At 39.9% G+C, this 288358-nt stretch overlaps 7 protein-coding genes and 1 non-coding gene across 15 annotated transcripts; 4 read left to right on the forward strand and 4 right to left on the reverse strand.

The window, feature by feature from the left end:
* The first annotated feature begins 53160 nt into the window (after positions 1–53160).
* On the forward strand, positions 53161–60517 carry NRSN1 (neurensin 1). 2 transcript variants are annotated; one of them, XM_034062991.1, is made up of 3 exons: positions 53161–53353; positions 57726–57923; positions 58953–60517. In XM_034062991.1, the coding sequence occupies exons 2-3, from the start codon at positions 57735–57737 to the stop codon at positions 59349–59351; spliced, it is 588 nt and encodes a 195-aa protein (XP_033918882.1). In that variant the 5' UTR covers positions 53161–53353; positions 57726–57734; the 3' UTR covers positions 59352–60517. The 2 variants fall into 2 exon arrangements, with proteins under 2 accessions (XP_033918882.1, XP_005149925.1); XM_005149868.4 differs by lacking the exon at positions 53161–53353 and adding an exon at positions 54899–54939.
* Positions 60518–73010: 12493 nt separating this feature from the next.
* Positions 73011–126577, reverse strand: DCDC2 (doublecortin domain containing 2). The gene is made up of 12 exons (XM_031049718.1): positions 126285–126577; positions 121200–121251; positions 118945–118947; positions 111974–111988; positions 107442–107518; positions 107202–107333; positions 102507–102653; positions 101747–101801; positions 99184–99379; positions 85076–85176; positions 74387–74605; positions 73011–73132 (listed from the first exon to the last, which is right to left on the reverse strand). Exons 1-12 carry the CDS (start codon positions 126575–126577, stop codon positions 73043–73045), a joined length of 1380 nt encoding a protein of 459 aa, XP_030905578.1. The 3' UTR covers positions 73011–73042.
* Positions 92041–92112, forward strand: TRNAH-GUG (transfer RNA histidin (anticodon GUG)). The gene has a single exon. It is a non-coding gene; the product is annotated as a tRNA-His (tRNA).
* A 7197-nt stretch (positions 126578–133774) lies between the features above and the next one.
* On the forward strand, positions 133775–145516 carry MRS2 (magnesium transporter MRS2). Of its 2 annotated transcripts, none has more exons than XR_004549688.1 (11): positions 133775–133997; positions 134354–134427; positions 136225–136261; positions 136835–136947; positions 137384–137545; positions 138214–138344; positions 139030–139146; positions 141778–141930; positions 142732–142772; positions 143538–143651; positions 144738–144759. XR_004549688.1 is itself a non-coding variant. In XM_031049746.2 (11 exons), the coding sequence occupies exons 1-11, from the start codon at positions 133790–133792 to the stop codon at positions 144846–144848; spliced, it is 1338 nt and encodes a 445-aa protein (XP_030905606.2). In that variant the 5' UTR covers positions 133775–133789; the 3' UTR covers positions 144849–145516. The 2 variants fall into 2 exon arrangements, 1 of the variants encoding a protein (XP_030905606.2); XM_031049746.2 differs by having other exon boundaries at positions 142655–142772; positions 144738–145516.
* A 2438-nt stretch (positions 145517–147954) lies between these two features.
* On the reverse strand, positions 147955–170750 carry GPLD1 (glycosylphosphatidylinositol specific phospholipase D1). The gene is made up of 25 exons (XM_005149867.2): positions 170654–170750; positions 167577–167632; positions 166570–166648; positions 163669–163766; positions 162693–162803; positions 162370–162418; positions 161821–161875; positions 160782–160889; positions 160032–160059; positions 159805–159944; positions 158821–158886; positions 158141–158264; positions 157482–157612; positions 156186–156372; positions 155107–155217; positions 154030–154104; positions 153521–153677; positions 152346–152487; positions 151762–151861; positions 151575–151668; positions 150130–150306; positions 149660–149820; positions 149378–149404; positions 149225–149275; positions 147955–148032 (listed from the first exon to the last, which is right to left on the reverse strand). Exons 1-25 carry the CDS (start codon positions 170748–170750, stop codon positions 147955–147957), a joined length of 2502 nt encoding a protein of 833 aa, XP_005149924.2.
* Positions 170751–171806: 1056 nt separating this feature from the next.
* ALDH5A1 (aldehyde dehydrogenase 5 family member A1) lies at positions 171807–180904 on the forward strand. Of its 2 annotated transcripts, none has more exons than XM_034067187.1 (10): positions 171807–172127; positions 172363–172446; positions 173516–173686; positions 173964–174080; positions 174496–174639; positions 175527–175670; positions 176504–176662; positions 177224–177393; positions 178138–178196; positions 178349–180904. In XM_034067187.1, exons 1-10 carry the CDS (start codon positions 171825–171827, stop codon positions 178552–178554), a joined length of 1557 nt encoding a protein of 518 aa, XP_033923078.1. In that variant the 5' UTR covers positions 171807–171824; the 3' UTR covers positions 178555–180904. The 2 variants fall into 2 exon arrangements, with proteins under 2 accessions (XP_033923078.1, XP_033923085.1); XM_034067194.1 differs by having other exon boundaries at positions 171898–172023.
* A 6991-nt stretch (positions 180905–187895) lies between these two features.
* On the reverse strand, positions 187896–217789 carry KIAA0319 (KIAA0319 ortholog). 2 transcript variants are annotated; one of them, XM_031049688.2, is made up of 19 exons: positions 217082–217789; positions 213315–213498; positions 210129–210227; positions 209391–209488; positions 208914–209001; positions 208253–208345; positions 207517–207649; positions 205503–205731; positions 203591–203714; positions 202048–202180; positions 201031–201179; positions 198467–198618; positions 197120–197258; positions 195855–196014; positions 194913–195055; positions 192901–193023; positions 191399–191489; positions 189077–189168; positions 187896–188236 (listed from the first exon to the last, which is right to left on the reverse strand). In XM_031049688.2, the coding sequence occupies exons 1-19, from the start codon at positions 217772–217774 to the stop codon at positions 188058–188060; spliced, it is 3102 nt and encodes a 1033-aa protein (XP_030905548.2). In that variant the 5' UTR covers positions 217775–217789; the 3' UTR covers positions 187896–188057. The 2 variants fall into 2 exon arrangements, with proteins under 2 accessions (XP_030905548.2, XP_030905547.2); XM_031049687.2 differs by having other exon boundaries at positions 210129–210233.
* Positions 217790–253926: 36137 nt separating this feature from the next.
* On the reverse strand, positions 253927–259178 carry LOC101876003 (U6 snRNA-associated Sm-like protein LSm5). 4 transcript variants are annotated; one of them, XM_034069686.1, is made up of 6 exons: positions 259123–259178; positions 258096–258191; positions 257837–257864; positions 257117–257189; positions 255313–255356; positions 253933–254181 (listed from the first exon to the last, which is right to left on the reverse strand). In XM_034069686.1, the coding sequence occupies exons 1-5, from the start codon at positions 259166–259168 to the stop codon at positions 255324–255326; spliced, it is 276 nt and encodes a 91-aa protein (XP_033925577.1). In that variant the 5' UTR covers positions 259169–259178; the 3' UTR covers positions 253933–254181; positions 255313–255323. The 4 variants fall into 4 exon arrangements, with proteins under 4 accessions (XP_033925581.1, XP_033925577.1, XP_033925569.1 ...); XM_034069690.1 differs by lacking the exon at positions 255313–255356 and having other exon boundaries at positions 253927–254181; XM_034069678.1 differs by lacking the exon at positions 253933–254181 and having other exon boundaries at positions 255069–255356.
* Positions 259179–288358: the final 29180 nt, after the last annotated feature.

Genomic DNA, 288358 nt, shown 5'->3' on the forward strand with positions numbered 1-288358 from the left:
AGGGGAAAATCATGGCACTCCAGCCAACAGAAAGGACTTGCCTGTCCATAGCACGGGTGGGTTCACAGTCTTTGTGGCTCAAATAGATACAAGTGAAAGCTGAAAGGCAGGGAAAATGAATGGAGACAAAGCAATAATGTAACCCTAAGTGTTTGCTAAAACTACAGGGAAGAAGGAAGACACAAACAGTTTCAAATTTGCACCATATGCAGTGAGTTGAGATGGAGTTGAAGAATATCAATATGCAAAGAGTTTTCTTGTTTTTCAGGAACACCTGCTTCTGTACCAGACTCCTCATCACTGTTCAAGATTTGAAACTTGCCAGTTGTAAGGAGGAGCTCATCACCTGTTTCCTCAGGCAGAAAAGAAGAGGTTTCCCTAATCAGCCCCATCACTAAGCATCTCTATCGCTTCTGCAGGTGTGGAAAGCATGTACTCTAACACACCTAGGAACATTTTCTATACATTCAGTTTTCTGGCCCATAAATCATTTCTTGAAAATGCTCCCCCTTCTCCTCTCCAGAAAATAAATCCTACTTGTTTCAACCATTTCTACACAGCAATAATATTATGATGTCTCTGTAATTGTAATAATACAAGTTCACATATCACCCACCAATTCTCTTTCCTTTGGCTTCAGTTCAAGCTTTCCTCATCTTTCCCTGAATAGGGAAAGGTACACGCAAACCAGATAGCCACCTGGCAGATGTGCTTGGTAGATGTTGACTGGTAACATCTGTATGTTTGCATCGCTTCCTTTGAAGCCAGGGGACCTGCTATCCTTCTGCCTTGATTGTCACATCCAGAATTCTACTTTCTTGAGCAAGCAAGTGAGTACCTGACTACTCTCATCAGTAACTAACTACCAAGGGGACAACTGGAAACCATCAACTAGTTATACTAAGAGAAGAGATTAGAAAAGTGTCTTCATGTGACCATCTCAATTACTCAACAATGAGAGTTTTGCCCATGCCAGGTTTCACTCCTTTCACGTAACTTTCGTGCTGCAGCAGACAGCAGAAGCATTCAATGATAAATTAGAACTGACCATTACTTCCTCCTCAACATCTCTGGCTGCAGCTCCCTTACTGTCTTCTTACACTGCTATTTTCCCTCCCTACCTTGCTTTTCTCATCTCTCATTAGCTGTAAAATACTGATTTACTTCTCTTCCCGGAAGAGATAGATAAGTTTGTATATAAATATCAAAGCTATGTAGACGACAATTTTAACTTTTTCATCTATTTTTTTTTCTTTTTTTGGATAAAGGAGCTGGGGCGTGAAACACTGATTCGGGCCACAAGGATGATCAGGGGACTGGAGCACCTCCTATATGAAGACAGGCTGAGAAAGCTGGGGCTGTTCAGCCTGGAAAAGAGAAGGCTGCGTGGAGACCTCATAGCAGCCTTCCAGTATCTGAAGGTGGTCTACAGGGATGCCGGGGAGGGACTATTCATTAGGGACTGTAGTGACAGGACAAGGGGTAACGGGTTGAAACTTAAACAGCAGAGGTTTAGATTGGATATAAGGAAGAAATTCTTTACTGTAAGGATGATGAGGCACTGGAATGGGCTGCCCAGGGAATTTGTGAATGCTCCATCCCTGGCAGTGTTTAAGGCCAGGTTGGACAGAGCCTTGGGTGATATGGTTTAGTGTGAGGTGTCCCTGCCCATGACAGGGGGGTTGGAACTTGATGATCTTAAGGTCCTTTCCAACCCTAACTGTTCTATGATTCTATGACTCAAAAAACTACACTTCTATTCCCTGTCCTGGTTGGGGCTAGATCTCAAATCCAATTTGTGTCTGTTTTCCTAGCCTGTAAAATAAAACTCACAATACCCATCTATTACAATGTACATCGACATTTACTACTGAAATTGGTACAAATTAGGGAATTAATGCAACCTAGATTTATAGTGATGTTTTGATTTTCAGTACATAAACCTTAATACAAGTATTTATGTTCATTCTTTTGAAAAAAAAAAGTGTGCAATGTCTATGCACACACTGACATTATTTCCCCTATACCACCCTACTATTTGCCTTACAAAAGAAGTTCCTCAGCAGTCACAAAAGCTACAGTTGCTATAGTTTTCCACCTTCAATGCCTTTGTTTAAGCTACATTCAAAGCCTCAGACAGACAGAAAGGCTTTCAGCAACAGGAATAAAAGTAAATCCATCTTCTTCTCTAATTTGTGCTCTAAATTATTTCCTTAAATTAATCATGCCTTGTTTTCAGTACTTATCTCATTTCATACCTCTGAAACAGCAGTAGTCAGCACTCTTGCAAGTGTTTGGGAACATTTGTAGCCATCAGATTGAAGGCAGTACAGAACAGCAGAAGTGAAAGTGGTGCAACACTTGATCATTTAAAACCTGACAGATTGAGGGGGGTAGCTGAGGTCATAGCAGGAAATAAATGATTTTTCAAGATGTTGGGAGGAGGCTGCTGATCCACTTCCAATAACAGCTTTGCTGTAATATAACACAGAAAAGGAATGATGATTTATACATCGAGCCCTTGGAAAAAGTGTGCCTTTTACCCTGCTTGACAATTAATCAAATACTAAAAAGCACCTAGACAGAGCTGCCTGATCTCACAGCAGAAACTTCATTAATATAAGAGGCATTAACACTTGTGCAACAGCATTCAAAACCATGTGCAATAAGTAACCCAAGGGGAGAGATGGTTATTCTGCTACCAGGCCAAATGGAAGGCTCTTTAATGAATATAAAGTTACGAAATAAACTGAGAAAACCCAAAATTCTCCTCATTACATGAAACAACACCCTCATGAAACAACACCAGCTGGAAGGCCAGCTGGAATAAAGGTTTTCAAGCAGCCTCTCCATCAGGAGATGCTACTTGCAGTTCTTTAATTATTTCTCATGACAAATCATTTGCATCCTGCAGAATATTAACAATGCAGTATCAAATATAACAATTAAGATTGTTATAACCCTCACAGAGACTGAGGATTTTTGTTCGCAATATGCATTTCCCAAAAGGAAACATTTCACTTCCTTTATTGGATGGTTTTCAACTATCCTTTTCTCTTCCTACCTCCAAAATCCTGCAGTGTCCAAGTCTTTTCCCTGTACCTTCATAATTCACCTTTCTGCTCCTACCTCAGTGTTTCTCCCCCTTTCCAATAAATTATGCACCCTCCATAACTTTCTGCACATCAGCACAAGACATACAGTTGAAAGTTCACAGTATGTCAATGATGGGTCCCTGGGGTGGGGGGAAGCTCATCATGGTCACAGAAAATGAGTTGTGGGAAAATTAAGATCAGAAGAGACATCAGTAGGTCTCCAGTCAATTTATATTTGCTGTATCGTCCTTCTATGACTCACTACAGAAAAGCCTGACTCCATCCTTTTGATGAGCTCCCCAGATGTATTGACAGGTCCTCATGAAGTTCCCTCTTTTCTAGACTGCACAGAGCCCAGTCCTTCAGCTTCTTGTCACAGGGCAGGTGCTCCAGCCCCTGACCATCTTAAGGGCCCTCTACTAAACTTGCTCCAGTTCATCAACATCTGTCTTGTATTTGAGGTGGAGTAGGAAAATGGGACTCTAGATTTGGTTTAATAAATGCTGAGCAGAGAGAGATAATCACTTCCCTCAGTCTACTGGCTATGCTTCCTGCTGGTGCCACCGCCTGGCTCAGACTCAGGCAACTCCAATGTTTCCTCAGATGTGGTTTTCTGCCCTTCATCATCTACGAGGGCAGTGGAGCTATCTACCCTGCAGTTACAGATCTGCAGATGGAGAAGCTACCACTCTCCTTATCTGTAGTGGGAGTCTATTTATCCCAAACACAAACAATTTCTAGCTGCCTCTCCTTGTGAACTTGGGAGTTCAGGGTCTCATCTTTGCAGGGTCTCTGAAGATCTCTGCTGCGCTTTCATCTTTCCTAATGGTGCACTTCAGCTGACTTCCTCCAGACTGACCTCAGCGTGGTGACACACCTCAATCAGTACCCACCTCCTGCAGGCAAGGGTCTCACCATCTTCTGCCCTGGCCTCAGCAAGAGGTCCTGGGCATCTCTGCATCCCCACACCTGTAAGTCTGTGTCATTGCTTGGGAGCTCCCTCAGGGTTCATGTCTCCTTCTGAGGTATAGTGCTCCATCAAATGCTCTGTGACACCCCACCTCTATACGTTCTGAGTCCCATGCTTTCAAATGGAGCCAAACACCCAGGTTTGGTCAAGCAGGTACAAACCAGCACCAGCATCAAACAACAGGCACAGCGGCATCCAGGACACCCTCCATACAACCTACCCAAAGCTCTGCTTGAAGTGTGTGCATAGGTCTGTTCCTTCCACCCTTAATAGCAACTGCTCTAGAGAAAGAAGAGATGAATACTAGAAAGAGGAGATCATAACTCAAGATACATCAAGAAATATAAACTTGGGTTTATATTAAGATAACCCTTACAAGTGCAGGCTTTCTATATATGCTATTCCATGTTATTGGTGAAGACATTAAAAAGGTGCAAATACAGGAAGCAAGATCAGAAAACTATCAAGCAGCCACAAAATTATTTCAAAAGTATTTTTTCAAAATACATTTTCTGCTACTCAAGAACAACTGAATACAATTCTTGGGATAATCTTCATTAAATAAATATTTAAGAGGAAAATATACACTTGCTTTTCAAGTAGGAGATGCACTGAAATGTCTCTGAAAATAGCTTAGCTTGTTTCCCGCTATTGTTACTGGACTTCAAATGTATCTGCTCTCCTATAATTAATGACTCTATTGACATCACATTTAATTGGTATTCTTATTTTGCCAATGGCCTACTAAAGACTTACCATATTAATTAGTAGTAATGAGACAGATTTAACCACCCACTGTCATTAATTTCTTAAATATGTACAATAAGATGCACATTAATTGTGACAGATAATTGGTACCTGCCCACATTCTGCTTCTTTTACAATTGCTCTGAAGTAGATCTAAGAGTTAATCATAAAACTGTACTTTTAAACTGATGAGGTACAGCCTTTTCAAGCAACACATTTCCAAATTTAAGCTAATTTTTTTTCTTTTATAAGAATGCAGAATTTGCCTATAGACTTCTTAACTTACAGACCTCGTGTTTAAATGAGTTTTGGGTCAAATATCCTAACAGTTATGAGAGGCAAATCATGTCTAATAAGCCAGAGAAGAAACACCTATAGATTTGGTGATAAAAGCATTTACCAAAGAAAGGAGTTCAAACCCCTTGTCCTGAAAGATAAAGAAAATGGGATTGAACCTGAACATTCTCACCTTAGAAAACTATTCCCCATATCTGCTCAGAGCCAGGCAGAAAGTCTCTTCCTTGTTTTCATCTGCTGGAGCTCCTCCCCTTGTTATTATTTATATATACATTTATGCATAGATAAAAGGAAGAAAAAACCCAGAATGAAACATAGCTTCAAAACCAGGGTTAAAACTCTTGCTCTCATTCTTTCTTTGTATAAATATGGATTTATTCATACATGCAACTTATACTGTAAATATCTTAAAAATAGCAACAGCTCCTCATTCCCCCCATCATTGAAGTTCTCCATTGATAACCAGCAGGACTGAGTCAGCTCAGCAGGGACAGAAGTCTGTTACACATGTTCACTGTGACCTGATGATTCCTCAGGGAATCATGAGGAAAATTCATCTGACAGGCGTAGGCTCTATCCCACATTGTCAACACAGCCTAATAAAAGCAGGCAGCTGAATGTAGTAAATGAGAGGCACACAAGGAAATGGGCATCCTCCACATTCATCCATGGTCAGTCAGAAGACATATAATATTTGAAGAACGGTAAGCTCTGCAGTGGGAAGATATTAGAAGGGGAGGAGGGAGAAAAGAAAGGAAGGGACCTTATGTGTAATTAGCCTCTGCCAGTCATCAGATACAGTTTTCCATATACCTTCATTCCATTTCCTTTCACAAGCAACTCATTTTTAATGTAAACAGTTCTGTGCTCCATTTTTAGATAGTGGGAGATGGGAGCAAGGTGATGCACAACAAGAAGAAATCCAATGCAAAAGCCACATTCTCAAATCTGCACAAGAGGAAAGTTATTTCCGAGGTGTAAGATGACTGTCAGGATGGTGGTAGTCCCAACATGCAACATCCTATACACATGTGATTTGAAATTACATCCTACCTCCTAGCTTGCTGTGGCACAGGATTAAAATACATGATTCTGTAAATGTATTGTCTCTCGAAGCACCTTCCTCTCCTTCCAAAGAATCTTTGCAAGTGGAAGGGATACGGCTTATTCAAGAGAAATACCCACAAAATGCTTTCTACAATACAAGTCCCTACATCATGTACAACAAATTCAAAATTCCACAGCTGCACACAGACAGTGAACATCAAGCCAGTATATTTTAATTAAATGGATGGCTATTCAGGACTCTTCTGTGTGCTTATTCACACCACCTTATCTGAAGCAAAGTATTCTAGTATTCAGTGTATGTCAGAAGTAACTAAATATCACTGCATTATCATTCACAAAGTCCTCTGAATAAGTATAAAAAAGACACCAATATCCGTTTTGAAGTGTGCTGGCTTGGAGCTTTTTCCCCAGCTATTACTTATAATGAACAATAAATGAAAAACAAACCTCATGTATAGCTATAACACAATGCTTAAAAAAAAAACCAACCCAAAACTCAGTCCCTGAAGACTCACTATATCCCCACAATCCACATAAGCCAGAAGGAGAAAGAAATGAAGATCAGACTAAGCTGAGGTACAGAGCATGCAATAAAAACTCTCACTGTAATGCCTTCAGCAGCACACTTGAATACATTTTAAAAATAATTCCTTTTTATTTAAACCCAGTAAGCACTGTTTATGTTTTAAGGTATATGATAAATTTCTGAAAAGAACCCCTGTAATTAAGAAACACAGTACATTCCTCTTGGGTAAGTGGTATTCTCACTGATTTGCAGAGACTTCTTAGAAACACTGTACAAAACCAATAGAAAGCTCCCTTGAATTTTAGCAGCAATATAAAACACAGAAACTGTGTGATCATACCTATTGCATTATTCTGGCCTACAGTCAAACAAGATTTGTAAGCTGACATTTCAAATTTTGAACTCGGCACACAGCTTTGGCCTATAGAATATCTTCACTAGTTGATGCCTTTTCCAGGCTTCAGTTGGTCTCTATTTTGGTTCCACACCACTGTAACAACACATACCTACTAACACTACTACTAAGGGCTTAGAGGGTTATCTCCTGTAGCAAAAACATACTACAAATATGTAGCAAGGGGTCCATCCTTCAAACCTGCTGCCTGACAGCAGCAAACTGAAATTCAAGGTGATCACTGATTCCAAAACCATATTGGTGCCTCAGCCCAAATCATCTTGAAGGCGGCTGGTCCAGCTCTGGCAAATTATGAACTGCAGTAGCTCAGCTAATTATTCAAGCATTAAAATTAATTCATTGTCGGTGACTATCCTCTCTAAAGCATCAGTCTTGGGACTGCTTTTACCAGAAATAGATGATTAGTCACATGCCTCATCCTTCTGCAAAGATCCAAGCTGCCTTCCTTCTTAAGGGGTTTCTCCTGAGCCCCGAATTCAGTCATTAGCCAAACCCATCCCGCTGAAAGGACTCCATAACAACATTTAGTCACCAGAGGGCACTAGTACAGAAACCAAAAGGCATGAACAGCATTAGGCCCAACGGCATAAGATAAAACCATCAGACAGTTGATCTGTAAACATTGTAAATATTGAAAACTATAACTTCAAGGTAATTAATGTTCTAAATCCTTTGCAGAGGAAGTTGGAATGGTTTATGATCTCTAAATAAACATAGATAACAAACCTGACAGATACCCACAGCTGTTTTCTTTTAACCATAAAAAAGAGAGAACACAGAGTTTCTTGCAGTACCTACAAGTACTCCAACTGAAGACGATGGCTGCGAACTATTATGGTCAATAAGGAAACATTACATTTAGTTCTGGCATACCACTTTATTATGAAACAAAGGACATCCCCATAGTAGAGGTAAGTGTAAATTTGAGGAGACACTAGAACCCTGCAGTGCATTCTCTCTCCTCAGCTTCCATTTTTTTAGCTGCATGTTAATATATTCTCTGTAATGGGTACTCTGTTCAAGGATTTTCCCCTCGAAAATATTATCAGCTCTGAAAAGACTCCATGTAGCTCAGTTAAACTTTACATAGTATCTTCATCCCCTTGTTCTCACAGCAGATTGAAGGTGGGCTTACATTTCCATAAAGGACTGCCAGCAGCTAGAGAATAGACTGCCTGAGTAAGACTGCAACGTCATATACATTCATTCAGCACTGTTTGTTCTGATTCAACCCTATAGATGTCAATTTGGGATCCACCTATTCTTGTGTATAATTTTTTTGGGTTTGAGAATCAAATCACCCACATAACACATACACTTCTTAGTTAACCAAGGTACCAGCTTTAAGGATCTCTTCCCAAAGGACTGAAATATAAACATGCATTAAAAATGCTTACATTATTTGGACATAGACAGATTGAGACATTGCCAGGACACAAATTAAGATACTGACTAGAAGCAAGTGCAACATCTTTCGCCTAGCCTGACAGTCAGCCAGAAAAACATTGTTTAGCCCTTGCAATCCAAGTTGTTTCTATACAGTTTCTCTTCAGAATACAGAGTTCAACACTTGAAAATCACATGCTTCACAAACAAATAAAGGAGAAAAATTAATCTGGCTTACTAAATATTGAGAGAAAACAAACAAACCACACAAGAAAGCTGATGCTATGGGACTCAAGCAAGCATCAAGCATAGCCTGCCAAAATATAGCAGTTGTTATTATAACAATTATACAATTATATATACAATTATAACAATTGTTATATTTCGGCAAGCTATGCTTGATGCTTGCTTGAGTCCCATAAGGGACTCAATATGGAAAGGTGGAAAGTTATGGAATTTGTCTATGAAAACTGGTAATAAAACATATCATTGAGGTCAAGAATTAGATTTCAGAGAAGTTATATAACCACCTAATCCCAATAAGTATACATGAAACTACATTCAATAGGAAAAAATGATGGCAAACCCCACATTCACTAAACAAAAAAATAAAAAAACCCAACAATGGAAATGTTCACATTATTCAGGGCAAAAATCAACTTCTGAAAAAAAAAATCAGAAAAAAAAATCAGATCACACTGTTATCTCATAATTGGCTGCATTTGATTCAACTAAAGCATCAGCCATTATCAGAAATAACATAATCTGAACCTTGAACACAATTTTTGTATTTGCACATCCCGGTTTCTCTGGCAGAGCTCACAAAGCAAAAGTAGAATAATACATAGTCATACAGAATGAGAGCACCGAATGTCAGCATTTACATTAGTAATAATCCTTTAGAAAGCAACAATTGCTTAAAGACAAAAAACAGTGTCTTGCCAATTGGACAGCATGCACAAACTGACTCCAATACATTACATGGCTCCATACTCTAGGTCCTTCATTTTTTAGGTTTTTAAATAGTTTGCACTAATCCTGAAGTTTATAACTATATTAGATAGAAACTTGAATCTATTTAATACACAGAAAGTTAAATATATAAAAAAGCAAAAATGAAGGCTTACTCAGATTATCAAAAGTTGTTGATTGAAGCAGCAGAAAAAAGGCCAGTAGGTTAAAGAAACAAAGAAAAATGCAAACAGAAAAAACTCACACATGAAGAAAAACCTAAGCAAGGAGAAAACAAATGAAGGTCACTATGGTGACATTCAGATTGCAAGGAAACATCTTTTAATTTGTCTGTTACTACTAGGAACAAATGTGTACTAGCTACCATACAGGCAGGGGGGAAGGGGAAGAACCAAACACCCACCCCCTAACAAAAATTCACCATAGAAACTTAAAAACAAGAGAATTTGAATGAACAGACCCAGAAACAACTGGGTCCATTCACACAGTACAAGAGGAGTAAAAGCACTTTTGGGTCTGACCAGGTTTGAAGAGCAGACAGCCCAGGAAGGAAAAGAAATTAACGCACTTTTGAACAGTGCATGGGAAAAATACTTGGTGTAATTGAATTCACATTGAGCTTGTAAGCCTCAGGAAAGTACCTAATTCTCAAATTGATTTTAATGGGAAATTGACTGGTTTGTGCCTGGGTTTTTGCTTGTTTTTATATCCACTCCAAGGGAAGGAAAACCTGATTTTACTTTAAAGGCTAATACTCATTTCAAGTCAGTGGAAAGATGTACTCCTTGCTAACCATTTTCATTTGTGAACTACTGAAAGGCATTTACATACAATGTGATGTTAAAGGTAATATAAGGCAATAAAGTAATACCTTGGACTTCAGGAAAGAAATTAAAAAAGATAAACCAAACCAAAAATAACACTTTTTTTTAGCTACCTTCAGCTCTTGAGTGAATTACAACATATTCTCTGCATTTGTCTTAATATTGCCCCCCTTACAGCTCATTAAGCTTGTCCTTTTGAAATGCTGCAGCAGCTGAAACAAGAGGCAACGCAGAGAAGATAAAATGCAACTGCTCACCACCAGGCTCCAGGCTGGCCAGCCAGCTCCTCTGACAGCCTCTGCTGCCATACACTCTCAGACAGGAATTGGCAGGCATGCTAATGGTTGGAGAGGGCACAGACACAGTGATATTTGGACACTGGAGGCAAAACCATTTTACCCAGGCATTTATGCAAATGACTCAGATTTCAGGCAGACTGGTGGGTTGTTTGAACTTTGAACACATAGGTATTGCTTTACATTGGTAAGGGTGTCAGATTTAGAAAGTACAAATTACTTTCATCCTCCTTGTAAATGGAGTATCACTTGTTTACTTATCCTCTGAAACAGAAAAACTTGGAGAAAAACAACTGTAAAGCAGAATTGCTCCTGAAACAGTTGCTACATTTGGACTCAGCTAGAAATACCCTCATTAGTACTCTTATTTGCTCTCAGTTTGAAGCAGCTGTCAAAAATGATGAAAATGAAAAATGCCATGCTGCTGCTTTCCACTCTCCCTTCACAGCCCTGTTTTGGTGCCACTACAGCACTGATAAGAAACTACATCCAATAAACACATAGTGCTGCAAAAAGCTTGACAACTTTGAAGATCACTGCAAACGCGCTGCTGCACAAGTACCCAGGTCTCCAAAGACATGTGCAAGCACAAAAGACCAAAGAAAACAAGATGAGGAGCAAAGCCATGTGAAATGTCATTTCTGTACACGCTAGACGAACAGGTCATTACCATAGGCTGTCCCTTCCGGATTCTTCCTCTGTGCTCCTGATCCCTGACCTTCTGGCTTGGTTACATTTACACTCCCCAAAACCAGTAGCACAAAAGACTTCCAAGCCCTGCAAGAGTCAGCTTTCAAAGACACCATTCTTTTCACTAGGTCTACCAATATACTTATGGAGACCTGCTTGGCCCACACACCCTGAGGGCTTCAAGGAGACCCTATAACCTCTGCCAGTCTTCTTGCTTTCGAAGAGACAGCCTCTCTGATCTTCTCTCCAGCTAGGACATGAGTCCTGGGCCTCAGTAGCAAACAGAGGTAATTAAAGGAGCAAGTTGCCCTCCAGCAGTCCTGCAACACAGTGAGCAAATGAACCTAAAACAAGTGAAAGAGCATGTGTATACACATGTACAGAGCAGCTGCCTCAATAATGGTGCTCCATAGCAGCAGACTGGAAAGCCTCTGGAGTGGGAGCAATTAACAACATTAGAGTAAATTGCCTGCAGAGAAAGAGAAAGAGCTGAGGGCTTGTGCTTCTTATAAAACAAAAATAAGTCATCAATAGTGCAATAAGGTAAGTCTGAGTTATAATCAAGCAAATGTGACTCAAATGGAGAGTCCTTGAAATCACACACATGGTAAATTTTGCAGAAAGAACACTGCCTGGTTTTTAATATGATATTTCCTCATCATGGCAAGCAAAGACAGGTAGCTCTTCGTAAGCAAATGCAGTAATGTTTCAATATACTCTTTGCTAATAAGTGATCCTTGTCTAGCTTCTCAGTCACAACTTATTCATCTGTATCATGGGCATGAAACATCAGGCTTACATTGGTGCAAAAGCATTAATGGCCACCTTCTCCCTGCAAAGAAATCAGTCCAAGTGGACCTGTTCTGGGATCTTTCTCCACCTTCCTGGATGGTCAGTGATGCAGAGTGAAAGAACCAGCCCCTCTGACAGCTTGACCTTTTATATGGCAGACAGCAATACTTTGGGAGATTTGAAGAGAGAGAAAGCAAATGTCCCACAAAGTGGGGAGTCCATTTTCCTTCATGTTTCTATCTTGAGACATGCCTAGCAGTGGAAATCAGGCGGCAAAATGTTTTTAGCAAGTGTCACACGAACATTTTTTTTTGCTATGACATTTCATGGCATTTGGTGATTCATTGGAAGCACTTGATTATGCACATTTTGATGAGCTTTTGTCTTTGCGCAGGCTTCAGGGGGGAAAAGCACACACATAGAAAGTAAATAGCTCCTCTTGCTCTCTGATAATATTTGTTCTAACTTTCCTAAGTCACTCCATTAATTTTTGAAACATCAGGTTTGATTACTGTTTTCCAGCTTCTCCTAAATATGAATTGCTTTTAGATTCACCAGTATAAGTCAAGGTGGGGTGGGAACAGTGAGTTTATTTTATGTGAAAAAGCTTCCCAGCACAAACCCAACATGAAATCTGGAAAGTCAAGATCCTAGTGTCAAAACTCAGAGGTAAGGTTGAAATCTTCTACAGCATTCACTAACCTAGTACAATACCAAGGACCATCTTGGCAATGCCTGACTGAAGTTGCGGGAGAGCATGGAGCCTTCTACTGTCAGGAGCAGACTGTGGAGTACGTGAAATTGCTTAAAGTCAATAACTTAATCAGTTATCTTAGTATTTCAAATCTACCATTCATGCACCACTATTTAGATATCTCCAAGTCTCAGGGTACTATAAAATCCTCTAGACAGTTCCTTTTCTACAAACACCCACAGGCAGCATATGCAAATTATCGTTTTAATGCTACATAATCGGAACTGACTTTGGTCTTAAACACAGTGTCAAAACTAAGAAAATATTGCCTGATTGCTGAGTTACCTACCAGTCATCTTGGATACAGTAGAAAATAAGCCAAATCCCCAGTTTAGGGGGTTTTATTGTTGTTATTATTTATTTATCTTTTGTTCCCCAGGATAATACTATTGAAGCTTAGCCTTAGACTTTGTGCCATCCTGAAACCTAGAGAATAATTTTCAGGTACTATTGTATCTTTGCATGCTATGGTATAAGTCTTATTGACAGATGACAGACTAAAATATTTGACAGAGATACAAGATGTTTCTGAAGACCTCGTTGTAACACTAATATCTGACACAGAGTGGGCATTGTTGTTTGAGCAGAATGTTCCCCATTTTGTCATAGATGGATTAAAATTCCACTTATTTTACACAAGAGATGTTCTGTTAAAAGTGAAAGTATATACAAAAAGAGCTGCAGGTAAAGAACACAGAGAAGGATATTACACACATTTCTTGCATATGTGAATCCTACATGCAAGGGGAGCTAGCCTTGCATGGATTTTCTTGGCAGCTACTAATACTAGTTTCTTGGCTTGCACGTAGACTCATTGCACTCAGAAAACAGAGTACTGTTTTTAATACCTGCATCACTTTGATAAATAAAAGGGTAGCACTTTGACAAACCTCTCCTGAAACACATCTCTGCTATATCTGCAAATCATTACCAAAATAGAAAAAAAATAAAAATCTCACATCACACCTTAAAACCTGCAAATCATAATAGCACCTAGACCAGAGGATGGAAGAAAGAATGCACTCTTTGATCTGATTTCATTTCTAATTGCAAAATGACACGTGAACAGGCATCCAGTGAGTCATAGCTGAGTAACATGATTTTGTGCAACGCAAAGCAGGGAAGAATTATTAAGGAAACCAAGCCACCATAATATGCAAAGTAAATGTGGATGAATTTAGGTCTTGTCAACTGTGACAGCAAGCATTGCTGTTTGGCTAGGTAAATGTTAGAGAGGAAGAGTGAGCACAGAATACTGAATAAGGAATAGTACCTTAAGTGCTCAGTCTGCAATTGCTCTAGAGGAAACATCCTTGTTTACAACCTTTACTTGAATATTTTTAATGATGTTGAGAGAGAGGCAAAGCACGACCTTTCCACAGTAATTTTTCATCCAGGCTTAATGATCTCCACAGACCAGCAATGCACAAAACTTAGAAATAAATAATTGATGATTTTACACAGTCTGAGCTGGCTGAGTCATCTCCAATAGACTATTAAAACATCATCATGATCTCAGCTGGTATAAAATGCCTAGAAATCCCCAGTTCTTCCTGCAACTGGAGCCTTTATTCAATCCAGGCTGAGACACTGAGAAAACAAACAATTTAAGGAAAACCTGAGGGTTAGAGGTTTTTTGCTGTTTTTGGGTTGTTTTGTGCCTTACCCCTGCAGCTACAGTTACAGATCATGACATTGTAGCTAACAGTTTCCTTCTCTGTGAGAACTACAGAGCAGAACTCTGCAGTTCTGCTGCTTGCGTCCAAGGGGGGAGGGCTCAACTCCCCATACTGTAAATAACCTTTAGAACTAGCAAATCTCACTTGCGTCTTTGCGAGAGGGGAAGAAGAACTGGCAGAACCCCTGACACAGAACTTCAAGGATACACCACAACAGTTATTAGAAGCAAAGTGAGCTACCTGGCTTTTCAGACCGTGTCTAAGTACAAAGGGTTTATGGTAATAAGTACACAGACTAGAAAGAATTACCAACAAAGTCTGCCAAACGGCCCAAATAGATGCTTTTGTTTGCATAACAATAGGAGTTTTACATACAGAAAGGTTTTTACAGTTGAACCCTGGAAGAAGCTCAGAACAGAAGTCTACCAGAAAACCATTTCTAGTGTAGGGGGTCTTAAATGACACTAGATCTGACAATTTCAAACAATCTACTAGAGCAGTCAAGGCTATGGGCCTGGTAATATGCAGAAAAACATTCTCCACATGTGTATTACAGCTTGCACTGGCCAAGGTTGCAGTTATCTAGGTGTCCCATAGCCTGCAATTTATCATATCATAGCCAAGGCCAGTTCAGTTTGTGATGTTCTTGGAACACGATGTATAGGAGCTACTAAGAGATAGAGGATGGAAGAAACACTAAGTTAAGAATAAAAAGTCAAGCTGTTAAATGCAACTTTCTCATCTTGCTGAAGCAATCTGAGCCAAGCCTTTCAAAAGCAGTTTTTCTTCTAAGCCATCTAGTATTCAAGATGCCACCAAAACCAGACCCTGCTTTCCCATCCTTCATCACTGGCCATGGGTTCTCACAATCTCCTTTCTAGAGGTTGAAAGCTAAATGGCAAATACTTCTTACACATACAAACCTAAATTTTCACTGGTTTAATAGACTTACTGCAGCCAATAACCAAATCAGAGAAACCACCATTTTTCATTACAGTTAGATGCTGGACTGGCTTTGCTACACCACAAAACCCCATCTGCAGGGGTACCCTGAGAGTAAGTTCTATGACACAGCACAGCAAGGAGCAGAATTTCTAGCTCAGGTTGCAAAAGCAGACCATTAGCTGCTTAGCACCCAGTTGTGCTACCCACTACTCCAAAGCACAGAGGTGCCCTAACATCAGTACTGATTCTACTTTCATGACTGCCTACAGACAGTCTGATGCTGACAAATCAATGGATTATTCCCAACAGAATAAAAAATAAAGCACTAAAGATGATCTTGCACTTTCATGGTTGGGTCTTAAATTCTGTTTTCCTATTTTCTCCATTTCCTACTTCAACATCTAAAATTAGAGCTACACAAATTAAGTTCAGGAAATAAAATACTGCATTTGAATTTCTTCAGGGAAATTTCGTGTTTGAAGCATTAACAGTTTCCATGACAGAAACTTAAAAATAATTATAAAAAGAATAGCACCCCATACCACGAGGTTTTCAGCCTCTTGTCTTCATGCTTGCATTTACAGAATGAGCATGGAAACATCAGTTATGCTATAGAGCTAGTGATCAAAACTGATTATGCTTTCCTCAATGTAATGGTGCTTGTAGATTAGGGTGGGACCAAACCATTGGATGCGTCTAACAGAAGTCAGTGCTGGCTAATATGCTCAAAGAGATAACACCCAAAAGTATAAAGAAAATCCTGAAGTTTGTTTATGGCAACTAGTCCTCATCAAATTACTGCTAATTAATGTCTCAAAATGAGGTAGAACATCCAGATCCCATTTTATTGAACAGCATTGTAAGATTCGCTCTTTCCCTGACTCATCTGAACAGAGTGCTTAATGAAATTCCTTCACTCCCCACCCCCTAAAGAAAGGAAGGAGCTGGGGCCTTGACAAAAAATTAATCACTTTTGGAAACCTGAATAGTAAAAATACTTCTAAAATAATCACTTGCTTATGATTGAGAACTGTCTAAAGCAGCAGACTCAGAAACACCAAAGTAGAGAAGGGAAAGGGGAACTGAAATGGTTCAGAAAAAAAATATGAATCATGAAGATACCAGTGCCTTAGAGAAAAAAATATTACATTTTTAAAATTAGGTACCATCTTCCAAACAATCTTTTCCTATATCCTGACAGTTTCTCAGTGCAAAATGCACACTGCCAGAACCCTCCTGTTTTCCAGTGTTTCTGATGGGAACAGATATTATGCTAGAATGAATCTAAAAATCTTATATCTTCTATTTATAATGGGCCCAGAATGCTCCCAAAAATAATTGAATTCATTTCTTAGCTTAAAATCTTGTACTATTACCAGTGCTTAGGAGCAAAGAGAATTAAACACTTCACAGGCTAAGTAATAACATGAAAACTCAAAGAAATACTTTCCAATATACTGTGAAGTTTTACTAGGCATTGAGTAATTAAAGTTCCGGTCAGAATGTGGTCAGATGAGGCAATATTCTGGATCTAATTTGTCAGAGGTAAGGGGTTGTAACCACTATATATTTAAAATATTGTATTGAAATAGAGCCCAATGGCACACAGTAAGACTGAGCTAACCTAAACAAATCTCATTAAGGTGATCAGAATTCCAAATATAGCTTGTATATCAAATCTTTCCTAGCAAGTAGATTAAGACTTATTTTTAACATAATTGCTACCTAGACAAAGAAAAATGGATCAGCAACACTACCCAAAAACCAAAGGTTGCAATAAAATTAAAGTCAACATTTGTGCAGCTTTAATATGAAAGTAAACCAAACCATCCATCTACCTTAACATGAATTATCCTTTAATTAGCCCTCAAATATATATCCACAGTATATTTCCATTTTGCTGACTTTCCCACAGGCAGTGTCACTCCCCCCACATTCTAGTCTTCCTCTGAATAACTGAATGCTTCATACTGTACATCCTATATGAGCAACTAGAAAATCTACTTGTATATCTTCATTTGCAACACAATTCATTTAAGTCTAATGTGCTTCAATGTTTCATAGAAGCAGCACTTTCAGGTGGATTTGTTAACTTTTTAAGCATTTAAAGGCTTTTCAGGTTTGCATTTGCTCGGAGCTCCTACACAAGCAATCTGAACTGGTTGTGATTTTGTGTCACACGTAGCTTGTTTGCTATGACTTTATAAAAACACTGATGAAAGATGTCTTATAAAAATGTTCCACTGAGGTTTTCTTCCCATCCTAATAGCTCTGTTAGAAAGATTCTTTACTCCCAACTACCTTCCTTTGCAGCTATACTTAACAAAACACTATTCAACTGCACATGATACAGATAAAAGTCACACAGTTAAGCTAAGAGCAGGCTTCATTTCTACTACCTCTAAGTACATGCTTAGGTCAACCAAGACTTCTCATGAAAACAGGATGACTCCCCTTTACAAATCACTCATTTGTGACTACATAGTACTTGAAGTTCCAACTTCTGTGTATTGGGATATAGTTATTCTAGTTCAATCCTCCTATGCTTTAAAAAAAAAAAATAAAGAAACAAAAAAAAATCACCCAAACAAACAAAAAATCCCCCCCACCAAAAAAAAAAAACCCACAAAAATCCCCCTAAAAAAGTAACATCAAGATTCTTTTTCTTCTGAAACAGAGTAAAAATGTTCATTGAGAAGATTTAAGGACATTTTTTACATCTTTAAAAAAGCAGCTGAAGGTTCTTTCCTCTTTTTAGCCTGGGAAGATGAAATTTGCTGTTCCTTTCTGAAATAAAGTACAAGTCCCTTGATGAAACATGAAAATTTCCAAGGACTCATTTGTTTAAGAATACATTTTGTGTGTTTACCAGGTGCTTCAGCTAATGAAAAAAAAAAAGTTTGGAACAGTGAAACTTAATGTGTTAATTAATGAGCTATTACATCTACTCCTTTAAATATACATCTGCCTCAGCAGAACTTACGTCCTCAGAAAAGTAAGGCATATGAAACATTTTGAGGCATAATTCCATTCCAAAATTTTACAGCAGTTTATGCATTAACCTATTTCTTTCATCAATAGATACTGAAGTACGTCATAAAAAGTATCTGTGCTAATAACCTCAGCTTCCACCTGGAGAGAGAGATTCTCATCGAAATACATCATTTTGTCCAACATGATATGGTTTGGCCCTTCCCTGCACCAAGGGACTGCTAGTCCCTGTACCATCTTTGACATCATACTTTTTCTTGTTTTGTTTTCCTGCCATAAGCTTGTTATAAAGAGCATGAACTACATACAGGAACTATGTGGAAGTCAACTGGAAGTCAAACTTGTGGCACACTGGAATCTAACCTTTTTGGACCAAGTTTACTAGGTTTCACAGAAATGGCATATACTTAGCTATCATCAATACCAGAAGCTAACAGAAGAGCTTGTCTTCCACATCTGTTGCAAAAAAAAAAAAATATAAAATCTGATTTTGTCCTGTCAGAAGTGTCTTCATTCTTCATACCCTGACCTTAGGTCTAATGTCAAGAGGAATTGTACTGCCAGTGCATCACATTTGTACATGCCTGCGATAGTGCATTGTCAGGTAGCCCTCAGGAGACACATTTGCCTCTCAGTTGCTACAGATGTACAGGCATGTATAACCAAATGGCAACAGGTGTCACTATTGAAAGGGTACATTTATGCAATTGCTTCCAACATTACAAAGTTCAATGCCCTTGAGAAATGTTTTTGTATTGACTTGAGATTAGATAATAAATTAAACTCCATAAAAGGCAATTTCTGAGGAATACCTGACAATTCTTGCTTGCATAAATGTGTGCTACCCTCACTAAATGTTTCCAAATAGACTTATCCTGGCTTCTGTGGAGAAAAAGCTACTGAATAATGGTCAATAAGGAAGTTTCTCCTGTTAACCAAATACATGTTTATATGTGTTAGCCATTGCCAGTCTTTACAGACAACAAATGCAAGCTTCTTTGGGAGGGCAGGGAGATTAAATAGTGTTTGTGATACTTGTAACGTATTTCTTGACTAAATACTTCAACACTGACAATATGTTGTAATAGAAAACAAAGCTAAACCCCACCATTACTTTATCTAAAATAAACTGTCTTACCAATTGCAGCTCTGAGAGACATCAGACATTCCATTTATTTCAGAAAGGACTGTTAGAAACCTCTGCTGGAAAATGACTCATTTCATTCAAGTTGTTCTGCAAACCATGTCCTTGATGTTCACAAACACGACTGAGTCTTGACACAGTCTGAGGAAGAGCACTGTATTCTCAGGCTGGCCATAAGGTACCAACAACAGACTTGAAGCTCTCCTTGGTCTAGAGCCCAGACTGAGGCAGCCTCCCTTGCCCACCCTCCCCAGCAGGAGATGTCCCTTTAATCATTTCCAAGCTTGTTTTTAAATGTAAGTACTAATGTTCTCTGAGATCCTATTCTAAAAAGGGAGCAGGAAATTCCTGTGGCAGTTACAGGCTAGCACTCTGGTAAACTCTTAAAACACTGATGGTTTCTGTGGCTTGCCAAGACTACAGGCACTTTCACATCACTGTGTCATGAATGCACTGCAGTTATTAGCAATCCAAAATTAAAATACTTTGAAAATGTATCATTCTGCTGTTTCATGCTGTCAAATGAACCTGTAGGAGAGCAATGATATTTCACTGGGGGCTGAAGATGAATGAAAAAGGATTTAAGCTGAATGCTAAATTTAGCAGTATCCATAGGAAAAGAGGGTCTCAGAAACCAAAAGTGATGAATCTTATAATGACTAAGTATTGGATTACCAGCCTGAATGTTCCATCAATTTCATCTTTTTTATGAACATTACATAAGGAAAAATCTCCTTGCTCAGTTCCTGCCTGTCAAATAGGTGCTGAATAATCAACTCTGTACCAAGCAGGTTGTGAACGGATAGTGATGAAATCATCTTATGGATATGACACACAGATTTAAAGGTCAAAATATTAATTTCAAATAGCATGCTTTTTCTTTAGCAAAAGACTACCTAGGTTGAATTTTACCCTTTCTGTTGCAGTGATGGGAAGGAATTTGCCACTGCCACTTCTATTAACCTACCTCCAAATCAGAAATGAATTAACTAGCAGAGGTCTGAGGACACGGTTGAACCTTCACCAGTAGTTTCAATGAGATTAATTGACAGGGTATGTTGAAACGGCCTTTGACAGCCTGACAGCAATACAATTGAAACAAGGGACTGTCCTTGTTCTGTTTTCTGTTTGTGAAAATGCCAGATACTGTACTGCAGGGAGGAGGGAGGCAGCAGAGCCAGCAAGATGCTGTTTCCCCAAGCACCTCAGGGTGGCATATGGCAGTCTTCACTCAGGAACAGGATGAACAGAAAGGAAGCCATGAAAGATACTGCAGAAACACACCAACAAATGAGTATCAGACTGGAAGACAGCCACTGCCAGAGAGCACAGGAGTAGCAAGATGTGTCTGCTGGTTCCTGGGCACAGCTTGTTCACCCAGCAGCAGAACATCCAGCAGGCTCTTAACAGCAGGAATTCAGTAATTCACATTTTTTGTTGTATACTGACTTCCTATAAGGAAAAAATTTATTTTTCTTACTATTTTTACATCCACTGCATTTTTTTTAATAAACATGTTTTAGAGAACAACATGGGAGATGGCTTGCAAGAGAGCTATTTGCAGGATCATTGCTCTGTTAATCTCATCTCTTTCCCAGCAGAGCTCTCTGCTAAAAACAGAGGCTATGAACAGTTTTAGACAAGGAAGCTGTATATTTCTGCCACACTTTGCCAGACTAGAATTCAATCCAACTATGCTGTCAAAGGAGGGCTGATGGCAGGCACCTAACTTATTCCCTATTCCAGGCTGTTTACTTCCACAATCTCATTTCACAGTACAGGTAGCAGAGCCTATCATGGTAAGTATGACTGCACAAAGCACTTAGGGTGACCAAATCTATACTGAGGTGGTTGACACAAGTAGTGCTGTACAGTGCCTGATATATAACACAGTTCTCAAGAAAAAAAAAATTTGCTTACAAAGTTTAATGGAGTGGAACAAGACATAAAACCTTGTATCAACATTCCCCTGTTTCTGAAAGCCCAATTGCATCTCTTGACACTGTAGCTATTTCTCAAACACAACCATTTCACAATGCATTTCATTTACAGCAAATATAACTATACTTGAAGATCAATTTGCTGGGCAAAGATTTCACATGTGATATTAGTTAACGTTCTTACAATTCTTCTGGTCCTTACACTCCTAACATATTCCCACTGATATTTATGTGGTATAAGATTATTCCACTTTATTTCCTCACAGGGAAACCACCTGAAAAGGGGAAAAAAAATCACTTTATGACATCAGTTCAATGCATATGTCCTGACTTTACGTGGTATATAATTGTTTATATAATGTTTATTATGTAAGGAAATTAAAGATTATACAAAGCTACTAGAGTGAAGATATTTTTTAAGCATTGGTGAAAATGGAAGAGAGTTTGAGCAATTCTCACAGAACTTCTCTCCTCCTGTTTTCCAAGTGTTTTTGACTTGGGACCATCACGTTTGAACTCATCCCAGCTGTTTCTACGGCCATGTCTGAAAAACATCTGTTTCTCATGCCATAAAAGTCCTTTAAAACTTCATTATTGCTTGTATCCTTTGAATTCTTTTCCAAATCACTAGGTATCTAAACCTACCAGAACAGTGTGTGGCTTGTCCTAATTATAAGAAATAATGAGTATTGTGATGGTTGATTCATGAGCCACATCTTTAACAGCATGAAAAATATTAGCTCAATTAATTTGGTTCGAAGTTCTTTCTGCAGCCTTTATTTTAACATAGATACACACACAATTCTATGTCACTTGGTCAACAGAAAATGAGTTACTTGCTGTTATGCTGCTCAGACTTTCACCCTCTACTTCTACAGCAATTAAAAAGTGTTAATTAAGCATATGGATCACACTGAAGGTCAAGACCCATTTTAACTCATATGTAACTATTTCTTAGGAGCAACCACTGAATTGTACCCTCACTATGGTATCTGTGTCAAGTGAAAATGTATGTTAAGATTGCTTTTGTCAATATCACCTTGTTGGATCAACTGCCTATAAACTGCACTTCCCTGTCAAAAGAGGCAGTGCAGAAACCTGAAGTGTCAGTGGTGTTCATTCTAAGCACACCTCATCTCAAAATAATCATTAGGTTTTGCCAGTTGCTTTGAATTTTGGGAGAACTTTCACAAATTCACAAATTTTGGCACCTTCAAGTATATGGAAATTTGTCTGTGAATAAATTCCCAAATGTTCCCAAATACCTAAAATCACTCTGTTCATAGCCCAATTAACTTGGTGTCAGAATTGCACTTTCTCCCACAACACCCTTGTGAACAGTACAGATGTTGAGAACGTTTAAGTATCATATGTGCAAATGCCTCCTAAGATTCTGCACATGCAAAAACCTAATTCTGGGCACCACAATTACAAGAGGGACACCCGTATTTATCAGCCAAGCATTCATGCTCTCTATAGTCTGTTTGCAATTGCATTTAGCTGTATATTCATTGAGCATACACACATTGAATCCATTATATGCAATTCCCTGTAACTGCTGTTTGTCTTGGTGATGGTCAGTAGACAGGAATGATAAAACCAAAGAGGCTGCACTCAGATCTGTTGTGCTGAGTTCTGCTAAGAAAAAACATTAAGGTGGGGAATAAAAGTGAAAGAGGAGGGGAAAAAATGCTTTCACAGTCATAAGGGAAGACTTGATCATGACAGGTGATCTAGATGAAAGTTAGTTATCTATTACACTCAGGGAAGGAGAAGAAAAACCTGCACACACACTGAATACTTCTACCTTTCTTTTTTTTCTTGTGCTTACACAAATCCTGACAGGCAAGTGTCATATTGGAGTCCCGTTACAACTAAGGTGATGGCGCTGAAAGACTGTTGAACATCTTCCAACACTTAGATTAGCAAAACTATGAACACTCTTACATTTTAGAAGTTCATGGACTCTGTTAGTTTGGAGTATTAAAGTTTTCCCTGGCCATCAGTCTGAGTTTCTGTCACATCTTCATGGCAATTGTAGGAACTGAATCATGAAGTGTCTGGGGGAAAGCAGAGTCCAAAAAAAACCCAGTGATTCATTCTACAGCATCCTGTTACTTCAGGGGGTGAGTACTATTACCAGCACTCATGACCATGAGCAAGCCTGACTCGTCAACCTTATTTTTCTAAACTCTGAACTCAGAAACCTGCGAGAAACTTTGCTCATGCTTGCAATGCTCATGGGCTTAGAGACTGGTAGAACTAAGAGAGAAACTTGGAATTTAACAGCAGTGGTCATCAGAGCTAAGTGAAGCATGCAATACATGTCTTGTTTAATGACTTTTCACGTTCTCCAGTTAGCTTGGGTCAGGTCCCACATGACCTTCTGCACCCATTTCAAGAGGCCTGATATAAGCCACTCCTTCACTTTTTTAAAGGATCTAAATGAACACAAACATCAAAGCAACAGTTCTGTCTGTGCTTAATGAGTATGACACAGTCATGTTTTCACCATATATGCTGTATTTCTTCAGAGTACATTGAGCTATCAGACTTTGAAGAAACAGAGAAAAACTATATGAAGAAAAATAGGCTTTTCCTGAAAAGAGTATAGAGCCTTTCCAGTAACTCCTCACCATATCATCATTGCCCTCTTCACTGTTACTTTGGTACTGACAATGCAGTGCAAATTAAGTAAGCATTTCTACAGACAGAAGCATATTTACAAAGTTGGACTGAAGTTTCAGCAGGACTCTAAAGAAGCCCCTCTAGAAAGTTAAGAAAAATAAATAGATCAAATAGGAGTATATGTATTATAGACATTTGAAAGGAATACATCTACCTTCCAGAGCATCTTCCTCACAAGTGGAGACTGTAGGACAACTTATGGACATTAGCCATTGGCCACTGCTATTGGCTTTCTGAATTTCTTTTTCAGGCAAGCTGCAAGTGACAGAAAACCCAAACTGCACATTGTCCCTTTAGATTGGAAAGGGGTAGAGGAAGCAGGAGCAACCAGGCCCCTTTCCTCTGCCCACTGGAACAAGTGATGGCATGACCTTGATGTTGCATGTTTCAGATCAATTCTCCAACAAATACACACCCAATCCAAAATATGAAGATAAAGAAGGTTTTCAGGCTGTAAAGTTCAAATACCAATTTCCTCACAGCTGGGCTGCATGGATCTGAGGATACTTTAGAGTCAGCATCGAGCACCACTGATGCACAAGTACAGCACAGTTTGAAGAAATTTGTCCTTACTCACACACCTTGGAACTCACGAAATAAAAAGGATCAGAGAAAAATGCAGCTGGTCTGCAGACAATAGACACCAGCCTACCTGCTTTATGTACTTCTGTCCATAACTCTGGAAGCTGGTGCTTTTCCATGCTATTGAAACTGTTATTGAATTGATAGGCTTCGTTGCCAAGGAAACTAAAGAGATAATGCTAATTGATACTATTTACAACACTGAAAAGCTTAGAAAATAATATTGTTTGACACGAAAAGCTACCTGAGTCCTAGCACTGAAAAGAGAACTAGATAGGATTCTTTTCTCCTGCTTCCCTCTATTTTTTGTCAGATACTTTAGACTTTATGCACTCCAATAGGTTTGACTGTTAGCATCACTTTATAATCATTTTTCCAGTTTTATTTCCAAATTCAGAAATTAGCTTAGTTAGCAGTGGAGTCTAAGATTTTTTAAAAACACCACATATGATGCAAAATAGGATTTGACATTGGTAATGTTCTCCAGAAGTTAGAATTTTTAATTCACAGACATTTGATTTAAGATGCTTCTGCCCTTGCTCTCATGAACTGTAAGTTATGGAAGATTTTCATGACAGATGTGGCAGACCTCATAAACCAAACATACATGTTATAAATTATTACATTTTCAGGAACATATGTTTGTATTTAAAAAAAACTAAAAAATCTCATTTAATAGAGACAGATTTCCCCAAAACATAAGAAAGTAATAGGGAACTGTAAATTATTTTTTCTTTTTCCACAGGCTATATGTTCACAGCATGAGTCATATATTAAAAGCAACCACACAAGTCTGAACTTGTACTAGTGAAGGATCAAGCTCCAGGCACATATTTATTTACAGAAGGCTTGAGGAGTTATTTCTGCACTGGAGCCACAGATGACCTATAGTCAGACACCTTGTTGCCATGGAAATCTCACACCACCACCCCCTGCTTTGCTCCCATCCAAAATCCTCCCTTGCATCCCTTGTGATCCTTGCCTGCCACAGCTCTCATGGGCCCCTCATCTTATGCAGGCAGCAACTGCTGACAGGACTGGAGCACATTTAACTCTGCCTGGCACTTCCAGTTACAAGAAGATCCAGAAAGTGAATCTTTAGGCTTAGGATATTTGACAACTCACATTCTCATGCACACAGAGGTCTCTGAAGTTGTGCCTTCTTGATTAATCAGAGTGTTGCAGAGAAGTAATTGCAGGAAGTAGTGTTCTCCTGTGCCAGATATGGGGGCTGGCAAGACAGTAGGAGATCCCAGCCAATTATCAAGAATTTGTTCCCAGGAGAAGGAAAAAGAAACAACACCCTGTGGCTGCTCATTGTTACGGAAGATCCAATCATAGAGGCAATTGAGAACAGAGCTCATAAGGTGCATCCAAACCAAAAGAACCACCAAATAAACAAACAAAAAAGGCAAAACAAAGCACAACTCAAAAAAACAAAATAATTAAATTTCCAGTTTGTGTTGAAAGCAGCCTTTAAAGGCCACCTAGTCCAACCCCCCCTGTAACAAGCAGGAGCATTTTCTATTAGATCAGGTTGCTCTAAGCCCTGTGCAACCTGACCAAGAATGTTCCCAGGGATGGGGCATCTACAACACTCTGAGCAACCTGTTCCAATGTTTCACCGCCCTGCTTCCTTGTGTCTAATCTGAATCTACCCTCTTTTAGTATAAAACTATTGCCCTATGAGACCTGTTAAAAAGTCTGTCCTCATCTTTCTCATAAACCCCCTTTAATTCTTGAAAAGCCACAATAAGGTTGCCCTGAAGCCTTCCCTTCTTTAGGCTGAATAACCCCAATTCAGGAGAGGGATTCCATCCTTCTGATCATCTTCATGTCCCTCCTCAGGACGTGCTCAAACAGGTCCATGTCTTTCCTGTGCTGAGGAGTCCAGGCGGGTTCTCACCAGAATAGAGGGACAGAATCACCTCTCTTGACCTGCTGGTCACACTCCTTTCATGTGGCCTGACACAGTTGGCTTTCTGGTTGGGCTGCAAGCACGCATTGTCAACATACATTCAACTTTCATTTATGAGTATCCCCTTCTCAGCGGTATGCTCAATTTAATCATTCCCAGGCTGTAGTAATACCAGGGAGTGCCTCAAACCAGGGGCAGGACCCAGCACTTGGCTTTGTTGAAGCTCATAAGGTTTGCAAAGGCCTCCAATAGGAGGGACAGTCTGCTATATTCCCATTTTCCTCATACTGGGAACCATAAGGAGCTTTTTCCAGTGGTGACCACAGCTTACAGAGCTTGAAAATGCTCACCAGGAAGCTCTGCACCACCAACAGTCAAGTACTCAAGTAGCACAGAGCAGCTTAATACTGCTTTCTGTCAGGAAGGCTATTCCACCATTACTAATGGCCAGTTAAGTACTTCCTAAATATTATCTCAGTCTAAAGCATCAGAAGGACTTTAGATGACTCTCTACTCCAGAATCATGTGTCTGTCCATGCATGAAGAATGTTGCTCTTCCCTAATATGTGAAGTTTAACCATGACAAGTGCAAGGTCTTACATCTGGGTCAGAGCAATCCCAGGCACAACTACAGGTTGGGCAGAGAAGAGATTCAGAGCAGCCCTGAGGAGAAAGACTTGGGGGTGCTGGTCAATGAGAAAATGAACATGAGCCAGCTTCAGTGTGTGCTCACAGCCCAGAAAGCCAACTGTATTCTGGGCTGCATCAAAAGAAGCGTGACCAACAGGTCAAAGGAGGTGATCCTGCCCCTCTACTCTGCTCTTGTGAGACCTCACTTGGAGTATTGTGTGCAGTTCTGGTGTCCTCAACATTAAAAGAGCATGGAACTGTTAGAACAAGTCCAGAGGAGGCCATGAGGATGATCAGGGACTGGAGCACCTCCCATATGAAGACAGGCTGAGAAAGTTGGGGCTGTTCAGCCTGGAGAAGAGAAGGCTGCGTGGAGACTTCATAGCAGCCTTCCAGGATCTGAAGGGGGTCCTATAAGGATTCTGGGGAGGGACTCTTCATTAGGGACTGTAGTGATAGTACAAGATGTAATGGGTTCAAACTTAAACAGGGGAAGTTTAGATTGGATATAAGGAAGAAGTTCTTTACTGTAAGGATGATGAGGCACTGGAATGGGCTGCCCAGGGAATTTGTGAATGCTCCATCCCTGGCAGTGTTCAAGGCCAGGCTGGACAGAGTTTAGTGTGAGGTGTCCCTGTCCATGGCAGGGGGGTTGGAACTAGATGATCTTAAAGTCCTTTCCAACCCTGACTATTCTATGATTCTAATATAGCAGATAGGAACAAAGGCCTACGGTAACAGTTAGAAAACTAAGGAGTCAGCAAATTTATTAGAAGAAATATGGGACGACAGTCCATTATGCCATTCAAACAGATAAAGGACACTAAAATCACATATAGAATACTTCCATTGACATGACCTGATTGCAGAAATTGATCCTTGGTGATATTTCAAAGCATTAAAAAATAACTGAATAATCTTATTGCTTTCCATGCAAACACATAATTCCATTTCAAGAAAGATATCTAAATTTTACCCAGCTTATGAGTACTAGAACTGCAACCTATCAAAGTATACATGTTTGAAGCTATTTCAGTATGAGACCATTTCACAGTTTAAATGAAGGGGTGGGAGGGGGGAGGGGCAGTAAAAGTTATGAGATTTCTATATCAGCTATAGGCAAAAGATTTGAAGAAAACACCTTCCCACTATTGCCCAGTGCTGCTGTTTACCTTTTAGTCTCCTCTGTGGCCTCAGGAAAGAAAGCTAAAAACAGTGTTCCTGACACTTTTACAGCTGGTGAAATTCAAACAGCTCTCTTCCCAGTTGAGGCTGAAGGATTTTTTATTAGTATTATTACTATTACTTCCAACACTGAAAATTAGCCCACTCCAATTAAGAAGCTTCAACAAGAAGTGATGTCTCCCTTCGGGGAATACATTGACATTTTAAATTAAGAAACATTCCTGCTAACAAGCTTATAAATCTTCCCAATTAACTGTACTCTCCACTAGTTTATAAGTCTTCTGTTCAATTTGACAATCCTAATCTCCCAAGGGGTGCCAGGAAGGATGAGACCTCTGTGGAAGCTGCTTTCCATTTCTTCCAGCAGAAGTGGATACAGACACCCTCACTGGGCATATTTTTATCTGACACATCTGAGCCAAACAACACCACGAAGCCCAGGCATTTTCACTGCTGTCAGGTGAAGAGGTGTTTAGCCAGCCAATAGCCCCCCTGACATATTTTTCACTCTCTATAAAGAAGCTCTGTCAACACCTCTAGAAACACAGCCCCAGGTGACTATCCCACAGGAGCATTTTGCACACTTCTGCTCCATGGTTTTTTCCTTTCTAATCAGAGCTTTCAGGGAACACAGGTAGGGGCTGTCCTAAGAAGCAGTATCATACAACAGAGTTTGGTGGTGACAGGTGAGATGGACCAGATGATAAAGCTTGTATAAGCAGATCTGCCTGCATTATTAAATTTAACTTTTCTTTCTGTAACATAGATGGGTTTACTCCTTTTTAACATGTCAAGAGGGTAGCCGAAAAGAACAGCTAAGTAGAAGCTGGAAAGGAGACAACTGAAATAGTGATAAACAGTGAAGAACACAAGCCAAGAGGAGGCGGAAAATAATAACAGACTCTACGAAGAGAGCTCAGCCTTTTTTGAAAGACGGATGCCAAAAGCTATCATCCCAAATTGGATGAGGCAAGCAGGGGTACTGCCTGACACTCTGTAAAAACACAGTCAGCTGAAACACTGCTTTGGCTAAGGGAGTGTCATAAGGCAAAGAAGTGTTAAGATGTTGTTATTACTCTAGGGCACAACAATGTGTCCTGAAATTTGTCAGGTATAAAATGAGAAGTGTCACACAGCTTCCTGGTAACTGTGTAGCCTGTTAGCACAGAAATGGCAGAATGTTCCTCTACCACAGCATGGCTTGTTATGCTCTTCCTTTGGAAGGAATCAGCAATAATGTTCCCCACCAGCACCACTTCTTTGTTGGTTTGTTTTGGGCTTTTTATTTGTTTGCTTCCTCTATATTTTTGAGGTGGGGTTTTGGTTTTGGAGGGAGAGGGATTCTGAAATAAAAAAATTCATCCAATAAACTACTGTTAGGAAAGATCAGTACGAGGTTCAAATCTTTACCTCCAATAGCACTGAAGAAAAAGTTGTGCTGACAACCATTGTCTTATACCCAGGAATGCTTTGAGTACTTTCCTGTATATTCATACATTCTGCTGCAAGTTACAGCATCTCCTGGCAAGCCATGAGCCTCATACCCTGTTATTTTGTCTGACTCTGTGAGCTTCACTTTCTGTTTTGTGTTTGGATTTCTTTTACCATACAGAGGCAAAGAGCTAACATTCTTCCACTACCAAAGCTTAAGCAACTGACTAACATTTAGACAACTTGCACATGAGTCTCACCCCTCAAGTATAAGACAACCTTAGAGAGGCTCCTCATCACATACAAACACATGTATCTGTAAAGTCCTGCTGTTTATGGCTGTAATGCACTTTGTCACCTATTTAATCTGATCTTTGCACTGAGGCAGACAACTGCTCCCTGCCACCCACCCACCCACACACTAGCAACAGTCGTCCAGGGTGAGGGATTAACCACCGAGGCAGAAAAAACAGAACAGGACAGAAATATCATGTATTTAGAGCAACAACACACAAGCATGAAGCAAGAGAGGCACAGAAGGTAATGCTATCATTATGAAATCAAGATGACAGCATGTATATACACACACACTGTATATTCCAACATAGTATAGACATCCACTTCCCAACACCAATACCCAGTGTCACTCACACAAATTCCCTAGGGTCAGCGCAGTACAACCACAACAGCACATCAAGCACAACAGTGTCACAACAGCACACATCTTGCAGAAGTGACAGTATCTTGCAATACTGTGCACACTCAGCCCCAGAGACCCCATGGTCACCATACCTGTTCACTGAGTGATTTGCCTTCACTGTGGTCATTTTAAGTCCAGGGCCATGGTACTACAAACTGGGCTCACAGGCAAAGTGCCCTGTGTTGCAAATGTTTGTTAGCTCTGCAGTCACTTTTACATTCCTCTTTTCCACCTCTCTCTGGCCCTTCTCTGAGCACTTCAAACATTTTTCTACAAGAATTAAACTGCTAAGCTTTCCAATTGTACAAACTCTGCCAGGAACAGGACAAATACATGCAACCAAGAATAGATTATGATGTAAATTAACTAGAATAATGATATCTTGAAAACCTGTTCCAGAAAATAAATCCTTTAGTATACACATTTTGTTCTTCAAGTTGTCTGTCTTCACAGCTCTAGTTGCACTGTAAGCAAGAAAAGGACAGGAAGTTGACATAACACATTTCTTAACATGGATACAGACTGATGGTCATGCAACAGTGTGCTTTGGGACTGAAACTTAGCACCTCTCTTGGCCCACAAACCAGAAAGCACGAATGCGTTGCCTCCCACAATTTAAAATTGTATTATAAATAAATTTGAAAGACACAAAAAATTAATAAGCATAACATGAAGCAGTTTCTGCAGTGTGGCCTTGGCAAACCAAATAGCATCAGTCTATCACAACTGAGAACAGCCCCGTGCTGCCAGCTCTAGTACTGCTGCACCTGACCTCAGACTATGACATGAGAAGAACACATCCCCCCTTCCCAACAAGCTCAAGATGGCTGTTGAAGAGGAAGGTAGCAAAGGAAGTAATTCTGCAAGCCCTTTAATCCATATTCTGAATCCAATAGGTTTTAAGTATGTCTATACATCAGGATTACTCTGAGGAGCATCTTTATTTAGAAGATCCTGGACATGAAGTAGTAGAGACACACACATTAAGACCTCTCATTAAAATAATCATTAAAAAAATATTCTAGTAACAGAAATGCACCACCAGCATTTATGACCATTTGTGGGTCTGTGTTTATAAAACCTCTAAAGTTCAATTAGTTCTGTTTATCACCCTGCATAACTGCTGATCTTAATGCAAGTTTCTTCTATTGATCACACTGCAGCAACTGCTATTGCTGCTGTGTAAAAATCCGTACATTGATAGAAACCTTTCCACATGTGAACCTAAATGTGTCTGCCTCATTAGTCAGGAAGCACTGTCATGCTCTAATTAATTCCAAAGAGGTAGAAAATGGATAACATATGGCTCTACTATTACATAATCAGTTAAGACAAAACGAAAAAAGAGAACCTATTTGCTTGTATTTCCACTACCAAGAGAACCCCTCCACACAATTTCTAAGCATTTACCATCTCTCCTAGAGGCACAGACATCATATTTTACAAGCACAGTTCAATCTGACGTTGAAAGAGTTGACATCTCAGACCCAGAGGGAGACCACATGTGTGATTTATTGCTAGTTACAACTGTGGTCATTATAAATCCAAAGAGAAAGAAAAATAAATAATAATTCAGAATATAGGTTTCTAGTTAAGCACTACAGTGATTACAATACCAAGAGTCATTTTATTAACCAAATACAATGCAAAGATCCAGTAACATTCCAGCACATTTGTCCTTCATAACCACAAACCAAGGAAAAAAACCCAAACAAACCCAAACCAGAAGATACTTACTGTCTCTAGCAACACAAGTCTGGAAACTACTTTTTGGATCAAGGAGTCCTATCTCACATTAGATCTTAAGCCTCATTTAAATACATAAATAAACAAAGACCTAAAAGCACTTTTGAAGAAGCTGTGCTCTGGATTAAGTTTTGGAAGTGGAGTTTTTAAACCTCTATAGTTTTGCCTGGATGGGGAAACCAGGAATCAGAAAGTTTGTACAGGCTCTGGATAACTGCTCTGTGGGACATTCACCATGGCCCCTGGATGCTGAGCAAACACAGGTTCCCACTACTCTGACATGTGACAAGAAAGGAGACAATGTATATTGTAGAACTGCTTTGCACCTACACAACAGGAGAGAGACACTAGGGGCATGGCACAACTCGATGGTCAAACCAAGTGATACATTAGCTCAGAACCATACCATTTAAGAAGGTTCTTTAATTTCCTTGTTGTCAGAGTCCCTTACTATTAAAAGTGTTTCTGAAAGATGCATAAGAAAAAATATGCTTATACAATAAAACTTTTCCTACCCCAAAATCATCCTAGGAAGTCCTTCCATTATGCAAGAGGCAGAGCCTCACCCCACAGGGAGAAAAGTGTCTTTGTGGGAGCTGGCAGGATTGAAAAGGCCTTTGCCAGGCAACCTACTTCTTTTGAAACTATATAAAGTGTATTATAGGTTTACTGATATTTCTCCCTATGATAATTTGCAAAACACCAGGACTAATCTCCCTTTGCTATGGTCAGAAGTAACCTGCCCAATGCAAACTCCAGTTCTTTCCATTCCACAGTGTTTTGTTTCCCTTCAGTTTCTCTTTTACTTTCTTGACTCATTACACGCCCCTTCCATAGCATTACTTCTACTGTGGCAAAGGCTAATTGAGCAAGTGTCACAGAGAATGAGGAGTCATGAACTCCCAGTGCACATGGAGCACTGGGCCTCCATCCTCCATCTGCTGGTTTCCCAGTGTGAAGAAAAAGATTTAGTGTCCCAGCCCTTACTGACTGATATGAAAGTGTTTTGGTCTGAAAAGGAATCATAAAAAAAGTCACTTTCTCACTCCTCACTTGTGCACTCAGACATGCCTGGGTTCTTTTCTCTTTCCACACATTTTTATGACCATTGAGGACTGGGACTTGATCTCAAGAGTCATTTTTTATACACTGGATGATGAGCAAATATAATAGGAAAAACAAGTAGCAATAAAGCAAGTAAATGTGAAGTAAAAGCAGGAAACCAATAAGAAACATTTCACATGAGAAGTCTACAGCACTCCTAAAAATAATCTTGAGAGCACCTACCCCATCTTACACCAGCAAGTATGAAGATTGCTACAGTGTTACTTGATACCTCTCAAGGCAAAATTCCCCCTATTGCCCTTAGACTGAAACATGGCAAAAATGCCTTATTTTCCCTCAGTGTACACACAGAACTATGCTTACATGTTTAACAGAAAGAAGCACCAAATCTTATTTCTCACAAAAACTCAGACTTGAAAAGTAAACATAAATATTTTTATCTCCTTTGGCCTATTAAGATGCCACCATAGTTTCCAACTAGAAAAGCAATCTTCTCTCCTCCATTTCCTAAAACTAAATTAGAGAAAAAGCCATCAAAGTAAGTACTGGCTTGATTTCACTGATCCATACTGACTAGTTCCTGTTATGGGAAGTTTTAATAAGAAGGGCAGTATGTCAAAAACACTTCTTCAGAGAAAAAAAACAAAACCAAACAAAACAAAAAAAAGATGCTATACTGAAGAGTGCAAATGTTGTTCCAAGATTCCACATTAAAAACTCGAATTTCCAGTACTTCTCCTTCCCTAAAAAGGGAAGCACAGAAACATGAAAGTAATAAACCAAATTGTATATATCCGCTGGATAGTTCATATTCTTCACAACAGCTCATATGAGAAGTGTTCAGAAGGACATGCTCTCATTCCTGGCACATCACAAAAGGGTGGTCTGCTTTTGAGTCAGGAAACAAAGATGACACCAGTGGAAAAGCAGAAGGCAGAAGAGATGCTGGCTATGAAAGACAGGGGCAGTTTGGAACTGAAACTTAGTAACATGAACTTCTACCCTTGAAAATGAGCTCACCAGAAATCCTAGACTGTGACCTTGATACTTTCAATACACCAAATCACACGAGAATCGCTTGTGCCTATGGGAATTGCCAAGGTCCATGGCCATAAGGTTTCTGCATCCTATATCTCAGATACAAGCAGAACTATGTAGAATGGGAAATCAACACTGCACAGCAGCACCAGGATCAAAAGAGTGCACAAGAAGCTTGATAGTTTCCATGGATTACTTTTTTTTCCTGGGGGGAGGGAAGGGAGAATGGGAACATTTGAGGGTTTTTTTAGTCTTCCTCAAATGTGCTAGCAGAGATGAGGACAAAACAGCTGCCCACATCAGTGAAGCTGTCTGGGTGCTGTAGTACTTGCCAGATAACATGCTCCATGCAGCACACAAATGTAATTTATTACTTATATTTAATTATTAAATATTTTATATTTATTTGTATTTTCATATAGACATCCTGCTCCTAAAGGAGTGAATTATGGACACACACTCACGCTGTATTGTTTATGGAATTCTGTTTTTTTAATTATAGCCCTGTGAGCTTAAGAGTCAGAGCTCCCAGATGATTAGGATGACAGACAGATTTGCTCTTGGGCTGGGACAATTATTTCCCTCTACCCTTCATAATTGCAGCATATATATATTGAATATTTCTGCACCATGCAACACCATTACAGCTTCACAGCTCTTCCGCAGTTATAAGACTGTCCTGACGCCTCACACAATTATCACTGTCCCTCACTTTCTGCCTCCTGCCTTTTCTCCATGATTGTTTTCCATTCAATATGAATTTCCTTCCATCAGTGCCCATGGTAACATCCATAGAAATAGCAGCAGGCTAGACAGTGGTCATGAACAGCTCCCTAACCATGGAAACCTGCCAACATTTATCACAAATATAATAAGATGTGCCACAGAAGCAAAAAGCATAACTGCATTTCTCATGCTCTCTTGCACATTCTTGACACACTGTGGTAGCCAGAGCAATTTGTGAACATGATGAAAAGCCTGTCTGGCCTTTTTACACTTGTAAGCATATGGATGCACCTTAATGGCATGTTCAAGGACTCTAGGACTACAAACTCAACTAAATAGATACCTTCACATTAGCCATCAAATAATACCTGAGTCAACATGCTGTCAAAGATGCTATTGTGATAAAGATGTGTAATACACGGTCTTCCTCATGCTGAAAGAAACACTGAAATTTTTACGTTGGAAAATTTTAAAGACACCAAATATTCAAAATTCTCAGCAATTGAGGATATGACTTTTGGGTATGGGGTGTTGGTTGATTTTGAATAATGTTTGTTATGAGATTGTGCTGGGGGGTTGGGGAAGGGAGACTGGCACAATCATATCCCAAAGAATCAATGATGATAGCCTGGAATCCTTCAGTGACTTCCTTTAAAATATTCACCAATTGCCTCCTACAGTGTCTGTTTAGTAAGAGCATCAAACGATTAGGTTTATAATGGTGAATCAGAATGAGCAGCAAGCCCAGGCTTATTTGGAAAACAATCAAACTATATGTAGACTAGAAGATGCTGAATGCAGTAAAATACAGGTATGCATGCTGTTAGAAGTTCCATACAGGAACAGTGAAATGTCCAGCATACAGCAGAGAAGCAGTTCATCTAGACCTGCATGGGAAGCAAGTCCCAGTCTATAAGCACTTCAGAGAAAGGTTCAATAAAGTCCATACTTGACTGCTACATGATGCTCAGCTACTGAGGTTTTTTCTCTCCTTCAATCAGTTTGAAATAGCTTTTGCCCCAGAGCACAGAGATTCACATACCTTGTTTAACAATCAAGTTCAGATCCTCAGCAGTTGTTTAACAGCTCTTGTCTTTAGGTTACATATTTTCATCTGAATGTTTTTCACTATTACTTGAAATGCTTGGTCACCTGTAAACATGCTTCTCCTTTCAAAATCCTCCTCAATTTACAGGGTATAAGCCTGTGGATGCGCCAACCCTTGCACAAAAGTTTCTAACATGGAAGCTTGCTGATAGCTGTATTTTAGCATTTCTGTATACACTACTGCTTACCAGGACGATTACCATAACTGATACTGATGACTACCATTAACAATTATGAGGCTTCATTATAAGCTCACCAAAATGTGCAAGACCTAATGTGTTCTATTTAATCCAAGGTATGAATTTAAACTGATATAACAGTTTAACAGCTGCACATGTGAATACACACCTAACCCAACACTTTTCCATCAGAGCATCCTCACATAGGCTTGTATGGATCTACCTACATCTACATAATTATATGTCAAACAGCAGTACTTCTTTTGGAGAGGGATTCAGTCTTTCACCTCCAAAATCCCAAATTAAGATTATCTTCTTTTTAAATCCACTCTAAACTCCCAAAACTGCTCATTCCTTTCCTCACATATCCAGCCAAGAGGCTTATAGCCTTAGCTTTTCTAAGCCAGGGTAGCGGGTAGCGCTGCAAGCTTCCAGACTGCTGTCACATCAGCCTCATGACCTCTCCTTCAGGTTCAAGGGGCCAAGAAAAAGGTCCATAGGCAGAACTGAATGAACACAGAAAGGTGGGGATCGTAGTATCTAAAAAAAATGTGAGAAGCAACAATTCCCCACTCTGGCTGCAGCAGCAATCAGATGACTTTTCATCACAAAAGTGAAGTGCCACCATTTAGCCAATCCACTTGTTTCACTTCAAAAGAGAAACTTGCTCTCCCACTGTGTTTTTTGCAGCACATGTAACTTCTAATTTGTGCATTAAAAGTTCTAACACATGACCTCAGAAAGGTGGTCTGCTCCTTTCCAGACGAATGTACAAGCAAAGTTTATCATGAAAGTGAACTGACGGACGGGACTGCAATAGCAGAGTAGTAGCTTCATTTGTAGTATTAACCCTGTGACAGACAGTCAGCCTTTATACTTACAGGACTTTTGAGCTTGGTCAGTAATCCAGTTATTTCTGGTTGGTTATTTTTCTTCCAAGTCACTGCTAACAGCCTGTGATTCACTCAGGAGGACTAAACACAACATCTACTTCATTCATCACTGCTTCAATTGTGGGAGGAAAGCAAGCAGAGCCTGAGCACAGGGGTCCTAACCATACCACCCTACTCAACTCATAATCTTAAACCACATTGGTTTCTCCTAAATTCCCATTAGTTTGGCACCACCATCCTAGACATAGTTGTAGAATTAGCGATATCAAGCGGACTGCAAAAAGTGGTATGTCTGTAGTTTCTAGCACTTCATTAATTATTGTCTAGGTAATAGAGCTGAACCTTTCAAACAGCTTGATGTTACTGCAGCAATTTGCCTGATGTAGTCTAAAGACTCCAAGAACATGATATTTCTTTAGGAGTTTAAAGGGCATTAATAGCCAGGTACAATTTAAAGGATATAATTAAAATCTCACTTTCATGTTTCCTAAGAAACTGGTCTCTTAGGATCTTCAAGAACAAAAACTAGCCGGGCAGATGAGAGAGATTTTCACTAAGTAACAAAGCCAGAACATCAAGACAGATATTAATTCTGTATGCTACCATCCCCAAGAACAGAAAGTAGCAATAAAGGGAAACCGATAATATCATTGTAGGGCTTGAGAGAGAAGGCCTTATGATTATATTTTTCAAAACTTGCAGTGGAATTGAAAAGCATCCCAAGATTTAAATATCTCAAAATGATACATGTAAGCAGGACTCGGTTTCTGTAAAAATAGCATCATTGGAATGAAATTCCACGGTTTATGGAGATTCTTTCTTTATATTCCTTAGGTTAAATAAACCAAATAAATTACATGTCCTTGATATATGTGTGTAGCCTGCAACCTGTCCTTTCATCAGATTTAGGCTGCATGCATTTAATTTGTTTTAATTTTAGAAAGTTGTCGACTTACCCTTGAATCCAAGGAGCAGCTATCACATGGGTAATTGATTTTGCTTGCTTGCTTAATTTTCTTGCCAGCAAATATCGCAGAAGCGTGTGCCCTTTTGACTTTCTGAATACAGAATTCCCAGTTTACACCTTTCATGTTTCTTCCCTTTTCCCTTAAAACAATCAGGAGTTGAGGCTGACCCAGGTACACATAGGACTGATTAATCACCAAGAACACAGAGGCTACCAGCACAAATTATTCCAATGGAGGGTGTGCACACTTCTAAACAGTGCAGGTGAGCCATGCTGCAAACTGCCAGGGATGAAGACAGCATAGTTTATGCTGCAGAAGTGCTTTAGGAGGCAGAGGTGAACCTAAAGGGGCTGGAGCAGCTCACTGAGATATTCAGCATTCTATGAGCTCTATTTTCACAAAACATAGAAACAATTTATGCTCTAATCCAGGGCTATTCAATTGTTTTAAAATCTTGGAAGGCCTCATACCCATACTTCTCAAGGGTATTTTAGTTATTTAAATCCCATTATCCTGTATGGGGCTTTCACAGATCAGCACCTCAGCATGTAATTTCGGGGATTTTGAAGCATGTCTTTCTCCCATTGGCTCTTGGGGAGTTAGCCAAGGGAAAAAAAAAAACCACACATAAGACTATGTATAGAACACAACCTGACAGATGTGATCTACCTTAAAGATTTTATTTTTTTAATAGCAATTTTAAGAACATTATGTTTAGTGGTATAGCTAAATTCACAGTTGAAATAAATAGTCCCTATTGTTCAAGACAAACTCTTGCTGTTCAGTATGTCTTGTTCTCTGCAATGTTAATGGATTATCACCATTTTTGTAAAAGTCTTGAAATACTATGCTCCAATTCAGTTACTTTTTTAAACACAGAAAAATTTCTGCATACTTCCTTTGAAGGACTGTCCTGGTTTCAGCTCAGAGAGAGTTATTTTTCTTCCTAGTAGCTGGTGCAGTGCTGTGCTTTGGCTTTAGTCTGAGAACAATGCTGATAACACACTGATGTTTTGGTTGTTGCTCAGTAGCACTTACCCCCAACAAGGACTTTTCAGTCTCTCACGCTCTGCCAGTGAGGAGAGGCATAAGAAGCCGGGAGGAAGCAGAGACAGACACCTGACTCAAACTAGCCAAAGAGGTATTTCATACCACAGCACGACATGCCCAGGATATAAACTGGGGCGTCACCCAGAAGGTCCAGATTGCTGCTCAGATCGGGCTGGGTATCGGTCAGCATGTTGTGAGAAATAGTATTGTGCATCATTGCTGTGTATTGTTTTTTTGTCTTTCCCCTGTTTTATATTCCCTCCCCTTGTTATTTTCTTTATCATTAGCACTAGTAGTAGTATACTGTACTTTAGTTTTTAACTGTTCTTACCTCAGTCTGGGGTTTACATTCTTTTGATACTCCTCCCCATCCCATCCAGAGGGAAAAGGAAGAGGGAAGTGAGTGAACAGCTATGTGATGCTGAGTTATTGGCTGTGTTTAGATCACAAGAAGAACATATTTCTGAAAGCTTTAGTTTTACTACCTCTGTATCTCCAACACACTCTTCCTGGACATTTCAAGGGTAAACAAGAGCTCAGCAATGCCTCAACATCGCCTAGAGGAACATTACCTTGTACACAACTGTCCTGTTTAGAATGGTATCTCTCCCAAGCAAGAGCATGATATTGACAATTAGTTATGTTTCTAGTGTCTGTTGGCTCTTTTCCAGATCTTCTACTTCTACTTCCCTTTCAGTTTTCTTCAACCATTTTAAAAATTAGGCATCACGCTTATCCTTTTTCCCTCTTCTCCAAGATGACGCCTATCCTCTAATAGCCCTTATGAGGTAGCTGCTAATGGTACCAGACTTGCTAGCTTTTTTACCACCCCAAAATCAACATGGGCCAGTTTGAAGGAATTTGATTTAGCCTTTTAAAAAACATCGTTACAATAAACACTGTTTAGGACAGTTATTCAATGGTAGATGCCCATTGCAATCTCAAGATGTGACTGCAAGTTATAGATGTGCTCAAGACAGACTTAACTCTGGTTATCTGGCTCAGTTTCCATGGTCCTAAGAAGTCACCATGTTCTTAACAAGGCACCTGCTTCACAGCTTTGAAACTAGGTCCTAGGTTACCATGGCTACATATTCCTCCTGATGTACAAACACTATAATACTTATCCCCAGATTCTCTAGCATTTATCTCCTGAGCCACTGGAAATGGGGTCTACCATGCAAGATCCGTAGTGATGTCTGAACACCACAAAATATGAAGGGGCACTAATCCACAGTATTTATATATACTTCCTTCATGTGTCTAGAGAAGAAAAAATTAACACAAATCAGTGTATATGTTTTCAAAAGAATCCCACATGTATTGCATGTCATTACAAGATTTAAAAATGGATACGCCTGTAAATATATTTGCCCTCATCACTGAAAATTCAAACACACAGGATCTAAGAACAGAGACAATGACAGAGAAAAGCAGTAAGAAATGCTGCATTGTGACCTTTCCACCTGAGGAAGGTGTTAATGCTTAACGGAAGACATCTCTGTGGTAATCCAGTCAGCTCTTAAAATGCAATTATAACTTCACAGCAGCCTGGACCAGATAATTTACAACTTCAATACTTCCAGGATTCAGGGAGAGTCTTGGTGCAACTGAGCAATTTCTTTCTCAATCAGCAATGAATTAAACAAGCACAGGTGACACAGAAGAAAATATGAAAGTGCAGGCTTCTGAAAAGTGTGTCAATTAAGGAGTTAATTATTTTATTCATTTAATAATAAGTCAGGCCAGGAAACCTTTGTAAGTCCTTGGCAAGTATCTTAAGGAGGGAAAGGTGACCCCCTCTGTACAACTGGTAAAGTCAAACAGGCAAAGACCTCATCCTCTGGCTACATATAGCCAAAAATGGGGTTGGAGTCCACGGCTTCTTCCAATACACCCTGACCATAAGGGCTATTTTCTCCAGCCACAGCTGCCTGAAAAACTCTTCCAGACACACAGCTGAAAGTCAAGTTTGTTGAGATCTGGACAGAAGATCTGGGTGTGAACACAGGAGTAGCAGAAGGTGGGTGTCACTGAATAAATTACTCTGGAGCATGAGATATGTCTATACTAGAGAATCAGCCAGGGTACAGGTATGAGCATTGTCTCATGATACTTCTTGTTACCATGCTGCCTAACCCAATTATAGCTCATGTCACCCTGACAACACAAGGACATCACAGAGCATGCTTCTCATATGCAGTATGGATGAAGACGGAAAGAAGGGACAGACATGTATATAGCCCCACAGACAGAACCCATATCAGGCCAACTTGCCCTCAAGACCACAATAAAGGTCTGCTTTATTTACTGATAAACATGTACTTCATAGAGGTACTGGGTATTGGAACCAGCAATGTTTAACACCTTTGTTGGTGACATGGACAGTGGGATTGAATGCACCCCTCAGCAAGTTTGCCAATGACATTCAGTTGAGTGGGGCAGTCAACACACTGGAGGGAAGGGATGCCACCCAGAGGGACCTGAACAAGCTGGAGAGGTGAACCAAGGTGAACCTTATGAAGTTTAACAAGGCCAAGTGCAAGGTCCTGCATATGGGTCAGCAAAATCCCAAGCACAAGTACAGGCTGGTGAGACTGGATCAAGAGCAGCCCTGAGGAGAAGGATTTGGGGGTGTTAGTTCATGAAAAGCTCAACACGAGCTAGCAGTGTACCCCTGCAGCCCAGAAAACCAACTGTATGAAGGACTGCATCAAGAGAAATGTGGCCAGCAGGTTAAGAGGGAGGATTCTGCCCCTGTGTTCTGCTCTTGTGAGACTCCACCTGGAGTACTGCATCCAGCTCTGTGGACACCAGTATAAGAAGGATGTGGACCTCTGGCATGAGTCCAGAGGACAGTCACGAGGATGATCAAAGGGCTGGAGCACCTCTTCTATAGAGACAGGCTGAGAGAGCTGGGCTTGTTCAATCTGCAAGGGGCAGACAAGAAAGCTGGAAGGGGACTTTTTAAAGGACATGTAGTGGTAGGACAAAGGGGAATTGATTTAATCTGAAAGAGGGTAGATTTACACTAGATATTAGGAAGAGACTCTTGTGAAGGTGGTAAGACACTGGCACAGGTTCCATAGAGAAGCTGTGACTGCCACTTCCTGGAAGTGTTCAAGGCCAGGCTGGTCGGGGCTTTGAGCAACCTTGTCTAGTTGTTGCCCATGGCAAGGGGGTTGGAACTAGATGATCTTCAAGGTCCCTTCCAAGCCAAACCATTCTGTGATACTATGAATTGCTTCTGTTTCTAAGAGATGCCAAGTACTATAAAAATTACAAGTTTCCTTGATCTAAAAAAAGCCTAACATTCTTTTATTTTAAGACACAGATGAGTCAGCAGATAGGAAAGGCAGTTCCCAAATATAGCACCTTACGCCAGAGAACACAGCAAGAAGAAAATTTGATCAGGCCTCCTCCTTCCACGTAGATCACATCAATACATAGCTTGTGATGAGCCACATCAGCCAAACAGAATTGCCCATTGCCAGCCCTTCCATAAAACATTCCTGAAGAATTCAGACAGTGAGCAAAAGAAAACAGTATTTCATTTGGTATGAGATCAGGATGTGGTACTATATGATTATGAGATGATATGAGATGATCTCCAAACAGGTAGCTGGGAGACTTTCTGATCAAGGCTAAGATGCCTTGGGGTACCCAGTTGAAACAAGAACAATCTGTATTGCCACACTCTGATTTTAAGTAGATCTCTTCCTAAAAGCATCTTCCCTGGATCATTTTGATATTTCCCTGGCAAAGGCTTCTTGGAAAGACACTCCAGAGAAGATACTTTATATACACTGCTCAGCATCAGCACCATGTATTGAAAATGGTTAAACTACAGGTCTGTTCTAACTGTTGGCTGTATTTCTGTGCTGTGAGACATAACAATCCCATAGCAGTCCAATAGCCAGCCCCTGGACTGCCACCTTTTTCTGAAGCAGTACTCAGACAATCCACTCACCATGAAATATGAGCCTCTCTGCAAGATAAAGAGTAAATTTGCAATACAATTCAAATTTCTGAGAATTTCTGGCTTTGTGGCCACAGGTCCCAGAAAACAAAATTCATCACAGGTCTATCAACTTCAAGCAGAGCTGTATAAATTCACTCCACAGAGGGATATGGTGCAAATTAGTACTTCTGAAGTCCTCTCTCGTGAAATGTCCATGAAAAAAAAAAAAATTATTCCTAAAATCATGTATTGTAGAACTGCTTTTGAACATAAATATCAGATAAATTGTGTAGAGTCATAATGTAAAGTGAACCTCATTTCTATGTACACCCTAAATACTTTATAAGCTGCTGTGTTTCACACTGGAATACAGCAGCAAATTTGGATAGAAGGATGGCTTAACAGAGTTTCCTGTAACATTAAGTATTATGCAGAAAAGAACTAGATTTTAGTAACAAAATTTAATAAGCTTACATAATGCTGAACATAAATTACGCCATCTACAATAACTACCACCTCATATAACCCCGAGGAAGCTTTCAGGCATATTCTACTCCCTCACTTCTTGCCTGGTACAACATAAAAACCTGAGATATTTCCATGAATTTTCAACAGAATTTGAGACTTCAGTTTTGGCCATTATTTTTCCTAAAGCTATACAGTTCCTAATATATAATGACAAATCACTATAGCAAACAAAGGCAAACAACCACATAATTTAGGAAATTATAGGTTGATTCAGGCCTCCAAATCCATGGGTATCAAACCACTTAGCCCTATTTCTATTACTGCTTCTCTTTTCATTTCTAGTCTTATCTCATTCAAAAGATACCAGACAGAGTGTACTTAATACCAAAAAATTGTGCTGCAAAAGTATGGAATTGATTTTTGAAGGATGTGTGCTAAAATACCCAAAAGACCTCATAGCTGTATCTTTTTCCACTTTGCATTCTTGAGTCACTGAGTACATTGGTTGCACCTATTTGTTGAGCTAATTGTCTACTGTGAAGTATGACTGCATTGTTGGCAAGATGTCTTCCTTCCTGGGAAGTACATTAATTACCTCAGTGTCACCTAGGTTTCGGGATGTTCTCACACTAAAGACCATTGGGTATGAGAACCTACTACCTCAAGAAAGTTTCTTAAATAAATGAAGCCATCAAAACAGTCATCGGACCAAAAGCCAAGAACAATAGACTGTTTCCCCACACACAGTTACAGAGCCCAGCACCCAGTAACTCTCACAAAATTCATTTAAGGCTTGTTGAGTAAAAGATACAAATCAACAGACAACATGTTCTAGAGACAGAAGTCTATAAAATATCTGGTTAAATTAACCAGTAACTGTTAACAAAATCCAGTTTCTCTTGGCATTAATGGATTTCAGTACAGGTTTGTGGTTTTTCTCCTAATTTACCTCACAATTTCCAAGATCAAGATCAGAGAAACACACAAAAAGTACAATAGAATGCACACACATTTCTAAAGCAAACAGACATACATAAAAAGCAAGTTCCTTGCTGGCTTATATCAACTTTTTCCTCATCAATAAGAGCAGAGCATAAATACAATTAGCATAAAAGGGGAATAAGAATCAAAACAAACTGGATCGCAAGAGCGAAAAACAGCAGCAGATGGAGGCAGCAGTAAACATTAAAGATGCTGGCAAGACCCAGTTCTCTCCTCTGGTATTTCTGAAGAAATATTTATCCAGTTTAGCATATGTACATAATGGTCAATTTACAATGCAAACATTATCTCTTGAGGAGTACCATTGTCAAGTGCACAAATTCAGTGTAGAAGTACATGAAAACATAGCCAACTCACACAACTAGTCGACCAGCTTCTTTCCATCTAGCACTCTCAAGGGCAAAGCTTGTTCTTGAAAGTAACTTCACTTTTATTTTGCAACATCCAGTTTAAGGCAAAGCTTGAAAAATTAATTGGGAGCCATTACGCACACCAAAGAACAGAAAAAACTGGTACCAGCTGTCTCACCACCTTGCAGGTCTACAGCCCTTCATCTTGACTTTACCAGAAAAGCAGCTGAGTTTCTCTTCCCCTTATAGCCCAGGCAACACCTGTGAATGAGCCTCATTATAATGCACTCCTGAAGCTGGGTGTAAATGGGGTAATATATTAAATACCTACTAACTGGAAGTCAAAGGGCACAAGAGTGTTAATCAAGCATTGAGGAAACCCTTGAGCCATCATGGCAGCAGGTTTTAATTGGGTTTTCTGTTGAGGCAATTCCTCCTTTGTGATTTATCATGAAGAAACAAAACAGTCTTATTTGAAATGCTAATTCATTATCTAGTATTAGCTTAATTTAACAAAAAAATAAACAAAAAAAACCCCCACAACACAAAAACCCTACTCTGGATAACAGAAGAAGTCTGAAGAAACTACCTAACCTCTGTGCCCAAGAAAGTCTGGAAGACCTCATCACACCACTTTATCTCTGTGTAGTAATTCTAAATGCTTTATGGTAAGCTGCCTCATTACAGTAGGGACTAGAGGCATTTGAAAATGTCCTTGGCCTAAGGCCTGAAGGAATGTCAGACTGAGGAGTGCTACAAAGCTATTCTTTCACATAACTTCATTGAAATTGCATTTGGATGCCATTGCTAAAACAGGCAGTCAGGAAGTCAGACATCTTGGCAAAACACTTTTATCACCCCACCCATACAATTAAGGTCCAGACAAAGAAAGCCTCAAGTCTTATTCCACACAGCCACCTAAACAGGGGAAGCACTTACTGCTGAGTGAGTGGTAACACATGATCTTTATTGACATTATGGGGAATTTTGCTGTTGGCTTCAATGGAGCTACACTGTTGCCCAGTAGGCAATAGAAGCTTTTATTCTCTTTTAAGATAATACTGAAAAGCACAAAGGTATCTTCTCATCTTCATAATTCAGGCTATAAGATTTCAGACAACTTCTGAATGAAGCCTGCTATTTCTTGTGAACAGGTGCATCTTCCAAAAAGATTCCCAATCTTGATTAATAAATAGAACAGAGAAGAATCTAGCAAACTCCTAGTCAAACTATTAAAAAAAATTAGTTAGCCTCACACTTAGAATAATGTTCCTCATTTCTAGCCTGCATTAGCACTGCATTAGTTTTGAATCCCTTTATCACAATACCTTATTTTCTCTTAGATTACACTCATTAACTACCAGAAATTGCCTCCACTACAACAGCCACAGTGTTGTTTACAGCAACGAAAATGCCATAAATCAACTACAAAACCTCCCCTATAAAAGCCATAGTCTATTCACGTCATTAAACAGATTATGACCAAGAGGCACCTTTGCAACAGCAAGACCATTTAGCAACTGGAATAAGTAACCAAGAAAGTCATTACACCCACTGTAGCTGGAGAAACAAAGGGCTGGTTGTTTTGGTTGCAAACCACAAATATTTATTTTGGACTGATATAAAATGAGAGGCTTTGTTTCATTTTGGGACTATTTCATTTTTTTGTCTCATCTTTTCTCTCTCCATCTTGATCCATTTATTTAACAAACCAAACCACTATTTTAAAGGGAAGATTCAAAGGAGTAAGTTTCAAAATAGAAATATTATGACATTTCAAATGTCACTTGAAATATTTCATTCTGAATAGCACTTTATCAAAATATGTTTTAAAAATCTTTCCTTTTTCTTCCCATTTTCTTTATCCACTGAACCAACCAAAACCAAATTTCCTTTTCCTAACTCTCCAGAAACCTCTCCTTTTTTTTCAGTGAATTTACAATCTGTCAAAATATCCATTCATTTATGTAATAAGTAAACATAATTTAAAAAATTGGAGAACAGAATTATTGCTCGTGGTTATGAAAGGTGCTAAATAGAAAAGTATAATCTTATTTTCAGCCTGGAAATTGGTAAAATAACCAAAGAGAACTGAAAAATTTCCTCTGAGCACCAGGTATATCAGTCATGAATAAAAGATGCTATTTTTTCCAATTCTAGCTGTAGAGCATTCAGATTGCATTCAAAACCCCTAAAACTAGCTAACTAAAGAGGCATAGCTGGTGACCCAGTGAAAGTTTCAAGCTGTATCAGTACCCACCAAACCATGGCAGTAACATTATGATCACATTATTACCAAGCAAAAAAATTATCAGGATGTTAATGCACTGTAGAGAGTAAAGTGGTAAAAAAAAATACACATTTTAATTTCCTCACTTTTTTTTTTTTAAAAAAGGGCACTCAAATGCATTATTCAGACAACTGCATCTCATTGGTTTCAAAGGGCTTAGCTCTCTTCAGTGAGATACCACTACCTGAATAAGTAGATCCCAGAGCAGATTTGAAGACTTGGGCCTTAGTCTTCAATCTTTTATGTACAAAACATATGGAACAAGCAGCTGTCTACAGCATGCTATTAAGAGCATAGAATAAAAAAGTTACCTACTTCTCAGTGAAAAATTCATTCTGCAGAGATACCTGGAATAAAATTTGTTTTCACAGTAAATTGAGACCTCAACACATTGCAGCAGCTGCCAAAAACAAGTGGATTCAAAAAGCAGTGGGACTTTTAAATTCATAGGGGAAAGTTTATTAATGGTTATCAAACATAAAGAGTTCCTCTAGTCCATATGCATGCATCCCTAGGCTGCATGCTGTCAGAAGCTAAGAGCTTTGAGAAACTGATGTGATTTCCCTGTTTTTACAATCTTTCCATGTGCACCTGCAAATGACCACACAACTGTCTAGAGGGACACAGGACTGCTCAGTACTCTTAACTGATCCTTGAACTTAAAAGGAATTATTCCTCTTTCAACCCTTACACAGCCAGCATATAATAGCATATAACATGAAACAAGCAAGCAAGCATCAGGAAGGAGACAGTGAAACATATTTTGTAAGGGAACATGTGTGCTGTTTCCTCATGTAGTCTGCACACAATTGTCATTCTACCCTGTTCAAATTACTGAGTGATTATCATGCTCTCTTTGTAAGCAAAACAATATTAATCAAGATAAGTGCAGGTAATTCATCCTTAGGGAGCAACAAAAACCAATGACATTTTTTTGGTGGCAATGCAAAAAACAGCTTCAAGTAGATCCTCTGCTGAATTAGCTCTATCACATGCAGAGATCAACACCCCCACTGAAAGATGGTTATAGAAATTAAAAGGGGTTTAAAGGGTTTTAAATCCTTATAGGCACAAGCAGATTTATATCAACCAATTTGCCCTTGTGACCTCTTCACAAAGGCAGCAATGCTTTAAATGTCCCACAAGGAAGTCCAAGGATAATGTCAAAAGGATGATAGTTGCACTGGAACCTTACATCAAGAAGTATGTTTACTCTTCTCACTCTTAGGTGTCCAAAAGAGTGGAACTGTGATTGTTGCCTATTTACTTTTGAACACCATCAATTAATTAAAGTGGACAATGTCATCACAGAATGTCAATTATTTTTTAATTCAGAGATAATAGATTGTGTTCTGCTCTCTTGAGGGTACCTGCGTGTTATGTCACACTTCCCATGCCTTCTGAAAGCACATCACAGTCAATGGCAGAACCGAATTTTTACTGGTCTGGCTAAAAAGAAGATAATGTATCTTTGGTATCTCTATTCAAACACCTATGACACATTTATCTTGTCATAACATCTATAAACCATGTGAACAATCAGTGTGTGCTCTCCTCAGTATGGGGGGTTTCCATCTAAATAGAGGTTAAAAGTTCTGGAGATGCTGGTAGCAACACAGGCACTGTCTTTGGACTGGAATTGAATGTGGGTTCTCTTAAAAGTCAATGTATAGCTGGTTGCAGAAGCTGAGACAGCATTCATATAATCCGTCTCACTGCTCCCAGGGAAGCAATTTTTTGGAAAGAGACTTTCATTGCTAAAATCTAGCAGTGTTTTCTGAACAAGCAATATAGATTAAGAGACAAACTATGACAGTCTGGGAATTGGCACTTAATATTTTGGATAGTTACATTACAAATACATTACAAATATAGTGTGATTACACTGTTTTAGACAACAAAAACAAATAACTCCTTGAACCAGAAGATGCCTTTGCATGGAGGTTTGTACAGCAACCGCCAGACAATGCAGCTGCTGCCTGACTGCAGCCACTCACAGACACTTCCAGCGTACATGTGCAGTAACATCACGGTGTTGTCCTTCCCATCTCTGGCCTTATAATCCAAATGTGCCTTTTAAAACTCCATTAACATTGATTACACTGTATTTGTGTACTACCTTCACTCTGTCTTGTGGTTAACATTCGGATTATACATAAAGGTATATGAGACCAGTCACAGAGTAATTGCATTATAAGCTTAAAATGGGTGTTTTATAGAATCCTTCCAGTTTATCAGAAGCTGATAGGAAGCAGTATAATGACTTCTGGGCTATTTATCTGGCCAGATAAAACCTGAAGACTCAAGGGCATTTTGAGAGCAGTTCTTAATGTCATCCTCATGATCCTCAGCATTCACAGTAGGGGTCAAGTTTTCACATACTCCCATTTCCATGTGGGCAACAAAAGGCAGAAAAATTTCATATATGGCATGTGGAGCATACTAGTAACCTCACCTATGGAACGGTAAGTACAGACATGCAAGGGTTACCAAAAGATGCTGTGCTCCACACATTTTCCTCACAGGCACAGGAGACAGGAATAGAGAAAAAAGAGAAACTCATCTGAGGTGGCCTAACCCACCCAAACACAGTAACTCACACACATGGCAAGCACAGCTCAGCATGCCCAGAAACTGCCTGTCCCACTGGGAGCGAGCACTCTTCAAAGGCTGCTCTTGACCAGGGTGCTCAGCACTTGAACATACCTTATACTACATCTCCTCTAAAGAAAACTGAACTTCCTGGGCTGATTCACCCCCACCTGCCCTTGACTTTGAATTTCACTTCCCCTGAGAAACCAAATTTCATAAATTAACCCAAGCTCCTAGGCACTGATCTTCATAGGCAGTGTATTCTAAAACAACACAGCCGTCTAGCGGTAGTAGTAGCTGCTGCAAATACTCACTACTGCACACATTTGCTGTCCAATGCCTGGCACTGCTAGAAAATGGTGTTTTTGACATGTTGCCATTTCATTCAGATTTAAATTAAGGATTTTTGCCTCTGAACCCTGCACACACACTGCATCTGCAAAGCTTATTTGGAAACAACCTGGCCTAAGTCTCATAGTGAGCTCTGGAAACACAAACATGATGAATGGAGGCAGTCTCTAAGTGAAGATGGGTCCCTGGAATGCTTCTAATTCCTCCTGCTTATCCCTCTGCCCAGCAGCAACAAGAATGAAAAAGAGAACTAACAATTCCTAGGAGACTCGAAGCCACAGGCAGTGCAGAAAACAACAACCAGCTCCTGCTCTGCAGTGGAAGGAGCTTTCACATCTCTCTTCTGCTACCCTCAAGTGTGGAATATGGGTGGAATCACCTCTATCTGCCCTAGCTGCTCCTTGAGTTTCTGTGTCAACTGAAGGTTTCCTGGGAAGTGGATATGTTATGAGCCTTGTTCGCTAAGTAAAGGTGAGCAGGGCACCAGGAAGGGAAGGACAGGCAATACATCAACGTCACTACAGCAGAAGTATTGAGCCATGGCTTTCTGCAACACATGAAACAGAAGCAGAGCCTCTGGAAGCTTGCCATCACCATTAAGTAAATAGGGACAGACATCTGCAACTCAGTGAACATGAGTCTCATACCAATTGCTGCATTTTGTTACAAGAGAAGCATGTTTTCCAGAAGTGGTAATTTCTCCTATGCAGGAGAGGCTCCCAGAAGCTAACTAAGCTGTGGTCACCAAACTGGCTCATCACCTCTCAGTAAGAGAGAAGCTTGTAAACTTTATGGCAACCAACACCACTGCCTACAAAGGATCTCAATAATAGAGGATTTTTTTCCTCAGTATGCTCACTACTATCCACTATGGACCTCTAGCACAGCAGGTGGAAAATAAGGAAAGCACTAGGCTTGGGTTTCCTTTCCACAAGGTAAAAAGAGACCCCAACAAGTTAACAGCTTCCTTGAGGTAGAATACTGCACTTGCTCTGCCATGCCACTCCCAGCTGAAGCTTTCAGGATAAACAGTCTAAATGATCTTTGCACTGATGTTACCCATTTCAAGGCTATAAAGGACATTTACATTCTTCTGTTCAAGACCTCAGCTATACTTCAAGAACAGCCCTCACCTCAGACTGAGTTTACAGTTTTCCTAATGCCCCAAAGGTGCACTAAAAGCAGCTTCTGAGATTATCAGTGGTTATCCTTCAGGGTTGTTAATTTGGAGTTCACAGATAATGTTTAGTGTTCGTGCAAATGTTCCCATTGCTACAGTACTAATTTGGCTAGGTTCACACAGCATATCACTTCTCTATCAGGAAACAAGGCACTGGGCCATCTCAGGTATTTTGTGTCCCTTCTGCTTATTCCCTTTGTCAGTAAATAAGGAATCAAAAAGAAACTAGTTTTATGAATAGAGTGAGGACAGCTCGGGTAAATTAATTGCTTTTTCTATAGAAGACATCTTCCTCATATGGGATAAAGCAGCATTTGGTCCAAGCTGTGAAACAACATGTAAATCTGGTGCTAGTCTTACAAGGCAATAAATAGGAAATCTCTTTTTAAGACCAATACTCCATCCTGCTTTCCAATCATTTATCACTTCGCTGTATTTTCTTGGCTGTTCACAAATAATTGTCAGTTAATTAACTTGTTAGTCACCTTGGGCTGAGGTACTGAACAAATACTGCTGTGGAAGTACCTCTGCCCAGGTCAGGCCAACCACTGTTGGCATTACTCATTACTTGAAACAAGCATAACAGCTTTGGAAGGACAGGATGAAATCCACTGAAAGCAGCATTTGTTCCTCTAAATGTAATCCCTTATTTGCTCTTTTTAATAACTGTTTTTATGATTCCTAGCTTGCAACTGCCCAAAATCACTGTTGATACCAATTACAGGTTGGTTTTTTTTTCAAAGGAGCTTGGGCATTATTATTAATGAAACCACCATTAATCTCATCTTCTTCATGTGCTGTAATGATTTAAGCACTTTAGAAAGACCTTGTTTTTCCTTTGGCTAATACCACCCCATTTTGCTTTAATGCACTTTCATTCTTCTGCATGCAACAACATTTTTGTGTGTACTTCAGTACAGAGCCTTGAAATGACTATCATTCTTGCCCTTTACATTCTCATTCTTTTTTTCAGAGGAATTACATATTGCCTCTTTGTGGAATATGTTTTAGCATCTCCAGCTCTCACTGCCTTGTCATGCTTTCTAACTCTTCCCTCACCAGCTTCCTTAACTCCTAACTTGCATACTTAAAATCTTTCCCCACTGAACAGCCAACCTATTGTTATCAGGACAGATCCGACACACTAACACTTGGCCCTGCCAACTGATTTATTTCTCCAACCTTTATTCTGCGCAGCTCGTGTTTTTGCAATGTTTATCGGCTCCAATGGACAAGACACTGAGTCTGCATTTTTCAGTGCTGATTAACAGGGGATGGGAGATGAGGGTGGCGATTAGAGACCTGCCCCAAGGTCCCTCCAGCTCCCGCCACCTCGGCAGGACGCCCCGCCGACCTTGGTAGGCACCTGGGGCAGCCACGCAGTGCGCCCGCCCGGCTCGGGGAACGGCCCCACCGGCGCCGCGGCCGGGGGGACCCTCCTCAGCGCAGACCCTCCCAGGCCCGACGTCCCCTCTCTGTCCCCGCCACTAAGCCGCCCTAGGCGGGGGCGACGGCCCGCGCTCTCCCCTCGCCCCTCCGCTCCCGGTGGCGTCGGCTCAGTGCGCAGGCACGGAGCGGGAGCGAGCGGCGCTCCGGGCCGTACATAATACGTGGTGTCTGGGGCCGGCGCGGCGCAGAACGGAGATGGGACCGGCGCGGGAGAGCCGCAGCTAGCGCCGCTGCGGTTGCTCAGCCGGCTGAGGGGAGCGGCGGGAGGGACAGGTAACCTCGGGCCGCGGCACCGGGCCTCTCCGCAAACTTCGGCTGCGGGAAGGGGGGCTCCGCACGGGAGGCACACGGCACCGGGCTTCCCGAGGGGAAAGTGGCCGTGGGGGATCGGCCGCCCGGCGGAAGGGATGGGGAGTTGTGTGCACGGCGGGACCTGAGGGTTTCGTCCCCCAGCCCGGGTGAGGGGGCATCCTGAGGGGAGGCTGCTGCCGCCCGGGGGGCATGCGCGCCGCGCTGCGCTAGGGGGCGCCGCGGCCGGGCCGGCCTCTCTGCCCTCGGGGGCCCGGTAGCGGCGGCGGGCTGGAGGGTGAAGGCTGGCGGTGGGTAGCGGGGACCGGGATACCCGCCGAAGTGCGGGCGCTGCGAGGTTCTTCCGCCTCGCCCGGGAAACGGTTGATGGAGAGCGTGTCCCGCCCGGCCGGCGCAGCGTCCTGCGCTCCGGTCTGCGCGGCCGCTGCCCCCTGCGCCCCCCTTTGGGCTTTGTCCCCGCACAGGGGAGGCCCCGCTGGCTCCCCCGTGAACGGCAGCGGCGCAGGAGTCGCCCCGGAAGGCAGCCGGGCACCCCAGGCGCCCTCGGGGAGCAGCGGCAGCAGCTCGTCCCTCTCCCCCAGCCCCGGCGAGGCCGGAGCCGCGGCCGCAGGAAGGCTCGCTTCGGCCGTGATGGACAGGATGAGGCTGAGCACGACCTGGGCCAGCGTCTGACCTGGGGAGGTGCTGGAGGCTGGTGTGACAGGGGTCTGAGGTATCAAAACGGCCATCTCGGAGGCTGCGGCCAAAGGGAGGTTATTTATTCCAGTGTTCACTCTTCCAGGGAACTTGCTTTCGGTAGGAAATACGGCCCTCTGAACAGAAGGGTCCAAGTGTGTAAATCTGGAGAGGGAGACTTCACCTATGCAAACCCATCAGCGTCTGAGGCTTCCATCTAGGGCTATGTGTCGCAGGGCAATAGCACATCCTCATTTGCTTCGTCCTGCCTTTCAGATGTCAATTTCTTATGTATGTTTTAGGGTTTTTTAAAAAATGTGTACAACCCTGCAATAAGAAAGCAAAGTAGTTGGGAAATGTATTGAGTGATTTTTCTTAGAGCTTGCTCATCTTTTAATCTGCCTGCTCACAAACCCAGTCACATCTCCCCAGATCAGTGGAGAATAGTAAAGCTCAAAGTAAACAGGACAAGCTTTTGCCATGGAAACAAAAGTTGCTAGGGGATGGATTGCTACTATGCAGTGGTGTGCTTTGAAGCTGTGATCATACATCCCACGTGTTCCTAGGCACCTCGGGTTTAGGCAAGGAAGAACTTCTAATGATTAAACCACTGGATGCATGTTCTGATCTTGTGTGTTACATGGATGGGGTAACCGTGACTCTCTGTTTAGCAAGTTGTCCAACATTTCAGCATTTAATTTCGCAGCCATAAAGGTGAGACATGCAAATATACATCAACACTTAGGAGATCGTAGCTACTGCAGTATTTATTCATCTGATGTAAGTTGATGGCTGTGACACATGTTTCCCTCTTATTTATGGAGAACTGTTTACTCCCACCATAGTGTGACTGTGTCAGTTCCTCTGCCCCATCTGTAAGTAGCAAGAACACCAACATTATGTTTGCATTGAAGCTGAGAAGAGAGACCATCTTAGGCCAAATTACCAGGCTGCTTCTATGAGTCATATAGGGCTGGGAAGCTTTCTTCCCTTCTCTCTAGTAGACAAGATATTTTCCAAGAGATGGGAGATCACTTGTAAGTGGAAGAGTCTGAGCATAAAGAAAATGTTCAGTAGGACTAATATACAATGCTTGAGAAGAATTAGTGATGTTGGCAGTCCTCTTTTTCTCTTTTCCTTCCATTTTAGAAGGTCATACTATGTGATGCTATCAAAAAATCTTACAAGCAAAAGATCATTATTTTGGGTTTTATTCCATCTCTCAGCTCTTACCATTTTTCTCATATGCCTGGCCAAAACCATGTATTAGCACTTCAGATTGCTAAAGAATCTAGCTGTAATATAAGTGATCTCAGGCTTTGTGGTTCCTACAGACAATTCTTCGTCAAACTGTTAGTAACAAAACACCCTCCTTTCTCTTGACTAAACCTACAGACAGTGCAGTGAATGCAAGATCATATTTATACAGTTTTCTGTCACATAACATCGAGGGTTTTTTAAACTCATTGCAATAACTACAGTTGCAATGTGCCTTACCTGATTTCTGGAGTAACTAGAGAAGCCCTAAAATTATCTTCTGGTGGCAGCTGGAGTAATGCAAGTGAGCTTCGAAAGGCCACACTCTCTGGTCATGTTATGTCTGGTCCTCCCCTTTGTTGACCTTAGGGGGAAAAAAACTTCCTTTCTGCTCAAACAGGCTCCAAAAGTAGAATTATTTTAAGTATTTCCACACAAGACTTTAGATTTCATACTTATATCCATACCACTTCTTTTTTTAGTTTTGTACCTCAAAACATACCCATCAAGAACACTCATTCCTGAAGGGCAAAGGCCCACAGGGCTGTGAAATTCGGAGGCCCTAGCTGCTGTGAGCACGTCAGACCTTCCTTCCTTCCCTTTGAGTAAAATTGCTGTGGCAATCAGATGAACTGCTTAAAGCTGATATAATTTGAGCTGTGACATTCAGTTGCAACTACTGATTAACAGTTCCCTTTGGACTAAGACTTTCTGAACTTCTTTAAAGGCAAATCAGTCAATTTAAATAACATGGACCTGTTGCTCAAGTTTTTAGGGGCTAGAATTACTTTAATGAATTCTGTAGCATCACACCTGTGAAGCAAGTTCACACCTGGGGCCTGCATAGTTAAATATAAATTTTGTGTGTTATGAGAGCTTCCATGAAGTGGAAAGAGCAGGGAACATTGTTGGCAGTTTTCATAGCAGACAAAATCGTGATTTTGTTAAAGTCAGCAGGAGTTGGGCATTGACTTATCTAAGGAAGCAGCAGTTTGCCACAGGTTTAGTATTTTAATTTCACTCCCTTTAGTGAGCAGATTGGTGCTGTTATGGCATTCCATCTTTTTTGGTTTTAATTATCCATATTTAAGTGCAAGATACATACAGTTTCAGTCTGTCTGGGACTTCTTTTTCCTCTGTTTCTCATGGCTATGAAAGTTCTATCAGCGTTTAAGCTCTGCATTCCAAAATCTTGGTAAAAAAAATATTAAAAAACCTTACCCAGTTCCTGGTTCTTAAGGTTGCAAACCCTAGTGAACTCATAGAAGCAGTCTGCATGAGAAGCAATGTGAGCGCTTTGGGGATGCTGGATTTTATTAGAATCATAGAATAGTCACGGTTGGAAAGGACCTTAAGATCATCAAGTTCCAACCCCCCTGCCATGGGCAGGGAAACCTCCCATTAAACCATGTCACCCAAGGCTCTGTCCAACCTGGCCTTGAACACCGCCAGGGATGGAGCGTTCACAACTTCCTTGGGCAACCCATTCCAGTGCCTCACCACCCTCACAGTAAAGAACTTCCTCCTTATATCTAACCAAAACTTCACCTGTTTAAGTTTTAACCTGTTACCCTTGTCCTGTCACTACAGTGCCTAATGAAGAGTCCCTCCCCAGCATCCTTATAGTCCATTCAGATACTGGAAGGCTGCTGTGAGGTCTCAAAGCATCATCTCTACTCCAGCCTGAACAGCCCCAACTTTCTCAGCCTGTCCTCATACAGGAGGTGCTCCAGTCCCCTGATCATCCTCGTGGCCCTCCTCTGGACTTGTTCCAGCAGTTCCATGTCGTTTCTATGTTAAGGACACCAGAACTGAACACAGTACTCCAAGAGAGGTCTCACGAGAGCAGAGTAAAGGAGCAGGATCACCTCCTTTGACCTGCTGGTCACGCTCCTTTTGATGCAGCCCAGAATATGGTTGACTTTCTGGGCTGCAAGTGCACACTGAAGCTGGCTCATGCTAAGTTTCTCATCAACCAACACAACACCCCCAAGTCCTTCTCTGCAGGGCTGCTCTGAAACTCTTCTCCACTCAACCTGTAGCTGTGCCTGTGATTGCTCAGACCCAGGTGTAGGACCTTACCTGATATATTCTGCTTTTCTCTGTCTGCACAGAAATGTAGTGGCATGCTGGTACAAAAGATGGAGAGTGGGCACCCTGCATATGGGAGGGAATGTTCCCTTCAGCACTTTTAAGCTGTGCTGTGCCAAGACACTGAGTGCCTTGGGTTCTCTTGAGCTGAATCACTGCATGCAACTTTACCAGGCTCTTTTTTTTGTTTGGAAAAAACATAAAGGAAATGTCTCTCCTGGGATGCTTTTCTTCATGTCAGCTGGAGAGTTTCTAGTTTTCCTCTCCTTCTACATCACTAATAAACTGTTCTGCATGAAACTTCTCATTGCAGGTAGGAAGGATGAGCTCCTATGCTGACATCTGTGGGTCCAAGCATGCGCAGGGCGGAACTGAGGCAGGGTACCAACGCTATGGAGTTCGGTCCTACCTGCATCAGTTCTATGAGGACTGCACAGCTTCGATTTGGGAGTATGAGGATGATTTTCAGATCCAGAGATCGCCTAGCAGGTGGAGCTCTACATTCTGGAAGGTACTGCATGTTGCTGTTTGTTGGCATTAGAAACTCACATTGCAGTACTTTCTCATGTAACTTGTGAGTTAAGTTACATGGGAAAGTAACTAAGGCTTTCTGTCACTCAGTTTTCCCTGAGATGATTGAGTTACAACCTGTCTAAAAGCAGGGAGTTCTTACCAAGATTAATCAATTTCCGAGGGAGTTCTAGGGTCTTCAGATCCTCTAATTTCTGTGTCACAAGGAGCCATATCACTGAAACATCACAGCATTGCCAGGGAAACTCTACACCTAGCTTGAAAGTGTAGTTTACCTTTGCTCTGCATCCACAGTAGTGCTGCCAAACTTGGGAGTAGGACTGGTAAGTTAACAGCAGTAACTCTAGGACTGCGTGACTTAGGGATCAAGAAAACTGCAAGATCTCTGTTAAGGTCAGGGAACTTGCCAGAACTGGAGAACATCAGAGGCTGGAAGGGGCCCATGAGACCATCTAATTTAACCCCTCTGCTCTGATGGTAGGGGCATTCTGTGCAAACCAGATTTTGCACTTACACTTGAAATGTGCTAGAAATACTCTCTGATCTGTTCATAGCAATAGCAACTTTCTTCTAATCCCTGTGAAGGAATTTCATGGTGTAAAAACAAGTGGTGGATATGACACTATGATTATATGACTATCAGCAGGGATTGAAATGTTGGTGCTAACCGCCACCTAAAGCTAAAAATATCTGTCACACAGCACTGGGCTTAAACTATGATCCTCTCTGTGACAGGGTCTATGGACATGAAGTGCTCTTTGGATGTATAAATGCATGTTCCATTGTTTCCAAAAATGTAAATGCTGAATTAAAGTTGTAAAAAGACAGTTTCTCCATATATTCTAGTTCTGGTAGTGTCACGTAATGACCTGAAAGAAAAATATCATCCTTCTCCTGGAAGAGAAAACTGTACCTGTAAGACATTGTAAAAGCTAGATGCCTTCTAGGACCACTTACCAACAAAAAAATGGAAACGCATATTAATTTGTTTTGTTTCTTTGTTTTCCAGGTCGGACTCATCTCTGGGACCGCTTTTATGCTCATAGGTTTAACGGTTCTTGTAGTGGGTTTTCTTGTGCCACCGAAAATCGAAGCTCTTGGGAAAGATGATTTTGTTGTGGTAGATACCCGTGCCATTCAGTTTAATGGGTCCCTTGATATATGCAAGCTGGCAGGAGCAATCCTGTTTTGCGTTGGAGGGTCCAGCGTGGCAGTGTGTCTGCTGATGTCTGCTTTTGCTAAAAGTTACTCCAAAGAAGAAAAGTACCTCCAGCAGAGATTCAAAGAGAGAATAGCTGATGTAAAAGCCCATGCAAACCCTGTCACAAAAGCTCCAGCACCGGGAGAGTCAAAGATACCTGTCACGTTGTCCAAAGTTCAAAATGTCCAACCTCTATCTGAAACCTGACCCTTCCCTTAGGTTTTGTTTCTCACCTGTAGATCACTTTAACTGGAAAATATCAGCCGTTGTTGGCATACGTGCTAGTCAATTACAACATCCAGTGCTCTGCTATACAAACACACAGCTGAGAGGGAAGCTGCTCCAATACAAATTTAGGATTGAGAAAAGGGAAATGATGTGATTAGATCTGTGACCAGTATATTCAGTGTTTTCAAACATTTTAATCTGTGTTGAACCAGTAAGTCCTTGCAACAACGATTCCGTGTTTAGCTTATCAGATTGCATCCCTGGAAAATATAGGGTGCATTTATGACAGCTGTACCAAGAGCACCCCACATCCCACTATTTCAAGTTTAGATGAGCTGGCTTTTTGTTTAATTTTCTTCTTGCCAGTAAGATACTGTTTAGTCTTACCTTTAACTCCTGGTTCTGCTGTTTGGGAAGCAAAGATTCTGCCCTTGTAATTTGCACTTGTCCTCCTGTCACATTCTACAGCCTGCATCAAAGTAATACTGCACAGGTAAAACATACATGGCAGTGAGTGCCCTTAATTTGATCCAGGTTCATCTCACTTCCCAGTGATGTTACTTTCTGGGAAGGGCAAGTTATACTTGATCCTAGTTACAATTAACCTGTGCGTAACTGCCACTTCTGTCTTGTTTATTGCCATGTTAACAAAAATAAATGGAAGGAATCCATATGGGAGGAGGAATATGTACTTGTGTATCTTTGGTTTGATATTGTTTCATTATGTTGTGTTATGTTTGAAGCTCATACGATACGTTTTCTTTTCAGATGGGTATGGATTACTAAACATGGTTTGACATGCCCAGGCCTCATATTCTGCCAGTACATTGATGCCATGTTAGATGACCTTAACATACTTATCTAAAGACATTTTGAAATGCTGTTTATATTTTTATAGAGGATAGAAAAAGTTATGCTTAACCAGATACATTTGTGTAAATGCTAACTTGAAGACTTGTCCTTTCATGGAAGACCCTCAATTATTTTCCCACCCAGGGCAATTATTTCACTGTCTTAATCTATGGATTTAAATTAAACCATATAAAGAAAGATGTGACATTTGTACTCTCTGACAATATGTGCCACCTTATAGTTCTGTCTATTTTTTGAATGGATTGAATAAAACTCTAGGCGTGAGCCAGCGATGGATTTTGTGAAGTCTCTTTCTTATCAAACAGGTTTCTCTATATATTTAATAAGATATTTTGAAAGGAGAAATCAGTAGTTGAAACTCAAGAGTCTCTTAATGCAATCTGTTTTCAACTTTCATAGGTGAGGAAATCGCGATAGTGCTGAATCAAAAAGATTCCAGTGCACTAACAACAGGTATGTAGTAACAACTGTGCTCTTCCCCTTTCCCAGAGTTTGTGGGCTGTGAATTGGTTCATACTTCCACACCTTAAATAGATCAGAACATACATGTTTTGGGAGTTTCAGCTGAATCTGCAGTAATTACCGTGGCTGACAGCAGCAGAAGTAAAACTTTCTTCTTCAAAGAAAGTGCCTGTCTTAGCAACTCGATGGCAGCATACAGGCATTAGCACCGGAAAGAGGGGCAACCAAGAGGTTGTCACATGCACATGATTACGGAGAATGAAACAAAGTGAGTTTTGGGGTGTCCAACAACTCACTGGCACCCATATGTTAGAAGTGCAAAAGCACATTGCATCCAATGCTTAAAAATAATATTGTAATCTCGGGGGAGAAGCAGATGAAGCAGTGCGAAACAGGAAAAGATGAGGAGATGGGTAAGTAAGGAGTTGTGCAATATTTACAAAGCAAGCCAGCAAGAAGAGGAGTGGTGGGTAGTGGTTCCTCACAAGGCACGTGGCAGGACTAGGACACCGGGGACAGGTTGTCACTGCTGCCATTCGTTAGTTATTCCAGGCAGAGAGTCCTCAGCACTTGCATTTCAGGCTGAGAGGATTTGTGTTTACCGTGATGAGCTTTCATGCCTGCCTGGCTATCGGTGTGTGGGTAGCAGAGTTAAGCTGCCCTGACCTTTCCAATGGAGAGCTTTCAATTAAAAACCATGCATGGGGGAAATGTGACATTTTCAGTTCTACAGTGAAGTTCACTGAAGGAGATGAGAGTGTTGGCTCCTGTAGCTATTACCAAGTCCCTTCTCACCACCTTCCTTTTCTTAACATCACTGGAATTTGGAATAAAAATCCTGCTGGAAAAGAAATCAGAGGTTAGGCTCGTTTACCCAAAGTAGCAATATGGGTATACAGTCCTTCTTAAAACATGCCCCACAGGTAGACACACACATGCTGTATTTTTGTCCAGAGGGTGGCTGGCCTAATAGAGCTGATGCAGGCCAGGCACTCAGTCACATTGTGCATCGCTCCTGCACAACTGAACATGCTTTGGCAGTGTGAGAGAGGATGAGTCATTGCATGGCATTACCCAGGTGTTAGGGGAAAAAAACCCTCGAGGAACTTACTGAAACTTGCTGGGATAGGAAATGTGTTTGGAATTTAGTAGCAGCTGCAAAGCTGGCAACACTGTTGTGGCTAACATTGCCACATGTTTCATCTCACTAAATCTTATTTCAGTTGCTTAGAGCTTTTCCATAATAGAGACCTCCAGAGGCTGCAGTCCTTCACAGCAGAGTCAGTGCCTCACAGGGCTTTTGTAGAAATACTGAGCAGAAAATTACTCTGTTGATATTAAGAATCTGGAAAGATTAAAATATTGTAGAAATATTTTCAAGATCCATTTCCTTGTAGTGTTTTAATACCTTCATCCTTTGGTGCAGAACTGAAGCATCAGCAGAAGAGCAGCAGCGACGTGCTTTTTGCTGTTCTCATTGAAAGAGCCTATGGTACAGCCTCCAGCTGGGGAGCAGTGAGGGGCAGTCAAGCTCCCCAGGTACTTTCCAGTGAAGCTGAGGGCAATCTGTCCCTGCACATATCATTCCCCTGTCATGCATCTTTTTCCCCTTGCAGTCTACGTTCCACCCTGGGACTGCCCATGACTTCCGCTCCCAGCACTGACTGCTGTCACCTTTCCAAAGAGCACAAAATACAGCCCAAGGAGCCAAGCTGTTCTTTTTCCAACCCTCTGACCTCCCTGCTCAAGAGTCTGATTTTCTACACATTCACCTTCTTTCTTTTCCCTCTTCTAGTCTATTTTGGCTTAAAATTACAAGGCAACCCCTCTTAGCCCAACACCATTTTCTCTGCAACTGTGGTAAAAGAAATCCCATTTTCAGTCAAAGTGGTAATCACCAACTTCATTTTGGTGGATAGATGTTCTTCTGAAGGTTAGGTCTGCTTCCCCCACCACACTGTACAGATAAGGCTTCTCTTCAGCATCTGTTCTGTCCTTCCCCCTCCAGGCTGTCTTGATGCCTTTATTTTCCATTTGTTTCCAGTGCACAGTGAATCACAGGCAAAGGCACAGATGCAGAAACATCCCCTCCTCCCAAGCTGCCTATAAGCAGATTTAATTCCCAGTTTCTGCCACAGCCTCAGCCTGCTATTTCCACATACGAGAGTTCTAATCATGCGCGAGTGCAAGCAAACAGCTCTTCACGAAAGCAGCAGCAGTGTGGGGAAGGCTGCAGCATCCTCATTAGCGGCCATCAGAGAGAGGTTCTGTAGGGGGAGAGCAGCAGCAGAACCTGCACACCAGGGAGGCTGTTTAGCTCCCAAGAACATGAAATCCAAGGGAGGCAGCAAAAGGCTGCAAGTACCTTTAGTTGGATGCACTTTGCCAGCAGCTTTCTATCAAAGGGCTAATAGCAGAATAAATTTGGAAAAATAAAGGAATTAGCACTGTGGCTCATTCAGCACTGACTGGTCATCCTGCCATTACATAGCAGGCTGCCCTTTCAGCTCACTCTGTGTTAGGGGTAGTGAGACAGCATTATGCTTGCCAAGCAGGCTTTGGAGGCATAGCCTCACTCCTCATTCCACTGCTTCCACAGCTGAGGATTGCAATCTTCACAGAGCATTACCCTGCACTGATCATTTGAGGTTAATGCCTACATGCCACTTACAGAAATGATGTTTGAGTTTTGCCAGGTCATCCCTGTGGCACAATGTGTCCCTGAGGAATATCATGGCAAATGGGGAGACCCACACAGTCTCGTACTATTTCTATTACTTTGAGACCATGTGTGCTCCTTCTGGAGCCTTCTGATCTGTGGCCAAACAATCCATCCACTCCCTGATTTTTATTCATCTCTTATCTGGATGAGTGGCAGACCACACAGTGAGCGTTTCCTGCATTAGTTCACTTGATATACATTAAGCAGGGCAAAGCTCGGCTTTGCTGTCAGATAATTTACAGAGGGATTAGTATGAAAATAATCCCTGCATATTAACACTAGGTCAGGCAAATACTTCTAACATCCCTGTAGACAGAAGAGACAGCATCAAGTAACTTATTGTTTTGTCTAATCATTTGCAGCTGTTTTTTGAAGGCCTGCTTTTTACATAATTTACCACTCGCAGGCTTTTGCAAATAAAGACAGAAGATAATTTCTAAACACTTGCTAATAAGCCAGTCAGTTTAACTATGTATTAGATGTGCTGCTCCAGCAATTTCAGCCTCAAGCCTTACAGCTTCAGGCTGTTGCCTAGCTAGAGACACCCCACAGCCTGAGGCGAGGAGGATGTGTTCTTCAGCGAAACACATGGAATGCCATCATTTCCCTGCTTCTGCTCACCTAATGACTTCAGCATCTGCTGCCCTTTCTCTCCCTCACGACGTAAGGAACTTTGAGCCCTGACATTTCCTTCCTAAGACTCCCTGTCTGTTTTCACGAGAGCAGCAGGGGTGAGGTGAGAGGGACCCCTGCCCCAGGTATGTCTTGGAGTGGGTGCAAAATGAGCCTGCCTGAAATGGTGACACAGGGGAGGCAGCACAGACAGGAGGGAGACTAAGGGGGGCAGAGGCAAGCAGAAAGCAATACACAGGAGAGAGCTGGTGAAACACAGCATTTCAAGCATCAGGATTGGCCATTGTCAATGAATATCAGATGAGACAATGAGTGAATGCTGACAGCACAGAAAATCTTGCTGCAGGTCTAAAACCTGTGACCAGAGCAACACAAGTACAGCAGCTGGAAACTTTGGAAACTTTGTGGAAGCAGACATTTAAACCAAACAAAACAAACAAACAATAAAACCCCAACCAAACAAAACCAACAAAAGCAAAACAAATTAACTTTTAACATCAATATTCTGTCCACCACAGATTGCTGGACAAGCATGAGGACCTTAGTGTTGGGCAAGTGCATTGTCTCCAGTGTAAGGACACACTTGTCTAAGGTATGATGGGAAAGCATCACCCAGATCACACAGTTCGTCTGCCTGAACTAATGGCATAAACCAAATGCCTGAGGTCAAAAGTAGCTCCAGAGCTGATAGCCAGATGGTCTCCTCTCTACATCTACACTTATGGTATCTATGTTAAATTGTCTCTGGCCATTAATCGGTATGCTGCCAAGCCTATTCATACAGATTGTCTGCAGCAACCCAGCAGGCAAGTATACATAAGCCAGTTCCCAAACCACTCTCCAAGAGCAGTGTAAACCAGGACAGAGTCCTCACCTTCAAAACACTTAGCTGTGAATCGTGCAAATGTTGGTTTGGAAGAAATCCAAAGCATACACCAAGGTATCTCCCGATCTGCTTTGCAAGGAGGCTGCTGGCTGCTTCTCCTGCATGTCACACCTGCAATCAAGGCATCAAAGACTACAATCTGCATTCCACATGTAAGAGAATTAATATGGCACAGGCTCATTGATTATAAGCAGAGGTGAGCAGGAAAAGTGGGCAGAGCTGCCGGGAGCATCATGTGCCAGGGAAATGAGCCATGGGTGGATGTAGCTGAATACCCAGGGAATCACGTGCTGTTGAGCTCCTGACACACCACTCCTTTCAGCACAAGAGCCCTGAAAGGGAGGTGTTACGCACAGTCCTTTTTATTTGCAGGTGGAAGGAACGTGCTTCCAGAGAAACAGGCATTTATCAGAAAGCGATGGCAAACACCTCACACACCAGCCAAGCACCTACCCACCCCCAGAAGCCAAGTCAGGGGCCATTAGCAGTGCCATGGCTCTCCCTGCTGTGGGGCAGCAGCAGTACATCTGCCTGTACATGGATGTTAGTAAGTGAAAAAAGCCTGGCACCAATATTAAGGCCTTTGAGATGAACTACCCATCCATCCCCAAAACCCCTTCTGCCTCAGCTTGCCCACAGAAACTAACACTGCCAGGGAAAGGCTCTAATTCCCATGAGCAGGCACAGTGCTACCACAGCAGATGGCTGCCTCCCTTCACACACACAGGACCATCTGCAATCGCCAGATGTGTTTGAGGGCAAGGTCCCCAGTCAGAAACTCCCAAGAGGTTTAGCTACCCTATCTTCCTTGACATGGGATATGCTACTTATAACCACATGATGCTTTGAAGGATGAGCCCTTCAGTTTTCCTGAACTTGGCCTTGTGTTGCATGAAAAAGAGAAATAGCCTTCATCCACTTCTTTTTCTCTACAGAGGGAGATTACTTTTAAACAGTGGATGCAAATCCTAACTCTTGGCTTACTAAGTAAACTCCTGTTTGGTGCTAACTCTGAGGGGGCAGTGGGAGCAATAAGGGAAAGGCAGGAGAAGGTGTAAAGCTTGGGTTTCTCAGAGGACATCAGCCTTCCACCAACACTTTATAAGGGAGAAAAAACATGTGCATATAGGCATTAGTTTTGGCAATAGCTTTTCTCGCAACTAAACTAGAAGAAGCAAACACAGCAGAAAAACAGAATGATACAGAGATGGTGTGCATTAATAGAAACACAACAATGAATTATCTCTGAGGTAGAGGAGCTTAAATCAAATCTCTAGTCAAATCAGAAGTCCTTCCCAACTAAAACAAACAGAAATATTCACAGATCACTGAAGTCTGAAGATACTTTACTTTCTCAAGAGCAGGAGAGACCACTCACCCCTCTAAGTACAAAGGCAAAAGGATGGTACACACCCCCTAAGAACTTGCTAATTAAACAGGGAACAACGTTTTGGACACAACCAAAGTATGGAACAATATGGAAAAAGTAAATGCTTTCAAAAGTGATTTTGCAGAGAGTTTGGATTTGACACACACGTGCATCAGTGCCAGCACAAAGGCTGGGGTCCACAACATGAGGGTAAGCATCCAGAAAAACAACACTTACAGAAGAGAGGCCTGTTTTTTACAACGAAATGCGTGGACAATAATCAGAGTTCACCGCATAAATTGTATATGTAAATCCTCTGCCTTTGAAAATCCATTAACCATAATCATGAATCTACATGTTCTTGACATATAGAACTGTGAATTACTTTATAGAGAATTTGATTCCTTCTAGATTATACCAAACGAGATTTTGAAACCATTTTAGGATTAGAGAGTAAAAGCTTTCTACTAATAACATCTGTATTTTGAATAAATTTTGGTCCCATTTGGACCAAGGGAAAAGTATAACTGAATGAGAGATTCATTTATAAAATCACAAATAATAGAGCTGTAGGTGACTGAAAAATCTTAATATTTAAAGGCATTCTTAGTAACCGCATAGGTTATTGGAAGTCTGCCTTCTGTTTCCAAATACCCCTTTGTTTAAATCAGATGTTCCCAGCACTGCAGCTGACACTAAAGGCCTCTGAGAGTTTTGGTATCAAATGCTGTAGTAAAGACTTGCACTTTCTTTCTTGAATTTTCCAAGTCCTGTCCACTTCTTTATGACCAATATAGCTCACAGTCAGTTCTAGGCTACTATTTATGTTTTACTTCAGGGCTCCAATTCTGAGCTTGGCTCAGCAAAGCACCAAAATATGCAACAACTTAAAAAGACACGTAATCCTTTTTATAAGGTTAGTTATGACTAGATTTATCTATATTTTCTTGTATAATTACAGAAAATTTCAGCTACAATCAAGAAAATTTTCTCCCATCACTAACAATATAACAAGTTTAAATTATAGCTTATGCACATTATTTATGTGTGCAGTATGTGTGGACACACAGCAAATGCATTCAGTTAGTGTTCACACACATGCCTGTAAATTAATACATACAAATATGCACATTCATGGTAATCTAAAGATAGTGGACAGCTTCATTACCTATTGCTATCTGTAAAGCACTTCTTTTGATTAAAATTTAAACTGAAGGCTATCGGCCACCCAAAACCACATATCCTTGAGCTGCACCCCATTAAGTAATTCTAATTGCTACTACTTAATAAATACACCCTTCCTCAAGATACTTCATTCTGTACTTGTATTTATTATCTAATGGTTATTTTAATGTACCTTTTGGATAATCAATCAAAACAGTCAAGCAACAATTCTTTCCCCATATTTTCAAGTAATCGGAATACTTACTCTTTTTCTTCTGTGAGCACAATTATTTTGCTTTACTACAGATGAGACTGAGCAGGGATTATATTTTCTTTATTTTCACCCATTTCTTTCTGGAAACTAACTTTATTTTGACTCTGATATGTTAAAGTACCAAAGCATTAGATAAAATTCAATTAAAACTGCAGTCCCAGGGGATTTAAGCATATGCTTTAATGTTTTCCTGAAATTAGGCATTTCAGTAGGGAGATAACTAGAAGTTCTGGTAGTTTTCTCAAGTATTGCCAGTGAACAGATAAAACTCACATTACTTGCTCAGTACCAGCTCAACAGTATATACACAACAGTAATTCAGTCCTAACCTGAACTATGTCATTAAAACCTAGTGGCCAATTTAACTGTGCTGTTATTCTTAGATTTGTAACTTAAATTTATAGCTATGAATAGCTAAATTATGAGCGCATTTCCATTCACAGCTGCAACATGAAAACTACAAAATCTGATATATTTTTTTTTAATTCTAGTTATGAGAAAATCCTATCAGCTGCAAAATCAGTAGGTTTATAAGGCCAGTCACCCAAAGACAGACTTAGCATAAACAGGTCTTGATATGAGACAAAACACAAGAATATCTGTATGATAATTCTCTTTAATAGCAAATTCTTTTGAAAAATAAAACCAAAACTAGAAAATCTTAAAAAAACCCTCAGAAATATTGCATATAAGGTTAATAAAATAACATTATATAAGCTTAACAACATAATGTATTTCTCATGTAAAACTGAGTTAAGGCATCACACACAGCAAATGAAGACAGAAAAACTATTAGCAAGACCACCTGTACCTTAGAATCATAGAATAGTTAGGGTTGGAAAGGAACTTAAGATCATCCAGTTCCAACCTCCCTGCCATGGGCTGGGATACCTCACACTAAACCATATCACCCAAGGCTCTGTCCAACCTGGCCTTGAACACCACCAGGGATGGAGCATTCACAACCTCCCTGGGCAACCCATTCCAGTGCCTCATCAGCCTAACAGTAAAGAACTTCCTCCTTATATCCAATCTAAACTTCGCCTGTTTAAGTTTGAACCCATTACCCCTTGTCCTATCACTACAGTCCCTAATGAATAGTCCCTCACCAGCATCTTTATAGGCCTCCTTCAGGTACTGGAAGGCTGCTATGAGGTCTCCACGCAGCCTTCTCTTCTCCAGACTGAACAGCCCCAACTTTCTCAGCCTGTCCTCATACAGGAGGTGCTCCAGTCCCCTGATCATCCTCGTGGCCCTCCTCTGGACTTGTTCCAACAGTTCCATGTCCTTTTTATGTTGAGGACACCAGAACTGCACACAATACTCCAAGTGAGGTCTCACAAGAGCAGAGTAGAGGGGCAGGATCACTTCCTTCAACCTGCTGGTCACGGTCTTTTGGATCCAGCCCAGAATACGGTTGGCTTCCTGGGCTACAAGTGTACACTGAAGCTGGTTCATGTTCAGTTTCTCATTGACCAACACCCCCAAGTCCTTCTCTGCAGGGCTGCACTGAATCTCTTCTCTGCCCAACCTGTAGCTTTGCCTGGGATTGCTCTAACACAGGTGTAGGACCTTGCACTTGTCATGGTTAAACTTCATGAGGTTGGCACCAGCCCACCTCACAAGCGTGTCAAGGTCCCTCTGGATGGCATTCCTTCCCTCCAGTGTATCAATCGAACCACACAGCTTGGTGTCATCGGCAAACTTGCTGAGGGCACACTCAATCCCACTGTCCATGTCACTGATAAAGATGTTGAACAAGACCAGTCCCAACACCAATCCCTGAGGGACACCACTCATTACTGGTCTCCAGCTGGACATTGAGCCATTGACCACAACTCTTTGCGTGCAGCCATCCAGCCAATTTTTTATCCACCAAGCAGTCCACCTATCAAATTGATGTCTCTCCAATTTAGAGACAAGGATGTCATGTGAGTCAGTGTCTAATGCTTTGCACAAGTCCAGGTAGATGACATCAACTGCTCTACCCCTGTCCATCAGCTCTGTAACCCCATCATAAAAGGCCATCAAATTGGTCAGATTTCCCCTCAGTGAAGCCATGCTGGCTGTCACCAAGCACCTTGTTGTTTTCATGTGCCTTAGCATGCCTTCCAGGAGAATCTGCTCCAAGAGTTTACCAGGCACAGAGGTGAGAGTAACTGGTCTGTAATTCCCTGGGTCATCCATTTTCCCCTTTTCTTGAAAATGGGGGTTATATTTCCCTTTTTCCAGTTATCAGGAACTTCACCTGACTGCCATGATCTTTCAGATATGGAGAGTGTCTTAGCAACTTCATTTGCCAGCTCCTTCAGGACCCGTGGATGGATTTCATCAGGTCCCATGGACTTTTGCTCGTTCAGGTGCTTAAGATGATCTTGAACCTGATTGTCTCCTACAGTGGGCCTAAGGTCTTCACTCTCACAGTCCCTGCAACTGCCTTCCAAGACTTGTTGCTTAATTTCTTTTTTAATATCAGCATTGTCTTTTATGGATAAACTATTTTTTCTATATAAAAGAACTGATATATGACTCATGTTGTCAGTGTTGTAAAGGTGAACAATAAAATGGTTATATCTCTATTTCCAAGAAGTCTGATTTGCTATTCCAAAAAAATATATACTTTCTTTCTTACAAAAAAACAGAGGGGAAGACATTTTAAAAGCTGAATAACACTCATAGGGATTTCATGTTCCCATGAAAAAAAACGATCCAATTATACTTCCCTACAATTTAGTTTCAGCTTTTAAATTACTCTTATTGATATCTGTAAGATTTTAAGCATGGAAGACACTGAACACTTGGGAAAAGGGAAGAAATGACAGAAACTGTTTGCAGACAGAATAAACAGAAACCAAAAGGAGAAAAGAATCATTGTATAAATCCATCAGTTCCTTCAAAATATTGTTTCTAGGCATAATATTTTGAGGCAAATGTTCTCCAAATTAAGTGTCTCCATCAGATATTTTTGGGTGTTGAATTAACTTAAAATTTCTGAAGATGAAGAACATCTCAGAGGTTGCTGATGTCTTATCTGCAATAAGATGACAAGTAGAGCCCTGTATTTGGTACACCATTAACTGCTAGTGAAAAGCCCATTCAGAGTAATGTCAGTATAAGATTACTGTTGTTTGTCTTGATTCAGCAACACATTTAAGATCATGCTTACTCATGAATAGCTAACAAGCGTATGAGCTATTCAGCTTAAAGTGAGCAGAGATGCAGCATTAGTCAGTCTCCTAGGTCAGCTTTGCACAGAAAGTTCAGCAGGTAAATTCTCCTAAGCTCCCTGAGGAGACAGAGCTGCCTTCTCTGACTGGTTAAGTACTGTTTAAGAGCTTTTAATGCTATTGCATATTATTATTCCAGTACAGGATTAACTATAAAGGTACCTAGGGATTTCTGTCATTTTTCCTTACTAGAACATACAATTATTTTATTCATAAAATGTTTCTGGGGTTTTTCTGAGGTGTTGGTTGGGTTTGTCAGTTTTTACTTCTGCTTAACTTTAAATGTCTTCTTAAACCCTAGTGAAATCGAGATATTTGAGCATAGGCTTAATTGCTATATCAAATATCAGAAGCATGCACACTTGCTTAAGATTTTGGCTAAGCTAGGAGCTTATTTTTAACTGATCACAAGCACACTATTCCCTCAGATCTTTCTCAGACAGTTCAAAAAAGGAGACAGGAATCATAGACAGTTCAGAGATGCCATAGGGCAAACATTTCTAACCCTCTTCCTATTGTTTTTAACATTTTACTTTTTATACCTATATTGCCAATACTTAGAAACGTGCTGAAGGAGCTCTATGTGTTTCTATTCCATTGGAAAAATATATTCAACAGTTAATGGAAATATATTCAACTTTTTCTACTGAAAAAGTGAAGATGTGTGGATGAATTTCAGTTATGATGAGTGGTTCCTCACATTCCTCAAAGTGTTTCAAGTTCAGTTTGTTCATAAACGTAATTTTTGTCTTAATGGCATGAAATCAACAAAAATGACATTTAGCTTCTCATGGTAATAATTTATCAGCATTAATGATATGGAATCTCACTATTTCTTTTGTATAATTAATGAAATAATGCTCAAGGCTGTATTTTTATGAAATACAAATTATTCCCATTGCTAACAGAGAAACAATAAGAGTAACAGAATTGGTGTCATTAAGAGAACTAATACTGTGAATCAATGCCTTATTTACTAATGCAAATTAAGCCACAGCCGATAAGGAGCCAGCTTACTCCAAAAGATGATGACACACTTCCAACCATTAAGGCTATATAAAGGATTCATAAATGCAGCAATTGTTGCCGATTTTTACAGAAAACTGGAGGGCTCATCCTAATGTATTTCATATTTAAATGGCTCATTGACAGGAATGGTTTCATGGTAATTTCAGCCTGAATTCAGGCCTATTCTCCTACTTTTTTTTTTCCCCATTAATAAATTAAGATTCACCAGTACTGGATTACAAATCTACTGAAACTCAACTTTAAACTAACCTGCTAAATACTCTTCCTCTTTTTTTTTCCCCACTATGCTGACAAGTCACTGTTTAGTAAATTGGTGCAGGACAATCAACATTCATGTTGTAAATGAGAACAGCTGGCAGTCTTGTGGGCTGTCTACATACATTCATAGTGCTAAATATGAGCTATTTATTTTAGAATGTAAAAACTAACAATTCTAATTAATATATTAAAAATTCACTATTTAGTAACATTAGGACTGACACCTCATTATAGTACACCAGCTTTTATGGGCATAAATCCATTAACTGAGGAACATATTCTAATTATATCTTAATGTTATGTCTGGAAAACATATTTGTGGAATTCTAAAGGAGAAACTACGTACTTCCTCATTAAAAGTAAAAAATGTTTCTCTTTTCTGAACGAATGTGAAAAAAAGTTTTGATATTGAATTAAGGTGGTGGACTTTTCCTTTTTCTGGAACAGTGTCATTTTTGCAGTTATTCTATTACTGCTAGCCGTCTTACAGCACAGAATAGTTAATTTATTTCTAACACTACTATACAGTACGCTTGTATTTCCCCCTCCATTTGGAAAATCTCACCCTGTAAAAATAGTTCTATGTTCTTCCAGTAGCTATTAATGTTTGTTTTCTAAATCAGTCCATATGGCATTACTATTTCAAGACTCAGTATGTGGGAACTATCTTTCCATTACAAGTTATCAATTATGAAAAATAACATGCTTTATATTTAAAGTATTATAATCTTTCAATTTTGCTCATTACATTTTTTCTGTCTATGCAACTGTAGTCATTGCTCTGGTCCGTTTTTTTCACTTTCCTGTGGGCTGGTGATTGTCACCCTTGGAGCTGTGGATGTTTTTTCAAGATGGGAATCAACCTAGAGAAAAAGGAAAGGTACTGTTAACTTCATGAGTAACAAAGATTTCACTTAATTTCAATACAGTGCTAGCACCTCATACTACAGTTTCCACAAGGTATCGACGTGAAAAAAAATGTTTTCTGAGAATGATCACATTAACATTTTTATTTATCTTACACAGGTATGCCTTCGAAAGGATAAATTACTCAGATTAGAGGTTCCCCAAGTTCTTTCATCAAACATCAGTTACCCACATACCCACTTAAAGTAAACGCTCACTATCTTTCTTCACTCCCATAAATAACTTCAGCTTTTCTAAAAACAAACAAAAGATCAATATATTGAACATTGAACAAATTCAAGGCCCAAGAAAGTGTCACACTATGTAGCTCTCTTAATTGAAAAATGTTCTTGTATGTCATACAGAAACAGAAGAAAGCCTAGTTGTAAGGTACAAGAAGCCATTCCCAGTGTCACAAAGAGAGGAAGAGTCTGGTTTCAGCAGACTATAGGTATGAAATATGCAGCAAGTTGTTCTGCTTCTGATGCTCAAGAATCCTACTTTTCCAGATCTGGAATCTCCCCATCAAACAAAATACTTCATTCCCACATTCTGTTTCCTGGTCAGTTCACATGACAGCCAGGGCAGTCCACTTTATTATTCTGGGCTGTATGCCTCCATCTAAGCCAACAGCATGTTACCATAGTTCCTAAATTAAAATGATATTTGCTTTTGAACCAACAAAAGCCCCCTGCTTTGAGGATTGTGTTCATCTCCACTGTTTTTTCCAATTTCTAAGAAAAGGAGATGAAAATTCCACAAAGCAATGGCAAGAGCCTTTATGAAATGAAACTTCCATGAATGTCAACTCATCAAAATAATGAGGCATGGTGGTTTCATGAACACACCATTCTGCTCTGTCCTGAAGGACAATGTAGGGTGGAAATATATAAATGACCATGCATTTTCTGGAAATTCCAAGAATTTTCTTTTTTTTTTTTTTTAATTCAGCATTCTCAGGAAAGCAAGAGATGCAAATACATCAAACAGTGAGAAACATCTGCTTTCTCAGTTTGAGAGTGTATAATGTAATTACTGATGTAACTGATCTATGCAGATGGAAAACAGCTTTTCTTCAAACTGAAGTTCTTGTAAATGCCCTCAGCAACTTATCAGGAGTGAGCTATTTAGAGACTAGCTGAGAAGCCTAAGGCTGAGATGAATGAATATCAATAACTTAAGAAAAACAAACTGAAAGTATAAACACTCACCTGGTTCTGACTATCAGAATCCTCTTTTGTTTCTTCTGCTTCATCTTTGTAATTCTCATTTAATTTCTTGTTTTCTTCCACTTCACTTCTTTCTTTAGCAGTTTTCTCACTTTCCTCTCCATTCACTTCTGGATATTCTTCTTCTCCTTTATATAGCTCCTCTCCACAGTCATTTTCCTCTTCTGCATTTTCTTCTTCATCTACAGTTTCTGCTGGCCTCTGGTGAAAGGAAAAGCAGCAGCATTATGAGACATTTTTAATCAGAATGCTCCATGAAATTCTGAAACATGACAGACATCAAAATCACAATTACATCATTGCTAGGGGAGTAAGAATGCTAATTTGAGGTTTGTTTACATAGACAGAAAATGATGCTCCTGTACTTACATCCCATAATGCACTCATATTCTACATTTAAAAAAAAGTATTAGTGAGATTTAAATGAATTACACTGGGTTGATCCATTTGAGCATACCCAAAACCACTGGAATGAGCTAGATTCAACTAATACAGCAAGAGCTGTTTTATTCCTGCTATTCCAGATTCTCCAACATTCTAGCATTTAGCACATACCTGTTTATAAAATCCTATCACAATAAAATATTCAATGTCACTGTTCCCCAAGAACCATTCTACCTACAGACCAGGCCATGCCATACCAATTGGTTCTGTTGTGCAGTCTGTCTTCTTTGCATCCACAGAAAAGTAGCAAGAGAGACGAGGCAGACCTACTGGTCAGTTCTGCCACATCACTCTCCTTCCCAAGGACCCCTATGTGGGGTGGCACTGTTAGGATTTGTTCGATATTTAGTGACTGACCAACCAAGAGGAGGAACAGGATCTTGTCCCATATTGAAGAAGAGTAAGCAGAAAGTCACTATAGATGGAGCTGCTAGCAGCATCATTTCACGATCACCTGGAAGACTTATGCACATAGTATCTACTTTCTGTCATTTTACTTCCAGTTTCAGCTTTGAAGATTTGCCTGACTATTCAGTGAACCAATGCCCCCACTTCCAAGATGACTTATGTACTTGTGCTAAGGTTTGAATGAAAATAAAGAGAAAAAAAAAATCACACAGGAGTGACAGGGTGTTTGCCTCCCACACAGCCTCATCAGACTAAATCTAAAGCAAACATGCTAAGAACAATAGATTCTCTTTTAATCATAAGTGCTTGCAATTTTATTATCATTAGCAGCTCATTTATGCAGGCAGCTATCTGCCACAGACCTGTAAATTATGTCTTCTAAAAATCTCTTTCCCTCACTAACATTTCAAAAGAATTCTCTCATCACCTTCAACATACTACTAAAAGCCATTTCAGCAATACCAACAATTGACTGAAGCCTCTTGATGAAACACTTTGCTTTTGCTTTTATATCTAAGTAGCAACAGAAGACAACTTTATTATGCCAGTGCACAATACCACATTGACACATCTTCAGAAAGGACAAGTTACTGTGTTGCAATAACAAACAGAATGACAAATTACTAGAAATATTGCATGGTTACCTGACCAGATAAATAACAGCTCCATAAGTTATTTTTGAAGTACAGTAGTCACTGTGTGTATTTTATTCAAGCCTTCCTGACTCACTTTCATCTGGTAACATCAAGCTGGGCATATTACCACCAAAATAAAAATTAAACAAGACAAATCTTAAGAGACATCTTCAAAGAAGGCACCCTCTAAAGCAAACTTGAGCCAACTTTGGTAACCTCCAGCACATGAAGATAGCAAAGAATCTGTAGATCTGTAAGTTCTCAGAAGTTACCTGCTAGTCTTACTTATGTGACCTATTAATATTGTTTTCAGTCTGCTAAGGTAATTAGCAGCTCTGGATTCTGACCAGAAACAGGGGAGGGCAGGACAAATGACATGCACCAGACACCACTAGCTATAATAAGCGGTTTTGGTTTTGCTTAATGACACTGCTTGCTATGACATTACAAACATTAAATGAAGAGAGGGTAAGAAAAGAAGTAAACCGAGATTTTCTCAGTTAACTGCTGTACTCATCCAAGATATTATTATTTCCAGCTTTTTGTCAATGTCTGGTAGTAAGTACAATCAGAAGAGAATATCTGCCCTTGCCTCAACTACTTTAGGATGGTGGCTCATTTTGGACTGCAGAAGAAGGTATGTAGACTTTACACTATGGTGTAAACATACCTATTCTAATAGATATGCTTTTACTGGTTACATTGGTGTGGAAGTAATCTTTAGCACAGAAGAACAATGGACATTTGAGGGGCAGTAACCTCTCAGGGTGCTACACTAGCTAGAATCATTAGACCTCATCTGCCTAAAAAGGGTGTGGATGTAAATTTCTTAAGACTTAAAACTAATATGGAAGATAATCATGGTATTACTGAACTCTACCCAGGAACTCGCTGGAAGCTCACAAGGAATTGGAATGAAATAACATTCAAATTTCAACTAATTTAACTGACCAAGCAAGCTAAATTGCCTGAAAAATAGTAGTACAAAACAAGATCAGTAAACCAAATCCCGTCAGTGCAACTACAAGTGTAATGCTTCTTTAGTAGGTGAAAATTTCAAGACAGCTGAGCACATTACTACAACGGTTACTGCTACTGCAGAAAAAAATAAAAGGCATATACACAGCTAATAACTGGAAAGCAAAATGAGTTCTTCATTTAATCTCCTTTCAAGCTGCACTATATTAGAATGGACATTTCAAACAAGTTAAAAATCAGCACTGACCCAGAGAGAAGACCTTCTGCAAGGTAATCTAAAATGCAGTATGGTTCTCACTGCATCCAGAGTCATATGTAGACTTTGAAATGTGAAAAGGAGCACAGACAGTGCATTCCAGAATGCACAGCAGACATAAGACAGGACTGTACAGAGTGAAATGAAGGCCAGAACCACGCAAAATCATAAAATCACAGAATGATTTGGGATGGAAGGGACCTTAAAGCTCATCCAGTTCCAACCCCTTGCTATGGGGCAGGGACACCTTCCACCACACCAGGTGGCTCAAAGCCCCGTTCAACCTGACCTTGAACACTGCCAGGGATGAGGCAGCCACAGCTTCTCTGGGCTGGGCAACCTGTGCCAGGGCCTCACCACCCTCACAAGGGAGAGTTTCTTCTGAATATCTAATCTAAATCTCTCCTCCTTCAGCTTAAAGCCATTTCTCCTTATCCTGTCACTACATCCCCTTGTAAAAGGACACCACCACATCATACACTGCTTTTTATATAAAAGGTGTGACACTTTACTTTTCTATTGATCTACTAGCTATGCCTAAATTAGCATTCACTATTTTAAGTACACCTTCTTCACTGAGAAAGTGAAGCAAAAGTTGGATTTTTGATATTTAGGGGAAAAGAATTTTTATGTGCATATATACAGGCAGGAAGGAAAACAGAAAAAGGCAGAAAAACAGCATATGGTCTAAAGCCTCTAAATGTTGTACATACTTTATTTTCTAGAACAGTTCCAGTGCTTTCAGTGAACCTGAAATAGTGAACTAAAGCCTACAATGAAGTGCTTGGTGGGTCAGGGTACAATTCAATGTCCCCTGGAGTCAATGGGAACCTTTTCATTGAATTTGTTACACTTCAGCCACCCCTCTACCTACAACTGTAAAAAATTACACATACAACAAAATTACTGCAGACTGTTTTCTCTCAGTCAATAAATCAGGATGGGCATACTGAAAACAAAACAGGTATGTTGATTCAGACCTACTTGTTCATGCAGAAATCATCAGACTCAATTCTAGAAGTCAGCAATATATGCAAGGAAAAGCCGTGACATTTCACATCTTAGTTTTTAGCTTTTTATCACTCATCTTTTAAATAAACAGAATATTCTGAGTAAGAGCTTCCTATGTGGAATGTATTGGCTACATAGCCAAGACAGATGTGGGACTCTGCCACTCCTTTTTGCACTCAAGAAATCAGAGTTTGGCTTTCAGCCAGTGTGTTGGCTCAGAGGAAGTCACACATTACATACGGATTCCTGTAAAAGCTCCTGGCATCTCAAATCCACAGAACCAGCTATATCTCCAGACCTGAGTGACTGAGATCTATCACCACGTTGTAACACAATGAAATGAACACGAGCATCAAATATTAGTATCAACATGTTGTCATGAGAGATTCCAGGATCACAGCAGAGAACAAGAGGCACTTTAAAAATTCATGTTGGAAGCACCCAGCCAGTTGTAGCCCAGGGTAACTAAACACGTATACGGTAATGAACTGCAGAACACGCATTTATGTGTTACTTTAGGCCTGTGTCCATGTAACAAAAAGTTAACAGCACAACTTTCACATGACAGCAATAAATACCAAACTGCAGAAGCATGAGGTGATTACATTCTTATTCCTTAAAGTAATTTTGACAGAGAAGTAAATGCCTTCAAGGACAAGGGACTTTTCAAGTGACTGTGATGGATTATCCTCATTCTTTCTACAGTCAGAACATGACAACTACTCATAGTAAGGTTTGTAATTATATGTTTTGTATAGTTGCAAGAAAATAGGAAGTAACCTTTCTTGTATTGTTGGCTGCATCTTTTAAGTGAAGATGATGCTTTTGCAATTTCCCAGATGAAAGTACACTAGTTAAAATAACTAGTTTTCAATCCACACCTTCACAACTGTCAGCGCAATTCTTTGATTGTCATGGATAAGCAATAAAAAGCCTTGCTGACACAATATATGTATATTGAAAGGCATATTCAACCAAAGGCATGTACAACAGAAGCCACTCTCAACCTCATGCTGGAAACATGGACCCAGCCTGCCTTCTGAAAACTTCCCGACTTACTAGCAGGTTGATAAGAAACAGAGTGAATTTCATTTTGCATTCAAGAAGTATGATTGCTTGATGGTATTTTTAATCTCAGCAAAAACAGAGTGTTTAAAAAAGAAAGATGTATTCTAATTACACTCATCATGCTATCATTCATTAAGAACTACATTAGCAAATGCCATCATCATTCAAAAGCGGTAAAAGTCAGGAAATCTTCAGACACTGAAGCATTTGCTGACACTGAAGCATTTGGCTTCTTTTCCTCTAGGGATGCTAATGTAACCTCTCAGGTCTGTACATGACTGATACTAGAATATTGAAAAGTGCAGTATCACAAATCATTTAAGGTGGAAATTATTTTGTACCATTAAAGTAAAACATAATTTTGCTTTATTGAAGCCATTTGGAAATGTTTACTTGGCTAATGGTCACAATAGACAAACAATGAGGTAGACAACAAAAATCTTAATGGTCACAAATACCAGCATGAATACACCTCACAAACGCAGCATCAGGAGCACTTAACTTTGATTGCACCAAACCTCTCCAAAATGGAGCTGCCCCTGCTCCTACCCAGTCAGGAATGCTTTGTAGCTGTACTGCACAGATTCCAACAGCAAAACATTTTGTTCCCGAACCAGACAGGGTTGCTAAGTGACAGCAGCCCTCTTCTCCTCCACATCATTTACAAAGTACCCAGGCTCTTAAAAACAAGTAAATGAATAGTTAAGTGTTCATCAGGCTTACATTTCCCACATAGTAAATATAATGGTTGTTCCTGAGGGCAAAATGTCTTTATCCCCACTATATTTAAACTCCATTTTTTTTTATCAGTTGGATGCATTATTTAATTTTTTTATTAACAACAAATGCAGGACCTGAGTCCACAGAGTCTGTTTTTTCATAAGAACATAGGACCCAGAAATCTAACTAGAATTAATGGAAACTATGTAACTTTAAGTGTAGAAAAAAACAGTTTTTCAAACTCTATTCCTCAGCTTCATCTGTAGTAACTGGAAGCATGCATAATTCCTCTATCACACTATGGACATGGTAGAGAAGAAAACATCTGATCAGACTTTTACTTCTCTAAGATGTAACTAAGTCAACAGTATTTTTCTTCAGCTATTCACTGACAACCATGTCTAGTTTTTCCACATTTTCCATGTGTACATTAAAATTTGCCGAAGCTTCACAATAAAGCATGTTCTGCTGAGCATCCCTGTAGACAATGAAAAGACTGATAAGCATTTAAAAAGAAGCCCTACTGAGGTTGCAAAAATACAGAAATGTGTTTGGTTTGGGGTTGTTTTGTTGTTTGTTTGTTTTTTTTTTCCAGAAGAAGACTGTTCTATAGTGAATGAAAAATGCCCCAAATCTTAAGCAATTTGAGAAATTATCTACTCTGTGATTGCTAGAGCTTTTCAATACAGGTGCACACACAGAAAGGAAACTTTTGTAAAAGTGGTACCAACGCTGGTTTTACAACAGAACTGTGTTTGCAAGCTTCATTCTGAAGAAGTGAAGGCCCTCCAAGAGTTGGTCATGCAGGCCTTTACAGAAAAGATCACACCTTGTTGCTATAGCTTCAGAAATCGGTCATCCAATACAGAAACCAATGGAAGATCTCTCTTCTTGTTCTGAGCTGCCATGAACCAACCAGAGCAAGTTTCCCTATCTCACATAGAGAAACAATAAAAAAAAAGTGTAAATCAGTGGAGCTGAAAGAAGAATAATGCCGTGAAAATCTTATCTGCTGGCTTGTCAGCACTCAGCATCCAGAAGGCTTAGATTACAGCTGCATCATTCGTAGCAAAATTTCAGCATATGAAGTTCTGCATGTATTCTTTGCAAATGTCATTTTGAAATACTTACTAATGCAATGCAAAATGTTTTCTCATGAAAGGTCCTAACCTTTTTAATCAAGGAATGTCTCTTCAAGCAGTCAGTCTGTTTTAATGTTGAATCACTGTAAGCTTTAACATTTTGCCTTCAGCAGCAGGGAAAATAAACATTCTGTTCTGCTCACTGAGGTGAATCTTGGGTTTCTAAAGCAAAATGTACACTCCATAATGAAAACTACAAATGAAAGGTGCAAATTTTCTGCAACTGATAATACACTCCAGCTGCAGAGAGCACCTAGGGGAGCTACACAATCTCACATCACATAACAGCCCAGGAAATGGGGAATAATGAGTGGCATCAGGTCTGTGTTAATCAGTGGACATTTCTGTAGTAACGGAAAGAAAATGGCTACTGAAAGAACCAAGAGTGCGAATATCTACAAAACCCCAAATCAGTGCCCATTAGATGAATTTAGCATCCAGTGATTCTTACAAATAAACACAGAGAGAGGGTGATTGAGATAATGAATCTGGAGGGAAAAAAAACAAACCAAAACCACAACCAAATTCCAAACAAACAGATTCATTCTCATCACTTAAATCTTAATAGCCAGTATCATATACCCCCTGGCAAAGTAGACCAGCACAACATGCATGAATTCCTTGTAGGGGTCAGACACTGGACAGCATCTCACAACTTTTACACTTAGCCCAACCCTGCTTATGGAAATGGATAAACCAATGCAAACCTGCAGTGTTATTTCAGTACTATTACAACCAACTGCTGGCTTTGTATTTCACAACTTGTATAAAATTATAGTAGTTGGTTCTGAAAGCTTTGAAAGTTAGATTTTCTGTCTCAGAGTTACTTTGAATATATTGATATTAACAGCAAACTCAAAGTAACACACTTAATTACCATCTCAAATAAGAAAGTTGTCTTTTTTTGCTGTGCGCCTACCAAGAACTTCAATAAAACCATCTTGTTCCCTGTTATTTACACAACTGATTTCATAGTCTGCCATACATTACCATGAATGTTGACACAGCAATGTAAACAACCAACCTGGAGTAAGTCTGCATGTCAAAAGAAGAAACTATCCATTTTGCATTTGGAAGCTAAAATCCTGATACAGAATATAGAACAGAAGGGTCTGGTCTGGTTTTAGGCAAAAAACTGATTTTTCCTCCTTGATGTTCAATTACAACTGTCAGCTAGTCTGGAGTAAAGCAAATCTTGTTCTTTTAATGTGTTCTCAGCTGGCAGACAGCATTTTACAGAATAGGACATAAGCAGCTGTCTAGCCAGTATTACACTAAGTTTAGTTAATGGCTAATCTGGCATTTGTTCAACAGTGTACTTCAAATGGTAACAGAGAAGGTGCATAAAAAGAAAAAAAGACTAAGCTCTATCTTCACCACCTCCTTTATGTGGCTGATGGAAATGATAGCATATCAGAAGTGCCAGCATTCTAGTGAAACCTAGCATGTGCATAATGCAAGATAGTCAAGCCCTGATTGGCTGTCCTTTTCCACATTTCTAGCAAAAACAGAAACTGTAGCTTAGATAAGAAAAAGCTATAAAGCTTTAAATCACAGAATTTAAAACAATTTAAAATGGTCATTAATAAGAACCTGAACATGTAAAATGCTAAATGCTTCCAAGGTCTGAGTAATCTCAAGTTATCTGGGAATAAAAAGTCCTCAGTGCTACTCAGAAGGACCTGGCTTCTTGCCAGACTACCAAGCAAATCATATATGAAGTTTTAAAATTATAAATACATCACGGCTTGAGTTTAAATAAATTTTGGTGCTCTGTTTGGCTTTTCTGAAAATTTAAATCAGACTATTAGTAGTGTACATGGCTGTTTTTTAAAATCTGCTCCCCCAGACACATCTGCTTTCAGCTCCTTGTCCAGGTAGCAAAATCACTTGATAGCAACCAAAAAATATTTCCATCTAGGGACAATGCATGCACTTTTGTACACGAGCTTCGAGGTATCAAGCAAGTTCCTAGCACTGCAAGCTTGCCAGCACATCCATGTTCACTGCAACTCTAACAACCACAGCTACCACTGCCAAGCACAGAAGCGGTGGTTGAAAGTTAACTGTTCTCCCTTCCTAATGATGGTCACTGTCCTCCGGCTGAAGTGAACTGGTGAGATACACAGCAGAATGGGCTGTGTGAGATACACAGCAGAGCTGTTGCCTCCACTGTAGGATCTTCATGGAGAAGTAAGGAAGCCATCTCCAGGATTGCTGGATTTCATATGAATTACAGTTTCAACCAATTGACTTTTTAAGTCCCACCGAAACAGTCAATTTTTCTTCCACTTTGTAGCCCACAAATCCAGTCCCTACCTTCCTTAAGGATATCTTCCTCCCCATATCTACCACACTTCTTCCAATTTCTCCTATAAATACATAAGTCTATGCTGAAAACAAGATAAATGACAATAGCTACTCTCCCTTCATACACAGAGCCAGTTATTCATCACTAATGCAGAGATTGGGTAAATATTATTTGCCCATAGCAAATCCATTGTTGGTTATTCACAATCATATGCAGTAGTTTCTGTTTCTCAATAAGCTTTGATTTTCCCAGTTCCATCCCTGCATGCCCAGTCAATGTCTCCATACTGCTCCTTAGCAGTTCCTCAGCTTCCCACCTCTCTTAGTATGAGATCCAGAGTCCTCTGTTCAAAGCATCTTCCTGCTATGCCTGCCTCTTCAGGGCAGCCTCACACAGGATCCTGCCTGCCAGTTTGCCAGTAAAGGCAGAGTCCACTCTCCTGAATTCTAAGATTTTTATTTTGTTATTTGCCATCCCCGCTTTCTTCAGGGTCTTAAACTCTGTCATCTCACAGACACTAACTAAGGCTGCCACTATCACATCCCCAGTAAGTTACTCTTTATTCATTAATAGCAAATCCAGCAGAATGCCTCTCCTAATCATGTATCCCACTACTTACAATAAAAAAATTGGCTCTGATACAGCCCAGGAATCTCCTGGATTGTTTGTGTTCCATCATGTTGCCCTGAGTAACTAAAGTGTATTTACAAACAACTATTTTTAACTCCTTCCCATTTGTTTACAATCTCACACTGACAGCAGTTCCTCACCACTGAGCTGACCAGAAGTCAGAAAAATGCCCAAGAATCTCTTACCTTGCTGGAATCATTTTTAGCCTGAGAAACCTATTAGGTAAAATGTAATTCCTTACACTGCAGCATGTATCAGAAACACTATTTTGTGGCCTAGGTGGCTGCCCCAAGCTATTATCAACAGACACCAAAAGCACAGTGCAACAACTTGTGGACTAGACACAAAGTTGAACAAGGTAGCAAATTCCTGCAAACGTGAGATGAAAGAGGACTGTCTTGAAAGCAATTCATATGCAGGGAAACAGGGGGAAAAAAAGGAAATAAAAAATTAATTCTTCAGCAAATAATTTAAGCAGCTCTACTCCCCATTCAAACATCAACTTACCTATTTCCTATACTATTTCAGTTGACAGGAGTTTCTTTTAAAAACAAATCAAAGAGAGAGTATATAATCTTATGTTTAGTTATAAAGACCTATTTATTGCACGTAAGTCTTGCGAATAAAATTTTGGCCAACTAAGTACCATGTTGTTCCAACAGAAGAAAGTGCTGACAGCTCTAATAAAAATCAGATAAATCCACACCTGTTTGTAGTTCAGGATTTCAGGAATTCTGACACTGATTCTGTACCATAGTGCCTTTACCCTGCTGCACCAGTATGAATGGACTGAGATCCAGGTGGATCTATTTGGTAGGTTGTGACAGCAAGTCCTGATTTTCTAAGGCACTATAAGGGCTCTCAGAGGAAGGGCTCTCAAGCCAGTTCTGAAGCTATTGAAAAGGTACCTGATACTCAACACATTAACAAAAGAAGAAGCTGTATCTTTGAGCTGTTACAATTGCCCCTACATAATTACACTGTACACTTGAAAGAAAATGGGAAAGAAAACCAGCACACAACCTGTAACCCCAGATAAATCTATGTATTTAAATAGCTTGATCAAACCTGGTCCAGCGGAACTTCGATATGAGTATCTTCATCTTCCTGCACTTCAGCTGCTCCCCAGATTTCAGACCCATCTCCACTGGCTTTGAAAATATTTTCACCTATAATGGTAAAGATACAGAATGGAAGGAAGTGAAGTCCCATTGTGACACTGTGTGGCACAACTACTGAACTGCATTCAATTCTGTTTCTGAGAGCAGGTTTCTGAGCTGACCCACCATTCCCTATACAGTTCTTTTAATGAAGTTTTCAATCTCCCATTATTGTCTATTTGTTTTCCTTTTTAATAACAAATACTTACATGCTACACCATTTGGAGAAGACGAAGAAAAGGGGAAAAGGGGGAAAGGGTAAAAAAAAGATGTAAAAAGGGGGAGAAGTGTAAAAAAGGGGAAAAAAAAGAAACAGGAAAATGGAAAAAGGGAAAAAGTAAAGGAAACTCTTTCCTTTAAAAAAAATCCTAGGTCTGAAGTTGCTTTACTTATGGCAAAGGTCAGGAGTCAATCTGAACTTAATACAGTATAAAAATCATATTCTTCTATTTCTGCAGTCAATTATACCCTCCAGTAATTAGCATTATCACACATCTAGCAAAATTCTCAGGCTCTGAGTCAACAACAAACATCATGAACCAGGACAGCAGTAAAAGATCAACAGAAACAGTTGGGATTAATGCTGCTCCCCACCCTTGGGTACATGATGTAACTATAGCTGAAACTCTATACTCACATTAAAAAAGAGCATACTGCTAACTAACAAGGTTAATGGTTACAATGATATTCAATTTTGCAAAGATTTTATACTATTTAGTTTGGGTAATTTTTCCCCTCAGTTGTAAGTAATAACTAGGGGTCATCAAAGTTTCGAATATAGGTCTTTCAGTATCAGTTAACTACGAGAGTAAAGATGAGTACATACAGAAAGCAAACAATTTCAGGTGAGACACATTTGTCTTTTCCTTCATCCGAAACTGAAAACAGTCCAGAAATTAAAAGCACAGGTTACTCCAAATAGTAACCCCCTCTCCCTTTCCATCTATCTAGGAAAGGCAGATGGTCCTATGCTGATGTGTTCATGTCCAACATAATAAATAACAACAGTAAGAAAGAGGAAAAAATATTTGTGCTGTTTCAGACTGACTCTTAATTCTCCATAAAAGCATGAGAACTTGATAACATCAACTGACAACGCAAATTGATCTACATGGCTGAACACTATTAAATAAACAGCCCCTAGTGTAGCACTGAACCATTCACAGAATCATTGAGGAAGAAAAAAAATGGACAAATCTGCCTGCATTAAGAGGCAGCATTGAGTACTCTGAAAGTTAGTTTCCCAGTTACTTTCTCATCACTACAAAAGCCAAGCAAAGCATTTACCCTGGGAACAAAATTCTGAGGCATACCATACCACTGCAAATGGCTAACTGGAAGGAATGTGCCAGCTCATCCAGATGGCTTTAGATATCTACTGATAGGCCACTGACGAAAGCACCAGAAATTAAAGCCATTCTCATAGTTTAAAATTAAGATGAAGAAAGTCTCTGTCTATGGAACATCACAATGATATTCCAGAATGGTACAGCTGGTTGCATCTTAGGAGACAGATTTTCTGATGGATACAGCACCTTCAGTACCTGAGCATCAGTCCCATTGAACCTCCCTCCCCACCCCACCAAAAGATCTATACTACTTGTCCTCTGAAAGTACTGGTGTTGGAAATACCACAGGGTTCTCAGGATTATTGGATGTACTCTTACTCTAAACATTGTACTTGTCTTGAAAAAGTCCCCATCTTCATACTTAGCATGGAAATAATATTTTTTTTTTCCTAAGTCTCTTTCTTTTGTAGATTATTAAACATAATTTAGCTGTTGTAGCATATTCCATTGAAACCAACTAAGAACATCCAGTATTTGCTGGCAGTATGGCAAATCTTGCACAATCTTTGTGCACATATCTCATTACAGATCCCCTTTACCAAGACAGGGCTCGGGGTTTTTTGACAAATTCAATCAATGCACTTCACATTTGCCATTTTTCTGAGCTCTCTAAGGGACAGAAGGTTCAGTTTCTCTTATCTGATATTATCATTGTGGCCTCCCATCATAGACATTCAACCGAGATATAGATTGCTACCATATTCTGAGAGGAATATGTAATGTGTTCCTTGAAAGCTACCATGATGATTTTCCTAATTCATGGCCTTCTCTGAAGTACATAAGAAAAGAACCTTGCCCTAGATTCCTCAGCTCACTGAACTGTAAAAAGTCAAATCAGGTCTGACAGAACTGCATTTAGTACCACCATCATTCCATTTAGACTCTGTAATACCAACTTGGTCTTCAAGATTTCCAAGTCTTTCAGCCAAAATGGAGACTGTCTAGAGGTGAAAGGATTTTGGTACAGAGGTAACTAATTAGATTTTTCTCCTGCAGGCAAAAGAAGAGCAAGGGAGATAAACATGTGCTGGCCCTGGAAGCCAAATCCACAAAATTCATCTCAAGAGCTTAGGATTCTCAATTTTAAAGCACTTCTTAGAAGACTAAACCAGCCTCAGGGCTATGCTGAATAACCCAGCAGCAGGAGACAGATGTGCAATATTTTCAAAAATCTCAAGCATTCAAACAGGATAGAGTGAGGGAGAGGGAGGAAGACAATAAGTTCCTACCTGTGTCATGAAACTAACTTTCCCATTCAAAACTGTGTTTCCAAAAAGCTAGTAACAGGGGAATTTCAATAAGTAAAAACTGAAATCCTCATGGGATTTCCTCTAAGCACTTTCTTTCATGTTTCTTCTCAGAAAGCTAGTCATAAATGAAAGGAGATTAATTGAAAGGAGTTCTGCACAACCTTCCAGCATCTCTAAAGAATACGACTGTTCATTGTCTTGCACGGAAAATGCTTTAAAGTGAAGTAGTATTCCTGCTCTTCCACAGTGTGGAATATGGTAAAACCAGATGGCAGCCTGCAATGGGAAATAATAGCGACCACAGAAGTCACCAAAAAAACTTCCAGGACAGTGTTTTCACACACAGATATTATCCCATTTTCAGAACTACATTCTTTGAAGAAAAGAAGTAGTTAAAAAATAGCGCATTTCAAATGTGTGCAACACAGAAGATCATTGGTTGGTTTCTGAAAGGATGGCAGAAAAGATTTGTTGTCAGAAAAGGAAAAGAAAAAATTAAGAAAATAAGAAAAATTACAGCAAAAGGGAAATTAATTATTTACCTCTGCACAGACATGAAAGTATGGAAGACAAATGTTCAAAACACATGTACCATTAATAGTCAGGGAAGGAAGGCAAGGACTTTGGTCTGAAATGTGCCTAAACAGATGAAGAAAAAAATGACACTAACTGAAAAATCGTAACATTTAACACTTGAACAAATATATAATTCCATGAAAACAGTCTTTCAATAGGATACATACTTTGATTCTCTCATGCCAAAAATGAAAAAAAAAAACAAAAAAAACCAAAACAAAGTAAAATTTGCCTGACGATGTTTGGTGGCCTTCTATGATGGAGCTATGGAACTAATGGACAGGAGTAGAGCAGTTGATGTCATCTGCCTCCACTTATGTAAAGTGTTCAACACTGTCCCGCATGACATCCTTGTCTGTAAACTGGAGAGACATCAATTTGATAGGTGGACCACTCAGTGGATAAAGAACTGGCTGGATGGCCGCAAAGAGTTCTGGTCAATGGCTCAATGTCCAGCTGGAGACCAGTAACAAGCGGTGTCCCTCAGGGATTGGTGTTGAGGCTGATTATGGTCAACATCTTTGTTGGTGACATGGACAGAGGGATTGAGTGTGCCTTCAGCAAGTTTGCTGATGACACCAAGCTGTGTGGTTCGGTTGATCCGCTGCAGGGAAGGAATGCCATTCAGAGGGACCTTGACACGCTTGTGAGGTGGGCTGATGCCAACCTCATGAAGTTTAACCATGACAAGTGCAAGGTCCTACACCTGGCTCAGAGCAATCCCAGGCACAGCTACAGGTTGGGCAGAGAAGAGATTCAGAGCAGCCCTGAGGAGAAGGACTTGAGGGTGTTGTGTTGGTCAATGAGAAACTAAACATGAACCAGCAGTGTGTGCTCACAGCCCAGAAAGCCAACTGTATCCTGGGCTGCATCAAAAGAAGTGTAATCCTGGCCCTCTACTCTGCTCTCATGAGACCTCACTTGGAGTATTGTGTGCAGTCCTGGTGTCCTCAACATAAAAAGGACATGCAACTATTGGAACAAGTCCAGAGGAGGCCACGAGGATGATCAGGGGACTGAAGCACCTCCCATATGAAGACAGGCTGAGAAAGTCGGGGCTGTTCAGCCTGGAGAAGGCTACATGGAGACCTCATAGCAGCCTTCCAGTACCTAAAGGAGGCCTATAAGGATGCTGGGGAGGGACTATTCATTAGGGACTGTAGTGGTAGGACAAAGGGTAACAGGTTAAAACTTAAACAGGTGAAGTTTTGGTTAGATATAAGGAGGAAGTTCTTTACTGTGAGGGTGGTGAGGCACTGGAATGGGTTGCCCAAGGAAGTTGTGAACGCTCCATCCCTGGCGGTGTTCAAGGCCAGGTTGGACAGAGCCTTGGGTGACATGGTTTAATGGGAGGTTTCCCTGCCCATGGCAGGGGGGGTTGGAACTAGATGATCTTAAGGCCCTTTCTAACCCTGACTGTTCTATGATTCTATAAATACTTTATGAAAAAAAATAACTCGATAAAATGGAGCATTAAGAAAATAGCTTATCATATAAACATTACTAATGTTACTACTCAAACCAGAAGTATTTAGACTTTTTGTGTGTGAATTTACAAACATCTGGAGCAGGAGAGCTGAGTAAAAAGCCTATATATTACTTGTTTATGTGATTCTGTTCTCAGCAGGAGTTCGTAGACCACATTAGCCATTATTACCAGTGCTATGAGTTACTCAGCACCTCCCAAGCAAATGTGTTAGATTGGGTAATTTTGCCTCATATTTTATAGGTAGTATATCAGAAGCGTTTTTTGATTTAGAGAAAGAAAAAAGGGACAAAAAAAATCTTATTGATGTAATATTTCACATCTCTGTGAATCATGAGAGAGTTTCTACACACATCTCTAAGAGAGGAGAAAACAAGAAGGCATTTTAGAAAACACTATAAATTACATGAAAAAAAAATTGCAAGTCTTCCTTCTATATTGTTGAGGGCTTATATTGCAATCTTTGCTGAAGTTAGAATAAGTAGCGTACCTTACTGAAAAGAGAATTCCCAGCATTTCCATTAGAGTGAACATTTATGCCTACTCCAAATGGTTCATAAAATATTTTAGCTTACATATACTCCTCATACAAAAAGCTACTTCTGACTTTCTTTGCCTTGAACTGGGAATTTGTCACAACCAGGGATGTGTCAGAAAAGTTCTAAAATGGGGTAAGAAAGGAAGATAGGTCTAATCCTTAGAGTCAAGGTGTGGCACAGTCTATGCATCTGCTCCAAGCTGGGTAGAATGCAATGGCAGTAAATAACTCAAGGGCACTTTGAGCTCCAAAATGTCTCCCTATAGCTTTGCAGACAAGTGTAAATCAGAGGATTTATTTCAGTTAGGTTTTTTTAGTTCTCCATGCCACAGTAAGTGCCACTTCTGTCAACAGGCCAAGTACAATATTATTGAAAGTTTCTTGATCTGTGAGGATATTTTTCCATACTGCCCAGACAACCAGAAGAGACTGGAATTTTTCAGGTTTTGCCAGTCCCTGTACGAAAACAGACTGTCTTATGCTAAAACCCACTATTTTTTATACTCTATACAGAAAGAAGTTAGGTAACCAAAACAAAGATCTCCCCTTATTTCTAATTATTTTAAAGCAGGGTCTTGTTCAGTCATTCAGTCAAGAAGGAGAAAGAACCTGCAAAAGAGCAAAAACAGATTACAAGAGGGAAAAGGCATTCAAGAGGAGCAGCCAACTGGAGATAGATGATATCCAGAGACTGGAAGATATGGACACAGAGGGAGATGATGCACAGCAATGTTAAAAGGAATGTGTGGAATGAGAAACTGTACAAGAGTAAACAGAAAAATGAGGAACACAAATGGAAACTAAGGGAAGAAATGGTGTCTAGCACACTGGCAGGAAAGCAGAAAAATAGGTTATGTGCAGTGGAAGACTAGAAGCTTGAAAGAATGAGAGGTGAAGGAAGAGCAAGCCAGCAGGTACCCCAGCTTTCAGCAGGATTTGGATTATTTTTCTTCCTTTCTCAAAGACTTCTTCCGCTGTATCACCCACACAATAATGTCATCAATGTATTGCAGCTGTTCTGGAGCTTGCCCCTGTTCTAGTGCAGTCTGGATCAGTCCATGGCAGACAGTAGGGCTGTGTTTCCACCCCTGGGGCAGTCGGTTCCAAGTGTACTGGACACCCTTCCAAGTAAAAGTGAACTGTGGCCTGCACTCTGCTGCCAAAGGAACTGAGAAAAGTGCACTGGCAGTGTCAGCCGTGGCATACCACTTGGCTGTCTTTGACTCCAGTTCATACTGAAATTCTAGCATGTCCGGTACGGCAGCACTCAAGGGTAGTGTGACTTCATTCAGGCCACGACAGTCTACTGTTAGTCTCCACTCTCCATTAGACTTTCACACAGTCCATATGGGGCTATTAAAGGGTGAGTGGGTCCTGCTGATCACTCCCTGACTCTCCAGTCTACGGATCAGCTTATGGATGGGAATCAGGGAGTCTCGGTGCAATATTGCTGCTGGTGCACTGTTGTGGTTGTGATTGGCCCTTGTTGCTCTTTGACCTTCAGCAACCCCACAACAGAAGGATCCTCTGAGAGACCAGGCAAGGTGGAGAGCTGCTCAATTTCCTCAGTCTCCAAAGCAGCAGTACCAAAAGCCCATCGGTACTCTTTCGGGTCTTTGAAGTACCCTCTCCTGAGGTAGTCTATGCCGAAGATGCATAGAGCCTCAGTAGCGTGCTGTGATCGTATAGTGGTTAGTACTCTGCGTTGTGGCCGCAGAAACCTCGGTTCGAATTCGAGTCACGGCATCGCCCCAGTGGTACCAAGGCATTCGTGGAGACAGTGCTGTTATCTTGTTGATCACATCTGTGGGGATCTGGCAACATCCATCTTGCCATTTTTTTTCCAAAACTTGAATCTCCTGTGCAGGTCCTTTGACCTTACTCCATTTTATGGCAAAAACAGCTTTCAGCATTTAAGCTTCAGAATTTAAGCTTCTTAAAGGAATCTTCCTTCATGAAAGCCCTATTAAAGTAATGTCATTTTACTAGTACCTATCTGCAATGGAATTTCTATGTTCAGATGCTCCCACACATACTCATTAGTGACAGAAGTGTAGCAAAAAGCAACCATGAAAAAGTGTACACTGTTATCAGACAAGTATTTTTCTCGATTCCTTATTTATTTCCTACAAAAACAATATTTATTAAGACTCCAGTTAGTGGTCCTACAGTTTGGGGAAAGAATTCTTACAGCATTTTTTGGTTTCAGGCTGAAGGGAAAAATAAAAACTGCAATCACAAGTGCTTTCTTATGGAGCTTATTCAAGAGTTATGCTCTATATCACCTCTTCTCCAGCTCTGTAATCCCACAGAGAGAAAGACTGATGAATCTCAAGAGGACACAGACTGCTTCAAGCTTTGAATTCCCCAAAGCCTTGTGAAGATTACCAGGAAAAGGAACACATGGAGCCTGATACACTGTACTGAAGAGAGATAGCTGTGTCTCAAAAAAGCAGGGAAACAACTCAATCTGCCCTAAGCAAAGTGGAATGATAACAGCTGTTGAAACACTAGCATCTACTTTATGGCAAACCTCTACAGCTAGCAGCAATGGAACCACACAAATAGTAACAAAGATCTCTTGAACAGTTTAATCTGAAAAAGGCGGTGACATTACATGAGGAAGGATGTTCTTAGAAGGCTCAGCTCTTTGAAGGTCCAGTCCAGAGGTTGTGCTCAGGAGAAAGGCAGCATGGACACACTTGCATTAGAAAGGATGGTGTCTGATAAATAGGGTGTGGGGTTTCTGGCTTTGTACGCGGCCAAGGTCTATTTCATAAAGTAAGCAACTGGATCCTCAGCTGGTTTCACCAAAGATAAGACAAGGTGGTTCTGTGTTTCTATAGTACTTCACCTCTGTGATTTTGGTGCAAAAGGCCAAATAAAACCAATACAATTTAAGACAATGTTAAGACTGCTGTAAACTGTGCTTCTTGCATAATGGTTCTCAATAGCCAAGGATCCTCAGAGTTACCTGCTCTGTCCTGTCCCCTCACACATGCCAGCTATGATAGATTTGCAGGTCCTGAGAATTCCTTTGTGTGAGAGTCCACTGACCATTCAGAGGAATTTTCTACATATTTGATACTTCTGGCTAATCTCCCAACAGGTATAGAACAGAACAGGTTAATTACCAGTAAAAGCACATTTATAAGCACCCAAAACATTTTGACTAATAACACTTCACCTGACACATGTTACTGGTTGTCTCAATACACAGATGTCCAGTATATTGTGCAGTCACTCGATATGTACAGAAAAAGCAATGAATTGATGCATGTATAACCAAGCAAACTTTGTCTAAAGTGCTAAGATCATTTTCTGTCTGATGCTATTCAGTATTGCAGCTGGAATACTGATAAGTTATATGACTTTATTAAATAGTAATTGAGTTACACACTGAACCAGCTCATAAGAAATCTATATATTTAAAATAATTGAGCATAGCAATTACTGGCTCTTATATAAGCTCCTTTCCTAACCAGCATTATCTGTAAAACATTTATTGCAGCACAAATTACAACATTATGCAGTTATTAATGCATTCAAAATTTTAAGCTGATTGAAGTTTACTAGGAAGGATAAAAAAAATCATTGTAATAATAGCCTGCTCTGAATATTTTATGGAAACCAGAGGCATTTACTAACTGCAAGCTCTGTATGAAAGAAAGGAAGTTAATCTGACTATAAAAAAAAATTAATGTGACTTACCACAGAGACTGCTTCATAAAAATGTTAAGTCAAATTAAAAACAAAATGTAAAAAATTTGTGGCTCATTAAATTGACTAGATTGCTGTGAGGAATAGGGAGGACAGGTGTGCTTATGCCTGTACCCAGCATAATTTTCTGGGTTTTTCTTTTTTATTTATTTTTCTTATTTTAAAGTGCCACTGTTGTACAAGACCCATTTCCAACAAAAATCCACTACCTTGGTGGTAGGTTTGCATGTGTTTGCATGCCTATGACTTCTGTCATCAAAAAGTAATGGAATTAAAAAGAAACTGGTAGCAACATACATATGAAACTTGTGAATATTAAAAAACATGGTTTTTTTTCACCTACTATTGCAGCCTCAAGGTTCTAAGCAATTAGTTCCTCTTCTAGAAAATACTGAATTTCTAAGATTTCATACAATTATAGATTGGTGACATGTGACTACCTCAACAGAAACTGCAAAAGGTGTTTCTAGAGCTTCATCTTGTCTCCTTTACTGGTAGGAAATGTCATAACACTAGAGCAAAAGAAAATTTGTCTTAGTCAGCTGCAATAGCTCACTCATCCTTATATATAAACAGGTACAAAAATTAAGCATGTCACAATTCAAGGTTTTTTTCTTCCTTCTCCCTACTTTGGTCATTCACATCATTTATTCTCCGTGTTTCTAAGCATCTAATTTATTCATTTACTTAAATTACAGATCATTAAGACCATTTGCATTTTGAAATTAATAAAGCAGCTTCCATTCAGCCACATCTTTTTTAATTCCATGACTGTTCCAAAACTCAGCCTTCTTATGGGTACAGCTGGGTCCTAAGGGCCAAATTCTCAGAGAAAATGCAAACGCCCTGAAATGCCTGTCCTGGTACAGTCATTCCAAACTGAGCATCAGTACACCTACACTCCATTCTGCAACAAATTAAGCAACATGGCTTTCCTGATGCCAATTACTATTTGCTCATTTTGCCCACTTTATGCTTTGCAATGTATTAATTCTACTAAGGCAAACATAAACTCACCATGTGCTGAGAGAAAGAGGCTGCAAGGTTTACCATCACCTTAGTTCCCCACTGGCATTAGTATATTGTGACTACCATGCTCAAGCACTGTTACAATACACACTAACAGCAACAAGGGTTCTCATTTCTTGCTACAGATTGCGATTTTATCTCTTATGTGAGGGATAAACTTACAGATACGGAAAAAACTCAGCAAATAAGAAACAAGATGATCTGTCTTTGCAGTTTTTGCCTGCTTTGACAACACAGCAGTGATATGGTCTATGTGTCTATGTTTTAAATAGAGGTTTTTTAATCTTAAAAGTTGTCAGCAGGAAAGCACAAACAATGTTCACAATGCACAGCCAATATTCAGTTGTCCAGGTTTACACTCTGGCAAGTTTCTAATTTTACTGAAAGCAATTCAGAGCATGATAGCAGGAGTGGCTCCCATACCTGATGGTCTGTGTAGCTTCTCCTTTAATTAAGGGTTGGCCTTTTTCTTCCTTTTTTAGCCAATAGTGAAACCACCAAACTGAAATGATTGCTGACTTTTAAGACCTTTTAATACTCAAAACTAGATCTGAAAAACTGTGGAGTAGATTAGCCCTTGGCCAGTATAGTACTTTTCCAAATCTTAGTGAGAACTCAAACATCACATTCTATTATCTTTAGAACTTGTTTTATACTTTAGAGGGGAGTAGGGGGTGATTTTGCAAGCTGTGAGACCACAATTAAACTAGCATACTTGAATGGAACAGGCTTTAAAGTGAGGGTACTTCCTTACAAGAATTTTCTGCTACATGTCTGAATTTGCTTTCCTGTTCAACTTCCTACAGTATACCCTTTACAGAATGTGGTGCAAATGAAAAAAATAATTAGGTTTGGGGTTTGTATTTTTCAAAACTTTAAACCAAGACGCTGATAATTAAATGTGCCTTTGGTGTCACTTTCATAAGCCCTAATTACGCTGATCCAGCTGCACTAGTCTAAGCTCTAAACCTCACATTTCTCATTGCAATTACTGTTACATATAATATATTCAACATTAATTAGGTTCTACTAGTGCAATGAGAGTGCAATCATAACATTAATAGCATACTTTATAAGTTACAAAAACCAAACCACCAGCTCACAGTCTACTGGATTTGCTCTAGCAGTGGTGAATTTAAGTCTTGCACAAAGAGTTTTCAGCACTAAGAAACTCTTTAATCATCTTGATCTGAGAGGATTATGACATGGATCAGTTTTAATATGAATGGCATGCTGGTGAAATTCTTAGTGTGTTAAAAGGAAAAATTCAAAGTAAATACACAGCCCAACTAAACACTATTGGAAGATTAGGTTAAGCTTTAAATACAGTATGAGCATAATTCTTCAGATGTTAAATCCCAGGAAACAATCACTTTCAAACAATCTGGCACTTAAAAGAGAGAAGATTCTACATAATTGCTAAATTGGCAGGGAAAAGGATAGCAAAGAATATGGGATGCATTTTTTGCTACTATGAATATTTTCTTTATAGCTATTTCCGTACACTCAAAAATGTGCATGTATAAACTCACTGTGTGGTTTATTGGTTTCCGACTAAAATATATTAATCCCTCATCAGTGACAGCCAAATGCAGCCAAATAAAATGCCAAGGGTCTTTCTCACTGTCCCTCAGGAAAATATTAAATAAAATACATAAAAAAGATATAAGATGGTGATAAGTGCTTCCTTTCCCCAATCCAAAGCTTTTGAATTTGAAGGAGTTTTTTTGAATAAATCTGCAAAGCCAACTGAGGAATTGCAAGGAGCCTTCAGAGCAGACAGTGGAGCTATACTAACCCAAACAATAATTGAAAACAATCATTATCACTGTATAACTGGAGTTGGCTTCTTGCTCTCCATCTCAGAATAAGGCTCCTCACTCTAAAATGATTCTTCTTTCAAGAAGGTGGTAAATACATTCAGATGTACTGAAAGGCATGAGATGGGCAGGCAGGTTAAACCCAAGCAGCCAACTGAGCCATGAACAACAAACTGTAGGATAGAGATATGTTAGGTCATCTGAGTATGAAAATATTTTCAGTGTTTGCAGATCTCTAACATTTCTTTTTTTCTTCACTGGTAGGATAAAGGTCAGCTTAGTATGTCAAAAGAAGCAAGCAGAAAAGTCAGCCACAAGCTGGTCTGCTTGAAAGAGGCAAACTAATTTGTTTCTTTCATTAGCAAGGAAGCATGGTAGTGAGACTTGCCCACTGTGAACTTCTTTTTTCTGGTAGAGAAGGGGCTGCACAGGTCAAAACTGAGGTGACTCTCCTGTGATGCACCAAAAAACAATGCTGATGAGGGCAGAGTGTTTCGGGCTTTGTTTACTTCAATACATCTTCCTGTTTCTCACATCCCCCACTGACAGAGTTGTAGTCAGGGGGCTCTTAAAACTGATCTGACTGATGAGGCTCTCTAGGGACAGCTTTTGAAGGAGACTACCACCTACCTCTGTTTCAAAATGTACATCAACCAGCTAACAACTTCCACTTCCCACCTGCAGATAGATAATTTGGTGGAAGTACTTAATCAAGCTCCTGTACTATATTTAACTCAACAAATAGTCCCACAGGTGAAAAATATTCAGCTAATGAGGAATAAAAAAAAAGCAAAACAGACTATCAAGTCACAAAATAACATCTTTGTCATATTTAACATCATTACAAATCACAAAGCAGTTCAGTCCCTTCAAATAATAAAGAACAGAAATAAGGTGTAATGCTGACCTCTGCAACCCTCTATTTTTATGGTCCAAACTGGCTTTCTGTCAGGAGCAGTCTTTGGCAGAGAGAGTTGGTTGGGCAGGAGGATATTCGAAGTTGTAGCACTCCACACTAACAGCTCACAGCTCCTACAGCCTGCCTGGCCTGTGCTTCAGGTCACTGTATCTTCATGTGTGACCAGAATAAATGCTTGGAAGACAACAACTGTGTAGATGTCTCTGTGGGGTCTATATAGTACATTTTCTTTGAACTACTTCACCACAAGTTATGTAAGTTCTGACTACAGTGGAGCTCCCACATAGGGTCTGACTTGAGTGAAAAGACCTTTGTTTTGATTTGTTGAGAGTTGTCCTCTTTCCTCAAATTTTGCCTGAAAGTCCTGCTGTCTCTCACAGGCAGAAAAATAAGGGCAAAAAAAAAAGAGGAGCAATTTAAGAATCCTTCCCATCCCACATGGAGATGTTTATTTCATACTGCTTTGCGTTTCCAGAGAGGAGCCTGCTGCTCATTTACATGGGAAAGAACAATAAAAAGGAACATACAGAAACAGACTTTGGTTACCAAACATGGCACAGTATGTTAACTCCTCTTTTACACTTGTAAGATTCAATAGAAAACAAATAAAATAAAGAATCTGTCTGCATGTATAAAGCCTAGAGAAGTTATATTATCCGAGTTACACATACCCTACAATTAGTATATTGCTCAAGAATAGTTCCAGCTGTAAAAACTGCTATCACACTAGTAATTTCAAAATATTATTTTAGATATGCTGTCTCCAGATATTCTCAAAGAGAAACTTAAACAACTGTAGCTATAAATCTCAACATTTCCTATATCTCTGAAAGGCATCACTGCATCCTAGGGAAATGTATACTAAGTACATTGAAGCGCTTAATTTTAAAGTAATCAAGTGATGTTAATACCACTAACAATGTTACAGGTGCATTTTAGTGCTTAATGGTAATGGTGAAATACAAGACATTTTTTTCTTTGAGCAGACCAACTCCTTTTCTTTACATTTTTTGTAGAGCAGTACCGTGGGTAAATGGTCAAAATGTGTTTTCTATTATGTTTTTATCAAAAACATGAAGATAAGATTGTATTAGTTTTATTTCCAAGGTATACTAAAAATTATATACAGCCTCCTGTGGTACGCAAAGCCAGGAAAGTAGCAGTTATGCATAGGTACATTTCCTAAGCAGAAAGAACCTTTGTAAATTCAGTTAGCCAGAGTAAACAGGCAATTCAAGAACTATACAAGCATATTATTTCACTGTTTCACTGAATTTTAACTGAAGAGCAAAAGCCACTGTGTACAATAGTGTTTATCTCAGTACTGACCATTATCTTGAAGGACTCCTGTGGAAGCTGTTACTGTCTGTTCTACTTTAGTAGAGTTGTTAGAAAAGTGCCGTCCGGACAAAGAATCCTCTGAATTATGGCTTCTTTTATCTTTCCTTTTGGGAAACTGAGGTGAGGAACTGTTTTCTCCTGGGTCACTGGATCCAGTGGTAGATTTAGATTGTCGATCACTTCCCTGAAAAGAAGTGTACATAATTATCATCGATGCAAATGGCAACATTTATTTTTTTAGTTTCAATTTTATTTCAACTTTTAAATACTAAGGATTGGTGTCAAGTATTAAAGAAGCATATTAATTTTAAATCAGTACAGTTAAGTGATAACTTAAGCTCTCCAGAAAACTGTAACTATCTCATCAACTTACTATATGATCTAACTGATTAAATGTTCCTCAACAATGCCCAGAAGAAAACAATACATTTGTTATAGGGAAATAATGTTTCATTTGATGAATAGAAAGCTAGGGGAATCTACACGCATGCATGTGATACACAGCTATATCTCATCTATGCATGTGTGGAAAGTCACAAGATGTAACAAATACAACTTGTAAGGATTCACTGCGTATCTAAGTGAGGCATGGGCATTAATCCAGGTGTCAAAAGCAGATCAAAGAGGATGACAGTCTTCGTATGGCAGTAACACTGACTGCCAAATGGACACTAAGAAAGGGGTTTGGCCACACATCACCTCTGCATCACCTCTGAAGACATTAGCCAGTTCCTCTGCTTACTCTGTGGTGTATCTAGAAACAGAACCAGAAACCTGGTCTGTACTTTTACTACTTTGATGTGTGTATGATCCTGCATGTATTAGCCAGAGATTTTACTATCTGTGCACATTTTTCTTCAGTGTAAATCTGTTCACAATCAACATCATAAAAATCTGAACTGTATAGGTTCTGTTTACATCATTACAGGCTTTACAAAGACTTTATCAACCGAACACCCTCACCATTGCCTCCTACTTTTGCCAGTTTAAAAGTGCACCCAGTTTCTTCCTGATCCAGTACTGCCAAAACACTGGAACTGTTCACCTATCAGTGGCTTAGCTGAATCACAGAAGACAAGTATATTACACTTCACTATTTTGCTTAGTGTAGCTGCATGACCAATTTATGTCATTTTAGAACTTGTCCACCAGAAAGACCTTTCATTCTGTGATGGTCATACACAAATCATTTCGCCTCACTGCTTAATTTAAAAGGTAATACTATATAAAATTGAAATCTTTCAGAAAAATGAGTCTTGAACAAAATTCTGCATATCTTTGAAATATCCTGCATATATTACTACATTTTCATGTGATTCTGCTAGTTTTCATATAATGAGTAGAAATTGGTTCCTTTTAAAATATCTTACTTAAATAATTGCTTACTTTTTATCATCTAATCTACCAATATCATCAAATCTACCACTTATCCCTTCCCTATCAAGAGAAATAACGGGATAGCAATATTTTAGTCTCTTCTAATTCAAACTGGAGACTGTTACTCCCAAGCAATAATAGTAAGAAAGCATAGATATCAAACTGAAGTAAACAATTGTATGATTTATACCATTTCAAGTGTTGCATTACATATTTAAGAGCAGCAGTAGGTATTCCTGCCTCCTTATGTTTTGACACTTGTTATTAGTGTGTATTACAATCCCAGTGAATGAAAGTGAATATCAAATAATTTTCTGTCCATGCTATAAAATAATAATAGAAGAGGCAAGAAGTTAAAGCTAACAAATGCTAGAACTGCAAAGCTCACATCTTAAAACCACACAGAACTTGAAACTATGTTCTTTACTAAGGTTTTATCTTTGAATTTCAACAGAATGGAACAGTATATTTTATTGCTTATTTTGTTCAGTGGCTCCACAGTTTTTTGTTTTGTAAACAGTGAATGGTCATGATCAACTACTACATTAGAATCTGACCCTCCACTGTCTTGTACTTGTATAGTAAACAGCACTTGCACAGAATCTGTGCAAACAGATACTTATATTCTGATTTGGCACTGTTTTAAATCCACAGTGGACTCATTTGTACACATATAAGTAGCTATACAGGTTACAAAACAGTGGAGGCTCAAGCTCTGTATTTAATGGTTAGCTAGGACAAAATACATCAGATAGGAAACTGGTTTAGAGCCTTATTCAGAATCAGCATGGAGAAACACCATTTTCTTCAAGATGTTTTTTAAAAGGTTCTGTGTTTTTCCTCTAGGTATTTAGTTTAAATTAATAAATAAATAAACACACACAGATAGCTGCCAAGGTTTATGGGAAAGACCTCAAAGCAGCAGCTGAACTTTGCTATGGAAGGTTCTATGACAAATAAAGCAGCCATTACTGCAATAATATTTTCTCAGATTTCTCCTGTCTAATTGACACTGCAAATAGCTACAGATTCATCAAGCTTTCATAAGCATACCACCAGGTGGCTGTGGATTTTTTCACTTCAGATTTAATTAAAACCCAAAGGACAGGGATTTTCCATCTATTGGAATTAAGCAAAATTAGAAATACATTCTATTATGGCACTTGATACTTACACTGCCTTTAGACTTCCGAGATCCCACAACTGGAGGTAGTGCAGAGGCTTTAGAACTGCAGAAATAAGCCGTATCTTAGAATTGGTATGCTGTCACTACCAGAGACATTATGTATCAGTCAGATAACGCCAAATCAGCTATGGCAACAGAGTTAATAGTTTTATTCATTGTATATTTTTACTAACAAATACATTTCCCCATAATGCATACTTTCTATATGGAAAATTTGCAGAGCAGCATTCAGTGAATTACTAGGTGAAAGTTCTCTACAATTATTATAATGAAAAGTTCCAGCAATTAAAAAAGTAATTGGTTTACATCAGTTGATCAACATAGCTTTCCGATGTCCTTAAATCTGTTTGTTGCAAATGCTGTTTCCCAAAACACTTTCAAGTTATTTACATTGTCTATAGTTGCTCACTAGAAAAAAAAAACAAAAAACAAAAACAAAACAAACAAGAAAAAAACCCAAAACTAAGAAAAGTCACAAAAATACTTTCTCTGACATTAGTTTTGTGATACATGTTCAACAGCATGTTTATAAGGTGAAATAGTCTTCTGAATTTCCATTTTCTCTTTCATTTTCATCTTCTCAGCTTTCTCAGAAGCAGTCAATAAAGTTTTACATCCCAACCAACCCATCCATCTATCCCTCCATCCATTCCTCATCATGATTTTGTACTTTACTGATGGTACTTTGTAAACATATTGACACACACACAGGCATGTGAGAATTAATCCACACACCTATAGAACTTACCCCTGTGGCCTTCTCATTATAGATTTGCGAAACAGCAGATCACCATACGGCAGCTTCTTAAACTTTTCTTTACCTGCTGCAACATAAATTTGTCCATTCTCCAAGTCTGACCCATTCTGAACAAGTTTTCCATCTATAGTGTAAAGTCTGAAAAATATGAAAATGTGTAACATAATAAACCTTGTTAGGTGCATTAAGAGAGTTGAAAGCTACATTAATCTAAATGCACTAAATCATGTTGAATTTCCAGATATGAAACCAAATAAAGTATGGTAGATGCCATGCAATGCTCAGTCATAATATAAACAAGACAAGGAAAGACAGAGCAAAATAATGACCTAAATCACCATTTATATAAAACTAAGGAAATATGAAGTGCTATGAAAGATGAAATACTCTCATAATTTCTAAAATAAAATAAATTACTTTATAGTTAGAAGGTCTTTAATGTCTTTCTCCTGACACCTTGAAACGGATCTATTCCATGAGTTCCTCACCCCTCTCATACCAAGTTCCATCTCCTATCTGCACTCTAGTCATTCATGGCCACTTACTGCAAACTCAGAACCTGTCCACCTACCACAGCAGGTACAGGACAACCAGGTGATCAGGCCCAGTCAGCATGGGTTTATTAAAAGCAAGTCTTGCTTGACTAGCCTGATCTCCATCTATGACAGGGCGACCCACTTAGAGGACAGAAGAAAGGATGTGGACACATTCCCAAAGCACTCTCCTGGAGAAACTGTCTGTTCATGGTTTGGACAGGTGTACTATTTATTGTGTAAGAAACACCTGAATGACCAGACCCAAAAAGTTGTGGTGAATGGGTTTAAACCCAGTTGGTGACCAGTCACAAGTGGTGTTCCCCAGGAGTCAGTACTGGGGCCAGTTCTGTCTAATGTCTTTATCAGTGATCTGGACAAAGGGATCTAGTGCACCCTCAGGAAGTTTGCAGGTGACACCAAGTTGGGTGGGAGTGTTGATCTGCTTGAGGGTGAGAAGGCTGCACAGAGGGATCTGGACAAGATGGATCAATGGGCCAAGGCCAGTGGTATGAGGTTCAACAAGGCAAAGTACTAGGTACTGCAACTGGGCCACAACAACTCCATGCAACACTCCAGGCTTGGGGAAGAGTGACTGAAAAGCTGCTTGGTAGAAAAGGGTCTGGGGGTGCTGACTGATGGTCGCTGAATATGGGCCAGCTTGTGCCCAGGCATCCTGGCCTGTATCAGAAATAGTGTGGCAGGAGGGTCAGGGAAGTGATTGTCCCCCATACTCAGCACTGGTGAGACTGCACCTCAAATCCTGTGTTCAGTTCTGGGCCGCTCATTACAAGAAAGATATTGAGGTGCTGGAGTTGGGAAGCTGGTGAAGGGTCCAGAGCACAGGTCTTTTGAAGAGTGGCTGAGGGAACTGGGGTTGTTCAGTCTGGAGAAGAGGAGGCTCAAAGGAGACCTTATCACTCTCCACAAGTACCTGAAAGGAGGTTGTAGTGAGGTAGGGATCAGTCTCTTCTCTCAAGTAACAAGAAACAGAACAAGAGAAAATGGCCCCAGGTTGTGCCAGAGGCAGGTTAGATAGGATATTAGGAAAAAATTCTTCACCAAAAGGGTTGTCAATTACTGGAACAGTCTGCCCAGGGGAGTAGTGAGTCACCATCCCTGAAGTTTTTAAGAGACATAGATTTTGTGCTTAAGGACATGGTTCAGTGGTGACCTTGGCATTGTTTGGTCAAAGGTTGAAATTTGTGATCTTACAGGTCTTTTCCACCCTAACCAATTTTCTCATTCTATGATCTCTGTGACTCTTTGATGTGCTCGCAGTGCGTCCATGTTTTTCTTAAGATCCCCTCATTAAAGTACCTTGCTTTTCTAGGTGCCTCCTGCCATATGAAAGTACCTTGGATTTCTAAGTGCAAAGACTAAAAGTTCTTAAAAGTGAAATTGTGGCTTTTAAAATTCTTTATCACATTGCTGCTTCCTTGTGAAGAAGTATGCCAACTCTGAAGCACCCTGTTTGTATTACTTACATTTACTTTTTAGTGCAAATGTTTCACAGACATGCCAGCAATTCAAAGAACAATTTATGTTTTACAACATTAGTTACACACAAAAATGAAAATAAAACAATCAGTCTAAATTCAGCAATCAGCTTATTTCTGAATTAATCTGTGTTTTGTTAGGTTACTTTTGCTTTGAGGAACTCAGGTTAAAACAGCAAATCAATGTACCAGAGTTTATGAACTGTTTTACATATTTGTATGGTGCTGCAGGTATATAGGGGTTCATACAAACATGACTGTGGAGGTTTTTTCTCAATCTTCTACTTTGCTTGCATTTTAATATTATATCTAATGCACCAAAGTTGTTTGTTTAATATAATTCCCAAAAATGCTATAGATTATCTGGCAATTTCTAGTGTATTTTTCACCCTGTAAATAATAATCATGATAACTGAATCAAACATAATCAGCCACTGAAGATGAAAGTGAAATCAAAAATGCATTTTTAAAAAATGGCACTTCAAACACATAAATAACTATTGACTTAACAAGCATCGCAAAATTTTTGTGACACTTAGTTCTGAAGTCTTTTACCCACCCACCTGACCACAACCATTCACAGACCAGTTGAGTTCTCTCTGGCTACTATTACACAACAAAGGTGTCCTTGTGGTCACTTCTTCTGGTCACTGGGGGATGATTCAGGACTTGTGGGATGACCCATCCTGTGGGATGTCAGTGGACTTCCATTTTCCCTCCCGAATCCACGCTAGAAAGTGGCAGCCAAAATAAAGCAAGCATATAGGCTGTCAAAGGAGACAGCAAAGACACAACTTGTGGGACCAATATTCCCAAATTTCCAGTTGCCAATGCACCAGGTACCTGCCCATCAGGTTGCTCTACCTCAACCCCATGCACAATCTGACAAACAGAAAAGCTACTTTGTAATTTCTTACTTACAACCCTATTCTAATGCAGATGAACAATATTTGTTTTTTTTTTAAAAAAGCTACATGTGAAACTGTAAGACTTGACAGCTTTATATGTCTTTTAATAACATGGAAAAGAAAAACTGCCATATACATAATGCAGGTTCTTGCACTTCCACTTACTCTTCTTTAATGAGAAATTATATCTTCTCAGCATCAGTGGTCTTACAGGAACTCCCCTAATGCTAACATAACTTTAGCAAACCCCAGCAATTAATGTGTAACTTATTAAAGAACATTTATCACTTTACCAACATATTTAATATGTATTCCTAGCATTTTTAGGAAAAATAAAATGAAAACTCAGTTAATAGAAAACCAGAAAGAGGAAAACATTAAATAATTCAAAATGTCATACACATTATCTTATTTTAAAGGATTAAATCTGAGCACTGAAAGGAACTTCTAAAAAGCCATCCTAGCTACGTACAGAATGATTTCTGCTTTCATGTACATCGTACGGTTTCACCAAGGAGTGACATCAAGTAATGAGAATAAAATGTGAAAGGCTTTTAAATTGCTAAACAACATAAGAGCAGAAAAAATTGTTATGCTGTAAACCGCTGTCACCTTGCTCACTTCTGAGCTATACCAGCTGGGAATCAGATCCAGAAAGCTGCAACACGTGTGTAAGTTTAGTTAGCTGCAAGTAAAAGTGCTATGTAGCCAAATACTAGGAGCAAAGAAATGCAGGGCTGAGAGGAAAAAATAGGCAAGAGCTGACAGTCAACAGCATGACCTTCACCAGTATCAGCTCTGGGAAAGCAATCAGAATTGACAGACTACCTTATCTTCACTGGGTTGAGAAAGATTTTGCAAGCTTAGCCTCAGACACTGTGTAAGCTGTGAAGAATGATTTTCTATGAAAGGCTCTTTCCCATCTGAGGAATGGATTTCTGTAATGTGCTCCTCATGGGGCAGCACTGGAATGTCAATAATTTGCCTCTACACACCTTGGCAGCCCATTTACACAATAACGTTTCTCATGGAAACTGCATGTATCATTTTCTTCTAAAACTTTCAGCAACTAGCTTACACTACTTTAGAAAGCTTATTTAGAGAGCCTTAAGGGACTGAAACTTACCTATCCAAGAGCTCAATTCCTGTTCCTGGGAAAACACAACAACTCAGCCGAGCTGAGATACTAGAACTGGCAAACTCCCAACTACAACTTCGGCTTTGGCTCTTATTATAAGGCTGAGCTGGCTGAGTATAAAGCACATCCTAGTCATAGCACAGGTCTTCAAAAACCAAAGAACCCATAGCATTTTTCTTGAATTTTTTTTCCCCAATGAATTTAAATACCAAAATTAAAAGGAAATATGGATAGCACTGATAATTGCACATTACAAACTTCTTCACCAACTTTATCATGTTCATTTATTTTATTCTGACCTGTAACTTAATTATTAATACTAAATATATTGCATTATTATTGTATTATAAAGTGCCTGGTAACTATTTAATCAAGAAATAACAGTTGAAACAAGTTGAGTTATTTACATTTTCAAATAGCAGTTGAAATGAAACCTGAAGGTTGCTTGGAGTCAATATATTCTATTTTGTGACTTCTATATGTATTTTAATTTTCTTATAGTGGAATTTCCCATGAAGCAGAAATGATCCAATATATCTACCTATGGAGTTGCAAAAAACATGTCTACACATATCAAATGTATCTTGCAAATAGCCAGCTTCTGATACCTGTGAACAGCCCCACTTCTGATGGCAACTTTTCCTGTAACCATTTCAAGAATATGATCCCAGTGATTCAGTGTTTTCCTGGGAATGAGGAGGCGTACTACAGGGCTAATGAGGTCTCCATTAGCAATCAGGCTGAAATAAAGCAAAGTAAAATAATTTAGAGAAGCATTTTAAACAAAACTACTCAAGATGCCACCACCCCCGGCCCTGAAATGGCAATTCGAAGAAAATTCTACTTACAAAATAGTGTAGGGCTCCTGGAGTGGTTTTCGAAACCGTGCTGGTACAGTGATTCTACTGTGAGTAACAGGCTTGACCTGAAAGTTAAAAAAAAGAATTAGAAATTACTCAATCTTCACATTAGGAAAGAATTTGCCTCAAACACCACCAGCAAGGCGGGCAGCATATCTGCAGAAAGATGCTCCTGTTTTTAAACCACACATTTTATTCCCTTCCAGCTTTACCTTCTACACACAGCATATGTAATTACTACTGCAGGTTTATATACATATTGGAGAGCAACCACAGCATAGTATACCACAGTGCAACATGGCACAAGGTATGGTTTCCACTGAGAGGTCATGACTGCATGGACATCTTTGGTGACTTCTCAGTTCTTGTTCCTAGAGACCCAAAGCAACAATCGCAAACACTGTTTTTGCTTTCTCAGTCTTTACTGCTCATAACCATGGCCCAAGCAATTAAACCATCTTCTCTTTTTAACCATAAATGTCATCTATAGGTCTCTCTGCTAGTATGTAATAATAATAATTATGTAATAATAATAAAAGTACTTATTATGTAATAAGCACTTTTCCTCTTGTACAGATCTTTTCATCCAAATCTATCAGTCACTTATAAAGGTTGCTGAATATTATGCTTATTTAAGGGTGATGACTCACAAGTGAAGTGAACTGAAGATTTTTAGCTCTCGGAATAAAATATAGGCTATTTGCAGCATTATTCCCTGTATTACTTTGAGAAGACACTGTATTGAGATCAATCAGGTGGGTCTTCTACAAGAGGAGAGACAGCAAGAAAGAAGTTACTGCCACATTGTGCCAACAATGTTTGCAGACCTTTCCTTTATGCAAGAAATTTATTAGGCAGTGTATTTACTCCTTAATAATTATTTCATAGATACATGTTTGTCTTGGCCTCATACAATGAGAAATTTTGTACCAGACTGACTGTACATATGCTATGTCGTAATGCCTAAGGCAATTGCAATTCATAGACATGCTGTTAACTCCAGTGTGCTCTGAATCAGGTGGAAGATTCACACCTACTACTACAGGCCAGGAAAGAGAGCAAGAGAATAAGAGGTTGCTATAATACATCTCATTAGAGGAAGCAAAGAATTTTTTTTGCGACTGCCAAATAATTTAGGAGCTCAGCCATTCTTGCAGATATATTTAAAGCACATTTTTCAGAGTATAACATGTCATTTAAATCACCAAAATTAGAGATGAAAATTTATTGAGTCTCTAGGAAGAAAAAGAAAACATATCTTAAGCTGCAACATCTAAAATCATTTCTATCGGTGCTGTCATCCATCAAAGTTATTTGCCCAACATAAGCAACCTAGTATAAGGTTCCAGAAGACAGAAAAAAAAAGGTAACTTTCTAAAAAGTATTTCATGGAAGCGTAAGGCAATACTGATTTACTTCCATAGCATCAGGTCCTAACATTTAGACTCCAAACAGAGGTTGCATCCAAGCCAGGAATGACTTAACTTTGGCTGGCCATACACCTTTCTGCATAGCTGCTAGATTGCCAGGCTAATCCCCTATAAGGTATTCAATATATAACTAGTAAAGCCTCACATTGTTTTTTCTAAAGGTTGATTCCTCATCCATACTTATGCTCTTGATATCTATGCTCAAGCTCTCACATGCTCCAAACACTCCATCAAACTAAGTTCTCTGATCCAGTCTGCAACATTCAGGTTCCAATGATCCACACTTTACTGAAACTAGTTAGAAAGCATTCACTAAGTGTGAAGGAGCACTTTAGGATAGTCCCATGTGTGCCCAATTATTTAGCTGTTCTTGCAAGCTGATGAAACCATTTATTCTAAGGTAAGCTCCTAAGAAGGGCGTCATGTTATTGCATGCAGTTCAATCACCCAGCCCCTGAGAAAACAAGCAACTTGGCATGTTAAGTGCTCATTTATTATTCAAAGGATTGTATTTCTCCCAGTAATAGCTACTGTGGCATCAGCTTTCTGATAAGTCCCTCTTTTGGGTTAATCTATCAAAGAGCATAAATATTTTCTAGCAGCCTTCTGTGGTCTAATAAGTCAGCCCTGTTCTTGAACAAGTAAACTTCAGGTGACTGTAGGATGGGACCAGCTTGGGCAGAGACAATATTTGTTCTTTTTCACCTAAGCAGGGCTAAACCAAAATAAAATATAATTTTGTGTTGTTTTACTAAGCATTTTTAAATCAAATGTAACTGTCTTAAAAGGTGAAAAGAATGCATTAGTCAAATATTACATTTGTTAATGTAACACCACAAAAGTCAGTGCATAGAAACACTAAGGTGACTATGACACTATTAAAACACCCACAAGTATTTGCCACAGTGCATAGACCAGACCTCAGCTTCTAGGACCTTGAAACAGAGTAGCCTGGACTAAATTAAGCAGATGCTGAACCAGAGTGGCACAGAGCATTGAAGAGTGCTTTGCCAAACCCAACATGAATAGCAAGGACTAATGTACTACTCTCGGGGTCCACATGCTCTCAAGCTGATGCTTAGGCTATCATTGTTTGTCTGGAAGATGATGGGTAACTAGTGTCTTTGGGACTGCTTGGCTTCTGAAGGTACATTTTACAACTGATCTGCTTTCAGGGGGCAAAAAGACATATAAACTCTTTATATTCATCCAGAACACAGGGACAACACTGATGCTGTAAATGAGAGAGAATAGATGAAATAAATACCTCAATTATAAGAAAATTAAAAACCAAAACAAAATACAGTAAAACAACAAACAGAGCAAAGTGCCTGCACTGGGCACTGCAAATGAGCTGTGTAAAACATCTCTAATTTTGAAGCTGGCAAGTATGCAAACATGCAAGCAACAGCCACATAGTATAGTATAGTATTCCACAACACACGAGAGAGAACTTACAGATACCCACAGTATGTTCTGGCTACAGAATAGTATACCAAGCTCTCCAAGCACAAAAGGACAAAACTCAGCACAAGCAGCTCCAGCCTGCCTGAAGCCACCTGTTTAAAAAACAGTTTGGCTAGATCTACACAACATTGTGATTTCAAACAAACCAACAAACAAAACCTTCTACCCTATATACCATTTTTCTAATTAATGTGACTGTCCTGTTGTTTTTTGGGGGTTTTGTTGCTTTTGGTTTGGTTTGGGGTTTTTTGGCACAACCTTCAAGTTACTTCCTCTTAGAATTTAGAATAATTTATGTCAGACCAATGTTAAATTATTTATGGTTATGAAAAGCAAGCCACATAATTTCAATGTACAGAAATATACATTAATAAAAGACCAAGTGCCCAGCCACTGTAAATCAATCTCGTTCTTTTGAAGTACATGGAATTATGCCAAACCACAAAAGCAGAAGACCTGAGCAAGGATTTAATTAAAGATTTCATGCTTCTGCTCCTATTTCCTTTGTAGGAGGTACCACAGTGTTGCAGTGTCTGGAAGAGCCTGACCCCTCTGGCACTGCAGAGTTACATATTAACAGTGATCTGGTCTTGGGTGAAAAGTTTGTGCTTACATTAAGAAACCAGCATCACTAGCTCCCTAAGCCTTTCATTTTCTTTTAATTTCACCAACCACATTCTCAGGTGATGTAAATCACCCCCTTCCCATTTACGTCAGCAACTGTACATTAATCCAGGGTCTGGCCCCATTACGATTTTATCTTTGAATTTTGTACATTTTCAGCTTGTTTTAAAAGACCTATTCAAGGGCAGCTTCCATATCCTCCTCATAAATGCTGCCAACATTTTATAATTTGTAATAGGATACTCTGAGTTATTACACAATAGCATATAGCAGCAACACAAAGTATTTAGGGGAGGAAGGAGAAAGCATTATATTACTTGAAACTCAGAGGGAACTTCAAGGTGGGGACAAGAAATCAGATAAGAATTTGCGGTGCAACAAAGGGCTAAAACCAGTTGGAAATACACCATGGGATCACAGACATTCAAAACTACCATAATTTTTACTATTCTATTCTACAATGAATTTGTTGTTGTTTTCCACAATGCCTCTTACACCAACAGCAGTGTGGATGACCCTTGCTTCAGAGAGGAGCTACCACCTGTCAAATAACTTTGCAAAACACCTTGCAGAGTCTGGGAAAAACAAAGCAGCTAAACTCAACACAGGCTAGATTCTGGGAGTGGGGATCAATCTGCAGTGTTTGAGATCTCTGTAAACACCAGATTTCAGAATACATTTTACAAAGAGTCTCTTAGAGCTCAGCTTTCCTCTTCAGTTGGAATTCACCGTGGTTGAATTTGTGTTGCTCAATGTTAGCTGCTGCTGAGTACCTTCTAACATTCCTCTGAAAATAAAAATCCAAGATGCAGATCAGCATCTAACCGAAATATGGTAAAAAAAAAATCCGCAACCTCACAGCTGCTTTATAACAACATTCACTATATTTTTCATTTATGCTAAAAAGATTTGCTCAATATTCATAAAATTTAACAAACACAAACAAAACACTTCGCAAACACATACAACATATTGCACAATATACTTCAGGGTACTTACATCTTCCACTGTTGACTGTGGGCAAAAAAAACAAACCAAAATGATCAGCAGCCAAACCATTGCCTCAGGTATACTATTATATGTACACATACGAAAAACAGTTTTTGTAAGAAAACCATTCTGAATTAGTGTGTGCATATCCATGTCTATATATGTATATAAAGTGTGTGCATGCATACATATATACACCAACTTAATATAATTTTCATACAAAAAAATCTATTATGTTTATGTGGTCCAGTCGAAGGAAGATCAATAAAAAATTCATTACTCCTTTTTAGAACACTATTAATGGGCTTTTGCTCATGCAGTGCTCTAAATCAAAGTGGGAAGAGAATGTTACATATATGGCTTTACAGGGAAATCATCATTAAGAATGTGGGGGTTGCTCAACAAAGACAAAGTAACCCACACACTGGCTTGAAATACAGATTAAAAAAGAATATTTTTTACTTCTTTGTTCAGAAATGTGTTAACCAGTAGAAAGTAAAAAACATAATCCCTAAAATGGAGATGTAGCAAAATAATGTGTATTTGTTTTGATTGTTATGAACCTACTATTGATCCCAATACATAAAGTTTTTGCTTCTATGACTGCTACATTACCCTTTTCACACATATCATTCAAATACTCAAACCCAGCAAAATACTCAACCTCTTGTTGGCTACCTGAGACTTGCAAGAGGCATATGACACTTCAGAGAATCAGTCCTTGTCTATCAGAACAGTATACAGCCCATTAATTCATTGTTCTCTGATAACACTGTGTATTTAGTTTCTAAAAAGATGAATTTATGCACTTGAGAATAATTTTAAACAGAAATGTACTATTCTTGGCTTCCTCCCACCCCCCCACCCCCCACATTGTATATTAGAGACATGCTACATAGAGTGGTCTGGGAGCACATTTACAGGCTGCCATGAGCACACAGGCTAGTTATCCAGAGCTAAGAACTGGTATGACTGTCTGATTTCTTTCTTTTTCTTCCCAGAAGTGCATCCCATCAAAGGGAGCAACTGAGCAACTGCAAGATTTACAGGTCTACACATATTTATAAAGCTATTCTGGATGGCAGCAAAACAACAGCCAAAAAAACCTCCCTGAACCAGACACTATATGCTCATTTGATTTATACAGGTTTAAGGCTTGCCCTTTCTTCTTGCTGTATTAATATAGTCTTGGGTGCTATGACCATCTCACTCATTACATCAGTTTATAATTAACCTTTTCTTTTTAAGTATTTCAACACAATGTCACATTCCAAATTTATCAGCTCATGTAATGAGCCATGGCTTTGCCAGTTTGTTATAATGGCCTGTTTGATAATCAATGTGCTCAGAAAAACTGAGAACAAATATTTGCATTCCCTTAGGGTAGAACTGAGGTCAAAAGAACCAAAACCCCATTTATACACACTATCACCACACTGTGATGTGAAATAAAGGAATGTTCAAGGTTCAGTGATGAAAAGCAAATTAGAATGGTAAGTTTTCTAAAGCTATTACAAAACAGGAAACATCTATTTCATAGAAACACAACTTTTTTAATGGGCATTTTCATACACTTGGACAGAAGATGCAGAGTCACTGAGGTGTTTGGTCAGTACAAAACCATTAGTTATCCTTACATAGTAATTAAGCTGGCTAATCTACATTCCCCTGGCTACTTTGTGTTGCTAGATGGTACACTGGATAGTATAGAACAGCCTTGAGCAAGAGACTACTAGCCTTTCTACTGGTGTGGATACAAAGCACCATTGAAACTGTTATTAATTGAGTGCATTTCCAGACTTACATAAATGGATTACAATGCCACGGCAGTACATAAACTTATCAGCCCACACATAGCATAGATGAGCCAGAAATTTAGATTTAAATTAGGCAGTAGAAAAAAATTATTCCCTGTGAGGGTGGTGAGGCCCTGGCACAGGTTGCCCAGAGAAGCTGTGGCTGCCCTATCCCTGACAGTGTTAAAGGCCAGGTTGGATGGGGCTTGGAGCAACCTGGTCTAGTGCAAGGTGTCCCTCTCTGTGGCAGGGGGTTTGAAACTAGATGAGCTTTAAGATTCCTTCCAACCCAAACTCTTCTGTGCTTCTACAAAATTAACTATGCCAGGACAGCTATGCCAGAACAAATGGCCATGTACTGACCCAGGGAGCCTTTTAGTCCTCAAAACTCCTACAAAATTCACAGTGTTTAAAACCACTCTGTTCCCCTCCAAAGTGAATTGCACTTTTTTTCAACTACAGTAAGTAATATTGAGTTCATATCCCTTGTGCATCTGGGGATAAGTCACACTGCATCTAACTAAGCCCTGAAAAGAAAAATGTTCCTCTTGGGATCCATCATTGTTTTGGGGCATTGGACTAGAGGCCAGATCTTCAGCTGAGATAAATCAGACAACGGAATGGCCTTATCTGCACAGACATAGCCTGTGCAGTGCTCCAAGACTGATCACACCTGTGTTGCTTCCGGATCCCAAGAATCACTCCTATTTCTTCTCTGAGTTGTATGATGTTATTTATACCCTACACTCCTTACAACACACACAATGGTGGCATCAATAATGCAGATTTTATTCAAGCAAAATAAATCCTGATACTCCTTTCTGTCACTGACATAATACTGACAATTCTGTGTATTTTTCCCAATTCCTTAGACTCATTTAAATCAAAAAGAAACCTCTAGCCTTCATAGCTGCTCAGAAGGGCTTGAACCTGTGAACCCATGAACAATGACAGCTGAAGAACAAAAAGTAACCCTAAAAAAATATTTTTTTCATCATTTTTAATCAAAGGTAAAAGTTGTTAATGTTTCCAGTAAGTCAATGTAATATGCAGCAACTAGTTTTTAATGAGACTAATATGCCTTATTAAAAGCTTCAGTACTGGCAAGTCTTCCCTCCCAGACTCCTCAGAGACCAGAAAGAGCAGTTACCCTACAGAACAAGGCAGACGTGTTAATCAGGGAAGAGACCAACTTTCAAGTTTCATATAAAACTCAACATAGCCCATGAAATTCTCCTGTGACATGAACCAAAGACTACAAGTCTTTCTGTTGCTCCAAAATCCACTAAATCCATCTGTAAGCAAGCTGTTAATTAGAATATTAAAAATTGCACAATTCAAGTATACAGGATGATATAAAGAGAAATCTTATTAATTCATAGGCCCTATTAGAAGACAGCTTATGTTTTAACTGGATGTCTGGTCAGTTCTTCTGATTCCTCCTGGCATCAGATTATAAACACTCAGGTTGAGTATCTGTTTTGTATGCCTTGTTGTGCTAATTATGTCACTAGCATACTAAATACCAAACAATGACATATAAAATTTAAGTATTAAATATGGTGGTCAGGAGATTAAAGACATATATATCATTTTTTTCTATCTTTATCTTTTTACAGTCTTATTCCCAAAACTATGCTTACAGTAGAATTCCTAATTAATTCAGCATCAGAAAATGAGAAATACCTCACTGAGCCTGTGACACCAGCAGTAGAAGAAATCAAACTGGTCAGATATGGAGTAGCAAGAGAGTTTAGTTTTGCATATCAGCACAAGAATATGAGTGGACCCCTATATATGATATGGTATGATATTTTCAGTCATACAAGTATTTTGTATACAGTAATTCTGAGTAGCACAAGTCCTGTTTGTTTCTAAGTCTTAGGAAGGAATGAGGAAAAAATATCCTGTGAAGATAGATTATTTTGACATCAAGTGGCTGTAATTTGAACATGTTGGGATCATTTCTGATATCTATTCAGGCACTCTCTCACCCTCACGAAACTGTCTCCTACATAAAGTATCAGTGAGCCATTTCTAATTTGAAGTTAAAAATGAATCAAGATTCAACCCACTGAAAAATTAAAAGCTTTTTCTTATGATTAGACATGCACATTATTTGTCAGATATGATAAATGCTAGGTTTGAAATAAACAATATAATAATAAATACTGGGATTTTTCATGAGAATATACTAGGAAAAAATATGCAAGTATGTTAAGGACAAGGTATATCCAGCATAAACATACCAAAATAATTTCTGAAAACAAGAAACATATATAAACCTCCAAAATTCAATTTTTACAAATTAATCGAGTCATATCACTGCTAACAGGTGTGTGGTGACTCCACTTCTAGCAACAAAGATGAGCTTAAAGGATGCATAAGTAACGACTGCCATAAATTATACTAAATGAATTGAATTTTAAAATATGGAGGAGCAGCAGGAGACAGAGCAATTGCAGCTCCTTAAAATACTTTTACAGCAACATCTCAAATGCCTCTTTTTTAAAAAAAAAAATGTGCTGGTAAGTTCAATCTACCAAGTTTCAAACATTGTATTTTCCACGTCACATCCCCTTGTCATGGTGTGAGCCGAAGCTGAAATAGTTATGGAACAGTAAAATGCATTTACGTGAAACAGTGAGAAAAAAGTGATGAATCACTGAAAAAATGTGATCAGGGCAAAACTACTGCAATGTGAGGCGTAGCACAAGAAATATACCGAGGCTGAACACAGGAAGAATCGGGAACTGGAAAAGTAGGGCAAGAACTGGTGGGTGGCAGGCAGAGAGTCCCCTGCTGATTCTCTCACACCAGGGTCCTTGACACATATCACTGAATCTGACAGTCCAAGAGCCAATGCTAAATGACAGCATCCTGGAATGAATCCACTATTCTAAAAATTGAGTAAAGAGACTCTTCCTCAACCAGCCACACATCTGGCCTACAACCAACCAGCTCTTGCAACGTCTGTTTTCATACTTACTGCCCTACAGCCATTCCCAACTGATGGATAATGCTAGAAATGTACTGTAGGTCAGCAAGTGTTCTAAAATTGTGGACCAGGATGTTTTCATTGTTTAAACATCATAGGCAACAGTGTGGGACCTGAGAAAGAGTCTACACCACCCTTATCTCTATATATTATAGAGATAAATCTTAATGTGCCTTACATTGAGTAAGACATAAGCAGAGTTTTCTTAAATAACTTCATAAATTTAAAGTTGGTAAAAAAATCCAAGCAGAACACAAATGACAATGAATCTTGAGCAGCACAAAAAATACTTGTGTCAGAGTTTGCCATGCAATCACCTTGTCCTAGAAACCCAGGAGAAAAAGTGAAGTGCAGATCAAAATTTTCACATTTTTATTACCTAAGAAAATCTGTCTGCTCTCAACCAAGGCCAAATTTATCTTTATGGGTCAGTAAAGCAGTTTAATGCAGGCCTACTGTGAACTTTTGATAATAGACGCTATTTCACACGACACCGTAAGGTCCCTTTTTATTTTGTTTGCAAGAGACTGGCTCTTGAATATCAAAATGCATCTGCTTTTCTTTGGTGATTACAATTCTTTGCCTCTATAATAATAACACATTGCAAAGACTGTTAATTCAATGTGTTCAAAAACCTTTGTCACAAGAAGTCAGAGAAGAAAGGAAGTTTCAGCTGAACCGTTTTGTGAAACAACAAATCTCAAGCAAAGAGCTGCCTACAGGATTTGCACATACAAAAGCTCAGCTAATTCTTCAGCAGCTTACTCAGCCCCAGTGTAAGTAAAATTACATCTTTTGGAGTGCACAGGGAGAGACCATCTAGATCAGGTATAGTGCCTAGAGAAATATAAATGTCCATGCTTTACACATTATAATGGGAAAATAATGTTCAATACCTTTTACAAACAATTAACCTTATAATAATAAACAAATGGTAGGTCTGTTGGTCCATACTTCCTCAGGAGATTGTTAGATTCCACAAGCACATCATTTAAAATGTATTTGTACATGCAGATCACCTTCAGTACAAAAAGGATCTCTCTTGCAAAACAAGCTCAGTTGCCAAAAGAAGCGATGAATGACAAAATACCTGAGGAATAGTTTTGATCAAAATCTTAGCTTGGGTCAGAATGAAATCTTTTTACTACTTTCTGTACAAGTAACGTAACTGTAGAAAGTTTTGAGACATATTATTATAGTGCGAGGGCTCTGTAAGGAGATTAAAATAGCCAAGAGCAAGGCCATCAGCTGAGACTGACACAGTCTTCCCATGCTTCTAGGACAAGTGTCTTCTTTTACCCTTACTGGTGTGTCTGGTTGAAAAGAAGACTGAAATCTGAACTTATTCTCTCCCCCTGCTCTCTCTCCAAAAAGTCTAAACTAAGATGGCGTGTGACAACTCTACGGAGCTACCTTGTTGCAAAGACAATCAAATAGGAATTGAATAATTAGACTTCTCCTATGAAACTTGTTCCAGCCTCCCATACAGAACTACCACAGTGCAAGAGACACGTCATCACTTATTTGCTGGGATAAGCAGCAAAACACAGGGGAAAGAGTATTGCCGTGTCAGTAAAATGGTTGAGCCAGATACAGATTTGCCGATACAGGCACTCTTTCACTCTTCACAGTGGCAGCTACTCACTGCCTTTAGCTCTGATTTCATCTTTTCTTTCTCCCTCTTCATAAGCCACAGCTTACCCTTCTGACTGTCATGAACACTCTTAGTGAAGTGAATTTGTGTCACTGTGAAAATCAGCTGAGTGGCACATCAATCTGACGTTAAAGTCACAAGAGAACGAAGGGCCTAAACTGCTGTGCTGCTGCTATTGCTAAGGCGAAAAAAGTACAAGCAGGCAAGGAAGTGTCCAATGCACATAACAGCATAGCAGTGAGAAGAAAGAGACGTGGCTTCTAATGAACAAACAGGGAAGATTTTATTGCTGAAATTCAATCTAAAATAAGGCCTTACAAAAGCAAAATACATTTGTGGGCTAGAGCAGCAACGACTGCTACAAGATTTCATGGAAAAACATGATTTTGTTTGTTTGTTGATGAAAATCTGACAAAATCAAAGACAATACGGCTGCCCCTCCTGGTCCTAAAGCACATCTAGTTTTTTTTTTTTTTATTTCTAAGTGAATGCCTGAAAAAAACCCAAAACAAAATGAAAAAAAAATCAAAACTTGCTTCCTCACATTGTTTTAACATAAATATACTTAGACATGAAAACTTCTGTTATCAGCCCCCTGAAAGTTCATTCTTAGGACTAAATGATTAGGGCATGAAAACATTTGTGTTACTCATAATGCCAGATAAAAATTGGTAGACTATTACTAGGTTTCATCTCATGTTTATGACTCCTTTGCCCAAATAAATCAATCACATAAAGTTAAACTCGACACAGGGAGTTAAGCTCCCCACAGAGACTGGAGATTGCAAACAAGTCAAACAGGAAGAATGAAAGCTGAGATAATAGATGGGTTATACTAGTTTACTTCAAAGGCCAGGGAGATGGCTGAAAATATTAAGATAATTTACAATGAACAATGATTACAGAAGAAATAATAGAAGCCTCTCTTACAAAACATGCAATTGTAAGTAAAAGACCCACAACTTCTATAACTACTTCTCCAACTGCACAGAATCTGTATTATATTCTAAGGATATGCTGCAAAACAATCAGCCTTAAAACTAGCCTTCAAGTAGCAAGCCTATTGTTGTACTGATAACTGGCAGTATAAGGAGATTTAGCTAAGAGCCTTCCATGAAGACAACTATCTTCTTTGCAAGGGCACATGCAGTTAGTCACACTGCACACTATTAATGAGATTCACACATAATAGTGAATCCAAACCACTGCGTTTTCAGAAGTAATTAGAAGCATTTTCCTCAAGTTATTTTTCTTGTTCTAGATATGTAAAAATAATTTTTTCACCCAAACACTGTTTTAATATAAAATATGGTCCTACACACACATTCAAGGATTCAGAAAAAAACAGTGAAGACTAGATATGAATCCAAAGATATGTTTTCTGGTTCAGAACTGTGTTTCCTGTGTTGGAGATTCAGGTAAGTGCAATATTACTACATACAAACATTTTACCATTCCTTCCCCCCTCCCCCAATTATAATCTCTTACTTAGATCATACTTAGGTGAGATAATAATTTTATTCTCTGCCTGTGCATACTGCAATTAACTAGTTTCATCAAGATTCACAAAACTTGGTCAAAGAAGACTCAGGACTGGCAGAAGAAGAAAATGCTGGGGGTCAAAAATTGAATTTACAAATAAATGTCATGGGAAAGCTTAGGTAGTGCCTGTGTGAAGGAGAGCTGCTCAATAAATATACATCAGCAACAGTACATAATCCTGCTGACTCATCAGTGTTTAATTAGCTTTTCCCATCTTATGGGAATGTTCTTTTTTCTTTGTAAAAAAGACCCAAGCAACAGAGAAACATGAATGGCTACACAGAAACAACAGAACTATCTCTACAATGTTCTGGTCAATTGCATAAAAAAACTTGGGAAAAAAATATGAGTTACAAAGTTATGATCAATTATAATATGCAGATATCATATTTCATAGCCTCTGAATAAGAAATATCTGAGTATCAGAGTAAATGCCATTAGGGCACTAATACCTCAGTTTTGAGGGTCTTCTAGTACAAGGGGTCCTACTCCCTGAAAAAACCCGCTACACAAACCATTAAATTGCTGGAAGCGTGGCATGTCCGCACAAGGTGAAAGAAACTGAAAAACAAGTGAGCTGATGCTTCCTGCCAGGCAGAAGCTGCAATTCAAATGTTTGTTGGGAATCATTGATCTCATACACAATAAACCAGCAAAAATAATGCAGTCACACATCTCACAAAACCCTACACACAGTATGTTTTGAAGCCTGCAGATACCTCCTCAGACTACAGCACAGCACTGTTGAGGACAGCATAGGTGACCTTGGAGAATTATGGACTAGAACTTGTTAGAAGTTTATAACTTACACTGTCAGTGACTGGGAAAAGTATTTGAACTCTCATTTTTTCAAACTAAAACATCCCTATTCCAGAAATAATACCAAGTTTTGAAAAAAAATTGCTGGTCCAAAACCCCCAAAATTCCCATTTCCACCATCTTTTTTGCATGAGGAAAAAAAAAAAAAAAAAGCTCTCTTAGGTTTATAACCAGATCCAATGAAGACAAGAAGAGATTTTTCTTTACTGAAAGTTTTTAACTGGATGTGGCAATTCAGAAACCTGAGCAGAAGACAATCAGTGCATCATGCTCAGAGCAATCAGAGTAATAATCACTGAAAATATGTTCAGAATGGTAGATAATTGTATTATTATTAAGCATAATAAATCTATATATAAAAATCAGACATGCAGGCATGTCACTAACATTAACTGCAGGTTTACTTAATTATTTCAGACATCCTACCTCGTTATTGACTTCAGGAGGTTTTTTCTTTGTTTCTCCAATGTTCAAATAGCTGTGGAAGGAAAGCAGTTTTGATTACTTACAGAAGCAATTAACTTACACCATGCAAATATCTCTGCTTTTTTTTTTCATACACAAAGTTTTTAAAATTTATCATGCCTCAAAATAACATAAAAAGTAACTAATTTAATATTTTAATGAAGTACTGTTAATATAAACCTGCAGGCTAGCTCTCTGGGCCAATACAAAGTACAGGGGAGAACCAATCATCTACTTTCAAGTCACTGGTGGTACTTTCAAGTCACTGGTGGTTTGTACAGACCACCAATAACACCCTTGTCATAAAGAAGCTCACACACTATTGTGATGTGCATCAACAAATCTGAGCACAATATCAACTTACCAGAGTTTTCAAACTCATCATCTTGCCTCTCAGTTTCTCGCAGTAAGTTCCTGATAGATTTAAAGCTTTCCTCCATGCCCAAGTTTAACCCATGGCATCTACTAAAGTTTAAAAGGATCTACAGTTGTGTTTCTACAGGACATTGATACATCTGAACAGTGTATATCCCAGTTTCTCATGATGGTGATGAACCAATATCATCTGCACAATTATCTTATGAATAAAGAAAATACAAGCCTCAACTGGACAATAAAACAAAGTATCTCTATTTGAACAATACTGCTCTCCATCAGAATACATATTTCCACAAAAACACTGCATTAACACAGACCTGTTAGTTAAAACACACAGTGATGGATTAGCTGTATGTTACCTTTCCAACAAAAGGGAATTAAATAAGCCTTTAAGCATGAGTAACCTATAGACTGGCAAACAGGCAACTGTCCAGGTACCCAGACTATGCTAACTCCTTTCCCTTGTCAGCACTCTGAGAGCCAGAAAAGTGGTTCTCATGAATGCAGCTCTCAGTACCTTCCGGTACTGCAAAATATTTTCAGTTCTCAGTGCTGGAGGAAAAGATACCTTCATGGGCAGTTACAACTTAGTACAGCAGCACCTTTCAGCACCTTCTACCAAGAACTGAACATGAGGGGAAAAATACCAAACATGACTGGGGCATCTATTCTGTGATGGGAGCATATAACTCAACATTAGGTGATAGGTATTTGTTAGAAGTTCTCCCTATTCCTACTTTCAGTGAGAAACCCAATGTGCTTTGCCAGGATTTTAAGGCTAGAAGATCCTACCTGGGAATGTCAGGTGCAAACAACAGTGCAGGCTCACCAAAAAGCTTTCACAATGCATCTGCAGCCCTCCAGTAATGTCATATTCTATAATTAATGTCTGGGATAAGATTTGTTTGCTAGAGGAAACTTTCCTGCCTGGCCAAAGCTGACAGTTCATGGGACCTGAACAAAGGTGTAGAAGTAAGAAAGAAGGAATACTTTGAAGGAATGGCAATTGTCTACCAAGAAACCACAAAATGGACACAGGGATTTTAAGGCTTGAGTGTGCAAGGACAGTGAGACACAGCAAGGCTTCTAGGCAATGCCTGAAAGTGCATGCCAGTGATGTGGCACAGCTACAGGCTGGGTAGAGAAAAGATTCAGAGCAGCCCTGTGGAGAAGGACTTGGGAGTGTTGGTCGATGAGAAACTTAACATGAGCCAGCTGCAATGTGTGTTCACAGCCCAGAAAGCCAACCGTATCCTGGGCTGCATCAAAAGGAGCGTGACCAGCAGGTCCAAGGAGGTGATCCTGCCCCTCTACTCTGCTCTCATCAGACCTCACCTGGGGCATTGTGTGCATTTCTGGTGCCCTCAACATAAAAAGGACATGGAACTGTTGGAACAAGTCCAGAGGAGGGCCATGAGGATGATCAGGGGACTGGAGCACCTCCTGTATGAAGACGGGCTGAGAAAGTTGGGGCTGTTCAGCCTGGAGAAGAGAAGGCTGCGTGGAGACCTCATAACAGCCTTCCAGTGTTTGAAGGGAGCCTATAAGGATGCTGGGGAGGGACTATTCATTAGGGACTGTAATGGTAGGACAAGGGGTAACAGGTTAAAACTCAAACAGGGGAAGTTTATATCAGACATAAGGAGGAAGTTCTTTACTGTTAGGGTGATGAGGCACTGGAATGGGCTGCCCAAGGAAGCTGTGGATGCTCCATCCCTGGTGATGTTCAAGGCCAGGTTGGACAAAGCCTTAGGTGTTGTGGTTTAGTGTGAGGTGTCCCTACCCATGGCAGGGGGGTTGGAACTTGATGATCTTAAGATCCTTTCCAACCCTAATTATTTTATGATTCTGTGATCCAGAAAGGATGTGGCAACACAGGACAATATTTTAAAACAAAGTGTGCAAACCTCATGTTTAAAAAACAAAAACAAACAAAAACAACTATTGCAAATTTCTCCAAAGGAACAAAAAAAAACCCCAACCCCCCCAAAACCAACCAACCAACCAAACCCCACCACAGACAAACACACACAAAATAGTCTTAAAGCCTACAACACTAAAAAGAAATAAGCTGCTGACTGTGGTTGTTGTTCTCTGGCACCAGTGAATTATTTCGAGAAGAACTAAGTGACAAAGAAAAGCAAATATATGGTAAAAAGCTCAAATTTGCTATGTAGAGGTCTGGGCATTCAGCTGTCAAATTTCAGAGATCCATGAATCAGAAAAGGTTTAGACAGTGCCAAAGGCTTTTTGTGGGATAACAGCACTCAAAAAAATTCCAGATCAAAAACTTAACCAAAGTATATCCACTTGCTAAGATAGCAGAGATACTTCCACTCAGTGACTACCCAAGTCAGTGATAAAGCAAAATGTTTAAATGCCAATCACTTTATTTAAATAGTAAACACATCAGCAGCTTATATTGACTACATACCTTCAAAGGTAAATTTCATCTAAATATATATATTACATTTAAAGATGCTACAATTCAGTGCTTGGAATGAGTGTTAAAGGAGAGCAAAGTTTAGTCTAGAAATCACTGCAGACAGGGAAGAAAAAGATTCATTTCTCAGTGTAAGACATATGAGAAGAAACAAATGCACTGCTTGAAGTGGAGCAATGACACGTTCAGCTTCTGCTTCTCCTTGGATATTCTCTCCTTTCCATTACATTCCCCAACATAAGTGGCACAAGTTGACATTCTGAAGTTCAGTCTATCACAGTAATGAATGTGTTCAATAAGCAACACTGGGGGGAAAAAAAAAATGTAAACACTTCTTGTTGCTGTCAGACCAGAGGCAGATCCTTTAGGACAGATGCTTTGGTCTCTTGCAGCTGCAACAGCTTTTGTCTTTGCCTGTGACACATACAGAGACATACACTCTTTAATTCCTTCAATATCTTTCAGAAAACTGTCCCCTTCAATTAATCCATCCTCTCCTCTGACTTTTCTGGATAAGATGTCTCCCTAATTATCATTCTGTCTACAAAACAATGAAGAACAAGATCAACATTAAGTCCTTCATCCTGCCATAAATAATGCTGGTAAAAGCACTGCCAACTTTTACAGCACTATATAAATAAATAAATACTAATAGGGAAGAACTCCAACTTTGAACACAAGGATGGGAAAGATCTCAAGTCATCCCATTCATCCTCCCTACAGTACAGGTGTATGGCATACTATCAAGGGATATACAAACCAACTTTCTCTTAACAAGTCCTTTAGGCTAGCTTTTCTTAAGGTATTCTCTTTGTTGACCTTAAATTCTTAGCTATATTGTTTGATGTTGGAGTCATAAAAGTCTGAAAAGCTCTCACCATAAAACTCTGATCATAAAACATAACAAGACAAAAAGGAATGTTTTTTTCCCCACCCAAAATAAATCCAGAGTGCTCAATTCTCCACACAGTGCATGCCAATGCCAAACACATTTAGCCTGTCTGCTGTACATAAAATGCATTTAGGGAGGTGAAACATGATGTGCTGACAGCTAGCAACTTTAAGCTATCCACAGAATCACAGCATTTAATACCAAAATTATATGGCAGATCTTTCTTGAGAAATGAACACTGCATTTGACATGGAAGACAGTACAGAGGGAAAGGGACTTATATTTTGCCTGTCACATCCTCCTCTCTTGTTTTGCCACTAAAGTGCAAGACGCTTCAATAGATGTTGAGAAGCAGCCAGTGACAAAAATGGTAAGGCTGCTGACAGAAATCCTGCTCATTACATAGTTTTCTCCTGAAACACCGTGAGCGCTCCTGAAAAAAGGAGTGTCTTGAACTCTGCAAAACCAAGATGAGCAAGATCCCATAAAGCTGCTAGTTTAGCATAGATTCCTAACCACCTTCAGAAAGCGACTGTTAATGTTGAGATTTTGTTGTGGTTTTTTTTTAATTCAACTGTAAGAAAAATGCCCACGAAGAAATTCACTGCCAGAATTAAGGACCATTACTGATCACATGCAGAGCCACTCAAGAACCACTCCTAAAAGCCTAGATCTCTTCCATGATACTATCCCAGTCACTCAGAAAACAGAGAAACTGTTATCTCAATTCTTGGTATCAAGGGATGGAAGAGAAAGCAAACAGTCATCTTTCAAGTAATAGGAGGCACTCAGATATCCTGGTCATAAAAAGTCTATATACCTACCCAAAATGAACAAAAGTAATGAAGAGGTGGATAGCTAGGTAGAATAGTTTAGACTTTATAAAATAAGTAAGAAAGTATTGGGAATTAAATTCCCATGCTCATCAGCTTCACAGCAGGACTGTCAAGACTCCACCTTTCTGCAGCTTTCTCCTTTACCATTGAGCACGAATACTGACACTCACCCTTCAGTTAAGCACACATATCACATCATGCCATTGCTGCATGTCCTTCAGGTTAAAAGGCTGTTTCTCCTTTTCTACCATCATGTCAAGGAAATGGCACTATGTGACTGATGGTTACAGCAGCCTTTCTGTAGCTTGCAGCTCCACTGTAGTTTTATCTGTTACAAGCACCTTTCCTTTCACTTTGGGTTGCAGTCATTTAAGTCTTCTTTCTGCAATGGCTAATAAAAGGGGGTGGGAGCCTTCTAAAGTAACACCACAGCGCTAAACCCCAAATCCTGATATTCAAGTTCCATACGAATCTGATATTACTTTTTAGCCACTCACTTGAGTTTTTTGAAGGCTTCCCTGCCACCAGCCACATACTGCTCTCCACTTCGAAGCTCCTCCAGCTGCCGGACACGATGCCCACCCCGGGGGGTATAGATGTTACGCACAGCTCCGAAGGGTGCCTTCACCCCAGCTGTCACCTCTTTCAGGAATACCTCAAAGTTGGACACTTTCTTCTCACTGATGACAATGCGGTGCCCCGGGAAGAAAGGGTCCCCGTTCCGATATACCAGCAAGTTCTTCACCGTCGGCTGCGAGAGCCACGACCCCTTCGTGTTAGTACTAGTCATGCTCGGCAGCTTCGGACCTCCCGATGCCTGCACCAGTCTACTCAGGAGAAGGCTCCCGCTCTAGCAACCCTCTCACCTCTGCCCTGACAGCTCCCTGCCAGGGGTGAAGCACACACGCCCAGGCCGGGCCTGGGCACCAGGGCCCACCTCCAAGGAGGCAGAGGAGGGAGCCCGGCTCCGCGGGGAGGGACCACAGCCTCCCCAGGGCCTGCAGCACAGCTCAGCTCAGCCTCTCAAGAGCGGCTCCTCCTTGGCAACCAGCTCCTGCTGCTCCCTGGCACCTGGGGAGGTTAACGCCGATTACACTAACCCAGGCAAAAAACAAAACCAAAACAACAACATTGCATGAAGGTAGATGCAACACAGCTGGGAAATGGACTGCAGGGGACCTACGGCCTCCCAGGGTATTTATCCTCCAGCCTTGCCATTACGGGAAGCGACTTGCCGTTGCTACCCTGGTTTCCTCGGGGAACTTTATCCCGCGTTTGTTCGTCCTCCCCCTTGCCCAGCCAGGCGATAGCCTGCTAGGAGCCTGACGGACCCAGAGCCACTGTACAAAGCACTGCTCAGTTATTCACCGGGCGGTGGCTGGGGGAAGGAGAACGAGGAGGCGTCGTGTCTAGAAGCACGGCGAAGGACGCGGGGGCAATAGGGGCAGAGCGTACGCGGACCAGGGGCACCGCACCCGAGCGAGCGAGGGAGGGAGGGAGGAAGGGAGGGTAGTCCCCGCTCTGCCTCCTCATCCCCAGCAGCTCAGGCACTGCAGCGCGGTGTGGCTCCCCACCACAGGGGAAGGTACCGGCCACTGAACTGCCCTCAGCGGGGAGCGGCGGCGGAGGTGAACCGTTGAGCCGCTTAGCTCTCCCACAGCGAGCCCGGGCAGGGAGAATGAGGTGGCCGGGTCTGACCAGACGAGGCGGAGCTGCCGTGAGATGGCGGCTCCACACAGGCGAGCGGCCGGTAAGCGCCGTTAACCGCCGGTAGCAGTCCTCCGCGCCGCTGCGGAGGGGCCGCCCTTCGCATGGTGGTGAGTACAAGATTAACTACCCGCAAGTCTGTCCCTGACGGGTCCTAGCCCCGCCGTGATGGGCCGGAAGTTAGGCGGTGGCAGGCTGCTCCCGGTGAAAACCATGTTATTTCATTCACGTCTAGCCAGCTCTTCTTGGGGTTTCTTACTAAATGGGTCAATTATTTCCTTCTCAAGAATAAAACAGACTTTTACTAGACCTTTTCGATTAAGGTAACGAAAACGCTAGGCAGGTGCCCCCGCGTGGAGGTAACGGCAAGGCTCAGCCGCCAGCAGAAAGGCAGCTTCTACAACACGAGTGACTGCTTCAGGCATTCTGCCCTGCCTGCTTCCGCGTATTCCCTTGCTGGATGTGACACATGCTTTCTCCGCTGGAGATTTAGTTACTTGGTGCCTGATAATTGCCTTTGGTTCATGATTAACATCTAACGATTCCTACTTGTGTGTGCAGGAAGCAAACGAACCACTGAAAAGTCATACTTGCTTATTCTTCTTGTCAGTTACTAAAAATCCCACCTGAAAATTGGATCTTTGCTGCAGGTCACCTGTTGCTATTTGCAGGCAATTATTTTGTTGTTTTGACTTTTTTAATGTGCTAACTAACATGATGTTCTCTGGGCATCTTTTTGAGATGATATGTAAATGCTGTGGACACTGTGTGGGTTCTTTTTCCCGATTCTACCATCTGAATGGGCAAAATTTGCCCCAAACACAGAACTAAGCTGCACTCCCCCGCGTATCTGGGTAATTTTACTTCACTATTTGCATTGGAATATTTAAAGGCTTTTCAGTACTCCTGTTATTCTTTGGTTAAGTCTGCTATAATTTGTTCTCTTAAGCATCCAGGATCAGTCATAAGAAGTAATATCACTCCTGCTGAGCTGGCCCAAACCTGCAATTCTGTCTGGAAAATTTCAGTTAATGAGACTCAACGATGATTTGCCCTACTAAACCAAGATCAATTTGAAATACAACATGAACAGCAGCCTGATAAATGAGAAGAATATCCTCAGGCACAATCTATTTTAAACAAAAATACATCAACAAAATGAAACAGAAAAACAATAGACAAATGTTGTGGTTTAACAAAATGTAAAGTAACACACCTGATTCAAAGAGCATGATGTAAAGTCAAATGAGATTATGTTGCAGTCTTTCTTAAGTCAATTTCTATAATTCTGCATAGTAGGTAAGATATAGCATGTATAAAAATATATTTTTATACCTATTAAGAACCAGATCAAATGGCTGCCATCATCAAAAGACTTCCTTAGGTTTCATAGATAAATATATTGGATCATGAAATCATACTGATACCATTTTAATCTTAAACTATTAAAAAAACTTTGTAAACAAATGATCCACTTGCAGCTGCATTTTCTTGCTAATTAACAGCCAAACATCTCCAGGTTGTCCAGTGTTTGAGAAGTAATTTTGGATATTGCATTATCAGAATAGTAGACCTGCTAAATCTCAGATTAATAACATTTGTAAAAACATCAATCAAGAATGGGTCTTACAGGATTACTCAATGCACAGATGAGGCTCTGGTGTGTCCAGACCACCAAAATCCTGACTACAGGTGTTTTGTTTACTTGACAACACTTTAGGCATGCTTGGGAAATGCCTTTTGGCCATACTTTTTAATGATATCTGCTTTGCTCTTTCTAGGAAGCTACATAATAAATTACAGAGACTTTGATTCCACTGGATTTTTGCCACAGCTTGGATACAAGAAGCCGTGAAACCTGAGAGAAAATAAACAGAAATGCCTTAAATTCGAACTGAATTCCTTTAACAGCCCTATTTCCCCACTGGTTGTTGCAAGACTAGAACTAGTCTAGATATTCCTACCTGGAATTGCTTAGTGTACAGTAACGATTGTTCTTCCAAATGTCTTTTAACACATGTGATGGAAAGAATTTTTCTTCCCTTTTATCTTGCTTCCTTTGACGGGAAAATTACCCCCCTGCTGTGAGTTGCAACAGGGCAGTTAAGCATTACAGAAAGCAATTTCAGGGTGAAGGAAGTCAAATATGCTGTTACTGGTTAACAGTTAAATTTCTCTACTTGCTGCTGGTTTGCTTCTGTCTAACAAAGGGGAGAACCAAACATTTACCATCTGCAAATTAATACTGTTTAACATTGATCTGTTGCAACCTGAAATGAAGAAATACATTAAAAATATGCTTATGTTTGAAAACCAAAAATGCCGATGACCTTCACTATAGTGATATGCCAACTATTTGTCTACTATTTTGTGCCAGATTCTACCACTTAAGGTGATCTTAGGCCTAATTAGCATTTACACGTTGTCTTTAGCATAGGTATAAGCCACTGAGTATTTTACTTGTGCATCCATTTTGACATTTGTGCTACTCCAGAATACTGTTGGTCTTTACCTGTAGCCATACTATTTACAATCACTTTTGTGGATTGCAATAAAACATCCCCTGAATAATACCAGAGACTTAAAGTGGCCTGGAACTGGTGGGCAAAATCTTTGTGCAAAACTGGGAGCACATTACAAATCCTTTGCAGAATTACAATGCAGAATCTTGCCCATAGTTTAAGCTTTCCATAGCTTATAGCCTCATAAAGACTTCATATTTCAAATTCAGCTGCTTGCGTTTCTGCCCTCTGTCCCCCTGTGCTGCAGTGGAATCTCACTGTTTTCCTATTCTTAAGACACCACCTTGAAATTCAGCCCCTAAAAAGCAACCATGACTGCCTAGTGCACAATAGGCCCATTATCTCACAAGAGTCTTTTCAGGATGAAACATTTTATTTTCTCCAGTGATAAAAACAAAACAAACCCAGAGTATTTCCAAGGTTACTATGTTTTCTGTCTTGACTAAGTGCAACCATTGCCCAAAAGCTAAGAAAAATTCAACTACTTCAGCTGATGATAGCAGCTTTCATTAGTGAGAATCTGCTCTTTCTAGCCTTTGCAGGGCTGGAGCACTTATCCCCACTATTGTTTCAGTTCCTAAGCAGTCTCCTGTCACATTCTCTGCAGTAACGCACAAGCTGCTTAACCCACTGATGCAATATTAATATAAATGCAGAGACACATAATCTCTTTGTGATGGAGCAATGTCAGACCTCTCATCTTACTTGGAGTTGATGCATGAGACCACATCAGTCAGGTCAAGTGTTGGGATCACATGATGGACCTGAAGTCAATGAGCACACGTTGGGGGATGTCATGAGAACAGAGCCATGGCATAGTGACATATCAAATAGGGTCACTTTTTCTGCAGCAAAATGGTGTGACATCTCTGGCATCTCAGGACCAGGAGCGATTTTGCAGCTTGTTGCAGGTCCCTGGCAACAAGGCTAAGTGACAGCAAAACATGAGGTCATGAAGACAGGAACATGTCCTAGTGCTGAAGACAGAATGCAAAATGATAAAGTTTCTAAATACAGAGAACAAAATTCAGCTTGTTCCATTGTACAGAGCGCTGAGACTCACACTTAATAACTACACCTTTGTGCAGCTTATCTAAAAATCAGACTAAGCAATAGCAGCCACTTTATTCCCAGTTGTAATTCTGAGCTGATCGAACTGTCTGAACTGATGGTTTAATGTATATAAATACTGGGTAGTTCAACTTTCAGACACATGCACTAACTGGAAGAAACAAAATACTGATGTAGTTGGGCAGTTGTAAATTTTAAAACCCATGTCATAGCAGTTTCACATTCTTCTACAACTGCAAAATCAAAACCTCCTTAGAATACCAGGATCAATTATTTTTCCTTAAATAAAGCATTAATCTTAGTTGAAGCTACAGCTTTTGATGACACGTTCTAACCATTCTTGAGAGAGATGAGATAATAAAGGGTTACCTAGGAAAAAGGCTTTTGCAAACCCTTAGACACATGAGGAACTAGTTCTCCATGGAGAAGTACATTCCAGGGGGTTAGCCTGAGGTAAAAAGTTAATATCTCTCATGTGTTCTTTGTATAGAAAGTGAAGTCATGCTCTCTAGGCAAAGATTTCTCAGTGTGTAATGGGAGCCACCTTTGATCAAGGCACCTGATGCTATCAATGGAGTATTCCTGATTCATTCATGCAATAGAAATTATTCTAAATATGAGTATTATAAAGTTTTCCATGGAGCCTTTTCTCTCTAATTATTCAGCTGCACTCCTAGACTAGACACTCATCTACTGTCTGGAAGCAAGTTTACGTTTTTCTGGTTAATCTGCTGCTTTTTGTGTTTTGTTGTTTGTGGGTTTGTTTGTAAAATGGCAATCCCGTGAGCATGTATTTTAGGAGAAGAAACAGGTAATAGGTTCAGGCATGTCACTGTATATAAACAGGACTGATTAAATGTACAAATCATACACTAGGGAGGTAATTTCTCCGTAGAGACAGACATCTATATGCCTTTCTACCACAGTTCTCCCTGAAGTTCTCTAAGGTCTTCAGCAGAGATTTATAAGGAGTCCTCTGATGACATCTGTGATTTCCTTGTCTTTCTATGGTTTTCTTTGGTGTTTCTGCTCTTCCACATACCCCAGCTGCAACCAGACCAGTCCCTTGTGTCTGCACTGGCATTCAGACGGCAGTGGAACTAATTGCTCACGTCATTCAGGCTCACAAACAGTTGTGTTTCCGATAGCAGTTTCAGAGCTAAGTAAGCCTGTGCATGAGCTAGTTTCTCCTCTCAGCGTAAGAGAGGACAGCCATCATGCCTGTTTGTGGTAATGAGTTTCTTCAACAAACAGCAGATGAGCTTGACTGATTTTTTATTAGATACAGCAAACTGCTCCCAACGGTTGGCACTGCAGGACAAACCAGGTACCTGGCACTTGTGTACAGCAGAAGCAACAAGCAGATCATGGTATTTAGAGCTGCAATAAACAGATGGCAGTTTGAGATCTCCAGGTATCTTTTCTCAGCAGCAGTATAAAATTCTGTCTGTGCTTCAGAACTTAGTCCTGGCTGACAGTTCACACCAGTCTGTTGCCTTCACCTTTGAAGACAGAGGTGGTACCTGGTTATTGTCTGCCCTTCCAGGCAATGATGATGATGACTGATGACAACTGTAATGAGATACAATACTGATATTCACTGGCCTACTGGCCTATTACAGCATACATATCAAAGTTCAGTATTTGGTGTGAAGTTATGTCATTTTACTTCTAACATGCCTGTTGTCTAAGCAGCCAGAATAACAGATGGACAAAGGAAAACAAATAGATCAACCCAGTATCTTTTCCCTTTTTTACTGAAGAGTGTGAAATGTCAGCTGTGTGAAGCTTAGTGCAAGTTCATTAAACGTAAATTTCTGGCAGATACTCTTCAGATGCTTCCCAAGCTTTTGCATTCCAACCATGCAGAGCCAACATAAGCTGCTGTTAGATGCCAGCAACAGTGCGTGTTTATTTCCCCTCTCGTTGTTTGTTCTGAGCTGTCTGGTATTTCCAAATTTTAAGTATCTCTTGACAGCCAGGAGTATTAAAACGGTCTTGTACATACTGCCACCTGCTGTGATTAAACAAAACTCGAGCTAAAGTATGTAAGCTTTTAATTACAGGTTTTTATTAATTATGAAGTGGGACATTTGCATTCAGGCATGCTTACCCACAACTGAAAACTTTCGATGGCCTCAGTCTGCTCATTCATGCTTAAGACCTTAAAGCTCACACAGTTCCAACCCCTCTGCCACAGGCAGGTACACCACACACTAGGCCAGGCTGCTCCAAGGCCCGTCCAGCCTGGCCTTGCACACTGCCAGGGATGGGGCAGCCACAGCTCCTCTGGGTAGCCTGTTTCAGGGCCTCACCACCCTCACAGTAAAAGTTGCCGCCACCGCACGGTTACGCGCGTTACGCACATCCCTGGCGGTGGGAGCAGGCCACACACGCCGCAGTGACAGCAGTCAGCAGGCGCGGGCTGGGTGCCGCAGAGTGCGGCTGAAGCCAGCGCTCCGTTACCAGCTCCACCCGGGTGCGACCGACAGCTCAGTTAGCAGCGGCACCCGTACCCCGCACCGCGCGGCCCCTGCCGGCCCCAGCCGCCGAGCCGGCACAGGCCGCACTCCTCCCAGGCTGCGCAAGGGTCCTTCAGCCTGAGCTCCTCCCTCGCCGCGGCTGCGCGCTGAGAGCCGAGCCGGGCCGGGCCGGGCCGGGCCACGCTGTGCTGTCCGGCATCGTGCGGGCGCTACGCGCCTATGCTGCGCACCGGGCTGCTCCCCCGCGCCCTGCGCCGCCCTCGCGGGGCCGTGCGGAGCTGCTGTCGCCGCTGCTGCACGGCCCGCAGCTGGGCGGGCGCGGTGGGCGGCGGGTCCCGCCTGGGGGCCGCTCTGGGGCTGCTGCCAGGCCCCGGCCGGCCCGCGGCTGTGGCTGTGCCGCTGTGCGCCCGGGGGCTGCGCTGGGCCGGTAAGCGGAGCGGCTGGGGTGGGTTGAGGCAGGCACTGCTGGGCCTTGGTCTCCCTTGCCGCCCCCCGGTAGGACTCACTGTGTGGTCTCGCAGGCGGGGAGGGAGGGAGGGAGGGAGGGAGGAAGAGAGTGACACCCCAGCCGGGGACCCGGAAACCAGGCCGGCAGTAGCTGCACTCTGTGCCGTATCGGCTTCCTGCCGGAAGGGTGTCAGGTTCATGGGGACTTTCTGACTACCTGTGCTGCTTGATTTCTGTGCCAGTGGTTACGCACATGGCTTGTAGCAGGGCACCGCATCATTAAGGGCAAAATGCAGTGTTCTGGAAAACAAATAGAAATGTCTTGTCTTTCTTCAGGTAAACTTTATCAGCATGTCCCAACAGAGCCCTCCCAAGCCACCTTAGCTAGTGTGGCTCCTGTTTTTGCAGTGGTAAGTACGTGCAGGAGTTTCCACCAGCAAGGGCAGCTTGTGCTTGATGATAATACTCCTTCTTTAAAGCGTCATATGAGCAGATAGATTTCATGTCTCAGAGGACATCCCTCATTCTAAATCGCTGATTTAAAGTATTCTGACTTGACCTGAGAGAAGCCTTCCAGGATCTGCAGGGTGCCTACAAGGATGCTGGAGAGGGACTCTTCATTAGGGGCTGTGTCAATAGAACAGGGAGTAATGGGTTTATACTTAAAACAGGGGAAGTTCAGGTTAGGTATAAAGGAAGAAATTCTTTACTGTGAGGATGGTGAGGCACTGGCACAGGCTTGCCAAAGAAGTGGTAAATGCTCCATCCCTGACAGTGTTCCAGGCCAGGACAGAGCCTTGAACAATATGGTTTAGTGTGTGGTGTCCCTGCCTATGGCAGGGGGGATTGGAAGCAGATGGTCTTAAGGTCTTTTCCAACCCAAGCCATTCTGTGATTCCATACAGTGTTTGTCAAGATGTTTTTCTAAGATCCAGTATCTGCTGGAAGTTCTTTCGCTTTAATTGTGAAGGCAGGTCAATTCTTGGAAGTGCTGCAGCCAGAAGCTTTCTTGTTAAGCTTGTCAAGGCTTGCTGATGCCTTTTAGAAATATTATTCCTGGGTTTTAGTGGCTGCAATTCTAAGCAGACAATTTTGGGAAAAACAAGGTCTATATATTCTTTTAAAACAGTTAATCTGAGAATCATTTGCACACTGCTTGATTGGCATTATTAGTGCATATGAGGGAAGGGAAGGCCTTCTGTTGGAATGAAAAGCAGTCATTCTGAAACAAGATGCATGCACGTAGGTCCTTGTGGCCATGTATCCCCATGTTGTAGCTCTACTGGAATGTGTGCTTAGGTATGTTTAATTCACAGAAACTTATTTTTAAAGCCAGTAATATGGAATTAAGCTACATGGTTTTTGAGCAAAATGGCAAACTTTCTGATTAAACCTGACATTGCAGTTTTTCCAGTGAAATAATTTTACCCTATGACATACAAGTGTTACATGAAGAATCTCAGAAATGCTAAGATAAGTAGGATTTAGGTGTAGGTTACTAGCTGAATAGCATATTAATGCAGTACTTGACACGGGCACAAGGCCTAACCCCCCAGTTTGTGGTGCTCTTCACTTGTAAAATTTTATTTGTAAATTTTCTAGATTGCTGCAGAGGAAGTAGCAAAATTTGTGATCCAGAATGTAAGATGCCCCACTGATCTCTTCTCCCTGGTGTCCAGTGATAGGACATGTGTGAATGGTTCAGAGCTATGCCAGGGTATGTTTAGACTGGATGTGAGAAAGCATTTCTTTACCAAGAAGGTGTTCAAACAGTGGAACAGGCTTCCTATAGAGGCAGTCAGTGCTCCAAGCCTGTCCATGTCAAAGGGGCATTTAGACAATGCTCTTAATAACAGGCTTTAATTTTTGCTCAGCCCTGAAGTGGTCAGGCAGTTGGATTCTGTAATTATTGCAGGTTCCTTCTGACTGAAATAGATTATTCTGAGCCTGATCCTTTGGAAAAAATTACTTTTTTTCCCAAGGTTTACATAGGGACATGGTCATATAGATGACACTAGTATTTGGTGTGTGGCAGTCTGGTACAACTTTTTCTCAATTGGGGTGAACTGTGATGAGAGTGAAGGTTGGTTTTTCTTCATAATATATATTCCATTTGACTTTAGGCAAGTGCAAACAGTTTTAGAAATTGATTTATTGACATACAGTAGTTCTGTGGAAAAAACATTTTTTTTTTCCCACTCCTTTAGATGAAGCTCGACAAAGAGGGAAATGCTACGTATTTTGGTGAGTTTTCATTGCAGTATTGGTTAGGTTTTGTCTTTTTCCTTATCCAATACAGAAATGCCCAGTAGGCAATTTGCATGAGATAGAAAATTGTATATGGGATACTTCTCTGTGTGGGATGTTGCAATGTGTTCTTTGTTTTGCTGCCTTCTATTGGTCTTCATAGCATCTTTACTGTTACAATTTTTTACATATTTTGAAGTAGTATTTTGAAAATAACATATATATCTAACAGGTGGTCATCTTTACTTTGTCTTTTCCCTTTTTAAGAACATGCAGCTTTCCTCACCTTGTGTTTCTTTCCTTTGAGACTTCTCCAATGAGTCTCTTGGTTTCTGGCATGAAACTAATTTTCATGGCCAACTTTTTCACTTCTATCTGAATTTTTTCCCTTCCCACTTAAGATGCAGTCTTATAAACTTCGTATATTGAAGAATCAATGGGAGGAAAACTGTTTTAAAGATAACAGCTTTTTCTTTCCTTCTTTGGGACTCAGTAACACAGTAAAATGTCATTTGAGAGCATACATGCTTGTTCCCTAAATGTCTTCATTTTAAAATATTTTTCTGATAGAAAAGAAAAAAACAGAATTGTACCAGGAATTGGGTCTTCAAGCTCGAGATCTAAGATTCCAACACCTAATGAGCATAGCAACTAGGAACAACAGGATCATCTTGAGAATGGAGGTAATATTTTTCCTGTAGTTGAGTGTAAACTTGAACCATGTCTTATCCTTGCACTTGCATTTTGTTGCACAGTTCTTTTAATACCAGTTTTCTATGAGGTGCAGTCCAGCACTAAATGTGTCTTTGGAGCTCTGCCTAACAATCAGAGGTATGGGTTCACCAACAGTACATATTAATGACAGGAGAAATGTTACTAACGTTGTCATAGAAGTAAAGGCTTACATGGAGCAATCATACTACCACTGGCACAGTGCTATGTCTGAACCATAGGGAAAGTATTAGTTTGCAGTTAGCATGAGATTCTGTTTTATTCCTACCTGGAAAGACATTTGAAGAATGGATTTATCAGAGCCTAAATTATCAAATGCACTACGCAGTTACAGATTATCTTGAAAGAGGTGGTTTTTCAGACTCTTCTATGTACTGTCTTTTTCAGTTCTTGAAGGCTGTCATAACACCAGAGTTTCTTCTGATACTAGATTATCGTAATTTAAACCTCTTCAAGGAACTAGCATCTCAGCTGGCTGGGGAAGGTCAGCTGGTTACATATTCCTTGCCCTTTGAATTCCGAGCCATAGAAGCAATCCTGCAATACCGGGTGAGCTGTCTCATTTCCATTTAAACAGTTTTGGAAGTTCTTGCTTCATAGAAAGGACAGTATTGATTTTACTTTTGTGTTACTATTTATACATACACGTTTGTATATGTATTCTGTACTTACGAAAGGAGCTCTTTTTGGTTTGCTTTTTGTTACTTCAGTTTTTATGGGTTTGTGTGTGTATGTGTTACCATTCTCTTCCCAAGAAAGTGCTAATTGGGTGTGATGGCTTCACCATCATTTGGACAGTTAAAAACAAGATAGAGTGCCTTTCCAGAGATATACTGTAGCTGAAATGGAAGTCACGCTGAGGTTTTTGGCTTCTTGGGCAGGAGTCAGATAATGATTTGTAGCTATCCTTAAAAATCTGTGCTTGCTAATGCTAATATGACATTTCTAGGCAAATAGTGCTTTAGCTTTATCAGCCTTACTGCTGTGGTTGTCACTGGGTTTCAGTTCAGTGCAAATCTCTATTATAAAATACTGTATTTTGCACTGGCTTTATCTTGTAAGTCATATCTCTATAGCAAGTATTTCCTGGGCATTCGAGAGCAGATTGTGTTAACTGCCTATTTCTGTGAATTCTGTGTTCAGAGACAGGAGTCAGTAGCCCAAGTCATTCTAAAGGGATTGCTTTAATTCTCATGAAGGATCATGTTGTTACCTAGATCAGCAGACTGCAGGGGAGACTTAACACTTTGCAGCCTCAGATCCTTGAGACACTGGAAGCTCTAGTGGACCCCAAGCTTTTGTCTGTGGATAGGAGTAAACTACACATTCTCCTGCAAAATGGCAAGAGGTAAATAAGAGTAAGCCGTGAAGAGCTGACAAGATAACCATAGAAAATTATGTGCAGTGAAATGTTAGAAAAATTGTATCTAATATTAATTTCCTAGATAACTGTAATGCTGGCTTGTGCACCTTATTTCTAAATGTAAAAATTGGTATATGAAAGATGAGTGATATGGGGCAAAACAGAAAAAGGGAAGCCTATTTGAAGTTGTCATAAATACAGCTGAGCTTCTTAAATAGCATCTGACAGAACAAAATAACACCTAAGAGAACAAAATAACATCATGAAAATGTTTCCTGTAATGTAAAAGAAGATTAGCCTTTGGTTCTATGCTTTAAGGTTACTAGTTCTCATATACCAGTACCTTTCTGTATTAGTCCCTCTGGTATATGCTTGCTACATGCTCATAGAGTGCTTGTTTCCTCTAGCTTAGGAATATATGCAGAAGACACATCTGAATCTCTTTCAGTGTGTGTCCGTAGCTCACCGGTCCCCAGACAGATCACTACCACTGCTAAAGTGTATGGCCTGTAAGGAATTTTTTGAAGGGGTTCTTAGAACCCTGCAAGGAAGCCTTCCCTGGACAGTCTTGTCAGGTGAGGGTGCTGGCTGGCAAACTCAGTTAGATATTACCTTTGTGCACGGGTGCCAGTGAGGATTACTTGACCTTTTTTGCCTGTTCTTTCTTCAGCTTGTCAGAACTGGAAACAGATCTTAAAGTTTTCAAAGAAACAATTCTGGAGATCTTAGATGAAGAAGAATTAATAGAAGAGCTCTGTCTATCTAAATGGACTGATCCACAAGTATTGTATGTATATTTTGAAGCCACATACTTTTTTAACAGTGTGATTTGTTTTAGAAGAACTTGAACACTAAACTGTGTGTTCCCTGCCAAAAAGCAGAAAGCAAAAGACTTTTATTTCTTAAAGCCCTAATGCTTGCTGCTTCAGAAATCACTGTATTTGCCATTTCAGAGAGGGACTGCATTAGCACTAGTTATACTATGCAGTTTCAAATAGTTCTTGGCATAACAGGCAAGCTCATCCAGTACGTAATGGGATGGGAGCAGGATGGCAGATGGAGAAAAGGCAAGTGTTAACACTTTCTGGAAGAATTTTGCTCATTTTAAACCTTATATGTCACACTGTGCTTCCTTTGTTAGAAGTGTTCTGAACACCTTTCTTCTAGCTTTTTGCTTACTAGCAGAACCTGAAGGAAAGAGGCCCTGAAGCAATCTTGTTGTGCATCTGAAGAGCAGCATTTAAGGGAAGGTGAACATGCAGAAATAGTCCCATTGCAGTCCCTCAAATACTGGTGAAGGACAGCAGCAGCAGTGCTGGTTGCTTTAACAAAAACAAAAAAGCAAAAAGAGAATGTGTACCAGATGCCAGTATGTTTTGGGCTGAACTGTATTTAAATCTTAGGCATACAGATGTGCTTTATGTTTAAGCAGATAACAGAAGCTGCTTTTCAGCATCCTTTGTGAAGCTGCTGAATGCTACTTTTATGTAACCACACTGCATGTGGATATTAGTAGTGTTCACCCAGTAGCATGTGTTTGAAATCAGGAGGTAGTTTCTTGTCCTGCAGAGCTTAGTCTAAATGTGCATCAGAAACTCGGTATTCCAGAAGTGAGACACATTTAGCATTTCTAGTGTATCTGCTGGAGCAGTGCCAGGAGGGCTCTGAATTCAGGGCTGCTTCTGAGTCAGCAGCTGGTCTTTATCCTGGTTTTGCTCACAGCCTTTCTCTGGACTTAATGCAAGCTGCTGGCAGCTCTCGTCTCATGGTAGATAATGTATAGGGAACATCTAGGAAAGTTACCAAAGTAACCTTACACACTCATGTCAGGAGAAGCCTGAAGTCATCCTTTCTTTCAGATACACAAGGGAAGGAGAGGTGGTGGTGGGAAGCTATGCCATGCTACAGGGTGCAGAGGTGGTCTGTGTACACAGTACACCAGGAAATACTAGCTATGGCAGCACATCTGCAGGCAGGCAGTGTGTGGACAGCTCTCTTGGCTCCACAATTGATGCAGGTGATAAGTGGTTTTTGCTGAAGTCTGAGAAGGTGTGGAGTAACCCAGTGAGGCATATAGGTGGCATCAGTGATCATTTGAAGCAGCAATGGTGAGCTGAACCCAGAAAGACGATTTGGGCATTGTATCTTTGTGTGGAGGCGTGGCAGACTGTTGAAGTACTTGTGAGACAGATAGAGGCTAGTTAATGAAAGTAAATCAGGTGGCAAGGGCCATACACCTTGTTTCCCTTTGTATATCCACAGAGAAGCCAATGTAAAGATACTCATCAAGTAAGACTTTGAGGTGAATCTGTAATACAGCAGATAGTGCTCTAAGACTTTTAAGTTTGCAACTCCTCTCTGCGCAGTAAAAAACTCAAGGTCCGAAGGGCTCTAAAATCAGCCTAGCTAACTCAAAGCTTTTGCCTTATAAGACAGAGCTCTGTTAAAGCTCCTCAGGGAGCTTATATATGTTGATTTGTAAAGCATGTCACTTAGTTTCTTGGAAAACCATTTCAGAGAGGTTGCTTTAACAGTCAGCAATGTGAGGAGGAGATTGTTTAAAAAGTTGAGTCTCTCAGAAGTGAGGTTATGCTACAAAAGAAAAAAATTATGAAGAATCTTCCTGGCATTGCTGCCAGTTTCCAGGCTCTTGTGGATCTCGGGTGTGCCTCAGCTTTCATCTACACAGCAATCCAGTACACCACCAGAAACATATATACCTGTTCCAGAGAAGGCTGCTGCACCAGCAGCTGGACCATGAAATGAGATTAGTCTCTCAGACAGACTTCACCTAGGAGAGCAGCATCTTCCATTTGATGCTCATTCTTCAACTGTTTCATGCTCCAGAACATGCAGTTATACACAACTGAAACACCTTACAACTAAGCATTTTGAATATACCTCAAAAACATCTGCCTCGCTGTGTAATTGTTTGTGTGTTGACTTGTTTTATTCTTGGAGTTTTTGATTGTACTGTTACCAGCTTCCACCACTTGAGGGCACCACGAAATGAAGCATATCCTCTGTCAGCACTTCATAATAGCTTAATAATAATACAAACACGGTAATATTGACGTTATAAATAATATAAAATCAGTGTAACTTTATAATTTTTTAATACCTGAACAAGTAAGATTTGCGGTGCTATGCATGTCTTGAGCACATCCAATGCTGACTGCTTTACTCAAAATAATCAATTGGCTATGCTGATCAACTGATACATAGAAAAATATGTCTTTTATTTGAAACTGTTTTGATGGAAGTTCCTCACTGAAAAGATTGATTTTTGAGATCTAGTATCTGACAGCACTCTTGTTGGCTGTTCCCTTCAACTCTTATGTGCCTTGTGTTAACACATCAGTAATACACTTCTATACAATGTGTAGCTAACCAGAAAAATATAAATTGTTGCTTGCAGTGAGGAGAGTATATCTGGGATTGACCATGCAGAGGAAATGGAGTTGCTGCTGGAGAACTATTACAGACAAGCAGAAGATCTTGCAAATGAAGCTCGTGAACTCAGACTGTTGATTGATGACTCAGAAAGCATAATCTTTATCAACCTAGACAGGTTAGCTACCCTATCTTCTGGACTGCCAACAGCCGGGCAGAATTTAATGCTGCTTAGTCTTTCTCAAATCTGCCTGCAAGGACAGTTGGGGAGTTCCATCTTCATGGGAGTTTGAATGCACTTGCAGCTGCATGTGCAGCTTTTCTTGCAAGTGAACTGGATAAAGCAAAACAACAAGACACCATAATTCATATGTATAAAAAGCTCCCTAGCTAGGTAGGCATTGGTTATCCATAGCAGGAGAAACCAAACTTCCCCTAGATCCTTCTGAGGAGCTACACACTAAAGGAAATCCCTGCAAATTTAGGGGCAAAAAAAGTTCACTCTTAATTTAGAAAACCTGAATTATTTAAGTCTGGCTGGGTAACACAAGTTGTGTTGTTACTCTGGGGGGTATAGCAAAAATTAATAACTTTGGAGTGAGTATTTTCTCTCGCTCTGTATGCTACAGTTTTCACTACTACTCAGCTTTCTCACTGAAAAATAATTATAGCTTGAATCTGTAAGCACATACCATTCTGTCTTTGAGGTGAGCATTTAATGCTCGCTCTCCTCTTTACTGGGGCGCTACCTGTATAAGCAATTGGTGGATGCCTCACTGGGTTGTCTAATTGCAGCATGACTTCCTCTCATTCACTGTTGTCTTTAGTGCATATGGAATTTGAGAATTTGGGTAGCAAATCAGTTCTTGGGTTCCTCTTACAGATGTTTCTCCCTTCTTTAGCCACCGTAATGTGATGATGAGACTGAATTTGCAACTGACTATGGGGACTTTTTCTCTCTCTCTCTTTGGACTCATAGGAGTTGCATTTGGTATGAACTTGGAGTCATCTCTTGAAGAGGTAAGGAGCAAGTGTTGCTTTTATCAGTGACATAATACATGGGCCGTACTTTTATAATGTATTTTACATTCAGTACAACTTCTTTCCATAGTTAAAGCTCCAGATTTATATTACTGTGTAAATATAATTTACTCTGGTGATTCATGTGTTCATACCGTCACTTTTTTTGTAGATGAATTACTATGTGTGACTAACTGCACAATTTAGCAGCCTTTTTTTTATGTCATGTCTGTGGGAAAGAAACGGGAAGACAAATTTACGGTTGTATAAGGACTGACTGTAAAAGCAGTATTAAGTTGTCTTTAATGATCATCTCTTCTTCTGAAGGGGACCAGCCTTGTCTTCCAGATAGAAGGGTACCTGGCAAGTACTCAGGGCATTTCCAGCACACCACAGGAAATACTCTGCTATCAATTATGTGTTTACCCCTGGAGGGGTCCAAATGTACAATTGCACATGCTGTCTTTAAAACAAAACCAAAGCAAAGACTCTTTTTTTTCAAATCTATTACATAGAAGGGCTATATTTTCAAACTTCCTGATGAAGGAAGGAAAACTGCATGAGACAGTAACAGGGTGATTCCTAAATAAAATGCTTTGCTATGAAACAACCTTTTTCCCAAGGTAGGGCTTGGCTGTTGATGGTAGAGTTTACCACTTCCTCCCATGAAGGAGAAGAACTCTGGTGGAGAGTGTGAGATTATCTCTGGATAATCCCTTTTCTGAGGAGAGAGTTTTATGACTAATGGGAACATTCTGTTGGTAGGACCCCAGGATATTTTGGCTGGTGACAGGGATTATGTTTCTGGGAAGTGGTCTGATATGGCGACGCTTGCTTTCCTTCCTTGGGCGGCACCTAGAACCTCCGCTACCTCGTCAAGTATGTATGGCTGGCTGGGTTTCTGCTTCAAACTCTGCTCGTACAGTCGATTTCTAAAGCAGGAAATAAGTTATTGTAGAGGGGTGGGCTGCAGAGTAGGGGGAATTCAGCTGAGTGTCTGCTCCTAGGCAGAGGAGGAGGTTCTCCCTAGCTGGGCTGAATGAGGTGGGAAGCCCCAGCACTGGAAAAGATACACCTGAGCAGTAAGAAATACTGCTCACTGTTGACAGAAGCAAAGCTACAAGCTGTTCCTTGAGACACACTATTACTTTAACCTGGCAGTCCAAGGGAAACTGAGGCTAATGGTAGAAACAGCCCTAATTTGCCTTCTCACATAACTCTTGATCTGTAGTCCCTGTCTTGTGGAAAGAAAGCAAAGATAGAAAGATGGTAAGGACAGGTACTAGCTGTAGGAACTCTCCAGAGAATAATGCAATTGTTGTGATGTCCTGACTCCCAAAGTGTGTAACAGCTCCTCACATGCACACCAGCTGTCTTTGCCATCGATGTTGATGACATTTTTAGAACCCCATTGTACCAAGCTGTATGAAGATTTCCAAGGAGACCATCTTCAGATTAGCAAGATTTTACATAGGTTATTTTCCCTGTTGACTACCATTTCCTCCTAAGGCTTTTGGGACTGTATTGTCCACCTCTATCCTGCACTCTGTTTGCAACTAGAGTACAATAGACTACTAGCGGTACTCTGGTACAACTAGAGTAGGGAAGTACCAGTGGATTCAAAAGTTAAATTGCTACAAGTGATAAAGGGAGTGACAGATAACTCCCCTTCTTCCCTCCCTTCCCTTGCCAATAAGGCAGACAGAAGTTTGTGTGGATTGCTGACTGAGGCTAAAACCAAGAGGATTATGCTCAGGTGTTGCTCAAAACCAACTCTATCATATACTGACTTTGGCTTGGAGAAGTACACTGAAAGGGATTAGGAAGGGGGGAGCTAGAGCCAGTGTTCTGAAAATTAAGAGAAAAAAAATCAGTGTTTGGGCCTCTGTGAAGATATATTTCCTTCTGCTGCATATAGAACAGCTTCTCATGTAATCACAGGCTGTTTTGTATCATCTTGCCTAGGTTCCTGCAGTTTTGAAAAAATCCCAACCAGCAGCTGGAAGAGTGGACATAAAGAACAACCTTAAAACAGAAACATTTGGGCTGAACAGAACCACGTTAACAAACCAATAGAACAGCAGGAATGAAGAGACTTTTGTTGTTACAAGGTGGACTTTGGACACTTCCATTTGTTCTTCCTTACTGAAAACTGCAAGAATTTCTAAACTTGCTAATTTATTATTTTATGCCAAAAAACTATGGTGAGATTTTAATGCTTACACACAAAAGGAGAAAAACACCAAGGAAAAGAGAGATATGCTTTCACAGTAGTCTCACCTCACACCCCATACATGTTTCATTAGTTTTCTGTATTGCATTCATGTATTTATTTTGGGGGGCATTTCTGTCAACTACTTCTTCATGTAATGGCCTTTCTTAGAACAGTATTTTCTGCTTAAAGGATGGTAGCAGCCAGTGTTCATTAATAATTCTTGTTCTGCACTGCAGATTTAGGAATCTGACTTCCAATGTCAAAGAAACAAAAACACCCCCAAAATGGCCTTTTTAATGATTTTTAAGGCCCTTTTTAATTGCAGAGAACAGATTTTTCCAAAGCAGAAAGCATACCTGCATCTGTCCTAAAGCATTGCCTCTAGATTGACAGTAGCCAAAAATAATGTTTCCATTATTTCAAGACAGCAATAACAGGCTTTGAAATGTAGCTATTTATCTTGGGTATTCCTTAACAATAAATTCAGGTCCGAAAGGTATGCACTTTTAGTAACAGGTAACACACCCTGATGCTTGTTCTCTGATACTAAGTTTTCATGCATTGATACAGCTGCAGTGTAACAGCTTCTGGTGCTGGTAAAAAGCACCACACCAGTTGTTGGTTTCTCTTAAACTGGGCTCTGCTTTCTCTTTTCTCTCCAAGAAGACAAGGCAAAGCATGGACTAGCCTGCACCACAGTAGAAAGCCTTGTGTCCTGTGGTGAACTGAAGGAAAGAGTAAAAAGTCGTACGCCCACTATGTGCGTTTTTTTTAGCACTTACCTCTGAACTCTGAGGGCGTAGTTCTCTGCTGGTTTCTCTCAGTCTGTCGAGGGAGCATGAAATCCTTCTAAATCAGGTCACAAACTGTGTATTTCTTGTTTGAGTTTTTTAGCCTCTCTGTAACATACAGTGAGCAGCTCCTTAGGTGCCACCAGGTAAATCACTGTATTGGCAGGAGTTGAAAAGATGGTAGCTGTGAACATTTTCACTCAGGACTAATGCGTCAAAAATGGAAATTAAAAGGTACATAAATTAAAATTATACAGGCCTGTGATCCTAGTTTGGTTAAGATCAGTTTTATGTAATTGTTTTTAAACAGTTATTCTTGCTCTGTGTGTGACTTCAACTACAGATATAAAAAGGCATGAGAAGGTGAGAAATCTAATGAGATTTGTAAAGTTTTTGAGGTTTCTAGCTTGGTTTTTTTTTTTTTCAGCCTTTTTGCTAAGCAGGTAGAAATGTAAGAAACCTCTAAACTGAACAGTCCGGTGGAAGAAACAATGGCTCACATACCTTGGTTGATAAACCCAGGAAAGCTGAGTGTGTGAAAGGATATGGATGCTGATGTTTTCAGCCAAGCTGTAGTTGCATTAGGCCAGTACAGAAATGTGTTGGTGCAGCTGTTTGAGAATCTTTCATGTAAACTTTCCAAGCTCTGGCTTCTGTGCAGGTAGGCTCCTGTGAACTGTATTGACTCCTTTTCCTGTACCTAACTGACTTAAAGCACAGTAAAAGCACTGAGAGAAAGACACATCTTTTAGAGACTGCCTTTCTCTCCACAGGCATACACAAATGTGTAATGGTTTTCTGACAATTCAAGAAATCAAAATGCATTCACATGCAATAAAGTTACCATGAGATCACACAGAAAAAAACAAAACCAGTGGAAACTGTATGTTCAGAATGGAATTTCTATAGAACATTCTGGTTTTGCCAATTTTCATTTTAAAAGGAAAAGACTATTTATTTTCCCCTTACAAATACACTACTTGTGCAGAGATTTGTAGGTACTCTGCTCCCAGTTCCATCCAGTTACTACTTTCATGAAGTTCACATTTAATTTTTTTGTTACATGTCCTGCTATTCGGGCAAATAAAGCCTCCAAATAGATGTTGGAACACAATATACATCAAGCTGTTCATCTTGCCTTTTTTTTTCTCCCCTTAAACAACCTCTCTGAAACAGCTCCAAAGAAGGTGAGATGTGTAATCCTGGAGTATAGTCTTTAGAATTCTGTGCTATTCTGCTGGCTTGCATTATTTAAGAATACTGCTTTATGTTTGTGAAGGAGGCAAGAGAGAAAATACATGTCAACAGACTAATGATAATAATAACATCACATCTTGCTGCTCAAGTCGTTTAATAGATAATTGGTGAACACTGTTAAACCTGCATCCTACAAAATTAGTGTTAATTAGTTGAAGCCAATACTGTTACCACTAAAGATATTAACAATTCTAAGATACATTGGTCATGGAATTCTACATAAAAACACAAAGGGTGTCAGAGCAGTCTCAGCCATGAGTGTGAAAGCAAAAGCGCTTCCTAAAACTTGGTCAGTCTTGCTTGTACTTTTTGCCCTGGGAGATCCCAGCTGTTCTACACCCGGAATGCAGACCTCAAGATGTGCTACTGCTTGGTACCCGCCTTTCTCTCTGGCTTAGAGCTGCCTCTCCTCCATGCTTAGTATTTTGACAGCAACTTTTTGAAATCTCAGAATTGCTGTCTGTATACAGTACACAAGGAATTGAAAACGATGTGCTATTCTTTCCTGGTTTTGTCAAGAAAACACTCAAATCTGACCAGTAAAGAATGTGACCAATGAATATTCCTTATACAGCTAAATATTACTATAAAAAAATCTAGCTGCCTACTCATTTCAGACTTTAGAAAGTTTTTGGTTCAGTTTGCTTGTTCTGGGTTAAGTGATGCTACTGCTCACAACAGAATTAATTTGTGCTTTTACATGACTGATAAAGCTTTGGTTTGTAAGTCAAACCCCCATGAATACTCCTGTTCCCCTTCACTTAAAACCAGTGTCCATCCCTCCATTAAAACTACCTAGGACCCTATCTGGCTGTCTGAGATGTTTGGTTTGTGTTGGTTAAGGAAAGTATTGCAGATACTACAGAGATGCTTCACTGAAAGACCAGCTGTGCCCGGTCTTAAAGGCTACCATGGACTTTCAGAGCGAGTAGATAAAAAGCCTTCCACCAAGGCGTGCTTTCGCTGAACTTCTCTCTGCTGCCACCACCACTTCTTTCTGAAGAGATACAGAACAAGGGTTAGCAAAATGCAACTGCAGGTACATGGTTGCCTTATGGAAACCAGATTTCTTCCATATCATTGTGTCATATAGAAATGCGATGAGAAGAAATGTGAACACAACCCACCTCATCAGAATAGTAGTTAATAAAATGATCTAGCAAACAGATTATTTCATTTGAGTAACTGGAAGAAGCTAGAATCAGTCAAATACATCTCTTGCCAATATAAACTGTTCCTCAGGATTAGGATCAATACAGATGAAGCTGGAGTGTGGACTGGATTGGTGCCATAGCTAAAGAACACAATTGCTTGGAAAATGGCCTCACTTGAGCTCAGACAAAAGCCATCAGTGATGCCTATGTTTCAGGTGCTGGATTATGCCTCCTAACCTAGCTTAGAAGCATTTACATTTAGAGATGGTTTCTCCATTGCATGTTTTAACAGCAAGAAGTCAGACACCAGTTGATAAAGGCCTGTCACACACCTCCATACCCTGGTCCTGAGGCTTTCTCAGTAATCACAGAGAACCTCACTTCTCACACTGAGAGGTTATGTCAGAGAACATTGGACTGCACTCAGCTGAACAAGCACTAAGTAACCTTCAAGCTGAAAAAAATGTTCCTCAGCACATCATACAAACAAGGACTGATTTTTGGTAAAAGTAATGGTCATCTGAGGGGAAGAGAAACAGGTACACAGAACATGTCCAAAATCATCTGGGTAAGAACTGGGCCTCTGTGCTTGGAAATACTTGACACAGGAATAGCATTTACTGCAAGTGAAAGCGAGAACGTCAAGCCTGTAAATATTATGTCGGTCAGTGCCTGGTTTACTCCAGAGCTGAGCATCCACTTTGCATACAGGTTGGCATGAACAGTAAAGCCAGTTGGCACCTACACTTGATTTACCATGCAAACTTTCAACAAACTCCTAAGTGATTCAGATTTCAGGCCATTTTAAAGTGATCTCTTTCAGTTCATGTATCAGGTGCCAGAATCGTGGCAACTCCACAGTTCATCCACCTATAAAATGGTTTTGACTGCAGAGAGTCATTAAAACTTAATTAACTATGTAAAGCCTTTAAGACTTCTGCAAAGTGGTAAGATAGATATGTGAGGTGTTGGTTAGCATATGCAAGTAAGGTAGAAAGATGATCCAAAGCAATCAAAACCAGTAGTTTTTCTCACCTTTCTTTCAGATTTCACAGTGATAACAGAACTCCCAAATCTTGATAGTTCCTGTAAGATAACATTATTTGTTACAAAGCTGTTGTTGTTTGTTTGTTTGTTGTAAGGGGACTTTTTTTGTTTCTCTTAGTAGTGTATTTTCTGGTTACTTACCTCAGGAGAAATCAGGACATACTGTGCCTGAAAAAGAGGAAACAAGAAGTCAGCGGAGAGAACCAGACTAGGAGTGTACACCAATGCAATAACCTTGGCTCCTAAACCACAAAGTAATTCAAGAACAAATAGGAGGAGCTTAATCACACAGATTCATAGGAACATAAATAAATGCTCTGTTTTCTGAAACCAAGTCAGAATGCACTAGATATTTGTACTGGATGTAATGAATCAGCTGTCATTATGACCTTATGCCCCTATTTCTCTTTTATGTTTTCTTACCCAGTCCTCTGGGCAGGGAGATACCAGTGATTTGCAGTGCTGTGTCACATTCCCTGAGGATGCCTGCTTTCCATTGTAAATGTAAACACGGCCTGCTGCCCCACCAAACAGTATCGTGGTGATAGCGTTAGTTCGCAGTGGGGATGTCACAATCATTTCATCTGCAGATAATAAAAGGATGACATAACACATCAGAAGTGCAATAATGCTAAACTGAAACACACGAGTTGGCATTTACATATCTCTGGATACCACAACTCCCATTAATGAGGACAGTTAAAATGTTTCAATTTCTGACTGAGTTGCTTGGGATTTTAAAGATGTTTCCCCACAAGGCACAATGGAATACTGGTACAAGTCAATTGAGGAAGCAGACTGTGTTCATCACTTGTATAAATATGTAGGTGACCAGTCTTAACATTGCCGAAAGTAAAACTTTTCACTTCTGATCTAGATTCATCAAGCTTTACCAAGTCCATCATTATCCAGGTCACTTAAGTGTATATCTCCTCCAAAGTGAGAAAATCTCCTGTCCCCACTGAATGTGCTGAGCAAAGAAGGCTTGGTGCTGTCTGTCAGATCATATACCAGAGTCAGTCCAGCTTGGAGCAGCACTGAGGATATAAAGGAAATCCTAGACAGGCTATCTGGGAAAAAGAAGTAACAGAAGTTGAACATCAGACAGAGGAAAGTAGATTTAATACATGCATTACACTGTCAAAAGGTAATACTGGCATTACATAAGCATGTAATATAATCTGTATTACATGTATATAATCTATGTGTCCTGGGTTCAGCAGTAGCAGTCATTTTTCTCCTTGGTAGCTGGTGCAGTGCCGTGTTTTGACTTTCGGGCTAAGAACAGTTGCAAGTATGTTTTGAGTTACTGCTCAAATGTTTGGTTTGTCCAAGGCCTTTTCTGAGCTCATGCTCTGCCAGGGAAGGAGGGGAGGAAGGAGAGACAGGACACCTGACCCAGGCTAGCCAAAGAGGTATTCCATACTATAGCACGTCATACCCAGGAGGTAACCGGGAGAAACCCGGAAGGGGCTGGAGCTCTGGGGGGATGGAGGAGGTATCGGTCGGTGCTCGGTCGGGCAGGGTGGGGTGAGATATGGGTCAGTGGCTGGTGAGGTGTTGTATTCTCTTTGCTTGTTGTTGGCTTTACCATTATTATTTGTAGTAGTAGTAGCAGTAGTGATTTGTGTTATGCCTTAGCTATTAAACTGTGCTTATCTCAACCCATGGGGGCTACATTCTTTGGATTCTCCTCCCCAACTCTCCAGGAGTTGGGGGAGCGAGGCAGGGAGTGAGTTGATGAGCTGTGCGGTTTGGTTTTAAACCATGACACTATGTTATATAATTACAGGTAATACTGGCATTAAGGAACATACATACGGCACATGAGTGCCACATGGCATACATAATATCAAACATTATATGGCATTAACACTAATTAGCATAGAAACTATCTCTTAACAATAGTACCAGGGAAAATACCGCATTCAAGTTAAAGACAGTTTTACGTTTTGACTTTCCTAATTCCTTACTGCCTACTGCCAGAGTAAGTACAAAAATAGTGTGTTGGTTTTATTCCAAGAAATATGTAGTCTACTAGGAAATCACTTCTACATAAATAATGCAAGGTGGTAATTCTGCTAAACTAATTTGAAGAGCTAACTCTAAGGAAGGGAAAAAAGCCAGCACTGCAATTGATGCATAGTAGAGAGGACTCTACATGTAAAGCACTCATGATTACAGAAATCTTTTGTTGTTCTTTTTCTAAATTATGAAGCAATTTAAACTTTTATGTGCTAAACTTCTATGGAGTTAACTTTTAACTTTTTAACTGTTTTCTGGTCATACAGAAACAAACATCCTAAAGCAGAAACAGTTTCCAATTTTCAGGACATACCTGCAGTAGGTGCACCCACCACCAAAACTGTCCTTGTGGTCCCAGCCACAGACATCACACCACTGGCCAGAGACAAACCCATTCTGCCCATTGCCTGTTAGATTTTTAACACACATATGTCATTTCTTCAAAATAACACTTTACATCAAATTAATCATAAGGTCCGACAGTACAGAAGGAGCCCTACCTTGTCTCCAGTTACTGTAAGCCAGAGCTTTGTACTTGGTGGGTTATACCCATACACCTTCCCAACACTCTGTTTGACATCTGATGAGAAGGGGCTGCAGCTTGAATTACAATGCAAAATACATTTGTATGTGACAACATATTTTTGTACATTCAGCTAGGATTGCTTCTGAAAGTATCTTCCTCCTTTAGATTGGCATAATAGTGGCTGCCAAATGCTAGAAATCTGTTTTAGTAATTCCCATCCTTGTTCTAACTAGTTACACAACATTTAGAGCACAGACTTAGTGTATATATTTCTTTTATCACCCAGTACATTTTGTGTCTGGTTTACTTTTAAAAATGCTATCTCAAACTAGGTGCTATCTATAGGTTTATTTTAGGCATGCTTATCTGTCAGCATTTTTGTGTCCCCTCTCCTCCTCCCCAAGAAAACCCTAGAAATTAATAGAATTTAATAAAAACATTAAAGCGGAACAAAGAGGAATCTTCCTGAAAAGCTGGAAGTCTGATCTATTACAGATCTTAAATACTGTAGAAGTAGGGGAGAATGGAGGAGAGAGCAAGGTGTCACACACAACACACCTAGCACAACTCTTCCATGTAGGGCTACCAACCAGCAGCAATGTTATATTCTCCAGTTGGCAACTGTCAAGTGAAAATCCAAACCAAGCATAGTTTTCTTCACCTTTCACCATCCAGTTGGCATCATGTGCTGACAGAAGTGCTGACAGACCAGAAAAACATGAATTACAACTTGGTGTATCCTGGCATAGAAAAATCTGTTAGCAATACTCCACTGATTCATCCTATGACTACAAGTTTCTATAAGCAAAGTTACACTGTGCAAGATATGGTAACAATTATTGCTAACTTTGCTTGCTCAGTCTGCAACTGTACTGGCTGGTGAAAGCCTTTATTCAAAATAGCCTGCTTCTAAATCCTTGCAATAGCCTACACAAAGTACACGAAAGCTATCAGTTGAGCCTGCCCTAAACTAGGGACTCCTTGTTAGGGATAGGCTGAGGACAGATTAGCTGGGAAGCAGCCATGTGGAAAAAGCCCTGGGGTGAGCAGGCAACTGTGAGGCTCTGACAGCAGAGACAGCCAACAGCCCAACAGCATCCCAGGCTATATAAGCGGGAGAGATGGCAAAGAGATTGAGAGAAGCAATTGCTCCCCCTCTACTCCTCCATATAATATATAATGTTCAGTCTTGGATACCCCAAAACAGTAAAGATGTTCATAAACTGGAGGGCCCCAAGATGGTTGGGGGCTGGAGCACTTGAGCTGTGAGCAGGGACTGAGGGACCAGGAATTAGCTCAGAGAAAAGGTTTTGAGAGAACCTAAGAGCAGCCTGCCAGTACCTATGAGAAGGTTAACAAGTAGGTAGAGCCAGGTTCTTCCCAGTGCACTGGAATACCCAGTGCCTTCTATGCCTCTCATTTCATGGTGGGAGGACAATAGACAATGAGCATAAGCTGTAACAAGACGTTTTTTTTCCCTATGAGGGCAGCCAAGAAGCAGAACAGCTACCCAGAGTGGCTCTGCAACCTCAGTCACAGGAGGTTTTGAAGATGCAACTGGATAAAGCTCTGAGCAACCTAGTCTGACTTCACAGGTGTCCCCTTACTGAGTACAAGACTGGACTAGACACCTTATGAGATCCCTTTTGAACCTGAATTACCCTCTGATTAATTAGGAAAAAATGAGGAGTCACATAAAATATGAAGGGGTTAATATACTCAATAAATATTACCTTGTTCACTCCTGTTGAAATAAGAGTAAAATGCAACCACAAATCCTCTCTGCTGCCCACCACCAGGTGCATATGGAGAGCCCACAACCAGATCAGCATTTCCATCCCCATCAACATCAGCTGCCAGGAGGGACCAACCAAGATTACAGTAGGAATACTGCAATAAACAGTTAGTTTAAGCCTGAAATAGAACTGAAACCACCAATTGCATCGCAAAATAAGCAATTTACTTCTAAAGACCTATTTTTGTCTGCTTCTGATCAAATTACCCTCCCACTCCCTGACTCCAGTTTTTTTCTCTTTGGGGCTTTTTTTTGGAGGGCTATGCATTTTTCTGTTCATAATGCTGCCTTCCCTTCACTGCAGTACAAATGTCTTTCTCACATATAACTAATCTAAGAAAGCACCTGCTTGCACAGTCCCCATCAGTTTAAATTCCCTTTTTTAAGCCCATGAACCCCTTCCCCTTTATCTGCTTGTGTAGCCCTGTGTTAGCCTAATCAATATACCTGACATGTTATGGTAACATTTGGTTGAGATGCCAATCCTCTTCCCTCAGTGCCAAAATAGACATACACAGCACCCTAAACAACAGGAAAAGGAAGGACAGCATGAGTGCATCTGCATGTCAGCACCAAGTATGAAATCCAAGACAAAGCACAAGGAGTGAAACTGTTCTGCAAGGGCTATATACACAACTGCATTTTTCTGTTGGAGCCTTGTCATTATACTATCTTTTCTACTCCAAACTTCAGTATACCCATGCTGTAATGGGTACTGCTATAACCAGACAACAGACTAGAGAAGTACATTTTCATCATACTGCGGGTAAGGAACAAGGATGGTATGCTGTGTATCTATAGTCATTATACGCATACTTGTGTGGCTTAAATTTTGTTATATATTATTTACTGCAATGAAACACAGTGCAAGGTACAACAGATGCACACAATTTTCCAAGCTAACAGGTCTACATAAAAGCATTTATGTTCTTACTTAGGCAGCTAAGTTAGTTTCTGAAATTCTGAAAAGTTTTAAGGTTAATGAATGTGGTTTAAACCATAACATTTCCCCTCTCAGTTTGCACAGGCTGAAAATAGCCAGGGACCATTATATGGGCTTATCTGGTAAACTGCAGGTCATTACGCCTCTGTAACTTGATTATTTTACCTAGTGTGCCTGTGTTCATATCACATTTTAGATATCATCTGCTGGCCCATGACAGCAGCTGACAAGGCTCAATAACCCATGAGGTCCGTTCTAGACTCTCTGTTCCTAAATAAAAAGGGTACACTTGTATTTCATGAATGGCTCCTTACATTTCCAGCACATCAGTGCTGCTAAGTTGCAGTCTGATTTGGATTTCTAATGTGCAAGAAGGCCACTGAAAGAGAAGTACAGACAGTGGTCATTGGTCTAGTCAAAGTACCCATAAATGTTATAAACCTTTGTGTTTAAGTTACAATGTCATCCTGAGGAGGAGCAGAAATTCACTTTCTCATTTTACTGTTCAAAAAAATATGTATCAATCGAATTTTTATGTTTAGAGAGAAAAAAACTCCAAACTACCCATGTGTGTGGCTTACTTTGTAAGTAAGAAACTGAGATCCCACTGAAGGTGCTCCAATTGCCAGATCTGATACTCCATCCTCATTGAAGTCCAGGACTGCCAAGGCAGAACCAAATCTTCCTGAAGGCTGAAGGAAGAGGGATTGCTCTCATGAAAATAACAGACGTTTTCAAGACAAAACCATCAAAACTTATTGCACATTCACAATCACAGCACAGAGAACAGGAAACAGATGACAGACATCTATCCCAATTCCTAATATTTTCTTAGCATCACTGTTCTTCCAAGTAGTAACTGTCATACTAACATACTAACTCAGTCAACTGTTCTGTTTGAGGATGTGGAGATGTTAAAATAAAAGATAACTGAACACAGTATGGTGCTGCTTTGGTATTGCCTCTTTCGAGCCTAGCATACCATTGATGTTAAGCTTATGATCTTTGCCATTAGCAGCATTATAGCTGAGAGCCGCTAAAGCACTCTGTAAGAACACAGCAGCTGTTACTTCCACAGTTTATATAAAACAGATTAAAAGGAAATGTATCTCATCTCTCTCTATTCTCTTCTTTCTAAATAAAGATACTTTCTACAGAGAATGACATTCATTATTCAAAAAGATAACTTGATCCTGCTTCTTGGTTACAAGCCTGTTACTCAGTAAAGACAATGATTTTGTGAGAAGTTATCAATTAATGAAAAAATGCTTCAAATGAATGGACATTTACACTGAATTATTAATTTTGGATTTAAAAAGAAAGGAAAGAAGGGAAAATCACAGTATTTTCTCAAATGCAGGGACCCAAATGACCTATACTGTGACTTACAGAGACATTATCTCAGTTTTATTGAGGGGCAAATTATGTTCTAATACCCACTTATCTGGAACAGTAATAAAAGTGATCCTACAGATCACCATTGCTTTAACTGTTCCTGTGATTTAGGTATTTTGCTTAAAAAACATACAACATCTTTTTACCAGGAGAGGTATTTCAGGAATGGCCCTCATACATGTATCAGTGATACTGCTGCTCAGTCAAAATTTATCGCATTTTCAGGCAAAAATATTTAAGTGGCAAACAGGAACTGATACCTCACCTGATGACCCTGTAGTATTTGGTCAGCTTTCTCATCTAGATCCATGTCCTCTGGTGGCAACCCTGAATGGTTGCCATAAACCACATACACCCGTCCTATCTGAAAATGGCCCAATGTGCTGTACCCTGGGGCTCCAACCACCAGATCTTCATATCCATCCTGGTTCAGGTCAGCTGAAATCATTGCCCTGTACAGCAAGGGAGTCAAAAAAAGCATAGCATTAGCTTCCAGACTACCACAACATTAGCAGGAAACAAAAACTTCTACTTTCTGGGAGTAAACCAAGACTTGGTTTTTGTATATTTTATACTATATATATGAAATTGATGCCTCTGAGATCTGTAGGAACTGCTTTTTACTTACTGACACAATGCACCTGAGAGCAATCAGAGCAAGGAGCATGAAAAAGGGCTGCTTGCATATGACACAGAACAGAAAAGATGAAATTAAGTATCTTTTTAACTGAACTTCTGAATTAATTGATGGAATTAAGAGTAGAAAAGCAAAGGGATCACAGGTTTCAGTAACATGTTGGAGTTTAGAGAGGGAATGCGGAGAGAAAATAACTAACTACAGTTACTTTGGCTGGTGTGAAGTAAGCTCAATAATTAAATCTTCAACTTTTGAGTCAGAAGAAATAAAGCAAGATGAGCAGCAATGCAAGTTTATTATTCTTCCTTTCTGCAGATCAAGCCAGAACCCCTCTGCCAAGGTGACAGAACACCCCTTTTTCTGTGTCCTGAATCTACCTTTGAACTCCCTACTAGTCCCGTGTTTCCAAAAACACTCGCTAGGCACCATCAGTGGTCAGCTCAGATCAGACAATTAACTCTGCACAAACATCAACCCACAACCATGGGTAATGGGTAACAACGTCCCTATATTGTTCACAAGTAGAGCCAGGCCTCGTTCCAATTTTGGTTCCTTCCATTCCGAGCTTGATCACACACAGAGCATTGAGCTCCTTCACTAAGGAGGGGATGTAAAAAACCATGAAAAAACTGCCCTTCCAAAGAAAAAGGTTATCTGACTGGAATTTACATCTGAATGGGAATTTTGCTCATGATACAGTTTTATCCAATACCAACACAAGAAATTTATGTTAACATCTGAAAGAAAGGTTTTATAAGTTAACTTGTTCTGGAGAGATGATGTAAGCCATTCAGCCAGATTTGTATACTAATTGACTTGGACAGTCACCTTTAAAGAGTATCCAAAAAATAAACATTAATATTTTTGAGAATACTCAAAATTTTAAGAAATTAAGAGGGAAGTGGTAGGAAAAAGATGACCAACCATCCAAGTCTAGCATAGGGTGAGGTCAGAAAATACGAAGCTGCTGGCTTGTAGATGTGGTTAGAAGATTTCTGATGTGTAGCTCTCCAGACATTGGTTCTAAAAGCACGGTTTAGCAAGCGAAAGGACTTCTGAAATAAAAACAACAAAAAGACACAAGAAAGGTTAAAGCACAGGCTGAAACTCTGCAACATTATGGAGTCCCTCAAAAGCAAATCATCAACGGTAGAAATCACCACATTGATTAAGTGGAATCTGATTCAAGTCATAAACATTTTAGAAACAGAAAAATCTATATGCTCTAAATAGATAACTGCTACTTATTCACTGCTGTGCTTTTCTGGGACTTCTCAACCTCAAAAAGTGACTGTATGATCCTTCAAAGTGTAAATACTAAAGTGTGAATACTAAGGATATATTATGTCATTTTTGGCACTGAAAGTTGTGTTCTAATCTCACTAGACAATGGGCAAAGTGTAAAAATTGAATATTTACGATGTATATATAAATATATGGTGCTGGAGTCTCCATGAAGTGAAGACAGAGGCTACTGTTAACAACCAGAAACCTTGTTCCATTAGACAGCATTTCAGACAGAAATTAAAGCAATTCTACAAAGAGTTGAATTTTACCTCTCATGTCTGTCACTTCTCACTTACTTTTACCCAAGGCTGCATGTTGAAGTGAACTCCTCTCTCTGTATAATTTATATTCTTTTCATGTGTTTCCGTAAGCAAGGAAGTTCTATTCTTCTGTTGTTCATGTTTTGATTGTTTGTTTTTGCTAAAATAAAGAGGGCAGTAATATAACAATTAATATAACTGAATTAATGACTTGAGTATTTTATGAGAAATCTAGGGGAAGCAAACATATTGCATGCAATCAGATGTCCTTTCCTCCCATGTGTAAATGGAATTCTCAAGACGTACCAGTTAAGATAGTTTCTTTTGAGATGTCTGGTAGAGGAATACATACACTTGTATCCTCAGCTACAAACACCTGAGTTCTATTATTTCTGTATATAAATCAGGAGAGAATTTAGCTATGGTAAGAGTAAATATGAATCAGTAGGTTCACAATTAGCAGAACAAAAAGTGACAACAAAATAAAGTGTGAAGACCTAGTATTTCAAGTGCTAGGTAAGTATTCTTGTCCTTGGGCTGAAAGGTGAGAGTCTTTCCTAGATTCTGCAGTTTCCCTATACAAAACTTACTTATTCATGTTAGAAATTCACACACAAAAAGATAAAAGATCTCTGATTTTCAATAGTACACTGTCCACATTAGCAGAAGACTCTCCTTTCATAAGTAAATCTCTGAACCTTCAGAACTATACTTACATGTAGTTGTCCTTGTGCTCACTTGTGCAGTTTATAAACAGGGGGTTCTCAGGCAGGAAGCAGTCACTAAACAAATATGCAGAATGCATTGTAAAGCTTTTCCCACAATAGAAGTGAAAAAACTAAAAATACAACTTTTATCCCCACTGATTCCTCTGTTAGAAGTCATTAGTTTTCCCAAGAAATACTGCTTATTCAAAATCAGGTATTTATTTTAATGATCTTGATAAAGTTCTGTATGAATCTCATGTCTTTATATAACTCTTAAAGGAAACTTACTGTAATATGTTATGCTAACTATATTAAGGCACTTTTAATGAAAGTGCCATTCTAGAACAAAGAGCACAATAGATAATGTCATACTGTATTTCAAGCATCATTTCCCAAAATAGATGCAGTGATATTTTCCCTATAAATGCATGGATTAATTGCCACTGTTGGTCTCAAAGTTATTTTCAGTAAGGTTACATTTGCAACACAGCAGTACAAGGTTAGAACTTCTATAAAAATATGATATTCTGAGTACAAGCCTGAGCTTCCAACACTAGAACATGTACTCTTACGTTTTCTAATCTTATCAACCTTAAGTGTCTGCAGGCATCTTTACTGGCTGATGACAGCAGCCAGAAGATGCAGCCACAGCCACAGCTCAGACTGCGAGGCAGAACCTCAGGGCATGGCTATGCAAAGTTTAAGCAAGCTTTTGGGTATGTCTCAAAAAATGCTCCAATTTCTCCCTGTCGAGTATCAGTTGGGCATACCAGAGCCTTCCCTGAAGAAAGAAGTGTGAACATGTAACAAATGCAGACTCAAGGTCTGTGTAATCCTGTGCACAAGGGTACAAGACAGCCACAGAAATCCCTTAGTCCAAGGAAGGATTTAAAGCTCGGCACCATTTCTGCAAAAGAGTCTGCCTTCAGAAAAAAACTAAATAGGTGTCAGAACCTGGCTACTGTGTTTCATATTGCAGGAAACATGCTATACCTGGTTCCATTCTCTAGCATATAGCTGGTCAGCTCAAAAATATTGTTTGTCCAGAACGCCATGTCATCCACTCCTCCAAGGAAATACTCATGGAACTTCTCCACCAGAAATGGAGATTTACTAGCATATGTTGGAAAAAGCTAAGAAGCAAGCAACACTCTTAGTAAGATGTATTACACTGTCTTCTTGATATATCTTCATTTTTATAAAGAAAATGGAAAACCAACCTTCCCAACAACAAGCCTTTCTCCATGCCTAAAAAAAATAAAAATATAATCTTCAGGAAAAAAATTGCTTCATTTAATATTTAATTATTTCAACAGTTCTTTTTAAGGCTTCTGTATGGTAAATACTATACAAGTCATTACATTTCCTTGTTGGTTGTTAACATGTTTTTAGAAGCTGTAATGTGAGGAGTAATGATATTAACTTTATTGCTCCCCTTGATTTGAAGGGATTCAGAGTGTTTATAAATGCTGCATGACTTGGTAATTAACTGAAATAAAGGATACATCTAAGCTGTACAGGATATGAAAAGTAGACATTGCCAGATATCAAAAGGCTCTTTTGACTTATTCTTGGACTTGAAAGGATACACAGAAAGTGTAGGTAAGTCATTTATTCAGGTACGTACATTACTCCTTCAGTACATGCATATTACATTGCAACATGGCACAAGGCAATGGTACTTGAAGACACAGCTGTTCTCAAATAAATAGGCATAAGTACGTTAACTACATAAATTTGTCAAAGAACTAAGATGCTGAATCCGTGGTGTAATAATGAATGTAACAGTGACTACACAGTCAGAAATTGTATTCTAGCTATTAAAAAAAATTCAGGCACTTTGTGGTTTGAGGGTCTAGCAGGTAGTTTATATTGCTGGCCTTAATGCACAAAGCATTTCAGATGAGATTAACATAATTTTCCTATGTATGTTTCACTTATGAAAACCCAGACAAAGCTATTCAACTTACAGTTCAAGAAACAGCAGGTAAGTACAGTCAATAATTGTGCTTTCAGTTATAATCTCTCTTCCATAAAATTCCTTATAGATAGCTGCTAGGTCTTTGACAGGTACATACCTAAAACCAAGACGAAGGTATTATAACAGGAGATTTTGCACATCACCTGATAAAAGATTACAATTTGTGCAATAACAATAACCTGTATTAAAATATTCTAAATTTTAAGACTATAGAAGGCCATGAACCCTTACAAATGCCAGAAAGAGCAGGACTATGGGTGCAGTTATTTGCTGCACAACACTCTCCTCTTGTTTAGTTCAAAATCAGACACCTGTAGAACTGTTTCCTTGCAACTACTGCTTGTAAAGTTTCCACAGTTCCCACACTGGTTCCCTGTCTTGGAGATCACATAATCTTGGAGGATATCCTCCAACCTTCTGCTGTACCAAACTTACTCCTAGCCAAATAGACAATTCCCCCAGTTGCTCCTTCTGCACCTAAATGAACTACATCCTACTTAAGCAAAATTACTCAAATGACCTATTTTATCAGCAGCAAAAAAGGCATGTGAGTTTTTATTTCAGTTAAAAACTGAGAAAAAAAAATGCGTATATCTAAACCTGCTGATTCTTCTTACACTTTTAAACCCTATCAGAATTCCACAGCATCTGTAACCATAAGCATCCTCAACTTCCAAAAAATTTAATGGAAATGTGAGATTTATTTAACTAATTGCTAGGACATTCCAGCAAACATTTTTCACTTATTATTTTACATATAATTACTTATGATTCCCTTCAAAGATAAATAATTTAACCTTTCTTGTAGTGTTCCTCCAAATAAATCTCTTTTTTCTTCTGTCCTTGCAGTTTTTCATGTCGGGGAACAGTAAATATGCATATAGGAAACAATCAAACTCATAAAAATTCCAACAGCCACAAGGCATTTTTTTGAAAGAAAGATAAAGGACAGCATTTTGTTAAAATGCACAGTGAGTGTGCAGAGTAAGCAGAAATAACTGTTAAAGAAGGTAACCTCACTATCTTACCAACTCAGTGCCAGGTAACTGAAGTCCAGCTCAAACTGACTCAGCACATCTCCTCCTGAGGATGGAAGAATGAAAAAACACACAAAGACCAACAAACCAAACTTGTGATATATCTACCATGGATAACAGAAGCAATGGAGCTACATATGGCTATGGTATCTATGCATATATGACAGATCCTTCAGCTAAACATTTAGAATACATAAATTCTGAATGCATGCTGTATATATTATACTGCCAGAGGATATGAATAATGTAAAATTTGGAATCACAGTAGTGACTCCATTTAAACTTTAGCATCCTTTAGCCTGTGTTTTGGCTTTAATGCAAGTTGCTATATGCCCCATTACGTCTCCTGAAACGTGGGGCATGAGGACAGTTACAGCAGGGCTTTGAGGGTTATGGGGGAGGGTGAGAACACAGTGTCCATTTGACTCATTCTTGGCTCTTGCATCAAGACAGGGTAAGAGCCACAATCACACACTGTGACTTTGAAGAGGATTAGTTATTCCAATAGAAAAATATACAATCAGCAAACAGAAACATTACCAAAATCACCAACATTGTGAGCTTCTGAGTACGAGCCATGAAAATCAATCTGTAGGAGAAAAAAAAGAGAACTGCCTGTTTCTTTTACACATCCTTCCATACAAACATATGAGCTGAAACAAACTGTTCTAGCAGCCCCGAGGTTCACAGATCCCAAACCTGACCAACTCTGTTTTGATGGAGTTTGTGACATTACATCTCTTTGAAAATCTTCCTGAAACAGGGCTCCAAGCTTTTCTTTTCCCTCTCCACTAGAGTCCAAAGCTAAGCTATCAACTCCAATAAAGTCAGTTATATCAACAAATAAAATAACACAGGCTTACTTCTCCCATGGCTTTTAGAAATCCTTGGTCGATGCCCAGGCTATGCCAGCTAACATCTGCCACCATATGTGAGGCAATTCCAAACAAGAAAGCCACCAGCTTCTCTGTAGCCTATACAACAACAATCCACTTGTAGTAATGTCAGCAATTTTAGTCCTGTCTTCAAGAAGAGGTAAGCATTTTATGTAAGTGCATGATAAAAGGATATAGGTGAGAAATTCTTATAATGCAAGAATTCAGCATGACAAAATGTTGTCCACTCATTCCTTGATGCTGGAGTCACTTTTTGTGACTTGACAAACTTCAAGCATTTTAGACAGTCTGAGGCCACACAATTACATGGTTGATGTTGGGGAAAATTTGTGTACCACAGGTTAGATGTGTACTAAGGTGTTTCTCTAGACAGGGGACAAACAGTTCCACTTCAAAGGAGTGAACCCCTCTGTAATCATGAGAGTTATGCGGGCACACGGGAGAGACAGACATTCCTATGCAACACCTGTTTGCTGTAAAAGTAGCTGACTCAATCATAGAATCATAGAATAGTTTGGGTTGGAAGGGACCTTAAAGCTCATCTGTTCTCCTCATATGTAGCTCATATACCATAAACAAGAGCAAATCAGGACTAAGGTGAAGATTTCTCAAGTGAGAATTCTAGAAGACACTTGGTTTTCAAGTGGCAATCACTCAGACAGATTTGACAATAATGCAAAACTACCAATCACATTTGGACAAAATTTGGACCTGAGAAATGCATCAGACCACACTAGAGGTAACTGACAGACTTCATACAGAAACCACAATGTTTATGTCTGGTAAAGATGAAAAGAGGATTTCAAATTTTCCTATATCAGAAGACACTTTAATTTAAAACTATGTATTTTTCCTACACTTTCCAAAAGACAAAACTGCAACAACAAATTAATGTGAAGAAAACAGCAGAATGCAATGTTAAAAGTTAATGAGATTTTCTTACCACTTCCCAAGGGTGAGGATAATTCCTTCTGATGTAGTGAATACTTGCATTGAGAAATGGTGTCCAGTGAGTGTCTTCAGACACATCATGGAATATTCCTATTGCAATAAAATTATAGAGTACTTAATTTAATCTTGGGGGCGGGGGGGGGAGGAAGAAGAGAAGAGGAGGAGAGCAAAAGAAAAACAGACGGAAAAAAAAAAAATGTTTTCTCCATGGGGATTAAAAAACCACCCAAACCAAATGAAAAACTTTTGTTCAATTTCATGTGTAGAGATGATACATTTTGAAATCCACTTACATGAGAAAAGCCAAATGAGATGTATTTTTATACTATTTATACCGTCAAAAGAGATACTAGATTTACCTTCTATGGGTTTGAAGCATCTGACAATTTTTTGCCTGCTCCCTTTCCCTGTGCCTGTGAGCAGGTATAGCACAATGAAAAACTGCCTTCCAGATGAAGAGGATAAGGAGAGCTAACAGAGAAGCTGCTGACTAAATGAATACACCAAATTGCTTGGTAGAAAAGCTGATGGTCAATGCAGGTAATTCAAAATACTCAGTGCAGACAACTGAAGCTTTGGGACAGGTATCAGTTTCCACAGGGCCGATGAGGGCTATGTCATCATCATCATCATTTTTAATAGAAAGGCAAACTTGACAAGATAGAGTCAATGCAGGAGCAGAAAGAGTGCAAAGGAAAGCAGGAAAAAATCAGGTTTTCCTCTGAAGCATCAATTCTTACCCTCACTCAGATTTATGCAGAGGAGATTATGTAGGATCTAACAGTGACATTGCCTAAAAAATTCTGTGTACCTACATAAAAACTAATTAGTTACAAAGTGCATTTAAAGTACCTACATAATGGCAAAGCGGTGCTGACGTGACAAGACCAAGAAGCACACTATTAAACTCTCTAAAGGGGAAGATGGTAGGCAGGAGATTAATTGTTTGGATCATCAATACACTATGAGGACAAGTATATGTTTGCTCACAGAACTGTGAAACTGCAGAAGATTAAGGTATATTAAAAGCTGAAACTGAGAGAGAAGATCTTGCAGTTGATTCAGTTACCTCCTGGTTTCTTGACATTTTACAGTGCAGCTGAACTAGGTAACATAAGGACGGGTTTTGCTAGACAAAAATTCAGTGTTGATAGAGCAGACTTCTACATCTAAGCTTATCTCACACCTGGAAAGCTATTCTGGATGGCTTTGTTCTTGATCTAGAGGCAGCTCAGATCTGCAGAGGTACCTATTTCTTCCACACTGACTAAGGAGACTGCTGGTAAGTGGTGCAAATGTAAAACAAGGCAAGACATATCCCAGCTTAGGTGAAGGAATGTGGTCTGGAAGCTGCTCTGATCTCTGGCCTGGTATAAGGCAGAAGTCATCTGTTACAAGGGAAAGATGAGGTAGATAAAAGTAACCAAGTTAAGGTAGGAATTAAAGAAATCCCAGGAGAACATCTACCCTGAAAACAAGGCAAGTGAGTCAGAACTTTGCGACAAGATGTTAGCAGAGCCAGGCAGAAGATCGGGAACAGTGACCTGATGAGTGACGGGAGACAAAACCAGCATTAAATGCCAGAGCAGGGGGCAATCTGGATGTGAACTTGGCACCATGACATAATAGAAGAGAGGATCCCCCGTTCAGCAACCCAGATGGGCAAACTTGCCTATCAGGACATAAATCAAGCAGCCTGTAGCTGGCATAAACAACAGTCAGCATGAACAACCTAGGACCAAAAAACAATGAGAAATCTAGCTGCCACTGTGGGATTTGAGACTCCAAGAAAAGCAGGCCAGGAGAAAAGATGACGAAAGTTTATTTGGAAAAACACGGGATTTCATAGTTTGAGGCAGAAAAAAACAATACTGAGATAAGTGGAGGCACTGGCACTCAGCAGTAAAACATATAAAAGATGAGGCAAACCAAAGATCCTAGGAACACTTTAATAGATCTGAATTTGCATGACCCACTAAAATAAGCCACCTCCTGTACTTTAGACTCCCAGTATCCTCATACAAACTATGTACCCTTGCCTTGTCTCTGGTATCTGCCTAAATATCCTAATAGCTTGTTGCTGGAGGACAGGCTGTCTTTGTCCCATTTGCTAATTGCTCATTATCCTGATTTACCACTTCAGTAGCAAATATCCTGGAGCAAGACCTAGCTAGCTGTTTTATAGCTCCAGAGCTGCCGGAGAAGCTGATTATGATCAAGAGCTGACCTACAAAATCTGAAAAAAATGACGGGACCACCTGCAAGTCAAGACATCCTTTTTACAGCCATTGCTACAGAGCACTAAATTTGTAGTGCACTCTTTAGATCTAGAAGCAGCAAAACTAAGACTGATGTTAACTGCAAACAGGAACCAGTAAAAGGCAGAAGACAGCCATCTGGAAAAGAAAGGCTTTAAACTGGGATGTTGCTAACATTCTCTGACCAGCAAGCCCTATGCTATTTCATTTTGGGGCACTTTTTTATATCCATCATCTCTGTGACTGATTTGATAGAAACAAATACTTCCTAGTACAGAAATCAGCTCTAGGCTTTCTGTTAGACTTAGAAAAAAGATAATTTTATCCTCTCAGTTTCTCCCCAAGACAGTACTCGGTAATCTGGCCTAATTCAGTCAAACAGCATCCTTCTATCAAAATCCCCTCCCCATTAGTTTCATTTACTCAGAAGTTACTTTCTAAAAACATTTTCAAACTTATTAGTTTCTTACGAAGCTCTACAAAAAGGCTCAAAATACTAACACAAGTGCTGGATGTTTTTGCAGGAAGGTTTTTTTGGCCTTCCATTTCTTACAACACAACTATTTTTAACTCTACTAAATTCAATAAGATTTTCACATAAAAATACAGTTGTTACAATATGTGATTTCTCTTACCACTTTTGCAGATTGAAGGATAAAAGGCATCAGGATAAATGCTCCCAGCCTGAAATGCATCTTGGTGGTTTAGTAATAACTGGGAAAAGCATGGGGGAAAAAGGAATCAGAATGCTATTGCAGAGAACAAAAACAGAGTTTACTGCCAATATCTAAGATAAAATACTGCAAGATACAACTATTATCTTGGTAAATATTATTTCAGTGTCATCATCCTGCAACATTCTCTGCCTCGCCCCCCCCCTCCCCCCCAAGTAAAAGAAACTAAGCTAATCAGTATACACTAGTTTGAAAGGCCATTTAGGAAAGTATTCATACAATCTAACATAATGCTGGTGAAGTCACCTTCTAAGGTGCTCTCCTCCTCCTGGACTAGATAAGCCTGGGCTGCTAACTTCCATCCTTTGAATCACAGCATAGCTGTCTACAGTGGATAGTGTGAATACTCACTTTGAGTGATCTCCTACTTTGATAAAACACTGAGTTACCTTAAATGGTCTTCTTTACATTGTCCTAAAATATATTAATGTTTTAAACATAAAACACATCTGCATTTTGTATATGTGTTTATGAAAACTGCCCACATGCTTGTAGTTCTCTGCTTGGTATGGCCCATGAAAGAAAAAGCTACTTGCACCAATCAGAAATCAGTGAATTATATATGTGGTGGACAACATTCAAACCTTGCTGTCATTTTCCTGACTTTTTGTTTATTAAATCACCCTTCCAAAAGTCCTCTACCAATTCTTCTAATACAACTACTCATGGAGGGTTTGACTTCATAAGACAGGAACACGTGCAAGAAAGCATTGTTATAACTGCTACGTATTTGCAATAGTATTTAGGAGTCATGTAATTTTCAACAAAAAAAAGATAAAAATAAAGCCCAGGCATAACATTGACACACATTACTGAGAATAAGCAATAAAGAAATGAAAGGCAAAAAGAGAGACAAAAAAACATTCACAAGAAAAGTATACACAATTAAGCAATAATATGCTTCCTACCTGTCTATAGTCAACATTCCTTTCATGCTTAATGAAAAATTCCAGAGCTCTGTGTGCTGAAAAACAACATATTGAAGTATTGATATACAGGTACTGTGGCCAGGCCTGCGTTTTGTTAGAAGTGTTATCAAAACCAGAATAATTGCATTGTTATACCTAAGCCAAATCACAGAGGTGCATGAAACATGATTTCTCAAAAAACTCTGTAGTTGTGAGATGGTGTCTTTTCTCATCTACTGAGCTAATAAGGAAATGCTGTTCTTTGGCACATCTAGGCACTGAGGTCTCATCAGCCTTCTCTAATCCCCAGCTCCCAAGCTGACCAACAAAGCTGAAATCATAGAACCACAGAATGGTTTGGGTTGGAAAGGACATTAAGATCATCTACTTCCAACCCCCCTGCCACGGGCAGGGACACCTCACACTAGAACATGTTGCAGGGAAAAGAAACTCCCCACATCCAGAACTGAGCTACCACAGTGAACTGACATGATCACAAGTATAGAGTATGAATTACAAAGTCCTAGCTATAAACAACTCATGTGAATCGTATTTATGTTTCATTGTTGCCCTTAACATAGAAAAATGTACTTCAGGAATCAATGCAGATGTTTTAACAGTTTGATTAATTTTTAACATGTATGAAAACCAACAAAAACCTAATGTCAGCAAGGTAAATAATACTATTTATTCACTGAATATCCAAACATTCTTACTATTTATTAAGTAGGTATAACAAGAAAATGAAGTAAACTGACATGAATTTCATGGTCTCCTTCTAACAAAGTTAGATCCCAGAGATAAACTATTAACACTCCTAAAAATACCTAACATTGCCACTAAAATTATTCAGTTGAAACTGTACTCATGGATTATCATCTTGCCTTCCCACACAAAGTTTTACTTCTCACTTGAAGCTATTTACAAACTAAGACTGCTCAAGATAAGCCAGAATATGCTGAATTTAATTTGATCCTTACCAAATAAATCACAAAAAAAAAGAGAAAATCCCCAAACCCACTCTCACTCTGGAATAAGATCTATACAAAACTGTGTGGGTTTTAATGTTCTTTCACTTTGAATTTTACCCGACAATCTAAACCATCCTTACTCAAATATATTAGGATACCTTAAGGACCAATCTTACACCAAAACATGAATAACTTAAAACTAATAATAAAAAAGTCATCATTTTTATGCTCAGCCATTTCAACACACATCTCTATTTCCAGTATGAGAGAGTCTCAGTCTGGTAGTTTGCTTTTTGTGTCTCACATTCCCCTGTCCTCCCCACCCCCCCCCCCCCCCCCCCACCCCCAGCTTCTCTCATTACTCACGTGGGCCCAGATCCTACAAATTCATGTTTACATTGAATATTAGGATGGATCCCCACAGTTCCAAGGAGTGGGTCTGATAAGAGCCCCTGAGGAGGAAGAGCCTCCCCACTCAGACCTGCCCCCAGCCACAAGGCCATGGCCAAGTAGGACATGGCACAGCTCTGCTGAGCATGCTGAACATGATCCACATTTTGATCAGGCAGAGTTTTTAACTGGTTTTGAAAGTACTTTCAGAAGCCTGTCCCCGATAGATTTCAGTGCTAGTTTTGAGTCGGAGGAGTTCCTTTCTACAGTTTGTTGTGGTTTTTCTTTCTTGGAATACTCACTGTTTGGATTTGGCAGTAACTTTCAGCATCTTACCATCACGGACTTTTATTTGCACATTAATAAATGCACTGACTTCAGCAGTATCAGAGCTGATCCCAGTTTAACGTCATTTTCTGACAAATGAACAAAATCTGTTGTAAAGTATGACCGGTAGTTCAGCATACACATTACTCCTCAGACACCAAGATCTTTAAATCATATAAATGCAGGTTTCATGCAATATGCTTGAGTAGAAAAAAAAATTTACTGCTTTGGAACAGAGCCACAAGCTCTTGTTTCTCTTTGTAGATTTCTTGCAGATACACTCTATTCTTCCAAATCTGTTATTCCAAGTTTTCAGAAGCCAATACTCAGTAATTACAGCCTAAACATTGCAAAAATGCTTTTGCTCGCCTAACCTCAGGCACTGTGATTTCTCCCACCAGTTCCTATGGGTTTCTTGACACAGTCTGGAAAAGCAAATGGTTACAGGATACTGACCAAGTATACAACACTCAGTAAGGGAACATAGTCTCAAATGAATGCCATGAATAATCCAAGCCTTTAATTTGTTCAAAGTTACATTTATTTAGTATTTAAAGTCTGAGAAGATTACCTGAATAGAGACAACACCATACATTTTACCATCTGTCATATGTCTTACTCTCTGTTGAGCAACGGATTTAGAATCACAGAGCAGCAAACAATTAAAACAGTCAGTTTATTATGAGTAAGCACTTCAGAATAACCTCACACTACTCAAGAGTATTCTTGCAAGAACTAAGCAGAAACCAGGTATTAAAAATAACATATGCAAACAAGAAATTCAAACCAGGAATATTCCCCCTTCTTTGATGTTCCCTCAGTTCTCTCCTTCATCCTCTATAAATCTAGGCTGTTCAGGCTACAGATAGCAACCTACCAGGAAGAGATATAGAACAGTTTTTATTATGTTAACCATAGATACAAACACATTACAGCATCTGATCTATTTTATGCAGGCATGGCAAAATTAGTACACGGTGATTTGAAAACAGAGCTGCTGCAAACAGTCCGTGTTGTTCTGTAGTTTAAATATAACAATCCCATGAACTGCGTAAACTGTTCCTCTTCTTTATCCAAACCAAACCCTGTCTGCCTTAAGACTCACAAACATTCCAGTTACATAATGCCTGTGTTTTAGAAGATGGAAAAGTACGCAACCAAATCGATTCAAGCATTTTGCTTATAAAACCAGCACAGTTTTGAACTCCAAAACCAAACTACTCATCTATTCTATGTATAATTCACTTTTTAATACAAAAATTATATAGAATGCTCATTACTTTCACATTATTTCCTCCCTTTGCTTTCCAGTCAAATCAGGATTTACTCCTCTTCCCAAGAAACAAACAAACAAAAAAAATACATGGAAATCTATTCTGAATATCTTACCTATTTCAACGTGTGTTGAAATTCCACTCAGGAGACATCTCTGACAGAAATAGCAAAGTATAACCAGCGAAACAGAACAGATCTTCAAACCACCCATGATGCTGGCTCAAACTGCAATTTTTTCAGAAGCCTGTAGAAGTAGCGCTGTGACCTTTGAAATGTGGGTTACGGAGCATGCTTTTTCTTTCAGATATATTGCTGACACAGCAAGTAAATGACTGTTGTATTTGAAAGGCTATTTTAGACCAATGCTTTTCTTTACCTCAAATTAAGTAATTTATGTTAAAAAAAATATGTATCTATAGGTGTTCTTCCACCTGTGGAATTTGGACAGCGCAACTGCCATCACTGCACAGAAGTGAGGTTTCTGTTAACACATAAAGCATGGCAAAGAGCATCCTCCCAGTTTATCCAGTTCACGGCACACTTGCCTTACAACAACCGAGTCAGATTTCACGAAAACTTAAAGCAAATTGCCAGTGGGGCATTAATAGAAACACACTAGCTCCCAAGTTGTAGGCAACACGAAGTCCTAAGTTTGGTGAGCTGACAGCACATTGCACACATATACTTGGGTCATATCCAGACAGAAACCCCAGCTGATGATGGGGGAAATCATGGTAGCACTCCTGCCACATGCACTGCCATGAACTTTTATGTGACTGCAAAGGCTGGGTGTGCTGCAGCTCCCAGCCACCCCCCACGCAGACCTGACCCTGCCACCATGCCAGGGCACGGCTGACACATGTGGCACAGGCACGCCAGTCCTCGGCAACATGGTGGCACCGGGCAGGGCTTTCATACAGCCTTCATGCCACAGACTGACTGATACCACCATGGGACCCACTGGATGGAGACGAGGGCCACTGGCCCACTGCGACCACAGCCTCCTGCAGCCCGGTGCTCCTGCGGTTAAGCCATCAAGCACTCTTTCTCCTTCTGGATAGGGTCTCGATGAGGTTAAGAGAAAGCGGGCTCCGGGAAGCAGAAACTCCCAACTGTCATGCCCCTACCACTCCAACAGCAGACCAAACAACACCTTCTATCCCTACGCCTCTGCCGCTATGACCCGCGAGAAGCCGCGTCTGGCTCGGCCCCTCCGCAGCTCCTCCTCCGGGGCGGTGCGGGCAGGCTGGGCCCGGGCCCCGCCGCCTGTCGCCGGTGCGCGGCCATGGCGAGCCTCCTGCAGCGGCGGGCTGCCGCCACCCGCCGCCTCCTCCTCTCCCTACCCCCGCGGCCCTCAGGCCGGGCAGCAGCGCGGCGGCGCAACAACTGGGCGCTGCCCGCCTCCCTGGTGCGCTGGGGCGGCCTGGTGGGCGGCCGGTGGGTGGAGGCGCCCACCGTTTTCCCCGTGCAGGACCCGGCCAGCGGTGAGGAGTTGGGCCGAGTGGCCGACTGCGGGGCAGCCGAGGCGCGGGAGGCCGTGCGGGCAGCGCACGATGCCGGCGCCGCCTGGGGCAGCCTCCCCGCCAAGGTGAGCGGCCGCGGAACATGGCGTCCGCTGGGGCAGCGAGGGGGCTCCGGGCAGAGCGCGGCTCCCAGCGCCGCCCGGGGCGGGAGGTGGCCGCGGCGGGAGGTCCGGGGCTGCGGGAGCCACCCGTTCTCCGGCGGGCTGTGGGTCTGCCCCAGGGGTTGCCCGGGGCTTCGCTTCCCCGTCGGAGAAGCTCGGCCCTGAGGGCGGCAGCCACGGCAGCCTTCTGTCTTCCCAGGAGAGGAGCGTGCGTCTCCGCAGATGGTACGAGCTGATGATAGAGAACAAGGACGAGCTGGCGAGGATCATCACGGCCGAGAACGTGAGTAGGGCAGCAGGGCCGGCTGCCCCTCTGACCGGCCGTGGGCGCTGCGCCGTGCTCGCATTCAGCCTCCCTGGAAACGTGACACAGGGATGCCGGCACTGAAGTAAAGTAAACTGATGCGAACACTGAAATAAAACGGGCAGACGTCAAAACACCCTGTGTGCATTTCATCGGTTTGCCACCCTAATACTTCATAAAGTTGAGCCTATCAGACACAGTGTGTGCATTCACATCACAGGGTTAGGTCATTGGATACTGTTTCAAATGTTTCTGATGCACATACAGTCTTTTATTTCAATGACAATAGTACCTAACAGTCCAGCAGGAATCAGCCCCATGTTTTGCTTCATAGTATAGAAAAGCATACATCAACCTAAACCGTGGTGTTCATGGCAGAAGTGTTTGCGCTTTTGCAGTTTCCTTGACTTCGAAAAATTGCAGTATTATTAAAGTGAGTCTTCAAGCTGAATCCACTCAGTGTGCTCTGATTTGCACCGCAGAGCAGGCTGGGAGCTCACAAATTGTATACTTTTGGGTAAAACCATGGTGGGAGATACTTGAGCGCTCCTCTGTGGTGTCCCAGCTGCAAATGGGCATTCAGTCCACAGGATCAGACCTGGAGGTAGCCCAGAGTAATAGTCCCGAAAACATGTCCCTGGCAGACCTGTAATTGTTGTGCCATGATCTTCATCTTTCTCAGAATGCTAGTAGCAGCTAACTGCTGTGCTACATTTGTAATAAAAGACATGCTACATTTGCTATTCTACCTCCTTGTCTTGGGCAGGTGTGCTGGGTTCAGCCATAGAAGTCATTTTTCTCCTTGGTGCTGGCGCAGAATCCAGGCACAGCATACAAAATGTTGTCTCTACAATGACTGTATTGAAGCTGCACAGTTACTGCTGCAGCAATCATATAGGCCTTTTTGGAGATTGCAGTGTACATGATAGGGGATTATAAAGTACTCTGAAAAAGAACAGAAACTGATTTCAGATTCAGTTGACTTGATTTTTTTTGTATTACTTCAGTCTGCTGCTTACAGTGTTTCTTTAATCTGATCTAATCAAAGGGGAAGCCTCTGAAGGAAGCACAGGGTGAAATCCTGTATTCTGCCTCATTTCTGGAATGGTTTGCGGAGGAAGCTCGCCGGGTTTATGGTGATATCATTCCAGCATCTGCAAAAGACAGAAGAATCCTGGTGCTGAAGCAGCCTGTAGGAGTGGCAGCCATCATAACCCCAGTAAGCATAGCTGGTGTTTTGAAATCATGGGAAGGTTTTAAGCTCAGCCCACAGAATGGGGCTGTGGCCTGACTGATGGCTCCTCCAGTCCTTGCAAACACCCCTGTTAGGTTTCATTTCTGCCCTGTACTTGCTTCTTCCTGGATTGGCAGTGCTTCTCTGTAATGTTCACTTAGGACAGTGCACATCTGTTGGATTACAGAAAAGGTTAGCTATTTCTGCAAAAACAGAGGCAAAATTTTCCCAAGTTTGATTGTACTTTTTTCTCTCATCCTAGTGGAATTTCCCCAGCGCTATGATTACCCGGAAGGTTGGCGCAGCTCTGGCAGCTGGCTGTACAGTGGTAGTGAAACCTGCAGAGGACACACCGTTATCAGCATTAGCTCTTGGGGAGGTGAGCTCTTATGCTACGCTTTACCTTGGCAGTGGACTGAAGCTGTAAATGGGGAGTCAAGATGGGCTTTGAAGATACCTCTGGCCAGCTTCATATGTGAAGAAAGGGCATGCTGGCTTGATCCAGAGATTTAGTTTAGTAAGAATCTTTTAAAGTTGCTCTAATATGGTCTAGAACCTCAAAGAGGACCTGGCCATTTAGCAAAGAAAAACATCTTTCTATCTTTGGTTACTCTGACAACCAGCTTAAACTGGAGTGAGGCTGCTCTCTTGACACTGGCATCTGTTACTTGTGCTTTGGACTTCCAGTTTTCACTGACTTACAGACTGGTTTCTTTAAAATGGTAAACATTAGTGACTATTTTTTTTGTGCAAAATGCACTGATAATGCAAATTCTGTATTTCTTTTGTTGCAGCTTGCAAACCAAGCTGGAATTCCAGCAGGAGTGTATAATGTTGTTCCTTGTTCCAGACAACAGACAGCAGCTGTAGGGGAAGTCCTGTGCACTGATCCATTGGTAGCCAAAATATCTTTTACCGGCTCTACAGCAACAGGAAAGGTACGTAAGTGCACAGAATATCCTTGAAGAATATTACAGTGGTTATGCTGGGGGTGGGGGGGAGGGGGGAAGTGTGTGTCTTTATACAGAGATGCCTTCTTTTCTGGCTGTTGTATACAGATTGTCCAAATAACTGTGTACTTATTGAGATACTGCCTATTTACTTCAGTATCAGTACTTCACTGAAGGATGCCTGTGTGCAAGGTCTAGATAACTGCCTTTATTAAATTATGATATAAACAGTTCTGTACAAGATACTATTGTTTCATATCATAGGGTGACAATATACTAATAAGAACACTGAAATAGAGTTTCAAAGGTATTCTTCAGGAACAGCTTCTGCAGTTGAGAGGAAGTATTAGAGAAGTGAGGCCCTTGAATCTCACCTGTCAACCTTAGTCAAGAAGCAGTAACCACCATCTCTAATGAAATAAGCTTTATAACTGTAGAGTGTGGCTATAAGATGGTGGGATTCTGTGGGATGGCTGTACGCAGAATGAAAAGTCTGGTATCGAGGCAAATCTTAACACCAAGTTCTGTCAGATCTTGGAAGAATTTTGTAACAGTAGTCAAGATTTTTGTTATCCAAAAAGAAAAGAATGAGAAAACAACAGTGACAATACTAGTGTATAAAAGCCTGACTTGAACAACAGTTGATGAAAACCCTTCTCTCCAGTATTTCCTGGCCAGAATTCAATCTCTGAAGATTTTAATGAAGGAAATTAGTCCTTGTTTGTGTCATAGGAGAAAACAGATGGTCAAGCATTACAGAGAAGATGCAGATTAATTCCCTGCCAGAGTTAGTTTTTCACTGCTTTTTGTCTCTTGATTCCACAGTTCACATCTGGTAGAGGTACAGATTTTTGTGTCTCCTCTGTTGCCTACAGATACTGCTGAAACATGCAGCTGGTACTGTGAAGCGAGTTTCCATGGAGCTTGGAGGACATGCTCCCTTCATAGTGTTTGACAGTGCCAATGTAGACCGTGCTGTTGCAGGAGCCCTTGCTTCTAAGTATAGAAACTCAGGGCAGGTAAGACTAATGTTTTTGTCCTTGTTTATGGGAAGTGAAGAGCTGTACTTATAGTTTAAGCTGTAAATAAGCTACTTTATGTACAAGGAAAGCATAGAATGCTTCACAATGAAGCGTCACACGTGGCTTTGAGCACTCAAGCCAACTATCAGCAAGCCTGACATGGCAGTCAGTTCTGTCACTACGGAGAAAGATCACTAGAACCTCTTCAAGAGTATGAAAAGTGATAAGGCATTTTGTCAGCACTTTGTTGTTGGCAATAAATTAACTAGACCACAATTAATTGTGGTCAAACACAGACTGGATAAGATCTAACATGAAAGACACTTCTGTTGCTGCATAGAAGGGTCAAGTAGTTATTACTTTTGAGACTGTAGCAACCAAAATAGGATGCAATCAGAACAAAGTGGTAGCACAAATAGGCCACTGAAAGCGCTTAGAAACAAATTCCATGAAGAAAGCAAACTCGATTAGTGAGGGAATTAGAAAAAAAGACCCCACCCCATCAACTGTGATTTGAGGTTCTGCTGCTCAGTCCAGCACTGCTAATTAGAGGGTGCTTCTTGCAGATTCTGTACCTTGTTTGATCCATGTATCATTCAGCAGAACTCACAACGTCTCAAGTGACTTACATTTTCACACACATGCTGACAGCTTGTTGAAGTTGTATTCCTAAAGTGGGAGGGGTGATGAAAGAAATGGCAAAGCTGAGTAGCAGCTTAGGTAGAGGATGGATCACTGTAGTAACCTGAAGATGTGGCATGAAGGCCAGAATTAATTAATGGATAAATACAATATAAACTACTGTTTTTCCTTTTCTTGTTTGCTTTCAGACCTGTGTTTGCACAAACCGTTTCCTGGTGCAAAAGGGAATCCATGACAAATTTGTGGAAAAGTTTGCTAAAGCCATTGAGAGAGAACTACACGTTGGAAGTGGATTTGATGAAAATACTACCCAAGGGCCACTAATTAATGAAAAAGCAGTGGAGAAGGTATAAATTACTTAATTTTTCACATCTAAATTTCCTTTCTATGATCTATAACGTAACTTGAGATTTATATTTCACTTTTTTTCATGCTTGTTTTGTTAGAATGTATTTTCAGTGTAGCCAAAAGTGTATTCTGTCCTCCAAGAGAGCATATACTTGTAGACAAAACAGATGTGGCCACCTAACATATCACTCCCTTATTTCCATTAAGAGAAAAAAAGATTCCTCCTTTAGGAGAAACTAATTTGTCCTGATTACTTCCTAGCTGTTCTCAAGAACTTCTACTGAAATTGTATACACTGTGAGAGTGTGAATGTGAAAAGCTGAATCTTTTAATATCCATGAAACTAGGCTCATGCTCATAATTTATCCCTCTGAAATTATGTCAGACTCAGAGAAATAAAAATTCAGGAGAAATATGAATAATACTGCAAACAGTCTTCTGCAAAGTATAAACTTCTTCTCAAAATCTTTAATACTAGAGAGTATTATTTCTGCAGTGGAAAGTACACTGTTGCTCATTCCCGAATATTGACTTTGAGATTTCTGTTTTGCATACCTCAGGTAGAGAGACACATTAATGATGCGGTTTCTCAAGGAGCATCTATTGTGACTGGAGGGAAACGGCACAGTTTGGGGAAGAATTTCTTTGAGCCAACATTACTTAGTAATGTTACAACAGAAATGCTTTGCACCCAAGAGGAGACATTTGGCCCTTTAGCACCAGTTATCAAGTAAGATTATTAATTTTCCAGGTTAAAAATAGCAATTAAAATATGAAATATAATCTTAAATAAATAAGGTTTGAATGACAGTTTACCAACAGGTATTTTTATACAGTCACACAAGTCTTGTAATAAGACTGGAGTATACATATGAAAACTTACCTTGGATGTATAGTTGTTTCTTACTCTTGACACAATTTTAGCATCTCTTTAGCAAGTTTTGGAGAATTACTTTTAAATTGTATCAGCAGTTAAACAAAGGTACATACAGCAACACCTTCAGCAACTTCATGATTTGTGGTAGGAAGTAGGAGGCAGGACTTTGCAGATTGTCATGTGATTTCCTAGTCCTAATTTTTTTCTGATGCAGGATCCTGTGCAGCTCTCTTTGTTTCCTGAAACCTTTCCTGCCTACATTCAGAGCAATTGGATGTGGTGGAAGAACATACGGTTCTCTGATAGTTAAGAGTGCTTGTGTGGTTGGGGATACTGGTGGGCTGCCCTCTGTGAAGTAAATGTTTTAGTTATCAGTATCTAGGATGGATAAAGGCAACACTAACTACTTACCTGCAGTTTAAATGAAGTGGTAGAAACTCCTCTGCTGCTTCAAAATGAAAATTAATGTTTAAAATACACTTTAGGAAAAATCCTGTACCTTGACCTTGTATTTGATAAGGCTGCTGCTTGTGAGTCAGCAAGACGATAGATGAACTGCAGACCTCATTTGTGGTTTTTTTCTCTTTATATGGACAGATTTGATACTGAAGAAGAAGCTCTTGCCATAGCAAATGCAGCTAATGTGGGTTTAGCAGGTATGCTTGTGTCAGATAAGTGTGTTTCTGTAGTTTTGTGAGCTTTAGCGTTACTGAATAATGCTTTTAAATGTTAAGAAGTCTCTTTTTCAGAGTCTTCTCCAACTATTCTTCCTGGTTTTCATTTTCATTCCTGTATCTCTGTGTGGCAGGATATTTCTACTCCCAAGATCCAGCTCAGATCTGGAGGGTTGCAGAACAGCTGGAAGTTGGAATGGTTGGTGTTAACGAAGGCATAATCTCATCAGTGGAGAGTCCTTTTGGTGGGGTAAAACAGTCTGGCTTAGGGCGAGAAGGCTCAAAATATGGCATTGATGAATACTTAGAAATAAAGTATGTATGCGTTGGAGGCTTATAAAAATCTTCAAAAAGCACAATCCCAACAGTTTGGAAAAGCGTGCTGTAGTTTTAATAAGCTTCTTGAACCAGATTCATGTATGAATGCAACTTCTACCTTCCTTGAAACTAAGCAACCCTGTTCTGTATGTGTAGAGATAGTTACAGTATTCTGTGCTGCCATATGTTTTTATATGTTCTTAATTTATACATTGGTTTTCAGTAATGTGATTACAGTGTCTATAATTTTCAGCAAGGAGTAGGGAAGAATGCACATACATTATTCTTTGATTACCCCTGTGTGACTGGGAAGACTCGGGAGACTTGTGCAAAATGAAAACAGATCAAAACCTATGGCAAGGGGAAACTAGACCACCATTTTTCTACTGCCTCTAATGTTTCAGTGATGATGTTGGAGACTTTTGGGGAGGACAGTCTCCCTTCAGAATTTTGTGTACGTACTTGTCTTTTCTAACGTGGTTGTATTACCTGCTTTTAGAGACAGGTGTGCCTTTTGTTTGGGCTTTTTTTTAATTGTGAGAGAATCTGATGCTTATGAAAAGTAAGGAATTGCTTTTAGCTCCAGCTAAGCATCCACACATGTGAACCGACAGCTTTTTCAGTACATGTTAATGCTAGTTGCAAAGCTGCCAGCTGTTCAGCTTTGGGCTTTCAAGCAAAGAGCTGTAATTTGTGCCTAACAGTTTGCACACACCTGGGATCAAATACAACTTTTGTTTGACGTTTATGAACCCCAGCAGCCCTGAGAACAGGACAGTCCAGGAAAAACAAGGAGCTGCTGGCTTTGTGCATAGCAGGAGGAAGATGGGGTGCTTACTTGCAGGAATAACTTACATAATTGTGACACTATAAGGGCTGTGTGAAGGAAGCACAAGTGGTGACATGATGATACAGGTAAATTCCCTTCCATAAAAAGAATGTGACTGTCCTTGGGTAGAAGTAGTGTCACTGATGTAAATGTTGCTCAGTATCTAAAGGAACATTACTCACCACCTCCAAAGAACATGAGCACATAAATGGTTCTGTTCCTAGGGACTTTGTGCCTTGAATTGGATGTGTGGTTACACAGGTGAATGTCCATTAGGGAGGAAGGCTTAAAAACCTTTAAACTTGGCCAACTTATTGCCTAATAAAGATTTAAATAGAAGTGATTAGAGGTGAGATTTCTATGCATCACCTTACCCCTTTGTCATCTTCAAAAGATGATGTAAAGCTTCCTTAATATGAAACAAACAATGCTGTTTAAACTTTATTTTTCATGGAAGTCAAAAGAAGCACTTGAAAAATGAGCAGTGTTAATGTGGCAAATAAATCAGCACTGCAGAAGCTACAGGGAATAAATTCTGTTTCCTGTGTTGGTTAAATTTATTTCATGGGGTTAATCCATTAATTATTGAAAATAAATGAAAGAAGGCAGCAGAGCTCTTCTTTCTATACATTAATGAATGTACCTTATGAAATGGGCTATTTTATCCAATCAGGCAAAGAGGTACCAGGTAATACAAGACTTGGGGAGGGGGGAAGGCAAGCCACGACTGAGTTTCACAGGGTTTTTTTTTTTAAAGCGCACATAAAGTAGCATTGACTGCTACTGATTATTTCTAAGTATTTTTATGGTTATATGTGTGTAACGCTTGAGACCTGGTGGGTCTGGAGCACGTCTGTCAGTAGTATTTGTGCATCGTGCCAACTGAACGGTAGTTAAAGGACATTTAACTGCCCTTCTGGTAATTTCCACTGCACCAAAAAAACACATTTAAGATAGTGAAGTGCACAGACTTAAAACATGTCTGCCTGTGAACTGCAGTGTAAGATAAAAATTAAAGTTATTTCATTGATTGCTCTATGACAATGCAGTCTTGAATGTGGGTCTACCTATTGGGACAGTGCAGTTGGAGGATACATTCTTTAACCCACTGCTCTCTTCATTGCAAAGTTACTGGTCTGATGCATTGGTACATTTATAAACTTGCTGTCTTTTCAGAGAATAGCACTGTTAATGAGTAAATGTTTACTTTTTTCCTAGCAAATAATACCTTTTACTATGCCTGATAACAAGCACAAACCAGAATTAAAGATAAGGGACATTATGAACTTCAAAAATACCTTTGGCTGGATTGGATTGTGGTTGTATTCTAGCATAGTATCCATCTGTCAGCAAGGTCTACATCAGTTAAGCACAGAATATTCTTAAACTTGTCTTCATAACAAAAGCTGTGATTCTTCAACAAAACGTATACTTGAATTCTCACACTTCAGTTATGTTGGTTACACTTGTGATAGTCTAGCAATTTCTGGGTACTAAAACTGTGATGGAAAAATATTTTCTGTTAATAAAGAACTTAAGTGAATTGTGTGGTTTATTACCTTATCCAATGCTGAACTGACAAACTGACAGCAGCCACATTAAGTTCAGTTCCTCAGATTTGCAGATTTTTTTGTTCTGCTAGCTTCAGCACTGGAAAAATAGACACGTCTTTGCATCCACCCGTTCACAGAATGGTTTGGGTTGAGGTGTAAGATTTTGTTACCTTTATTACAGTCCCTTGAATCTAAACCAAATAGATGGCACTACTTTGACATACTAATATGACATCAGTCATTTTGTATGCTCATTTTTTATGCTGAATCACACATTTTACCACAAGATAAAGGCTTTGTGGATCAGAGTGCCTATCCCTGCTTTCAGGATACAATTACTTGCATAATTATTTCATTTCTTAATACTTAGATTTTTGGAGCTGTTTTATTTGCATTCAGTTAATACGGTTCTGAAGCCTCAGAAACCATCTTCTGGTTTCTGACCTCACTTAGCCAATTTCCATTTTCTTATGTTACCCTTTAAACAGCTGTTGTTTGACCCCCAATCCTCTTTGTGTAATAAAACTTTTTAAGAAGCTATATTTACCTGTTCTACCAAATACTAAGATTTTCAACTTAAATAGGCAAAAATCTCCAGCTAGTGCATAAGGTTTTTTTAATTAATTCTTGTCTATTTTTATGCTAAGCTGTCAAAGTTAACTTGGGTGCCAGTGAGGGAGGCTTTTGATGGTAGTAACACTAGCCCAATCCCAGTGAAGATAGTAAGTCTTACTGAGAAATATGTCAACATCTAGTACTTACTTTTTGTTTGCAGTAGCTGGCAGCTTGCACTGTTATCTCTTACCATCAAGATCAAGGAAATGTTTTAACAGGCTACTGTTCTTGCAGCCTATCCATTTCCCAGACACGGGTGTTTCTAGACATCTTTATGCTTTCATGATTAACTCACAACATAAACAGCAGTTTAAATGGTTTTCACAGAGTAAGATAGCTTTTACTTTTTTAAATCAATCAGACACATGTTGGGAGTTAGTCAGTCCTGTAAGTAAAAGAAGCTCCATCCTTTCACTTGGCATTGAAGATACTGTCTCACTGTAACTGGCAGAATCATAACCATAACCGGTTATGCCCTTTGTTCTAGCCCTACTGCTTATGGAAGGATTAATATGATTAAGATATGCCATCTTAAAGGAAAAGGTTTAAGTATGGTGTTCGAAAGTTCCAAGTTAAATCTTAATGCTTGCTTAAAGAGTTTTCAATGTCAAAACTTTCTAAGACCTCCCAAGACACGAGAATTTGGTGGTTTATTCACTTTAGGAATCACTAATTACCTTCTGTGCACAAGCCCAGAAGCTTCTGTCAGCCTACTTAACGGGGAGGGGGAAGGCTGTTGCTGTGACCAAAGTGTACAATGCGGGAGAAAAGACAGATGCCATTCTTCAATAAGAAATGATGCGTTACCTTACCAGCTTATTTAGCAGCCAGTGTTCCCTTGTAAGAGTCAGGTATGAACCTAAGAGGCACCATGTAGACTGTGACACCGGGTATCCAAATACACTTAATTTTTACTCTTGCTTTTATGGGTATGTTTTTTCCTTACAGAAAGACACTTGTATCTCATAGTACCTTTTATTATGATTTAGCACAAACTTCACACACACTGATGCATGGATTTTTCTTTTCCAGTTCTGAAACAGGCAGCATAACCTACCCCTAGTTAACAGCAGTATTTTGGGTTATATTGCACACTAGCATCTCTGATTACTGCAGTGATTATACTCACAAATACTCAAGTATTGTATTTGCTATAGAATAAGCCACAAAACTTGCAAAATAACCACGCTTGGCATGGCAGCTGGTGAATATTTACACACAGCCAATTAAACCAAGTTAAGGACAAGCACCACATGAAAAATACTGTAAACTACAGTAATTTTTTTCTGCTCTCTAATGTACTGACTTACGCTACCTGTCTGAAAAAAAAGACACTGGTTTGCTTTTGTCAGTAGGAACATGTCATACAGACATAAGCTATGGTATACAACTTATCTCTATTATCCTGATTTGAGTGTCAAGTCCAATGCAGAAAACCATGTCTAAAAGAGTACCTGACAAGTTCCTAGAATGAAAGACAAAACTTTATTAGTAGTTACATAAATGTAGTAATTTCAGCTCAGAAATGGCTCCAGTTACAATACATTATTATTTGCAATAAATAGCATCTTCTAGAAACAGACTTGTAACATAAATTCTGTAATAGCTCACCTGTCCACCTACAGGGAGAAGCACTTCAATACACAAACCATTGATGTATAGCTTATCTGCACTTGATCTGTAGCCTGTGCAAAAGAAAAAAAAATTACTTCCCTTTTCTTCCTCCTTTTTTTGAAGCGTATTTCTAATCTTTAGGGTTTACTCCCTTGCCTTGGGGAGTTCAGAACCTAAAAGTTATATGAAATGTGTTCTCCTTTGCTGCAGAAGTATGGGATTTGTATTCTAGTTAGTGATCAATGACAAGCAGTAGATAAGGTTAAGAAATTAACTGACTATCCCATTTCCCTTCTTCTAGAAGAAAGGCTACTTCTCTCAAACCTCATAAATAGCTCAGAAGACTAAAGTAGCTATCACTTTATTACCACCACCTGAAAGCCCCAGCTGACTGCTGCCCATTATTAGTATATTGAGGGGCAAAATTAGTTTCCCTTAGGCTTAGAACAGGAATAAGAAATACGCCTAAGCACTCAAGTTATTTCAAGAACATCAGAACTGTCTAAGGAAAATTTAAATTCAGCATAGAAAACACATGTGCTCACTCTCCCTCTGAGAGGTGCACACACTAAATTCCTTGCATGTGTATGCACTTGTTTGCCCACAAGAGACCAAGAAAGAAAAGGAAAATTAGCATCATAAGAATAGCATCATAAGAAAACAGCTGACAGCACAAAGTGCTCGAACAGTTCCTGTATCTGATGCATCTTGACAGGACACTAACACTGTTTACTTAAAGGACACAGCTGGAAAAGTTTTACTATTATACATGAAGCGAGAACAATCTTTTTCTTTCCTTCCCCAGATTAGCAATCTGTAATTAGACTGTTCACATTTTGCTGAATTTCTAAACAATCTACTTAGTTAACTTGAACGTCTGAACCACAGGACAGGGAATCTGGATGTGCATCTCAGCAGATTTGCCAAGGCAAATTTGTTTTGTACTGTGGTAGCATTTTGGTTAAGAAATTTAAAAACAAAGGCCTATGACCCGTTTGCAGCATGGCAGTTCCATGCTGTGTACACACTGTGCCGAGTACTGAGCCTGTTTAATGCCTCAGGCAGTAATGGTAAGGAAATATTTTTCCAAAATATACTCCTTAAAATGCAAACAAAAGACAATTCTTTTGCAGAGGGACAATCTCTGCTTGTGCATGATCAGCCTGTATAAATTGACACAAGATGCAAATGAAAGTCCAGTGCTTACGAGGCACTTCAAATATCAACACTGTCTGCCTTCAAAGAGAGGCAGTATCTTACAGTTCCAAACTGAATATATTATTTATTTTCACAGAATTGTAAAATAGTTTGGGTTGGAAAAGACCTTTAATCAAGTCCAACCGTTAACCTAGCACAGCTATGTCCTCCACAGTGGACTCTGAACTATATATGACAAGCTATATCTGGTCTCCTCCGCTTTTCAGTGCAGACGAGACTGTTGGGAATATCTCCATCCCAATTTCACAAAGAAACTGCCAGCACTCTTTCTGTATATGAAGAAAAACAGTATGTGGAAGTAAACCTAAGGACTGAGAACCTGCTTCAAACCCATCACAGCCCAAACCAGAACTGGCATCAGAACTCCACCACTGCATTTGCAGCTTGACAGCTTGTTTTCCAAACCTTTTGTTCCAGCTATGACATGACATGCTGCACGAAGGCGACAGTTCTAGGAAAATAAAAATTATATGGATCAAGAAACAAGGCTTGCTATAATCTCTCCTAAAGTCCTGACAAAATTATGCTGACACAAATATCACAAATCCAGAAACTATTATTTTCAACTTCGGTGCAAGTTTCATATTAAGAGCAAACCTGATCTTATGTAAGAAGAATGACATCTCCTTCCAAGGACATGAAAGGATCAAACTAGTACAATAAGAAGCAGCTCAAAACTTTAAACAATATTCAAGACCCCCCTGGACAAGTTCCTGTGTGATGTACTCTAGGTTACCCTGCTCTTGCAGGGGGATTGGACTAGATCTTTCAAGGTCCCTTCCAACCCTTGGGATTCTGTGATTCTGTATATTCAACTTTCAATACATAACTAAAACATTGTTAGCAACAAAGATGTCAAAGCATCATCTAGAGAACAGAATTTATTAAGCAACTTTCACTTACTAGGGCCTTGGCCATACAAAATTGGTTTAATGTTTCTGATTTGTTGAAGTGAGAAATAGCCAAATCATGCATACCTTCTCATGTCACATGCGCTTACCACCAATCCAAAGATCTGAGCCCAGAGTGTGTTTGGGCTAGGGAACTCAGCAGCATTGAGGAAAGCAGGTTTATGATTTCTGTCATTGCTTTACTAGAGAATCTGTCTCTAGTTTGTGTTTTTCTTGAAAGAACAACCTACTAAGCTTCAGCACCAGCTTTAGAAACATAAAATAAACCCAGAGCACAAGTGACTGACTTCACAAAACTGAAGGATGCTGCTGACTACACTGACATGTCCTAAAAGGTAAGTTTATAGATAAAAGGCACACTGGATACAGTATTTAGCAGAAGCATTAACAGCAGCATGGCCAATAAAAAGTTGTAGTTCCTTATACAACTCTTTTGTTTAAAATGCATGTTTCTGGGAACATAATTCCTTCTAGAACATTTTGGGAATTTGTGCGGAATGGCTTAAGCCCAACATTCCAATTTGAAAAAGAAAACAAAACTAGTGTTTTGAGTGGGCCTTAACTTTCTTCGGGAATGCTTAAAAGTAAATGTTGTATTATTATGTTAACACATTTGGAGCAGAAACTGAAAGAGATCAGAACCTGACCTTGCTTTTATTGACCAAGTTATTTAAAAATATATATACAGTCACACATTTAAAAAGGGGGAAGGTGAGATAAAGTTAGATTTTTTTCAATAAACAGCCTAAAACCCCCATACACAGAGTTAAAACTTAGCTTCTAAAAAAAAGCAAATCACACCATTTATACTGCATCTTGCTGGTGGGTATGGGAAAAACCATGGAAAACTCTTGCATTATCCTTTTTTAGCTCTTCACAGCTTCTCCCACCACTATGACTCCTGCAGCTACACTTGGCTCTCCAGAAAAATGCAGGGCTGGGCACAGGATAGATACTCTTCAGTGCAGCCTTAGTAGCCTTAGGGACTTCTGCTAGCTGTGTTTGAGAATCAAAAGTACGAAACCAGTTATAAGCATGCCATGTTGCTGCAACTTTTGACTACTGATTCCTTCCAACCTAGATAGTTTGTCTGTCTTTTGCCCAACTCTTATTAACGAATGAAGCACAGAAGCCACAGTGTTCAACCCAAGTAATCTGTTGTGCCAGACTTTTACAAAAGGATGGAGAAAGACCCAAAATTCTCTACCAAATTATTCCTTATGATGGAGGCAGTCATGATGATTATGATGACCTTTCTCATCTGTTCTCATACTGTTCCATCCTTCTCTGTTAATGGATTCTGCACCACAAGATTTAATTAAAAAAAGTGTTAAAACAAAACCAAAAAAACTGTCCAAAATGCTCCCAGAGGAATGTTTTCTCCATCAGAATACACCGTTCCTCCAGCTCAGCCCAAGATTCCAGCATGTCAGTAAAGGAGCTCCAGAAAAGGCTGACATTGTGGCCACCCAGTTCCATTGACACAGATGCCCCTACAAGTGAGGCTTAAGTACAAAAGCCTTCAGTTTGAGATTTCAAGAACAGTACTGGGGGCATGGCTTTAAAGCCGAACAAGCACACTGTAAAGAAATTATCCAGATTTGAACATTGGAACTCCAATATGCCTACCCTTCCAAAGCACCTAAAGGGATCTCTTTAGGTCAATACACCTAGCTGCTGCATAGCCACAGAGAAAAAGTAAAACAACCTGATGTTCAAGCTAAAACCTTTCCCAGTACCAGTTCTCATGACCATGAATGTAGGTGTTGAACCTCCTGCTCCACATAGGGTGTTTCACCACAAGCATTTCAGTACACAAATGGCTGGCACATCGTTTAATTGAGCACTGGGGCTTACAGATGGAAACTTGTCTTAGATGATGGTTCAGTCTTAGAAGGTCCAGAGCTCTTTAGAAGTGCTCTCTAAGCAAAAGGTTGTTTGAGATGCTCAAAATGCTTCTGAAGGTGCATTAAACAATGTCCTTCATGCCTTTCTGTTACTGTTTCCTAGCTGAATGTGACAGACACCAGAGAGCCAAAGCACCTTCATCATTACAGAAGCAACATGGACAGCTGGACTTCCCTGCAGGAATCATATTTTATGTAAATACAGGGAACATTGCATCCTACAGGACACAGATGTATCACATTACAGGTGATTAAATGTACTGCTAAGTGTAAGCTTTCTTTGAAAACAAGACACTTCCATCTGATGAGCACTACCCTAGAAAAGGAAGTTACAAAGCACAGTCAGATATAAATACAATGCCCTAAAAATGCTCTGTCTTGGTGTTTTCAACCTAAACCGAAAACAAAGATGGAGCTTGTGATCGCATATTGCTCTCTATAGTTGTAAGGGAATTTATCTGTATTGGCTTTTGCTGGTTTAGGTCAGCATTGTAATCACACTGCTTCTCTGAGAGAAAAAGACAGGAGCACAGTACATGAATCTTTACGCATTTCAGTTACCATTGTTAGTTCCATAGCAGCCCTGGCTAGTCTGTAGCAGTGATACAGATAAAAGGGCCTTCTGAAGTTTAAACAACATTCAGTATGGAACATGCAAGAAGTAAGATGTGCTCTTCCATGTTCCTGTAATGGTGACAAGAGGAGTTAGCTGACCATTTAGTCCTTCTTCCTTTCTTTCCTTAACTGTGCCAGAAATTTCCCCTTTCAATCTGTAATTAGTTGATATTTTAGGAAGCTTTTGGTTCTGGAAAACCAGGTGGGTCAACATGTTTTAGATGTGTTGGATCAGTGTGTTCTGTGCTTTTACCCTCATTCAGTTATCTGTCTTTGGAGCTGTAGTTGAAGGAAACCCCGTTTCTGATGGATCCATTCATGAGGGTTTTAGGATTCTCTCTTTCAATCTTTTCTCTACTGAAGATAGTGTCCTGATCACTGTCGAACTCTGATTCAGAAACCATCAGGCTGGAGTTGTGTTCTGTACTTCTGTGCTTTATACCTGACAAGAAAAAAAAAAACAAACAGTAAAACAAGCTCATTAGAAAGGTTTAACTTAAGTAACAACTAATCACCCTCTCTTCTGCTGTGATATGAAGTACAAGTGAAAACATTCTCTTCAATCCTGCACAACAGTGTCCACCATTGCCACCACCAACATAAAAACTGGCCTATGAGGTATTAGACAGATACTCCTCTGACTTCACTGCAGGCCCATCAATCTATAGCTCTGAAATGCAAGTATATACATTAAATTTAAACCAATTAGATATCTTGATACATAGCCTATGTACTTTTCAGAGCTTGAATCTGGAAATTAATCTGTCCACTGAACTATCTGATTAACACGAGCAGCAATGAAAGGTCACGATTTCTACAGAAATGTTGTCTGTCTTTTTAGGACAGAAGTTTCTCAGGGTGATTTTGTTTCCCCCTGCTAATAAATGAAACTCTGGTAAATAAAAAATACATATGAAAAGAGGATAGCGGTTAAAGTCTGCTGATATTTAACAGGATGCTTCTGGGCCAGGAGGGAACTGCTGCACAGCAATAAAAACAGCTCAAAATTAAAGTGTGTGCAGGGGAGGAAGGGGTTACACGGAGAAAGTCTGCAGGACAATCAGATGTTCTAACAAAGCAGCTTAGAGCAGTGGCTGAGTCCAAGGCATCATGAAAGAAATGAAGTGGATACTCCCTCAACCATTTAATTCTCCATGCTTGCCTCTGCCATTCCCAGATCTGTAGGTCAGTTTCTGGGCTTCTCCTGACTGCAGGTGTCAATTCAAATGCATTGACAGTAAGCTTGGTGGGTAAGTTCACAGCTGAAACAGATAGCACTTACCATATTTGGGTCGTAGCTCCATTCTCTCCTGCTCATCTATGTTATCCAGGATGGTATATTTTGTTTTCTTTCTTATCTTCGTTCTCTTTCTGCTAAAAGATATGTATCAAAAAGACATTCAGTTTTCATGTACACACATAAATCTGCTGGTCTCCCTTTCAAAAAAGTTAACTATGAACCCCAATATACAGAACCTCATTGTGCTTTCTTGCCTGCATTTAAAGAGTTGTTCCAGCTTATACCTGTATAAAGCAGCTGTAAAATCATATTCTCTGGTCTAGATTGATTTTCTCTCTGATTTAAAAAGATGAAGAAAGCAAGAAAGACTGACTTGCTTTCCTAGGCCACAGGGTTCAGTTTGTTCAATGTCAATATAGTAACTAGATACAAGGTAGGCATACATTCATTTCCAAATAAAATTTCTGCAAGAATTGGTTAGGTGTTCTCACCCCCACTCTTCTTTTTAACTGAGAGAACTGGTGCTTGTCTGGTTATGCTTACAAAGAAAACCAAACAATAAAGGAAGTTAGCTCCCTCATATATACACATGCAGGGACAAAGCCATAATGGTTTGTAGGCAAATCCCCACTAATTCTTTCTTCATTCAAATCCTCCCCCAGCATCTGTTTCTACAATGCTGCAAAGATCATCATCATCTCTATGTTATCTGATCATTAATACAGACAGAAAAATCCTTGAGCTAAAGAACAGACACAGAACTTTTTGTTGTATTGGATCAAGAAGGAACAAAAGATTTCAGGGTAGAAATCAAAGCACTCATGCATGAAACCAAGTGGACACCTCCTAGAAGATGCTCACAATTCAGGTACTTTTCCAGCATTCTTTCTCATAGCTTTGAGGGAGGTGGGTGGAACATGCCCTTTGCCAAGGCAATAATTGACTCTGGCAATGTCTGGAGAAGCACTGCCACCCAGATGGCAGTTTACAGTGGAGAAGACACCTACTGCTCAGCTGACATGACAGCCACAGCCAGCTACTCAGCCTCCCCTCTACATGATCTAAAAAAAAAATGAGTTTATTTGGCAATTCAGCAATGGCTTTAAAACATCCAAAACTCCAGCCAAATCTTGGATTAGGGTATCTCTCTTTCCTGCAGTTTCCACAAAGCAAAGGGCATCTCTTGCCATTCTGTCCTGTGTAGCATTTCCTTCCTTCTTTTTTGATACATTTACTTGTACCAACCAGCCCTCACTCTCTGGCACAAGCCACATGAGGACAAAGGACAGAAGCAGCTGAAATAATAGATTCATAGAATGATTTGGTTTGGAAGGAATCTTAAAGGTCATCTAGTTCCAACCCCAGCCACAGACGGGGACACCTTCTGCCAGATCAAGTTACTCAAAGCCCTGTCCAAGCTGGTCTTGAACACTGCCAGAGATGGAGTACCCACGACTTTTCCATAAATAATCCTTTTCTCATCAAATCATGCAAGCCTGTGAGGCTCCACCCTACATTGTGGGGCTAGAACAGAAGACACTTCTATTCAAACCTAATGACTACATTGTGTCTTCAACCACAAAACAGAAAACCAATATCAACTCTTATGCATTTCAAAGAGCATCCTTTACATAATGCAAAACCCTAGAAAAAAGTGAAAATCCAGAAATATTTTGACAGCCTTTCATATTTGCTAACACCTGAACAAGCCATCTATTTACTGGGCTTTTTAAGCAGCAGCAAGAACACTTCCTCTAGCAATAGAACTTGCAGGGGCTTGTCACTTAAAAGAGAATTTCTTATCAGCTCAGGAAGAGGGGGGATTTCAGGGGGTGGGTGACAAACAGTAGTAGGCAAAACTGTTTAAGAAAAGACTGACTGAAGATCTCTGCAGTACTCCTTGATGGTCAGCCAGATGCACCCCCCATGTCCACCCTTCCTGTCTAAGGGAAACACCAGGTTGGGAGCAGCTCCCTTCCTATAGCCTAGAATACTCCTACAACACTGACTTTCAGGGTGTGCCTCTCTTTGCTTTTTTTTTTTAGCATGGAGTACTGGAAGACTCAGTGGGAGACCAGAAAGATCTGCAGTGTACTCCCAACATTTTAAAATAAATTATCTCTTAATATGAAGGATACTCCAATATCGGCTTTTTGTTTTTCAAAATGCAGAAGAGCACAGAGGCACGAATGGATACTCCTTTTTTTCAATAAAAATGTGTCTATAAAGAAACAGGCACTGGAAGCTCCTCACATGTCTGAAAAAAGAGTTCAGTGGTTTAGTGCTAAGGGCTGGATTAAAATGGGGCAGTTGTGTGCAGTTTTTGTATGTAACCCATTAAAAAAAACCCCACAAATCACATACCTTTTGCAGCAGCAGATACAGAACCAGGCAAGCCCTACCATGACCACAACCAAAATAAAAACAGATACAGTGACATAGAGTATACTCCACTCTGAAAAAAGAAACACAACAGTACTTTGTAAAATAATATGAATGGGATAATTTCTAATACAAGTCCATCAGAATAGCCAATCCTAAGGAATGGGGAGTGGCAACAGGAGCTTCAGAGAACTTAACACCTTTATATTCTCAGGAGAATCCCTAAAAATTCTTAGGTTTCTAGAACAAAAGTGCCCTTTCGAAAATCTTCCACTCCAATACCTTTTACCATTTCAGGATACCTGAACTGAGTATCAGTTAACTTAAAAGGGAACTTAAGAAGGGATACTTAGCCGCTCAATTGTCATTCTCTAACTGAAATAAACATAGGTGTACTCTAGGGCTGGCATTTTAGTAGTGCTTTAAAAGAGCGGCTGATTAGAGATAAATCTTTCTACCTGCATGGTTACATTTGTAAATCCATGAAAACATAAAAAGGGTACAGAGAGATGTGCAAGAATGTGAACTCCATCGTACGTATACTCACTATTTCAGCGGTGTTGTAATACTACAGAACAACACAGCATTAGGGCAAGGCTGCAGGAGGTCCCAGCCTCAGGTTTAAAACTGACTGTCTCATTTTGGTTGGTCAATTAGTATTCATTCATCAACAGAGAGAAACATGGCCTATGGTTACTTAATGGCTTGTAGCAAGCTCCTCAAATGTTTACAGATGTACTTGAAGACTAGTGCATTGCTAAGTACATGTCTCCAAGCCTGCACAGTCCTAGGAGTACTTTATTTGAACTGAAGTAGAAGACCAATTTAGTTAAATTGGAACTATTAAATATTTGAAATAGAAAGGATTAGCTGGTATGTTAGGTATGCCACAGAATACAGACACAATTAAGCTGGCAAAGCTAAATTTCATTTCCCAAGTACAACATGCAAACTGAAAGAAACTGTGAAATTAATCTTCTAAAAAGCTGAGGTATTAAAGGTGACTACACTGGTTAGCCCAGAACACTGGTGTTTTTTTTCCTTAGGTCAGATCATACTTCTGGCACAGAAGCAACCACCCACTAAAACAATTTAAGTTGTTGCCTCTTTTGCAGCTTTGCAACCAGATGAATACTACTCAAACAGCTTTGCAATACCCACACTATTCAACAACCCTTCCAACTGGCTCCAAATTGTTGCAAGATCTTCCCCTATGACAAAGTTCTCATGCTTTTTTCTTCAAATAGTGGTACTTTTAATAATTTAAGTTTTTAGAATATTTTAAATATGGGCTAGTACTGTAAAGACATTATAACTGCAAGACATCTTTCTATAGAAAGATATTGCTTGGCTGGAAAACAAAGACTGTATTAGTCTTCCCTCAGCATCTATTTCCAAAGTACTCCCCCTTCTGACAGTAAATAATCAAGTCTCACAGGATGATGAGTTACTCTTCAAATACATTCTGTAACACCCAAACTCACCACAATTACTCTCTCCATCACTTAGATAACGATGAATCAAGTTTTCCATCCATAGCTGGTAGCAAATGCAGCGCTTTGTTATGGGGTCACAGTGTCCATGTCCAGAGCATTTTAAAAGACAGGCTAAGAACAAAACCAAACATAGGGTCAGGTGTGTAAATGGACAATTTTTCATGCATCCCCTTACTGTGAGGCTACATTGGCAGTAAAGCATCTAGTCCATAATATCCTCTTATTTTTTAAATCTCCCTTTATTTTGATGTCATGTTCTAAACAGACTCACAGTTCATCAGACTGCAGGCTGTAAAGAATATGTATCTTATGTGTACAATATTGAAATTGTATGCAAGTCAAGAACAGATTACTCTAACCAGAAATAAAAATGAGTTGAAGTTGTGGAATTCAAACCTGATCCTTTATGACAGATTTGTAAGAACTTCTAAAGTACCTCAGAACTGGGGAATAACAGCATTCTCAGGTATTAGGAGACAAGCATCATACCAATAAACGAGAGTGCACTTCAGTATTTCAAAGCTGAATTACAGCATCTGAGGCAAGAACATTTACATGCCTCATAGGCTTATAAATAGTAGCTATTGCTAGATTAATGCATCATATCAGACAAAAATGAAAAGTTATTCCACTTAAAACTTAGAGTAGCAGAATTGCTATGTCAAGAAAAATGTTAATACATATTTTCAAGTGACTCTACACATTTCAGTAATCCAAGTACATTTACAGTAGAACAACAGTTCTTTTCAACAGGTAAATGAAGACAGTATTTACTACAGAATCAATGACTATTTTACTTCCAGAGCTAGCTCACTTTGTGATTGTATCATTATGTTCTGATTTTAAATCATGGAGAAATCATAACTGCAATATCTGAGTATCATAAAGGGTTCACATTACTAGTGAAGTTCAAAAAAAGCTTAGAGGTTCAAGCATCTTTTGGGGCAAAATAAAAAGTTAATTATAAGAAACCCCAGAGGCCTGTCTGCATTGCAAGTATTAGAAGAGTAGGTTATATCAGTGATCACCTCACCATTTTGATTGGTAAAGGACAAGTTACCTGTCCTGGGTTCAGCAGCAGCAGTAATTTTTCTTAGTAGCTGATGCAGTGCTGTGGTTTTGACTTTTGGCCTGGGAACAGAGCTGATAACACTGATGGTTTTAGTTACTGCTCAAATGTTTAGTTTGGCCAAGGACTTTCTGAGTCTCATGCTCTGCTAGGGGCGAGGGGAAGCCGGGAGGAAGCAGAGACAGGACACCTGACTCAAACTAACCAAAGAGGTATTCCATGCCACAGCACAGCATGCCCAGGATGTAGAACTGGGGGCAGTTAACCGGAAGGGCTATTTCACTGCTCGGCTGGGCTAGGTATCAGTCGGCAGGTGGTACTGTATTCTCTTCCCTTGTTATTTCCTTTATCATTATTACTGGTGGTAACAGTAGTGATTTGTGTTATACCTTAGTTACTAAACTGTTCTTATCTCAATCTGTGGGAGTTACATTCTTTTGATTCTCCTCCCCATCCCTCCGGGGGGGAGGAGAAAAAAGGGGGGGAATGAGAGTACTGCATGGTACTGAGCTTAAACCATGACATTACCTTAAAAACCTATTACTGAACACTAAAAGCCTGCAATGAATCAAAAACATTAAACATTCTATAATATGGATACATTAAGTTTTTCCCATCTTCCAACAAAAGGTGGTATATGTCTGGTATCTCTATCCTCATTTCCCAGGCCTTCCTGATGAAGATCAGATTAAGTTATTGCACTTTTGCATGCTGTCACTGATGATGTCTTTTAAAAGAACACAACTGTCACCAGTCTACCACAAATGAACAAACATCTTCAGTTTTATCTTCAGCATCATCTTTTGGAAAGCTACATCCAGAACCGGACACCAGGTGGCAGACAGAAGGCCTTCAAGCACTTGTTTCCAGGTGCCGTGCTAGCCAGATACCTGCAAAATTCTGAAATGACCAAGTACAACCCAAAACATACCAGCCGTGTCAACTCTCAGGACTTTAAAAAGCAGAAAGTCAGCCTTCTCTTTCAAAAGCTGCAAATGCAGAGTTCGTGAGACATCTGATGCCTTGATCACCTTGGAAGGATGTCCATTCTGCACGTAGAACACAACTGCGGTGCTGCAGAAAGAACAGCTAAGGTCATGACTGCTGTGAAAGATCACTTTTGTCAGGCATTAGTTTATAGCCTTTGGTTTTGTTTGTTTCTGGAAAGCAAATGTCACCCCTGATAAAGACTAGGGAACTCTGTTGATGGATCAATCACCTCCATCCAAATGCCATGGACTTCATCATGAGCAGGAGACCAACAATTCTCTGGCTTCTCATTTTCACAGACAAAAGGTGACAACAACAAATACAAATGGTCTTCCTGATTCTTGCTTTAAGAGAAGTGTATGTACATTTGCTTTCCTCACTCTCATCCAGGACCTGTTCCAAAGCACTCTGAAGCAGTTTGTGTAACTTTAGGAAACTGAACTTAAGAGCAAGGTAGCCAGCAAGAAAGTAGAAGATGGGAATAAACCAGGTTTGATCAGATATTGCTGGAACCTTACTTTGAATATAAGCAATACTTGCTTCACTGTAAGGAAGTCTTGTCTCACTCCATTCAGTATTTGGGAAAAAATAAAAATAGTGTATGAATCAAAGATCTTGAAACATATGCATGTGCTTTACTTAAAGGAATAAATAAACTATACAAAGAATTTTTAATCTTTTTAAAACCAAAACACTTCAGTTCTGAGCCTCCACAGAGCTAGCTTCATTAATTTTCTACCACAGTAGACGAAATTCACTTTTTAGAGTTATGAGCATAGCTTTTTTTTTTTTTGGTCATCTTAGAAAAGATTTTACAAGTCATTATGAGTTGTAAGTCAATGAAAACCACAAATCTTCCTTGCACAGCAGGTTATCTTTGTACCTTATATCTGAGTAGGCTTGTATCTTCTGAACTTTGATATCTGAATCCAAAACATTCAGCAATACAGCCAGTTGTCTCACCAGAGTATCCTTCTGCTGTTCACTCAGCTGTCCCACTCCAACTTGCAGAATGAGCTCCACCAGACCATTTCTTTTGGGATCTGACAGAAAAAAAGAACATGCTATTCTTTCAGAGCCTGGCCAATATTTCAGTACTAACTGAAGACAATACAGTATTTTCCTGCATAAGACCCATATTCCTTATAACCCAGCCTTTTTGTGTTCTTAGAAAAGTACTGAAACAAGCCTAGTGGGTCCTAAGATAGCAACCCAGCTTATCAGTTGAAAGAAAGCACTTCAGTGTGTATTTCTGTTTAGCAGGAATGCATTTCTGTGCAGAATATCAACTTTTGTTCCCCTAAATGATGTCATCTTAAGGTCTCAGAGGTAAGCACTAGGCGAGTCTAAGCTTTCAGTTTCCCGCTAGTTTTCTATTACTGGCTACCGCCCACAGAAAAGGGAGGTAAAGATGGACTCATATGGTAGCATGCAAGACTCTGTGAGCAAGTCTAAATGAGGATGGTCAACTTCAGAAATACCAAATATGTTTACCTTCACAAACTGAGAGTTCTGTTAAATAATACTTGGACTTCTAGAATGTCTTGCAAACATAACAAGCTTCACAAATATCCATTGAGAATCCTGAGCCAATTATTGTGACTACATTCAACAATAAAGCAAGGAACAAAAATAAAATCATTTTCCAAGAACCAGACAAAAAAATCTCCAACAGACCCAAGATTTCAGGCTCTTTTCCTGAAACTTCAACTTATCCTTCCAGCATACAGGCATTTATGCTGCTTTTGAAAATAAGACTATACACAACCAATACCAAAACTATGAAAAGACAACTTAAAGGTTGTTTGTCTTTCAAGATGAAAAGAGGGAAAAGAAGCATAAAAACAGACTTTCAATCATCAAATACACAACTACAGCATTTGTACCTAAACTTAATGTTTAGCTCCCATCTTTTTCTATTGCCCAAACTGATTTATAACCAGGAAAAAGAAACCAAAACTCTTCCAGTAGCTCAGAATCCTTACATGTCTAACATATTCAACCCTATTGAGAGAACAGAAGAAGGTAGGGAGAAACCTGTTTGCTTTGTGTTTTAACTTGAAAGAATCTTGTCAACACTGAAATAAGTGAAAAGAAGAGCAAAGATGAGGTATTCACAACGTATCGATGACCTTTTAATTGTCATACCAGGCCGCACTTCAATAGTTGCTGAATCAACATCTGAGTCTCCTTTAGCATCTGTTACTTTCAAGTGAAAAGTGTATGTTCCTTCCACCAGATTAGTTAGCTGCAGTACTGCCTCGTGGTCTGAGCCATGGATCACATCCTGGAAAAGAAACAAAATTAGTACTGGGATGATTATAGCCTCAGAGAAGTTGAAGGTGTGACTATATAGTAGGGTAACTGGTATGACAGTGTGGGTTCTTGCTTTGCTTTTGGGATAAATGTGACCTACTCACAATTTATGGCAAAGTAATACAAATTTGGAAGTGACACTTAATGAGGGTGTCTGCACAATATCAATATTTTAATAAAACAGAAAAAACAAACCAACCTACCAAACAAACAAAAAAAAACAACCCAAAAACCACAGAAACCAACCCCAACCCAAACCAGGCAGAAACATTCTTAAGCACTCATCTATTTGAAAATCTGACACAGGTACATTATTATTCCTCAGCTTTACTCCATTATCCTTAGTTCTGCTTTCTTCACTCTCAAATTACTTTCTTTCCTTGGAGTCAATGTATTTCCAACTATCATCTCTGCCAGCTATATATTGAAGCTAAACTTCTTCAAATTTTCTCATACCCTCATGTCAATTGCTTCTGGAATCTGCTATCATTTTGCTGTTCTCCTTTCTCCTTTCCTGGTTCTTACCAGCTTGTCACTATTTTTCTGACTGCAAAGGACTGTACACAACACTTTGTGCAGAAAAGCAGAAAATGTTATCACAGTTATAGTAGCTGACACAAACCAGTTTATCGAGAGGTACTTTTGCTGTCTGCCCACCTTGAAGAGCAGACTAACAGATTCCATTGCCCTAATGACCCAACCTATTCACTGTGATCTGCCAGTCAAGGTATTTGTAGATCTAGCGCCACACATAATTTTTATCTTAAACCAGAAGTTTCACCTCATCTGGTACCAGACAATTCCTTAGTCTCTATCTGTACTTCTTGCTCTCTCAGACCCTTCCACTTTTAGGGTATCTGTATTTCAGAAGATTTTTCTCTCAGACACACTAGCTTGGTACTATCACCAACTACTCCTAAAGCGACAAAACTTTATTCTTACATTTTGAGTCTTTCTCAACTAGTCCTCTTACTTAGACACCATATTCTGTTTCTGTATTAAAAGTATCACAAGCCCCTTGAACCAAAGCATTAAAGAGAGCAGGAAAGACAAACCAGAAACAGACACCATGCCTCAGAGCATTTTATGAGTCATACTTGCCTGCCCTGCCCTGCTGCAGCAATGCTACATGCATAACAAGAGCAGAATTTGACTTGTTACAACCTTCAAGAAACTTACCCCAGCTGCTGGGCTTTGACCATCACGAATCCACAAATATGACACAATCCCCTGGTCATCAGCAGACCTTGAGCCATCCAAGGTAACAGAGTTATTTGGTAGCACTAGAACATGTTTCCCACCAGCATGCGCCCGGGGTGGACTGTTGCTTTCTAGCCACAGAAATAGTGGAGAAGGATTTGCTTTTAAAACACGTGAAATGTGACAAGCCATTGCAAATACACCCACACTGCAACTCTTTACCCGAGGCAGTAACAACAGAATCTTGTTTAAAAGGTACAAGGAAAGAATGAGTGGGTATACAGAATTTGGCTCCAGAATTATTACAACCTGACAGAAGCAGAGCTGCACCATGAGGACAATACCAATAAGAGGTACCACACAAAAAGATTTTTTTCAGACAGTATTGTGGGGTACACTATTTACAGTATGATAATAACTTAAGCTCAGATCTCAGTCAAGAAAAAAGATTTTCTGCCTCTTCAGAAACACAGCCCATGTGCTTCACAGTCCACGTGTCCGCAGATCACCATGCTGGGCTCTTCTTGTTTTGAGAATCACTTATTACCTAATAGAAGCTTGTGTAAGGTATTGTATCTTCACACAGGCAAATGTTAATTGGGAAACTTACAGTAAACCCAGTTCACAAATGACTTTTGTTTACCACTAGCACTGAAATGAAGGCATGCATTGGGAGTACAGCCAAAAAACAACATGAACGCATTCTCTTTCCAGAAACCAGACATCACTGAGTTTTATTTAAAACACAACTGATAAGACAGAGCTCCAGGAAGCTGTGAAGCTGAGTGAAATACCTTGCCAGTCTGAATATTAGATTTGACATAAATAATTCAATTCTGCACAGATCTCCAGGGCACTGGCTAGCATTGTAGGTATTCTTTAGAACAGCATAGAGTTCTCTGTGGTACAAGTGATGATCTTGTCTCTTCCAAATAAACCAGTTGATTAAACTTGGCTACTGGACCAGTGAATATTTTTAATATTGAACCTGTGACAGTTGTCAGTACATACTGTGACTGCACTTCACAGTCTGAAAATGTAAGACACATTTGGGCAGAGCTGTTGCCATGCATTTCTGACTAAACACCTAACAAACTCAAACAGTTTAAAAAATGATGCACATCGGTAAAACTGAGTCCATCTGCTCCAAGATGCACCTGAGTTGGAGCAATCCCAAGCACCAATACAGGCTTGGTGGAGACAGGATTGAGAGCACCCCTGAAGAAAAAGACTTGGTGGTGTTGGTTAACAAGCTCAACATGAGCCAGCAGTGTGCACTTGCAGCCCAGAAAGCCAACCGCATCCTGGGCTGCATCAAAAGGTGCATGGCCAGCAGGTCAAGGAAGGTGGTTCTACTCCACTTTCAAGAAGTCAGCAGCTAAGATTCTAACACAGCTCTATTATCATTTCATAAATGGTATACATACCATACTTGCAGAGCCAGAGGACATCACTCCCCTCAAAAAAAAAACTCCCCAAGGTATGCAACAGAAAGCCAAGGAACAACATGAGGTAAAAGATGGTTGGATTATCACCACCTGCAAACTTGAGAATGCAACACCCTATGAAATCTGTGAGGAGTACCTGACAGTACCTCTGTCAGAGGAATGAAGCTGGCAAAGAGTCTAAAGCACAAGTCTTATGAGAAGTGGCTGAGGGAACTAGGATTGTTTAGCCTGGGGAAAAGGAGGCTCAAGGGAGAACTTATCACTCTCTGTAACTATCTCATAGGAGGCTGTAGCGAGATGAATGTCAATCTCTTCTCCCAAGTGGCAAGCAATAGGATGAGAAGAAATGACCTCAAGTTATGCCAGTGGAGGTTTAGATTGGATATGAATAAAAAATAAAAAAAAAAAAACCAAAAAACAAAATTATTCACTAAAAAGGTTGCCAACCACCCTTGGAGCTATTTAAAAGATGTATAGATGTGGTACTTAGGGAATGGTTCAATGGTGGATTTGGCAGTGCTAGGTTAACAGTTGGATTCCACAACCATAAAAGGTCTTTTCCAACCTAGGCAATTCTATGATCTTGTACAATAGATATTATTATCCTAAAGCCACTTCTACAGCATGCTTGGGGGGAGGGGGATAAATAATTAACCCCCACCATAGCAACAGCCTACCTATATAAAAAATCCCAAATAAATACAGGTCTGCTAATGCTAAGTTTTTAAGTGGAAATTGGTATATTCTGAGACCTCACTTAAAACCCACAGTGAAACTGCTTTTCTGCTCAAGGCTTAACTTTAAAATGATGTTTTCATTTTATTCTCAATGAAGCAGACACACACTAGTGTAGTATGGTCAAAAATAGTATTTTTAAGCATTCTGATTATAACTAATTCTGCATATATTTAACTTCAAAAAAGCTTTCAGTAAATGAAATTAACACTACCAGTCACTCACAATACACTTTACAACAAAATAGCAGCTAACTCTTCCTGAATACCCTTGAAACATAACAAACAAATATATTCTGTTAGTGACTGAATTAACTGGCAAGTTGCCTACTGTATTCTAAGCAGCAGCAACAAGGCTTACCTTCCTTCACAGTAATAGATAGCACAGATGCACTGCTTAAGCCCTGTTGGTCTTTCACGGTCAGCCTGAAGCGATAGGTACCAACCTGAAGACCAGTCACAGTTGCTATTGCTTTGTCACCATTTTCCATCTGTACAGAGCTTGGTCCACTGAAACAAAGCATCCCAGGAAAAAAAAAATATCCTACATAGACAGCCAAATTATTCTTTCAGCAGCATCGATCATGTTATTTGCTTTTATGTATACTGTAGTTTTACCACCCCTTGTAAGCACTGGTGGTTAAAGAACTATACAATACACAAGTTTAGTTCAGAGAATTAATAAATCATTTTTTTTTAAAGACAAAGCACCCAGGCATTCCGTACCCATTTATTAGAAAATTAGAAAATGCACCCCAGAAGTTCAGCCTCCCCACTGTACTATTTCATGGGAACATCCAAAGATTGTTGCTTTAAGAGCCACTCACAACATGTACAGGCTGCCAAACAAACCTCTTCCTGTACCATGGATGAGCTAATACCTTGTCCTTTTATTAAGGATCAATTAGTTTTGCACATAAGCATACAACTAAACTTTTGTCACACATTTTCAATCATAATTCAAGAATATCACCTACTATTGAAAGCTCAGGTTAAACAGATTGTCAATTTATTTTCCAATAAACAAGTGACCAAGAAATTCTACTCCTAAGCACTGATGGGAAAACTTTGTATATTTCAGGAAGGTACCCAAACCTATTGTTTGCTTTGTAACAGGAGACATGGAAGCTCCCATCATTTTCACTTAACTTGGTAACAGTAAACCTCAAAATGACACACTGCAAAATATGGAAAGCTTATACAATCTCTGCCTAAGGTAAACTTAAAACTCCTATAATACTACTACCAGCTGAGCAGGAACATCCTCAAAGCAGTTCTCCAACAATGAATTACCCAACACAATTGTATGAGGTTCTGGCACCCAATTACTTTCACTTTGTTCTTTATTCTACTGGAGATCTATAAAATCTCTAGATACCTGATATTTTCCCAGTGATAGAAGACAATGCCTTGGTCATCTTGGCTTTTGCTTCCATCCAGTGTAGTACTTTCTACTGGGAAGGTCAATTCCTTGTCAGGGCCAGCCACTGCTACTGGAGGACTATTATTTTCTGTAAAAAGTAATACTTAGTGTATGACATTTTCTAGGTAGCTACTGGCAAGGACTGCCAATTATAACAGAAATTTTACACAGAATATTATATAACAAATCTGATATATTGGCTCAAAGGTACAAATCACAAGCATAATGTACACAAGCCAGCAGAAAATACTAGGTGGGTGATACCAGCTCTGCAGCAAGCCAAATCCCACAGCAAATACTTCCCTTTTTTACAGTCGTATCTAAAAGTACATGCTCCCAAAATTCTGCAGTGTGGTCAATGCATCATATACAATATTTCATAGCAAGAGTAGTGGGGTATTTTCCTGGTTCCACTACTACTTCAAAACCACCCACACAAATATAGGCCTCTGCCTGCGAAGATACTGGCCCAGTTTTCTGCTGCTCAAGGTCAGCACAATGCCACTAAGTTAATGCCAGTTTTGAGCCTTTTAGATTTAGTGCAGACACATATGACCTATTATTGTGTTTTCAGCCTATGCTTTTGTGGCATTGTAAAACTAATAATGATACCATTTTCCTGAATATTTATTTACCCTTAGACCTGACTTCTATATAACATGTTTCAATAACACCTTTCTAGTTCCACTCTACAATGGGTCTAAAAGACACCACCGTAAGCTGTACTTTCAATTCACGTTCTTGATTTCCACAGTAAATGCCCGCTGTGAAGTTTTCCCGGAAGGGGTCTTTTACAAAAAGATGTAAGCAACAACAGGAAGATAAAATGTTGCCCTATGCTGGAATGTGAGACCTTCAGATGGGCAGAACAGGCTACTCTAAATGCAACAGGCAGACACAGTAAAAAAAAAAATACAATAAATAAATAAAAGGGGGTGTGTACGTAAGATATCTCATGAGTCCCAGACCATTTGGGCCCATTAAGCACTTAGCTCCCAAATCTAAACAAGTGTGTGAAAGATGCCGCCTTTGAAAATTCATTGCTTGACACTTTTCCATCGAAAGTACAATGCAATTCTAGTGAGAATTCAAACTACACAAGGATTCTCGAAAGAGAACTGCAAAACAATAAGGAAACTGAGCAAAGCACTGACTGATACTCTGAACAACTTTGCAAAACAGACTTCACAGACTGTTACAAGAGCCCCATTTTAGCTTTTAGACAGACACTTAGTCACATAACTGTACAGGTTGTATTACATAATCTGGCCAGTTTGAGCCTTCAGGATCACCACCTAGACTTTCTATGACTCTACACTTGTTTTAAATGTTTGCTTTGACAAAAAACAGAGTTGAAAGAGTCCTTGAGGCAGGGATACAGGACATTCAGACTGTCATCTCAGTGGTGCAGTGCAGGGAGATGATGTACTCAAGGACAGTGCTAAGACATAAGGCTGACCACCCCTGAGGGACTCAGACATGCCTGCAGCTGACTTACCAGGCTGTACTATCAGTGTGACCTCAGCTGTGGACCGCTGCCTCGCAGAGTCTGTGACAGTCAGCTGAAAGGTATAATCTCCTTCCTGCATTGCAGATAACTGGAGGTATGGTGTCCGCACTCCCTACATGACATTTATAAAGACAGAGAGTGTAAGACAAACAGAAATGCTCATGGAATATGAAATATATCATGGAGCAGTTACGAAGAAAAAATGCTGTTTGTTTTAATTCATCAATACGGTGCTTACAAGCAGTTTAAGCATCTTGTAGAGAGAGGGAACTAAAATTTGACGTACAGATGTACGCATTCCCTATTGTGACTGTCTCTATCAACCCAGAGAAATATTTATAGACAATAAACTTTCATATCTTCTAGTGTAATTGATGCATTGTTTCTGAACCACAATAACTGTGAGACACATGGGATGTTAACTTTTTTAATTAGGAAATTAAAGACTAACAGAAATCACTACGTCTTATTCCATTTCCTTTGAGATATTGTAAAACCAAACATCATGACATTCTTTAATATAATACTTATGAAAATTGTTAAATGCAAAAATCAAGCTTGACTTGATCCCAGCCGGATAGGCTTATGGAAAAAACAAGTTAAACAACTCTGTCCTGAGTGTACTCTTCCAGCAATATCAGCGGATATAAGCTCATAAAATGACTGGGCCCAGCTATAGGTTCTTTTGCTAATAAAATGAGCATAAATAAAATAAAGTGGCATCTCTTATATGAGGAATAACAAATGACAACCCAATTAGGTACTTGTTAAATTGCTCTCTAATCATGGATACTGTGTAAACACCTGAGACAAGCATCCTCAGCTTTAGGGAAATGAAAAAGATTACTAGGCTCTTGGAAGGAAACTGTAAAATGCTCTTGCATTTCCACATTACATACCCAATGAGGTATCTCAAAACAGTCATTCCTTTTTTCCTGAAAAGCTGCTTTAAGGCTGAACAGCATCTGAAAACTACAAGTTCAGGCTGCAGGGATGCTTTTAGAAAGTTTTTGTCATGGTAACTGAACAAAAATAAGCCATTATGCTATAAGCCCTTCCATAATTTCCTAATTACCTCTACAGTATAGGCTTGCATCAATATTACTCCTTTTCTAAACAGAGCTATAAAGTGATTTCTCAGTTTCTGAAGGTCTAAAGCATTTGCAACATTGCAGAAATCAGGCCTTATAAAAAAATGGCTTCTGAGTTTGAACGGGCTTCATTACATTAATTACCTCAACCGCCTACAGTTACAAGACTATCCAACCAAGTGCAAGTTCATTGAAAATTTTTATTCATTTTCTCAGATTAAAGAAATTCTCAGATTAAAAAAAGCCATGAAAATAAGAGAATAAATTCAGCTGGCCTTCATAAGAAACTCAAGTTTTAGTGAGCATATACAGAACACCAAAGAGCATAGCTGCATAATACTTCCAAAAGCCTTGCCATCTTTCACTTGCAAAATTAAGCTTCTATTTAAGTCCTACTTTCTCCAGGAGAAAATGTTATAATAAAACCCTGACCATTCTCCACATTCTCACAAAACCAATTTTCAGCATGTCCAGCATTTCAGATGATGGAAACCTGTGGAGCTCTAGGGTTCAAGGACAGACACTGTGAACTTGGAAGTCTTTCCAAACCACCAGGGAACAACAACAGCAGAAGTGAGAAAAAGCCACAAGGTATGATAAGAGAGAGAAGGAATTAAAAGTAGTATCTACAAGGAGAGCTGAATACATCAGAGAGGAATGATGACAACAACAACAACAAAAAAACCTAACAGCACTCTAGATATCTTAGTGCTTCTCAGTTCTGAGGAGTTACTTAGGTATGTGCTTTCTCATGTTAGATGCAAAAATAAAAGAGCTTTCCAATCCTAAGCAAGGAGAAACAGGCATACCTGCATTGCTACTACCTTTCCTTTGCTTTTGGGACTGAGTGACCACTCATAGCTGACAATTTCATGGTCATCACTGCTCTGGTTTCCATTCAGCGTGATGAAGTTCTGGGGCAAGGTGACTGCCTGATTAGGTCCTGCATTGGCAATAGGTGGGTAATCCACTGGTTTGTTGACACTCAGAGATGCAATGGTAGAGTTGGCTGCTCCATCTGAATCAATCACTGTGAGTCTACAACAGGAAAAACAGTATCAGAAATCCGCTAAGATGGACTTCTGTTAAGTCGTAAGTTCAAAGGTTTAACTTTCCCTGGCACTTTTTTGAACATCACCCAAGACAGACCCACTGATTATACTATTCAAACTTCTGCTTCAGAAACATATATCTGACAACTAAGGTAGGAAAGAAATTTGAAGACTGATTTAAAGAAATCCTACAGCTTTCATCCTTCAAGGAAAATAATAATAGAAAGCCTAGCTATACTGGATCACACATGAAACCCCTTTTCCTGCAGTCAACGGCAACTTCATCAAACAGATTTCACTGCAAATTCTTTAAAAAGCTTACTTGGTAAAAACAAGGGATTTGACTCATCGGCCATACTGTGACAGTCCCAGTTAACATCTATATCCAAGACTGCTCTTTTGGAGCTATAAGCATTGCTTATAGCGCACTAGCAGTTCTTAAATTCTTACTGCTTTGTGACACTAATGCAGCTCAAACTTCTGAAGATGTCAAATCACAAAACTAAAAAAGTACAGGGTTTAAAAACCCCACTACTGCCTCTCAGAAACATAATAACAAATCATCTCAACATGAGTCTGCTGCAAAAACACAAAAATGATGAAAAGTCTGCCTCAACAATATGGTAACTGACTATCTCTAATTCACCTCTTCCAAAAACTACATACTGCTGTCCACACGGAAGGGAACCACTCTTGAAGCCTTTCCTGAGTAGAACAAAACTAGTGCTCATTAATTCTTTTGTTAGGGAATAAATACTTTTGCCGTGGGTGCATATCCATGAACAGGAACACTGGATTTTTTCAACCAGCTCATTTCCTGTAAGTTTGAACACACTGCTCTATTGTTCAAGTACCTCAGCCTTCCCTAGAGGTGCACAGATACAGAAAGCGATTTCTTAATTCTCTAGGGTTTAGAACACTTGAGAGCATTGCTTGTAAAAGCAAGCTCTACCCTTATTAATACAGAAAAAAATCCTATGCTCCTTTCTGCCACTGTACAATATGAACAATTCCAATAAAGAACACAGAATAGAAGCTGAAGTTATGCAATTTTTGTTGAAGCTTATGCAAAGCACCACATTTAACATATATGTACGCTGACTTCAACATTCTGCTGTGTTACACTGATACACAATATATTGACTAGTAGGCTGTTGTGTGCCGGCAGCCAAATAAGCCAGGCTGGATCAGCAGGAAGCCTGCCCTCTGTGCAGATTAGGCTTTAAGTTAAAAAGCTCAGAAAATGAACTCTCATTTTAATTAAAGCACTCTGAACCAAAAATATTGCTTCCACTGATGGACAAAATCCAGCTTCAGCAATGAATAGAGGGAACCAGTAGCAAGGCAATGGCTTTTATAAAGAACAGAGTGACCCTTATTAAAACGAGCAGACAACAGTGCCCTGCAAGGATCAGTCTCCCAGTATTGTTCTGTCTGCCATCACCCTTCAGGGGATGACTTTCACAGCCTGACTGCAGTTTCATCTCAGCACACTTGCCAGCTTCTATAGATGGGGCAGGGGGGGTTGTGGGTGTTTTGCATAACTTTGCGCTGTAATGTATCACAACACCAGTATCACAAAACTCACTGCAAGAACTTTTTAATAAAATTGCTGCCTATGTCTCTCCACTGCACAAAATAAAGGTTAAAAGCATGCAGAAGTTTTTTTTTTGTTTGTTTGAGGAGGTACATGTGAGTTCAAGAGAAACAAACATTTAGCTGACATCACAGAAATAGCTAAAACCTCAAAGGAAAGCATCTGTGCAGGTACCTGAAAGTGTAGTTCCCAGGAACAAGGTTAGACAAGTGCAAGACAGGTGTGTCAGCAGATGCCTTCTGCTCTCGCAAAGGACCTTTAATTTCCTCCCAGTGGTAACTCACTATCTTCATATCATCAACACTTTCTATATTCATTAAAGAAAAACATATCAGTTCCTTGCAGAAACTGCTGGATAAATACTAATGTCTTTCATGCACTGATCCCCGTTTTTTCTACAATTATCTTCTCAAGTATATTTGAACAGATTTCATGTACCATAGCTGTCAAACCACATACTCCAAACTACATTTGGTATGGTTTATCTAAACAAACAAAAAATTCTTCACACACACAAATAAAAATCAGTCTCAGACTCTGCACAATCTGCTCTCAGTAATTACGAACAGAATTATGACATTTCATCATACCCTACATAACAGCTTTCTACCATGGGCACCAGCCATGCTGGCACAGGTTTTCTAGGCAGGGCAGAAAGAAACTGTAAGAGTAGCTGCTGTTTGGATGCAGCAACCTCTGACAGACAGCATCTCAGTCTCCAGGTGGAAGGCTGGATTTTATCACCTTTATTTTATTTATTAAAATACTTTGTAACTGGACTCACATCCCAAAAATAAACTCAGGGAACTTCTGAATTAAAAGAAGGAATTTCACTTGTAATTGACAACAACAACATTATAACTGTATACAAAAAATAGAGGATATAAGCACAGGAGGGTCCAGTACATACGACTCCCATCAATGAAGGTAGAAGTTGTAGGCAAGGAAACTTCTTGTACTTTGGGTGAAGCAATGGCAACAGGTGGCTGGTTAACTCTGACTGCTGTGAGAAAGATGAGAGGAGAAGGGAAAAAAAAAAAGAAAAAATAAAAGTAGTGAAAACTCAGGTCAAATTAATGTGTTGACTCTACAAATCAATAGTCCCCAGTGATTTAAATGTAGGATTGACAGCTTTGCAGCAGCATCTGCTTGTCCTTTTTGGGCAAGGGGGAGAAAAGGTTGCTGAAGAACAGTGCACTGACACAGCAGCCTTCTGCTGCAGCCCCTTCTAACTGGTATAATTAGACCTGTTCACTGTAACTTGCAGCTAAAGATTGTTCAGCACCTAATTGCTGTTCCCAGCTGTACTGGAGAAGACCACAAAAGATGGCATGATTGCTGTCTCAGGCCTTGCCTGAGGACGGTACAAGACCAGAAAGCATTTAAATACAATGAGCCAGCAACTCTACTTCCTTAAAATGCTTTACAGACACCAAGTTAGGCAACATCTCTGCATGATTGGACTACCAGATGCCCTTGGCAGACAGTAAGTGACACACTATTAGATAAGCATGTTGTACAACTACTTGTGTTGAAGAAATTAATTTCATTATTTTAGCCAACTGATTTACCTGGTTTGACTGTGACATTTACAAAGCCTTCGCCAAGGGCACTTTCACCAGAAACCGTCACTTTGAAGGCATAAAGTCCTACTGATAACTGAGACAAACACAGAACAAATTGGGTTACCTGTCAAATTATACAAAACTGGTATGCATAAATCTGCCAGTCATGTTATAAACAGAGAAAAATCTGGATATCTGAAACCTAGAGCTCCTTTCGTGAATACATACACAAAAGGCTACTAGTCACTGCCCAGAACTGAGAAATACAAAGCCAAAACTTAGGAATGTTTACTCTACCTTAGAAAATTATTAGAGCACTCTAAAAAAAAAAAAAAAGGCACAAAACACCACACTAATCTGGCAAAGATTTGGTGACACATGCAAGTGAAGAGACTCCTTGAAACCAGGTGCCCTTCCCCACAGGTTAGATTCATGTGAAAGGACCACACAAACACACTGAGCCTGAGCTTACAGCTCACTTACATGAGAGAGCTTCAAGGTCTGGCTGTGCCTGTGCTCCATTTCACCACCATAGTCAGCAGGGTGACTGATTAAACTCCACTCATAGGTGTAGGCTGTTTCTAAGAGCAGTAACACAGCATAACAGTAATCAGTTTTGCCTTCAAAATAAGCCCAGAAAACAAAGAAATCAAGTTCACTATCCACCAGATAAAATGCTGCAATAGGAAATCATAACTGCTACTGTATAAGCCTGCAAAATGAAGCAGTATGTAAACATGTTTTACTTCCACAGTGCTTTGTAACATGGTAAAACAGCAAGTATATAATGGACTTCACAAAATCCAGCTTCATGTGAAGTGAATGTGTTTTACATACCTACCTGTGAAATGTGTATTCCTTGCTGCTGTTCAGAAGCTGGTAGTTTTAAGGTAAATGCTGCATTCAGAAGCTACTTCCCCCTTCCCCTATAACCCGGATCATTTTATCTTTTGGTAGAAACAACAGACTTCCTATTGAACCATCTGGCTAATGAGTTCAGGTTCTTAAAATAAAAGCCACTAAAAAAAAAAAAATGGATAAACCTCCAAAATAAAAAAGGAGGAAATCCCCCTCTGCAGTTGGAGTCACCAAAAAAAAAAATATCAGTAGGAGATGAGAAGGATGGTTTTATCCTGAGATATTCACGTAAATCAGCACTTGTCTGCATTTACAGGTTGGTAGTGTGTGAATCTCCTTGTATGCCAAGCCTGTTCAACTCACCTGTAGGTGGTGGTGGGACCACAAAGGCATTCAGTTCAACCTCATTTTTGGGTAGAACCACTTGTATGTTATCTCCAGCAGACACAATAAGTTCTTTTACTGTATCTAAGACAGAATGAGTACATTATGTTTTAACAGATGGACAGATTTAAATTCAGTATCTTCGAATATTACTTGTAATGGATTAAATAAAATTTGACAAACTCTACAATAAGCAGGGAAGGACAAGTAAAAATATAAGACTTCCTCAATACATAATCTCTTATATTCATGACTATGGCTTCTTCACCTTTTACCAAACCAAAATTTTTCTTCTTCCCCAGATATGAAAGTGTCATTTCCCCTATTTCTGTTTTAGGGAAAAGCATTCGGGTTACTCCTGAATATCATAGAATCATAGAATAATTAGGATTGGAAAGGACCTTAAGATCATCTAGTTCCAACCCCCCTGCCATGGGCAGGGACACCTCACACTAAACCATGTCACTCAAGGCTTCATCCAACCTGGTCTTGAACACTGCCAGGAATGGAGCATTCACAGCTTCCCTGAGCAACCCATTCCAGTGCCTCACCACCCTAACAGTAAAGAATTTCTTCCTTATATCCAATCTAAACTTCCCCTGTTTAACCCATTACCCCTTGTCCTGTCACTACAGTCCCTAATGAATAGTCCCTCCCCAGCATCCCTATAGCCTCCCTTCAGATACTGGAAGGCTGCTATGAGGTCTCCACGCAGCCTTCTCTTCTCCAGGCTGAACAGCCCCAACTTTCTCAGCCTGTCTTCATATGGGAGGTGCTCCAGCTCCCTGATCATCCTCATGGCCCTCCTCTGGACTTATTCCAAGAGTTCCATGTCCTTTTAATGTTGAGGACACCAGAACTGCACACAATACTCCAAGTGAGGTCTCACGAGAGCAGAGTAGAGGGGCAGGATCACCTCCTTCGACCTGCTGGTCACGGTCTTTTGGATCCAGCCCAGAATACGGTTGGCTTTCTGGGCTGCAAGTGTACACCGAAGCTGGTTCATGTTCAGTTTCTCACTGACCAACACCCCCAAGTCCTTCTCCTCAGGGCTGCTCTGAATCTTTTCTCTGCCCAACCTGTAGCTGTGCCTGGGATTGCTCCAACTCAGGTGTAGGACCTTGCACTTGTCATGGTTAAACTTCATGAGGCTGGCACCAGCCCACCTCACAAGTGTGTCAAGGTCCCTCTGGAAGGCATTCCTTCCCTCCAGCAGATCAACCAAACCACACAGCTTGGTGTCATTGGCAAACTTGCTGAGGGCACACTCAATTCCATTGTCCATGTCAGCCACAAAGATATTAAACAAGACCGGTCCCAACACCGATCCCTGAGGGACACCACTCGTTACTGATCTCCAACTGGACACTGAACCATTGACCACAACTCTTTGAGTGCGACCATCCAGTAAGTATCACAGGTAACATTGCTCTGCATAAAGAATTACACATTTTTCTTGGATAGAAGTGCAGGAATTAAAAAAATACACAATTACAGAGGACAAGAAAAGCCATCTGCAGCAGAACAAAATTAATTAAATGAAGTAACAAAGTCCAAACTAGAACTGTAGTGCTTGCCATCCAGGAACACCCTCCCAATTTTCATCTGTGAAACTCCTTACTCTTCCAAAAATGCAAAGTCCACAAATCCAGTCCTCAATAGAAACATATCAAAGCACAGCTTCAGGAAAGGACCCCACAGACCTGTATTTCAAAGGTTTTAAATGTCTTCCAGTTAATATTGGGAATCCACAGCACAGAAGTTCTGCAAAAGCAACATTCACTAGTGTCTAAATGTTCAGCTTACAGCTTCCGAATATATGAGCAAGGCACTACTCAGTGCTGGCTAACAGGCCTAAAAACAGACTGAAGAGGCCACACTGCCGACACACTTTGTCACCACCATTTTAATGTGCCCAAGGCTCTGCAATTGCTCATGGGAGTAGCCCTAGACACCAGTGGAGTGGATATTTGTACTTGGACCTCCACGAGACAGGGATAAAACGGCTAGATGAGGGTGATGACCAAAAGAGAGGAGTGACTCTTCGAGATTTTTAAGACAGTAGGGCTGATGACACAAAAACTTGAGGTATTCCTTGCACAAAGCAGTACTTACGTTGAAATTCATCAAAACTTCCCTTCAGCTTCTTCTTTCAAGCTACTTTTTGATTCATCTTCAACCTCCTCCTGTGAAGGAGGATGAGGAGCTGCCTAGTCAACACTCAATGGTAATGATGATCCACTGCCTTGGAGAGAGATCTGCAGCTCATTTTTTCCTGTCACCTGCTACCGCTATCCTCGCTGGCAGGTTGCAGTTTGGCAGAGGGTGCCAAGAGTGTCCCCAAATGCTTAACTCTCCACATCCTTCAGTATACCAGAGGGCCAAACACCACTTCTCTGCTACTTGTGGCCCTTCTAACCACTCCAATTGTCAGGATGCACAGGGAGGCAGGAAACTCAGCAGAAGAAAGCAGATACTCTAACACACACACACACATAATTTACTGCAACTACTGAGAACACAGTGGTTATACATGTCCTTGTCAAACTAAAAGTTGTTGCTCTGCAGATGGAAGTCTAATAAGCTTTCTCACAGCTTTGAAATTAGAGAAAAACTTCTTTTCCTCAGGATGAAGAGGACAGATTCTCCCCTACTACAGGCTAGGCTTCTCCCCTATTAAGGGCTGTGCTTCCTCAGGTCCCACCTATGTTCCTGCATGATATCTGACAACTATAAATAGTGGGAACCCTGCTCAAGAGTTTGAGACGGAACAATATTCTCAAGAGTCACACAAGAACAACAGTATGGCTAGAAGAGACTATTCTAAAACTGTAGAAAGCCTCAAATATTTCTCACCAAGTATAAAACCCCATTTTAAAAACCTTTTTAATCTCTTCTTTTACTTTGCTGTATTTGCTTGGATTACAATTTCCCGCTAACATTGGACTTGGTCAGAGTTCTGCTTCAAAAGTAAGTGGCTAAGGAGTCTGAAGTTTGCAATGTTACTGTAGGTCTACAGGCCTGAAGAGGGATGATGTTATGTTCAGGTAAAGAGTGAGCTTGTAACTAACAACAGTTTGGAAGCTTGACAGTCGTAAAAGCCATCCCCACCCACTGTCCAACCTGCAGGTACCTCTCACATCTCCAGCTATGTTAAAACATTACCTGATTTAGCATCAGTAACGGGTGGTGTGAATTGCTGCATGGGCTCAGATGGCACAGTATTATTGAGAAGCAGCATGATCCCACTTTCAGTGCCATTCTCTGGGGCCATTGTGGGAGTCTGGGTTTTCTCTGACACACCTGGGGAGAAATCCAGTTTCTCTGAAGGAGGGGAAGGTGTAACAGCCTGAAAAATTAATTATAGGAAAAGAACTGTCATAAGTGAGCCATCTTTCACATTTCTAGATTTAGAGGTATGATGTTTTTTAAATAGCATATAGGGTGAGCTTACTGATACACATTACTAGGAGGGTTTATTCATATACAGAATATCAAACAGGAGGACTGTTTGATGGGGGCTTTTGGTGATTTGTTTTGTCCTTCATTCCCCCCCTCCCCCCCAACAAGTTTTACAAGAAATGCTCATATGGTTATCAAAATGAGGTAACCTGCAACACAACTAAGGCTATCAGTTCTCAAGGCAACAAAGAATAGTAGGACAGCTCTAAATACAGTCATAAACCTTTAAAACCCAATGACAAAAAGTCTGTGTGCTGTGTATTATTGTCTTCATGCTTTACACACAAACATAACAGAATCCTTGCCTCTTACTATATCTGCTCAGACCACAACTTCCTCATGCCTTCTTTGTTTCCTCACTACTACTAAAACCCTAAATCTCTCCACTTCAGTCACCAAGCTGTAGTAGTGTTCTCTCTCACCCAACTTGTGGTAAATCAGAACTTCAGCAAAGAACACAGCAAGTTTAACAGGAATAACTCAGCACTGTGTTAGCCTTGCCCACAACATGCCCCTCTCCCTTAAGCTTTATCACCTTTCAATGACACATTAGTCTCAAAGGGCAAACAGTTTCTCCTTAGGTTCTCAAGACATATTTCTGACCTAACACCTAGAGAAAAGCATTTTGCTAATTATGGCTACTATGTGTGGCATATGAAGACATATACTGCTATTATACGTACATAATCTATTAACTGAAGAATAGGATTATGAAGGTTGGTAAAATGCATACTGGTATCATAGAATGGCTGAGGTCGGAAGGGACCTCTAATCCAACTGTGCTCCCCAAAGGAGGGTCAGATACATCAGGCTGCTCAAGACCATGTCCGGTCAGGTTTTGACCATCTCCAAGGACAGAGAATCTACAGTTTCTGGAAAACCTGTTCCAGTGTTTCACCATCCTCACAAGAAAAAAAGAAATTGAATGTTTTTACTGTTTAAAAAAAATTCCTTGCATTTCAATTTATGCCCATTGTCTCTTGTTCTGTCACTGGACAGCACTGAAAAGAGCCCATCTTCATCATCTTCACTCCTGCCATGGTTATTCATACACATTGGTAAGACACTCTTGAACCCTCTCTGATCAAGGCTGAACAATCTGAGCTCTCAGCTTCTCTTCAGTCGCTCCACTTTCATTCTACAGTCTGTTGCCTCCCTAGGAAATCAGAGTAGCTCTGCCTGTGGACATGAGAAAAAGCTCACTGTGCAGCTGGGAGCACCATGGTGATGTCAGGGACTGACTTTCCAGCCTGCAAGGAAACAGAGCGTATGGAAGTCATCTGTAACTTCATCTCTGCCTTCAGTTAAGGACAGAGAGAAAAGATCTTCATGCAGCTGAGACAGCAGTGTTGGGGACTGTGGCTGCCTGACCTGGGAGGATGTAAAGGACCGCACCAAGAGCTGCACCTCCAGATGGATCTGTAAAAAAGATGATGCAAGCACCTTTGTGGCTGTATCTCCAGCTCTGCCCAATATGCAGAGAATAAGATGATGTCTGAGCAGCTGGGACACTGACAACATCAGGGACTGCAGCTCTCCTTAGGTAGTGAATTTGGAATGCCAAACCTATACCCTCAGCTGGAATCTCACTCTTGACATTATCACACCTGGTAAGAGCCTCAAGCCTGTCCTGCCTCATGCCTTGACAAAAGGCAGCTATCCTTGACATCACTCCATCCCACATCTTCTAAAAAGATGTGCTTTAACACACTTTGGCAAACCAAAGCGTTTCTTTGCCTGCCAGATTTGAGGGATGTCTACTTTTCTGAGTTCCCTCTGGCTTTCCTCCTCTCCTGGCCCTTTTACAGTCTATCAGCTGAGAAGCAGCCATCCTGCCTTTGTAGGACAGATGGGGAGAAAGTCACCTCAAACACACCTTTCTTGGGTCACTGTTTTCTGCAATGGCACCAAACATCTCTTCAGCTGGCAAGCCTAGGCAGGACTCTGCAGTCAAAAAAGCTGCCCTGCGGCACTGTCACATCCAAAGCAGTGTCACAGCCAAAAAGAGAGCTTAAATTAGGAATGTTAGCAGGCAGCAATACAGGCAATATCAAGAACTGACTTATCAGGCAGAAACTACTGTTGAGAGATATTCCTGAGCAGATGCAGAAAGTAAGATTAGCCCAAATTCTAGCTTAGGAACAAAAAGGAAAAGAAAAAAAGGAAAAGACTCTTTCTTGGAGTGAATAGGGTAGGCAATTCTGTCGGTATGGGCTTTGTGAGGCTTTTTTGTTTGCTTTTACCCACCTGTACAGCCACAACTGCTTTTTACAAAATAAACACACCACCCACGAGAGCCCATGCCCTTCAGTTCTCAGGGTTTGACTTGAGTGTAAATCTCTTGAGAATTCCCACAGAAAACAAGAACATGCTCATATCCAAAGCAAAAAAACCAACCAACCAACCAACCAAAGAAAAAAAACAACCCAAAAAAACCCAACCCAAAAAACCAGCCATTCAGTTCCCTGGGGAACATTTCAGCTGTCCCCTCCAAGAATCTCATCTGTAAGTAAGAAAGTTGCATGAAACCTGTGACAAATATTTTCTTCCCTATGGTAATAGCAATAAATTATCATTTTTACAGCAAGAGATAAGTAGTTGCTGGTTATAAATTCTGGTGGAATTTAGAGCAATCCAGCTAACAGTGCTTAACTTCCTCCTCCCTCTAGCAGGGGTGTGTGTGTCAAACTCAGTAAATGTTGACCTTACAGCCTGTTTCTACTTTCCAACTGATCCCACCCTGTTCTTAAGAAACTGGAGCCCCTTTAGTCTCAACTGATGGAACTCATGGGCATAAATAGAGAAAAGGTGCATTTTACTTAAGTATCTAAATTTGGCTTTAAGTATTTAACTTACTTTTCTTATTGACAGACTCAAGAAAAGGATTCTGAGAACAAAACCAACTTATCCACTTTATCCTGCTGTACATCATAGTCCAAAGCCACCACCACCCTTTACGTACCTTGACTCTCTAATATGTTTTGAGAACATTACAGAAGGTATTCAGCTCCATTACGTCTGTAACACTGCTACGCATTAGTAACATGAAACCCATAAAATAGTCTTAATTTTATTGATGGAGTAAGTTACAGTTACTGGTCTTGGCTTTTGGATACCAGAGTCCACTGGTATTGCTCAGCTGACTACTGCTGACGAGTCACCAAGAGTCAGAAGGGAAAAATACCATAGCACCGTTCCAGCAGGTCCAAGCACATTCCTTTGTACACTTCCAAGGAAACCCCCGTGTCCCAAAAGCAACTCTGCTCCTTATCTGACAGAAGAGGCCTTTAGCAATTCATCTGCCTATTAAGACATACGAATTGCTTTCAGCCTTTTCTACACTCTAACAAGACTGTAAGTCATTTGAAACTTGTTACATTACAAAGCAATAACCTAATTTGATTTGAAAAACAAAACCATTGCAAACTGGCCTCACCATACTCTGCCTGCTTCCTGAGGGACAAACTTACCTCTTTTTTCAAAGCATCATCAGGTTGTTGAAGAAGCTGAACATCTGCTTCACTTCCAAATGTCTTCCTAGGGAATGGTGTAATCTCAGGGAGAGATGACAACCTCTCTATGGAGTGTTCAGTGACAGAGTGGAATTCAGAGCTGTTTTTATTCAGAAGGCTTTCCCTTTTCCCAGACTCTCCTTTCTTCTCAACAATGTCTTCCTGGTTATCTCCATCATCACCCATGGAATAGTTGAAGCTGTTTTCACCTGCCACGATTGGGCCCCAGTCAGTATAATCCATGCTCTCCTTCTGCTCATGTTTGATACTTGTCTGAAAGGGGTCCTGTTCCAGCTCCTTATAATCATCAATGTATTCAGGTATCTCCTCAAGGCTGGGATCTTTGCCAAGCAGAGACAGCTCCTTCAGGCTACTCACTTCCTCAGATGGCTCACTCTGGAGTCCCACAGAGTGGACCATGCTTGGGATCACCTGCCCAAATCCCAGCAGTGAGGCTGGCCTCTGAGAAGGCCTCAGCACAAAAGTAAGATAGGATTTTACAGTTTCTATTTTTTTAGGTTCACAGTTCTCCTTGTGTTGGCAGTTCACGATGTAACAGCGTCGTTCAAACATCCAGGACAAGTCACAACCAGAGAGGTCACAACATGCAGCAATGCAGTCTGACACAGACATAGCGTGAGGAACTCGCATAATTTTAGTGGTTTCTAGGTTGGGAGATATTACTGCACCTGAGTACGTGGCTCCTTCTCTGCACTGCTCACAACTGGAACCTGAAACAACATCACCAACATAAGGCACAACACTACAATCAAGCCATAATATAGTTTACTGTGACCAAAAATAGCTTATCACAAGAAACAAGATAAAAACAGGTGGTACCCTGCTAAAATAAGCTCATTTATTTTCACTGGCATCATCACTACTCCACTACTTTTTTTTTCCCCCAACATGTCCCTTTGCAGTAGCATTTGTACTTAGAAGGATTTTTCAGTGTAGGATCTTCATATGTTTTGCAAAGTACTTTTTACTCCCGTTCTACAAATACCTAAGAAAGTGAGTTGCCAATACTTAAAATGAGGAACAGAGCAAGGAACCTGCACAAAAATATCATGGGATACCTCCGTTTCCATTATCACAGCATAGTGAACAAAACATGTTTTAAAACAAAACTCAAAATTCTGTAACATGTCATTGTTGCATTTCAGGGAGAAGGCAGCAAAAATCTACATAGAAGAAACATTTGCCATCTCACTTGAACTTCATTAAGAGTCACTCATACCAACGTTATTGCTGAACTTAATATAAAAACTGGGTAAGTTCTCCAACTTCTGCCACTTTACCCACTATTTCATGCAAAATCACAAGAGGTCACTCTAATACAGAGCATCTTTCCTTTCCTTCCTGTGCAGTGAAGTACTTTCAGTATGTCAGCAGAATTATTTTTAAGCACATCACAGACTGAGTGTGAAGTGCTCAAATCAAGCATGAATCAACATACTGTGTATCTCAGTCAGTTTTTCATGTCTTTTCTAGGTGCTTTTTTCCTGGTTATAACTGCTCTTCAGAATTCCTCTCACCAAAATGCAACTTGAAAAAAAAAAATAATCTGATCATGCTTCAAAAATCAGTTGAGTAAAACCAGGACAGTCTTCTTAACATGTTTTTAAACTAGATTTGCTAAGTCAACCAATGAAAACAAGAAGAGACCACTGCAGCGCTAACACAGTAATGGAAGACAAAGTTGACTGCTCTGCACATCATTAACAGTTAAGCTCTGGCAGTAGAAGCCTCGTTATTCACAGTTGTATGGCAGGAGAAAAAGTAAAGGCAACTTGATTGATTGATTCCAGCTCAAATCTGTTGAACTGATAAGCAGGAAAAATAAAATCAAAGAATAAGAATAAGATGGCAATAGGGATTAGGTCTGTTCATGACCTAGAGCCTCAGAGATGCAGAGATTCTCTTGTCCATGCACTGTGTCCAACCACCACACTACAGATCCCACCACATCTTCTGGGCTAAACTGCAGTACACTCTTCCATGATACGTGGTCTGAATACAGCTACTGAAATACCTGTCGGGCATCATAGTGGCTAGGATCAATGTACAGCTTGCAAAGTAGATTAACTTCAATTCAAGAAAAAAAACCAAAAAGTTTACAAGGGTAGATTCACCAGTGCAGCCATTACATCCCTTCACAGGGAAACGCGCAACACTTCCAACAGAGATGTGGACAATATGAACTAACCTGACATACTGCGTAACTCACTATAATCTCAAAGATGGTTATCAGACACCACACCACCTTGACTTTCTGGAAAGACCTGTGTGAACCAGAACACATCACTAGAACATGTAGCCACAGCAGTGTAAGTAGGAAAGAATGCACTGCAAACCCAGGCTAGTAGAATCATAGAATAGTTAGAATACTATGATTTCAAAGACATGTCTGCATCTTAAAGTTTCCTTTATCCTGGCATGTGTTTCATGCCTTAGATACGTGGTAAGAAAAGGGTGTTCATCTTATTCTTCAAAGCCCAAGACCAACCATAGTGAAATATTTTGAAATTTGATGCATCTGGAAACATCCTTTCTCCCATACTAAAGAAAAGGATACTGGTGATGTCCAGCAGGCTCTGGGAGGCCATGTAATGTATAGCTGGGCTGCATGGAGCTCAAAACAGGAGACCAGGCTGCTCAACACCTGTGACTGCAATTATCTGCCCATCAATCTTTGCATTTTGTTGGAGTGGCTAATCTCAGAACAAAGCATCACAATACAAACACACAGTGAAAGAAAATTGAGAGCCAGTCAGGAGAACACTAGTGTATTTCCAGAAATAGCACTATTTGAAAGGTCTGCCACAAATGCCAGATTAGAATATGCCTGCTCAAGATAAATTGATTCCAAGGTGTTGGATTCCCAGTTAAAAAGTAAACTCTTCTTCCTGTGTTGGAAAGCAGTGTCTTCTATCTCTCTTGGGGGGGGGGGGGGGGGGGGGGAGTCAGTAATTTTTCAGATGCATCAGCCTTAAAACTATTGTTTTTTATTAATAGCCAGAATAATTTAAATCTGTTTCAATTTAAGCTGATTTCATCAATTAATGGATATAAACCACTGAAATGAAACTGGCATTGTAAGGACTGCCGATGTGGAGAAAAGAGGAGTTGCATCTGCAGGTTTGGGAAGCTTCATCCAAACTACACGAGATGCTGAGTGGCAGAAGCATGGTATACATGGTATACATGGTACCTACCACCTATCACCACATCCAGCTCAAACCTCCCAAGAGGCATAAACTTTAGTCAGTGGTATACATCTTTTCCACTGGATGAGCTGTCTACAGTTCTAGCTTTTTTTTTTTTTTTTTTCCCCCATTGTATTGGGTTTATGTGGCAAGGTTTTGGTAGTCAGGGGTGGGAGGAAATGGACTGCGGGCATGCTTCTGTGGAAAGACACCAGAAGCTGTCCCCATGTCAGTTCCAAGAGGAACTCACTGCTGGCCAAGGCTGAGCCTATCAGCGACACTGGTACACTGGTACAACACCTTTTTGATGACATATTTAAGAAGGTGTAAAAACCACTGTACAACAGCATCAGGCAGGAGAGAGAAGTGGAACAGGTTTGCATACACAAGGTCAGTGAAAAAAGGGGAGGAGATGCTGAAGGTGTCAGAGCAGAGATTTGCCTGCAGCCTGAGGTGCAGACCATGGTGAAGCAGGCTGGCCCCCTGCAGCCCACAGAGGTCCATGGTGGAGCAGATACCCACCTGCCACCTGCAGAGGACCCCACATCAGAGCAGGTGAGTAAGCCCTGAATGAAGCTGTGACCCTGTGGAAAGCCCATGTTGGAGCAGCCTCCTGGCAGGAACAGGGGGAAGGTACTTCTAGATCTGTTCTTACTTGTCCTACTCTAATTAACTGGCAATAGATTATTTTCCCTGTGTCTAGTCTGGTTAGCTCTTGACTGTAACTTGTGTGTGATCTCCCTGTCCTGATCTCAACCTGTGAGCTTTTCATCATATTTTTATCTCCTGTCTTGTTGAGAAAGGGTAGTGACAGAGCAACTTGCTGGGCATCTGGCAGCCAGCCAACATCAACCCACCATATTCATGAAAATCAGTCAAAAACTATTAGCCAAAAGCGACCACACACAAAATAAAAGACTCAAACAAACAACTTTAATCTAAATAGGGGAGAGCAGCCCTCCTCAATTTCCTTTGATAAATCACAGCAGATTCTTCAATATCCTTCTGAATACATTCCCTACTAAGCCCATTTCCCTATTCTCTGATCAATGCAATGTCAAGCCTTTCTTATTTGCCAGCCTTCTCATTATCTTCTGTTAACACAAGTGGTAAGAAAACTTGTTTCTCTCAACTAGCTTTTAGAATCACAAGCTCATGTGCACAGAAAAACTGCAGAATGAACATCTAGCAGCTTCATGAGCCCAAGTAAATTAATCTTAAAGCTTGCACTAAAAAGCAGTCCTTTTAACTTAATAAAGGAGAGCATCCACTGATGTATTTCAGCAAACTTATCCTGAAAAAAACAGCAAGTACATTCCAGTTCAGAGCTCCACTTGGATGGAAAATACTGCAAATTATCAAGATGGAAATAAATACTAAAATTTATACTAAAATAATATGTGATACCAGAATGTATTAGCCCCTAAACACTGTGTTCTGGTACCTGAGATCCAGGGAGAAGCTTGGAATACAGCCAGCAATCTGAGCATAATTGTTTTGTTCTCAGGTATATCAAGAAAGCATAGCAGAATTGCAGCTAAAGAACAAAAACATTTTCTATATGAACACTGAGGATATTCTAGCCTGCTAGCAATTAACAGCATCATAAAAAATATAAAACTGTGACATTCTCCACAGCCAAAACTCAGTATTTACTGCACATTATTGCCTTCTTTTGAAGTGGCTGGGTTTTTATTTTTCCTAAAGACACTGACATGGACCCTACAGCAGGTACTCAGTATCTAACAGGAGAGCATTTTGTTTACAGAAGGCAGACTTAATGTTTACTACAGCAACACAATCCTCAGCTCTATGTTCTCCTCAAAAAGTCTGGCATTATAAGATGCCCAGGATGATCTTGAGGATTACTGCAAACCAGCCATGAGCACAGCTATAGTTAATGCCCATCACCCCTCAGCTGTAGTTAATACCTACTCCCCCAAATTCAAATTTCCAAATTCAGTAGTCCATGCAACCCTTAGCACATTAGCAATGTTCTTCCCCATGAAACAGCCAATCCTGTTTATACTACAGGAGATGAAAGCCAGGTAACTGAGCATTAGTTTTTAAATTCTTGCTAATATCAATACAGCCAGTATCCCCACAACTAGATTTCAGACACTCTTTTAAAGAAATACACACCATCCTTGAATATATTGTTCTGTAGTTGCCATGTCAAAACCACCTGCACCAGAATAAATCTCCCTACGACACAAAACCAGTACTAAGAATTACTATTTCTTAACCTATCTGATTATGAAAGAAAGTAATTTACCTATCTCTTTGGCTGAAGCAGAAGCTTACAGGACTTTCCTGTGGGCTTTGAAAGGAAATACACATCTGTAAAGCAGATGGTGAGATGAGAGATGTAAACAAATGCATTTATGCTTCTCATAAATCAAGCATCTTATGATATTTCAGAAGAAAAAAGGTAGCTTAGAACATAAGCAATACATCATTCTTAAGTTGTCTTGCAAGAGAAAGAAGGAAAACTCTGAACTCTCCCACTACTCCTTGCCCCATGCACCTGCACTGAAACAGTCCTACTGAATTTGGCTCCAAATAGCTCCCATTTTCATTCCTCCACTGCAGTCAACTGCCAATTATGAAGCTGTTAGCATTGAGGAGTCACGAGATGTCCCAGCTCTTGCCTTATTCATATTTCATTCACATCTGCATATACACTCCAGGAGCACACACTTCACTTTTTGTTTGTGACTCAGACACACAAGAAGTAAAATCCTACCTGTTATTGCCCATAGTAACAGGCAGAGAACACCACCAAATGCCATGCTGCACCAGGAAGGCAGTGACATCTGCTTTTCCAACCAGCTGTGTAGAAATTATGTGTCTTAATGTTGGTTTCCTCTAATATATTGTTTAGTACCCTGCTGTAGCCATGAAGCACTGCAACAAACAGCACAGGAAAAAACATCTCAGATGTGAGCATTAGAATGTAACAGTAAAAGCCAATAAGCAGGTTAAATGAAGGCTTTATTATTACTTCCTGTCTTCTTGATGGAAGACACAGTTTACCAGTCAAGGTGAAGATACAGAACAAATTACCTACCTGGAAATCTCATTCTCTGGAGATGCAGAAATGTTCCTAACAGATTTGCATGGTTGTGTTTCGGTACATCAAAACCCTCAGATATTCTGTCTTCAGTGATCTAGAACCCGGTTTTGCTCTGACTTTAAGCAGAAAACAGAAAGTACTCTTAAGTGAGTAATCACAGTCAGCATGTTCATATAAAATTCATGCAGTGTTAAATCAGCTCTTGAGAGAGCCCTCAAGCTGGGTACCTCCCAGCTATCAAGGTAATGCAAGCAGACACTTCTCCAGGATTCCTAGGTAAGCATTCTTTACCAGGATACTGAATTCTCCAAATAAGACAGCCTAAGCAAGAAACAGATTTACTAACAAGCAAGCAGTTTGAAGATGCATTACTCATGCAAGCAAAAAAAGTTTAGCCAAACTCACACCCTCTCCCACATAAAGGATCCTAAGTAGATATTTGACTAAAAGACATTTCTGTAAATTGGAAACACAGGCAGTAAGGTTTCTTTGGAGAACAGCCCTTCTCAAGGCAGAGCATCCCAGTCAATTCCCTGTGATGTTTATTACATGACTTGCTAAACAGCTATTAACAGCTGAGCAGATCAACTGATGGTGTAAACATTTTCTTCCACTAAGTTCACTGAGGAGTACAAATGCCTCCCTGAGCTAGCCAGATCAGCAGGGGGAAGTGAATATGTGGCTCAGCCCAACACGGAGTATAAAAACTGAACAACAGAAGAATTCTGAAGAGAGGAAGGGGATTCAGTTGGCTTCAACTCATGCCTTCCTTCCCAGTGACAGAGGATGCTCAGTGTTACAATGGTGAGCTGAGTATACAGACCAGCAGTGGAAATCACATTGGTATTGCAGCTGAACTGTATGTAGCCACTGCTATATTTTGCCAGGTGTCACATATATTTGCACTGTGATTTCAGCATATTTGTATTTCTTTGATAAATTGGAAATAGCATGTTACATCTCCAGATAAGTAAATCTGGTATTAAACAGTACACCCTCCACACGTGGAAAATCTAAAGGAGTGTGGTCAGAGAGTACTGGACTGACAGCTCCTCAAGTCTGTGGTACAAACACTAACTGTGCTCAAGACATAAGCAAAATGACCACAGAACATAACTAAAGCAAGGAGAATATAACAGATTAGGTTTAAAAACAAAACCTAAGCAAAAAAAAAAAAGTTCGGGCAAGCTCCCTGCAAAACCAGGAAAGACTATTACTAAATTTCCAAAATTCTGGTACCCAATTTAAAATTTTACTTGACTTTTGTGATCATTGTTCTATCCAACAACAATGAAACTCCTCTTCCTAAGACAGCTTCCTTATCTCTGATGAGAAGAAGTAACTGTCACCAAAAACCCCATAAAACACACCACACCACACTACACTACACTGCTTCTAGTATGACACTATTGTGATATCTGCAGTCAGATGTTCTCTCAGGAAGCAGTTCCTGACAGAATACACTGAATAGCTACAGAATAGCCATGTGCCTCTTTAGTAAATAGGACTAATTTAGAGTGAATAGGACTAATTTAGGAAGGCTTCACCTTAGAAAGATCAGCAGGTTGTCTGGATGCTTGTAAGTACCACTTCTACGATACCAACTCCTCAGCAACAGGACCATTTTCAGTCTTGCATTCCCCTATTGCTCTTCTGTCCTTTCATAAGCTATAAAGTTATGATTTTTGTAAGAGATAAAAAGCCCCAAAGATTTTTTTTTTTAAGCTGAATAGTTTCAAAAGTACCACCTAGCATGCAGAATCTTTTCTATAATGAAATGTCTAGGAGGTTGGTCAAGATGACTGTCCCTTGATGAATCTAACCTGGCTCTCAACTGTACAGGCAGTTATCTCTAGATGACTTCTTAAGCCTTTCCAACTGAACCCACCAGCATACAGCTGCCCATGCTGATCATCTGCACATTCATTCTAACACATTACCCAAAGTGATGATTTTTTAGTGTTTTACTCAAGAACATTCAAATTAAACCAGAGTGTAGCACAGAGTACACAGTTTCTATAAACTTCAACATTTTGGAATATTTCTCTTGCTTTTGAGAATGGGAACGGAGGAACACAGATAGGATTGACAACCTAATATGTATTTCCAACTTATTAACATATATACCCCAAATACCTCAACAGACTGAGAGGAAGGGAAGATATTATTATGACAAGACATAATTTCACACACAGCCTTTTACCAGTTTCTATGGAAATCTCTCTAGATTTGCAAAGGTTGTTAGCTACCAAAAACTGTGATTTGCAGAAAAGCTTATTGAAACTCAGAGTTTCTGAGTTATTGTGCATTTGCTGTAACCTTCACTCCTTCCCAGAAGCAGCCAAATGGACCAGATGCCTAAGACAGACTTTCAGTCCTTTAGCCTAAGGAAAAATGCATCAGGCTCGGTATCAGAACATCACAAGGACAGAACACTAATCAGAGGCAGAAAAGTAATTTTGTTTATTTTTATAGGTCTTTTTCCTCTGCAAGGCAAACTTCACTATCTCACTGGGATTAAAAGGAGCAGCCTCTGTCTCCTGCATAATAGTTGACTGTAAGTCCACATGACTACTTGTAACAATGCTATGAAAAACATTAAGACACCATGTAAATGATCCTGACTTTTGCAGCATTACCTGAGTTCAGAAACACAAGCACTTGTAGCAAGCAGTGGTGGGTTATTTTTATTTTTCTGGTTAGTTTTTTGTTGTGGCAGTGTTTAGTTGGTTGGGGTTTTCTTGTTGTTGCTATTTGGTTTTTTATTTATTGTCGTGGTTTAAACCAAATTCTCACAGTACTCTCACTCACTCCCCCCCTTGCTCCCCCAACTCCCGGAGAGTTAGGAAGGAGAATCCAAAGAATGTAGCCCCCACGGATTGAGATAAAAATGGTTTAATTGCTAAGGTATAACACAAATCACTACTGCCATTACTACTACAAATAATAATGATACAGCAAATAACAAGCAAAAAGTATACAACACCTCACCAGCCACCGACCCATAACTCACTCCACCCTGCCCGGCCGAGCACCATGTGCTACCTCCTCCATTTCTCCCCAGAGCTCCACCCTTCCAGCTCTCTCCCCCAGTTGCATCCTGGGCATCACGTGCTATGGTATGGAATACCTCATTGGCTAGCCTGGATCAGGTGTCCTGTCTCTCCTTCCTTCCAGCCTCCCCTCCTTCCCGGCAGAGCACGTGCTCAGAAAAGGCCTTGAACAAAAACACCCTCAAAACATGCTCACTATCAAGCAACTGTTCCCAGCCCAGAAGTCAAAACACAGCACTGCACCAGCTACAAGAAGGAGAAAAATGACTGCTATGGCTGAACCCATGACATTTATTTATTAAGAAAATGGATTACCAAAGCTACAAAATCCCAGACTTGAGACTGCATACACACTCTCCCTTGAATCCATATGGGACACACAATGTGAGGACACAGTTAATGCACAAAAGCAGCACTGCATCCTCCCATGCTTCCTTGCAGCTACTATTGATGATTAATTTCCACATAAAATAAAAGCTCACATTCATTGCAAAACTAGGTTGCATTTCCTGATATTAGGATCAAATTCAGACACAAAGCACATATGGTCACAATTCAGCGCATAGGTACTGATCCACAGATGAGAACATAACTACCAAAACCTGCATGCTTTCTTAAACAGTTATGACAGTAAACACTGCTGTAGTGTATGCATGCAACGTTCCTCTCACCTCCCCCATGATATTGTACTGTTCCTAAGTGTTTCATCACACAAACACAAGAGACATCAAATTTTAAGGTGGCGAGCCATGATATTCCAGCAGTTAAAAACAACGAAAGCTGAAAGATTTTCTAGCTGAATTCTTATGCTTCACTGATAATCACAAAGCCTGTTATCTCTGTTCCAACAGGAGCAGACAGCATTGCTGGTAATGACTTTGGAATTGCTTGGCTCTTAGCAGTTCAAGTCTGACTCGCACACTTACCTAGATGAATTGCAGCCTTGAGACATTTATAGGCAGATGTGGTAAAAATATACAGGTATTATACATATACATATATACCACTCTGAAAGCCATGTTTTTCTGTGCCAGCTGCCAGCTTCTAGCAATGCCTTAGCAAACAGGAGAAGGGAGAATTGTAAACTGATCCTTCAGTGCAATCATTTTGACTTCACAATCTTTCAAACATAGAGTTGCTCATCAGGACCACAATATCTTTTGTTAAGTAACACATGAAGTATGAGAGCTTTCCAAGGAAAAGGAATTGCCTGTATTGCCCTCCTTCACCTCAAATCTCACCCTGCATTTTGGTTCACCTGGACTTTAACGGAGACTCAAGTAATTTTTTCACTCGGAGAAAGAAACAGGTCAGCTAAGTAGACTTTTACTGCCACCTCCTACACCTAATTAGGCCAGGACTTTAACAGTAAAAAAATGTGCAGACTGAATTACCTGTACATTGTGGGAATACATTCAAATCCTATACGAGCAAATAGAGCACAAGGCAATATACCAGCACTCTACAAAAGGTTGTAGCAGAATCCCTTCATGCTAACAAAATCAGATACAGGAACAAGAAGTGTCATGAAAGCAGACAGCGAGAACAATGCCAGACAGCAGAAACCTCCAGGAGAACCAGGCTCCTCAACAACCACAGCTAGCATTGGTGGGGCTTCTCATTTCTGTACCTTTCTGGTCATTAGAACAGCTAGGTAACATGCCAAAAGAAATACTGAAACAGCATCTGAAACTCAAGCCACAGCTAAAGCAAAACACGCATTTTGTAACTGACAGCATCTCTTATAAAAAGCAGGATGGCTGAATAAATGAACACATTACCAATTTGGTGGTCCTGTTCTTAATGCAAGTGTCTATACATATACACACACATACACACATCAATGCTTCTATAAAACATAAGACGTTCTTTCAGAAAATCCACCCCTCACAAAGAATTCAATTCAGTTTTTTCATTAGCTCTTGTACCTGAGCCAATTAGTTAATAGCTGAGCATTAACATTGTACTAATGCTGCAAAAGAAAGAAAAACAGAACTTCATGGCAATAGCATCTAACACCACAAAAAAAAAGTGAGAACGTGCAAGCTCCAGGAGCGTCAACATTAACAGGTACTGCATGAACACACACATCATCAAAACAGCCACACACTAGGCATCTAAATAAAGGGAATAATTTTCAAGCCCCTGAGCAGATATGGAAGTTATCACAGCCATCAGTACTTACGATCTGTGCAAAGTTACCTTCCTCTCACACAATTTTCTAACAATAGGTATCTGTACTTGAAAACAAAACCATGATTACTGATGGAAAGTTATTGTACCTACAGGATGTAGCTGTAATTACAAACATCTCTCTGCTTCGTTCAGAGGAGCTCCCACATGTCTTGTTCAAGGATGACGTTACATTGCTGTTATGTTCCAACTCTACCTCAATTACTTCAGTCAAGTTCAGGGCACAAACAGCAAGGTAATGGTGATCAACAAACTGGGTAGCTGAAAATACCCTGCTGTGTTATACTGGATGGCCCAGGTGTTCTACCAGTTCCCACAGCTCTGTTAAATGTTAAGTGACACCAACTGGACAAATAAAACCAAAACCAGCAGTGCTTTATGGAAAGAGTAACTTTACTCTACAAGAATACAACTGCTGTGGAGGGATCAAACAACAGTGGAAATCTTGAAGATGAAACAGCAGGTATATATGGTGTCAAGAACTATTTACACAGAAGAAAATATTTTAAATACACCAATGAATGGTGGAACTTTAATGGTGAAATTAAAACACTATTATCAGTGTCAGGATTTCCATATTATGGCATACAATAGGAAGTGGAATAAGGTCAGAATAATTGAGGACTATTACTACTTAGTTTGCAACAGAGACATTATGTATCAGCCAGAGCAATCAACCAGAGCAGCAGGGAGAGACACCTACAAACCAAAAACTAACCTCGATAAGAGGTAGTATCACAGAGTGAGATTGTTTAGACATCCACGAGCCCTGCACTCCCCACTGACTAACAGGGATATAGAAACATCTCTCCTCAGGAGAGGCAAACTATAGAACAATTTCTCTAAAACAACATAATCTATTTTACATAGGGTTTGCATTTTCACAAGAACATGACCTCACTTGTCAATTCTCTCTGCTGTCACCAAATATACACTCTGAAGTGAAAATGACGTGAGACCTGGGAAGGGAGAGCAGAGCTTAAAGGAACAAGATGGTATCTTGCTCCCTCCACAGCCCAGAAGCAAGACAAAGTGTTCTCCTTCAGATTTTTATCTCACCTGTCCTAAGCCTGCCATGAAGGGTATTTCAGAATTTCTCTATCTCCCTGCAGTATTTAACTATTTTTACAGCAGGAAAACAGACAGAAGAAAACTATCCAAAGAGAGTACATAGCATGAGTTTTGAGCTGTGGATGAGGGGGTGCTGAGGGAAAGGCAATTCAGCAGACTGCCTGGAAGAGAAAGAGACACATGCAGAAAAGGTGGTACAAACACTTTGCAGCTTTGCAAAGCTTGAAGTTGTTACAAGAGCTGTGTGACAAAGTTCTGTGGTCTCAATCCACTTCCTAGTTCAAGAGCCATTTTGACAGAAAGCAAGAAATACTGCAAGCTACACTACACATCCAGCACCAACTAGATACCGTTTGCAGAGAGGTACAATTTGCGGATGGGAGCTGATGCTTCTGGAGAATCTCAAGTCAATTACTAGGAGAGTTAGAAGAAAGGTACTCACATACTTCAAGCTGGATCACATACATGCACAGAACACACAAATTTATTTTGCACTTGCTCAAAGTCATAAATAACGGTACTGGAAATATGACAAAAACTTTGGTATAGCACTAAAACTAAGTATTTTCCCCCCCTCAACTTAGATTGTATGCGCTCAAAAATAAAAAGGAACTATTAATTTATTCAAAACATCATTGTTGTACTGCAGTTCTTAGGATTTTGGCAATTTTTCCTTAAGTGCTACTTCCTGAACTACAGTGTGTCTTGGAAAAGTCTCACAGCCTTCAGTAGGGAAAAAAAAAATAAAAATCTCTCATTGCTCTAAAGAAAGTCATACAGCTCACAAGATTGAGCCTTTCACAGATTGTCAAGATTTTAAATACTGATTTGTTTTGGCTAGGGTGGGGGTGTGTTGGTTGTTTTGGATTTGTTTGGGTTTTTTAAGGAAAACTTCATGGGGTAAAGTCATGATCCTATTTAAGTCAGTGTCAGGATTTAGGAGATCTCATTTATGATACTTAAACCCTTGCAATTGTTAATACTGCTATTTAAGATCGAATACTTTAAAAATCAATAAATAAATAAAATCAACTCTTCTTGCAGCTTGATCTAAGCTAATCGTCAAAGCATCAAAGCTAATACTTGCAGATCCAGAAGACCCAAGTTTGTAGACATACTATGGACAAAACCAGGACACTGATCTCAGAAGTGTTGAACACAGGAAGTTCACAGTTCTAAGGAAAAGGCAGACACCTGCTGCCTCCAAAATGTAAACGCTACTGCCACATAAAACATGAGGTTGTTTTGAAACAAGTTTACAACTTCAGCCGAAGCAATACTAGGTACAGAAAAGCTAGCAAAGGTTTTTCTGTTAATTATTGTTCACTGCAATTTGAATTGTTACAATCCAGTAATTACTACATTTCACTTTGACACTATTGCAGTAATACCAACAATGCAAACACTGTGGAGGAAGACAACAGAACTACTACATTTAAATTTAAGTTTTACTGAAAAAAAAGTTTCCTGGAACCTACTTAAAAATGAAAACCAAACTTTCTAGTGTATGGTCTTCAGGTGACTAATATACCTTCATTAATTAACAATACCCCATACAGCAGAGGAAACAATAGTTTGACACTTGAAGTCAAATGGATGTGCTAGGATTTTAGGGTATGGGGGTAGTTTTTTTTCTTTTATTGGAAAACTATCGTGTTATAAAACCAGAAGTTACTTAGGAGCATCTAATTGATAGTAGTCTTCAAGGGTTGTTCAGAGACTGTTCAGCAGAGACTAGCTCAAGCAATTTAAGTCAACAAAGCTAATTGACCATTTTTGAGATTATTGAACACCCAGCCACTGCCTGAGATACAATCACACTCACTGCAGAAAAAGAACTTGCATAAGATGGTGTGGGTACAAGAGCAGGGAGCCAGATCAGCCAAAATCTCGCAAGTGAAGTACATAAATACTCACACCATTTATGTCTTGCTATTTTATCACCTTCAAGAAAAGACTCAATGCAGCTGGATGCTGTACATCCATTTCTAGACTTCAGATCTTGTGTGCTGATACAACATCAGTTAGTAAATTGTCACCCACATGACTGTGCCAAGGTTTATATCCATTGTTAGCATTGTTAGTCTGATCCCCTGCAGAGAAAAAGCTTACCTGACTACTGTGTAAATACATCCCTTTTTTCACTTGCAGCATACTGTAAGCCATTGACCACAGAACAGATTACCAGCAGTAATTAAATTCCTATAACTTCTGTAAAAACAGCCAAGCCAGACAAGACAAAATTGCAATGTCAACTTCTACAAGGCCACCCCTAAAAAAACAAGTCAACCAATTTCTATAGCTGAAAATATAGCCCATGTATCACACCACCTGTGCAGTCTGTGGAAAGAGGGGACTACATGGAAAAAAATGTATAGGCACATGCAAAGACAATGGAAAAATCTTTGACCTCAAAAGACAGATTCACAGAACACTCATTAACTCTGTTGTTCAGAAAACTACTTGTCTGTTATAAACAGTTAAAGCACACATGTGTACACAACCTCCCCCTGAGATGCAAACCTCTGGAGCCCCACCCCAGACCACTGAACACATTTTGTTTCTTTAAAACCCATCTATACTTAACCAGTGGAATTTTTTGTAACATGTACAAGAGGTTATAAACTGTACAGAGGAACAGAGGGCAGATTTATCAAGGAAAATGCATTAGAACAGGAACCAACCACTAAACTGCCCCTTCATAAAGGTTAACTAACCTGGAATTAGGCTAACAGCATTCATATTACCTCCAATTGGATGGACTGAATTCCTACCTATTCTGTGCAGTCACATCATCCTGAAAAATACTCGGCAATCATATCCTGGCACCATACACAAAGATATTAGGTACTTAAATGGAAAAGCAAGTATATCTGCAGTTAAATTAGATTATAAATTTGTACAGAAAGACACTTTATGACAGAAATTGAAAGCTAACTGCCTGACAGTAGGAAGGATTTCTCCCCATGGGTACAATATCCATTACAGTGGTTCTGTGCTTCCTCTACAGCACTGAAATTGGAGACTGCTGGATATACAGCATCACAACTCCAACTTTAATCATGTATTTCCTACTAAGAATACACATTTAGCACCACTATGAAAACCAGCAAACATAAAGCATCACACGTGCTTTCTTAAAGGAAAGATTTATAAGCAAAGTCCATACAACCAATATGTGAAAAAGCCTACAGCAAGGCTACTTTATTCAGCATCACAGAAGGTATAGCTGGAAAGGGTCTTAAGGGCTCCACCCAAAACAAATTCCATGTCTGTGCACATGGGGAGGAAAGGGAATCAATTGTTTTCAAAACATTCCTGATGGAGATTTTGCTAGCAGGATCAGAAAGCTGTCAATGGAAACTCCCCAGTTCCCATGGTACCACTGAAGTTTGCAGCCTGCTCAGCATCCCAAACCAACAGAGTGAGAGGTCAGCTGTATGGAAAGATGAACTAAACTACAGCATCTCCAGGTCATCAAAACTTCTGCACTCCATGCAGCTCATTAGAATTGACAGAACTGCAGCTTGCTGATAGGCAACTAGTGAAGATGTAACAGGTCCATACTGGTATGTGCTTGTTGTGGAACCTGAAGTTCGTAAAAATGCTACAGAAGCTCACCTCCAGCTCTCCACCACAGTACTCCATGCAGGAAAATAGATAAGACTAAATTGGACAAGCATCTCTAGAACAGAGCCTTGTCCACAGACCGTCCACAGACCATGACCATAACTCCAGTTAGCTTCAACAATGTATAAACCAGGCTATGATGCATTTTCCATTGTCTTATGCTTACAGGGAAAGCATCAGTCCACGAATCTTGTACACATATACTCTCACCTTACCTACATGACTCAGACACACAATTTGATGCTTTACATGCAGCTCAACTCCATCATCTAAGCTATCAAAATGAGTATGGACAGTATGACCTATTAACTTTGTATTATATCAGGTTTTAAACAATTCAGGTTTGGCTCAAGACAAAGCCCAACTAGGAAATATCAACTGCAGCTAGAAAATACCAAACACAAGGAATAAATAATTAAACAAAGCAAATTTCTACGGTTATAAAAATCATAGAATCAAATAGAATCATAAAATCATAGGTTGGAAAATACTTCTAAGATCATCATGTCCAATCATTACCCCAGAACTGCCAAGAACACCACTAAACCGTATCCCTGAGGGACTCACCTACATGGTTTGTGAACACTTCCAGGGACTGTGATTCTATCACTTCCATGGGCAGTCTGTTCCAATGCCCGATCACCCCCTCTGTGAAGAAATAATTCCCAATATCCAATCTAAACCTCCCCTGGTGCAGCTTGAGGCTGCTACCTCTTGTCCTACCACTTGTTACTTGGGTGAAGTAACCAAGCCCCACCTTGCTACAGCCTCCTTTCAGGTAGTTGTAGAGAGCAATAAGGTCCCCCCCCAAGCCTTCTCCAGACTAAACAATCTCAGTTCCCTCAGCCATTCCTCATCATTCTTGTTCTCCAGACTATTCACCAGCTTTGTTGCCCATTTTTGGACTCGCTCCAGCACCTCAATATCTTTCTGGTAGTGAGGGGCCCAGAACTGAACACAGGATTCCAGGTGTGGCCTCACCAGTGCCAAGTACAGGGGGATGATCACTTCCCCGGCCCTGCTAATGACACTATTGCTGATAGAGGTCAGGATGCCACTGGCTTTCTTGGCTGCCTGGGAACAAGCCGGCTCATGTTCAGCTCTGTCAATCAGCACCTTCAGGTCCTTTTCCATGGGCAGCTTTCCAGCCACTCTTCCCCAAGCCTGCAGCATTGCACGGGGTTGTACTGACCCAAGTGCAAGACCCGGCACTTTGCTTTATTGAACCTCATACCACTGGCCACAGCCCATTGAGCCAGTCTGTAAAGTTGCATGACTGAGGATCAGTCTCTTACTACAAGATATACTAAAGGCAAAGGCAGATACAGAACCAACTTCAAACAGTTTAAAAGCCAGTATGTCCAATATTAACTCATGCAGTTACTATGAGGAACATTAGAGTGCTCCTACAGCAAAAGCAGACAGGGAGGAACAGAGGGTAAACCAGCTTGTGATCCATTTTCTTCCCTCAACTATCTGATTCTTCACAGGTTATCTGCGATATCCTCCTGAAAGAGGTTAAATGGTATGACGGAACTGTCTTCTCGTTTTCTATAATAATCCTAATGTAGATTATGCCTGAAACGGCATCAGTATAAATATTACACATAGTATTTCCTTCTGTTTAAGCTCTGCTCTACTGCTCAGAACACAATGAGAGACAAAGCATTTCACATTAGCAACACGCTCACCAGTCACATACAAGTACATGTTTAGGCTGTAACAAACACACACTTTGACAGAAGACTGAAGAGAAACTTGCCAAGAGTAATTCTCTTATATACTTTGCATACATAAACATCCAAATATATATATACACACACAAATAAGACAATGTAAAGGTACGATTTCTGAGCTCAGATCAGATACAGCTAAATACACATGCACTGTTAGGAAACATCCCATCAAAACTGTTGATCCTTCATACACAAATATTTATTTTCGTACATGTATATAAATAAATCCACCTGCAAATTAAATACTAAAACATACCCAGCACAGTCCCCCAGTGTTGTTTTCCACCATGGTCCCGGCCTAACAAGCTGCACACGCACAGGACACGCAGTTTGCCACAAGCAGACGGAGGAAGAAGGGAGGGAAAACTCCCTTTAGTCCGCAGGCACCATCGCTACCGCTGTCCCGTTACCATTTCAGCACGACGCTCGTAGCACTCGTTTTACCGGAGCCCTGCACACGGGGAGCGCGCCCGCCTGGCGGGCGGTTACGGGCTGCACTTCCCCGCGGACGCGGACCCCAACCCCAGCCGCGGCAGCTGCGAAGCGCTCAGCTAGGGGAAATAGTCCCCGGTTCCCAACCGGGAAGCTGGACAGCACCGACTGCTTTTTCCACCCCTTCCTCACCTACACCAGCACCTGCGGCCGCGCCCAGGCCGCAGCAGTGAGCCTACCTAGCGGCAGAGGAGAAAGGAACTGTCGGGCCCCCACGGCACCCTTCCTCCGGCAGGTACTCGGCACCGGGGTCCGGCGCGGCGCTGGGGGCCGTGGGCTCTCGGCGGGGCCGGGCGGCGCGGTGCCGCCCGCCTCTTCGCCGCTGCTGACTCAGGAGCAGGCGCCGTCTCTCCGCACACCTCCCAGGGGCGGCCGCCGCGTTCCGCGCAGGATCACTGCCCAGAGACACCCCCTACCCCTCCCCAACACGCACGGCCCGGAGCCGCCCCAACACGGAGGACACGGAGCTTGAGGGTGCGGAAAAGAGCCACACCTGTGGGCAGAGGCACCGACCCCGGCGAAGGGAGGGGTGGGAAGTGGGGACGCGGGGTTGGTCTGACTCCAGCCCCAGAAGGAGCAGGGGCTTCCTGCCAGCAGCGAGCAGAGTAGGTGCCACGCCTCCATCTTGAGGAGGGGGCGCGGGAGGGAGGCCGGGAGCGGGGGGCAACAAGTGACCCCGCCCCCTAGCAGGGCTGCGAGCTGTAAATGGCGCCCCTGGCGGGAGGGGTAGGTGATAGGGTAGGTGGGGGTAGGTGGTCTCGGTCCCGGTCCCGGTCCCGGTCCCGTCCGTGTCCACCTAGCCTGCCACTGCTGCCCTCCGCAGCGGGGTCCAGCGGCAGTGGAGCCGCGTTACCTTCCACAGGATTATCCCTGGTGGGGTTTTACCTTGTCTCAATCTCAGTGCTGCTGCTGGAGGTAAAGCAGTAAAAGGCTCCCAGGTTTAAGATCTTAAGCAAAAGTCTTAAGATGTTGAACCAACAAGCTTTTGTGAGAAGGTAGCCGAGCCCTCTGTGCCGCACGACTTTGAGTACTGGTGCTCCAAAGGCAACAACAGTATCGCTGTTTGTCGGCCAAGAGCCTCGAATACGGGATCCCACAACTGTTGTATTGTCATGCTGTGTGAAAGTCTCTCCAGACCTTTGCACCCACATGGCTTTTGGGTGCTCCATGTCCACATGCAGTGTTCTGGGGCTAGTACCTGGCTGCTATAAGCCCCCCAGTCTGCATGTCCTTTTTCTACCCTCTGATTCTTACCTTTCCAGCTTCATGAAAAACATTGGGCCAGGGACCTGATGCTGCTCAGCTGTCAAAGCCTGGCATCCTAATGACAGATATCTCTGAAGCAGTTGTAAGAGTACCTAGAGCTTATTCAGCACAGCTTTTCAATGAAATACTCAGCATTTCTGTGTCTTTGTGTCCTGGGTCCAGCAGCAGCAGTCATTTTTTCTCCTTCTTAGTAGCTGGTGCAGCTCTATGTTTTTTGACTTTTGGCTTGGGAACAGAGCTGATAACACTGATGTTTTTAGTTACTGCTCAAATGTTTAGACTGACCAAGGACTTTCTGAGCCTCATGGTCTGCCAGGGAGGAAGGGAAGCCAGGAGGAAGCAGAGACAGGACACCTGACCCAAATTAGCCGAATAGGTATTCCATACCACAGCATGTCATGCCCAGGATGTAACTGAGAGTTACCCAGAAGGGCTAGAGGATTGCAGGGTTGGACGGGCGGGGTGGGGCGAGTTATGGGTCAGCAGGTGGTGAGGTGTTGTATTCTCTTCCCTTGTTATTTCCCTTATTATTATTGGTGGTAGCAGTAGTGGTTTGTGTTATACCTTAGTTACCAAACTGTTCTTACCTCAGCTGGTGGGAGTTGCATTCTTCTCTATTCTCCTTCCCATCCCTCCAGGAGCGGGGTGGGCATGGGGGTGGGGACAACAAGAAAGGGGGGGGGGGGGGAGCGAGAGAGTGACTGCGTGATTTATGGCTGACTGGGTGTAAACCATGACACTTTGATTCTGCTCTATCCTAGTTCTTGCCTCATTCACATTTTCTGCTGAGGGACTCTCACATATTTGGAGTCAGAACATGCAGAAATGGTTTGTTTCTTTGTTTTTTACTCCAAAATAATTTTTGCATTTGGGAAGAGGCATTTTTCTACTCAACACCAAAGTCCATGTCCCATAGAGAAGTGGTTTAAGTTTGTTCATCTTAACAATTTAAGCAAAATATTATCAAGTGAAATAAAATGCAAAAAGCTGTGAATTTCAAGCTTCAGTTGCACAGGTTTCATGCTGAATTACACCAGCCTGTCAAGGTCCCAGATCTTCTGTTCCACCTGCTAGTGATGCTAGTGCATTGCCAAATCGTCTTTGGTCTTTAATGAATTGCCAGTGCCTAGGGGTAAGTCGTATTTTGCAGGTGCTATAAAATGATGAAAAAAAATGTACTCTAAAGATGTTAAAGTATCATCTCTTGAGCACACAACTGCTTTTACCTCATTTTTTTACCTCTTCTGACTCCTACCTTACCAACTTTTTTTGACAGCAGTCTGTATGATATTTCCTGAAACTACTTAAATCTTCTTTGGTATGGGGAGCCCGTAACTCATGTGTTTGCTCTGTAAAGCAAGGAATTAAACCTCTGAATTGTAATAGTGAATTGCTTGTGAATATATATGAAGAAGCCTAAAGGAATTGTCTTGACATTTTTTAAAGTATTTTTTATTGCCACGTTGTTGATGCCAGTTTTGAGTGTTTGGTTTCAGTGATTTCCATGTGTTGACTGATTTGGGCAGCTTGTGGAGACTAAACTCTGCTTGCTTACTTAAGTAAAAAGGAGCATGTGAAATCTACAAATTATTCTAATAACACTAAAGGATCAGTGAGAAGACTGCTATCTTTTTCCAATATTGCCTAAGGCTACTTGACTTTGAGGAGGAAGTGTGTGTGGAGAGAAGGCTGGCTGTCCTTCCCCATTTCTCATGTCTTGCAGCCTTCCTGCCAGGACTGGGGGTTGGTTTACTGACCCTGTGAGGGAAGAGGACTGTCTTCCAATGTTTGACATGGTTGCATAGTTCTAATTTTACTGACTGCAAAATCACCAGATATGGTGGCACTTTTTTTTTAAGGAAGTTTTCTGCAGGAAAGATGATTCACTTATATACTCAATACTAGGACTTTTTGAATGATCTGTGCAGCTATGCAAAAGTCTCCTTAGCACAGGTTCACTGAGACAAGTGTGTTCTCTCAGGAGGTACCTCCCATTATCTTAGTGAAAGCAGGAGGAAAAGGATGAGAGTAGTAACTGTCCCTCTCTGCACAGGAATGGCTGATCCAGTACCCCTGACTTTCTTGTATGCAGATTGTCTTCTGCATTGAAAGAACAAGACACAAGCACAAAGGCATCAGAGCAGACAGCTCCCATGTGAGAGACCCAGCAGCAGCACCTGATGCCTGCTCACAGTCTGCAAACTCCAGAAATGCTATGAAATGGTGGAACAGACTGTGAGAGCAGGTTTGCTGCAGATGGCTGAGGCTAAGATGATATTTTCTTGCAGAGCCAATACTTGCATTTCATATCACTGATGAACTAATAGGCTTAGCCCTCATGAAATACTAGGCTCAGTGTGCTGTAATGCTATCTGAAAATCATTAAAACTTCAAAATGTATCCTTCTAGGTAAATGTTGATCTGGTTCCCTCCAGCTGCCTTCCCATAGTAAGTCCATTCATTTGATCAGACAAAAGCCTTGTGAAGCTGTCATCACTCAAGACAACTAACTCTCTGTCAGACATTCAGGGGTATTTGGGAGTCTGCCTCTGGGAGGCATCCCTCAACACTGCCAAGCAGCCCTTCTGAGCAGCTTGGTATTGTGACAGGTATAATGTTACTGTGGCATGCAGGGAGGTTCCTCTCATCCCAGGGGGCTGGTGAAGCCCTCTTAGTCACTGCTGGGAGTCACCCTGTTCTCCTTCCCCTTCTCACCAGGTTTGCTCAGTTTTTCGTGTGACATCTATTCCAAAAAGAAAGAGGTCTGGGAGATGTGCTGTTTTAGTTACAATACGTAATCTTTATTAGCTTGCATTGTGCTTTTCTGAAAATACTCTTTCCCTACCCTCCATCTTAAGCAGGTAAAAAAAAAAGATCTGTTTCACTTCAGGAAAGTGTCTGCCAGTACTGAAAAAGGGGGTGGTATTCGCCTTCAAGGCATCTGAAACAGATTTTCTCTTCTGATTTGTCAATAATTGTGGTTTTTTTTTTTTTGAAAGCCACAGTGATTTCTCCTTCTTGACCACATTTGTCCAGCATTGACAGTTGTGTTCACATGTTATTTCTACTGCCAGTCCAGGTAAATCTTCTGCCTCGACAAATGTTGTGTGAGTAGGTTTTTATTAACTTCTCTGTCCCATCAGTGCAAAAGGTTAGAGTGACGTGATATAATCCTTTAATTCTTTACTTTGCTGAAGTATATTACCATTCACTGAGGCAGATGTATACTTTTACCCTTTTACTCAATCAAAACTGTAGCTTAGAGCAGTGTTAGATGTTTTTTCTTTACACCTGGGCAGCCTGTGGAGGCCAGAAGGTAAGCAGGATTCCTGATCTAAGAGAACAGATTACATTGACTAACTTCTCAGGGCAATTGTTCTTGGTGATCTCACAGCTGTACATACACACCATGACCTACTGCAACAGGAGGCATGCAGCCCCATGACCAGAGAGCATGGACAACCTTTTGCATGAGCAGGATGTGTCCCTGTGCCCCATAGGGCACAGTGCATTCATTGCTCAGCAATGCCAGGCCAGCACCCTAAGGTGGTGGGAGCAGTGTGTGGTGCTGTCAGGACCTGTGGGGCTCTTCTGATCACACTGCAGCAGTATTTCGCTCCTGTTTGTCACTGTTGCCTTCAATAGCTGATTTCCATAGTATCAATCATTCCTTAAAAACTGTCAGCTATGGAAACAAAGGATTTAAACACACGGACATAGTTTACACACTCATTTAACTAGAGTAAATTGACTGTCCCTCCTGCCTTTCTGGTTTCACAACTGGCTTCATGACCATGTCCATAGTGGCAAAGGCACTCAACCAGAAATGGTCCTTTAAGGCCACCCTTCCAAATCGCCAATGGGAATAGGGATATTAAAGTAGACAAAGTTTTTTTAAAAGATGAATGGTGTCATCATGGTCCATCACTGTACTTTTTATAAAGTGTGATGGAGGGCCCAGAACAGAAAAACCAAGGTATTTGCAATTAGCCAGGCTGAGCTTCAAGTGGTTTTATATCTCACAGTGTAATTTTATCTTGAGCAGTATCTTTCACATAACACTCATTTTTACTCTTTTTTTATGTTGGAGAGCTGCTTGTTAAAATTACATACCAAATATTTCTTACACAAGTTCAGTCAAACCAAAGTTTCATCTAATGCAGTACTCTGCCCCATACCATTGCCAAAAGTAGATGGCTAGGGGAGAATATACTGATTTCCTCCACACCCACACTGTGCGTCATACAGCATATTCTTGCTTTGTACAGCTTTCTTTAGTGTTGCTGAAATTCTGCAGTATATGTTTTCTGTTACTAGATGTATAATGCTGTTTAGGCAGCTATTTTCCGATGCACAGGAGCATGTTTCATGGCTTAGAGGGTAACTCTTCCAGAAAGGTAGTTTCAGCCAGCTCTTGAATAATGGGTCACCTCAAACCCCTGGACTCAAAAGCTCCCTAATGTTGGAACTAAACATCCAGATTTTATGTTCAGGGCAAGCCTAAAAATAGCAAAGATTTAGCACTATACTTCATATCAACACTTTTGGCAGTGTTACTAGGATGCTTTTTGCTTGGTTCAGGGTGTTTTGGGGACTAGCTTTCACATAAAGCTTGCAACTTCCCCATGAATTCCAAACATAATTTTAATACCTTAGGTTTATAACACTAATAGCTTAAGAAGTCATTCCCCAACTGCAATTAACAGAATTTGGTCCTAAATAAAGCATGATGATTACAAATTTGCAACTCTCTTCATGGAGTTGTTTAATCAGCTGGCTACCAGCATTCTCAATCAACTAACAAACTGAAAATGTAGGCTTTGAGGTGAGTCAGTATAATCTGTTTTAAAAAAGGAAAGTAGGCAATTTGACAGAAGAAAAGGAAATACCTAATTATTTAAATGATGTAATTACTATAATTATAATTATTATAATTATTTAAGAAACCCAAGCTGCATATTGTTCTGCAGCTAATCAAACTGTCCTCACAGGTTCTGTGATGTCTTAGTGTAAGAAGCCATTTAAAATTGCAATACAATATTTTAAAAGGCAAATTCTGGGTCCCTAGGTATTATATTTATATTATGCTCCTAAGTAGATGGTAAGACTGTCAATTAACTTTATCTAACTTTAGAAGACAGCGTATGTTTCAGAAATGAAAGGCATTTCTATTTTTTCTAATTATTGCAAATGATATTAATATAAAATATTACATATTTTTCTAATAGCTGTTCTAATAATTATGTATTTCTTTCTAATTATTGCATATATTTTGTGCATTGAAAAAGTTATTTTCAATAATATTTTATTTATAATAGGAAGAAATAATTGAAAATTTCCTGTATGGCTTGAATAAAAGTGATCAGATTTAAATATATCAGCTATGAGGAAATAAAGAGAAGTCAATTGACAAGAACAGTTCCAGAAACTCACAAGACAGAACAAAAGCAATTGAAGATTTTCTTCTAGATACTTGATACTTGGGATTTCTAGAACTTTAGACAGAAAACTGACATCTATTAAGAGAAAGAAAAAAAGAAGAAAACTTTCATAGGAGGAAAGGGGTTTTTTTATTCAAAGTCACATTATGGCAGAGAAATGTGATCTGTCATTTTGGGCAGCAACAATATTCAGAAAGGTATTTTAGTTTTGATTTGCTTCGTCTTCTTAAGAGTAAATATTGTAGCTAACAGGACAATATAATGTGTTGTAGCATACTATTGCAAATTCTGAGGTTTTGCACAACTAGAAGTGATTGATTTTCAGCACATTTATTTTTATGTCTGAAAAGAATAGATATTTTTTAATTCCTTCAGTTTGAAAGAACTGAAAAGCTTAGGTCTTAGAGAACTACAGGCTGGGCAAAGAAGAAATTCAGAGCAGCCCTGCAGAGAAGGGCTTGGGGGTGTTGGTCGATGAGAAAATGAACATGAGCCGGCTGCAGTGTGCACTTGCAGCCCAGAAAGCCAACCATATTCTGGGCTGCATCAAAAGGAGCGTGACCAGCAGGTCAAAGGAGGTGATCTTGCCCCTCTTGCCAGACCTCACTTGAAGTATTGTGTGCATTTCTGGTGTCCTCAACATAAAAAGGACATGGAACTGTTGGAACAAGTCAAGAGGAGGGTCACGAGGATGATCAGGGGCCTGGAGCACCTCCCATATGAAGACAGGCTGAGAAAGTTGGGGCTGTTCAGCCTGGAGAAGAGAAGGCTGCATGGAGACCTCATGGCAGCCTTCCAATATCTGAAGGGGGCCCATAGGGGTGCTGGTGAGGGACTGTTCATTAGGGACTGTAGTGACAGGACAAGGGGTAATGGGTTAAAACTTAAACAGGGGAGGTTTAGATTGGATATAAGGAAGAAATTCTTTACTGTGAGGGTGGTGAGGCACTGGAATGGGTTGTCCATGGAGGTTGTGAATGCTCCATCCCTGGCAGTGTTCAAGGCCAGGTTGGACAGAGCCTTGGGTGATATGGTTTAGTGTGAGGTGTCCCTGCCCATGGCAGGGGGGTTGGAACTAGATGATCTTGAGGTCCTTTCCAACCCTATTCTATGATTCTAACTGTATTCTAATGAAAATGCAGGTTTTAGTAGTTTTTTTTAATATATGAATTGCAGAATTACAGACAGCACCTATTTTTACATGCAATCTAATGTAGATCACTAACAGTTCAGTTCCTGAATATAATTCAGTGGTTTCAGCTGTGTATTACCCCTGCAGTTTAGATACTTAGACATATGAATGCTTGCATAAAGTTGTGTTTGCAGTTTTCTGGGCAGAAAAATGTTAACCTAGCTAAGTGCATTTCCTGTTCTGTCCCTTTTTATGTTTATAGGCAGTTTTGTGTCATTTTGTTAGTTTATGTAGTGCAGCAGACATTTGTAGATGCTTGTGGTTCTTTTTAACAACTATTGTACAGTGCAGGAGATTATCCCTGTTGGTAAAGTAATATTGGCCTTGAATGTAGAAACCATTCTGCTCTGAATCAATTTCCTTTGGTCTGGGTTGGAATTCTATTTGAGAATAGTAGAGTTAAGATCAGAATTATTCCTGTATTTGCCAGAAGGTACTCAAGTGCTTTATTTCAGACAATGTAGTTATGCTGTGTACTTTCTATGTTTGATAGTCTTGGTAAACATCTCCTTTTCTAACTAACTTACTAACTTTGTTAACTCAACTCCGCTGAGAATGCCTTCAGGATTCAGATGTTGTGTGAAGAAAGATTTATTACATATAACTGCCACCTGCAGAAGGACTATACCCCTGCAATCTTGACTTGTAGCTGCTGTATTTTATAACAACTTGTATCCTTGACAACAAATGGTGAGGAAGAAAAATGCCAGAATCACCTGAGTAACCATGGAGACAAAAACAATGTTTTGGTAGCTGGATAATCTAACCTACCTACATGACATATGACTTGATATTTAATACATGGAGACAGTAGCTTGAAATTAATCATTTGGAATGAGTTATGTCTTCTTATAACACATGAAGCAACAAGGTACATATAAAACATGGTAAAGAAAAATGAGATGTCTCTTCAGCCTTTTCCTTTCTGATCTCACAGATCAAGTAACCAAGTTCTGTTGTTCTGTATCCACTAATAACATGGGGCATTTGTGCATTCCTGCGCAACAGCTTACATTGCCAGTTCACTGCACCTCATGTGTGCAGGTTGCTTTCTGATCTCACAGATCAAGTAACCAAGTTCTGTTGTTCTGTATCCACTAATAACATGGGGCTATTTGTGCATTCCTGTGCAACAGCTTACATTGTCAGTTCACTGTACCTCATGTGTGCAGGTTCCTGTACCTCCCCACATAGATTAGCACCATACAAATACAGCAGCGAATGTTCCCCAGCAGTATATCTCTGAAGGAATAAAATATCTTTGCACTGTGATGATACTCTTTAGTCAGTAGCTGGTTTAGATGTTATTCAGGGAATTACTGAATTCTGATCTGGCCTTGGTTTGGCTTTGAAATAGCTATTTATTCTCCCATGTAGTCAAATTGTGTAAAATACTTTCCTAATAAAAAATGGTTTCTCTGCTGTTTTGAGTAAAATGCTCAGATTAAGACTCTTGACTGGAAAATGGGGGAAGACAGTTTAAAGGAATTAGAAAATTCTCTGATCCGTCTGGTCTCGACTGCTCTCTACAGTTGCGGTAGAAAACTGCAACCGGCTTCAGCTGTACTCGGGAAAATGCTGTGGGAAGTAAGTCAGTGAAATCCAGTTACAAAAAAGACATATTACTTCTTTTTTTACAGGGTACTTTTATCCAGTAACACAGCATCCTTTGAGAAGAAGCTGGCACGGAGGAGAGGACATCTAAGATTCGATGCGGGAGGCTTGATCTTTTCTTTCTTTACCTTAAATTCTCATGCTGCATCTTTTGCATGGGTCTGGAGTCCTTACTGCTGAACCTGATGGGAGAACATGGCAGGAACAAAGCAGAGGGGACTAAGGTTACTGCAGTGAGATAATTAAACTTGCATCTGAAGGTTAATGTACATGAAACTGCCGTTTCTTCATGGTGTCCAGCTACTGCATCCAAATGGGAAGTGTAAGGGCAGTAGGAAGTATGTTCATGCTAGCGTACTGCCCCAGGCTCACCCTGGGATGTTGGGAAGCAGCCCAGGGTATCTGACAAGCTTGTTTATTTATTTATTTTTAAATCAGAGAAAAGGAAAGAATGTAGATGATAGATACTCAGTGAGATGATCTTGGAAAGTAATTGCAAGGAAAGAAGGTGGTGTTGGTATAAATGACAATTATACATAATGTCATTAAGCTTGTTGCAGGGAAACTCACCAGCACTGATTTCAGGTACAGACAAAGCCACTTCAAGTCAAAAAAACAGAAAGATAATTACAGACAGGGACTTTTATAACAAAAAGCCAGATACTGAGATATCTACAGTCAACTGCTAAAAAGAAGTTTAAGGAAATGGGAGACATTTTGGAAAGCAGCAGTGAAGGTCACTAGCAAGTTGAAAGAAAAGTCTGAAAAGTGAAAGATAAGAGAGAAATATGGTTAGTTTCTCTAACACAGCAGACCAATGGTTTAATTATTGTTAGGATGAAGGTGAGGTTTTTCAGGCTACTGCTTCTTACTAAGAACTTAGAATGACATTTTAAAACTCCATAAGCTCAGCCATAGAAAAGGATGGCTCCTGAAAATAAAAGGGATTGACTGGCTAGAGAAACAAAATATGTCAGTAATGAAAGGAACAGAGGAAATAATACTGAAATGGATGTATAATAGAATTACCACATCATAAAACATTAAGCTGCTAAGCCAATTGAGATATTTAATGAGGCTGATGTAAGAGTTTGGTCCATAACCAAACTACTTCTTAGAAAAGCTTCACTGTAAATGGCTGCTGCAGTAGTGGTTTGTATGTGACCTTGTAACTGGTGGAATATATAAGTTACTTCACCTGTCCTTTCTTGGAGTCTTCTTTAATTTAGGTATATGATAATAAAATGCACCAATGGTTATTTTATGAAACCAACACTGGCATCTCTTTAGAGATGGTCTGAGATTTTCTAAAGAGAATTTAGAGTATATAAATATACTGGAAAAGCTAAATATTATCTTCCAGAAAAGCAAAAATCTAAACTGCTAGATTTTAGTTTGAAATAATCTTGAAGCAGCAGCTGCAGATTTGCTGACCTTTCTTCTCTTCTGTAGCTATTCCATCATTACAGGTAGGTAGAAGCACTTATTTAAGCTGGCAACCTCTCTGCACTGTAAGAGTTTGATTTTGGCAGACTGAACACTTGAGCTGCTCTTTCCTGAGCTCTTCCACAGCTATATTACTCTTTAAAAATATTTGAAAATGGGTCAAGCATTCCTATGGCTCTCTGGTCTTCCCTTCTTTTGAATGAAATTTTGAAGATAAACCTAACCACCCCTTTGCCTTTAGCTGCTCCAATTAAGCCTGCCCTCAAATGCTGCTAGCTGTAAATGTTTGGGGGAGGGGGGGGGGGGGGGGGAAATCAGTGATAGAGTGTTTAGCAGCCACTTTTTCTGATGAATTCATTCTTTGTACTTTCATCCTCTGTACTTTCATGTACTTTTTCACTGACTTTCCAGTGGCATCTCTGAACTGCAGGAGACTGGTCCACATCAGATATCTTATTTGAGAATAAGTTTGATTTATTTGTGTTCAGTGTGCAGGGGACTCATTCTAGATCAAGGGCATTAACCAGTTCAAGACAGGGAAATGAGACTGAATTACTAGGAAACTTGGAGTAAATGAACACTGCATGTAAATGTTGGCCATTCCTGTGCCTTCATGAGATACTTAGGTAAAGGGCTTCATGCTCAGTCTGAATCTGTGTATGTAATGAGACTGTAAAAATGCCAGCATTGTGTAACATAAAAAAAATTAAATGTAGCTGAAGTAGCACCAGGTCCTACTGAGTAATCTGGTTCGGCACAGTGAGCAGGTAAAGCCAGCCAGTCAGTCAGGAAGGTGCATATGAGTAAAATACTTGTGGTTTGCTGTGTTTCTGTAGTCATGACTGTAACTGTCAAGCAGATTGCTCTGAAGCACTGCCAAAAGTATCTGCAATGCTAAACCCAAGGGATTTAACATTGATGTTAATGGAGTTGGAAAAATGTTGTTGACTATTCTTTCATTGAAATTAGTTCATTAATTCTGCCTTTCTGTTCCATCATTAAAGAAAATACTGTGTATTATATTTGTCAGACATCCTCTCTTCCTCCCTTAATTGGCTATCAACAGATAATTGAAACAAATAATTTGCACAGTGCATAAAATACATTTACTTGTCCAAATGATTAGAGCACTATGTGCAATTTAGTAATTTATTTGAAAATCAGGATCAAATCACTAGTTATTAACTAAAGAAAGATTGACTATTAGATACCTCATTTGAAATGACTGCTCTAATTTTTGTGTGATTTACTCCAACATTACTTAAGGACCCAAAGATAGAGATTCAGATATAGTATGTGAGGCAAATAGCATAAATTAAATCAGCAACCTGTATTCATCCATTGTCAGCACTGGGGACTTCCTGCAGCTTCACAGCTTATAGTAACAGGTACAGTAACAACATTCTTAGAAATGTCCTGAAACCTAAGGTAGAGGAGAAACAGTTTTATTTCAAAGCCAGTCAAAACATAAACCTGGTTCAGAAATGGACATCTCCCTGCACTGGAGCAGTTCAAGCAGACAATAGCCACATTTTTTTCCTCTTTCCCCAGCAACCTCCTCTTTTAGTCACAGATTCTTTGTCTGATCTAGCATCCTTTGTCAGCCACACCAACAGATTTGTGGAGGACAGGAAACTTTAGCAGGGCAAGAGAAATGCTGAAGCCAAGATAGCAAATATTTTGTACATAATGAACAGAGGGTGAAAAGCCCAGAAAATAATAATCTTAGGTAATTGCTTAATATTATTTGTGGTTTCAGTCATTAGGTTGTACATTTTTAAGTAGCAAATATAGGGAATACTCGGAAAAGCTTCTGTTTCTATGAACCCACTGAATGTATAGCCAGTGTACATAGATGCATACTCCACATAAGGGCATTTACATTTGCATTCAGAGCACTAAGATAATGAAAAATCTACTTCTGAAAATCTTGGCCAGGATAACTTCAGTATTAATTATTCATGCAATGGCTTTGCATGTTTTGCTACTTTTAAATAGACAAAGAGTGCCAAAAGGAAAAAGATGTTCTGCTTGAAATCCTCTTTATGTTTTTTTACTTAACCAGAACTCAGGAGGAGATTCAGAATATATTTTTCTATTTGAAAATGCTATACAATAACCTCAGTTTTAAAAACCAAACTGAAGTATCACAATGTTTCACAATCTCTGTCAGTGTTTAACTCCCTAGCCACAAGCTGCTGAAACTTTGTTCTGACACATGTGAGAGTAATGATCACCCCCAAAATACTTAAAGAAACAATGCTATGTTCAAAACAGCTGTCTCTTTCTGTAGTATGCAGTTTCAGTGAAAGAAAACCAGGTTTAAATATCTGTTTTCACCAGGTATGATGATAAAACTCTGCCTTGCATGGCAGTGTGTGATTAAGAAGTGTATCATACACTTCTGAATATAGATCAAACATGGAAATGTTGGTATTTTTATCAGAGGTGTTTCAGACAGACATAATTTCCAAAACATCCCTGAACTGTGTCTCCCCCAGAAGTGGCAAATCTAAGGAAACTTTGTTCTTTTTATCCTGATAGAAGTTAAGAAAAAGATGTGTCTGGCTGATGTTTTGTGGTGGAAGAAAGCTTCTGCCACCACTTCTGTATGGACTGCCTTCACAAAATGTTCTTTTTGAGCAGGCATAAGGGGTAATTTTCTGGTGATGAATGCTTGTTCCTGGAAGGCAATCAGCTGTTTTGGTTTGTTTTTCCAAAGGCAGCTGAAAAATGTACATTTAATTAAATGTGCCTGTCTTCTCCATTGCCAAAATTATTCTATACCCTCTGTTACTGGATATGCTATAATTCACAGGAAGCTTCATGACCAGTAGCTGTAATTTATAAAATATTTTGGGATATTTCAGTATGCAAAGTTCTATACAAATGGAAGATATTAATGGCACTCTTGACAATTCCAGAAAGCTCAAATGTAAGGAAAAATTCTCATTAGTGTAAAAAATAAAATTCAAACCAAACCCCACTTAATTCAGCTAACTAATCCTTAAATAAATCTGTTGTGGGTAAAACAGTTTCAGATTGAGGAATTTAACTTAATTTATAGCCCATTAATATAAATATATAATTACTGAGTTGGTTATTGAGAAACAAAGCCAGATATCTAAATACTTGGAGAAAACACCTTCAGAGATGCCTCCAGCTCCCTCAGCTTTGCCCTGTGGTGGGTCCATTGGAACCAGTGGAACCGGCTATTTCCTCCATGGGGCAAGCCAAGCCTGTCCTCACAGAGGTTGCCCTGCAGCCCCTCCCCCCCCCCACCCCCCCAAATGCCATACATCCATTTTGTCTGTTTTCCTGATATTTGCTGAGTTGGAGCAAGTCCAGAGGACGCCACAAAGATGCTCTGAGGAGTGGAGTACCTCTGCTATGGAGACAGGCTGAGAGTTGGGCTCATTCGGCCTGCAGAAGTCATGTAGGGAGACCTTAGAGCAGCTTCCAGTGCATAAATGGGCCGACGAGAATGTTGGAATACAAAGCAATGTAGTGTCTAGACAAGGAGGAATGGCTTTAAAATGAAAACGGGGAGATTTGTATTAGGTATTAGGAAGAAGTTGTTCCCTGTGATGGTGGTAAGGCACTGGCACAGGTTGCCCAGAGAAGCTGTGGCTGTCCCATCCCTGGCAGTGTTCAAGGCCAGGCTGGACAGGGCTTGGAGCAACCTGGCCTAGTGGAAGGTGTCCCTGGCCTTAGCAAGAGGGGTGGAACTGGATGAGCTTTAAGATCCCTTCCAACCCAAACCATTCTATGATTCTGTGAGTTTATTTTTTTATATCAGCACTAATTGTTTTTCCCTAGCATTGTTGATTTCCCAGCTTAAATACCAACCTGCCAGATTGCATACTCAGACCTCTGAAGATCCCCTCCAAAGAGCTCATATATATTACATAAAAATCAAGTAGCATATTAAATAGGATGAAAGTTTCACCTTTTAGGTGAACTGGTGGTGGTTTTTTTCTGATGGTTTATTTAACTCTTTAAAATATTTGTTTTGAGAGATGTTTGCAAAATTAAAGTCACCCCGGTTTCGTTCTCAGATAGTTCTCGCAGTGCAGGTGTAAAATCCATGGGCCCCAAGAAAGTCCCCAGTTCTATTTTCCATTACCTGCAGGAAGTCTCAAATTTGCTTATTATAACATTTATTTTTATTTGATAAATTAGAAGGGTTCCTCATGTTGCCTGTACTAGTAACATGAGATGTATCTATGCAAATTAGGGTCTCTCTCAGCCATTTCTTTCAACACAAGCTGTGCCTTTGTGTCCCTTTGTAGAGATTAATATACTTTAAAGATCCTTATTTAAACATTGAGGAATTAGTGTAAATAATTTTTTGCTTGATATTCAACCTATTACAAACTTCTGATATTGGAGCAGGGTTCTTCTTTCCAAAGGTTGTATACCCCCATGGCAGGGGTTTGGAACTAGGTGATATAAGGTCCTTTCCACCAAACCATTCTATGATTCTCTATTACTGTTTAGTGAGCATCTCATATTGTCTGTCATCTGTGCCTTGCAGGGAGTGTTAAGCCAACCTAATGCATCAGCTTACATTGTAGAGGATTTTATCATAGCAGGCTCTGAGCCAAACATTGTGCATATGCTAAGTTTGCATCAAAATTTTTCATCCCTAACAATATGATTGAGCTCATCAGTCTGGAATTATGAGTAATATTTGTTAAGAAAGAGAAAATTGTTAAACTATTTCAGTGAAGTACAACAGAAAATTGTTTCTTGAAGGATTATCTAAGTGACAGTCGTACCAGCTTCAGTAATGTGACATTTTTTTATCATTGTAGTAGGAACAACATGGTAATTTTAATTCATAAATGGGGGTTAGACAGATCATGTTTTACTGAAAACATGTCAAATCACTAGGAGCTTACTAAATGATGAAAACTATTTAAGGGGGAGAGTTTTTAGCTTTTCCTTTGGAACTGGCTGCTATTTGTAGTGGTGTTATAGCCATGCAAAGGGAGCAGATCAGATTTCCAGCAGGATCTAGCTAAGTCTGCTCTCACATAGTACTAGCCTTACCTCACAAAAGTCTTGGTGGCTAAAGTTATGTTGTAAAGGGTATTCTAGTCTAGATAAATTTGGTATTTGTAAGTATATTTTTCCTCTCCTTTTCAATTTTTCCTTCTTTCTTTTCCCCATTTCTTTCTTCCTTGATTTCACTGTAAAATTTGCTCTTACCTTTCACCACTTACTCCACTGCATTTCTTGCCTTCATCTTTGTCTTATCTCCCTGAACTGATGGTGGTAGTCCTTCATTCTTCTGTCCAGACAGGTCAGTTGAAGGTCCAGATAAGGCTAAAATTTCACCTGAAGAACCTCACTGCCTCTTGTGCTCGTCTGGATTATGGGAATTCCTTCTCCCTGCCTATGGGAGATGAGGGAATAACCCCATCTATCCCCACACTAACCTGACTGTATCCCTTTTTTCCCTCCATCACCTGCTAACAGAGAATGAGATGTTGTGGCTCACTTTTGACCCATTTTATCACTGTGGAGAATAGCAGCAGCTATACAGGTGGTGTTACTGGTCCTGCTTTGGGAAAAGAACATTGCAGAAGCAGAGTTGGTGCAATGCAGTAGTGTGCAGAACTCTGTAATCAGGCATGGGACTTGTGTTGCCCTTATAGTGGACCTTGGTAGCATGAGCATGCCACAATTTTGGTACTGTTTCCATGTAAAACTGTTATGCTGCCATGGGTATATTACGCATACTTATTAGGAAAATGTATAAACAGTAAGAGATGAAATATGTCTGCAAAGACTTTTGCACAATTGCTTCTGGTAACATATAATGCTGATTTTTTCATGCAACAGATATAATCAGCAAAAGTAAATCAAAATATCAGAGAAAGGTCTATGATTTACTCAAATTACTTGACAGCAATTCCATTTGACTGTTATTATACAGGCATCATAACCATCACCATGCCATTAAGTGTTGCAATAACATTTTAGGCAAAGCATGAGTGACATTTTGGAGAGCACTCTGAGGAGGCTGAGCAGCAGCTGCTGGCATGTACTGTTATCCGTTATTAATAATATACCTCTTTTGAAAGAGGATTATTCATTGCCATAGCAATACATTTATGAAAATTTTCAAAGACACTCCACGAGCAAAGGTCACTGAGGCCTGGCCAACTGCCACCTATGTGCCTTTAAAAATACACTTTTCCAAGCCAAATTAGTATAATAGAGCACATAGCAGCCATAAGGGTAGCTTTTCAGTTCTGAAAGTATCTTGTTAGTGGGGCTTTATTTTGCTTTTATCACAGCTGCTCATAATGAGGCAGGAAAGAAGAAGGAAGAAAACTATCAAAAGTGGACAGTAGAAAGCAAACCAGAAATGAAGTCTGAAGAGAAAGGCAAATGAGAGGAGGTTGCTTGCTTCAAAGAAGGATGTGCCCAGACATAAAGCAGCTGAAAAAGAAAAAAGCATGCCTAAAATGGTTTATCTTCAAATACAATTCATGCTTAGCTGGTGCAGGCAATTTCAAGTCAACTTGGTCTTGAGAATTGCCATCAAAACTTTTTTAAGTGATAAACCCTCTGGACTGGGCACTTGTCTCTAGCCTCACCCTGCCTGTTGATCCACGAGTTCCATGTCCGGGCACATGCAAAAGGCCTGTTATGTCTTCCCACTGAGCTGGCATCAAACTGTTCATCTTCTTTAAATGAACAGACATACACTGTCAACTTTCTGCACTAATTGCACCAGCTTTGTGAACTCATTTTGAAATGTGTGCCAGAGGATCATTTTCCATAGTATCTTCTATTCATGAATGAAAAAATGTAATTCCTTTGTATCAGAAGATCATCATCAATAATTCCATCACACCAATGTTCTCAGGTGGTTTTAGGTGGACATATAAAAAGCAAAATCCTCAGTCTTTGTTCGTATCTATGAATACACCTGTTTGCCGTAACACCTAGAACCAAAGTATATGCAACTTCTCTCCATTGTTTCTGTTCAGTTTCTGTGTGTATTGCACTTCTATCAGTAAAGCAGGCATTTCTCTTATTTCATCATAAGGGGGAAGCTTCCTTCACAGGACATGTAGGGGTATCTCCAAGGGGAAGAGTTTTCCCTAGTGAGGGTATGTGATTGAATAATACAGGTCCTGTAAGACTGATGTGTGGAATAGTTACATGTGTCTTTCCTGGTAGAAATAATTGCTGTAAATAATGTTTCCACTTCCAGTGTGTGGCTGTCTGAGATGCCCTGAATGGGTCCTAATGGAATCATCAGTAACAACCCAAGACAATATAAGATTTCTAAACAGTGTAGTATTAAGTGCTCCAAAGAAAACAGTCAATTACCTCTAGAAAATAAAGTCCAGATGATACTCCAATATATATATAGATTTAAAATTGATTTAAGAAAGCTGGAGAAGGAAATGGGGGCACAAAAGAAAATCCATTCAGGGAGTTGATGGTATATATTGTCACTGGGCAATCTAAACATTGCAATTGCAGATTCAGAACAAATGAATCCAAAGCAGCACACTCCCTGGGACTGAGGAAGGAGTTTCTTTCTTCTCTAGCAGGCTAAAGCAAGTTCTCCTGGTACTTTGAGCTAAGACCCAGTTAGCAGAAGACATCTTTTCTGTCAGAAAAAGCAAGAAAAAAAGATCTAGTACAGCAACATCCTTACAGTCTCTTGCTCCTGAGCCCTCTTCAACTCTTCTTTCTTCTGCTGATGGGAAAGCAAAGCATTTCCTGTCCCTATGAATCCATAATGCACCCTGTTTATCCCTAGGGTAACAGCAGGCACCTGTGATTATTCTTCAGACATTTACAGCTAGGAATCAGTTGAGTAGTGTATTGTGGAAGCATAAGCTGCACTGGACATGGTCTAGAATCTGTTATATTTTTGTTCATCACGACAATGCCCCCATAGCAATTCTTTTATGGAAATTCTTCTAAAGTAGTAGTTGCTCCAAATCTTTGTCGAGTTTTTATATCATAGAAGAACAGATGCAGCTAAAAGAACATTTACTCTAAAATGACTACTCTGAATTATGCTAGCTGGTATACACAGCTTCCAATTTAATTAAGTATACACAGCACCACTTAGTGGTGAAAGCAGAGTTAACACGGATAAGAATGACAAATTTTCACACGGGCCCCTCTCAAGGCCCCAAACATGAACTAGGTCTGGTCTGTCTATCCTCGCCAAATACCATTATAATGCTTTTACTATAAGAAAAGTACATCTACCAAGTGGAAATGCACGAGAGCTTCAGCTCAAGGCCAGAAGAACCAAAGGCTGTTAAGAATCACACATGGTTTCTGGTTACATAGCCTTAAGCTGTGTTCAAACAAATGATGCAGTTTAGGATCTGAATTATAAGATAGACATGGACCAAAACCAAACACAACAGATGCAGAAAAACTGAAGACTGAAACTGAAAAATAACAATGATTTTTTCATTCCATCAACCAGTTATAAAACTATCCAACTTGTGCGCTTACATAATAGAACACAATAACTAGCAAAAAGAAAGCCTTTTATTCAGAACAGCTTGGTATGTTTTCTACAAAAAAGTCATGAGTCAACTTAGGAAGTCAACATTACCATTAGCAATGTACCTTTTCTGATAGTGAAATCCTTGCCTTTTATCAAATGTCAACTGCAAGAATGCGAAAATAAGACATTCAACAACCAACCCACATCAAACCCCACTGACACCCATACCCCAAAGGCTCTATTTAGAATATATATATATGTACACACAGTGTATCAATTTATACTTCAGGTCCTTCTCCTCCAGGAACCAGCTATAAAAGAATAAGACAATTTTATGTTAGTACCATAGGTTTGAGTTCTACAAACCCACACGTCCTTGCTTTACAACACTTTGGCAGATGAAGGCTTTATGGTAGACCACAAAAGGGATTTTTAGATCCAGTATTATCTTCCTCTCCGAACAGAAGTAGTCAGTTGCTGACAGAGAAGCACAGGCCAAAAAGAATATCCAAAACAGGAAGAATGTTTAACAAAACATAAAGGAGATCCTAGGGAGCAGACATTTTGGATTTTGTCTTTGTTATTCAATTTAAGGAGATGATTCTGTCTAGAAACACTACAGCTTGTTTTTAAAGACAAAGGCTATGCTTCCTCTCATGAAGAATTTCTCTGATTGCTGATTCTTCCCCAGACTGTTGCTATACTGGTAGTTTGTTTTCCTCTTTCCAACTCCTATTGCTAAGCAGAGCCCAAAAACTAAGAAAGAACCTGAACCCTTTCACAGATAGCAGGGAGTAGCATCTTCCTGTGAAGAAAGTAAAGAGCTGAACAACAGAAAAGGAAAAACATTAATAAGGGAAAAAAAGAAAGAGGATAACCGTTGCTTTTTATATATTATTTTTAAACAATTTTAACCATTCCTTTTCCTTTTTTATATATCCTTAATACTTAGCTGAGCATTTCTAAAGACAAAGACCTCCACTGCTTTGGGGAGTGACGTAAGAGAAAGTCTAAAGTCTTCCTGATGTGGGAAGATATGTCTCTGGAAGAGACACAAAATCTAATATAGAAACATCTATGTCTTGCTGAAAATTTGCACTCTGTCACCAGCTTCTGCTTCAAGGGCATTGTACCACCAGCTTAATTGGATGATAATAATTCCACCCCATACAAGATGTCAGAACATGCACAGTCCTTTCAAGGATGCAGAACAATAACCAAAGCAGAAAAAGGCTTTGAAATTAAGTCAAGATAGCACTTGCTCAGACACACAGCAGGGAGGTGCAAGGAAGGTTAAGACAGCAAAATGGAGATTCTTCTTGAGCTGACAGGCTCAAGACAGACTTCCTCTTTTCTTCCCACAAAATTAGCAATGCCTTTATGTAGGAAGTCCATATTTTGTAGCCATTTATGCAGACAAGCAAAAACCTATCGTGGGTCTGCTTTTGTGGTGCTTAAGAAATAGCAGAATTCAGCAATTGCAGAATTACAGTATTCAATTACTGTTCCAGTACTGCTATACATACATAAGCACATAATACACTAAAAATCAGTGCTTCCAGTTTGGTATAATCCAACAGACCTCCAAATTTTTGTTTTTTCAGAGCATGTAAAAGGTACAGCTCTGTGGGCATCACATGCCAAATGACTCGATGAGCTTGTAAGCATCCAAACTTCTGCAAAAATATTTATACATGAGATAATGAAGTGTAGATGTATTTCACCCTACATACTTCTGCAAACACTCATGAGTTGAAAGCCACTGTACGAACCAGCCTACAGTGGACAACAATGTCAGCAATTCCCTAGCACACCTGAAGACTAGAAACCTATTCACCCAAATAAATTCAGGGCCATGCTCTCTTCATGTTTACTGTACTATGTACCAAGAAAAGCAGTAAGGTCACTTTTCCAGCACTGTTCACACACACATATGCCCTGAAAGCTACCTGAAAATAGCTTATGTCATGGAACTATCTGGAAAGCTCAGCTTGAAGTGGTGGAATTCAACTGTTTTATTGATTTAGTACAGAAAATAAATGCATGCAGCATTTTAGCAATGACAACTTACCATTGTTATGTTATTTCCATTTAGCAAAATCTGGTCTAGCTTCGTGATTCTTCTGCCCTCAGGTGTAATCTCACTGAAGTAGCATTAGAAAAAGTAAGTAAGAATATGTAACAAGGGACAATAATTACAGTTTTGACAGCAGAACTGACATAAATTCTGCATTAGGATGGCATTTGTTGGAACTAATAGATAAATTAGTTCATCTGCAGCACAATCTTCATTAAATGACCACCTGGATAGAGACAGCTATCCGGCAAATAAAAAGATCCATGGTACTTTTCTGCTCAGTACTTAAAGATACCAATTTTACCTTCTGAATCTCAGCAATTTCTTGAATACCACCAATATTCCAAATAGGTTTCAAATAACAATGTGGCTTGAAAAAGTAATAAATATTCACCCTTAAGTCTGCCACCTTTTCAAATCTTTGGCCAGACTTTAAGGAAATGTGAAAGCAAACAAACTACTGGAAAGTTCACCACACAACCCATGCAAAATTCAGGCTACAAATTAGGAACCTGACTACAACTATAAATCATGCAACAACTACTCTATGACATGGCTGTCTGGAATAGATAACTACAGTTTAAGTGCAAGATAAAAACTATTCAGCTGGCAAGTTTCCAAAATATAAGAACACTTTGCTTACAGGTCTTGCACAGTATTTATCTTCAGGAAACAAACCACTAAATAGTAACTAGAGGCAGAAATTGTACTTACAATTCTGTAACATCTTCTAATACCATATCTGAAAATCCAGTTTCAAGGAAAATAAGGCCAAGAATTTAAAAAAGTTAAAGTATTTAATATTATTTTTATTTTATACTGAACTGTGATTTTATCCATAAAATAAAAATATGAGAATAACACAACCCAGACAAGAAGGCTCTATCCAGTGAACTCAAACCTATCAGAAGCAATAAATGAATTGTGCCAAAGCATACACTGGATGGCCTTAAGTACTCGCACCAAAGGATACTAACAAAGTCATCAAATCCTAGAAGTGTTCCAACGATTTCTTTATCACTCTTCATCACAATATGGATGCGTGAACCTATGCATTTGTCCACAAGCTCTGTCAATAAAAAGAGACAAAAGATTTGACATGTACAAGAGAACGTTTTACAGAATGCACATTTTTTAGGACAAACCCCCTGACACTGGTGGCAAATAAGTGATTGCTGCAGACACTGGTGAAAAAAAACCCAACACCAACCCAACACCAACAACAACAAAACCCAAACAAAACCACAAAAAATTAGGGAAAAGATTAAATCATAGAACCAACTACGTTGGAAAAGACCTTTAAGGTTGGACCTCAAGTGCAACCATTAGCCCAGGACTGGCAAGACCACCACTAAACCACGTCACTGAGGGGCTCATCTACAAGATTTCTGATTGTTTCCAGGGACGGTGATTCCACCACTTCCCTGGGCAGCCTGTTCCAACGCCTGATCACCCTTTCCGTGAAGAGATTTTCCCCACTATCCACTCTAAACGTCCCCTGGCGCAGCTTGAGGCCGCTATCTCTTGTCCTAAAAAGACACTAACAATATATATTTAAAGAGTCTACTCGCACACTCCGCTGCTAGCAGATAGACTGCTTCCCGAGGCAGCAAGATGAACGCTGGAGGAACACGTTCCCCCGAGCCAAAGCTCCTTCCTGCCGCCAGTGCGTGGTTACTTAACGGGGGACAGCGAAGCACCAGAGTGAAGCACCAGCGCTCGTCCCCAGCCACGGCCCAGAGGACTCCCTAAGCGGCCCCAAACGCCGCTCTACACCCGCCGATCCCTCCCGTCCGGGGCTGAGCAAAGAAACACCCGCCTGAGAGGAGGCGCTCCCACCGCGCCACCCCATTCAAACCTCCCGCCAGCCCGCAGGAGCTTGCAAACGGCCTCCGCCTCCCTTCCCTGCTGCCGGTCAGCAGACACACACACACATCCCCCCCCCCCCCCTCCCGGACACCACGTGAACGCGGAAGCATCACGACGGCAGGGCCGGTTACCGAGGGGCAGGAGCTGGGACGGGTTGGTGGTGGCGTTGGCCGCCATGTTGGATCCAGACAAGACTAAGCGCTACCGCGACGGGCCGCCTGCGGAAGACGGCCTAGCAGCCTTGACGAGCAGATAGCAGAGCCATCGCTCGCCGCCTATGGCTCTTAGTCTCTATGTTCCCCCCTCTAAATACTGGTAGAGTCGCGACATACGAGTCTGTTACAGAGATTTAAAAGAAAACCCCCTTTTTCCCCTTCCATCTTCTCCAGCCGTGCACAGGCGCCTCGACCTGTTCCCGGTACAGCTGGTACAAGAGCAGCCTCTCGGCCCCGGGGTGCTAATCAGCGCTTCAAATCAGTCATCTTTTCGTTTGGAGTTCGGTGTTTCATAGCTATTGTATGGGCTGGGTTTTATTTTATTTTATTTTATTTTATTTTATTTTATTTTATTTTATTTTATTTTATTTTATTTTATTTTATTTTATTTTATTTTATTTTATTTTATTTTATTTTATTTTATTTTATTTTATTTTATTTTATTTTTATTTTATTTTTTATTTTTATTTTTTTATTTTATTTTATTCCCCCCTAGATTTGCTCATTAATTCATAGACACAGAATGGGTTGGAAGGGACCTTTAAGCTCATCCAGTTCCACCCCCCTGCCATTGGCAGGGACACCTTCCACTAAACCAGGTTGTGCTAAGCTCTATCCAACCTGTCCTTGAACACTGCCAGGGATGGGGCAGCCACAGCTCCTCTGGGCAGCTTGTGCCAGCGCCTCAGCACCCTCACAGGGAACAACTTCGTCATAAAGTAATGCAATCAGGGAGAGATTTTTGCACAAGAGAGCTGCAGCAGGAAGGGTTTTTGGGGGTCCTTTTACTTATTCACAGTTGGCTTTGAGCAGAAAAAAACCCAAGGGCTGTACAAACTTGCTTAATGATGCAGTGTTAAATAAAAGTGTCATTAGAGCTTCTAGAGTCATTGGACTTTTTGTGACAGGGCAGACTCCAGAAGACTTGAGCCTGAGCAAACTCTTCCACTGAGGAAGGCGTGCTGCCTGCAGAAATGCTTGTACCTGTCAAAGGAACAGCTGCTGGCAGTGCATGGCTGCGAGCCTGGTTCTTAAACATGGTTAGTTCCCAGGTTAACACTGAACACTTGTATGTTCTGTTCTTGAAGTGGAACACCACGTTTGAAATCAGTGGATGCTGCTGTCCTGCTGGACTCAATGCAGGCGTGCTTTGCTGTGACTGGAGCAGAGATGAAGTGCCAAGCCTGCCTCACTGGTTGGGCTGTGTGAGCCAGTGCAGGAACAGTCACAGAACCATGGATGAAATGCAATTGAGAAAGTTAGTTTCATTGCCTTGCCAACCAGGGAATCCTGAAAGCAGTACCCGGGCAGAGGCACACAGGCAGGGATGCAGGCACTGCTGAGCTTGATCCATGCTAGAGGGTTGCTTATTCTGATGTTTTGTGTCTGTTTATTAGGGATTCAGCCAGGCATACTTTTACTACTGTACTTCAAATTTCTTCATAGCAGGACAGTAATCTCAAGCATGTCCAGGAGGGCACCTTAGTCTGTCAGAGGCCTGTATTATCTGAAGACAGATGTTCTACTTGTCGAGCACATAATTCAAAACAACAGTATGATATATATACTTGTCTACAGCCCAAGTGCAAGTCAGTTGAACATGTTTACAATCCTGCTTGCCTTATTTCAATCTTCCCTTATTATTCTACACTATGTCTGAAAATGACCAGCCTTTCCACCACACCAGTTTAATCTCTGTCCCCTTGTTTTCCAAAGCCTGTGTTATTTCCATGGTGGTCTCCTGGCATCATCTGTCCCAACATATGGCTCTGGTTGCACTTTGACTTTCCTCCAGTCTGCAGCTAATGAAATGTATCCCTGGAAAAGGGTTTGTGTCCAGACAGATCAAGTCCTTGGCGGTCCTCACTGCATGACCTCATGACCATTAACGCTGGCACAGAGTGGGCATAAATAATAGGGGTGGTTTCTGGCTGCATGGTTGGTTTCTGCCATTTTCTAAAAGAAGGGTAACAGCATTAGGTTTGTTCTTGGGATCCAAGTGGCAGAGGATGCTTCAGGGACACCCAGCAGCTGTGCCCAGTACATGGCCACCAAGGACAGGGACTGTCCCCTGGGTCTCCTGGGCACAAGCACTGTCTCAGAGCCAGCATCCCAAAGCTCTTCCTTGGAAGGAGGTTGAGTTGAGGGGTGGCAGGCAGGGCTGCTCATAGGGGGCCCCATCAGTTCCACGTTACCTGGCAACACAGGAGTCACAATGCCCCAAGAAAGGATAAAAGGGGGCATCCGCTTTTGTCGGCACACAGCTGTCCCAGGGGCTGCCTGAAGACACCTGAGAAGGAGTCCTTCAGGAGCAGGTAGAATTACTTGGGGTGGGTTGAGGGAGGAGGACCAGAGGCTGGACCAGGCTGCTGGAGATGAGAACTACCAGCAGTGCTGGGAGGTCCATCAGCTGTAAGATTGATCTTTGACAAAGTGATAGAATGTCTGCTTGTGAAGTTACTTCTTGATGAGATTGCAGGTTTGGTTGATAAAGGTCATATTTTTGATGTAGCAGACTTGTTCCTGTAAGGCATTTGACTTAGTGCTGCATGGCATCTTGATCGATTATCCAGAGTGATACAAAATCAACATGGCACTAATGAATTTAGGACTGATTAAGTGACAAGTCCCAATAGTAATTATAAATAAGAAATCATTACTGAGTGATTGTATTTCTCATGACACCCTGCAGAGATCAGTTCTTTGGCCTCTACTGCTTAATGATTTTATCAGTTTTTTGAAAGAAAGTCTAATGTAAGTGATGCAGTTTGCAGTTAAGCTCAAAAAATTAACTGTTTGAGGGGTTTTGGTTATGAAGAGATCATGTATTAACAATAGTTCTCTATTTCTGCATGTGCTATGGGATGCAGCCTATCAACAACTGAAATCAAGTAAGATAGTGGGTTGTTCTCTGCAGATCTGTAAAGGGTAGTTTAAAATTAGATTTCTTGTATAAAGAGATGGAACTGTGGGTATTGCACTTGAAGCTCTGAAGCTTATTTCAGTCTCTTTTCCATCTTTAAACATTGTAAGTCTAGCTACAAAGAATAATTAATTCTGTTCTGCTTCGTTAATGATCTGGAATGGCTCACGGCAGGCTGCTGAATGCTGGAGCCAGCAAGAAAGAGGCAGTGTTGAAAGCACAGCAGAGAAAAGTGCTGAGGGGGGCAGGACTATGGTAACTAACCCCCACAGCTGCTTTTATGAAACTGTCTCTTTCCAGACGGTTCCTCAAAACCGTATCCACAATATGAAATGTATAAATTTATAACTATAGTTTATTTACTTGTGGGAATAATGGCATGCAGTGGATGCATACAATGCTAACCTGGCTTTCACTGAAGGCAAAGTCAAGATCATGCATTCAGTCTGAAATGTGAGTAGGATAAGGCACTAGGGTGGTGTTCTCCATCCCAGTCCTTTATGGGATGCTAGCAAGGTTTCAAGAGTTGTATTCAGTGTGTAGAAATCTCTGCTTGCAGAATCACTGCAGCTGTGTAACTCTTGTAGCTGGCATTGTTGGAGGACATAGACCTGTCCAGTGGAACATAGGCACACAGGGACAGAAGCTGCTTACGCCTTTCTCAGGGAACCTGATTTTGTTCTTGTAAAAGGCTACAGCTGAGCATACAGTCTGAGAAAATTGAGCTAAAGTACACTGATTATGATCTCATTTAGAAGCTCAACTTACATGATTTTTAAATTGCTCCACTTTCACACCAGTTCAACTACACTGGCTTCATTGGAGCTATTCCTGAGAAAACAGACTGTGAACACTGTTTCTGGTTTTCACTGATAAGGTAATATGACTCATTACATAGAGCTCACTGATAAGGTAATATGACCTATTACACAGAGCTACACAACATGCTTTGATTTTCAGCAAAGCAGTTTTAGAGACACATAATTTCCTGTGATACCTTCTTGTATGCTGTCCGTTATTTGCAGCAGTCTTTTTTCCTTTCTTTGTTTTTGTACAAAGAACTGGTGCAAAGAATAGCTTAAAACAACACTTTTGCTTTTGAAGATGGAGATAATTGTAATGACAAAGTGCTCCATAAAGATTGTACCAGCCCATCTGGTAAGGAACACGTTTCTGCGGGAGAAAGGAGAGATAGGGCTGAGAGGACTGAAGAGCAGGAACTTTGTAAGCGGACTTCGCTACCAAAGGAAACATGGTAAAAGAACAGTCTCTATGTGCTTTCACAATTTTAAAGTTGTTTTGCCCATTACTTTAATGACATCTCTGCTTGGTAATAGTATAATGACTTGAATGTGTTAAAATTAACATTTTAACTGTTAAAATTCATCTGCATCTATCATATCCCTCTGATTCCGAGTAGAAGCATTACATCACTCTCTTGTAGATAAAATGCTTGCAAGGTACCTTCAGTATAGAATTAATTTCAGACTAATCAGGACAGAAAAAAATCCATCTGTGTGATTTTCAGTTTGAGAATCATGATTAGTGTAGCTCACAGTGACATTTCATATTAAGCCCCTTGACTATGCTATTTAATCATATCAATTAGTGGGGTAAAACTGATTTATCAGGATGTCAACAGTTCTAAGTGATAAGTAAGATAGCTATTGTATAACTGCCAAATATTTCTCTGTGTTGAAAATAATATATAAAAATTTATCTAGTGCTAAGTGATTTCACGAGGTGGTAGAGAAATTTTCCTGACTGATTATAAAATCTGAAAATATTTATACTTTGTGAATGAGAAAGACTGAAGATAACTGACATGTATCTTCTTCAAACAAATAACTTCTACTAATATTGTTGGACCCATCTAGCGGCTAATAGGACGTAATCACTTTTATTTCTTGTCACTTGTGCTTGCCTTGGTAACTTATTGTTATTTAGCACTGGTGAAATATAGGCAGTGCTAAGATTGTCATAGTTATAGGTCATACATGGTATGGACATTTTATTCCTTCTTTCATGATGTGAAAAGTGTAATTGCTTCAATATAGATATTACATATTATTATATGTTATGTATCATAGATGGTTATACATTATTCTATTTGATTCTGTTCTGATATGATATAATAGGCATCACAGAAACATGGTGGGATGGTTCCTATGATTAGAGTGTTGAAATAGAAGGTTATATATAGGCTCTTCAGGAAAGACAGGCCAGACAGATGAGGAGGGAGAGTAGCCATTTGTGTCAGTGATAGGCTGGAGAGTATGGAGCTCTGTCTGGGGACAGTTGATGAGTCAACAGAGAGCTTGTGGGTCAGGGTCAAAGGGGGAACAGTGACGGGAGACATCACTGTGGGGATCTGTTACAGGGTGTATATTGTATATTGTGTTAATGTAAACTATTCTTCCTTAAACAAAAGTGACGAGGTGCATGTTTTTTCATTGCAAATCTGAGTTTTTTTTTTATTAGGTATTCACAGTTTTCTCAGGCTTCTGTTAAACCTCTATGGGAGAGTTGGAGAAACAGAATGTAATGCTTAAGAGGAGCACAGAGCTTTTAGGATTTTTTAGTATCTCAGTGTCAGCAAATAGTAAATAAATAGTATTGCATGTCCTTGTGGAAGGCCATTAATGGTGTTTTAGTACAACTGGGTTTAGTTTCATTTTAGTTTCATTAAAGTAAATTAAAAACCTGTGAATAGGTGGTAAATTGTCAGGTACAAACACTATGTTAGCAGCAAGGTGATAATAAGGCATATTTACTTCTTCAGTGGTTAAATAAAATTAACTGTAAAAAAGCACAACCAGGCTTGAGCAAACAGCGTCTCTAAATCCATGAAATGCTGCGGGACTGCTGCCATCTTCTGGGATGTGAAATAAAGACCTGTCAATACTACAAAATGAAATGCTTCTACTCACAAGAGCAAAAGAGGTTCAACTTTTTAGATACAGAATAATCAGAAATTCTTGAGGGCTGTCTCAGTTGTCCACAGTTTCCTGGACACCATAGTCCAGCTCTTCGCCATTTTCATATTTGACTTCTAAAACCTAGGTTAACAGTGTTTTCTAAGTGCAGCAAAATTATACTCCTATAATTTAAGCTATGGGAAAGATGCTTATAAGCACTTCTTGCATTCTGCTTCTGAGACATTTCTCAGAGCAATTGCACCGGAATAGTGTAAATTTTGTCATTTATATCATGGTGATTGAAGTGGCTTGTCTTGGTTCATGATTATGTCTTACTGAAGTACTGTGGTAATACAGACGTATAATTCAGTAGATGTATGTGTGTAATGATTTTGTAGTAACATTATTGCATATTTCAGGCTTTTTTTTTTCTTTGTGAAGGGCTCCAGTGAGACAGGTTGATTCATTTATTCATTCATTTTAAATTTACTGTGTTCCATGTGCTTGTTTATCCTGTAAATCTATTGTGAAGATAAAAGTATGTCATATGAATTTGATACTGAGCATGTAAGCTAGGGGTGGTTTTGTCATGACTGACAACAAAGAATTCTTTGCTGTCTCCTCAGGTGAGCATAATTCATTAACAGGAGCAAGGTATAGAGAAGTTGCCTAGCACCAGAGTTCTTAGGGACAGGTTATGTTTTAGGACCACAGAATATAAACACAGTTAGGAGTCTTCCTGGGTGGTATAACAGGCCCTACCCAACCTTAAGGTCTTGCAAAGTCACCTACTAGAATAGGCTGTTTAATGCATGTACCTGGAATTGAAGGAATACTATGCTTCTGCTGGCTCTCTTAAATATTAGCCTGTGGCATAGGGAAACCTGTGATATTTTCATTAGTTTGGCCAGTTTCTCCCCATTCTCTCTCCACTTCAGGTTGGATGTCTCCCAGCCAGAAATTTTTATTGCCTCCTGGGCTGCTTTTATGGGAAAGTGCAGGCAAACAAATACAAAATACTACTTGGTCAAAAACTCTACCCACTGGGTGTGTGTGGTAAGAGAAAAACTGCAGCTGTCTAGCCACAGCGCAGTAAGATATATGAGATCTGGTGTGGCCTTTGGGACAGGGCTACAAATGCATGTCATGCAAGTTGTATAATGCTTGGCACTCTGCCTTGGGTTTATCTTTATTGCTAATACTGGCGATCAGTCTTGTTGCTCCTGAGGCTGACTGTTCCTATAAGAAACTACTTTACTTCTGCCCACTCACTGTCTCTCACTTGTAAAAGATGAGTTTATACTCTTGGTGCAGCTAAGAATATCTACCTGTTGGGCTAGCTAAAATAACCCTATGAAGAAGTCCCCTATACTCATGTGAGATAGCAGAGGAAAGCTGTTAGAGTCTGAAGGCAATCTGGGGGGTGAGTTTGTGACACTTGGTCAGTGAAATGCACTGCTCTGTAATAATAATAATAATAATAATAATAATAATAATAATAATAACAACACTAGAATAAGGTCTGTGCAATATTTAACCATTAGTAAGATCTCAATCTGTTAAAAGTCCCTATATGTTTCATTGTCACACCATCTAAAATAAGCTACAACCTGGCAGTTCTGAGTGAGGTCGTTTATTATGTGATGCAATTTCTGTAGTATAGAACTGTTACTCATGGTATCCCAGGGTTATGTGATACTTCAATAAAAATAACTTAAATTTTTATTACTATGAAAATCCACAGAAAACAAAATCAGTCTTCTGTGCTTGTTCTTTTGGCACACTATTCAGTACAAAATGCATTTAATATTTTAATTCTGCATTTACACTACTTGCTCAATTTTTAATTGTTTTAGACTGGTATAGTTTAACATGAGAACCTTGGCAAAAAGGAAAAGTGCTCATCAGTTTTTAGCTTAAGCACTAGTTTTGCTGTAGTGAACAGTGTTTAGAAGAACACCGTTTCCAGAACCCTATGGAGACAATCTGCCATCTATCAGTGTTACTGACGTTATGTAGTGTCGCTAGGAAACATGAAATACAATTTAAGTAAGTGTAGCATGTAAATTATTTATTGACATGTTATCTTTGAATAAGATACTTTGTAAAACTGTTCTTTACCTTCTCATGTTAATGCTTTTAACAGTTATTACTATATTGGCGCCATTGTTATTTACAGCCAGGAGGGGAGTTTATTGCTTCAGGCTGTCCAAACATGTTCTCTTGATAGTAATGTTACTTCTCACTGTGCTTCTGTTTCCAAGTGGAATATGTAGAGTCTATAAGATCATTTAGAGATATCTTTGAGCTGTTTGTAGGAGTATAATACGTAACAAAAGTATTCATAAATATATGCCCATTCCTAGAAAACTCTCTACTCACTAAGTATGCAGAAATATGCATTTAGTTTAGTAGCAGACAAATGTTTATGGTCTTTCTTTTTTCATTCAGTTTTGTATAACTGAAAGCAGATACATGAACTAGAAAGCCCATGCACTAAAATACACTGAGAAGATCACAGTAGCTCAGCAGCAGAATTTTTCAGCCAGCTGCTGGAGAGACTATAGGGTCAGTGGGTCCTGTAAGTGGACAAGTCCCTCATGTGTGTGTGCCTACTGTAGGACAAGGTCAGTCCTGTCCATCTCTGGGTTTCGTCATAAGTGCACACATGGCAAAATGGTCTGTGCCAGCAACTGGAGCACGGCTGTGGCCTCAAGGTAGTCTGTGACCAGGTACCAGCAGTAGGGAGACTGGGGTCTGGGTACCAGCTACCAGGCAGACCAAGCATCTGAGCCTAGCTGCTAGGGAGACTCACCTTGTACTCGCCAGTGTACCACCAGTGGACCTCTGTCCTGCTCAGTACAAACTGCCAACTACTGCCCATCACATGGCACTTCTCCTTCATTGGTATTTTGAGCTCTTTATGCTAAAGAGGAGTGATCGGATAAGGGTGCTGATGGATTAGCAGGTCACTTAAAACAAAATCCTATCTCGTCTCCCAAGAAACTGAAGCCTTGCTGCTCTTTCCCCACTAGAGGTCTCCACGGATAACGCTGGGAAACGGCTGGCAGTAACTTTGCCACTGAGTGGCAAGGGCTGCTGGTGTTTCTGTTTCTATGCTTACAGCGATATGCACGACAGTTGATGTACCGCTGCTTTATAACCGTAATGTGATTTGATATTGATAGATAGTAGTGTATAAATATGACTGATTGCTTTTTGTGATATTGCACAAGATGAGGATCTCAGCTTGTATCTTCAGTTAAAGGGATATTCCAATTTCACGAATATGTGAAAATCAGACAGACCAAAGAGCACCCACTCTTAAAAATTAGTAGTGAGATATTTTTGGTTTCCTAAGGACGGTCACCCTAAGAACAAATCCTTTGCCCTCAATAGATCCTAATTTCACTACTTTTTAATTCTGTTAAGTTTAGGAGAGTTACTGGTGACGTAAACTATATTTATGGGGAAGGTGGTATGCTCAGACCTGTGTAACTGCATTTTTTTGTGTGATATGGCTAGCCATGTGTGACAAATATGTGACATTATACACACTTTAACATAATTCACATTCATTTAGATAATTAAGCCTGCTTTGCTTAAAAGAGCATTATAAGGTGGAGTGTGGGTATACAAACGATAACATACTCATGCGTGCTTCAGGAAGATGGAATAGTCTTTTTCTGCAGAACTGAATTTTAGATTTCCTATTTATTACTACATATCAATATTATATTTCTTTTTTAATTTCCAGAACATAAAAATATAGCAGATTTTCTAGACTGTATCTCAGATACAGGATTGCTAAGTAAGTCCTGCATATATGGGACAGAGCAATGCCTTAAGCATATAACAGAGGGAAAAGTACTAGAGCAAAATTTCTGAGGGATAAGTAATTTGCAAAAGCCCTTTGGCTATGTTTAAATCGGGAGACTGCTGCGCTGACTTTGCACACAGCTAACAGCTGGGTATGTTTGAACAATCCCCTGCCGTGTCTGTTCTGCCTTGGTTTCCATTGGAAGAAAGGTAGGATGTGTAGGCTGAGGACGTGGACTTCAGGAGCCCTGAGGGAGGCCATGGTGCACATCCAGTGATCAGGTTTGATGTAGCTTTGACACTTCTGAGGCAACTGCAGAGAAGACAAGAAAAAAAAATCCTTTCTAATACAGCATCAATCTAATTAATGTTGTGGAGGATTTGGGTAGTGAGTAAAGAGGTTAGATACAGGGACACAACCTCCTGTGGAGTCTGTGATTGCAGAACAGCTCAGAAAGAATAAAGTCCTCACTTTCAGGTACCTTCAGTGAACCTCAAAAGCTAGTACTTTGTGAGCAGGGTCTATTGGAGGAGAGGACGTGACCAGAATCGAGTGATACAAGACCAGGGGCTGCAGGGTTTCTGAGCACATACTGCAAATGAGCTATATTGGTCTACCCTAGTAAAGAATAAACTCTTTTCCAGATGGTCAGACTTCTCTGCTGCCTCTGGTCAGAGATTGCAGTTTCAGTTTTCCTAACAGAAGGATATTTTGAATTACTATGAAGCATTTTATGACATTGGATGTATTGAGGTTGCTCAAAGACTTCATCCCATTTTTGTGCAATTTTGTACAGGAGAAATCCATTGTGTTTTACTTGCTGTAGAAGTGTGTGACTCATAATTTCTGTAGTTGCAGAAGTTTTGATATAAATGCTACTTCTACATTCTGGAAAGTTTAGCTATAATTTGTGCTCAGAGAATTAAGAAATTTAAGTTGGGTCTTGTGCCAGAAAAAGACCTTGGGGGTCTCATCCTGCCTGTAAGATATGTGTAAGGTCATACTGTACCTCAGAGTATCTGCTGGGTTAATAGAGCTATATGGAATTTGCAGATGTAGCGAATGGATGATTTCAGTCATCTACGTCCTTAGAATTGTCTAACTAGCAAAAGTCTAGGCATAAGACTGGGGATAAATTGAGATTTGCATGAGGTGGATTCCTGCAGGTGTTTTTTTTTTGTCATAACTTAAATTACATTTATAAGTATTTTAAATTGATTATCAACTGAAATCTGAGCATTTCTTATTGACAGTACAGTTTTTCATATGTTGCATAAAAGAATAAAAGACAGCATTTTTTGCCCTCAAAATCAAGCTAAGACACGCTGAATTTAATGTAATTGCAAAGACAAAAGTACAAGTCAATTTGGTATTAAATGATGATGTATTTTATTCCCTGACTCAGCAAGATATTTAACCTAATTCTAACTAAAAGCAGTTGCCTTGTTCCATTGGATACCCACGGCTTTAAAGTTAAATGTGTTTTGAATATTATTCTGAAATATATCCACTGATCTGCATCTATGCACCTGAAGACCATATACCCATTTTCTGCAAATAATAGGAAATTTCTTTGAAGATGTAGAAGTTGCATTACAGTGCTATGTTGGCTAATTTTGAAATAACTTATTTAGAAACAACCACAAAGTATCTGATGCAGAGAAAGAATCCTGCTGTAGCAATATGCAGCATTTCTCCTTTTGCATTTTCATTTAGCATTTTAAATATGTATATTCATATTACCCTTTATATATGTATGCACCGCATCTTTCTTCTCATTAATGAAGTTTGACAATTTGTGACAGGACAGAAAGGGAATTCATTATATTTAGTAATAGAAAACCCATTTCTCATTTTTCTAGTGCCGAGCAGCTGCAATGAAATTGCCTAAACCACTATATCACAATTCCCTACCGTGGTGGTTCTTAAGGTCACCCTCAAGGGTCTTCAATTTCCTTATGTTCACAGCTTGGCACCTGGTAATTTTCAGAATCAGAAAATATAAGGAAGCGATATATTTTTATACTAAGAAGGATTTTTTTTATTTATTTGAGAAGAAATAAATCTGTCAGGATGAAAATATTAAAAATCAGAAGCTTGACTGTAATAACCACAGCAATGTCAATGCCAATTTTATTTAAAAAACTTTGGAATGAAATTTTTCTGCACAACAAAGAAATTTCCCCTCTTCCTGAAAGAAATTGTCAATGTGTAAGGGAAATGGAATTTTTATTTCAATAATCAGTGGAGTTTAAGAATAATTTATGGTAATAAGACTGAAGGGCACCCAGCATTACGTTTCCTTAAAAAGTTGCTCAGTATTCCTGCTGCTGCCAACTTCAGTGGACTATATTGGCTAAAATGAAAGAATTATAGTCTTTTAGAGTAAATTTAGGGTAATTTTCTCTGTATATAAAACAGTCATACGCTTACTATACCTGTATTAATTGTTGAGGAAATGCAACAATAGGCAATAGTACAGAATTCAGTTGGTTTCCTTAAAGATGTGTTCAGACAGTCTTCAGGCTAATAAATGCCGGTAGTATAAATTGAGAAAAACCCTTGCTTTGGGCTCTGCAATGGGGTAAAAGAAGGCTTTCCTTTTATCTGACTTTATTTCTACTGAAGATATATTTCCTAGTTCTTTCAGTGTATGACTTGGAATAAGGTGTAACAAATATTTCTGTTCCCGTTAAAATTTTGCTATTAGCTGAAATAGAAAATATTCTGAATATGAAGACAATAATTAAAAGCAGTAAAAAAATTGAATATGTCAAAAAACCAAACTACTTTGTACTTATTCACTATATTGCCCAAAACCTCTGAAGTTTTCACATTTCCAGATCTTCTCATTGAAAACCTGATTTGTTTTTCATCATGGTAAATGTATGCAACATAGTAGTTCACAAATTCAGTCATTAATCCTATCATACTGTCATCACTGACATCAGTTTTGTGCTCTTCTGTGTCCTACCCTTGTGCAATCTAACCAGCTCAGCCCCATTAGGGCTTTCCTTCCCGCAAATCTTCTGTTCCTAGTTCTGGGTCAGCATGTTCAGAGCCTCAAAGAAAGGTGTATAACGTGTGTGGATAATTGAAATAGAGGAAGCAAGGCAAAAGTTTGAAATGAATAATGTTGGTTTTGTTTTTGTTTTTTTGTAGTTTGATGGTTAATGAAGCTTTTCACAGCTGCATCAGGCAATATAGAGTTATTTGCACAAAACCCGTAGTAGTTTCAGTACTGTGGTTACTACACAGATTTTCTAAGAGGGTTTGAAAAACACACGAGGAATATTCCACCAGCTTCTGATGCTTATGAAGACTGAAGCAGCACACACACATGTCCTGCTTATCTCAACTGTTAAGTTGGTACTGAAATACTGAGAACTGTCTTCTATGTATGTCTGTGGCTATAGCGATAATCATTTAACTATCAAAGTAAATAATAAGTCATTTCTTGGCTTGATATCACTTTTTTTTTTACTTCTGATATTATCTATGGATATCTAAGTCTATAATGTTCATACTCTGTATGACTTGCCAATATAAGCTATTCTCAGAAATAGTCCATTTTGAGTTTGGTTTTGTTGTAGTAGAAATTATTGTGTTTCAGTCTGAAGTCAGGAATACGATTACTTAATGTGATTTTAAAATGCTTTAATCGTTCTGGATGTGCCCCATGACTTTGAGATTTACTTATGCTGGCATTTGCCTATAGCACCCAAACATAACTGCAGTTATCAGCTTAGTTCAAATAGTTAGCAAAGAGCTGTAAGCTATTAGCAGGTTTTTTTCCACCAAACTGAAGGTGTGCAGAAGTCCACCTTGCCAAAAAGGGGCTGGCCAGTCGCGGTAAGATCTCATTATTTCTTATTCAGTCATGAGCTTCCTGAGTGAATTTGCGCGAGATCCTGAGAATGTATCTGCCTTACAAAAACGGTGTAGTGGCCAAGAGCGTGGTGGCTGGTCGCCCAGGCTTAGAGAGATGTTTGCTAGTAGAAATATGCAGTGCAGCACAGCTGCCCAAATGTTCTGGTATTTCTGCTATATTGAGGTTTTTCCAGGAGCTGTTTCCTAAATATGGTGATTATATTTTTTGTCTTTTTTTTTTTTTTTTTTCTGTAATGCTAGTAATAGGAATTGTGGAAGCATTGTCCCCTGCATACACATACAAATCAGAAGCTATCTTGGCTGTGGGTGTTTCTTTTGTTATATATCACACTGAAGGGAGAAATCTCAATGAACAACTCTTGTTTCCATCACAGTGCAAGTGCTTTCTTTGCAATGTCTTTTGAAGAGAATCCTTCTATATCAGGCATGGAAGTCGATTTTATGGGGCATGCTATTCATACTTATAGTACAATCAATAACTGGGCATGTTCAGGATGCTGTTATAGATTTACTCATGCAGCTAATTTTAGCCCCTAAATTACAAAATAACAAATATATAAAAGCAAATGTATGTCTTTGTAGACATACATAATAAGCATTTTGATAACATTTGTTTTTCTTGTAAATGCTTAACTGACTCTTTTCCTTATTTATTTTAATATTTTACCATAATTCCTTGGTTTTATTCTGAAAAATATGAAGGGGATATTTTGTTATCATGCTGGAAATGGTTTAAATGCAGATGTTAATATTTTGACATGACTTTAATGCTGATATTTGTTTTATGTTGGTGGTATATATTATTTTTTCTCCAAGTAATATTCAGTTCAAAAGCATGTGCTAACAATGATTATTATAATTGTTACTATATTTGTTTGTCTTTAGTTGAATTTCCAGTGTTTCACTGAAAAAACCTTAATTCAGGTGAGTTACAATGTAACTACCCTGATTTTTATCAGTTTCAGATGTAATAATTCTTGCTTTCAGGAGAATTAAAAACCCCCTCTATTTAAAAAAAGAATTTAAAAAGAGAGCTATCACTATATTTCAGAGCTGCTGCTATGCTGAGCATCTGTGTATTTCAGTGGGAAACTTTTGCCACTGAGTGTATCATGATTTTAATGGTCATTCTGCATGAATTGTGTAGGTGGTGACTACAGCCGGTATAAATCCAGCTTTGGAGGTGGCATCATTGTAGGTGAGATACGTGGCAATTATCACTAAGTCTTTGCAACTTTAAATTTGGAAAAGGTTGATTTAAATATTATGTGGGCAAATCAGAGCCGTTGTTTTGAATCCTGCTCTATCAGATCCCCAGGTCTACTATTTTCTAGTGAAGTCAGCTGCATACCTGCACACTTTTAAAGCTCTTCATGTCCTCTGTAATTCACTAGTTCAGCTGTGCATGGAAACAGCTAAGCATGTAAATATAGATCACATCACTAGATGTCCTCCTCCCACAAAATTTCTTCTTGGTTAAAAGATTGATAATAATGTCTTTAAAAAGACTGAGAATCATGCACAGCACTAACAGATAGCCAGGGCAAACTCATGTAGTCACAAATGACCTGGTCCTGAAAAACAGCCTCAAGGTAGGTCAGAGCACTGCAGTTATGAATTATGTTTTATTACGAACATATAGGTCCTTTAAGAACTGCCAAGGAGTTTTCTGTCACAAGTGTTGCAGAAGCAGGGCTAGCTCCTTGCTGGTGAGTTATAAAAAGCTGAAGTGCATTAGTATCTTAAGTTGGATTGTTTAGTAATAAATTCCAGATATTTTTGTCACCTCTATGCATGGGTTGTATGGCACTGTCTGTGCAAAGAGGTATAAGCTCTCAAGGTAATTCCTTGCTTGCATGTTGTGTGGCTTCTGTCACATTTTTGTTTGCTGAGGAAATAGAGGCAGCCTTACCTGGTGTTTGGTGCTATGTAAACATGGCTTTTGGTTTATGAAGATTCCCCAGAGTGTGCTATATGAATATAGCTTTCCCCCCCACTGGAAGTGTATTGGTATCCATAGTCAGTGAATGGGAAAAATCTGCAGGGCCTGCTGCTTTCACAGTGGACAGGACAGTTTCCCTAGTGTTATCCAGCCAGTCCAGTCTGTGCCCATTGTGGTGGCTGGAGACACCTCTGGTAACTGAAAGGGTGGCATGTGTTGTGGAAGGCAGTGGGGAGGAAATAGGAGAAATATCCATGTTAGTTTTGCCAGGAGCCACAGCAGTTCCTGCCTCCTTTGCCACAAGCCATTAAAAATATACATGCACCTTGCAAATGGCTGCATTACTCAAAAATGTGGGATGTGTTACCTGTGGAAGAGTATAGCTTCAGAAATTGAAGAGTAACCATGGACCTGGAGGAAGTGAGATATTTTAAAAGGCTGTTGCTGGTTCTGGAATGCTGGTGTTGAACATTCTAGAATGCTGGTGCCGAGCAACAGAGATGTTGTTCTGGGACACTGAACAAACAGGGCTGTTAGATTTTCTCTGAGAGCTAATGTGAATATGTGAGTGATGGCATTTTACAGCATGGCTAAAGACATTAAAATAAAGGGAACAGGTGCCAAAGCAAGCAAAATTCTGAAGAAACATCTCCAGAATGTTCCCAATTCATAGGAAGGGATGAAAAGGTGAGTAACATCCCTCTCTGGGAGCTCTATGACTTTTTTTTCTCCAGCTTTTGCCTGAGCTAGTGTCACTTAGAGCTGAAGCATTTAAATCTTTCTCTGTAGGCATGGTCCGTTGTTTTTATTTTTTTAAGTTAGTGAAAAGCCAGATAATTATCTATGTTGTGTCTCTTTTTAAAATTTCTGGGAGCTGCTGAATTTTGTTGAAATTCCAATATGCAGGATTTTACAGGGGTTTCTTGAGATGTGATTTTCAGATCATTATCTATGGTTTTATTAGATTTCCTAACATACAACTTCACAGCTCTCTGCAACATGAAGAGCTATCCCTTTCAGTACATATGCTATAACATCACCCATCTAACAAAAAGATCTAGAAGCTCCCAGCTGGCCATGGTTACAATTCCCACGCTGCTGGTGAGACGTGCAGTGTTATGACCAGAGATTGCTTGAGTGTTGCAGGCCTGAGGCTTCAGCAGCACACAGCAGCAGCTGGGAACACCTCACCATCTCAACTAAGGAGGTGCCAGCTCACATGCATCTGCTGCCCACATGCAGGGTCTGCTCCACACGTTTCAGCTCCCTGCCATGAGAATTACTATAAAGTTGAGAATTTAATACCTCCCATCTGTCCAGCCACCTCTCCTGCCCTCCCTGCTTCTGTCCTTCCCTTCTCTGCAGACCATGGGCACAGTCCTGTGCTTGCTTGCAGTCCTGAAATTTCAAATATGGTATTTTTAAACAGAGGAGGAAGTCCGGGACTGTTAATGTATGCAGCAAAAATTGTTCTGCTTAAAAGACTAACACCGCTGACATCGCTTTTCACAGGAACAAATAATTTTAAGTGTCTTCTGTTTGTGGCACAAAGACCTATTGGCTTATTTCACCAAATATCTTGGGGGACAATTTTACACTTTAATGCAAAATATGTAAATATTTCCAACCCTTTTTAGTGCAAGTTTTTGCAGAAGAACCACTTTTCTATAATGCAGGCAGTAATGTGTGAATAATTGGTTAGGTAATACTACTAAAAATTGTGTTTTGTATTTTAGTATAAGGAACCAATATACGTAGTTTGAGGGGATTTTCATCACTTCATTTTTCCATATTGCTTTTGTAATTTTGATGATATACTTAATTTCCCATTTATCATTTGAAAAATATGAACAAATACTTTATAAGATAATTATATCTAGCTCCATAAAGAAATATATGTACAGATATTTCTCAGTCTGGGGAAAAAAAAAAGGTTATTTTAAACAATGACAATAATTGAGTAATGGGGGAAGTTTCCATGAGTCATAGAAAATTCTTCATTGGGTAAGGAATTTAACTCAGTTTGAAGTCTTTCTAAAGGATGATCTTTAGTTACAAGTAAATTTTCTGTGGAGGAATTGCTGGGTTAAATTTTATTTCTTTGTTATCTAGAGAGTCCAGGGGAATGAGCACAATTCCAGCCTTTGGAACGATAATGAGTCTTTGCTTCTTAACAAAATCAATTGCACTTCTGCAACCTTTTTGATAATGAAATAAAAGTTTTTTTCTTCCATAGGTGGAACAGATGGCAAGAGAGCAGAATAATGACAATTACCCCCCTTCCCTCCTCCCCTTTTCCTTTTAAATGGTGTCTGCCAGTTGTATCTAGTACAGGTACAATCAAATAGAAAGGGGGAATCGCTGGAGAAAAATCAAAACATATTGAAAACACTCTTCCAATCTATGAAAGAAATCAATTACTCTAATACTGTCTTTCCCCTGACATCATGAAGAACTTGTTGCACTTGTGGGGAGCAGTCTTCACTGTAGTTTTCCTGTAACTGAAATGGTGGTAGAGATGTAAAAAAGTAAGAATAAGTTTTGCTACAGTAGAACACATTCTCAGTCTGATGTCCTGGAATGCAGAGGTATGTTCCAAGTCATGCTACCATTTCAGGAGTTCACCCTCTAAAATATCATGTGCACGTGACTCTATATACCCACAGTAGCAGATATAAAGCTTTAGCAATATTGCTAGTAATTGGCAACATACTTTTGGATGCACACAGTTTGTAGGCTGGAATGGAGCCTTTTTGCAGTTTATTTGAACTTGTGAAGAATGAAAGGTAGTCCTAAGAAAAATTTGTAATTTTTGCTGAAGTGCTTATTGCTAATTACCTGAGAGAAACTGGCAGAACTTGGCTGCTGAAGGGATGAGCATGATGTGGGGTCGGGCTCTTAGGCATCTTAGCTGGTCTTTCACTGTAAAGTTGAACACTCCAGACTGAGTTATGAACAAGAATCACCTATAAACTTTATCCCGAACCCTGTGTTTGTTAAGAAGGTGGTATGAGCACACATGGCTTAAGGAGCAGAGTCCTCCTCATTCTCCAGCCATACAAAGACTGTTGAACCCAGACCAGGCTAAGCTGCAGTGTGTGCTAAGACCAGGCTGCTCAGCCTGGGTGTTGCGTATCCAATTTTTGTTCCAGCTCTTCTGGTACAGTTGGGAGTGTGATGTTGTTAAATCCTCTGTAGGAAGTGTCATGCTGTGCCCTTTAATGAGAGAGCTGCTGGTCCCTTTCATAACATTAGTTGTAGTTCAATTTCACCATAATTGAAACTCTCCTGGCTGTAGTGCCTTTTAGGCAATGGACAGTTTAAGTCCGTATAACATATTTTACTGCAAGAATGAACTTAGCAGCCCTTCAGACTGCTAAGCAGAGCATTAGACCTCACAGCAGTGTTTTGCTGCAGGCGAACTCAGAAGTGTTAGCCCTTTTGGACACAAAACTGCTTACTTTTTATTGGTTTTTTTTTCTGGGAGCTGATAAATTGTAGTTGTATTAATGTTCTTGTAGCATGTGAGTACTTTTGGGTGAAACTGGTAGTTTTGAATTTCTACTTGCAGATATGAAAATGCAGATACATGCAACTCCTTCACACTTTATACAGGGGACTGACAAAGTGCCTGTGGAGCTGCTGTTAAGCATGGCTGTGGCTGGGGTAGTTTGTTGTATAACCATATTGGTGACTTGGAAAAATGAATATGACAGAAATGAGTATGAACAAGGATTTAGTTAGCCGTGATATTCTTATCCCTTTTAGGAGTAGAGGGGCTGTGATCTTTAAATTATCTTCAAAGCATATGTCTGTGACAAAGCTGCTTTAATTGTTCAAGTGGATGATATCTATTAATTTGATACATTTCTAGTTTCTCAAAGTTATCACTTTTTAAAGAGCATTGCACCAATGTGGTAGCCTACATAGCAATAATTGATTCTGCTGTGCACTACAGCACCAAATGGTACTCTTGATTTACCAGCCAAAATGTAACCTTTTCTGCTGGGACATTCAAGATTTCTTTTAGACTTTAGATCTTTATGAAATGAAATAAAAAGTCCAAACTTTCATTAGGTTACTATGGCTTTCATGCAACACCCCTCTATATGCATTTAGTCTTGATGTACTTTGCAACAGGACACATAACAGTTTTTTTCCCAAGCTTTTGAACAAATAAAATGTTTGTCCAGTCCTTTTGGGGGAATCCTCATCTTACTCATTCTCTGTTGCATTCATTGGCATTTTCCTCTTTCCCCTTCCATTTCTTTAAGAGTATTCTAATCATAATTAAGCTTTTGCTTAAGATTTACAAGAAATAAATCTGTCTACAAAGTTGTAATTGCTTGTAAAAAGTTGTGCAGACACAACTTTTCTGGGAAGCAGTAAGAACAGAAGGCCAAATAATTACAGCAGCAGTATCCTTGCAACACTGCAAGAGTCTGTAGCAGTTTGTCAGTTTTTCTGTACCTGAAAGCAATCATTCTTTTGTATAGTCAGTTAATGCTTTTACCTTTAAATATTATGATGAAGTTAACAAGAAGAATTATGAAGAAAAATTTATGAAGTTTGAAGAATTATGTAATCATGAAGTCCAGGGTTCATTTGGCAAAGAGAAATGAAGGAAAAGGGTTGACTTTCTTCAAATCTCTGAAGTACCTGTGATTGCTATATCACTTGTTCAGTGATGCATTCTACTAAACCATGCGTAAATGAACATATTTTCATTTATTTTTTCTTGGAAGTAGCTTTTCCACAAAACACTGTTTGAACTCGGAAAAAAATTTCTTATCTCAATGTTTCTGCTTAGGCAATAATGATAAAAATTAGACCTACTAGGAAAACGCTTTTTAACCTTTATTCTTAGCATAAATCAAGAGGCTCATTTTTCACAGTCTCTTTCTATAGAATTCAATTAAAGGTCAGATTTGTAATGGGGGATCCTAATTATTAATGTATTGCCTATTTTGAATTATTAATGAGTTGACATATTTGCATAATGGGTAAAGAAAATGCCTAAGAACAACTTTTACAGCATATAAAAATCCTTCAAAAATATTTAATCAAAGTCTTTTCTCATGTCCTGGAGGTAATTTAACTTTTTATCATTATGTCAATACTTAGAAAATAAATTCAAAATATTTTACAGTTAAAAATTCATGTAGTTATATATCACTAAGGGGAATTAATCTTGTTTTGAGTTAGTGGACCAGTCATAAAGTGAGCAGCTTCAGACTGGGCAGATCTGTGAAAGGAAGACACCATCACAGACTGGATTGAGCATTTTGTTTTTCCTTACAAAGGATAAGAGTAGTTTAAGAAAAGTAACATTTGCAGAAAAGTAACATTTGCAGGACCATGAGAATGGAGACAATCATGATAAGCATTTGTCTAAAGTTTTGTCACCAATGATTTCAGTGTATTAAAACAGTGATGGACTTAATTTGATTAACTGAGGCCTAGGACTGGAATCATCTGTATGCTAACTCTGGAGTGATGAAAATATGTTTATTAAAGAATGATGAACAGATCATAAATTTATCTTTGGAAATGAGATTACTTCATTCACACACCAAAAGCTTACCAAAAGTGTTCAGGCTGCAGTACCATATCGGCAAAAAATGCTTACATGGTTAAAAAATGTAGCAGCACCTTATGACATTTCCTACCTGAGAAATTATGCAAGGTATTATGCAGAGTGTAGGGTATATTTCAGTGATAACTGAGTACATATTTGGTTTATTTGCTTGCTAGAATATAGGCTGTTCTTGGTCAGATTTGTTCTTGATTTTTTCTGTAATGACTGCAATAATTTATTGTAATTTACTGCAATAGATTATTGTTCCTAAAGCTAAATTTAACTCCTCACTTGTCATGAAATGGTGTTGGGAAAAAGAAAAATAAGAACATATGATAGGTTTTTTTCTAGGTAAAATGTTTTTCATATTTACACAACTGAGACATTAATGGATGTCAGACCCATGGACATGTACTACTGTAATTTCTCAAAGGAATACTTTGCAGAATCAAAGACACTTTGCAAGATCAAAGATCCTTCTAGTGTAGATTTTTCTTCTTATTTCAAACTAACAGAAAAGCAAAATCTCAGATTTTTTCACCCATATCTGTTATCATTCCATTCCAACCATTAGCTACTGAGTAACGCTCTGGCTTGAAGCCACTGGAAAGATCCTGTTTTGCGGTTACTGCTACCACAAACCACATTATCACTAAATGCTAAAGTGTATCTATAGGTCAAGGTCAGGCCAGGGAGATGGTTGGGGAAGAAGGTGACAGTCATGGAGCAGTCAGGTTCTTATTTGTATTATATCGTCAGAGAAATCAAGTCGAAGGATGGAACTTAAAAACCCCTCTATAAACTGTAATGGTTATGTATAATGAAGGAGTCTCACTCCAATCAAGCGAACTCTCTATTAATGGTTAACAATTGGTAAAATTGCAATGCTGTCTCTTCTCCACTTGTTGGTGGATGTCTTGCACAGCATGACTGATGTGATCAAATAGCACCTTAGGCACCTGACCTTGCATAAGCAAGGGTCATTTCACAAAGTGGACTGCATAGGGTGTTTTATAGATGGCATAAAGCCTGTTCAGTTTTCACTTTAGAAGGCAGCAATTCAGAATGTAATTGTCAGTTGGCATAGTTTTCAGCCATAAAGAAGGACCATCAGAGGTAATAGGAAAGGGATCAAGGAACTCAGTGACACCAAATCTCTGCATGTCATTAGTGTACTTCTTCCAGATAGTAGTGTTCTGTAACTTGAAGGCTACCCACAGTCTCTTTCCAGGGCAGAGTCACTCTTCTGTTTCTTATGTTGTCATCTGAGCACATCGTAATAATATCTTACGTAATGTGACTAATACAAATGAGTCATCAGTTCATTTGCAGGATGAAACAGGGTGAGAATGATGAAGCAAACAAAACCTTTATTTGAACGGTGCTATGCCAGTTTGTGCTGGATGAAACACTTTTAGCATGAAAGAAATAAAGACCATGTTTTCAGTTACCCCTCTCCACAGAGCAGAATTATACCTCCATTCCACTTAGGGATCATGGACGTGAGCAGTGCATATTTCTGTCCCACTTCAGGATGATTCAACAGGGCAATTCTCTGTATCACTCTGCCAAACCATACCTGATGTGTTTCATTTCTTGAACGTCACAAGATTCTTCCATAGGTGCCAATGCTATGTAACTTCAATTATCGATACTTAGAAAATTCTTACACTCAGCTGGTGGTGTGAGGTGATTTAATCTGCTTGCTTTTAATTACGTCCTGTATTCCAAATGAAATCTTTGTATGTTTTCCTTTTTTGTCCCTCTCATAATGTTTCCTTTTATAACATGTCAATCCCACTCTGCTTGGTAGTTTCCATAAATTTCTTCTATCTCCTGATGACTTGTCTGATCCCTCAGGTTATTGAGGTTACCAAACCAATAAAAGAGATGGGAAAATAGAAAGAAAAAAAAATGTTGACACTGATGTCTGGAGCAGGCTTCTGCAAAAGAAGCTACTTAAACTCCCTGAATAGTTTGATGTTCTGAATAGAACATCAAAGCTTTCCTATACCAGACTACCAGGTCCTGTGTTAAACTACAGCTGCAGAACAAAATTGGAAAGACACATGGAAAGAGTAAAAAAAAAAGAAGTGTAGAATTCAAAGTGAGAAGATGATCTGCAGTATGTTTAATAAGGTAAATAGTAACTCCCCAAGATCTAGCTAAATAGTTTCCTATCATAGAGCCTGTACTGCTTGTTCTGCATTGCTTTTGACTGAGGTTTAAGGAATGGAAAGAAAATTTAGAATGATTAGTTCTCAAAACAAAAGGTCATTGCCTTGGTTCATATTACTAGAACCTTGAGACTGAGTACCAAGTTTCACAAACTAGTAATTAATCCACTTTGAGACAGAGAGCCTGAAGGATAAGAAAGATTAAAAAAAAGTGTAGATACCTATATATTTATTATATTATATATATTAAATAAACAGGTACAGCTGAAAGAAGGGTCTAGATGAAAATACCTGGTTTGTGCTAGAATAAAGCTGAGAAAAATATAAGAAGTGCTTTAGCTGTCTCTGAGTGCATAGTATGAGTAAAAAGTGCAGTGATCTAAAGTCTGCAGTTAGTTGGGATCTCTGTTCTTTTAGTGACTATTTACAACTCCCCCTGCTCTCCACAAGAAGAAGAGGGGGGAAAAAAAAGAAAAAAAGGAAAGGAAATCTTTATGTCTCTGAAAAAGGAAATAATAATGATATTACCTCCTGGTGGACTCCTGGTGGAACTTACACCACCTTGTTATACTTGCATGGTAAATATATTGCATTGCAAGAAATGTTCCACCGAAGAGTATTCACTTCAGAGAAGTGATAAATCTAGTCAGTGAAAAATGTGCTCTAAAATCCTGCAGCACTGAGCTGCTGCAGTTTCATTTACACTTGCTGCCCATCAATAGTGAATGCACTTCAGCTAATCACTTACCCCCTCGATGAGGGTGGTTGCTATTTCATAATTGTTATGAAAACTAAAGAGCACAGGTATTACAATTATTATTTTTTTGTGTGTGTTTTGTTAACTTTGACCTTGTTTGGTAAGAACAAACATTGGCAGGGAAAGACAAACAGAAATGCTTCCACACAGCATCTTTCCATAACGAAACCCTGTCCTATAAATGCCTGTGGAACCACAAGAAACTTAAGCTGGTAGAGTAGCACTCGCAGAGTGGCTATCAGTAAATGACTCGTTGAAAATTTAATTCTCTGAATGCATCATGTGGTTTAGGAGGACAACATATTCTAGAACGATCCCACTTTCTTGTGCCATTTCTTCTGATGACAGAAGAAATGGGGTTTTGTTTGCTCTGGGCACTGCTGAGTCTGAGGTTTCAGAGGCTGGAAGCTAGTGGCTCTATGAGAATGAGAGCTCTTAGTGGGAGCAAGATGTACAAAAATTGTAAATCGATAGGCAGATACTTCTAAAGTTTAAAAAAATATCCCAAACCCTGTTACCTATGTTTTACACTTTTGTAAGTAACCAAATTGACACTTGTGAAAAGGAGTCAGCATAGCAAACCCAAGATACTTACAGACTGTGACTGTAGCTCATGCTTAACCTATGCAAAGGAACTGTGGTTTGGGAATTAGCTAGGGTTAATATCCAGTGGACACTCCGTGTGTTTGAAATTGTCAGTAGCATTGCTTGTTACTGGTATTAGAAATTACTAGTTTAATGGTATTCCACTTTCCTGTTAGGGATGTGGTTGGTGCCACCAGATATAAATCAGGTAATAGTTTGCTGATCATTTTCAGCAACATTAAGTTTTTTATCTGTAGTTCCCTTTTTTCTTCATCTTTTTTCCATCTCTTTCAACATAGCTGCTGGTGACAGACACTAGGATTTATGGTCAGTGAGTACTAATGCAGTTCAGGGCTTGGGAGTTGTAGAACAACACGAGAGGATAATGAGGGGGTTTAAAAAGTCTCTATGATAAACAACTCAATCTCTTAACACCGGTAATTATTACATTGGTAATTATTTCCAAATGAGTAGGGATAGAAGAGAACATTACTTAGCTGCATCCCAAAACTCATCCATTCAGAGTGAGAATTGTGAGGAGCTGTGCCTTTCACAAATTAGAAAAGCAAACCAGTCTTGGGTATTATCAGACCAGGTATCTTGTGCTTCTCATAAGAAGTGCTTTCTATGCCATTGCGAGTTCTGACAGGAATTTTTAAAACACAACTTATTTGTGTTTGAAGCATATAGTTTTAAACAAAAATGTATCTGAAAAATAGTCAACAGTCATAAAGACAGGGACAACTCAAGATTCAAACTTGGAACTACTCAAACTTTTGGAAAATCTTTTACCACACCCAAATCTAGGGTTCTGATAGATGTGGACATCACTAGAGGAGCTGAGTTAACTTGTCAGAGACAAACTACTCCTGACTGTGTGTTCTGGGTTCAGTTCTCCTCCCCATCCCCTCTGGGAGCAGGGGACGAAGAAGGGGGAGAGTGAGTGGCTGTGTGGTTCTGAGTTACTGTCTGGGCTTAAACCATGACAAACTGCAATGTGCAAAAACAGACTCTGAATTTTATTTGTTTTGACTTCCACAGCTTTTGTACTAAGTAAAGTTAAATGGAGGCAGAGTCCTTACTGATTACCAATTCTGCACTTTTTTCCCAGTTAGTAGCTGCTTTTGCCAATTGTAGCCAAATTCATGTGCAGATCATTTCAACAGCACAGTTTCTTAAAGTGGGTGTTCTAGGCACAGTGAAGCTAAACAGGCAGTTCTTGAAGGATTTAATAGCTTTTTTATTTTTTCCTTATCCTAGCAAATAGGATAAGGAAAGACATAGAAATAACTTGGACAAAGTATTAGGGAAATATATTCATTTGTATATATATTTATGAGTATTGAAAGCTAAAAGACTAAGGCAGTAAAGTAGTAACTATAAGGTTGTTTGGTTTTTTTTTAAGATGGGTTTCAGATATCTTATAGGAGATGCTAGTTTGGTGTGTGTGGTACCTTACCACCTCCCTGAAGCTGACCTGCTTCCATGAGAAACTTGAAGAAAAATTGCAAAAACTGTAGCTAATTATCAGTAACTGATCAGCAAATACTTTTGATTTCTTTTTATCCAGTGATAACATGGAAAGGTTCTCTAGCTCACCAAATAGAGCTTTAAATTTGCCAGGTACTACAAAAGAATCTTTTGCCTGCTAATATAACCAACAATTTGATGAAACATTTGCTTCCTATGCAGATTTTTACTTATTCTCTTGTAGGCATTCAAACTGCAGGTGGCAGCTTTCCTCTCAAGATTTAAATCACTCCCCCTTTTCTTAATAATGACAGTAGAATAGGGAAATCTTCAGATTCTGCAGAAAATCTTCATTACAACGTGCTACCCCCTAAGGTCATGACGGGAGACTCCAGACTCCAGAAGAGCTGTGCTTTTCAGTAACTGCTATTGTGTGTCAACATCATCTCTCAATTTCTGTTTTGCTGTCTTTTCAATCTGCTAAATATAGCTGAAAGACCAAGGAATCACAACTACCCAAATATAGAAGTCCAGATGTACCTTGCAACCAGTTTTTGAAAAAGTAACAACTCCTGAGCCTCTATCCTAATTATTTCACTCTGTGCCTCAATAAGAGACTTCATCCTCTCTTTTCAACACATAAATAGAGATTATGATTGCTCTTGAATTTTCATTTAAACAGTAGTTAATCACAAAATTATTTAATGTTCAGCACTTGTGTTCAGCATTTGTTGAACTTTTTGAGCATTTGGAAATGCTCAGTAGTACCCCTTCTGACCGCAGCTCTTAGATATATAGTGTTTGTAGTCTTATTTAATAGGACAAGCCATCTAGTAAAACTAACTAAAAATCATCTTGAATTATTTCACATTGTGTCTAGGCCTCTACATATTTTGAATTTATTCTTTTCTCTAAAGTGCTTATTTTTATATTTATATGAATAATTATATCAAAGATTAATGTGATTGGTACCCCTGAAACATGAACTTTTCCACAGTCTTGCTTTCAAAAGCAATGCAGCAGTTTTAGGCTCAGCATTGTTAACTTTTAACAACAATTTTAGGCTCAGTGTTCTTAACTTCTTTTTTGCAGGTTCAAATCCTGATGAAATACTGTGTGAAGAAGGCCTGTAATTTATTTTAACAGATATTTTTTATCTTCAAACTTGCTTTAATAACTGGGCATCAGAGTAGCCCATAGGATGTGACTGATTTATGGTTATACTCATGACTGCCATCCTTCTTGATTTTGTGTTTTATTTTTCCTTCTTATTGTTGGGTATCCTCCCTCCTTCCCCCTCCCCCTGCCTTTTATTCCTTTGCTTTTAGTCATTATTCTTCTTTCATATTCTTTTTTTATCACTGGTGTGTTTTCCGTACTGTGCTTCAGTTAATCTTTTTCATCTTCTGTCTCTCCCTAATGAGCTTGAATCCTGACTGGAGTGATTACAACTCAACTGTCCCAAAGCTTTCCTCCCTTAGCTCTTGCAGCATTTACTTATGGCTGGACCATTTCTCTCCTCCCTTAATTGTTGTGAGTGTGGTTCTCACACCTCAGGTGGATCCAAAAGAAGAGCAAAGTGGGAGGGTTTGCTAGGCTAGGAGACTGATGCCATAGCAGGAACAAAGCTGTCTGCTAACCTGCTTGGTGAGGTGGACTGGTTTGCTTTAGTAAAGGTGACAGATAGGCATTCTCTCATGGTGAATTAGAAAAATAAGCATTATCTGACAAATATCTGAGGTGATTACTACTCCAACAGCAGAACAATTCAGAACCCTATGGGTCTCTCTGTGCTCTTATCTGCTATAATTTTGCTAATAATCCATATATATCTCTGTTGACTCTAAAGCATTTAAAGAGGCTCATACATGAAGCCATTCACACCATTCACAAAGAATGGTTTCCCAAGACCTAACCATAGACATTCAGTTCAGAGTACAACTAAAGAACATGTGTTGCTTTCTTCAGCTTGCTATGCACCTTCTTAATCATGTTTTCCTCCCTAATTTGTGGGAAGGAGATTTTTCTCTTCTGTCCCCATTATTTGCATAGATTTTAATTAAACATATGCTATGATTGGAAGGTGGGTAAAAGGACAGTTGTACTGCTATCTGAAAAGAGCAAGCTTGCTTGCTCGGCCAGTTTTCCCAAGCTTTCAGAGCTCTAATTAAAATCCACTGAACACATGAGCAATGTTGGCACAGTACTTTGGAAGTGTTTGTTACAACAGTGTCAAAGAGTAGATAAGGTTTTTAGGGGATTAGTGTAAGGTGTTTTGTTTCAGGTGGATTATTTCTAATGAATGGGTCCTCTTTCTTTTCTTCCACCTAGAAAAAAGGGCCTTATTTAGCAACTTATTTTTTAATTAATTATTTTATTTAGAGGACTTTGAGAGCAAAATAATTTTTCTATTTGCATTGTGTAAGATTTTGTTTAAAAGATTGATCGATGAGCCTTTATACTTACATTCCTGATGAATAATGAAAGCCTTCGAAAGTTTCTGTGAGTCTGTGAATACCAGAACGTGGCTGCACGCACTGGAGACAGTTCTGTGATATCCAAGGAAACCTTATATAAGCTGGCGAATAGAGAAGATTGGAGTGCTTGTTCATTGTGTAACTCTATTCACTTTGTCCATTATGTGAATGAGACGTGAAAAATAATTTCCTTCATCTCCAAGGTATCGCTGTTCTGAAAGGATCTGGAAAATAACAGTGATGTTACCTATGTCCTCACTCTCAGTGCAGCTTGTCCTGTAAACATGCAGGGAAAGCTTAGTATTTGAATATCAGCAAAAAAGTTAATAAATCTATTTTACTGAGAGAGTTTAATGAGCCTTTATTGCATATTACATTTTAAGCTGTATCTTTATGCCTTCAGAACTATCCACTAATTAGAGGTATGTGATCAGTGTAATTTTCTTCTGGCAATAAATTGCAATACATATTCATAGTTACATGGATTTCATCTTCTGTGAAATGATCCTTATAAAAACAGTAATAGTTGGTATGTCATTAGAGCATATCAGCAATTAATCCTCAAAATGATCAATGAAGAGAATGTCCTTTTCCCTCTATCTCTGGTTTATTTA

The sequence above is a fragment of the Melopsittacus undulatus genome, chromosome 1 (assembly GCF_012275295.1).
Source record: "Melopsittacus undulatus isolate bMelUnd1 chromosome 1, bMelUnd1.mat.Z, whole genome shotgun sequence".
Classification (NCBI taxonomy): Eukaryota; Metazoa; Chordata; class Aves; order Psittaciformes; family Psittaculidae; genus Melopsittacus; species Melopsittacus undulatus.

What these genes read in the sequence shown, in the direction of transcription:
- LOC101876003 (XM_034069686.1), bottom strand. Translation starts at nt 259,168, where the DNA reads ATGGCGGCCAACGCCACCACCAACCCGTCCCAGCTCCTGCCCCTCG. An exon ending in GTCCCAGCTCCTGCCCCTCG is followed by an intron (nt 258,192 to 259,122) that starts GTAACCGGCCCT and finishes TTTTATTGACAG; the next exon opens with AGCTTGTGGACAAATGCATA. An exon ending in TTAGAAGATGTTACAGAATT is followed by an intron (nt 257,190 to 257,836) that starts GTAAGTACAATT and finishes ATGCTACTTCAG; the next exon opens with TGAGATTACACCTGAGGGCA.
- ALDH5A1 (XM_034067187.1), top strand. Translation starts at nt 171,825, where the DNA reads ATGGCGAGCCTCCTGCAGCGGCGGGCTGCCGCCACCCGCCGCCTCCTC. An exon ending in GGATCATCACGGCCGAGAAC is followed by an intron (nt 172,447 to 173,515) that starts GTGAGTAGGGCA and finishes ATCTAATCAAAG; the next exon opens with GGGAAGCCTCTGAAGGAAGC. An exon ending in AGCTAATGTGGGTTTAGCAG is followed by an intron (nt 178,197 to 178,348) that starts GTATGCTTGTGT and finishes TCTGTGTGGCAG; the next exon opens with GATATTTCTACTCCCAAGAT.
- DCDC2 (XM_031049718.1), bottom strand. Translation starts at nt 126,577, where the DNA reads ATGACTAGTACTAACACGAAGGGGTCGTGGCTCTCGCAGCCGACGGTG. An exon ending in CAGGAGCCCTACACTATTTT is followed by an intron (nt 107,334 to 107,441) that starts GTAAGTAGAATT and finishes GCTTTATTTCAG; the next exon opens with CCTGATTGCTAATGGAGACC. An exon ending in CTCGGAAGTCTAAAGGCAGT is followed by an intron (nt 99,380 to 101,746) that starts GTAAGTATCAAG and finishes ACTTCTTTTCAG; the next exon opens with GGAAGTGATCGACAATCTAA.
- NRSN1 (XM_034062991.1), top strand. Translation starts at nt 57,735, where the DNA reads ATGAGCTCCTATGCTGACATCTGTGGGTCCAAGCATGCGCAGGGCGGA. An exon ending in GGAGCTCTACATTCTGGAAG is followed by an intron (nt 57,924 to 58,952) that starts GTACTGCATGTT and finishes TTTGTTTTCCAG; the next exon opens with GTCGGACTCATCTCTGGGAC.
- KIAA0319 (XM_031049687.2), bottom strand. Translation starts at nt 217,774, where the DNA reads ATGCGAGTTCCTCACGCTATGTCTGTGTCAGACTGCATTGCTGCATGT. An exon ending in TACCTTCATTGATGGGAGTC is followed by an intron (nt 207,650 to 208,252) that starts GTATGTACTGGA and finishes TAATGAATATAG; the next exon opens with AAAGTGTTGATGATATGAAG. An exon ending in GAAAGGTAGTAGCAATGCAG is followed by an intron (nt 203,715 to 205,502) that starts GTATGCCTGTTT and finishes AATGTCATGTAG; the next exon opens with GGAGTGCGGACACCATACCT.
- GPLD1 (XM_005149867.2), bottom strand. Translation starts at nt 170,750, where the DNA reads ATGGGTGGTTTGAAGATCTGTTCTGTTTCGCTGGTTATACTTTGCTAT. An exon ending in TTACAGTAACTGGAGACAAG is followed by an intron (nt 151,669 to 151,761) that starts GTAGGGCTCCTT and finishes AAAATCTAACAG; the next exon opens with GCAATGGGCAGAATGGGTTT. An exon ending in ATGTCCTGATTTCTCCTGAG is followed by an intron (nt 149,276 to 149,377) that starts GTAAGTAACCAG and finishes GTTATCTTACAG; the next exon opens with GAACTATCAAGATTTGGGAG.
- MRS2 (XM_031049746.2), top strand. Translation starts at nt 133,790, where the DNA reads ATGCTGCGCACCGGGCTGCTCCCCCGCGCCCTGCGCCGCCCTCGCGGG. An exon ending in AAGCAATCCTGCAATACCGG is followed by an intron (nt 137,546 to 138,213) that starts GTGAGCTGTCTC and finishes GTTGTTACCTAG; the next exon opens with ATCAGCAGACTGCAGGGGAG. An exon ending in AACCTCCGCTACCTCGTCAA is followed by an intron (nt 143,652 to 144,737) that starts GTATGTATGGCT and finishes CATCTTGCCTAG; the next exon opens with GTTCCTGCAGTTTTGAAAAA.